This window comes from Lygodium microphyllum, chromosome 30 (assembly GCF_053477565.2).
Source record: "Lygodium microphyllum isolate KBCC chromosome 30, Lygodium_microphyllum_v1.1.10, whole genome shotgun sequence".
Lineage (NCBI taxonomy): Eukaryota > Viridiplantae > Streptophyta > Polypodiopsida > Schizaeales > Lygodiaceae > Lygodium > Lygodium microphyllum.
Window position 1 is genome coordinate 60,490,899 of NC_141164.1, and position 288,358 is coordinate 60,779,256.

The window sequence follows — 288,358 nt, forward strand, 5'->3', positions numbered from 1 at the left end:
GACTAGTCCAATTCTGGGACTTGGACGGCCTGGTCCCACTGCACGGCCGACGGCCCGCGAGTTGCACGCGATGCCTCTAGGCTGACATCTACCTCACCAAATCGTCCAACGCCTTCCAGATAGGTGCAAAACACTACAAGGAAATGCCAGACACGCCTGGAATCAATGTGGTGCTTGAATCAAATGGCACTCCAAGAATCTGTGCCCCTATTTCCCTGTTTTAGCCTGTTATACAGCAACAGAAACCCTATTGTTTGCTTCTTTTTCTTTGTTTTTTTCTATCCTAAATGCATCCAAATCACAAAGTAAATACCTACACTACTCCATTTCACAACATAAATCTCAAAAAATCAAAAAACCTACTTGCAAAGGAGATCGAATACCATCTTCAACCCCCCTCACTTCCTAAATATCTCAAGCACCGGTTCGGGGGAAAACTTTTACTTTGATGCTCGAAGCGAAGCGCGCAAGCGCTCAAGGCTTGAATCCGTTGGTCCCGACAATGGAACCAAAATGTGGGAGCTTTTGCTCAACCGCCAAGACCCACGGACCGCTTATTGTTTCAAACGTTCCAAGCCGAGCACTAATGGCTACCTCTCACATAACTGACGCGCCATCCATATCTATGAGTGTAGTGAGCTTACCTCCGTGCCGTTCGAGTTGCCTCCTCTCCTGCTCACTCCGGTAGCTCCACGATCCAAGTGCAAGCTTCAAGCAAGCTCCATCCTCAAGCTCCAAGCTCCAAGCTCCATTGCCGCGAGAAAGACAAGAGAAGAGAAGAGAAGAGAAGAAGAGAGGAGAAGATGGAGAGCTTCTCCTTCTCGGTCCCTCACCCTCACAAACTCACTCCCTCACACTCTCACACTCCCTCTCTCAAGCACAAGCTCAAGCAAGCAAGAACAAGAAGAAGAAGAAGAAGAAGAAGAGAGCTACTTTTGGCCACACACAAGAATGAGCTTCTCATTCACTTTTCAACTTTATATACAAAACCCTAAATCCCTTTTGGGTGGTCATCCCCTTTTCCCCTTTTTTACATGGCCGGCCGTAGCCTAGGCCCTTTTTTCCATTGTCCTTCTATCTTCCTAGCTTCCTTTCCACTGCCCGTCTACATTTACAAATTGCACGGGTGAGAGCCCGACGCTTCTTGAATTGAACCATGGGTGAGAGCCCGGCGCTTCTTGAATTAAACCATGATGCGCTTGCACTCTTTTACAAAAGTTTTGACTTGCACTTTTCCTTGTGCGCCTTTCTCCCTTATTTAGGACTCATCTCCTTGTGCGTCTTTGTCTTCCGTTTCTTTTTGCCTTGGACTTTGTCTTTGTCTTCTACTTTAGCTTTTCTGGATTTTCCACCTTTGTTCGTTTGAGGGTTAACAGCATTCTCCTTGTAGCACACTCATTTCTATAGTTGGTTTGATAAATAAGCACTCTTTATCATCTTTTATTGTGATTCATTGTTTAATACTCTATCCCAAAGAAAGTTGTGATCTCACTATTCCACTGTACTAAAAAGAATGATGTAATACAAGCCTTCTAATTACTCATACTTTCAACATAGTATTGGGCTCATCAACTTTAACTACTGCATCATTTCCAAGCTTGTAAACATCCCCATTGAGCAATACATACATTGTCACATGTTGGGATTGTAGAGAACCTCAAGAGACCAATAGTGCTCTATATACTTTCGTTCCTCTTGAGTGAGTGGTCTAATCATTCCTCTCTTCTTTTGTTTTGCTATGCCTTTATGTTTCATAATTCTCCAACATATAGAATCTTGATTTACTATTTCAAGCTCTCTCCATAACTCATTTTCCCTCTTGGTTGATGAAACTTCCAAGACTACTTATTCATGTGTGTTATGTGACATGATGCGTTCTTACGATTTCTTATCTCAAAACAAGAAGGAATTGATAAACATATATGAATACTTTTTAATGTTCTATCATGTGGCAAAAGACCATCCTTTTTTGGCTGTAATATTAAGAAGACCTCAGTGAATGAACAATATTATTTTGTAGTACTAAATGTACAATATCTCCATATCTTGTTTATTGGTCTTGATACCAATATATGCTTATACCTTGCATTCAGATTCATAAAACCAATAGATATCATCCATTCCATGCTTGGAGGTATCATGCAATATTTCTTGAAAACATGTAAATAAAGAAAATTAGTAGACATTATAAGATGTGGAGAAGACGTGGTATACTATTTTAATAAAGATCCATACCTACAACATACTTGAGAGGGAAAGAATTGGCTCCTATCGACTCTTCCTTTCTTATCCTCCATAAAAACAAGTAAGGAACACCATTTCTATGCATTCCTTTGACCAGCCTTTGCTGTGACTATAATTATAAAACCCATGGAAAATATCTACTAGAAAAATCCCCAAGTCATAAATCTCTCTATATAAGTTAGGAATTCTTAGTGACATATAGGATAAACACCACTATATGAACTTTCAATTCTCCTTTACTTTAAAAATGTCATGATATTTACTTGGAGAGAATGGCCAATGACCGTATTAAATGGATTGTGGAGCAAGGGTGAATACATTTTCAACACAAGCATCTATATCTCTCGTTATCTCATTAGGTGCATCTTGCATAATATTACTTATATATTTTTTGAATATATTGAATGCAAATATATGCATTGAATCATAAAATAAATATAATTAATCAATCAAAATCATATAAATCATACAATCTCAATAGCACAAACTCTCTTGACAGTCCTACTTCCTAGAGTATACATTCTTGTTCAACCTTTGCATGAATGTTTTTTTGGACTGTAAATGTGCTTCTTTCATTTCTTCTATAGTATGTTTTTCTAGAGGATACCGAGCTTGATATCTATTTTCATCATAAACAGAATGGCCTTGAAATGATGAGTTTTTGTTATCCAAGATAGTTTGAGCTTGTTCCTTCGACAAAAATTTTGTCCTCCATCTTAAAACATTTCAAGTTTGCATTAGGCTAGATGATCACATGTGACTATCACTAATGTAGCATGTATCTTGCGAAATTGTGTTTGTTAAATTGAATTTTTAAATATACATTCAATTGGATAGTTGTACAACACATCTACTCCCTTAATGAAGAGTTCCTCAAGCTCTTTTATTAATGCTCTACAAAAGATTAGAAATATAGAGCTTGAATTGCAAAAATCAACTTATTGCTACTTATTGGCAAAAATAGCACAAGAAGAATTCCAATCGTAGATCTTTTACCACTATTTAAAATCATAATTTTTACTATAGCACAATCTTTTTGAGTTGTTCAAGAAGCTTGGAACCCATTCCTATGTAAAAGAAGTCTAAAATTTTGAGGGTCTCCCTACAAAAAAAAAAAAAAGTTTAGTACAAATGCACATCAAGCATAGCTAGTACGATTTCACATATTCACAACTAAATATGGTATAAATAATTTGAAAAGTTAGTTAGTGAAATATATATATCTTGCATAACTATTGGTAGTTTTTATTCAAAAAACAACACTTATTGCATAGAAATATATATTGTTTATTCATTCCATCCATGCTAAATTGTTTTTGATTTTCTTGCAATGGTGGAGTATATAGGATTACGCCTTCAGTTTTGGCAAATCACAGGTAGCTCATACTCAACATTTGGATTCCAAGTCTTGAACCTCACAACATTTTGATCAATTCTAAAATTCAAAGGATGAGTTTGCATAGAAATTACATGTCCAAGCCATCTCTCTTTGTTGTGCCACATCTATAAAAACCCATGACAAAAACTTTGACTTTTTACTAAAAGGTGTGGCTACTTCTGAATAGATAAATAGTCAAATGAAAGCATCTCCTTTAGAGGCTTTTGAGACTTTGGACACTTTGAATAACAAGTAAAGTAGTCACACTTCAAGATACTATGTCTTCTATTTCTCGAAGAAGAATACTTTTCAACATTGTCCGCACATAGATATTCTCTACTAGGCTCAAAAAGCTCTATCTCATGAAGATTATCATGTGTACCTACACAAATCTTGTCGCATTGAAATTGAATCATTCAAAGTCTACTGTACATTATAATCAGTTGTTTCCAACATGCAATAATCCTTAGTCTATCTAAGGTTCCATCCCATGTCTCAAGCAACTAAACTAAGAGCTTGCTCAAGCATGGTTTCAAAGCCTCATTGTCACATTTTCCAACTCTCTAACGACCCATGTCACTATATAAAAATGTATAAATGTTTAATGAAGACTCTATGCCACCCACATTTGCATTACTTGGATCAATAGCATTAGATAGATCCATACATTCATCCTCTTCTTCCAAGTGATCATCTCATTGACCATGTGCATGGTCACTATCATTAGCATTATCCTCACAATGATAATTTGGCTTACTAGATGCATGATCTTCATGATCATGATGAACATCACTTATCATATCATAAGGATGATTGATCATACTTGAGGACCTATCAAAATAGGTATTAGAAGTATAGATATTGTCATCGAATTGTGGTATCAACCCTATCTCAAATATTAAGTCTTGATATTTCGATTTCAATTGTTGGTGAATAGCAAAGGTAGAAGGAACAACATATCTTCCACCATGATAGTACAAAATACAAGTGCACCAACCTTGTCTCCTCTTATGAGTCCATCTATAGTTCAAGGTAATTATTTCGCGTCTTGGACCATAGTCAATGTTGAAATTTGTAAATAGGTCCTCCTATCCATATTACAAAGTAAACCTTGATGACTATGATGGTAGAATGTACTTCGACTAACCATCTACCACCTTGACTAGTTTGTCAACACTTATATAGGCATGAGCATGTTCTCACATCACTTGAGGAACTTGTCATTTGTGCCACAAGAACACCATCTAGTTAAATATTCATATTAAGTCTTATAGGGTAAAATAAAAGTTAAGCTTAACAAAACCTAGCTTACTATAATAAAGTTAAACTTAGAAAAACCAAACACAAAAGCCAATGAGATTATTACAAAACCATACTTGGATCGGAAGGTTGTGGCCCTAGGACTGAAAGGCCCATAATAGCAATTATTATTTCTCAAGCATGGTTAAACATCTCCTCACACAAGTGATACTTGGAATCTCAGTTCTCTTTCCACAATTTCAACTCCCTAGCTTACTATAATAAAGTTAAGCTTACTAGCTTACTATAAGTGATACTTGGGATCTTGGTTCTCTCTTTCCATAATTTCAACTTCCTAGCTTATTATAATAAAGTTAAGCTTAGCAAAACTAGCATAGAAGCCAATGAGAGATTACAAAACCATACTTGGATAGGAATGTCGTGTCCCTAGGGTTAAAAGGTCCATCACAATAGTTATTCTTTCTCTAGTATGGTTAAATATCTACTCAAATAAGTGATGCTTGGAATCATACATAGTTCTCTCTTTCCACAATTTCATCTTCCTCAACTTACTATAATAAAGTTAAGATTAAAAAAACCTAGCGCAAAAGCCAATGAGAGATTATGAAACCATACTTAGAGACGAGATCATGTCCTTAGGGCCAGAAGGCCCATGACAACAGTTATCCTTTCTTAAGCATGGTTTAGCATCTCCCTTTCTACAATAGACCAAAAGATAAATAAATCATGTACTTAGTATGATTTAACATCTTTTTTAAAAAATATTATGTGGAAGACTAAAAGATAAATACATTCTATGTGAGAGACAAAAAGATAATCAAATTTAGAAACTAGATAGTGAGCGAGAGACCAGTATTTATCCACACATGAAATGTTACATGAAAAATAATTGATAACAATACTTCTTTATCACACAAGTCTTTTAGACCTATGCAATTCAAGTGAGAGTGTACCAGAAAATATGCATACACAATTTGTAGCACATAAACTTTTAGACCTATGTAATGTAGGTGTGGGTGTACTAGCAAAAATGCTTACACAATCTTATTTAAGAATTTTTGGTTGCAATTACTTCACATATATACTGCAGTAGTAATTAAACAACATTGAGATACTATGATAATATTGAAATACTAAGACAAACTTTAGAGTAATGTTAAGCTTTGATGTTACTAAAATAAGTAAAAACTATTCTTTCACATTGTGTGATGCTATCATTGCTTCTACAAAATTTGCTTATGGAGATGTTCCTACAAGTGAAGGGACATTTTTGTGCATCTAGAGGAAGTAGAATCATGGTGAGGTGTGATGTTTGCTTTAGAGGAAGTACAATCATGGTGAGGTTACATTAGTTACAGCTTGCTTATTCAATTGCCTCCTACCTCTTATAACCTTAGTGTGAACTAGAATCAAAATACACCTTATATAACCTTATAACCTTAGTATATCCTATAACCTTATGAGAACCTTATATTCGTCAAATTGCATGCATCAATTTAATATAGCCACTCAAATGTCAACAAGCCAATGTTCTAATTAGACGATGTCCTAGGGATAAAATGATGTACTCCTACACATATCAACAAACGAGGTGCAAGCTATGACTAATAGAGTAAACAATGATGCTATGAGCTCGATGTTTCTAAAGACCGTAAGCTGAGACTTGCATGCATTATAGTGGTCAAGGCACCCATTAATTAGCAAAGGTGTAGTAGAAGAAAGTGACAATTTATAAGTTGTTTAATGTAAAGAATAGAAAATTTATAAGTTGTCATGATGGGAGTACAATGGAAAGATGAGAGATTAGAAAGAGAGGCTTCTACACACAAAATACGAAATAAATGGAAAGAATGGAAAGATTCGTTGGCAATAAAGGGATGGGGATTTCCTTTAAGGGTTATTTCACATATCTTTAGTTTCATTGAGTGTACAACACATTCGTGTGTGTGTGTGTGTATCATATATATTATGTTTTGAGATTTTGGATAAGGGTTGTAAGGATTCCATCATATCCAATTGTTCAAGCTTTGAAATCTCATGCATTTTTTATATATCAAGCGTGAAATCTCTCGATCCAATATCTCATCACAAAGCATAAAGGGTTCTTTCTAATCAAAATTGTAATCAATGTTAAACTAAACAAAATATTCTTAAAAGTTACATATCTAATCCATCTCTTAACACTTGTAAACCCTAAATCCCATCTTAATTTGGATGCACAATTCTTGAACCTCACCCTTATTCACAATGCTGGTAAAATGCAACCCCTTATCCCTCCTTTGCACCTTGTTCTTACTCCTCTTCCTCCTCCATCATAAACAAAACACAACCCCTTACGTCACCACTACATTGGCCTATGGGTTGATCGGGTAAATAATAAGGTCGAATTAGGCCAACATGTTGGTGGATAGGAAGGCCAACTGTTTGAATCAACACACTTCAAGCCTAACGAGGGTAGGGGTGGTAATTGTGGCCAAGACCGAGCATGGCCAGCAATACCCTTATGGATTGAATAGTGAAGAGGAAGGCCTATTGTAGCCAAACTTTGTGGACAATGCCTCTTACGAAAAAATTGTGAAGGCTTATGGGACCAAATAGCTTTTTTTAGGTTGAATAGTGTCAGGAAGCAAAGGATCATGGCATAGGCTGTGCTAGTCGAGGGGAGAAGAGTGGAATCGAGGTTCAAAGGTCAAGATGAAGACAAATGCAATTCAAGCCTTTACTATAGGCCAAGGCCAAGGTGATGCCATCCAAGGCATTTAAGCATGGTCAATGATATTTGAAGCCTTGGTTTAGGCCTTGCTACTCTCTTCTCCTCCTCTCTCATACTCTTTGTCTCCTCCCTCCCTTCCTTATTGACATGCCAAATAATCTTCTTTTTCAGTTTTACATCTTTGAAATGCACCAAAGACAATTTCTATCCCCCCCAAAACTAAAAAGCAAGTCGAAAATGAACATACCAAGCCTTTTGTTCAAGAAAAAAAACAAGCTACAAAGAGCTATATGCAATTCAAACCCCTTGCTTCAACAAGCCCCCTACTTTGGACTCACAAGAAGGACCCTTAAATCCCACAGAATACTAAATAGAGAATCAAAAGTTATTTTGCCCTTGTGTATAATTGAGATTAAGGTCATTCCTAGGGTTCCTTCAAATTTTCAATCCTATTCTAACTGCACGTTTTCATTCGAGAATCAATGTTCTAGCCTATCTCACACATTTTTCAAAACCACTCCTAATTCATTTCAGAGTACGTGCTCCTATTCCATTTTGGAGTACTGCTTCTATTCCGATACATGATAAAGAGAATGTTTGATGTCATGGATGATTCTAATAAATCTCGACAATAGAACCAAAATATTAGAGCTTTCACAAACTCAACAACCAAACTTGATAGAACACTTATTATTTTAAGCATTTTATCCATTTCACCAATGGCTACCTTCACATAGCCAATACATCACCCGCACTTATCAATTTATCCATTCTTCACTCAAACCATACAAAAGCAAGAATAAATGAGCAATGAGGGTGTACTAAACTCACCATATTACCTTTTCCTCAACACCACAAAGCAAAAGCTCGATGGTGGCTCCACGGTTTGTGTGGTGGTACTCGATCAGCCTTCTCTATGTTGGGGTAAAGGCACCTCCACCGTGCCGCCCCGTGTATTACTACACTGACAGTACCCACCAATGCACACTGCAAGTGGCGGGTGCCCGTCACGTCACTTTATTCCTTACATTCATTTTTTAGTGACTAGTAAATAAAGGAAGGCCCGATCACACATTGTGACTGTTGGAGTTCTCATTTCTTGTCTCTCTCTTTCTTGCTCTTGCTCTTCCGCCATAGCTTGTGTGCAAGCTTCGATCCTTCTCACCTTTCAACTGGTATCAGAGCTTGGCTTCCTCTTACTCGAGCTCGACTTGGTGCTTCTCTACCTTCGCATCGACTCCCTTCACGCATTGGATCTCCATCCCGGCAGCCATATCCGATCTCCCTGAGTTCCCGTCACTCCCCGGCTTCTCGAGCACCTTTCCGGCCTATTGAGGCACCTTCAAGGCATTGATACTGAGGTATTTGATGATTCTTTCAGGGTTTTATTTCAGTCTACAGGTTGCAAACAGTAAGGGCAGCCATGGCTTCAAAGCCTTGAAGCTTATTCCCCTCATATTGTGCATTACACCTATCAAGGCTCAAAGAGGCTTGTCATAGGCCTTTGATAGGCCCTTCTTGAGCCCCCCATTACCCCCTTCTCAGCCCATGTGGAGCAGCAGCAAGTTCAGCACCAACAGGGCAGATTGCACCATTTTTTTCCAGGCTGTTAGCACTCGTCTACTTCAGCTCCACACTTGGCCATTGCTTCTTGCTCTCTACCTTGATCAAGAGGGCTATAGACTTCATGTTTGATGTCATTCAAGCTTTGGGCATTGGTCTTGATCATTCGGGGCTGATTTCTTCAGATTTGGGACTGTCATAAACTGTCATAATAGGCTGAAAACAGGGCAGCACCATTGGCATTAGCATTTGTTGCTTATACTCCATTCCGGTTGTGCTATTTGATGCCCGTATGCGATCTACATGATGCCTAGTGCCTTGGGAATGTATGCACATGATTATGCCATGATTTTGGCCTGAAATATTGGCTGATTTGGGACTGCTATTTACTGTTATACAACGCTGGAAACAAGGCAGCCACACTTGGCATTGGCATTTGATGCTTATACTCTACTCCGGTTACCTTGTTTGATGCCCGTATGTGGTCTACATGATGCCTAATGTCTTGGGAATGTATGCATTCGATTTGCCCATGATTTGGCATTGTTTTTGGGCTAGAAATTGACAGTTTTGGACTGTTTAGAGCTGCTGTACATGAGCGGGCTGAAGCTCATTTGTCACATGTATTGCTTCTCTATCGATACCGAATGTATGCTATGGGTTATGTCATGATGTATTACACTTTGGGGATCGACTTCGAACTCATGATCGTGATTCCGGAATGCTTTTGAGCATCGCATTTGCTCCGTTGTTATTGGTTTGTCATTGGCAGTTTGGTCGACTTGACTGGCATTTGGGCCGCTTATGCCTATTGTCTGTACTTGACGGATAAGCTCTATGCATTACATGCTTTGGTCCATGGTTGATGCCTCTTAGTTCGTCCATGCTTGACAGATATTTTGGAGCTCCAATTTGGATGTTTTAAGCACTTCCGACTCACAGGGATATTGACTTTGGCTTGCTACTGGATGTATTGACTTGACAGAGATCTTATCATTGGGATTATGTCTTGCTTAGTGGTTGCTACATCAGTTGCTTCATGTATGTCATGCTCTTGGGAAGCGTATGACGCATTGAATTGGTCACTTGTCACTGGTACTTTGTCTTGGGTTGCTTGAGCCCTTAACTCAATTGTACGCCTTTTGTGCCAATGGGAGCATCTTGCATGCTTACTTGACCTTGAGCAGGGATTACATGCTATTGGAGCAGTCTATGTCATTGAGCAGTTATGGATGTATTGAGACTTTGGGATTATACTCCGACAATTGGATGTTGCATTGAGTATATGTCTTGGTTCACAGGATGCTTATGAGCTGAGTCTCAATTTTGGATCCGCTTTCTTTTGAGCAGACACCTATTTGTGTCAGGTTTTGGCAGTTGGTTCTATATTTTGCCTAGATTATCTGGGGTGTGCCCCTCACTGGCAGATGCTATTTGACATCTCTCAGTGTTATGCTCATGTATTTTCACTGTCATTTGGCTTTGCTTTGTCCTCTTTATGCCGGCTTTGGACCTAGCATTGTTTAGTTGACATTAGATCCAGTTTTGGAACAGTTTGCTCTCATTATTGCAATTCTGAAATTTATTACAACAAGCATTTATTGGTGGACTGAGCAGTATTTTTTATGCTGAAATATCCTGATTTGGTGTACCGCACCTAGTACTAAGTGGGCAGCATCTTTTGGCACACTTTTCTCGCCATTTGGAGCTCATTTCAGTGGATTTTGGGCATTTTCTGCAGTAAAACAGCCAGCAGTTTTACATTGTCCGTGCATTTCCAGCCTGCATTATGGTGTCCTCTTCGACTGATAATGCCATATTTAACATCACAAAGTTGGATGGTACCAACTACTCTTATTGGAAGAGTCAAATTTGGCAGGTCTTGGTGCAGAAATCTCAGATTAAGCCACTTCGGTTGAGTGGAGAGCAGCCTGAAACTATGGACAATGACGACTGGCTTGAACTTGATGAGCTATGCAAGTCCACGATTGTATTGTTTCTCACTGAACAGGTACATTATAATGTATTTGAGGAAGCACAGAGTGCATGGGATCTATGGAATAAGATCAACAATCTTTATGATAAGAAAAGTCCGGTGAGTCAGATGTACTGGTTGAAGCAGCTTATGGATCTGCGCATGAAGGATAATGCGACTATGTCTACTCACTTGAGCCAGTTCCATGCTATACTGAAGAACCTGACTTCGCAGGATATCACCTTTGGAGAGGAAGTAACTCCTATTTTCTTACTTGGGACTCTGAATGAGTCATGGGATGTATTCCGCACTGCCCTATGTGCCTCTAGTGCTACTCTGAAACTGAATGATGTTGAGAGTGCTCTTCTGCAGGAAGAGGTTAATCGCAAAAACTTGGATGCCTCTCGTGTTTCACATGCTTTGACAGTTAGAGGCACGAATAAATAACCGTGGCTGTCACTTGCAGAAGGGTCGGTCTAAATCTCATGGAAAGTCGCGTAGTAAGTCGCGTGGGCGCAACGCTAATGTCACTTGTCATCATTGTGGGAAAAAGGGCCATATCAGACCACAGTGTCATGAGTTGCGCAATGAGAAGCGCAAGGATAAGGGGAAAGAGAAAGTGTAGGAGAAGTCCTCTGATCGCAGCATAGTACCTGCGAAGTCCAGTGTCAAGATTGAAGAAATTAATGTCATGCAGACCGAGGATTTCGATGGTAGTGATGAGTTCATACTTGCAGCTAGTTTTTCTGATGCTTCACACTTGACTGAGACACCTAGTATGTATGCACAGTGCTGGTTATTGGATTCAAGTGCGTCCTTCCATGCGACGCCTTACCGTGAGTGGTTTCACTCTTACCGTACTGTATCTGGATCAGTCAGACTTAGAGATGACAGGTCTCTTGATATTGTGGGCTGTGGAGATATTCAGTTGTAGTTTTCCACTGGCAGTTCCTTTTTGCTCAGGGATGTACGTCATGTACCTGCGCTTACGCGCAGTCTTATGTCTGCAGGACAGTTGGATGATGCAGGGTTTCATGTCTGTTTTGGGGATTCTGCCTGGAAGATTACCAAAGGCAGACTTGTGCTTGCTAGAGGCACCAAGGCTGGCAGCCTCTATCCTCTTGTTGTATCTGGGTCTTCTATAGACCATGTTTTGGTAGTGGGCTCTATCCCACATGTATCACTTTGGCATGCCCGCTTGGGGCATATGTCTTTGAAGGGAATGAAAATGTTATCTGGTTTGCAGTATCTTCCGCCTTTGGACTATGCACGTTTTGACTCGTGTGATCATTATCTTTATGGTAAGCAGAATAGGTCTACGCATAAGAAATCGGGTAGGCCATGCATGAGTGAGCCCTTGGCTTTGGTGCATTCAAATGTTTGTGGGGCCATGCCGTGCATGTCTATGGGTGGCGCGAAGTACTTTGTTACCTTCATTGATGATTTTTCTAGGAAAGTGTGGGCTTATCCCATAAATCAAAAGTCTGATGTCTTGGCAGTCTTTCAGCGTTGGCTTGCTCTTGTTGAGAACCAGACTGGGTATAGGCTGAAATGCCTTAGGACTGACAATGGGGAGAATATGTCTCACATGCTTTTGAGCAGTTTTGTGATGATAGGGGTATTAAGCGTCAGTTGACCGTCCCTTACACCCCCGCCCAGAATGGTTTGGCTGAGCGCATGAACAGGACTATTCAGGAGCGTGTCCACTCTATGCTTAGCCATGCAGGCCTACCACACAGCTTTTGGGCTGAGGCAGTTAGTACGGCAGTGCATGTCATAAACCGATCGCCTTCTAGTGGATTGGATTTTCAGGTTGCAGAGGAAGTTTGGGCTGGTAAGCCACCCTCTTATGCGCATCTCCGTGTCTTTGGATGTGAGGCATTCTGCCATGTACCCAAGGACAAGAGGAGTAAGCTGGATCCAAAGAGCATTAAATGCATCTTTCTTGGTTATGGTGATTCAGGAGAGATGGGCTATCGCCTATGAGATCCGCAGGCGCGAAAAATAGTACGCAGCCATAATGTAGTCTTCCATGAAGACAAGATGCACAGGCAGCCTGAGAAAGTGGTTGAGATCCGCAAAGTGATCTTTCAGGGGGAGCCTAGAGCTCCTGCACAGCCAGTTGGACAGCCTACAGCTGCAGCAAATGCTCATGGTTAGGGTGTTGGACAGGCAGCTGGGCAGGCAACAGCGCCTGCAGTGAGACGATCTGCTAGGGATAAACGTCCACCTGATAGATTTCAGCCCTCTATGCATTATATTTTGGTTACAGATACAGGAGAGCCTTTCACTTATGATGAGGCTATGCGCAGGGGTGACAATCACTCCTGGGAGAGGGCTATGCAGTATGAGATCGACTCCTTGCATAAGAATGAGACTTGGGATTTGGTTGCCTTGCCTAAGGGCAAGAAGGCTTTGCCATGCAAGTGGGTGTACAAGTTGAAAAGTACCCCTGGACACCCCAAGCCGGCATACAAGGCTAGATTGGTAGCAAAGGGTTTTAAGCATGAGCATGGTGTAGACTTTGATGAGGCCTTTTCTCCTGTGGTTAAGATGACCACCTTGCGCTTGGTCTTGGCTTTGGTTGCTCAGCTTGACTTAGATCTATATCAGATGGATGTCAAGACGGCTTTCTTACATGGGGACTTGCATGATGAGATCTATATGGAGCAGCCTAAGGGCTTTGCAGAACCTGGCAGGGAGCACCTAGTGTGCAAGTTGAAGATAAGACTTTATGGCTTGAAGCAGGCACCTAGGGAATGGTATCATAAGTTTGATGCCTTTATGCAGTCACAGGGCTACAGCAGGAGTGCTATGGATCCGTGTCTTTACAGAAGAAAGCCCATGATGGTTCATTGCTTATTTTGGTACTCTATGTGGATGATATGCTGATAGTAGGGAAAGCTCATGATGAGCTAGATGCTCTTAAATCTTAGCTGAAGAAGAGCTTTGAGATGAAGGATTTGGGACAGGCCTCTCACATACTTGGTATGCGCATTAGACGCGACAGGCATCAGGGACTCCTCTACTTGTCACAGAGGGAGTATACTCATAAAGTCCTTGAGCGCTTTCGCATGCAGGACGTAAAGCCTATTGGCTGTCCATTGCCTTCTTATGTGAAGGTATCACAGGCCGATTGTCCGCAGACAGATGAGCAGAGGGCCGAGATGGCCCAGATCCCTTATGCTTCAGCCGTGGGCAGTTTGATGTATGCCATGATAGCCACTCGTCCAGATATTGCCTTTGCAGTTGGTGTTGTGACACGCTATATGGCTACACCTGGTAGAAAACATTGGGATGCCGTGAAGGGTATCATGAGGTACCTGAAGGGCACAACAGATATGTGTATTTGCTATGGCAGCCAGGATATAGGGGTCGTGGGGTACACTGACTCCGATTATGCAGGACATGAAGATAGTAGGAAGTCCACTTCTGGCTATGTATTCACCTATGCTGGAGGTGCTGTCTCTTGGATGTCCAGGGCTCAGAAGTGTACGGCTTTGTCTACCACTGAGGCCGAGTATGTTGCAGCCACTGAGGCTTGCAAGGAGGCCATATGGCTAGGCCGTCTAGTTGCTGACCTTGGGATTGATGCTATACCTACACTGCATTCGGATTCTATGAGTGCCATTCAGTTGGCTAAGAATTCGGACTTCCATGCGAAGACAAAACACATTGAGGTGAGGTATCACTTCATACGTGGTGTCGTGGAGGACAAGTCTGTTAACCTTGTCAAGATCTCCACTGACGAGAATCCTGCAGATCTGCTCACGAAAAGCCTCACTACTGTGCGCTTTGCCTTCCTCAGGAGATTGATGGGCGTTGGATGAGATGTTGCCTTTCCTCATCCCTTGTACCTATGTACAGTTGTATTGTCTTTTTCTTTTCTTTCTCTCTCACTGGGGCGGATTCGCCTTTAAGTGGGAGGTTGTTGGGGTAAAGGCGCCTCCGTCGTGCCGCCCCGTGTATTACTACACTGACAGTACCCACCACTGCACACTGCAGGTGGCGGGCGCCCGTCACGTCACTTTATTCTTTACATTCATTTTTTAGTGACTAGTAAATAAAGGAAGGCCCGGTCACACATTGTGACTGTTGGAGTTCCCATTTCTTGTCTCTCTCTTTCTTGCTCTTGCTCTCCCGCCATAGCTCATGTGCAAGCTTCGACCCTTCTCACCTTTCACTCTACTCCATTGCTCCAGATTCAATCTACAAGCACTTGATCCACAAGAGAAAATGCGAAAAAGAAGAGAGAAAACTCAACCTCTCTTCCAATTTGCCTCTCACCTAAGAAGGGAAAAGAGAAGAGTGCATGTAAGAAAGAAGCTTCACCTCTCAAGTCCCTCACTCTTACTCTCATACTCTTTCTCACTCCCAGGATAAAGCACTAGTAGATAGATTAGAAGTAAGAAGAAGAAGGATGCTCTCAATTTTGCACACCATAAGAATGGGCTTACTTATTTACTTTTCGATTTTTATACATGGGGTTTGGAGTTTAGGTTTTCATTTAAGTTGGGCACCTATCTCTCTTATTTGGAACTTGTTCGATATTTTTCAGTTTATGCCTACATGTTTAGATTACATTGATTGTCACAAAAACGAAGGAAAGCTAATGCCCACACGCTTGACAAGTTGTGGGTCTTTCTTTTTTATAGAAGATACTATGACATACGCAAACACTATGCTTGACTTTCAAAATAATATTACAATTAATTGTATGACTATGAACATTGATCAAAAGTTATTGCACGCCTTGTGTCTTTTGCCCGATTTTCACTTTTCTTTGCTATTACTCTATTGTTTTGTGGCCTTTTTATTTTACAGCTAACATCTATACTCAACTAACTCATCCTCCTTAAGTAATTTGAATTTAGCTACTTTTTGTTTAGTTGCGAAAATCCTAGGAACATACCTGCTCAAACATATGTGGACCCTTATATTCCAACTTAAGAGTCAAATCTTGAAATGATGGTTTTGTCTTTCTTAAATAGGATTACCATCCTTGGAGGCATAAGTAAAGCTCTTTATCCCTTACATCTAAGCTCAACTTTGTCAGCTCACAATTGATGAAAAATTGAGTTTAGATTAGGATTTATCAAGAACTTGTAGTGTTCATTACAACGTGTCTCTAGCACAATAGTAGACGCTGGTCCAATAATGAAATTGTTCATGTAATCAATCACCAAGATTTTTAGTCTCATTAGGACCAATTTTTCAAACGATTTTGATAAATACTAACCAATGCAAGGTCATAGGAGTTTTGTTAGCCTTGCATTGTAATAGTCTTGTAATAGTTGGAAGACTCAAATTGTGCTTCATATGAAAATTACCCCAAGTTATCTATGAGATGTGGCAGGCATGCAAATTGCTTTAATCTTTGTACTTACCTTCTACCAAAATGACAAGCATGTAGATTACTTATTGCCTTTTTCCTTACTCTCTACCTCATTGTGACAAGCTGATTTTCATGTTGCATTTCGTGCACTCTCGTTTCAGTTGCTAGACCTCTTGACTCTCTTGGATAGGGTAAAAAGCATAAACTTCACTAATAAGGCTCTACTCTTAAATGCATTTAAGTTGTTAAGGTCATATGAATGGACAACATGTTTTTCAATCAATCTTGGTAAGTCCTCACATTAGTGTCATAGAACATGATCAAGTTAACTTTGGATGGAAGGGGAAAAATCTATGGGGTATAGGCCATATACTTAAATGTCTTGGTTATCCTTTGGGTGTTGGTATAAGGAAATATGAAAGAGTGGCTTAGGTAACAAAGAAACTCAGGGAAAGATTAAGCTATTGAAGCTCAATTGTGTGGCCATTGCATGTAAAATAGAATATTAAAAATCTTCATAAATCATGCTTTGTGATTTTCCTTACCATCTACATCTTGGAATAAATGGTTACAAAAGAAACTGGATTTCTCTTGCAAGCAAATTCTTTTGGGGTAAGCGAGGAAAGTAGTTTGATTTAGCTCCCATAGAAATAGAATGCCTTAAGGATGATTAGCGCTACTACAAAAATAAGATATTTCATGAGATGTGGGGCTTATCAACTTTCAAGCTAATTGAGACACAAGCCACAAGCAACCTAAAAGTTCAATGTTCACCAAAAGATATTATAACTGCATGGCAAAAGATTTTTAAATTTTGATGGCAAAATATGACATCAAACTACATGACACGATTAATGGCTAAGGAGGAGGAAAGTAGGTGGTTATTAGTAGATCATGATCACTAGCAGGAACTAGATCAATTGCATGGGTAGTAATTCTTGCAAGGTGATCAGCAACTATTAAGGTGATGGTCAATGTGGAAGCAGACATGGAAGGACTTGCACATGTGTAGCCACATGAGAGGGTTGATGGTGGCCATGAACGTATTGTGGTTTGCGTGAGCGATTAGTTCATGGTGAATGTGAAGAAGGGAAAGCGGCTTTGGATCGTGCACATGAAATTGATGCTATATACTAATACTAATATAATGCATCAATTCTACAAAGATAAGTTAGAATTTACTAATGGTACTTATAGCAATAATATATTATACTGATTGTAGTGATACTTTACTTGAACCATCTTGCCACATAGGATATCTTTTAAGATGCGAAGTACCCTAACCATCAATAACATCAAGGTGAAGCGTTCTAATTGTTTTGCTGACATTGGTGCTTTGAGCCGTGGTATGAAGCACGGGGAGAACGTCAGGGCAAAGCATTGGGAGAATCTAGTATCTAGTAGGGCAAAGCATTGGGGGAATCTAGTATCTAGTAGTTTGATTAAAGAATCTCCAAAATTATGAGAGATTTTTTAAATTTAAAGATCTAAAAAAAAAGGTAGTGACACGCGAATCGCAGCTGAGGAGACGAATGCACGGGTGGTGGCATATAGAAAAGAAGACGACGAAGGAGAGAGAGAGAGAGAGAGAGAGAGAGAGTTAGAGCGAGGGACGCTTCTTCCACTGACATACAGGAGAGAACGGGGAGAGAGAGCGGGGGACATAGAAATGTCGTCTCCTTGTCTGCAGTGGGCATTCTCAGCCACAAGCATTACCTACGACAAGCAATGCAGTGGTTCTCGGAGGAAGAAGCACGAGTTCCTCGGCTCCAAGCTCAGTAATGCATGGCTGCCGTTAGTTGCCCCCTTCTCTAACCTGCCTGGGGCCAATCTGCACAAGTGGACCCTTTCTGCTGCGTCGCCTTCAACTGTCTCTCGCACTCCCAAAGCGAACACAGCCTACCATCGGATGGCAGATTGCCTCGTCTTCCCACACAAGCCTCTCCGGCCAACGAAGCCAAAGGCCTTGATTCATTTTATCGGCGGAGCTTTCATTGGCGCTGTGCCTGAAGCTACTTACAGGTTTCAAAGTTCAAATTCATGAATTTGAGCTGCAAAATCATGTGTGCATCATTAACTAGAAAGTAAGGGTTGTGCATCAAGTGAAAATGAAAATGAAGTCATTTTTGCATCATTTAACTAGAAAGCAAGGATTGTGCATCATTCAAGAATGGAGCAGGGAGAAATTATGGTCGTGTTATAAATCAGTTTTCTTCATCGCTTCCGTTCAAGACAAAAAAAATGATTTGTACAGGGTGAGTTTACTAGCGCTTCTCGTTACCTAAGCTCAAAGGTTAAGTAAATCAACCCAGTGGGTTGTTCATGTTGCCACAAGAATTCTTTCAGTTGTTCTGATTACCAGTAGATGTTATCACTCTTCTTGATAACATATTTTCAACCTCCATATGGCTGAAGTCTCAGTGCAAAGTTGTTATTGTAAGACGTTTTGACCACATGTCAGCCAAGCTGCTAGCTGCATTGCTAAAGGCTGTTGAGAATGTGCGAGGGTAGATTAGGACCTTAGTCCAAGAGCATGGTCGAGTGCTAAAGCAATCATGTGAGCATTGATGTAAATCTAGAAGTTTTAGTATGAGTAGGATTTTGGAGTCTGAGAAGCCCAAAAAGAGGTGGAGAGAATCAAGGGGTACATCCCCCATCCTAGAGAGTCGGTGATGTGATTGCAAAAGCTGACCTTTGGGGGCATCCAGCCCAGGCCCAAACTCTTGTTCTCACACCTATTTAAAAGACATGACATTTATGAGAAACATTAAAAAGAGTGCATTGAACTAATTTCTCTCTCATGGCTCCCCTACAGTTTGATCCTAGATAGCTTTTGCACTTCTTTTCATGGTATTAGAGTAGGCATTAGACACTCTACCTCTTAGCAACTCAAATCCCTCATGGACATTGCATACATCTAGTTCCTACCTTGGTCCTCCATAGCCACTTCTACATAGTCATATCCACCTGCACTAGTCAGTCCATATCTCGTTGAGTACATGCTCAATGCATGAGCTGTTGAAATCAGCTTGAAGCTTATTTGTAAAGCTATCAATAGGCTATCAAAACTCTAGACATGTCAGAAGCATAGGGTAGCTTTAAAGTCCTTCAATCTCATTCAAAAAAACTGTCACCATTGCCTGCAAGACAGAGGTCTGAGAAAACACATGGATCTCAGTCTATACATTATCATTTGCAGAGCTTATATATTCGTCTGAAAGGTTTAAGAAAGGTGCTTTAAAGGCCACAGAGTCTGACAAGATTGTGCCAGTGGCGATGACAGGCCAAACCTGTTAGATGGATACAGCCTGGAAGTTGCAGTCATACAGCAGTGGCAGCAGCTGTGAGGAAAATCTTTCACCAAGCTCTCTTGGATAGTGGGGCAGGGACCTAAGTCACCTCCTCCTGGAGTTTCAAGGCTGAAGGTTGAGCAGTGAAGTAACCATTACTCCTCTGCTGAGGTAGGGTATTTGAGCTCCAAGGCAGACATAGCTTGAATTTTGAAAAAATTAGGGTTTTCTTATAGACCTTGTTAAGATTTGCTATTTTTTCTTTGGTTCTTGTAAAAACAAAAGATGATATTGGAAGTCTTGAGGACATAATGTTATGCAAGCTACGAATGCAAGTATCTAGTAGTGTTCTATTCCATGTAATCATCTATGGTAATCTAGCCATTAAGTCTTTTGTAAAGTCCAAAATGAAGTTGCTTTGTAAGGCCAAGAGCCATTGTCAAATTTTCAGAGAAGAGAAAGATTTCTATTAATAAATCATGACGTATCTTGTGCGGACAAAGTATCCCAAGGAAAAATACAATGTACAAAGCAGCCTTGTAGGGGACTTCCATACCAAAAAATATATGCAACAAAGGGAAGTCTAGTACAAGGCTTTAATGGATAACTAGTCGGGAGGTCTATAATGCCAAACTATATGGGGTTGACAATGGAACAAAGTGGGTGTCTTTGTGCCTCCTTTGGCTCCTAGCAGCTATCGTAAGGGACACGGTCTCTATCTTAGCCATGCTCCATTCTAGAGGGGGCAATGTCACCATTGGTAACGACTCATTGGTGCCAATTCAAGGAGTGGGGACCATTTCTCTTCTTCTAGATCATCAAGATTCTTTTGCCGAAGGTCATTATGTTCTTGCTTTAGGTTTAATCTTTTTTCTGTTCATGGTTTGACACAGCTAGAAACTTGAGTGGTCTTCACCCAAGAAGTTGTTATTGTTGAGATGCGACCATAAGAGTTGTGCTATGGACAAGTTTGGTACTTGCTTCACTAGCATCATTTGCTTCTGGTCACTACTAATATCGTGTGCATCTTGTGGCTGAAATGACTCTTGTTTCGAAACCTCATGTTGTCCCAAAGCTCTACAAGATGACTTGTTCTTCTTGCCTTTGCCGTCCTTTGAAGGAGCATTCAAGAATTGCACAAATTGAGGATTCTTTGCCAACAATGCAAAGAGATCAGCTTCTTCTTCTTGCTGGTTACTAGCATTTTGAGGCCTTGAGGGACCCGCTTCTTGGTCAAAATCTACTTTCTTAGCATGCTATATATGTTGCATGCCTTGTCCAAGATCAAGCATTGCGTTTCCCCTTGCATTGTGAAGTTTCAGATCGAGAGGCATCATCATTGCTTGATCCCATCTCATTCTATGAAGACATTCTTGCCGTAATGTACAACTGATTACAATTTTAGCACCAAAGCAATGCTTTTGACTTCCAATAAGGTGTTATGGGCCCACCAAATCAAGAGAGTTGAGGTTATCCTGGCAATGGAACATGGAAATCACCTGCCTTCTTAGATAGGGTGGTAGATGACTTGATTTAACTTAATTACAACAAGCGTAAAATTCACATAAATTGAAATAAAAATGCTACCTATCAATCTTGGACATTGGACACCTAGTTGGCTCCAAAAATTTGTGAAAAGTGTGGATCTAGAGCATGGCAGGAGCTATGGAGGATAGAAGATAAAGACAAGATTCATGTTGACATAGACAATGTAGACAAGTGTTACACAAGTGAATTAGGTTTCAAGATGGAAGCTTGGACTCATAAAGACAATCTTGTGTAATGGACTGGCAATGACAATGACACTAACTGAAAGAGGAAAGCATCATGATACTGTATTCATTCCATATGAAAGTGATAGTCAAGTACAATGCTTTATAGTAGCTGGGTAGGTAGCATTCTTCACCACTGTGCTTATGGGAGTCAGGACATCTCTTCCTAGAGCATATATCATTTGTCATTTCTCAACACCTCTCCTCAAATGATGAGTTCCTACACTTGTTGGCTTTTGCCCCCCTTACATGGTGACATGGCCTAGGAGACTAGCTCATAGGTAGCTTAGTCAAGTTAAAGCTTGAAACTTTACATCTTTGGCAAGGGTTTTTACAGAGCAATCCACTAAGGGAAACATATAGATCCACTATGGGAAAAACATACGAAAGATACAATGAAAATTCTTTAGAACAATCTGTCAGAGTTGTTGATTTTAGCGGAAGCATCTTTTTCTTCTTATTCTCATTCATTCATGAATTGATTTTGGTGGTTACGATTCGGTATCTGTTGTGCTCTTTACGGTGGAAACATTCACTGGCTATATGACCAGTCTTACCACAATAATGACATGTCATCCGATCTTTGTTGTCGGTGTTGAATCCTCGACCTCTTCCTTTGGGTCCAACAGCTCCTTTGGTGTATAAGAGATTTTTCCTAGATGACGGGACACTATCTTTTGTATCCTTGTTCTTCTGTTTATTCTCTTCATCAAGAAGAGAGTGCTCAATATCTTTAAGTGAGAGACGTGAAACATTACTTAGGGTAGACACAAGATTCTCATATGGATCCTTATTTACACTTCTAAGTAGTACAGCTATTGCTTCATCTTCATCAATATTTTTCTTAAGAGTTGCAAGCTGGGTTTTTAGGCTCTTGAACTTCTTAATGTGTATGGTCATGGAAGCACTCTCTTTTATATCCAGTTTATAAAACTGCACGAGTAATTTTACCTTTAAATTCTTTGCTTGGGTACCAAACATCGTGTCAAGTTTCTCCCAAGCAGTTCTAGCATCTCTAATGCCAGAGATATAATGTAGCACATCATCACTTAGTCCCCAGGCAATGATGCCGAGTGCCTTGCTATTCATCTTCTTCCATTCTTTGGTTTTTGGTGGAGCTATTGCAAGGATCCTGCTTTCTGAATTTTCTTTTCTGTCATCTGCATCGCCTTCATCATCTTCAAAGAGATCCCAGGGGTCTTTCCTCATGAGGTGGTACATGGTCTTTTCCTTCCAGGCATGGAAACCTTCTCCATTGAACTTTGCTATTTGCTCGAGCTCTGCCATGTTGATAAGCTTCAATTAACGAACAAAAGGATTGTATTTCAATGTGTCAAGAGACACAAGTGCAAGGTAGTGTGAAGACACACTCTGTAGTATCAAGAGATACTATGTCTGGTCTTAAGCTTGAATCTTCTTTCTGCTTGATGAGTTGAGTGTTGCTTGATGGTCTTCCAAATCTTCTTCCAAAGCTGAGTACTGGGTGGTACAATAGGTCAATGGGCAGAGACCTGGTTGAGCTCAGAGGAGTGAAAAAAGTAAAGTGAAATATGAGCTTAAAATCGAGTAGCTATGGCTGCCCTATTCTAGGGTTTTTGATAGGCAACTGAACTTTAGTATGTTGCAGCTCGTACAGTCGATGATTCGAAGTGATACTTGGTGGGGAGTAAGCTTGGATATGGAGCTCGAGTTGCCCTATAGCTGCAGGATAAATCACGCAGCAAGCTGACGACTCTCAGCTTCAGCATTTTGACTTAGCATCTGAGCGTCAGGCACACTTGATTGACCGTTGTGTGGCTCCGGATAGGACCCGTCGTATCAATTTGGATCATGAGCTCCAAAATTGTAAAATCTCAGACAAGGATGACTTGCAAGTGAAGTTGTCTGAGTATCGATGTCTCCTCATCAAGTTCTCAACCATTGGGGCTCCTAAGTCCTCTAATGATCAAGTTACCTTGTTCCTTAACAAGCTGCCAAGAAAATATTTCCATTTTGTGCAACAGGTGATTTCACAGCCTTAGATGCTCACATTTTATGAGTTTGAGTGTCAGCTGTTGCGTTGCGTATAGTTGTTCAATCAATTTCATAACACGTCCTTGATAGAGGGGGCTCTTGTTGCATCTTCTCAGAGGGGCCAACATGGCAAGGACTCACAAAACTCAAACCAAAATCAAAATCAAAACAGGGCTAATGAATCCCAAGGAAACAATCAATCAACACTTAAATTGAGATGGTAGAATGTACCTAAAAAGAATAGGTATTGTCAACATTGTCAAAAGGCTGGTCATTTTGATGATGAGTGCCGAACCAAGTGAAGAGGCATACAACCAAAATCCAAGAATCAGACCCATGCACCCTTGTCGGGTAACCCCCAACAAGGGAAGCAGGGTGGAGCCAATCCTCAATAGGAGCAATGGAGAGACCAGACCCTTATAGCCACCGGTTTGTCATCACAGTTGGCGAACTACTCAACTCCAGAGGGTTTGTCTGATTGGTTTGCAGAGGCCTACATCGTCTCCTTAGAGACATTGGATGCGAGTCTCGTTCACATCAGTGAGTTGTCTCTTGATGAGGTGTTTGCAAAGGCCCACTCATCACAACCAAGCATATCAGTACTTGTTTGGCTTGTGGATAGTGGAGCTATCCATCACATGACTTCTAGAGCGGACATTTTTATTTCCGGAGCCCTTGCAATTGGGAGTATCTGTGTAAGAAATAACTCCTCGGTCACGATTCAGGCCCAGGGTCGTGTCAGTTTTCCCATTGACCTGGGTCCAAATCTTGCTTTACTGGATGATAGACCACTATATTTCTTTTTGATAGTGGATGACTTCTCTAGATACATGTGGTTTCTTTCTCTTTTCACACGTTTGTCCTTCTTCCCCTCTCCTGTCTAACCCATTAATGGCATGGCCGTTTCATTTCCCTCTTTCTCACAAATTGCAATTTCTATTTCTTTTTAGTTTTGATTTCGATTTGATTGAAGTAGCTCCGTGTCATCTCTCTAGAAACAGTGGAAGACAAAGAAGCAGAGATAAACATGAAAAATTACCTGAATCAGTAGTTGTGTTTGTTAGTTTTCATTTCATTGCTTCTTCCCATTCTTGTTGGCTGAAGTAGATCCTCATTGTCTCTCTATGAATGGCAGAACACAAATAGTATGATAAGCTGAGATAAAACAGAGAATGAGCTCAAAATCATCAGTTGTATTACTATGGATGTGAATGAGAATAATGATTGTGTACAAGGCCATTGAGGGTATCCTATATTTTAGGCAGTTGAATATCTTCCAGTTGAAAACGACCTGTAAGTAGTTTCATCTTTCCCCAACCTGGTTCAACTAAAGGTCTGATATGCTCTGCTATCTGTTTTGTCAAACTACTGCCATGCATAGTTTTCCCCATATGCTTCCATATGACCAAATGTAAATGAGTATAAAGGTATGATTTGGACCTAGGGCCGACATATATTACCATAATTGTGACTCCTATTTAAAGGGATAAGTTTGGGGTACTCAATCTTATCTTTGTCATGAGACACCTTCAACTGTTGCTGTCCATGCCTTTGTTAAAAAAAAAGCTTTTTGGTTGGCTAGGAGCAAGTTTCACAGTTTCTGCATCCAGAGAAAAGTGCAAATTGGAAACTGTCTTTTCATAAATCCATGCTTGCATAGGTTTATGACTTCATATGTTTGCCTAGTGAATTGTAGAATCTAGAATGGATCTGTGCTGGCATGTGGCACAGGTCCGCCTTTAGTGCCACCCAACCGGCTGGTACTACCGGGGTTGGCTGATGCCATTTCAGGAAAACTTCCTAGTGGCAACAGTCTTAAACAACCCACTAGTGACCTTATGACATCTGCATTTAGAGTATACATATCTCAATTTCTTATTTCATCCCTCATGGTCTGGATGTGTCTGGTTTTCTGAAACAGTTGGGAGTGAAAACAAAAAGCTTTTAGGTCACTTTTCTGTGGTCTTTCCTTTTTATCGATTACCTACTTCTGTTGAGGATTTGGCAGGCTGTTCATTGAGCTTTTGAGAAAGGAAAGATTTCTTGTCGTAGCAACTCCTTACAACGTCACCTTTGAACATGCTGTAGCTGCTCAAGAGGTCCATCAGAAGTTCCAGAATTGCAGGGCTGCTCTTGTCAATCATGGACTGTGGTCTGCTGGTCTGAGCCCTGAAGACATTGAACAGCTACCAGTATTCAGTATTGGGCACAGGTGCAAACTTTAGAGCAGCAGCAGTTTTTAAGTGGCATTGCCCAATTGTAAGACTTTTATGAAATGAGGCTTTTTTCCTCTCTTGACTTTTCAGATGGATTGCTGAATTGAGTTTCTGTTAAATTTCAGCAATGGAGCTCTGTTGCAGCTGCTCATGGGATGCATCTTTGAGGAGAATCTTCCAAAGGTAAGTCTGCAGAGTGCATTGCTGTTCTCTTTTTTGATTTGCAAATGATGTAACATTTTATCTGATGAGATGGAAGGTAATAGTTGTTTGCATGGGTTACCTCAACTTTTGCTACCCATATTTTGTCTGTGTGGGAACATGGGACATCTGTTTCTCGAAACAGCATTGTTTGACACTTTGACTTGAAAGGCAACCCAATTTTTCTTTGGAGTCATGGAGCTCTATTGAAGGTGATCTGTAATGTTATAACTAGTAGCTACTGTAAAGATGCACTAGGGTTTGCAAAGAAAACACCGAGAGTGTCTAAACACAGAATGAACTCAGACAGTAACACAAAATGCAAGGGAGGAGTCAAATATGTTGAATGAATGCAGTAATGGAATGAATAAAGAAGGTACAACTGTGTGGGTGCTCAAGGAGTGGAGCTGTCCCAAACAATCATTTTCTCTCATGGGAGCGGGCTGAGAGAGAGCCCCAGAAATTCTCATCCTCTGTGTATGGATCTTGAATGCAGCAAAACCACCAAGAATGACGTTGATGCAGTAGATTGGAGCTAAGGGTGATGAGATGCTGCAACTGAGGGCCAGTTAGTCAAGAAGAGGATGTCCTATTGCAGCTGGAAGAAAAAAGTTAAAACACAGCTTTCAGGGAGCGACTGGCACTTTGAAAATGCAGTTGATGTGATGAAAGAGTGCCATGCGACAAGCTGAAGCCTGGAATACCAACTGTAGATTGGTGAAAAGATGCAGCTGATTTGGGAGTGGCCAGCAGATGGCAACAGCAGGAAGGGCCTCCAAACGGGCTGGTGGTGGTCCAAACAGTAGGGGTAGCAGGCTGGCAGCAGGGATGGCACTTCCAGGTGAATGGGAAGCAGCACCAATGGGATGGCAGCCTACAGCAGGGTGGAGAGCTGTTGAAGAGGGTGATGATGATGATGCAGTGATGGTAGCAAGACACTGAATGTGTGAAGCAGCACTTCTGGGTGGCAGCCTACAGCAGGGTGAGAGGGTGATGATGATGATGCAGTGACAGCAGCAAGACGTGGAATGTCTGAAGGGGTATGATGGGATGTGCACATTGAGTGTCTATTTATAGAACTTATTGGAGCCCGAAAAAGTCTCATGCGCCATACAAAATGTAGTGAAGAGGACTAGAGAGTTCAAGTTCTCAATGAATATGACCATAGGAAGGGGCACCTTGTACATGGCCTCAAAGGGGGATACTCCAATGCTAGGATGAGTGGAGTTATTATAAGCAAACTCAACCAAATGTGTTATGAATTCCACATGTTGTATATCATGACAAAAATTTTTCAAGTATTTCTCAAGCCACTTGTTTATTCTCTCAGTTTGGCCATCGATCTTGGAGTGGTATGCCGTAGATGGAGCTAATTTGATCTCCATGGAGCCGAAATCTGTCTGTAAAAAATGGCTCATAAATTTGGCATCTCTATCATAGACAAGGACATGTGGAAGCCCATGCAACTTAAAGATATACTTCATAAAGTGGCTAGCTACTTGAGATTGTGGTATATTGTGTCTTAGTGGTGATTGAGCCAAATCCACTACCACTGTCATGAGGACATGTATTTTTGAAACCTCACTTAACATGTGGATTAATTTTTAATCACATGATTAAGTAAATATTGCACATGTGAGATGCAACCGGGGTTAGAGTAAATTTACGAGCCCAGGACCTGAGAAAATCACCGGATGTCAAAGGCAAAAGTTACTATAAGTTATATTGCATAGATACTTGGTGGTATCTAGTATCAATTGTTGGCCTAGGGTCATTCATTTGGCCATGTGTCAGTTGGTGACACTAGAGATGTGGCGTTTAATGGTATCTAATGCCGATATAATGGTCAAAGATGGCACAGAGAGACTTGGAAGTGGAAGATATTGGCCAGTCATATTATTTTTTTGGGTACCGAAATAATTACTAGATTAATTTTCAATAATTAAAGGCTGAAAATTAATATTTAATAATGGATAATGTTGGAAAAACCATTTGGGAAGGCTGCCACTTGGCAAACTTGCCCATAAAGGTTTGTAAAAGACTGAAGAAGAGGAAAAACGAGAGGATTCTTGCTGTAGCAAAGGTGGGAGAGCTGTGAACAGCGATGGCCAGCCTATTTTCAGCCATTGCAACCAGCCACGAGTGAGTTTTGAGGAGGCGATTGTAGATTTGGACCTTCCACAGGTGGGTGATTGCATCCAGGTACAAGCTGATAGTTGATTTGGATGTCTCAGCTGTAGGCGATAGCATTTAATATTGTTGTGGCAAGGCAATAGTTGCATTTGAGTGATTTTCAGTCATTCTTCGCGGCAAAACTGTGAATTTTCTCTCTCATCTCCCAGCCATTTCATAGCCTTGCTCCAAGGAACTCAGCATTTGGACCCTTGGAGGTTGAGAAATTGCAAATTTCTTTGCTGTAAACCCTAATTTACAATAGAAATTAGGGTTTAGCAGCAACCTCGAAAGTATGCTAGAAATTGGAAGCTCCAAGTCTTGGATTTTTCAGGGCTGAAGGTGAATTTCAGCTAAATTCTTGTGGAGGACTAGCCAACCATTGAATTTGGGGCATTTCCATAATCTATGAAGTGGGTGAAGGCCAATTAAGTGCTCGAATCAAGGGGCAAAACAGATTGAAGACTTGTTGGTTACTTTGGAGATCGGGAGAATCCCGTTATAAATCAACTTTTTCTTCAATAAAGCTAAAGAAATACCGAAAGGGGTGCCAATTTTGGGGCCAATCGGGTGTGCATTGTTTAAGATCAGTAGGTAAATTTGTATTTTTAGATTTGCATTTATTGTTTGCTGCTGTAATTAAGTTGTAATTAGGGATTTACCACTCATCCACGGAAGGAAGGCTAATTTCATGGTTTCATTGCCGGAATACCATCAAATCCTTTGAATTGGTGGGCCCGTGGTACTTGATTGCAACTTGGGACTATTGCATTATTGCTGAAATTGTTCTCAGCAGTGAATTACAGCAAGCATGTCTTCACATGGTGATACGGAATCAAGTGGAGAGGATGCATCACTCCTTGGTTAATCACGTGGTGAAGGGGAAAATGCAATGACTAATGTTGGGCATGGTTCTCAGCATGGACAGCAGGCTGAAAATATGGGAAATGATCCAACGGCAATTGTTTCTTTTGCACCACCAGTGTGAAATCGGCCCGTCATCGATTTATTTCTTGCCCTCTCGCTAAGAAAATTTGGTCACTTTTTTCAGCAGTTTGGCGAGCAGTGGTTGGTTTCTCGCTAAGGCCTTTTGATTGGAATTTTGTGCGGCCCAAATACCCCACACCGACACAGTCGCATATGAAGATCTTGTTTCACTTTCTTAGATACTGGGGCTGTTGGCACAATTGGACCATTCGGAATGCTTTTCTTTTTGATTCAGCCTCTAATGTTCAGGGACATATTGCTAGGCTTAAAGGTCTCTTGCATTGGCAAATAGATCTCATTCGACACTCTGACTTACTCCCTCCCTCGGGAGGACTTACTTCCCTGGCATATGGCAATTTCCTCTGCGTCTTTGCCATGACTTTTGTAGAGAGAGAGAGAGAGAAGTTGATGGCCTAGAGCCACTCCGAACTTTGTGATCCTTTGATCTTGTACTTTTTTTTGTAATTAATATAAACAACCCATTCCAAAGAGAGAGAGAGAGAGAGAGAGAGAGAGAGAGAGAGAGAGAGTATCTCTTTAGGTTTTTAGATAGATATATATATATGAAAGTACAAATGTGTTAAGGGTGTGTTCACATCTGTGCACATGTAAAAGGTACGATGACCCTTTATTCCCAACAACCTTCCACCTAAAGGCAATGTGCCTTAAGAGGAGAAAATAATCAGCTAAGTTTGGATATGTACAAAGGTGAAAAACATATTTTGCCAAGCTCTCCCACCAGACGTGAAAGCCATAAAGCCTTCTTGCATGCCTCAGTGGCAGCCACATACTCTGTCTTTGTAGTAGACAATGCAACATACTTTTGTAGCCTGGAGATCCAAGAGATTGCTCCTCCTGTGAAGGTAAATACATACCCAGAAGTGGACTTTTTGCAATCCGCATGACCAACATAGTCTGCATCTGTAAAGCCAATGACAGATGCCTTTTGCTTTTCAAAGTAGATGCACAAATCCTTTGTGCCTTTAAGGTATCTCATAATATCTTTCATTGCTTTCCAATGCTTTTTACCAAGGTTTGCCATGTATCTGCTAACCACTCCCACTGCAAAGGCAATGTCAGGACGTGTAGCAACCATAGCATACATCAAATTGCCAACAACTGAAGCATATGGTATCTTGGCCATTTCAGCCTTCTCATCATCAGATGTAGGGCTGTCCTCTGCACCGAGTTTCACATATGGAGGCAACGGAACCCCAATTGTTTTCCCCCCCTCCATATTGAAACGCTACAAAACCTTGGAGATATACTCCTGTAGAGATAGATAGAGTAATCCTTTTGATCTATCTCTGAGTATTCGCATGCCAAGAATGTGATTTGCATCACCAAGATCCTTCATGTCAAAGTTGCCATGAAGACTTCGCTTTAGTGAGTCCAAGGCATGAGTATCCCTGCCAGCAATCAGCATGTCATCAATATACAGAACCAAGATAATCAGGCTGCCAACTGCTGCCTTCTTGGTGTATAAGCAGTGATCCACTTGACTTCTATGAAAACCTTAAGACTGCATAAATGTATCAAACTTATGATACCATTTTGTTGGTGCTTGTTTCGGCCAATACAAACTTCTTTTGAGTTTATATACCATCTTCTCTTTCCCTTATGTCTCAAACCCCTCAGGTTGCTGCATATATATGTCTTCATGCAGATCACCATGTAAGAACACAGTCTTTACATCCATCTGTATGAGCTCCATATCTTCAGCTGCAACCAAGCCCAAAATGGTTCTCAATGTAGTCATCTTGACTACAGGAGAGAAGATCTCATCAAAGTCAATGCTATGCTCCTGCTTGTACCCCTTCGCAACCAATCTTGCTTTGTACTTTGGTGAGGAACTAGAAGTGACCTTCATCTTGTAAACCCATTTGCATGGAAGGGTTTTCTGCCCTTTAGGCAACGGCACCAAGTCCTAAGTGCCATTTTTCTCAAGAGATTCCATTTTGACAACATGGCTTTATACCATTTCTTGCTGTCTTGTCTGTCCATTGCTTCCTTCAAGCAAGACGGTTCACCACAGTCTGTCAACATGACATAATCAGCCACATTGTTTGCACCAAGAATAAATCTATCAGGTTGTCTAGTAGCCCTAGACGATCTCCTAACCCAATGATCATTGTTTGCTGGCTAGTGAGCATTTTCAGCTTGCTGTCCTGTCATTTCAGCCTGCAAATCAGCATTAACAGCTTGCTGGCCTGGCTGTTCCTATACTTCCAATGGCTCATCATTATGGGCAATAGTTGGCTGATCATTTCCAGCATTATTTTCTGCATTTGCAGGTTCATTTATAGCAAGTATTTGCTGTTGTACAACGGGCATATTTTGCTGTCCAAAAGGTATTTCTTCCCGGAATACAACCGTATGGACCTCCTTAGTCTTTTCGGGCTGTTTATGTATGCGATCTTCTCAGAAGATAACATCATTGCTGGGTACTATTTTCCTTTTCTCGGGATCCCATAAAATGTGCAGAAATGCTTCGTAGCCAAACAGTTTCAAGTGTGCATATGAAAGTGGCTTTCCCGACCATGCTTCTTGGGGAACTCCCCCCCCTCCCCCCCCCCCCCAAAAGGCATGTTTGGTGATTGATTAATCAAGTGTACAGCTGTCATAACAGCCTCTGCCCAAAAACCATGGGGTAATGCAGCATGAGACAGCATCGTACGGACCTTATTTTGTATGGTTCGATTCATACGCTCTGCAACTCTATTTTGGGATGGATTATGAGGGGTAGTGAGCTTTCTCTTTATCCCTTTGCTTTCACAAAATGCTTGAAAGGCCTTGGATACATATTCCCCACGGTTGTCAGAGTGAAGACACTGGAGTGTCTTATCAGTTTGATTTTCAACCAATGCCAAGAATTTTTTAAACTTGTCAAGCACTTCATCCTTGCTACAAATAGGGTAAACCCATACCTTCCGTGTAGCATCATCGACAAAGGTGACAAAATATTTCTTTCCCCCTAAAGATAACCCTGGCATTTGACATATATCGGAATGTACTAACTCTAGAGGAGAAGATTTCAGCGAAAGAGACTTCTTATGAGATGTCTGTGCATGTTTACCATAAACACAATGATCACAATGCTCAAAATCAGCATAACGAAGACAAGGCAAGTAACCCAAATAAGAAAGTACTTTCATTCCAATTTGACTCATGTGTCCTAACCAGCTATGCCACAAAGAAACACTTGGCTGCTCGGTCACTGCAACAACATGGTCACACACACTAGATACATGAAGAGGATACAAGGTATCACTTTTACAACCTCTGGCAATCACTCTAGATCCCTTAGAGATCTTCCGTTTCCCATCACCAAAGGTGGTATGAAATCCATCGTCATCTAGCTGCCCTGTGCTAATCAAGCTCTTCTTGAGCTGAGGTACATGCCGTACATGCTGAAGTGTGAAGACAGAACCATGCTGAAACGACAACTGCACACTGTCAATATCTGCGATGTCACATGCATAGTTGTCCCCAAGATGGACAACCCTCTGTATAGTTAGAGAACCACTCACGATGAGGGGTGACACGAAATGAAGCACCTGAATCGAGAATCCAAGTATGCATGTCATCATCTATATCTGCAAGTAAAGCATGTGCACCATAGTGTGAAGAGACCAAGAGTACGTCATTCGTAGTGTCACTGTCATGAGTGACTACATTCACCTCTTCAATTTTGACACTAATCTTCTTAGGTTGACTCTGTTTCTTCTCTTCCTTGCTATCATCTGTCTTCTTGCCCTTTCCTTTCTCTTTCTTCCATATGTAGCAATCACGTTTAGAGTGACCCTTCTTGCCACAATGATGGCATTCAACATCTTTGCCACGTGATTTACTGCGTCCCTTGCAATCAGATTTGCCTTTCTGCTGTGATCTGACCCTAATATGCAAAGCACTGGAAGACTTATTGGATGTATTGTTCTGCCGATTCATTTCTTCCATGAGTAGAGCACTCTCTACATCAGTATGCAAAAGAATCGCATTAGAATTGCTCATAGCAGTCCTGAATGTATCCCAACTCTCTGGCAGAGTGCAAAGCAAGAACATAGCCTTAAATTCTTCATTAATCAAGAACTTCAAGGCAACCAGCTGGCTGAAAATGGAGTTAAACTCACTCAAGTGAGTAGACATTGCTGTACCCTCTTTCATACGCAAATCCATAAGCTTTCATAGCCAATACACTTTGCTTGCGGCACTCTTTTGTGCATACAGTTCTTCCAGTTGAGTCCAAATAACATATGCAGAATCCAAACCTTCAATGTTAAACAACAAGGCATCAGAAATCGATTGCTTGATGGCTGAGCATGCAAGCTCATTTAACTCATCCCAATCTTTCTGTTCCATGTCTGCTGGCTTTGTCCCTTTGGTCTTAATCGGCTTTGCTTGCTTCTTTTGCAACAGGATATTGTAGCACTGTTTGTGCTTGACTGCAAAATTATGTGCTTCTTCAAGCTTCTTAATGTGCATGAGATTACTGCTGTCATTGCTGCTGGCCATGATTTTCAGCTCAAATGTGACAAAAAAATTTAGCAAATGCAGACCCAAACTGTCACACAAGTGACCAAGGTACAAAAAGTACCAACCAGCAAAAAATAACCACGTAGAAGCAGAAATTTCAGGTCTGTAAGTAAATTTTCAGAAGCACCGAACCATGTGCTACAGCATTCCACAATTGATTGTAGCTGTTCCAAGGGCAAATACATCACATTACATGAGAAGTCCCAAATCTTAGCTGCAATTTCTGTTGTACATGTACCCATGGGTATAAAATTTGACATGCACGGTCAAAAGTCCCAAAATTTTGTGCTCAAAGCATCATCCATACATCTGCATTGTTTCTGACATGCATAGAATAGACCATTTTTGCCAAAATAGAGCAATTTCAGCAAAACCCCCAAATTTTTCCAAGTGCTAGATGTCCAAATTGCATGGATAATTAAACCCGCATGTACATAAAATGACCAAATGGCGCACAAATTTTGACCAAATAGCAAAAGGCTCAAATTTTCGGGCCAAGATTTTACAAATTTGGAAGTTGTGCCTCCACACGTGATACCCAGTTAGAGTGAAAAGGGGATAAAGGAGATTTTTAAAGAAAAAAAACTGATTTTTGAAAGATGTGACCGGGGGGGGGGGGGGGGGGGAAACCCGTTGACCCGTGCAGGTTTCCGCATGGTCGTCGCCTGCACCTGCCTGCCACCAGCCCGTCACGGCATTGCTATCCCCGTTGGTCCCTGTCCGTTAGTTGTGCGCTGTGTCAGCTCCTTGCTGGTCCTGTTTTACCAGGTCTGGTTGCTTGCAGCAACTGGTCGTTTGCAGCCCGTCAAATTTGCTGACTGCTGCCCGCCAGTGACTCTTGGTCACCTGTGAGCTGTCTTGTCACCACGCTTGTCACCCTCTACACATGTGGTCTTCTACCTTAGCCTGACATACAGGGCGCCAAGAGCTCTAGCTGTCTGCTGGTCTCGTCAGATATCGGGAAGCGTGCAGAACCTGACGGCTCTGATACCAGTTTGTTGAGCTCAGAGGGAGCACAAATTGAGACACGCAATGCTTGCTAGCGGGAGAGAGAGAGAGAGAGAGAGAGAGAGAGCTCGTCGTCGGACTTGCGCAGGGTTCGTTCGGTGCCCTGCCGTTGATTTCTTCTGCTCCGTCACGTCGTGGGTTCGTTTGCGTGCCCTGTCACGTCCGTTCGCCTGTTCGTTCGTTCGTGCACCCCGTTAGTTCGCCTGTTCGCCCGCTCGCCCTATCACGACTGTTTGCCCCGTCACGTCGCCTGTTCGTCCGTCCGCCTTTCCCTGAGAGCGCCTCCCTGCCTTGTTCGTCCCTCCGCCTGGTTCCCTGACAGCGCCTCCCTACCCTGCCTGTGACCTGACCCTGCGACCTAACCCTGAGACCTGACCCTGCGCAGGAGCGACCTGACCCTGCGAATCTGCTCCGTTTTCCTGCCTGACGACCCCGAACATCTGTATAGCAGGCGGTTGCACTGTTGACTCCACCGTCAGACCTTCACCGTCAGTCCCCCGTCTTGTCTCACCTTCGAAGCCCCTGTTCTAAGAGCGACTGGCACGCAGTCTTCTAGGTTTCTGGCACAGCAGAAAGAATTCTGTGATACAGCAGAGGGTCGGCCTCCGCCGTGTGAGAAACCAGCTTTCAGGGGTGCAGATTTCTGACTCAGTAGACAGAGACCTGTGCTGCAGCAAGACACAGAGAGAGAGAGAGAGAGAGAGAGAGAGAGAGAGAGGGGGGGGGGGGGGAGAGAGGCCTGTGCGCCTTGTGTTCCACCCTCCTGCCCTTGCACTGTTAGGGTTGTGCCCTGCCGCACGCCCTCTTGGGACAGGTCGTGATTGCGGTGGTCAAGGTCGCGTCTCCCGCTCTTCACCGCGCGTTAGTCCTCCTTCGGGTTCCAATCGTGATACAATATGGCTGGTCTGGATCTGGATTTTATAGACCAAACGGTGGCAGCGCTTGGTTTGGATTCTGATACTGAGGAGCCTGGGGATATGGTTCCGTGCACTGAAGAGATGCCCCCTGGTCCTGACATCCAAGTTGGGCACAACAAGTGGCCAGGTGTGATCATACTGGTGGTTCTATGTCATTATTGATTGTGACTCTGCATGCTGATGGTGGAATTATTTTTGTAATAGTCGTGTCTTGGCTGTGGGCCCCCCGTGTGTGTGTGTGTGTGTGTGTGTGTGTGTGTGTGTGTGTGTGTGTGTGTGTGTGTGTGTGTGTGTGTGTGTGTGTGTGTGTGTGTGTGTGTGTGTGTGTGTGTGTGTGTGTGTGTGTGTGTGTGTGTGTGTGTGTGTGTGGGGGGGGGGGGGGGGGGGGGGGGGGGGGGGGGGGGGGGGGGGGGGGGGGGGGGGGGGGGGGGGGGGGGGGGGGGGGGGGGGGGGGGCGCTAGTGGCTGCACAGTCTGCTACAAGGAGAATGTGTTGAAGAGATTTTTGTTGGGCCCCGAGGGTTTTTTGAGGTGCTGTTGAAATCTGAGACACATCATGCTGCTCTCCTGTCTAAATTACCTTTGTTTTTTGATCGCCGGTTGGTCCATGTTGTACCATGGCGCCCAATGGCAGATTTTCAGCGTCTGTTGCAACGTGAATGCCCTGTCTGGGTTGAAGTGGAAAATTGTCCGGCTGTCTATTGGCCACTGTTGAAAGACGCTATGGCCGCTGTGGGCACTGTTCTGGTTCCTCCAAGTCTAAGGGTTGTGAATCGCAACCGGTTGTGACATTGCTTTTCCTGTGGACAATTGGGGCATTTTATGGCCGAATGCCCGGAGCAACAACACACTTCAGATGCTGGCCATGTTGCGTTGCCCATGGAAGATATGGTGTGTGATGCTCCGTCGCAGGATGCTATCCATCCACCTAAAGTTCTGGAAAAAGGTAAACAATAGGTTTCGGGTCCGGATTCCCGTGCCACTGACTGGGTTGAAGTACGTGCAAAAAAAGGCAACAGGGTTGTTGCTGGCATGGGGAATACTGGCATGGGGAATACTGTGCCTACTATCTCACAAGATTCCATGCGTACCTATATGCGCAGGAAGGAAATGTTGTCTTCCGAGCGATCCTCTCCTGCTATGGTTTCCTCTTCTCCTCGTCCTCAGACCACCAGGAGAATGTATTCGGATCGTCCAAAGGGTCCACTTGCTAAGCTGGATTTTGATACCAGAGGCAACGTCATTACCCCGTGGGATCGTCGTTATCCCCGTTCCATCCCCAAGCCAGCAGATATGCCATCTACCTCCAAATCTGGTCTTCAGAACTCTTTTGCTGTGTTGGCGTATTTCTTGGATGAGGGAGTCCTGGACATTCTCGCAGAAAAAGTCAAATCGAGGCAAGCTGTGCCTCGTACCCGATTTTGTTTTGAATACACATGAAAATAGCCACGTGGAATGTGCGAGGAATTTGTTCTCGCCACAAGCAACATGCCATGTGGACTGTATTGCATGAGAATCAGTGGGATGTCCTGTGTGCTGTTGAGCATAAGAGTCACGGGGAAGCCGGAAAAGTTGTGGATTGCCATGGCTTTCGTTTGTTCTATGCAGGGACACAGGCCATGCATTATTCGGGTGTGCTCATGATTGTACATGACAAATATCAGCCTGTTCTTATTAAAAATGATGTGCATGGTCGCTTTCTGGTGATTGAAATTTTATTCGAAGGGAAGATCTTATGGTTACTTGGTCTCTATGCTCCGAATGATCCTTTATCTCGCCGGGAGCTTTGGCAGACTTTGCAGACCTCCTTGTCACTTGGCAGACGGGGCTTCTTGATGGGGGATTTCAATATGTGTGTTGATTCTTCCCAGTCCACATCGGAGCATTCGGTAATGGACGCGTCAGAAAGTCGTATGTGGCATGAGTTGGCTCTTACTGTTCTTAAGCAAGATCTCTGGTCCTGGCTACACCCATCTTCTACAGGCTTTGCTTTCCATTCTGCCCAGTATGCAACAACATGGTCGCGGTTGGACCGCATATACATCATACAGAATGATGATTTTCTTCCTGAGATGCTCGAAATGAAAGTGTTGCAGCAATATGCCTTGTCGGACCATTTCCCTCTGCAGCTTGAGCTGCTTACACAACCTGTTGCCCCTTTCAAGCAATTTCTGGAGAGACTCCCTTTGCGTTTCAACTCGTCTTACTTGAAGCATGCAATCTTTTAGGGCTATATGCAGCAATTGATTGATAGATTCTTATTGGACTTCTCCTCTCAGGACACTGCTTCATTTGAAAGATTGCTCTCTAATGTGCAGCGGGTTGCTCGGCAGTATGGGATCCATCATGCATCTCTTTGTCGGCGGTGTCGACAAGCAGCAGAGGACCTGCTGGCTTTGGTTCGTTCTCTGCTGGTGGACACTCCGGATGATGCATTTCTGCTAGCACTGGTAATGCGGCTGGCTGATCTTATTAAAGAATTTCAGTTGAAATCGTATCAGCAGGCCAAATTGCAACATCTGACGGAGACTTTGCAAGATAGTGCGTGTTAGACTCATAAGTTCTTTCGAGCCCTCCATGCCTCTCCTGCTCGGGAGAATATGACCAGACTCGAGGATGCAGAAGGCCACCTGATCCTTGATCCGCAGACTATTGTGCATATGTGTAGGAATTATTTCCGCGACCTTCTTGGTTCCACTTCTCCACCTGCAGTCCAAACTACTCAGGCCTGTTCGGTTTTTTATGACCTGGTCCGCAATTAGGTTCCGCAGGACATGCAAGCTACTATGGAGTCAGATAATTGTGAGGCGGAGGTTATGGACGTTTTGTTACACTTGCCCAAGGATAAAAGTCCCGGTTGGGATGGTCTCACCAATGAGTTCTTTGAGGCTTTTGCTATCTAACTGGCGAAACCATTGAAGGCTTTGTTTCAGCAGGTGTGGGAAACGGGGATCGTGCCTTCCTCATGGAAAGAAGGACTTATTAAACTGCTTCCAAAGGTTCCTTCGCCCTCTACGTTGAAACATTGGTGTCCAATTTCTTTGATGGGTTCTATGTATAAAATCTTTTCCAAAGTAATGGCGAATCGGCTCCATAAGCATTTCTCTGCCATTGTGCACCCTCTCCAGTATGGTTTCATTAAGGGCCGAAACATTCTACATAATGTATTAAACGCGCAATTGGCGATTGATTATGCAAGGCATTCTAATCAGGAGGTCGTACTGATTCAATTGGACCTGGAAAAGGCTTTTGACTATCTGGACTGGTCTTTCGTTGCTGAACTTATGTCTGCTATGGGCTTTGGTGCTCGGATGTCTCGTCTAATCTACACCATCAATGCTGCGGCGTCTTCGAGAGTTATGCTGAATGGAGGTGTTACTGAGCCATTTGTCCTTGCCCGCTCTGTCAGACAGGGGTGCCCTTTGAGCCCTCTCTTCTTTGCCCTTGCGACTCATCCAGTTCTTTCGATGTTATCTCATATGGCAGCTTCTACTCAGTTGGTTGGATTGTCGCTTCCTTCTGGACAACACTTCATTAGTCAATCCTTGGCTGATGACAGCTTTATGATTTTGCGTGCGGACAAGGATAACCTTAGAAAAGCATTGGATGTTTGGGCTCTCTTTGGTCAGGCGTCTGGCCTTCGCATCAATGCGTTCAAATCAGCCATTCTCAGCTGCACGGAGTCGGATTTGCAGTCCTTGGACTGGCAGGGTATGGTTGTTCCTCGTGGCTCCATTGTCAGGCATCTTGGGTACCCTTTGGGTGTTGATGTTCCCCCAAAGCAGCTTCTATAGTGGATTTCTCAGAAAATGGCGGCTAAGTTTCTGTATTGGAAGTCTCAGGCCTGGCCCTTCCATGTTCGCCTCAAAGTAGCCCAGACAATTATGTTGCCAATGCTCACATATTTCTTGCCATTGCTGCCCTGGACTACTACGACTCTGAATGCTCTTACTCAGTCTATTCGTTTCATGCTATGGAAGAAGGATTCATTGCATGCAGGTATTTCCTGGATTTCTTGGTCGCATGCGTGTACCCCCAAATGCATGGGTGGAGGGGCTATTTTAGATGCCCATATTCACATGCTGGCACTCCGTTGGTCTCTTTTCCGCGCCATGTGCTCGGATCATCATCCGTGGGTTGTTATAGCCCATTATTTCCTTGAGGATCATGGGCTTCTGCATGGCAATACCCAAATCCGGAGTTCTTGGTGGCATGTTCTTAATGCTGATTCGCGGTTCTCCAGTTCTTCTTCGTCGCTGCTTACTCATTTGGTATGTTCTTGGAAACTGGTCCTCCAGAAGGCTCAGTGGCATCCAGCGGAGGATCACGTAGCTACTAATTCTTTTCAATTGGAATTGCTGGCAGTCTCGCGATTACTTTCATGGGAGGGTAAACATGAGCTTCGACCACAATTCAACCGGATGGCACGTTTGGGCTTATCTTCAGTCGCGGATGTCACCCTTGCCAGTCGCAATGTGTTAATATCGTTTCGTACAACTAGGAGGCTTTTTAGGATTCCTCGTGGATATAGTCATTTATGGGAACAGCTTTTGATGGTGCTCCAGAGCAGACAACCCTTTCCTGCCCTTGCTTTCGGATCATCCCTGGCAGGATTGGGACTTTGAAGGCCGGCTGAATTTAAACAAAGCTTCTGCTAACTAGGTGTATCATCTTCTGATTAAAGATCATCAATGGCTGGTTACTAAAGCGAATACTCTATGGGGATTGCGTAAATCCCGGTCATGGTGGAGGGCAACTGTGATGGAGGGCTGGTTGAACAAGACACTCTTCAAATATAAGGTCTTTCTTTGGAGAGTGATGATTGGTGGTCTTCCTCTTGCTTCAGCTCTTTCCAAGCGACGAATCTCCAATGGCAACTGTTTCTTTTGCACCACTACTGTGGAATCCGCCCGGCACCGATTTATTTCTTGCCCCATCGCTAAGAAAGTCTGGTTATTCTTGTCAGCCGTTTGGCGAGCGGTGGTTGGTTTCACACTACGCCCCTTTGATTGGGTTTTTGGGCAGCCCAAATACCCCACTCCGGCACAGCCACATATGAAGCTCATGTATCACTTTCTTCGATATTGGGGTTGTTGGCATAACTGGACCATTCGGAATGCTTTCCTTTTTGATTCCGCCTATAATGTTCAGCGGCATATTGCTAGGCTTAAGGGCTTCTTGTATTGGCAGCTAGATCTTCTCCATGATTCTGACATGCTCTCTAGGGAGGACTTATGTCCGTGGCATATGGCAATTTCCTCCGCGTCTTTGCCATGACTTTGCAACTCGTAGTACTGGAACCTCTTTACATGATGGCGTAGCGTCATCATGTATCTTGTAATCAAGTAATCTTGTATTTTTTTCGTAATTAATACAATTACCTTTTACGAGAGAGAGAGAGAGAGAGAGAGAGAGAGAGAGAGAGAGAGAGAGAGAGAGAGAGAGAGAGAGAGAAAGCATCCAATTTTTCAGGATTATATGCAGCAACTGATTGAGAGGTTCTTACTGGACTTCGCCTCTGAGGGCTTGGCTTCGTTTGCACGCCTGCTCTCTAATGTGCAGCGGGTTGCTCGGCAGTATGGGATTCACACTGCCTCTCTTTGTCGCCGCCGTCGACTTGCAGCAGAGGACTTATTGGCCTTGGTCCGCTCCTTGCTCCTGGATTCCCCAGATGATGATTTTCTGCTGTCACTGGAGCGGCGTTTGGCCCATCTTATTCAAGTCTTTAGCTTGAAATCTTATCAGCAGGCCAAGCTGCATAACTTGACTGACACATTGCAAGATAATGCCTGCCAGTCTCATAAGTTCTTTCGCGCCTTGCATGCTTCTCCGGCTCGCGAAAATATGACTCGACTTCAGGACTCGGAAGGTCGCATGGTCACTGATCCGCAGACCATTATCAATATGTGCAGAAATTATTTTATGGATCTTTTTGGTTCTTCATCCTTGCCGTCTAGCCAGGTTACGCATGCCCGCTCGGTCTTCTATCAGCTGGTCCACCAGCAGGTTCCGCTTGATATGCAAGCCTCTTTGGAGGCAGATATTTGCGAAGAGGAGGTTATGGATGTGTTGTTGCACCTGCCTAAGGATAAAAGTCCTGGTTGGAATGGTCTCACTAATGAATTTTTTGAGCACTCAGCCACGCAGTTGGTAAAGCCTTTGGTGGTCATGTTCCAGCAGGTTTGGGAAACAGGGGTCATGCCTTCTTCATGGAAAGAAGGCCTCATCAAACTGATCCCCAAGGTCCCTTCGCCGTCAAAGCTGCAACACTGGAGACCAATTTCGTTGATGGGCGTGATGTATAAAATCTTTTCCAAAGTGCTGGCAAATCGGCTTCACAAGCACCTTCCAGCTCTTGTGCACCCCCTCCAATATGGTTTCATTAAGGGACGCAACATTTTGCACAATATCTTGAATGTGCAAATGGCTATTGATTATGCGAGGCACTCCAATCAGCAAGTGGTCTTGATTCAACTGGACCTGGAAAAGGCGTTTGACTGTGTGGACTGGTCTTTCCTTGGAGAGCTTATGTCTGCTATGGGCTTTGGGATCCGCATGTCCCGATTGATCTACACCATTAGTACTGAGGCTTCTTCAAGAGTTATGCTTAATGGTGGGGTCACAGAGCCATTTCTCCTTGCACGCTCGCTCAGACAAGGCTGCCCTTTGAGTCCTCTCTTCTTTGCCTTGGCGACTCACCCGGTCCTTTCAATGTTATCCTCCATGGCGGCTTCTGCCCAGCTGGCAGGGTTATCTCTTCCTTTGGGGCAGCACTTCATTAGCCAATCCTTGGCTGATGACTCCTTTATGATTTTGCAGGCGGATAGGGATAACATTCGCAAGGCATTAGATGTTTGGACGCTCTTTGGTCAAGCTTCTGGTCTTCGCATCAATGCCTTCAAGTCAGCCATTCTCAGTTGCACGGAGCTTGATTTAGAGTCATTAGGCTGGCAGGGCCAGGTGGTTTCTCGTGGCGCGATTGTCAGGCATCTTGGATACCCATTGGGGGTGGATGTACGGCCAAAGGCCCTGCTGGAGTGGATTTCACACAAACTGGCCGCCAAGTTTATGTATTGGAAGTCGCAAGCCTGGCCGTTCCATGTCCGCCTCAAAGTGGCTCAGACAATTATGCTACCAATGCTGACGTATTTCCTGCCATTACTGCCATGGACGCCCAGTACTTTGAAGGCTCTTACTCATCCCATTCGTTTCATGCTATGGAAGAAAGATTCACTGCAGGCAGGCATTTCCTGGATTTCATGGTCACATGCATGTACCCCTAAGCGCATGGGTGGTGGAGCTATTTTGGATGCAGAAACTCATATGCTGGCTCTTCGTTGGTCTCTGTTTCGTGCCATGTGTGTGGATCATCACCCGTGGACCATCATAGCCCGTTATTTTCTTGAGGACAGCGGCCTCCGCCAGGGTAACACACGGCTTCGAGCCTCATGGTGGCATGTCCTTAATGCTGACGCTCGTTTCTCCAGTCCCTCTTCCTCTTTGTTAGTGCATTTGGTCGGCTCTTGGAAAGTGGTGCTCCAAAAGGCCCGTTGGCATCCTGTAGGGGACCGCGTGCAGACAAATTCTTTTCAGCTGGAATTGTTGGCGGTATCCACATTACTTTCATGGGAAGATAAACATCAGCTCAGACCAAGATTTAACCGCATGGCCCGTTTGGGTGTGACTTCGATTGCGGATGCTACCCTTGCCACTCGCAATGTCCTTGCATCATTTCGGACTGCTAGGAGACTTTTCAGGATCCCGCGCGGATACCGTGATTTATGGGGGAAGCTTTCCTCGGAACTTCAGGGTAGGCAACCCTTTCCTGCCCTAGCTATGGATCGCCCTTGGCAGGACTGGGACCTTGCAGGCCGGTTGAGTCTGGAAAAGGCCTCTACTAATCAGGTGTATCATCTTCTCATTAAAGATCACCAATGGTTGGGCGTGAAAGTTAATGCTGTTTGGGGCCTGCGGAAATCACTGTCATGGTGGCAGGCAACGCTGATGGAGGGATGGCAGAACAAGACACCTTTCAAATGCAAGGTCTTTCTGTGGCGGGTAATGATTGGTGGTCTTCCTCTTGCTTCGGCCCTTTCCAAGCGTCGAATCTCGAATGGCACTTGCTTCTTCTGCACCACTTCGGCGGAATCGGCCCGACATCGTTTTCTTTCTTGCCCGCTCGCCAAGAATATCTGGTCACTCTTGTCACGAATCTGGCACGCGGTGGTGGGGTCTTCACTGACTCCCTTCGATTGGGTTTTTGTGCGCCCGAAGTATCCCACACCACCACCGTTACATATGAAGATCTTATTCCATTTTTTCAGATACTGGGGATGCTGGCACATTTGGACCACCCGAAATGCTTTTCTCTTTGATTCGGCTTCTAATGTACCGCGACATATTGCAAGGCTTAAAGGGCTCTTGCATTGGCAGCTAGATCTCATCAGGCACTCTGACTTGCTCCCTCGGGAGGATTTGTATTCCTGGCATTTGGCAATTGCCTCTGGGTCCTTGCCATGATTGGTGAGAGAGAGAGAGAGAGAGAGAGAGAGAGAGAGAGAGAGAGAGAGAGAGAGAGAGAGAGTGAGAGTGCCGGCGAAGCGATTGACGTGACGGGGAGCGCGATGTCGTCGCCTGGTCGCCTCGCGCGGCCTTCGGCTGCCTGACCCGCGCTCGTCCTGCGTGTCGGGGACCCTGCCGTCGCCATCTGACTTGGGAGCCGTTGCCTGTCAGCCGCCTTTCGACTTGCTACAGCGTCCGTGCCTGCGCCTCTGCCTTCTGTTACCACTTGCGTCTACGCCTGGCACTCTCCAAATCGTCCTGCGCCCCGCCTTCTTGCGATTGTGCTACGTGGCAGATTGGAGGTAACGACAGCACGGCCCTGTCCCCCGCTGACACCCTAGTCGTCCTGCAGTCGTGTGGGACCTGTGTTTCCACAGGCCTGCGGCAGTCACAGTTCAGGAGCGGCAGTGCCTGAGGAGGATCATTGTCCTCCTTCCTTCCTGTGGCATGTGACTGAACGACTGCGAGAGCCAGAAGCCAGTTCACAGCTACTGCACCCGTGCACAAAATTTTCATATAGGGCCTGAAGAACGGAGTCCAGCTCCTGTAAACCCTAAATCTGGCGGTTGTCAGAGAGGCGGCATCCTGAACAGCGTGCCCACTGATCTATATAAAGAAGGCGCGAGAGAGAGAGAGAGAGAGAGAGAGAGAGAGAGAGAGAGAGAGAGAGAGAGAGAGAGAGAGAGAGAGAGTTCGTCCTCTGTGTGAAGACAGCAGTATGGCTGGCCTGGATTTGGATTTTCTTGATCGGACGGTGGCAGCCCTTGGCCCTGATTCCGATGCAGAGGAGCCGGAAGATATGGTGCCATGCACGGAGGAGTTGCCGCCGAGTTCTGAACAGCCGCCTGCCGGCAAACGCTCCAAGCCTACGCCTGATGAGCCCATGAGTCCTCCGGAACGCTCCTATGCGCAAGTGGCCTCTGATCCGGTGGATTCGCAGGAAATCGACTGGGAGCATTTGCTGGACTTCGCCAATACTCTGCTTGGCGATTATGTCCAGCATAATACCGAATCTTTTTCTGTTGCGGGAACGGATGATGTGCTGGAAGCCACGGTGGACCCCAAATCAGTCTTGCGATCCTTCTCGGTGTTCTATGACCGTGCAGTTATTCTTTTCTTCACTGGCAGGATCCCAATGCTTTCGCATATTCGCCAGTGGCTGCACCATCTATTGCAAGGGGAGTCGGTTGAGGAGATTTTCCTTGGACCTCGCGGGTTTTATGAGGTCCTGCTGAAATCGGAAACGCATGGCGCTGAGCTCCTGTCCAAGTTGCCGCTATTCTTTGATCGCCGCCTGGTTCATGTTGTGCCATGGTGCCCCATGGCCGACTTCCAGCGTCTGCTTCAACGCGAATGCCCGGTGTGGGTAGAGGTGGAAAACTGTCCGGCGGTCTATTGGCCCATGTTGAAGGATGCGATGGCAGTTGTGGGAACAGTGCTGGTTCCCCCAAGCCTCAGGGCGATGAACCGCAACCGTTTATGCATGCTATGGGACACGGCCAGGAAAAGGCCTGCGTGGCTTCGCCTCAATTGTTCGGGCATGCATCCTTTGTATTTTCGCTTAAAATGGGGCAACTTTGCGGGCCACTGCTTTTCATGTGGTAAATTGGGGCATTTCATGGCCGAATGCCCTGAAAAGCAATCGTCTTCGGATGATGCGCAGGTTGTGCTGCCCAAGGACGACATGGTGCTTGATGCCACGCCCCAGGAAGCCCTTCAGTCTTCTCATGTCATGGACAAAGGCAAACAACAGGTCCGAAGTGTGGATTCCCGTCGTACTGACTGGATTGAGGCACGTCCTCAAAAAGGTAAAAAGTTGGATACAGGCCTGGCGGATCTTGGGCCTCCCGCTTCCCAGGATTCCGTGCGCACGTATACGCGCCGGAAAGAAATGGCCACTTCACAGCAGGCTCCGCGTCCTAGGGCCCCGTCGGGCCCCCGCAATCAGTCTCCAAGGAGAGCCTATACCGACGGCCCCAGAGGCCCACCTGCCAAGCTAGCGTTCGATGCCAAAGGAAATGTTATTACACCCTGGGATCGGCGTTATCCCCGCCCCTCTCCCAAGGCAGTGGATTGCCCTTCTACCTCCAACGCAGGTCGCCAGAATTCTTTTGCAGTATTGGCTGATTTTCTGGATGAGGGTGTCCTGGATGCTCTCACGGAAAAGGTGAAATCGAGGCAGCAGGTGCCTCGTTCCTGACTTCCTTCTTTGAGGATACATGAAGATAGCCACGTGGAATGTGCGAGGCATTTGCTCTCGCCATAAGCAACATGCCATGTGGACCGTCTTGCATGAGAACCAGTGGGATGTATTGTGTGCAGTTGAGCACAAAAGTCACGGTGAAGCAGGAAAAGTGATGGATTGTCATGGATTCCGCCTGTTTTATGCAGGGACCCATGCTACGCACTATTCGGGCGTGCTGATGATTGTCCATGAGAAATATCAGCCTGTCCTTGTTAAAAATGATGTGCAGGGCCGCTTTCTGGTGATCGAAGTCTTATTTGAAGGCGAGATTTTATGGCTGTTGGGCCTCTATGCTCCGAATGATCCCGCATCCCGGCGGAATCTTTGGTCCACTTTGCAGGGCTCCATGTCACTCGGCCGAAGGGGATTCTTGATGGGAGATTTCAATATGTGTGTCGACTCTTCTCAGTCCACTTCAGGGCATTCGGTAATGGATACGCCGGAAAGCCGGGTGTGGAGTTCTTTTGCTTTGCACGTGCTCAAGCAAGATCTTTGGTCGTGGCTTCACCCTTCTTTTTCAGGGTTTACTTTTCATTCCGCACAATATGCAACTACCTGGTCACGGCTGGACAGAATGTATATCATGCAGGGCGATGACTTCCTTCCCGACATGCTGGAAATGAAGGTCTTGCGGCAATATGCGTTGTCGGACCATTTCCCCCTCCAGCTTGAGATGCGGGCACACTCTATTGCACCTTTTGTGCGATTCCTGGATAGGCTCCCTTTACGTTTCAACTCCTCTTATCTGAAGCATTCCGTTTTCCAGGGCTATATGCAGCAGTTGATTGAGAGGTTCTTATTGGACTTCGCCTCTGAGGGCTGGCCTTCATTTGCACGGCTGCTCTCTAATGTGCAGCGGGTTGCTCGCCAGTATGGGATCCATCATGCCTCGCTTTGCCGCTGACGTCGACATGCAGCAGAAGACTTACTGGCCTTGGTCCGTTCCTTGCTCCTGGATTCCCCTCATGATGATTTTCTGCTGTCTCTGGAGAGGCGGTTGGCCCATCTTATTCAAGTGTTTCAGTTGAAATCTTATCAACAGGCCAAGCTGCACAACTTGATGGACACAATGCAAGATAGCACCTGCCAGTCTCATAAGTTCTTTCGCGCCTTGCATGCATCTCCGCCCCGCGAAAATATGACCAGACTCCAGGATTCGGAAGGTCGCATGGTCACGGATCCGCAGACCATTGTCATTATGTGCAGAAACTATTTTATGGATCTTCTTGGTTCCTCTTCCTCGCCTTCTAGCCAGGTTACGCATGCCCGTGCGGTCTTCTATCATCTGGTCCGCCAGCAGGTTCCAGTTGATATGCAAGCCGCTTTGGAGACGGATATTTGCGAGGACGAGGTTATGGATGTTTTGTTGCACCTGCCGAATGATAAAAGCCCTGGCTGGGATGGTCTCACTAATGAATTCTTTCAGACCTCGGCCACGCAGTTGGCGAAGCCATTGGTGGCCATGTTTCAGCAGGTGTGGGAAACGGGGGTCATGCCCTCCTCATGGAAAGAAGGCCTTATCAAACTAATTCCAAAGGTCCCTTCGCCGTCAAAGTTGCAACACTGGCGACCAATCTCGTTGATGGGCTCCATGTATAAAATCTACTCCAAAGTGCTGGCGAATCGGCTCCACAAGCACCTTCCAGCTATTGTGCATCCTCTCCAATATGGTTTCATTAAGGGCCGCAACATTCTGCATAATATCTTAAATGTGCAAATGGCCATTGACTATGCGCGGCACTCCGGTCAGGAAGTGGTATTGATCCAATTGGACTTGGAAAAGGCATTTGATTATGTGGACTGGTCTTTCATTGCAGACCTCATGTCGGCTATGGGCTTTGGTACCCGAATGTCCCGATTGATCTACACCATTAGTGCTGAGGCTTCCTCCAGAGTTATGCTTAATGGTGGAGTTACAGAGCCATTTGTCCTTGCACGCTCGGTCCGACAGGGTTGTCCTTTGAGCCCTCTCTTCTTTGCCCTGGCGACTCACCCGGTCCTTTCAATGTTATCCTCCATGGCAGCCTCTGCCCAGCTGGCCGGTCCGTCTCTTCCGTTGGGTCAGCACTTCGTTAGCCAATCTTTGGCGGATGACACCTTTATGATTTTGCAGGCGGACAGGGACAACATTCGAAGGGCATTAGATGTTTGGACACTCTTTGGTCAGGCCTCTGGGCTTCGCATCAATGCCCTCAAGTCTGCCCTTCTTAGTTGTACGGAGCCTGATTTGCAGTCCTTAGGCTGGCAAGGCCGGGTGGTTTCCCGTGGCTCCATTGTCAGGCATCTTGGATACCCATTGGGGGTGGATGTACGGCCAAAAGCCCTGCTGGAGTGGATTTCACAAAATTTGGCAGCAAAGTTTATGTATTGGAAGTCGCAAGCGTGGCCATTCCATGTCCGCCTCAAAGTGGCCCAGACAATCATGCTTCCAATGCTAACGTATTTCCTGCCATTGTTGCCATGGACTCCTACTACTTTGAAGGCCCTCACTCAGCCCATCCGTTTCATGCTATGGAAGAAGGACTCACTGCAGGCCGGCATTTCTTGGATTTCTTGGTCACACGCATGTACCCCTAAGCGCATGGGTGGCGGAGCGATTTTGGATGCACACACTCATATGTTAGCTCTCCGTTGGTCCCTTTTTCGTGCCATGTGTGTGGATCACCACCCTTGGTCCATCATAGCCCGTTATTTTCTTGAGGACAGCGGGCTCCGCCATGGCAACACACGGCTTCGGGCCTCCTGGTGGCATGTCCTTAATGCTGACTCTCGTGTTTCCAGTCCCTCTTCCTCTTTGTTACTGCACTTGGTCGCCTCTTGGAAAGTGGTGCTCCAAAAGGCCCGCTGGCACCCAGTGGGGGACCGCTTGCAGACTAACTCCTTTCAGCTGGAATTGTTGGCAGTATCGAGACTCCTTTCATGGGAAGATAAACATCAACTCAGACCAAGATTTAATCGCATGGCCCGTTTAGGTGTGATGTCGGTTGCGGATGCTACCCTTGCTACTTGCAATGTCCTCGTCTCATTTCGGACTGCTCGGCGGCTCTTTAAGATCCCGCGTGGATACCGTGATTTGTGGGAGCAGCTTTCGTCGAAGCTTCAGGGTCGGCAACCCTTTCCTGCCTTGACGGTGGATCGCCCTTGGCAGGACTGGGATCTTGCAGGCCGCCTGAGTCTGGAAAAGGCCTCCACTAATCAGGTGTATCATCTTCTTGTTCAAGATCACCAATGGCTGGGAGAGAAAGCTAACACTGTTTGGGGACTGCGGAAATCGCTGTCATGGTGGCACAAAACGCTGATGGAGGGCTGGCAAAATAAGACACCTTTCAAATGCAAGGTTTTTCTTTGGCGGGTAATGATTGGTGGTCTTCCTCTGGCCTCGGCCCTTGCCAAGCGTCGTATCTCGAATGGCAATTGTTTCTTCTGTACCACACCGGCGGAATTGGCCCGACATCATTTTCTCTCTTGCCCGCTCGCCAAGAATATCTGGTCACTCTTGTCACACATTTGGCGCGCGGTGGTGGGATCCTCGCTAACTCCTTTCGATTGGGTTTTTGTGCGCCCGATGTATTCCGCACCGCCACAGTTGCATGAGAAGATCTTATTTCACTTTTTCAGATATTGGGGATGCTGGCACATTTGGACCACGCGCAATGCTTTTCTCTTTGATTCGGCCTCTAATGTACCCCGACATATTGCCAGGCTTAAAGGGCTCTTGCATTGGCAGCTGGATATCATCCGACACTCCGACTTGCTCCCTCGAGAGGATTTGCATCCGTGGCATATGGCAATTGCCTCTGGGTCGTTGCCATGATTGGTGTAACTTTTTCAGTGCATTACTACGGGGCTTCCCCACACGTTGGCCTAGGGCCCTCGTGTATCTTGTAATCAGAAAAAAGAGAGAGAGAGAGAAAGAGAAAACCTCTTCACATGATGGCTTTGTGTCATCATGTATCTTGTAATCCAGTAATCTTGTATTTTTTTCGTAATTAATATAATGAGAGAGAGAGAGAGAGAGAGAGAGAGAGAGAGAGAGAGAGAGAGAGAGAGAGAGAGAGAGAGAGAGAGAGAGAGAGAGAGAGAGAGAGGGACGGACAGGATGTCGTCGCCTGCGCGTGCCGCCTTGCCGTCAGTCGTTTGACCAGTCGGCCCTGCCCGCTATCACGCCTGCCTGCCATCGGGCGTCAGACCTACGGGTCTGGGTCGCCGTCGGTGTCTATTAGTCCTATTCGCCTGCAGACCTGCACGCCGTCGGACTTGCTCGTCGGCCCTGCTTGCCATCCGACCCGCCCCTGTTCGACCTATCCGCCATCGCACCTGCACGCTGTCGGACCTGCTCGTCAGCCCTACTCGCCATCCAACCCGCCCGCTGTTCGACCTGTCAGCCAAGAGAGAGAGAGAGAGAGAGAGAGAGAGAGAGAGAGAGAGAGAGAGAGAGAGAGAGAGAGAGAGTGAGAGAGGGGAGTCGTGGCGCGCTGCTTCGCGATGGCGGATCTGCTGCCCCCCTGATCACGCGTTGCGATTCTGGTGTCCTGGGCGTCCCCAGACCTGTGCGCAATTCAGCTGGCCTCGTCGTTCACATCGTCCCCGTGATCCTCCGTCCTGCGGACCCGTTTGCAGGCGCCGCCTAGTATCCGGTTCGTTTCCGCCTCCCTTCGCGACCACAACAGCCGGGTGGTTCCCAGATTTTGCAGGTCTGCGGGACTTGCACAGAGCGAGAAAGAGAGAGAGTGAGGGAGCGAGCGAAAGCGAGAAGACAGCAGTATGGCTGGCCTGGATATGGATTTTCTCGACCGGACGGTGGCAGCCCTTGGCCCTGATTCCGATACAGAGGAGCCGGAGGATATGGTGCCATGCACGGAGGAGCCGCCTCCGGGGTTCTGAACTGCCGCCTGCAGGCAAACGCTCTAAGCACACTTCAGACGAGCCAATGGGTCCTCAGGACCGTTCCTATGCGCAGGTTGCCTCTGAACCTGTGGATTCGCAGGAAATAGACTGGGAGCATTTGCTGGACTTTGCCAATACTCTGCTTGGCGATTATGTCCAGCATAATAATGAAACCTTCTCTGCTGCGGCTGCGGATGATGTGCTGGAAGCCACGGTGGACCCAAAATCAGTCTTGCGGTCCTTCTTGGTGTTTTATGACCGTGCAGTTATACTTTTTTTCACCGGCAGGATCCCAGTGCTCTCACATATTCGCCAGTGGATGCACCATTTATTGCAAGGGGATTATGTTGAGGAGATCTTCCTTGGACCTCGCGGCTTTTATGAGGTGCTGTTGAAATCGGAATCGCATCGAGCTGAGCTCCTGTCCAAGTTGCCACTATTCTTTGATCGCCGCTTGGTCCATGTGGTACCATGGCGCCCTATGGCTGACTTCCAGCGTCTGCTTCAACGAGAATGCCCGGTGTGGGTGGAAGTGGAAAATTGTCCAGGGGTATATTGGCCATTGTTGAAGGACGCGATGGCGGCTGTGGGCACAGTGCTGGTTCCCCCAAGCCTCAGGGCTATGAACCGAAACCGTTTATGCATGTTATGGGATACGGCCAGGAAAAGGCCTGCGTGGCTTCGCCTCAATTGTTCTGGCATGCATCCTTTGCATTTTCGCCTGAAATGGGGCAATTTTGCCGGGCACTGCTTTTCTTGTGGTAAATTAGGGCATTTTGTAGCTGGATGCCCGGAACGGCAACCGTCTTCTGAGGAGGCGCAGGTTGTGCAGCCCAAGGATGACATGGTGCTTGATGCCCAGACACAGGAGACCCTTCAGCCACCTACTGTCATGGATAAAGGTAAACAACAGGTCCGGGGTTTGGTTTCTCCTAGCTCTGGCTGGATTGAGGCACGACAAAAAAAAGGTAAAAAGTTGGACGCAGGCCTGGCAGATCCTGGGCCTAATGCTTCCCCGGATTCCGTGCGCACGTACATGCGCAGGAAAGACATGGTCACCTCACAGCAGGTTGCGCGTACCATGGCCCCGTCCGCCCCCCGTAATCCGTCTTCAAGGAAAGTCTATTCCGAGGGCCCCAAGGGCCCACCTGCTAAGCTGGCGTTTGATGCAAAAGGCAATGTGATTACACCTTGGGATAGGCGTTATCCCCGCCCTACTCCCAAGGTAGTGGATTTCCCTTCTACCTCTAAAGCAGGTCGCCCGAATTCATTTGCAGTATTGGCTGATTTTCTGGATGAGGGTGTCCTGGATGCCCTCGCAGAAAAGGTGCAATCGAGGCAACAGGCGCCTCGTTCCTGACTTCCTTTTTTTGAAAATATATGAAGATTACCACGTGGAACGTGCGAGGCATTTGCTCTCGCCATAAGCAACATACCATGTGGTCTGTCTTGCATGAGAATCAGTGGGATGTATTGTGTGCAGTGGAGCACAAAAGTCACGGTGAGGCAGGAAAAGTTGTGGATTGTCGTGGATTCCGTCTGTTTTATGCAGGGACACATGCTAAGCATTATTCGGGCGTGCTGATGATTGTTCATGAGAAATACCAGCCTGTTCTTGTTAAAAATGATGTGCAGGGCCGCTTTCTGGTAATCGAAGTCCTATTTGAAGGCGAGATTTTATGGTTGCTGGGACTTTATGCTCCGAATGATCCCGCATCCCGACGGGATCTATGGTCGACTTTGCAGGGCTCCATGGCACTTGGCCGCAGAGGGTTTTCGATGGGAGATTTCAATATGTGTATTGACTCTTCTCAGTCCACCTCAGGGCATTCGGTAATGGATACGCCAGAAAGCCGGGTGTGGAACTCCTTTGCTTTGCACGTACTTAAGCAAGATCTTTGGTCGTGGCTTCATCCTTCTGTTTCAGGTTTACTTTTCATTCCGCACAATACGCAACCACTTGGTCGCGGTTGGACAGAATGTATATCATGCAGGGGGATGATTTTCTTCCCGAGATGCTGGAGATGAAGGTCTTGCAGCAATATGTGTTGTCGGATCATTTTCCCCTCCAGCTTGAGATGCGGGCACAATCTATTGCACCTTTTATGCAGTTGCTGGATAAGGATCCTTTACGCTTCAACTCCTCTTATTTAAAGCATCCAATTTTTCAGGGTTATATGCAGCAACTGATTGAGAGGTTCTTATTGGACTTCGCCTCTGAGGGCTTGGCTTCGTTTGCACGCCTGCTCTCTAATGTGCAGCGGGTTGCTCGGCAGTATGGGATTCACAATGCCTCTCTTTGTCGCCGACGTCGACTTGCAGCAGAGGACTTATTGGCCTTGGTCCGTTCCTTGCTCCTGGATTCCCCAGATGATGATTTTCTGCTGTCACTGGAACGGCGTTTGGCCCATCTTATTCAAGTATTTAGCTTGAAATCTTATCAGCAGGCCAAGCTGCATAACTTGACTAACACATTGCAAGATAGTGCCTGCCAGTCTCATAAGTTCTTTCGCGCCTTGCATGCTTCTCCGGCTCGCGAAAATATGACTCGACTTCAGGATTCGGAAGGTCGCATGGTCACTGATCCGCAGACCATTATCAATATGTGCAGAAATTATTTTATGGATCTTTTTGGTTCTTCTTCCTTGCCATCTAGCTAGGTTACGCATGCCCGTTCGGTCTTCTATCAACTGGTCCACCAGCAGGTTCCGTTTGATATGCAAGCCTCTTTGGAGGCGGATATTTGCGAAGAGGAGGTTATGGATGTTTTGTTGCACCTGCCTAAGGATAAAAGTCCTGGTTGGGATGGCCTCACTAATGAATTTTTTGAGCACTCGGCCACGCAGTTGGTAAAGCCATTGGTGGTCATGTTCCAGTAGGTTTGGGAAACAGGGGTCATGCCTTCTTCATGGAAAGAAGGCCTTATCAAACTGATCCCCAAGGTCCCTTCGCCGTCAAAGCTGCAACACTGGAGACCAATTTCGTTGATGGGCGTGATATATAAAATCTTTTCCAAAGTGCTGGCAAATCGGCTTCACAAGCACCTTCCAGCTCTTGTGCACCCTCTCCAATATGGTTTCATTAAGGGACGCAACATTTTGCATAATATCTTAAATGTGCAAATGGCTATTGATTATGCGCGGCACTCCAATCAGCAAGTGGTCTTGATTCAATTGGACCTGGAAAAGGCGTTTGACTGTGTGGACTGGTCTTTCCTGGCAGATCTTATGTCTGCTATGGGCTTTGGTATCCGCATGTCCCGATTGATCTACACCATTAGTACTGAGGCTTCTTCAAGAGTTATGCTTAATGGTGGGGTCACAGAGCCATTTCTCCTTGCACGCTCGCTCAGACAGGGCTGCCCTTTGCGTCCTCTCTTCTTTGCCTTGGCGACTCACCCGGTCCTTTCAATGTTATCCTCCATGGCGGCTTCTGCCCAGCTGGCAGGGTTATCTTTTCCTTTGGGGCAGCACTTCATTAGCCAATCTTTGGCTGATGACTCCTTTATGATTTTGCAGGCGGACAGGGATAACATTCGCAAGGCATTAGATGTTTGGACGCTCTTTGGTCAAGCTTCTGGTCTTCGCATCAATGCCTTCAAGTCAGCCATTCTCAGTTGCACGGAGCCTGATTTAGAGTCATTAGGCTGGCAGGGCCAGGTGGTTTCCCGTGGCTCAATTGTCAGGCATCTTGGATACCCATTGGGGGTGGATGTACGGCCAAAGGACCTGCTGGAGTGGATTTCACACAAACTGGCCGCGAAGTTTATGTATTGGAAGTCGCAAGCCTGGCCGTTCCATGTCCGCCTCAAAGTGGCTCAGACAATTATGCTACCAATGCTGACGTATTTCCTGCCATTACTGCCATGGACGCCCACTACTTTGAAGGCTCTCACTCATCCCATTCGTTTCATGCTATAGAAGAAAGAAACACTGCAGGCAGGCATTTCCTGGATTTCATGGTCACATGCATGTACCCCTAAGCGCATGGGTGGTGGAGCTATTTTGGATGCAGAAACTCATATGCTGGCTCTTCGTTGGTCTCTGTTTCGTGCCATGTGTGTGGATCATCACCCGTGGACCATCATAGCCCGTTATTTTCTTGAGGACAGCGGGCTCCGCCAGGGTAACACACGGCTTCGGGCCTCATGGTGGCATGTCCTTAATGCTGACTCTCGATTTTCCAGTCCCTCTTCCTCTTTGTTACTGCACTTGGTCGGCTCTTGGAAAGTGGTGCTCCAAAAGGCCCGTTGGCATCCTGTAGGGGACCGCGTGCAGACTAATTCTTTTCAGCTGGAATTGTTGGCAGTATCCAGATTACTTTCATGGGAAGATAAACATCAGCTTAGACCAAGATTTAACCGCATGGCCCGTTTGGGTATGACTTCGATTGCGGATGCTACCCTTGCTACTCGCAATGTCCTTGCATCGTTTCGGACTGCTAGGAGACTTTTCAGGATCCCGCGCGGATACCGTGATTTATGGGGGAAGCTTTCCTCGGAACTTCAGGGTAGGCAACCCTTTCCTGCCCTGGCTATGGATCGCCCTTGGCAGGACTGGGACCTTGCAGGCCGGTTGAGTCTGGAAAAGGCCTCTACTAATCAGGTGTATCATCTTCTCATTAAAGATCACCAATGGCTGAGTGTGAAAGTTAATACTGTTTGGGGCCTGCGGAAATCACTGTCATGGTGGCAAGCAACACTGATGGAGGGATGGCAGAATAAGACACCTTTCAAATGCAAGGTCTTTCTGTGGCGGGTAATGATTGGTGGTCTTCCTCTTGCCTTGGCCCTTTCCAAGCGTCGAATCTCGAATGGCAATTGCTTCTTCTGCACCACTTCGGCGGAATTGGCCCGACATCGTTTTCTTTCTTGCCCGCTCGCCAATAATATCTGGTCACTCTTGTCGCAAATCTGGCACGCGGTGGTGGGGTCCTCACTGACTCCTTTCGATTGGGTTTTTGTGCGCCCGAAGTATCCCACACCGCCACCGTTACATATGAAGATCTTATTCCATTTTTTCAGATACTGGGGATGCTGGCACATTTGGACCACCCGAAATGCTTTTCTCTTTGATTCGGCTTCTAATGTACCGCGACATATTGCAAGGCTTAAAGGGCTCTTGCATTGGCAGCTAGATCTCATCAGGCACTCTGACTTGCTCCCTCGGGAGGATTTGCATTCCCGGCATTTGGCAATTGCCTTTGGGTCCTTGCCATGATTGGTGTAACCTTTTAGTACCCTAGTCCGGGGATTTCCCACACGTTGGCCTACGGCCCTCGTGTCTCTTGTACTCGTGTAATCATGTAATCTTGTACTTTTTTCGTAATTAATACAATTACCTTTTACGAAAAGAGAGAGAGAGAGAGAGAGAGAGAGAGAGAGAGAGAGAGAGAGAGAGAGAGAGAGAGAGAGAGAGAGAGAGAGAGAGAGAGACGCCCAACTGCTGTAAACCCTAAGTGCAACAGTTGTCAGAGAGGCAGCGTCTTGACTCGCCTGCCCACGGATTTGTACAGAAAGAGAGAGAGAGAGAGGCGAGAAGCATGGCTAGTCTGGATATGGCTTGTATCGACCAAACATTGGCAGCCCTTGGTCCGGATTCTGATACAGAGGAACCAGAGGATATGGTTCCTTGCACAGAAGAGATGCCTCCTGGTCCTAACTTTCAACCTGCGGGCAACCGGTCCAAGCATACTTCAGAAGAGACAATGGGTCATCAGGAACGTTCTTATGCTCAGGTTGCCTTTGATTTTGTGGATTCTCAGGATATTGACTGGGAGCATTTGCTGGAGTTTGCCAATACTGTGCTTGGCGATTATGTCCAACATAATCATGAAGCTTTTTTTGAATCTGGAGCTAAAGATGTTTTGGAAGCAATCATGTCTTTAACTTGAGCAAAAAATAGTAGCATGCGTATTAGCAATATTATCAGTAGTTTTAACTTTGTTCAACAATGATGTAATAGGTGTAGGAAATCTATGTCCATAAATGATTTCAAAATGTGCTTTATGTGTAGCTGTGTGTGGTGTATTATTGTATGCTAATTGAAGTAGATGCAAATGTGTATCCTATGTTTGTGGTTTTGAAAAAAGATCTAGAATTGTACTGTTAGTAACTTCTGGGCAACGAAACATGTCTTGCGCTCTTTTTCGGTGTTTTATGACCGTGCGGTTATACTCTTCTTCACTGGCAGGATTCCAGTGCTTTCCCATATTCGCCAGTGGCTGCACCATTTACTACAGGGGGAGTGTGTTGAGGAGATTTTTGTTGGGCCTCGAGGCTTCTATGAGGTGCTGCTGAAATCAGAGAAGCATCGGGCTGATCTCTTGTCTAAACTGCCATTGTTCTTTGATCGCCGTTTGGTCCATGTTGTGCCATGGCGCCCTATGGCAGAATTTCAGCGCCTGCTTCAATGTGAATGCCCGGTGTGGGTTGAAGTGGAAAATTGCCCGTCTGTATATTGGCCTTTGTTAAAGGATGCCATGGCCGTTGTGGGAACAATTCTGGTCCCCCCGAGCTTAAGGGCCATGAATTGTAACCGTTTGTGCATGTTATGGGACACTGCTAGGAAAAGGCCTGCATGGCTTCGTATTAATTGCTCTGGCATGCATCCTTTGCACTTTCATTTGAAATGGGGCAACTTTGCAGGACACTGCTTTTCGTGTGGAAAATTGGGGCATTTTATGGCCGAATGCCCAGAGAAGCAACTGTCTTCAGATGATGAGCATGTGGTGCTGCCTATGGAAGACATGGTGCTTGATGCTCCGTCACAGGATGCAATCCAGCCACCTAAAGTTCTAGATAAAGGTAAACAACCTGTTTCGGGTTCGGATTCCCGTGGCAATGACTGGGTAGAGGCACGTCCCAAAAAAGGTAAAAAGGTTGATGGTGGCCTGGCGGCTCCTAGGCCTAATGTTCCATGCGCACGTATATGCGTAGGAAAGAAATGTTGTCTTCAGAGCACGCTGCGCGTACTATGGTTCCCTCTGCTCCCCGTAATCAGTCTACTAGGAAAGTATATATAGACGGTCCAAAGGGCCCACCCGCTAAGTTGGCTTTTGATACTCGAGGGAATGTGATTACACCATGGGATCGTTGTTATCCCTGTTCCGTCCCCAAGATAGTGGATATTCCGTCTACCTCTAAAGCTGGACGTCAAAACTCTTTTGCCGTGTTAGCTGATTTTTTGGATGAGAGTCTCCTTGATATTCTAGCAGAAAAGGTTAAATCGAGGCAAGTGGTGCCTCGTTCTTGATTTTCTTTTTGAAAACACATGAAGATAGCCACGTGGAATGTGCGAGGCATTTGTTCTCGCCATAAGCAACATGCCATGTGAACTGTATTGCATGAGAATCAGTGGGATGTCTTGTGTGCGGTAGAGCACAAGAGTCACGGTGAAGCAGGAAAAGTTGTGGATTGCCATGGGTTTCGCTTGTATGCAGGGACACACGCCGGACATTATTCTGGTGTGCTTATGATTGTACATGAGAAATATTAGCCGGTTCTTATTAAAAATGATATACATGGCCGCTTTGTGATAGTTGAAGTTTTATTTGAAGGCGCTGCTGGGCCTATATGCTCCGAATGACCCTTCATTCCGTCGGGATCTTTGGAACACCTTGAAGACCTCCTTGTCACTTGGCAGACGGGGATTTTTGATGGGGGATTTTAATATGTGTGTTGATTCTTCACAGTCCACTTCAGGGCATTCGGTGATGGACGCTTCGGAAAGTCGGATGTGGAATGCGTTTGCTCTTGCTGTTCTTAAGCAAGATCTATGGTCTTGGCTACACCCTTCTTCTACAGGGTTTACTTTCCATTTGGCCCAATATGCAACTATGTGGTCGCGATTGGACCGAATGTACATCATGCAAGATGATGATTTTCTTCCTAAGATGCTGGAAATGACAGTCTTGCAGCAATATGCCTTGTCGGACCATTTCCCTCTTCAGCTCGAGATACTTGCACAACCCATTGCGCCCTTTATGTAATTGCTGGAGAGACTCCCGTTACGTTTCAACTCCTCTTATTCGAAGCATTCAATCTTTCGGGGCTATATGCAGCAATTGATTGATAGATTTTTATTGGACTTCGCCTCTGAGGGCATTGTTTCCTTTGAACGATTGCTCTCTAATGTGCAGCGGGTTGCTCGGCAGTATGGGATCCACCATGCCTCTCTTTGTCGGCGGTGTCAACACGCAGCGGAGGACTTACTGGCTTTGGTTTGTTCTCTGTTGGTGGACACTCCAGATGATGAATTTCTGCTGTCACTGGCGATGCGTTTGGCTGAATTTACTAAAGAGTTTCAGTTGAAATCTTATCAGCAGGCCAAATTGCAAACTTTGATTGACAATTTGCAAGATAGCGCTTGTCAAACTCATAAGTTCTTTCACGCGCTGCATGCCTCTCTTGCTCGAGAAAATATGACTAGACTCCAGAATTCAGAAGGTCGAATGGTCACTGACCCTCAGACTATTGTCACTATGTGCAGGAATTATTTTCTAGATCTTCTTGGTTCTTCTCAGTCACATTATGACTAGGTTACGCATGCACGTTCAGTCTTCTATGATCTGGTTCGACATCAGGTTCCACTTGATATGCAAACTACCTTGGAGACAGATATTTGTGAGGAGGAGGTTATGGATGTTTTGTTGCGCCTGCCTAAGGATAAAAGTCCCGGTTGGAATGGTCTCACCAATGAATTTTTTGAGAGTTCTGCTACCCAACTGGTGAAGCCATTGACGGCTATGTTTCAGCAGGTTTGGGAAACAGGGTTCATGCCTTCCTCATGGAAAGAAGGTCTTATCAAATTGCTTCCAAAGGTTCCTTCGCCGTCAATGTTGCAACACTGGAGACCAATTTCTTTGATGGGTTCGATGTATAAAATCTTTTCCAAAGTGCTGGCGAACCGGCTCCACAAGCATCTTCCGGCCATTGTGCATCCTCTTCAATATGGTTTTATCAAGGGCCGCAACATTCTGCATAATATCTTAAATGTGCAAATGGCTATTGACTATGCAAGGTACTCTAGTCAGGAAGTGGTATTGATTCAATTGGATCTGGAAAAGGCTTTTGACTATTTAGATTGGTCTTTCATTGCAGAACTTATGTCTAATATGGGCTTTGGTACTCGCATGTCCCGCTTGATCTACACCATTAGTGCTGCGGCTTCTTCGCGAGTTATGCTAAATGGTGGTGTTACAGAGCCCTTTGTCCTTGCACGCTCTGTGAGACAGAGTTGTCCTTTGAGTTCTCTCTTCTTTGCCCTGACGACTCATTCGGTTCTTTTGATGTTATCTTCTATGGCAGCTTCTACTCAGTTGGCCGGATTGTCTCTTCCTTTTGGTCAGCACTTCATTAGTCAATCTTTGGCTGATGATAGCTTTATGATTTTGCGTGCGGACAGGGACAATATTCGCAAGGCATTAGATGTTTAGACGCTCTTTGGTCATGCTTTTGGCCTTCGTATCAATGCTTTCAAATCAGCCATTCTTAGTTGCATGGAGTCAGATTTACAGTCATTGGGCTAGCAGGGACAAGTTGTTCCCTGTGGTTCCATTGTCAGGCATCTTGAGGTTTGGCCAAAACAACTACTACAGTGGATTTCACAGAAACTGGCAGCAAAGTTTCTGTATTGGAAGTCGCAAGCTTGGCCCTTCCATGTTCGCCTCAAAGTGGCTCAAACAATTATGCTGCCAATGCTCACATATTTCTTGCCATTGCTGCCTTGGACTCCTACTACTTTGAATGCTCTCACTCAGCCCATTCGTTTCATGCTATGGAAGAAGGATTCATTGCATGCAGGTATTTCGTGGATTTCCTGGTTGCGTACATATACCCCCAAATGCCTGGGTGGTGGGGCTATTTTGGATGCTGAAACTCATATGCTGGCACTTCATTGGTCTCTTTTTCGTGCCATGTGTGTGGAGCATCACCCGTGGGCCGTTATAGCTTGTTATTTTCTTGAGGACCGTGGGCTTCTGCATGGTAATACACAGATTCGAAGCTCCTGGTCGCATGTTCTTAATGCAGACTCTCGGTTTTCGAGTCCTTCCTCATCCTTGCTTGTTCATTTGGTCGGCTCCTAGCAATTCGTTCTCTAGAAGGCGTGTTGGCATCTAGCGGAGGACCGCTTACATGCTAACTCTTTTCAACTGGAATTATTGGCAGCCAGAAGATTACTTTCATGGGAAGGAAAATATGAGCTTAGACCAAAATTTAACCGCATGGCCCATTTGGGCTTAACTTCAGTTTGCAGATGCCACCCTTGTCAGTCGTAATGTCTTCATATCGTTTCGCACTGCCAGGAGGCTTTTTAGAATCCCTTGTGGATATTGTGATTTATGAGAACAGCTTTTATTAGTGCTCCAGAGCAGGCATCCCTTTCCTGCCCTTGCTGTGGATCGTCCTTGGCAGGACTGGCTCGACGAAAGCAATACATACAATGATGGTGTGTTTCTCATTTGGAATGAGAAAAAGATGAAAAACAAAAAAAAAAAGAAATAGTGTCCTATAGAAGGGAAACATGTCAGTGATCTGAAAGTGAGAGTAGAGAAAGGAAAATTCTCCATCAATGATATGTCTGTTCTCTAAGGAGGTGTATCTCTGCATGGCTGAGGCGTCTCGGCATCTGTCTCCTGTGGCTCTCAATGATGGCTTTAATTTGTTTGTGGTGTGGATGTCTAGGCCTTCATCCGGGTGGACGTGGGCGCCTAGACCGGCTAAGTGCCACTGCTCTATCCAAAGGGACACCTACAGAAGATGAGGTCCAATGATGATGTACTCCTGTAGGCTGTGGCAGTTGTAGTGGTATCTGCCATACTTTGTCGTGTATTAGTGAAAAAGTCAGTGACTGCTCTCTGTCTATGTGAGCCGAGCTGTGGGGGCCTCCTACTCCGTAGAATTGTTGCTCTGTGCCTCTGGAGCTCCAAGAGGAAGAATCCCAAGCATCTCTGATCCTCAAATTGCATGATCCGTTTGAGGGGTCCAAAACCCTCTCGAAACAGACAGTGGTATCTACCTCGTATGTCATAATATACAGTGCATCGGCAGATATAGTGTTCCTCTGTCTCTGGCTCTCTGTCGCATAGTGGGTATATGCGTTCTTCTGTTTGTATACCCTCCATTTGCCTGTCTCAATCCTCAGGTGGTGGGATGAGGTGCGGATCTGACCAATAACTGTGTGTAGTCCATGAGGCAGCTGCGTGTCCATGTAATTGGGTCGGGTGATGAAACCATCCTTAGATACCTGAAGGAAGTGGGTCTGGTAGTGTGCTATCCTCGTGCCATGGGGGGAGGGGGATTGGATATAGGTCTTCTCTGTATCTAACTTCAGTATGTTTGCTCTGATCGGCTTAGGTCAAGTGTAGGGCAATCCAGGCTATAGTCAGAGAGAGAGAGAGAGAGAGAGAGAGAGAGAGAGAGAGAGAGAGAGAGAGAGAGAGAGAGAGAAAAAGAGAGAGCGATGGCGGACCTGTGGACGTGTTTCCCTACCTGGGGTTGTGCTTCCCTTGACCAGCAGACGTGGGAATCTGCCTCGCGCACTGCCTGAGCTACGCAGGGTCCGTTCTGCCCTGCTTGAGCCCTGTCCCAGCCTACCTACGAACAGCCGTCGACTTGCACTGTGAACAACGGTCGACTTACACTACGACCTGACGTGCATCCTCCCTTCTTGCGGCACCCTCGTGTTCCATGACTGAGAGAGAGAGAGAGAGAGAGAGAGAGAGAGAGAGAGAGAGAGAGAGAGAGAGAGAGAGAACCAACGGCTCCTGCTCGTCGTCGGTCCTGTTCGCCGTCAGATGCCTGTCGCTTGTCAGACGACTGCCTGCCCTGTCGGCTGTCAGACGCCTGTCCTGTCAGCCTCTGTCGCCTGTCCTCTCGCCCGCCCCTGACGACTGCCTGCCCTGTCCTGTCAGACGACTGCCTGCTCTGCCGCCTGTCCTCTCGCCCGCCCCTGACGACTGCCTGCCCTGTCACCTGTCAGACGCCATCGCCTGACAGCCGCCATCGCCTGCCAGGCCTGTCCGCCCTCGCCTGTCGGACGCCACCCTCGCCTGTCAGACGCTGCCCTCGCCAGTCAGCCGCCGTGGTGGTCGCCCCAGGTAACACATCGTTTGTGGCAGCGTCTCGCAGGGCGCACTGATCTTTTCTTCCTCTCAGCGAGAGGCAGTATCCTTTGTTCGTGCCTGAGCCTGCGCCTCTGGGTTCTACGACCTGCACACGGATACAGTGCAGCCTTGCCTTTCCACAGACACCGAGAGAGAGAGAGAGAGAGAGAGAGAGAGAGAGAGAGAGAGAAGACAGCAGTATGGCTGGCCTGGATATGAATTTTCTCGACCGGACGGTGGCAGCCCTTGGCCCTGATTCCGATACAGAGGAGCCGGAGGATATGGTGCCGTGCACGGAGGAGATGCCTCCGGGTTCTGAACTGCCGCCTGCGGGCAAACGCTCCAAGCATACTTCTGACGAGCCAATGGGTCCTCAGGAACGTTCCTATGCGCAGGTTGCCTCTAATCCTGTGGATTCGCAGGAGATTGACTGGGAGCATTTGCTGGACTTTGCCAATACTCTGCTTGGCGATTATGTCCAGCATAATAATGAAACTTTTTCTGACGCGGGAACTGATGATGTGCTGGAAGCCAAGGTCGACCTGAAATCAGTCTTGCGGTCATTCTCGGTGTTTTATGACCGTGCAGTTATACTTTTCTGCACTGGCAGGATCCCAGTGCTTTCACATATTCGCCAGTGGATGCACCATTTATTGCAAGGGGAGTGTGTTGAGGAGATCTTCCTTGGACCTCGCGGCTTTTATGAGGTGCTGTTGAAATCGGAAACACATCGAGCTGAGCTCCTGTCCAAGTTGCCATTATTCTTTGATCGCCGCTTGGTCCATGTTGTACCATGGCGCCCTATGGGCGACTTCCAGCGTCTGCTTCAACGAGAAAGCCCGGTATGGGTGGAAGTGGAAAATTGTCCGGCGGTCTATTGGCCATTGTTGAAGGATGCGATGGCAGTTGTGGGAACAATGCTGGTTCCCCCAAGCCTCAGGGCTATGAGTCGAAACCGTTTATGCATGTTATGGGACACGGCCAGGAAAAGGCCTGCGTGGCTTCGCCTCAACTGTTCTGGCATGCATCCTTTGCATTTTCGCTTGAAATGGGGCAACTTTGCAGGCCACTGCTTTTCATGTGGTAAATTGGGGCATTTTATGGCTGAATGCCCTGAAAGGCAACCGTCTTCCGAGGATGCGCAGGTTGTGCTGCCTAAGGATGACATGGTGCTTGATGCCCCGACACAGGAGGCCCTTCAGCCACCTAGTGTCGTGGATAAAGGCAAACAACAGGTCCTGGGTTTGGATTCTCGTAACACTGATTGGATTGAGGCACGTAAAAAAAAAGGTAAAAAGTTGGATGCAGGCTTGGTGGATCCTGGGACTAATGCTTCACAAGATTCCGTGCGCACGTATATGCGCAGGAAAGAAATGTTCACTTCACAGCCGGCTGCGCGTACTATGGCCCCGTCTGCCCTCCGTAATCAGTCTACAAGGAAAGTCTATACAGACGGCCCCAAGGGCCCACCTGCTAAGCTGGCGTTTGATACAAAAGGTAATGTGATTACACCCTGGGATCGGCGTTATCCCCGCCCCACCCCCAAGGCAGTGGATTTTCCTTCTACCTCCAAAGCAGGTCGCCAGAATTCGTTTGCAGTATTGGCTGATTTTCTGGATGAGGGTGTCCTAGATGCTCTCGCGGAAAAGGTGAAATCGAGGCAACAGGCGCCTCATTCCTGACTTCCTTTTTTTGAAGATATATGAAGATAGCCACGTGGAATGTGCGAGGCGTTTGCTCTCGCCATAAGCAACATGCCATGTGGACTGTCTTGCATGAGAACTAGTGGGATGTATTGTGTGCAGTTGAGCACAAAAGTCACGGTGAAGCAGGAAAAGTTGTGGATTGTCATGGATTCCGTCTGTTTTATGCAGGGACACATGCTACGCACTATTTGGGCGTGCTGATGATTGTCCATGAGAAATACCAGCCTGTTCTTGTTAAAAATGATGTGCAGGGCCGCTTTCTGGTAATCGAAGTCTTATTTGAAGGAGAGATTTTATGGTTGCTGGACCTCTATGCTCTGAATGATCCCGCATCCCGACGGGATCTTTGGTCGACTTTGCAGGGCTTCATGTCACTTGGCCGAAGGGGGTTTTTGATGGGAGATTTCAATATGTGTGTTGACTCTTCTCAGTTCACTTTAGGGCATTCGGTAATGGATACACCGGAAAGCCGGGTGTGGAATTCCTTTGCTTTGCGCGTACTTAAGCAAGATCTTTGGTCGTGGCTTCACCCTTCTTTTTCAGGGTTTACTTTTCATTCCGCACAATATGCAACTACTTGGTCGCGGTTGGACCGAATGTATATCATGCAGGGGGATGATTTTCTTCCGGAGATGCTGGAAATGAAGGTCTTGCAGCAATATGCGTTGTCGGACCATTTCCCCCTCCAGCTTGAGATGCGGGCACAATCTATTGCACCTTTTATGCAGTTGCTGGATAGGCTCCCTTTACGTTTCAACTCCTCTTATTTGAAGCATCCAATTTTTTAGGGCTATATGCAGCAATTGATTGAGAGGTTCTTATTGGACTTCGCCTCTGACGGCTTGGCTACATTTGCACGGCTGCTCTCTAATGTGCAGCGGGTTGCTCGGCAGTATGGGATTCATCATGCCTCCCTTTGTCGCCGACGTCGACATGCAGTAGAGGACTTACTAGCTTTGGTCCGTTCCTTGCTCGTGGATTCCCCAGATGATGATTTTCTGCTGTCATTGGAGAGGCGTTTGGCCCATCTTATTCAAGTATTTCAGTTGAAATCTTATCAGCAGGCCAAGTTGCATAACTTGACTGACACATTGCAAGATAGTGCCTGCCAGTCTCATAAGTTCTTTCGCGCCTTGCATGCTTCTCCGGCTCGCGAAAATATGACTAGACTCCAGGATTCGGAAGGTCGCATGGTCACTGATCCGCAGACCATTGTCAATATGTGGAGAAATTATTTTATGGAACTTCTTGGTTCTTCTCCCTCGCCTTCTAGCCAGGTTACGCATGTCCGCTCGGTCTTCTATCATCTGGTCCGCCAGCAGGTTCCACTTGATATGCAAGCCACTTTGGAGGCGGATATTTGCGAGGAGGAGGTTATGGATGTTTTGTTGCACCTGCCTAAGGATAAAAGTCCTGGTTGGGATGGTCTCACTAATGAATTCTTTGAGAACTCGGCCACGCAGTTGGTGAAGCCATTGGCGGTCATGTTTCAGCAGGTTTGGGAAACAGGGGTCATGCCTTCCTCATGGAAAGAAGGCCTTATCAAACTGATTCCCAAGGTCTCTTCGCTGTCAAAGCTGCAACACTGGAGACCAATTTCTTTGATGGGCTCGATGTATAAAATCTTCTCCAAAGTGCTGGCGAATCGGCTTCACAAGCACCTTCCAGCTATTGTGCATCCTCTCCAATATGGTTTCATTCAGGGCCGCAACATTTTGCATAATATCTTAAATGTGCAAATGGCTATTGACTATGCGTGGCACTCCAGTCAGGAAGTGGTATTGATTCAATTGGACTTGGAAAAGGCGTTTGACTATGTGGACTGGTATTTCATTGCAGATCTTATGTTTGCTATGGGCTTTGGTACCCGGATGTCCCGATTGATCTACACCATTAGTGCTGCGGCTTCTTCAAGAGTTATGCTCAATGGTGGGGTTACAGAGCCATTTGTCCTTGCACGCTCGGTCAGACAGGGTTGCCCTTTGAGTCCTCTCCTCTTTGCCCTGGCGACTCACCCGGTCCTTTCAATGTTATCCTCAATGGCGGCTTCTGCTCAGCTGGCAGATTGTCTCTTCCTTTGGGGTAGCACTTCATTAGCCAATCTTTGGCTGATGACACCTTTATGATTTTGCGGGCGGACAGGGACAACATTCGAAAGGCATTAGATGTTTGGACGCTCTTTGGTCAGGCCTCTGGTCTTCGCATCAATGCCTTTAAGTCAGCCATTCTCAGTTGCATGGAGCCTGATTTACAGTCATTAGGCTGGCAGGGCCAGGTGGTTTCTCGTGGCTCCATTGTCAGGCAACTTGGATACTCGTTGGGGTGGATGTACGGCCAAAGGACCGACTGGAGTGGATTTCACAAAAACTGGCGGCGAAGTTTATGTATTGGAAGTCACAAGCGTGGCCATTCCATGTCCGCCTCAAAGCGGCTCAGACAATTATGCTACCAATGCTAACGTATTTCCTGCCATTGCTGCCGTGGACGCCTACTACTTTGAAGGCTCTCACTCATCCCATTCGTTTCATGCTATGGAAGAAGGATTCACTGCAGGCAGGCATTTCGTGGATTTCATGGTCACATACATGTACCCCTAAACGCATGGGTGGTGGCACTACTTTGGATGTAGAAACTCATATGCTGGCTCTTCGTTGGTCTCTTTTTCGTGCCATGTGTGTGGATCATCACCCGTGGACCATCATAGCCCGTTATTTTCTTGAGGACAGTGGGCTACGCCATGGTAACACACGGCTTCGGGCCTCCTGGTGGCATGTCCTTAATGCTGACTCTCGATTTTCCAGTCCCTCTTCCTCTTTGTTACTGCACTTGGTCGGCTCTTGGAAAGTGGTGCTCCAAAAGGCCCGTTGGCATCTAGTAGGGGACCGCTTGCAGACTAACTCCTTTCAGCTGGAATTGTTGGCAGTATCGAGATTACTTTCATGGGAAGACAAACATCAGCTCAGACCGAGATTTAACCGCATGGCCCGTTTAGGTGTAACTTTGATTGCGGATGCTACCCTTGCCACTAGCAATGTCCTCGCATCGTTTCGGACTGCTAGGAGACTTTTCAGGATCTCGCGCGGATACCGTGGTTTATGGGAAAAGCTTTTGTTGAAGCTTCAGGGTAGGCAACCCTTTCCTGCCCTGGCTGTGGATCGTCCTTGGTAGGACTGGGACCTTGCGGGCCGGTTGAGTCTGGAAAAGGCCTCTACTAATCAGGTGTATCATCTTCTCATTCAAGATCACCAATGGCTGGGTGTGAAAGCTAATACTGTTTGGGGACTGCGGAAATCGCTGTCGTGGTGGCATGCAACGTTGATGGAGGGCTGGCTGAATAAGGCACCTTTTAAATGCAAGGTCTTTCTTTGGCGGGTAATGATTGGTGGTCTTCCTCTTGCCTCGGCCCTTTCCAAGCGTCGAATCTCGAATGGCAATTGTTTCTTCTTTACCACTACTGCGGAATCGGCCCGACATCGTTTTCTTTCTTGCCCGCTCGCCAAGAATATCTGGTCACTCTTGTCGCAAATTTGGCGCGCAGTGGTGGGGTCCTCACTAACTCCTTTCGATTGGGTTTTTGTGCGCCCAAAGTACCCCACACCGCCACAGTTACATATGAAGATCTTATTTCACTTTTTCAGATACTGGGGATGCTGGCACATTTGGACCACGCGCAATGCTTTTCTCTTTGATTCGGCCTCTAATGTACCGAGACATATTGCCAGGCTTAAAGGGCTCTTGCATTGGCAGCTAGATCTCATTCGGCACTCCGACTTGCTCCCTCGGGAGGATTTGTATCCCTGGCATATGGCAATTGCCTCTGGGTCGTTGCCATGATTGGTGTAACCTTTTTAGTGTATTAGTACGGGGATTTCCCACACGTTGGCCTAGGGCCCTCGTGTCTCTTGTAATCATGTAATCATGTAATCTTGTACCTTTTTTTCGTAATTAATACAATTACCTTTTACGAGAGAGAGAGAGAGAGAGAGAGAGAGAGAGAGAGAGAGAGAGAGAGAGAGAGAGAGAGAGAGAGAGAGAGAGAGAGAGATTTTGGATGTCGAAACTCATATGCTGGCACTTCGTTGGTTTCTTTTTCGCGCCATGTGTGTGGATCATTACCCGTGGGCCATTATAGCCCGTTATTTTCTTGAGGACAGCGGGCTTCGGCATGGCAATACCCAACTTTGGAGCTCCTGGTGGCATGTCCTTAATGCAGACTCTCGGTTTTCTAGTCCGTTCTTCTCTTTGTTACTGCATTTGGTTGGCTCCTGGAAAGTGGTGCTCCAAAAAGCGCGTTGGCATCCAGTGGAGGACCGCTTGCATACTAACTCTTTTCAACTGGAATTGTTGGCAATCTCGAGATTACTTTCATGGGAAGACAAACATGAGCTGAGACCAAAATTCAATCGCATGACCCGTTTGGGTGTGACTTCAGTTGCGGATGCCACCCTTGCAAGTCGTAATGTCCTCACATCGTTTCGTACTGCCAGGAGACTTTTCAGAGTCCCGCGTGGATACCGTGATTTATGGGAACAACTTCTGTTAGTGCTTCAGAGCAGGCAACCCTTTCCTGCCCTTGCTGTGGATCGTCCTTGGCAGGACTGGGCCCTTGCAGGTTGGTTGAGTCTGGAAAAGGCCTTTGCTAATTAGGTGTATCATCTTCTGATTAAAGATCGTCAATGGCTGGGTGTCAAAGCTAATACTCTATGGGGATTGAGGAAATCTCAGTCATGGTGAAAGGCAACTGTGATGGAGGGCTGGTTGAATAAGACACCTTTCAAAAGCAAGGTCTTTCTTTGGCGGGTGATGATTGGTGGTCTTCCTCTTGCCTCGGCCCTTTCCAAGCGGCGAATCTCGAACGGCAATTGTTTCTTCTGCACCACTACTGTGGAATCGGCCCGACATCGATTTATTTCTTGCCCGCTCGCTAAGAATATCTGGTCGCTCTTGTCACAGGTTTGGCGCGTGGTGGTGGGGTTTCCACTAACCCCTTTCAATTGGGTTTTTGTGCGCCCAAAATACCCCACACCACCACAGTTGCATATGAAGATCTTATTCCACTTTTTTTGATATTGGGGATGTTGGCACAATTGGACCACTCAGAATGCCTTTCTTTTTGATTCGGCCGTTGATGTACCGAGACACATTGCGAGGCTTAAAGGTCTCTTGCATTGGCAGATAGATCTCATTCGGCACTCGGACTTGCTCCCTCGGGAGGACTTACTTCCCTGGCATATGGCAATTTCCTCTACGTCTTTGCCATGACTTGTGTAACTTTTTCTTGGCTTCGTACTGGGATTTTCCACACGTTAGCTTAGAGCCCTCGTGTATCTTGTAATCATGTAAACTTGTACCTTTTTTTCGTAATTAATACAATTACCTTTTACGAAAAAGAGAGAGAGAGAGAGAGAGAAGCGGTGGTCGGTTTCTCGCTACGCCCGTTTGATTGGGTTTTTGTGCAGTCCAAATACCCCACACCGACACAGCCACATATGAAGATCTTGTTTCACTTTCTTAGATATTGGGGCTGTTGGCATAACTGGACCATTCGGAATGCTTTTCTTTTTGATTCCGCCTCTAATGTTCAGGGGCATATTGCTAGGCTTAAAGGTCTCTTGCATTGGCAGATAGATCTTATTCGGCACTCTGACTTGCTCCCTCCGGAGGACTTACTTCCTTGGCATATGGCAATTTCCTCTACGTCTTTGCCATGACTTTTTGTAACTCTTGTCGTTTAGTTCTTTTAGAGAGAGAGAGAGAGTTTTTACACATGATGGCGTAGAGCCATCGTGTATCTTGTAATCATGTAAACTTGTACCTTTTTTCGTAATTAATACAATTACCTTTTACGGAGATATATATATATATATATATATGAAAGTACAAATGTGCTAAGGGTGTGTTCACACCTGTGCACATGTTAAAGGTATGATGGCCCTTTATTCCCAACAAATAATGTGGTGTACTTAATGGAAGTGAAAAGGAAGATGCAGTGGAAGATAAGGGAGGGATGGGTGGGAGCCCAAATAGATTTGTGATGGATGTTGTTGTAGGAAACATTGTAGGTTTCTCTTGGCCATAAAATGCATTAGATGAAGATACACCTACTCCAAATTGACCATGATAAATAAAATTATTTGAAGAAAAAGGAATAGACGGAATACTTCCAAGTTCTTCTTTCAACTTCTTTTCTAGTTTTGAGTTCATAAAGAAAGACCTGTCTTCCTCATTACTTAGAAGCCAAAGGTTGTTTGGAAGAGTTCCTTCTTGACGAGCATCCCCCGATCCAAGAGAAAATACATAAACAATTGACATAGAATTTGGAATAATAGGATACATACCTAACATTGGAGAAAAGATGTATTGTGGAAGTGATATGTAATCCAAGGCAGGTTCCATTTGCGGATGGCCAGTCTGTGGTGGAGATTCCAAAAGTCCTGCAAGATCATTAGTTTAGTGCACTGAAATCTAAAGGAGAAAAGCCCTATGCATAAGGATGAGATCATACTCAGTGGTAGAAATCTGATATGGTCTATGGACTCCATGGTAGTCGAATAGTTCTCCGCCCATCTCAGATCATGAAGAAGTAAGCTATGAAGCCCACTCCTAATCATTTTCGTCCATGTTTGGTTGTGGAGATTGGAGCGGTATTGTGAATGTTTTCAAAGTCAGACCCTTCTATTGTTCTTGCTTTCATGGATGAGCTTTCAATCAAAGGCCAAGGTTTTGTAGAGAGTACCTAGCTTTGATACCATATAAAGAAGTGCTCTAAATGAAAAAAACACAAAACCAATCATATGATGAAGCACATACTGATAAACACAGAACACAGTTAGGGTTAGGGTAACTTAAAGACAATGAACACCATAAATAATAAAGTGAATGAATACTAAATATACAATGCTCATGCAGCAAATACACTATGCAATGAATACTGAATCTCAAACTCTCATATCTCTTGGATCAAGGCAGAGGTTATGAGTCGGAGAGTGTGTTGTACTTGGAACGAATTCCAAAATGCAGCAAAGGCAATCTTCGTGTGTCGAACACCAGCAAATGCAGCTAGGGAAGGTTGGATCTGATGCAGATGGCAGTGTATGAGAGAGAGAGAGACTAAAAATGCAAGTATCAGATGGCAAACACAACAGTTTGGAGTTGGGCGACAGTGTAGATGAGCCGATGGAGGAGAGAGAAGATCAAACACAGGCAATTAGTTCAAGGCAACATCATTTGGATGATGGCAACAACTCAAGAGACCCCTGATGACTGCAAACACAGCTTGGATGATGATGTCAGTAGGTGGGGATGGATGCATGGCAGCAAATGCAAAGCTGATAGTGATGGTGCAACAACATGCGACAGCTTGGATGTGGGTGATGGAGGCTAGAATTAGGCGCCAGATGGTGGTAGACGTTGAGCTAAAACATGCATTACTTGCTGATTAGCCTCTTAAACAGCCCCAAAACCCACTAAAAAATGCTCTTTTAGAGTAAAACCCTAAAATGGGGAGCGGTTCGAGAGAGTTTAGTGGAAACCCTAATTTTTGGGGCGCCTTTCCACATCTATAAATAGACAGGATGCCCCCATTCAGCCTTATCCCTTCTGTGCAGGTTCTAACACATCAAGTGCAGAGTTCAACCATCAGTCTACCTCCACGTGGTTGTCCAGCCTTCGCGACTACTGCCACTTCATCTCTTGCTGCTCCAGTGCTTGGCACCTTCTTTCACAGCTGTTGCCCACTGCCAATCAGCCATCGCCATCCATCAGACACCCTCTTGCTTGCATTAGATCATCATTCAGCCAGGCATTAGATTGCAGTGTACCTCCTCCACATCTGGCGGCTTTCTGTCCTTGCGTTTGGCACCTTCAGCTCCAGGCGATAGGTGACAACCACTCCTCATCATCCAGTCGACCTTCTGCTGCTGTGTTTGGTCCTTCTCCACCCTTGGCGGCAGCTGGCACTCCTCCCTCTACATCTGGCAACTCATTTATTGCTGTGTTTGCAGCTCTTCTGACATTGCTTGCATCTCCCACACTTCCTACTCCTGACGTCATGCTGCCTAGGCCCTTCTGACAGTTGCGTTTTGCAGTTTCCTCTCTCTTCACTCTCTGACTGGTGGTCACAAACTTGGGATCCGTCTCCGGTGGACGTCACACTCTGACATTGCTCTGCCCTTGAGCACACTGTACACTCTTACATTCATTTACAGCATTCATTCACTTAAGAGTTGTGTTCTCTCTCTCCCTTCTTCTGTTTGTGTTTGAGTTTCTATGTTTGAGTTTTGAGTTTTGTGTTTAGGGTTTGAGTTTTGAGTTTTGCGTTTAGGGTTTGAGTTTTGCCCTTTGTGTTTGTGTCTGTCTCTCTGTGTTTCTTTTGTGGTTGTACACTCTTTGTGTCCTCAGTGCAAACCCTAGCAGTTTTCTTCATAGCAGATGGCTGGGGGAAGCTTTGACCACGATGTCCTTCGCGAACGTGGTGTGGGCAGTAGAGATACGACTCTTGAAACTTGCAAAAACGAGATTGAGGAAGAGACGTGGGCTACATGCATGTTTATAGAAAGTTTGGGACACCCAAATTAGGGTTTTGCATGTGGGATATAGTAAGTCTCTAGGATCGCATTTCTTTTTAAAATAAGATGGTTTCTTCATTAATTAAGCGTGTTTTGGGGCTGTTTAAGTCAGGCTAATGCATTTTTACCTCAACATATAGAACTCCAGTAAACACATTTGTGTTGTCTTGACCTACCAATTATCCCAGCATATAGATTTAGTTTTTTTCTTAATAGTCACTGTCAAATATTATATATATAATGCAGTTTGAGTGAAATTGTGTACTTAAAATGCACAGGAACTGACAATCATGATTGGAGTGGTCTCCAAACTGTGAAGCTTCTTTCTCATGGTCACATCTATTTTAAACAAGTGATGGATTGATGCTCTTATGGATATTATTTCAGGCTAATGCTGTCATCGCTTTCAACAACAAACCAGCAGCAGATGCAGTTCCTTACTTTGAACAGGTAGTCTGGACTACCTGTTCATTATGGTCTAGCAGTTCCTTACTTTGACCATTTCTGGTAGTAGTTGTTGGTATGCCCTTAAAAAGAGACTAGGGATTTAACATGTCTAGAGCTTATTATTACTGCTCTTAAACATTTAATGGATATGAGCATCTAGCTACAAGCACATTTTGAGTCCTTGGAAACTATTATATCAATGTAGTAAATTCAGTAAATGAGGCATCTAAACATAAGTGCAAACATTTTCCTTATTCTAACGTGGAAGAATTCTTGTAAACTGTAGCTTCTAGGAATTCTCTTGGTATGCAGTTTTAAATGATGGTTGAGTGGCAGGATATATTGCTGTTACATTATGTGTAACTTGTATGGTCTCTATACACTTTTTGTGTTGTTTGAGGAAGGAATCTACGTATTACTTTTGCCGAGAATATAGAGGTGGATCTCTTCAGCACATTGTTTTTCTCTAGCAAAGGTTTTGTTGCTGTAAGGTCATGATGCTGTAAGATAGCACTATTTCCCAATGGATGATGCTGTAAGTTCATGTAAAAATGAGGTTTGTAGACTTTACTAGCAATGGTAATGTGATGAAGGACAATAGGTTCAGGTAAGTAGAGGATCAATTTACCAACAAATAGGCAGAGGAAATGAGGACTTACAGCTAACAAAACACTCTACTAGGGGGAGGCCTCACTAGTAGAGGGAGACTTTTCTCGGTAAATTGAGAAGGGGTGTTTAGCTAAAACATGCTTTACAGCTGATTAGTATTTTTAAACAGCCCCAAAACATGCTTAATTAATGAAGAACACAAATTTGGTATGCGGTTCAACGCCTATAAAAAGATGGGTTGCCCACCATTCAGCCTCATCCTTTTGTGTTGGTTTCTCACTTTACTGTGCCGATTTCAGTTATCAGCTACCTACCATCTGCTGTCCAGCCATCATGGACTGTGCCCCATCACTATCCATCCCTAGCCGGCTTGTTTTCAGCCATCGTCTTGTTGTTTGGAGGTCTCGATTTGTTGCGTCATCATAGCACATGATCAACCTACATTTTCAGCATTTGGTGCCAGGCCACAGGTTGTTGCCATCTCTCCCACCAGGCGACTACTACAATATCTACGTTTTTGCTATCTAGCAGGCTGTCTACATTAGCAAACACCTCTCTTTTTTATTATCTCAGTTTCTTGACATTGAGGTAATCAGTGTTTGGTGTTCCCTAAAAGGGAAGTGGAACCTAGGAGGAAGAAGCTTGGCGGTGAGAGCTATGGCGGATAGAGAGCAAGAGCCAAGAGAGTGAGAGACTCAAAAGTGGGAACTCCAACAACGACAATGTGTGGCTGGGCCTTCCTTTATTCAAACTGTCACTAAAAGAATAAATAATAAGTGACTGTGACGAGGGCCTGCCACTTGTAGTGTGCAGTGATGGGTACTGTGAGTGTAGTAATACATGGGCGGCTAGGCGGAGGCGCCTTTACCCCCAACAAACTCCTACTTAAAGGCGAATCTGCCCCAATGAGAGAGAAAAAAGAAAAGACAATACAACATGTACACATGTACAATAGGATGAGAAAAAAGATGTCATCTCATCCAATGCCCATTAATCTCCTGAGGAAGGCAAAGCGCTTGGTAGTGAGGCTCTTTGTGAGCAAGTCTGCAGGATTCTGCTCAGTTGGAATCTTGACAAGGTCAACAGACCTGTTCTCAACGACCTCACGAATGAAGTGATATTTCACCTCAATATGTTTCGTCTTCGCATGGAAGACTGGATTCTTGGCCAACTGAATGGCACTCATAGAATCCGAATGCAGTGTAGGTATAGCATCTATCATACCAAGGTTTGCAATCAAACGGCTAACCGGATAGCCTCCTTGTAAGCCTTTGTGGCTGCAATATATTCGGCCTCTGTAGTAGAAAGGGCCGTACACTTCTGCGCCCTAGACATCCAAGAGATAGTCCCTCCAGCATAAGTGAACACAAAGCCAGAAGTGGACTTCCTACTATTTGCATGTCCTGCATAATCAGAGTCAGTGTACCCCACGACTTCTGTATCCTGATTGCCATAACAAAGACATATATCTGCTGTGCCCTTCAGGTACCTCATGATACCCTTCACGGCATCCCAATGTTTCTTGCTAGGTATAGCCATATAATGTGCCACAATCCCAACTGCAAAAGCAATATCTGGACGGGTGGCTATCATGGCATACATAAGACTGCCCACGGCTGATGCATAGGGAGTCTTGGCCATCTTGGCCCTCTGCTCATCTGTCTGCGGACAATCAGCCTATGAAACCTTCACATGAGAAGGTAATGGACATCCAATAGGCTTAACATTTTGCATATGGAAGCGCTTAAGGATTTTATGAATGTATTCCCTCTATGACAGATAGAGTAGTCCCTGAGATCTATTGCGCGTAATGCTCATACCAAGTATATGAGAGACCTGTCCCAGATCTTTCATCTCAAAGCTCTTTTTGAGCTAAGCCTTAAGAGCATCTAGCTCTTTATGAGCTGTCCCTGCTAAAAGCATGTCATTCACATAGAGTACCAAAATCTGTAAAGAACCGTCATGGGCCTTGTTCCTGCACACGGATCCATAGCACTGCGGCTGTAGCCCTGTGACTGTATGTATGCATCAAACTTATGGTACCATTCCCTAGGTTCCTGCTTTAAGCCATATAGACTTTTCTTTAGCTTGCACACTAGGTGCTTCCTGCCAGGATCTGCAAAGCCCTTAGGCTGCTTCATGTAAATCTCATCATGCAAGTCCCCATGTAAAAAAGCCGTTTTGATATCCATCTGGTACAAGTCCAGGTCAAGCTGTGCAACCAAGGCCAAGACTAAGCGTAGGGTGGTCATCTTGGCCACATGAGAAAAAACTTTATCAAAGTCAATACCATGCTCTTGCTTAAAATCCTTAGCAACCAATCAAGCCTTGTATGCCAGCTTGGGGTATCTAGGGGTACTTTTCAGCTTGTACACCCACTTGCATGGCAAAGCCTCTTTACCTTGAGGTAAGGAAACCAAATCCCAAGTCTGATTCTTATGCAATGAGTCAAGTTCAGATTGCATAGCCCTCTCCCAAGAGTGACAATCACCCCTGCGCATAGCCTCATCATAAGTGAGAGGCTCTCCTGCATCTGTAACCAGTACATAATCCATAGAGGGCATAAAACGGTCAGGAGGTCGTCTATCTCTAGTAGAACGCCTCAACCCAAGCTCTGCTGCCTGACTGACATCCTGTCTAACATTAGTATGTCTAGCATGTGGGCCACGAGCATTAGGTGATGCCGCATGTTGTCTAGCTGGCCGTGGAGCGGGCTGAATGGGAGTAGGTGGCTCCTCTTGAAAGATAACTTTGCGTATCTCAACCACTTTTTCATGCTGCATATGCATTTTGTTCTCATGAAAGATGACATCATGGCTGCGGATCACTTTCCGTGCCTGCGGATCCCATAGACGGTAACCCATTTCTCTTGCATCTCCATAGCCAATGAAAATGCATTTGACACTTTTAGGATCCAGCTTATTGCATTTGTCCTTGGGCACATGGCAGAATGTCTCACATCCAAAGACACACAAATGATCATAAGAGAGGGGCTTGCTTACTCATACCTCCTTTGCAATCCGAAAGTCAATGCCACTGCTAGGCGACCTGTTAATGAGATGCACTGCAGTAGTAACTGCCTCAGCCCAAAAGTACTGCAGTAAGCCAGCCTGGCTAAGCATACTACGGACCCTTTCCTGAATGGTCCTATTCATGTGTTCAGCCATACCATTCTAGGGTGGGGTGTAAGGGGCGGTCAACTGATGCTTAATACCCTGCTCATCATAAAACTGCTCAAAAGCACGTGATACATACTCACCCCCATTATCTGACCTTAGGCATTTTAGCCTTTTCCCAGACTGGTTCTCTGCTAGTGCAAGCCAATGTTGAAATGTGTTTAAGACATCGGATTTTCTCTTTATGGGATAAGCCCAAACCTTACGTGAGTAATCATTGATGAAAGTAACAAAGTACTTTGCCCCACCAAGTGATTGATAGGGTATGGATCCACATACATCTGAGTGTACAAGAGCCAAGGGCTCACCCATGCGTTTCTTACCAAACTTTTTATGCGTATTTCTAGTTTGCTTGCCATACAAACAATGATCACAAGAATCAAAATGTGAAGAGTCAAAAGGCGGAAGATATTGCAAAGTATGGAGCATTTTCATTCCTTTAAGAGACATATGCCCTAAACGCGCATGCCAAAGGTATACGTGGGGAATAGAACCTACAGACAAAACATGATCCAATGTAGCTACAGATACAAGTAAGGGATAGAGGCTGCCAGACTTGGCACCTCTTGCAAGTACAAGCCTGCCACGAGTAATCTTCCATGTAGAGTCTCCAAAAGATACAAAATACCCTGCATCATCAAGTTGTCCAGCTGACATAAGGCTGCGAGTCAACGCAGGTGCATGGCGTACACCATGCAAAACAAAAGAATTGCTAGAAGGAAACTGCAGCCTAACATCTTCAATGCCCACAATGTCAAGAGACTTGTTATCACCAAGACGTACAAAACCAGACATGGTACGATAGGTATAAAACCAATCTCTACAGGGTGTCACATGAAAAGACGCAACCAAATCCAAGAGCCAACACTGCGCATACATAGAATGTATCTTAGAAGTCTGTAAGGCATCGCATGAAGAAGCTGCAAGTATGTAATCATCATCGGAATCAGTGGCTTGCATGACATTAACCTCTTCTATCTTCACACTGGACTTTGCAGGTACAATACTGCGCTCATAAGACTTTTTTTGCACTTTTTCTTTTCCCTTTTCCTTGTGCTTATCATCACACATTTTATGGCATTGCGGCCTAATATGTCCTGCTTTCCCACAATAATGACATGTAAGATTAGACTTCCGTCCACGGGACTTACTGCGACCACGTGATTTGGACCTGGACTTCTAAGAGTCCCTGCCCTTATGATCATTATCATGCCTGATACGTTTGCCACCTCTAATGGTTAATGCATGTGAAGAGCGGGAAGCATCATTGTTTCTCTTGTTGATTTCCTCAGTTAATAAAGCACTCTCAATATCTTTGATTTTCAGCCCATCAAGCTTGTTCGTGCATATGGCAGTACGGAAGACATCCTATGATTCAGGCAAGGTGCCAAGCAGAAACAACGGGTGCAAGTTGTCTTTGAACTCAATACTCTGTGACAACAGACTCTTCATGATAGCATGAAACTAATTGAAATGAGATGAAAGGGAGGTCCCCTCCATGCAAAGGTCCATTAATTGTTTCAGTAAATACATCTGTGACGCAGGACTCTGCTGTGAATAGAGCTTCTGAATCTTTTCCCATAAATCCCATGCACTCTGATTCTCATCTTCAATAACATTATGATGGACCTCTTCTGAGAGTGAAAAAATAATGGTAGACTTTCATAGCTTATCAACTTCCATCCAAACATCATCATCCATATCCTCAGGTTTAACACCTTTGAAATGTAAGGGTTTAATCTGCAACTTCTGCACCAAACATGTCATATTTGGGACTTCCAATACCCATAGTTGGTACCATCCAACTTGGCAATGTTAAAGAGAGCTGTATCTTTCAGATGACCAACCATACTGTCCCAAATCAAAGTAGAAAAGCAAAATTGCAAGTTGCTGTAATTAGCAGAAAATGCACTAAAACCACTGCTAAAATTGGCTGAAAGGGTGGATTTCACTAAGAGAAGCACCTGTCCACCAAATATGACTAAGATAACATTAAATAGTAAGCATTACCCTCATAGAAGTGCTCAAAATCTGCAGATTTCAGCTTGCTGTATTAAATGACAGCAGTATGTAAAATTGTCCCAAAATGAAGCAATCACCGATACATATGCCACTGCAACTGCCAGGTAGCAAGATATATCCAACAGTGAGTTTCCAGGGGCAAGAAGGTACCAAGAACTGTCAAACCAATCACCTGTCAGGCAAGAGACATCTCATAGGTCTAGAAGTCATGCATGTAATGGGTCTCGGGGTAAGAGAAGAGACCAAGTACAAGCACAACTGATAGAGCAAGAAGCTCAATACATAACCATCCAAAATACATACAAAACTGACAAACCTGTAACAGAGATAGGTGTCTGCTCCAATAGGCGTATCAAATCAGCCCACTATAGACAAACTGCAGACATAAAGCTCTCAAGAGAGCAAATGCGTGTAATTGTCCCACAAGCTCAAGCTCATTTGTAAATAAGACTCTATGTACATCCGAATATACCAAGAGGCTCCAACTAGAAGTGAAGTCAGATGCAAAGAGAGCAAGCAACGCTCTAATACATCAAATACATAGCATCAGACATGTCAAATCCTAGTAGGGTACATTCGGAGCATAAATCCCAAGCTATCTCAGACCCGTAAAGCATAAGCTTGAAATCATTCAAAGAGCATGTAACTGACAACCAAATGTAATGCCCAGTAGATCCAAAATGCTCAAATATATCTAAAGATGAAGCTTCAAGTAACTGTCAAGCATGGGCAAACCAAGTGGCATCCATATTTGCCCAAAGCATAAATGCAAGAAGCCTAAATGTCAAATAGTGACAATAGGCATAGATCGGTCCAAAGCATGTCAAGTGAAGTCAAATGCCAGTGAAGAACGACCAAGTCGAAGCTTAGTCCAAGCTCAAAAGCATTCCGGAACCAAGAAGAAGCATTTGACAATCTCCAAATACATCGGTATGATCATTCAAACCTCCAGTGAGCACCTCGGATCCAAGAACCAATGCATACACCAAGTAAATGAGCTTTAGCCCACTGTATTACAACAGCATATTTACTGTTAAATGAAGCTCAAACAGTGCTCAAATCTGCTCAAGATCAATCCCAAAGCATAGATACAGAATCCCATAACATCCGGGCATCACCGGGCATCAATAGGCATCAAACGGGCAATGCCAAGAAGCATCAAACAGTAAATGTCAAGTGCTGCCCTGTTTTGATAGTCTTGGAGTTGTTTATACAGCAAAGGGCTGAAGGGGGAAGCACTCGAATCGATCACCGGGAGTCAAGCACTAATGCCGGGGAGTCAAGCAATGCTCCGGAAGGTTGCCAAGAGTGTCGGGAAACCGAGGAGAAGCAGGGAAATGCCAGGAGCAGGTCAGCCTAGCCCCCTAAAAATGCACCCAAAAATGCACTGGCTATTCTTGGGGGCTGGGGGATCTTCAATAGGCCTTGGGGGCACTTGGCAATGTCAAGGGGGCTCCAATGCAGCCTAGGAAGAAGCTGATGAAGGTGCGGAAGCTCGGGGAGGAGGCGGGAGATTAAAACATACTTGCAAATGAAGGTGCCATGGGTGCCATTGAAGCTCGGGTTGAAACTCTTCAAATCCAGGCTGAAGAGAATGCCGGGCAAGCTCCAATGTCTTTGCTCTGATACCAATTGAAAGGGAAGTGGAGAGGAAGAAGCTTGGCGGTGAGAGCTATGGCGGATAGAGAGCAAGAGCCAAGAGAGTGAGAGACTCAAAAGTGGGAACTCCAACAACCACAATGTGTGGTCGGGCCTTCCTTTATTCAAACTGTCACTAAAAGAATAAAGAATAAGTGACTGTGACGGGCGCCCGCCACCTGCAGTGTACAGTGGCGGGTACTGTCAGTGTAGTAATACATGGGCGGTTAGGCGGAGGGGCCTTTACTCCCAACATTCCCCAAACTTTGAAACTCCGATTGGTGGTCACAGCACTTGGGATCCGTCTCCGGTGGATGTCACTCTTCAACACTACATTGCTTTGTCCTTGGTCATTTTGTAGTCTTAGATTCATTTACAGCATTCATTCACTTCAGAGTTTTTTCTCTCTGTGTTTGTCTTTGGTTTTAAGTTTTTGCATTTAGGATTTGAGTTTTGCTTGTCTCTGTTTGAGTCTTTGTGTTTCAATCTTGGTCATATATGTTGTGTTTCCTTAGTGCAAACCCTAGCATGTCTTTACATATACTAAGCGGGCAAGAGACAAGGATGTTGATAACCCCTTTCTTTTTAATGGTTCTTCCATTCATTGGGTAGGATAGAGCCTTCAATACTTTGCCCAACTGGCATGCACGGGCTCAAGTGACTTATCAATCCTCTCTCTCTCCTTATTAAACTTCCTTGTACGCATGTTGTTGTATATGACACCATACCATCTCTTGCATGGACCTATGGCAATAATGGCTTTCACCATGTGCTTTCATCGATCACTTTAAGGATGTGGAAAGAGAGATTGCACTTAATGATGGTGCGTGCAATCTCTATTTCGGCTTGTCTTTGCCTCTCTTTGAGAAAAGAGAGAGGACTAGATACTTGGCTTGTTGCTTGGGAAAGTGTGGCCTGTCTCTTTGGCATAGGTGCTCCACTTGAATGGCTCCTTGCTGATGGGATAGAGGAGGCCTCTTCAATGGAGGAAACAAAGGTGGTTGGAGAGGGATGTTGTTGATGATCGGAGGCCCCATGATCGGGAGACACCACCTCCTTGCTTGCCCTTGAAATGCCTTTTTGCTGCTACAATGGCAAGTATTTTCGACAACATTCTTGGTGGACAGTTGGGAATGGCAGGCATGGTGTGGCATTCCCTCCCAATTTGCATATGTGAATGAGAAGGCCGGTGACGGATGAGGTTTGGATCTTGGGGCAATACTTGCATTGCCACTTGCAAGTGTTGGATTTCTCCTTTACTCACTTGAAGTAGACACAAAGAAAGCGAAAGGCCTCATGAAGAGAAGGTACCATTGATGATTGGATGTATGGAGAGAGAGAGAGAGAGAGAGAGAGAGAGAGAGAGAGAGAGAGAGAGAGAGAGAGAGAGAGAGAGAGAGAGAGAGAGAGAGAGAGAGAGAGAGAGAGAGAGAGAGAGAGAGAGAGAGAGAGAGGAAGAGAGAGGAAGAGAGAAATTTTTTCATTAAGTTTCACACATGTTAGCTGTCTTTTCTGTTTGAGAGAGAGAGAGAGAGAGAGAGAGAGAGAGAGAGAGGATATGCCACGACTGCTCATGCGAAGTCCCTCACGCCACGACTGTTCACCACGACTGAGCATGCTAGAGAGAGAGAGAGAGAGAGAGAGAGAGAGAGAGAGAGAGAGAGAGGGCGTAGCTCGTCGTGAAAAAGGTCGCGATGCTGCCGTCGGTGCGCCCCGTCCTGTCGTCTGACGCCTGACTGCCGCCTGACGCCTGACTGCCCGCGCGACGACTTGACGACCTGCCTGACGACCTGCTTGACGACCTGCCTGCGCGCCGCCTGACGACCTGCGCGCCGCCTGACGACCTGACGACCTGCGCGCCGCCTGACGACCTGCCTGATGCCTGACGACCTGCGCGCCGCCTGACGACCTGCCTGAAGTCCCACCCGCCGACGACACCCGCACTTCACAGCTGCTCGCCTGCCTTCACACGCCCTATTCGTCAGGGGTTCACCGGCGCGCGTCTGTCCTGTTCTGCACAGGTGCCCCGTTGCAATCCTGTTGCTGCAGCCAGGCGGTTCCCTGATTGTGCCGGTCTGCGGGACTTGCGGAGCGAGCAAGAGAGAGAGACAGAGAGCGAGAGAGAGAGAGAGAGAGGAAGGGACAGGCAGATAGACATTTTACAAGGACAGATCTGTGCTGAGGAGGCAGCAGATTATTGAAGAGCAGAGACTGTAGGCAGTGCATCCTGCTGCTGCAGTGAGGGAGCGAGCGAAAGAGAGAAGACAGCGGTATGGCTGGCCTGGATATGGATTTTCTCGACCGGACGGTGGCAGCCCTTGGCCCTGATTCCGATACCGAGGAGCCGGAGGATATGGTGCCATGCACGGAGGAGCCGCCTCCGGGTTCTGAACTGCCGCCGGCAGGCAAACGCTCTAAGCACACTTCAGACGAGCCAATGGGTCCTCAGGACCGTTCCTATGCGCAGGTTGCCTCCGAACCTATTGGATTCGCAGGAAATAGATTGGGAGCATTTGCTGGACTTTGCCAATACTCTGCTTGGCGATTATGTCCAGCATAATAATGAAACTTTCTCTGCTGCGGCTGCGGATGATGTGCTGGAAGCGACAGTGGACCCAAAATCAGTCTTGCGGTCCTTCTCGGTGTTCTATGACCGTGCAGTTATACTTTTTTTCACCGGCAGGATCCCAGTGCTCTCACATATTCGCCAGTGGATGCACCACTTATTGCAAGGGGAGTATGTTGAGGAGATCTTCCTTGGCCCTCGCGGCTTTTATGAGGTGCTGTTGAAATCGGAATCGCATCGAGCTGAGCTACTGTCCAAGTTGCCACTATTCTTTGACCGCCGCTTGGTCCATGTGGTACCATGGCGCCCTATGGCTGACTTCCAGCGTCTGCTTCAACGCGAATGCTCGGTGTGGGTGGAAGTGGAAAATTGTCCAGCAGTATATTGGCCATTGTTGAAAGACGCGATGGCGGTTGTGGGCACAGTGCTGGTTCCCCCCAGCCTCAGGGCTATGAACCGAAACCGTCTACGCATGTTATGGGATACGGCCAGGAAACGGCCTGCGTGGCTTCGCCTCAATTGCGCTGGCATGCATCCTTTGCATTTTCGCCTGAAATGGGGCAATTTTGCCGGACACTGCTTTTCATGTGGTAAATTAGGGCATTGTGTAGCTGAATGCCCGGAACGGCAACTGTCTTCTGAGGAGGCGCAGGTTGTGCAGCCCAAGGATGACATGGTGCTTGATGCCCAGACACAGGAGACCCTTCAGCCCCCTACTGTCATGGAAAAAGGTAAACAACAGGTCCGAGCTTTGGATTCTCCTAGCTCTGATTGGATTGAGGCACGACAAAAAAAAGGTAAAAAGTTGGACGCAGGCCTGGCAGATCCTGGGCCTTATGTTTCCCCGGATTCCGTGCGCACGTACACGCGCAGGAAAGACATGATCACCCCACAGCAGGTTGTGCGTACCATGGCCCCGTCAGCCCCCCGCAATCCGTCTTCAAGGAAAGTCTATTCCGAGGGCCCCAAGGGCCCACCTACTAAGCTGGCGTTTGATGCGAAAGGCAACGTGATTACTCCTTGGGATAGGCGTTATCCCCGCCCTGCTCCCAAGGTAGTGGATTTCCCTTCTACCTCTAAAGCAGGTCGCCCGAATTCATTTGCAGTATTGGCTGATTTTCTGGATGAGGGTGTCCTGGATGCCCTTGCGGAAAAGATGCAATCGAGGCAACAGGCGCCTCGTTCCTGACTTCCTTTGTTTGAAAATATATGAAGATTGCCACGTGGAACGTGCGAGGCATTTGCTCTCGCCATAAGCAGCATACCATGTGGTCTGTCTTGCATGAAAATCAGTGGGATGTATTGTGTGCAGTGGAGCACAAAAGTCATGGTGAGGCAGGAAAGGTTGTGGATTGTCGTGGATTTCGTCTGTTTTATGCAGGGACACATGCTAAGCATTATTCGGGCGTGCTGATGATTGTTCATGAGAAATACCAGCCTGTTCTTGTTAAAAATGATGTGCACGGCCGCTTTCTGGTAATCGAGGTCCTATTTGAAGGTGAGATTTTATGGCTGCTGGGACTTTATGCTCCCAATGATCCCACATCCCGACGGGATCTATGGTTGACTTTGCAGGGCTCCATGGCACTTGGCCGCAGAGGGTTTTTGATGGGAGATTTCAATATGTGTGTTGACTCTTCGCAGTCCACCTCAGGGCATTCGGTAATGGACACGCCAGAAAGCCGGGTGTGGAACTCCTTTGCTTTGCACATACTTAAGCAAGATCTTTGGTCGTGGCTTCACCCTTCTGTTTCAGGTTTTACTTTTCATTCTGCGCAATATGCAACCACTTGGTCGCGATTGGACAGAATGTATATCATGCAGGGGGATGATTTTCTTCCCGAGATGCTGGAGATGAAGGTCTTGCAGCAATATGCGTTGTCGGATCATTTTCCCCTCCAGCTTGAGATGCGGGCACAATCTGTTGCACCTTTTATGCAGTTCCTGGATAAGCTCCCTTTACGCTTCAACTCCTCTTATTTGAAGCATCCAATTTTTCAGGATTATATGCAGCAACTGATTGAGAGGTTCTTATTGGACTTCGCCTCTGAGGGCTTGGCTTCGTTTGCACGCCTGCTCTCTAATGTGCAGCGGGTTGCTCGACAGTATGGGATTCACACTGCCTCTCTTTGTCGCCGCCGTCGACTTGCAGCAGAGGACTTATTGGCCTTGGTCCGTTCCTTGCTCCTGGATTCCCCAGATGATGATTTTCTGCTGTCACTGGAGCGGCGTTTGGCCCATCTTATTCAAGTCTTTAGCTTGAAATCTTATCAGCAGGCCAAGCTGCATAACTTGACTGACACATTGCAAGATAATGCCTGCCAGTCTCATAAGTTCTTTCGCGCCTTGCATGCTTCTCCGGCTCGCGAAAATATGACTCGACTTCAGGACTCGGAAGGTCGCATGGTCACTGATCCGCAGACCATTATCAATATGTGCAGAAATTATTTTATGGATCTTTTTGGTTCTTCATCCTTGCTGTCTAGCCAGGTTACGCATGCCCGCTCGGTCTTCTATCAGCTGGTCCACCAGCAGGTTCCGCTTGATATGCAAGCCTCTTTGGAGGCGGATATTTGCGAAGATGAGGTTATGGATGTGTTGTTGCACCTGCCTAAGGATAAAAGTCCTGGTTGGGATGGTCTCACTAATGAATTTTTTGAGCACTCAGCCACGCAGTTGGTAAAGCCTTTGGTGGTCATGTTCCAGCAGGTTTGGGAAACAGGGGTCATGCCTTCTTCATGGAAAGAAGGCCTCATCAAACTGATCCCCAAGGTCCCTTCGCCGTCGAAGCTGCAACACTGGAGACCAATTTCGTTGATGGGCGTGATGTATAAAATCTTTTCCAAAGTGCTGGCAAATCGGCTTCACAAGCACCTTCCAGCTCTTGTGCACCGCCTCCAATATGGTTTCATTAAGGGACGCAACATTTTGCACAATATCTTGAATGTGCAAATGGCTATTGATTATGCGAGGCACTCCAATCAGCAAGTGGTCTTGATTCAACTGGACCTGGAAAAGGCGTTTGACTGTGTGGACTGGTCTTTCCTTGCAGAGCTTATGTCTGCTATGGGCTTTGGGATCCGCATGTCCCGATTGATCTACACCATTAGTACTGAGGCTTCTTCAAGAGTTATGCTTAATGGTGGGGTCACCGAGCCATTTCTCCTTGCACGCTCGCTCAGACAAGGCTGCCCTTTGAGTCCTCTCTTCTTTGCCTTGGCAACTCACCCGGTCCTTTCAATGTTATCCTCCATGGCGGCTTCTGCCCAGCTGGCAGGGTTATCTCTTCCTTTGGGGCAGCACTTCATTAGCCAATCCTTGGCTGATGACTCCTTTATGATTTTGCAGGCGGACAGGGATAACATTCGCAAGGCATTAGATGTTTGGACGCTCTTTGGTCAAGCTTCTGGTCTTCGCATCAATGCCTTCAAGTCAGCCATTCTCAGTTGCACGGAGCCTGATTTAGAGTCATTAGGCTGGCAGGGCCAGGTGGTTTCTCGTGGCGCGATTGTCAGGCATCTTGGATACCCATTGGGGGTGGATGTACGGCCAAAGGCCCTGCTGGAGTGGATTTCACACAAACTGGCCGCCAAGTTTATGTATTGGAAGTCGCAAGCCTGGCCGTTCCATGTCCGCCTCAAAGTGGCTCAGACAATTATGCTACCAATGCTGACGTATTTCCTGCCATTACTGCCATGGACGCCCAGTACTTTGAAGGCTCTTACTCATCCCATTCGTTTCATGCTATGGAAGAAAGATTCACTGCAGGCAGGCATTTCCTGGATTTCATGGTCACATGCATGTACCCCTAAGCGCATGGGTGGTGGAGCTATTTTGGATGCAGAAACTCATATGCTGGCTCTTCGTTGGTCTCTGTTTCGTGCCATGTGTGTGGATCATCACCCGTGGACCATCATAGCCCGTTATTTTCTTGAGGACAGCGGCCTCCGCCAGGGTAACACACAGCTTCGAGCCTCATGGTGGCATGTCCTTAATGCTGACGCTCGTTTCTCCAGTCCCTCTTCCTCTTTGTTAGTGCATTTGGTCGGCTCTTGGAAAGTGGTGCTCCAAAAGGCCCGTTGGCATCCTGTAGGGGACCGCGTGCAGACAAATTCTTTTCAGCTGGAATTGTTGGCGGTATCCACATTACTTTCATGGGAAGATAAACATCAGCTCAGACCAAGATTTAACCGCATGGCCCGTTTGGGTGTGACTTCGATTGCGGATGCTACCCTTGCCACTCGCAATGTCCTTGCATCATTTCGGACTGCTAGGAGACTTTTCAGGATCCCGCGCGGATACCTTGATTTGTGGGGGAAGCTTTCCTCGGAACTTCAGGGTAGGCAACCCTTTCCTGCCCTGGCTATGGATCGCCCTTGGCAGGACTGGGACCTTGCAGGCCGGTTGAGTCTGGAAAATGCCTCTACTAATCAGGTGTATCATCTTCTCATTAAAGATCACCAATGGTTGGGCGTGAAAGTTAATGCTGTTTGGGGCCTGTGGAAATCACTGTCATGGTGGCAGGCAGCGCTGATGGAGGGATGGAAGAACAAGACACCTTTCAAATGCAAGGTCTTTCTGTGGCGGGTAATGATTGGTGGTCTTCCTCTTGCCTCGGCCCTTTCCAAGCGTCGAATCTCGAATGGCACTTGCTTCTTCTGCACCACTTCGGCGGAATCGGCCCGACATCGTTTTCTTTCTTGCCCGCTCGCCAAGAATATCTGGTCACTCTTGTCACGAATCTGGCACGCGGTGGTGGGGTCTTCACTGACTCCCTTCGATTGGGTTTTTGTGCGCCCGAAGTATCCCACACCACCACCGTTACATATGAAGATCTTATTCCATTTTTTCAGATACTGGGGATGCTGGCACATTTGGACCACCCGAAATGCTTTTCTCTTTGATTCGGCTTCTAATGTACCGCGACATATTGCATGGCTTAAAGGGCTCTTGCATTGGCAGCTAGATCTCATCAGGCACTCTGACTTGCTCCCTCGGGAGGATTTGTATTCCTGGCATTTGGCAATTGCCTCTGGGTCCTTGCCATGATTGGTGTAACTTTTTAGTACCCTAGTCCGGGGATTTCCCGCACGTTGGCCTATGGCCCTCGTGCCTCTTGTACTCGTGTAATCATGTAATCTTGTACTTTCTTCGTAATTAATACAATTACCTTTTACGAAAAAAAAAGAGAGGAAGAGAGAGAGAGAGAGAGAGAGAGAGAGAGAGAGAGAGAGAGAGAACATGCAAACTACTATGGAGTCCGATATTTGTGAGGCAGAGGTTATGGACGTCTTGTTACACTTGCCTAAGGACAAAAGCCCGGGGTGGGATGGCCTCACTAACGAGTTCTTTGAAGCTTTTGCTACCCAACTGGTGAAACCATTGCAGGCCTTGTTCCAGCAGGTGTGGGAAACAGGGATCATGCCCTCCTCATGGAAGGAAGGCCTTATTAAACTGCTTCCAAAAGCTCCTTCCCCATCTAAGTTGACACAGTGGCGCCCAATTTCTTTGATGGGTTCAATGTACAAAATCTTCTCCAAAGTAATGGCGAATCGGCTCCATAAGCATCTCCCGGCCATTGTGCACCCTCTACAGTATGGTTTTATTAAGGGCCGAAATATCCTACACAATGTATTGAATGCTCAACTGGCAATTGATTATGCCAGACATTCCAATCAGGAGGTCGTACTGATTCAACTGGACCTGGAAAAGGCTTTTGACTATCTAGACTGGTCTTTCGTTGCTGAACTTATGTCTGCTATGGGCTTTGGTCCGCGGATGTCTCGTCTTATATACACTATTAGCGCTGCAGCGTCTTCGCGGGTCATGCTGAACGGAGGTGTTACTGAGCCATTTGTCCTTGCCCGCTCTGTCAGACAAGGGTGCCCCTTGAGCCCTCTATTTTTTGCCCTTGCAACACATCCAGTTCTTTCGATGTTATCTCATATGGCAGCCTCTTCTCAGTTGGCTGGACTGTCGCTTCCTACAGGACAGCACTTCATTACCCAATCCCTCGCGGATGATACTTTTATGATTTTACGTGCGGATAGGGATAACCTTCGAAGAGCATTGGATGTCTGGAGCCTCTTTGGTCAGGCGTCCGGCCTTCGCATCAATGCCCTCAAATCAGCCATTCTCAACTGCACGGAGTCGGATTTGCAGTCCTTGGATTGGCAGGGTCTGGTTGTTCCTCGTGGCTCCATTGTCAGGCACCTTGGGTATCCTTTGGGCGTTGATGTTCCCCCTAAGCAGCTGCTCCAGTGGATTTCACAGAAAATGGTGGCTAAGTTTATGTATTGGAAATCTCAAGCCTGGCCTTTCCATGTCCGCCTCAAAGTGGCTCAAACTATCATGTTGCCAATGCTCACATATTTCTTGCCATTGTTGCCCTGGACTACTACGGCTCTCAATGCTCTTACGCAGTCTATTCGTTTCATGCTATGGAAGAAAGACTCATTGCATGCAGGTATTTCCTGGATCTCGTGGTCGCATGCGTGCACCCCCAAACGCATGGGGTGGCGGAGCTATTTTAGATGCCCACACTCACATGCAGGCACTCCGTTGGTCGCTTTTCCGCGCCATGTGCTCGGATCATCATCCATGGGTTGATATAGCCCGTTATTTCCTTGAGGGCCAGGGGCTTCAACATGGCAATACCCAGATCCGGAGTTCTTGGTGGCATGTTCTTAATGCTGATTCGCGGTTCTCTAGTTCTTCTTCGTCATTGCTTACTCATTTGGTGTGTTCCTGGAAACACGTCCTCCAGAAGGCTCAGTGGCACCCAGCGGAGGATCGCTTAGCTACTAACTCTTTTCAATTGGAGTTGCTGGCAGTCTCGCGTTTACTTGCTTGGGAAGGTAAACAGGACCTCAGACCACAATTCAACCGGATGGCCCGTTTGGGTTTGTCTTCAGTGGCGGATGCCACCCTTGCCAGTGGCAATGTGCTTATATCTTTTCGTACAGCCAGGAGGCTTTTTAGGATCCCTCGTGGATACAGGCCTTTATGGGAACAGCTTTTGAGGGTGCTCCAGAGCAGACAACCCTTTCCTACCCTTGCTTCGGATCATCCCTGGCAGGATTGGGACCTACAAGGCCGGCTGACTTTAAGCAAATCTTCTGCTAACCAAGTGTATCATATTCTGATTAAAGATCATCAATGGCTCGTCACCAAAGTGAATGCTTTATGGGGATTACGTAAATCCCGGTCATGGTGGAGGGAAACTGTGATGGCGGGCTGGTTGAACAAGACACCCTTCAAATGTAAAGTTTTTCTTTGGAGAATGATGATTGGTGGTCTTCCGCTTGCTTCGGCTCTCTCCAAGCGACGAATCTCCAATGGCCACTGTTTCTTTTGCACCACGGCTGTGGAATCCGCCCGCCACCGATTTCTTTCTTGCCCCATCGCAAAGAAAGTCTGGTTCTTTTTGTCGGCTGTTTGGCAAGGAGTGGTTGGCTTCACCCTGCGCCCCTTTGATTGGGTTTTCGGGCAGCCCAAATACCCTGCGCCTGCACAACCACATATGAAGCTCGTGTATCATTTTCTTCGATATTGGGGCTGCTGGCATAACTGGACCATTAGGAATGCTTTTCTTTTTGACTCCGCCTATGATATTCAGCGGCATATTGTGAGGCTTAAGGGCCTCTTGTATTGGCAGTTGGATCTTCTCCGGCATTCTGATTTGCTCTCTAGGGAGGACTTACGTCCCTGGCATAGGGCAATTTCCGCTGCATCTTTGCCATGACGTTGTAACTTGTAGTTCTTAGAATCTCTTCACATGACGACTTAGATTGTCGTCATGTATCTTGTAATCCACTAATCTTGTACTTTTCGTAATTAATACAATTACCTTTTACGAAAAAGAGAGAGAGAGAGAGAGAGAGAGAGAGAGAGAGAGAGAGAGAGAGAGAGAGAGAGAGAGAGAGAGAGAGAGAGAGATGATCGCGGGGAGGTCACGTCGCCTGTCGCGCCGCCATAGCCTACCGGTTTCACGTTGTCGCCTGTAGTCGCCGCCTCGCCTTCGTCCGCGTCGTCGTCCGTTGCCCGCCGCCCGCAGGCCTGTCCCTGACGATCCGTCGCCCGCCCCTGACGATCCGTCGCCCGCCCCTGACAATCCGTCGGCCGCAGCTCCCTGGCGCCCAGTCGCGTGTCTCTCACGCCCCGTCGGACGTGACTAAGTCCCCCGCCCCGCTGCTGGCCGGCCCTTCGTCAGCGGTCCCCGCCCTGCTGTCGCCCGCCTGAGTGGCGGGCTTTGCACCAGCGCCTTGCTCGTCTGCCCTCTGCGTTTAGGGCTTCTGCTGGCGAGGCCTCTGCCCTGCGCCCTCGATCATCCCGCCATTCTCAGTTCTGCCGCCCTATCCACAGTAGCCTACCCTTGACGCCAGGCGCCCATCGCCTGTGAAAACCCTAAACCTGACCTTCGTCAGTTAGGCAGCGTCCGGGATCGCGTGCCATCTGCTCTGTACTCAGAAAGAGACAGCGAGAGAGAGAGTGCCGGTCAGGCCTTCTGTGAGATCAGTTCGTCATACACGATGGCTGGTTTGGATCTGGATTTCCTAGATCAAACGGTGGCAGCACTTGGCCCGGACTCGGATGCTGAGGAACCCGAGGATATGGTTCCGTGTACTGAAGAATTGCCCCCGGGTCCTGACATCCAGCCTGCGGGCAAACGTACGAAGCACACCCCGGAAGAGATAGGCGTTTCTCCGGATCATTCCTATGCGCAGGTCGCTTCGGATCCGGTGGACTCTCAGGAGGTGGACTGGGAGCATCTGTTGGAATTTGCCAACACTCTGCTTGGTGAATATGTTCAACATAACCAGGAAGCCTTCTCTGCCTCTGCTCCAGACGATGTTCTGGAAGCTACCGTCGAGCCAAAAACTGTCCTACGCTCCTTTTCGGTATTTTATGATCGCGCGGTGATACTCTTCTTCACTGGTCGCATCCCGCTGCTTTCCCGTATTCGCCAATGGCTGCAGAGTCTGCTACAAGGGGAATGTGTTGAAGAGATTTTTGTTGGATCCCGGGGTTTCTTTGAGGTCCTTTTGAAAACAGAGATGCACCGTGCTGCGCTTCTGTCTAAACTGCCTTTGTTTTTTGATCGTCGGCTGGTACATGTGGTTCCATGGCGCCCGATGGCAGACTTCCAGCGCCTCCTGCAACGTGAATGCCCTGTGTGGGTAGAAGTGGAAAATTGTCCGGCTGTTTATTGGCCGCTATTAAAGGACGCTATGGCCGCTGTGGGCACGGTTCTGGTCCCTCCCAGTCTCAGGGCGGTGAATCGCAACCGCTTGTGCATGTTATGGGATACCGCACGGAAACGGCCTGCATGGTTACGCCTCAATTGCTCTGGAATGCATCCGTTACACTTTCGTTTGAAATGGGGCAATTTTGCTGGCCATTGTTTTTCCTGTGGACAGTTGGGGCACTTTATGGCTGAATGCCCCGAGCAACAACACGTTTCGGATGCAGCTCATGTTGCTCCGCCCATGGAAGAGATGGTGTGCGATGCCCAGTCGCTGGATCCTACCCACCCGCCCCAAGTTCTGGCCAAAGGTAAACAACAGGTTTCGGGACAGGATTCCCGTGCTACTGATTGGGTTGAAGTCCGTGCCAAAAAAGGCAACAGGATTGGTGCAGGCATGGACAGTACTGGGCCTACTACTTCACACGATTCCATGCGAACATATATGCGCAGGAAGGAAATGATGTCGTCCGAGCGTTCTGCTCCTGCTATGGTTTCTTCAGTTCCCCGTCATCAGCCCGCCAGAAAAATGTATTCGGATCGTCTCAAGGGTCCACCTGCACAGCTGGCTTTTGATACCAGAGGCAACGTCATTACTCCGTGGGACCGTCGTTACCCACGTTCCAACCCCAAGCAAGTAGATATGCCGTCAACTTCCAAATCTGGCCCTCAGAACTCTTTTGCGGTGTTGGCAGATTTCTTGGACGAGGGAGTCCTCGACATTCTCGCCGACAAAGTCAAATCGAGGCAAGCTGTGCCTCGTACCTAAGTGTGTTTTGTATACACATGAAAATAGCCACGTGGAACGTGCGAGGAATTTTTTCTCGTCACAAGCAACATGCCATGTGGACTGCATTGTATGAGAATCAGTGGGATGTCCTGTGTGCTGTTGAGCACAAGAGTCACAGGGACGCCGGTAAAGTGGTGGATTGCCATGGCTTTCGTTTGTTCTATGCACGAACACAGGCCAGGCATTATTCGGGTGTGCTCATGATTGTACATGCCAAATATCAGCCTGTTCTTATTAAAAATGATGTTCATGGCCGCTTTTTGGTGATTGAAATTTTATTCGAAGGGGAAATCCTATGGTTACTTGGCCTCTATGCTCCGAATGATTCGCTATCTCGTCGGGAGCTTTGGCAGACTTTGCAGACCTCCTTGTCACTTGGCAGACGCGGCTTCTTCATGGGGGATTTCAATATGTGTGTGGATTCTTCCCAGTCTACATCGGAGCACTCGGTCATGGATGCACCGGAAAGTCGTATGTGGCACGACTTTGCTCTTGCTGTTCTTAAGCAAGATCTTTGGTCCTGGCTACACCCGTCTTCTCCAGGCTTTACTTTCCATTCGGCCCAGTATGCCACAACATGGTCGCGGTTGGACCGCATATATATCATGCATAATGATGATTTTCTGCCTGAGATGCTCGAAATAAAAGTGTTGCCGCAATATGTCTTGTCGGATCATTTCCCTCTGCAGTTCGAGTTGCTTGCACAACCCATTGCCCCCTTCAAGCAATTTCTGGAGAGACTCCCTTTGCGTTTCAACTCCTCTTACTTAAAGCATACAATTTTTCAGGGCTATATGCAGCAATTGCTTGACAGATTCTCTTTGGACTTTTCCTCTCAGGGCACTGCGTCATTTGACCGATTGCTCTCTAATGTGCAGCGGGTTGCTCGGCAATATGGGATCTATCATGCCTCTCTTTGTCGGCGCCGTAGACAGGCAGCAGAGGACCTGCTGCTTTTGGTTCGCTCCTTGCTGATGGACACTCCGGATGATGCATTTTTGCTTACACTGGCCCTGCGGGTGGCCGATCTTCTTAAAGAATTCCAATTAAAATCATATTAGTAGGCCAAATTGCAACATCTAACAGAGACTTTGCAAGATGGTGCATGTCAGACCCATAAGTTCTTTCGAGCTCTCCATGCCTCTCCTGCGCGAGAGAATTTGACCAGACTCGAGGATGCACAAGGCCACCTTATCCTGGATCCACAGACTATTGTGCATATGTGCAGCAATTATTTTCGTGACCTTCTCGGTTCCGCTTCTCTTCCCTCAGCCCAAATCACTCAGGCCCGTTCGGTCTTCTATGACCTGGTCCGCAATCAGCTACCGCAGGACATGCAAGCTACTCTGGAGTCAGATATTGGTGAAGCAGAGGTTATGGATGTCTTGTTACACTTGCCCAAAGATAAAAGTCCCGGTTGGGATGGTCTCACCAATGAGTTCTTTGAAGCTTTTGCTACCCAACTGGCAAAACCTTTGCAGGCCCTGTTTCAGCAGGTGTGGGAAACAGGGATCATGCCTCCCTCATGGAAACAAGGACTTATTAAACTGCTTCCAAAAGTTCCTTCGCCATCTAAGTTGACACACTGGCGCCCCATTTCTTTGATGGGTTCCATGTACAAAATCTTTTCCAAAGTAATGGCGAATCGGCTCCATAAGCATCTCCCTGCCCTTGTACACCCTCTCCAGTACGGTTTCATCAAGGGCCGAAATATCTTACACAATGTTTTGAATGCCCAATTGGCCATTGATTATGCCCGGCACTCTAATCAGGAGGTGGTGTTGATTCAACTGGACCTAGAAAAGGCTTTTGACTATCTGGACTGGTCGTTTGTTGCTGACCTTATGTCCGCTATGGGCTTTGGTGCTCGGATGTCTCGTTTGATCTACACCATTAGTGCTGCGGCGTCTTCGCGAGTCATGCTGAATGGAGGTGTTACTGAGCAATTTGTCCTTGCCCGTTCTGTCAGACAGGGGTGTCCTTTGAGCCCTTTATTCTTTGCCCTTGCGACACATCCAGTTCTTTCCATGTTATCACATATGGCCGCCTCTTCCCAGTTGGCCGGATTGTCGCTTCCTACAGGACACCATTTCATTAGCCAATCCCTGGCGGATGATACTTTTATGATTTTGCGTGCGGACAAGGATAACCTTCGAAAAGCATTGGATGTTTGGGGTCTCTTTGGCCAGGCGTCAGGCCTTCGTATCAATCCGCTCAAATCAGCCATTCTAAGCTGCACGGAGTCGGATTTGCAGTCCTTGGACTGGCAGGGTCTGGTTGTTCCTCGAGGTTCCATTGTCAGGCATCTTGGATACCCATTGGGTGTTGATATTCCCCCAAAGCAGCTTCTGCAGTGGATTTCTCAGAAGATGGTGGCCAAGTTTATGTACTGGAAGTCTCAGGCCTGGCCTTTTCATGTTCGCCTCAAAGTAGCACAGATAATTATGTTGCCAATGATCACATATTTCTTGCCATTGTTGCCCTGGACTCCTACGACTCTGAATGCTCTCACTCAGTCTATTCGCTTCATGCTCTGGAAGAAGGACTCATTGCATGCAGGCATTTCCTGGATCTCGTGGTCACATGCGTGCACCCCCAAAAGCATGGGTGGCGGAGCTATTTTAGATGCCCAAACTCACATGCAGGCACTCCGTTGGTCCCTTTTCCGCGCCATGTGCTCGGATGATCATCATCCATGGGTCGCTATTGCCCGTTCTTTCCTCGAGGGTCATGGGCTTCGGCATGGCAATACCCGACTCCGATGTTCTTGGTGGCACGTTCTTAACGCGGACTCACGGTTTTCCAGTTCTTCTTCATCGCTGCTTACTCATTTGGTGTGTTCCTGGAAACATGTCCTTCGAAAGGCTCAGTGGCACCCAACGGAGGATCGTCTGGCTACTAAATCTTTTCAATTGGAATTACTGGCGGTCTCACGTCTACTTTCGTGGGAAGGTAAACACGAGCTTAGACCGCAATTCAACCGGATGGCACGTTTGGGCTTGTCTTCAGTTGCGGATGCCACCCTTGCCAGGCGCAATGTGCTTATCTCGTTTCGTACTGCTAGGAGGATTTTCCGGATCCCTCGTGGATATAGGCCTTTATGGGAACAGCTCGTGACGGTGCTCCAGAGCAGACAACCCTTTCCTGCTCTTGCTTTGGATCATCCCTGGCAAGATTGGGATCTACAAGGCCGGCTGCCTTTGAGCAAAGCTTCTGCTAATCAAGTATATCATCTCCTGATTAAAGATAATCAATGGCTAGTTACTAAAGCGAATGCTTTATGGGGATTGCGTAAATCCCGCTCGTGGTGGAGGGTCACTGTGATGGAGGGCTGGGTCAACAAGACACCCTTTAAATACAAAGTCTTTCTTTGGCGAGTGATAATTGGGGGTCTTCCGCTTGCTTTGGCTCTTTCCAAGCACCGAATCTCCAATGGCACTTGTTTCTTTTGCACCACTGCTATGGAATCCGCCCGCCACCGATTTATTTCCTGCCCCGTCGCTAAGAAAGTCTGGTTACTTTTGTCGGCCGTTTGGCGAGGGGTGGTTGGCATCACACTGCGCCCCTTTGATTGGGTTTTGGGCTGTCCAAATACCCTACTCCCGCACAGCCACATATGAAGCTCATGTATCACTTTCTTCGATATTGGGGCTGTTGGCATAACTGGACGATTCGGAATGCTTTTCTGTTTGACTCCGCCCATAATGTTCAGCGGCATATTATGAGGCTTAAGGGCCTCTTGTACTGGCAGTTAGATCTTCTCCATCGTTCTGATTTGCTCTCTACAGAGGATTTTCGTCCTTGGCATATGGCAATTTCCGCCGCATCCTTGCCATGAAATTGTAACTTGTAGTACTTAGCACCTCTTCACATGATGACTTGTATTGTCGTCATGTATCTTGTAATCCAGTAATCTTGTATTTTTTTCGTAATTAATACAATTACCCTTTACGAAAAAAAGAGAGAGAGAGAGGATGGAAACTCAAGAAGATGGATTTGGAGACTCAAGTGTGGAGGGTGAAGTGATTGAGGGAGTAGAAAGGGTAGAGAGGTTGAGGAAGTAGCGATAGCTTGAGGGAGTAGAGAGCTTGAGATGACAAGAGTGCTTGAGGGAGTAGAGAATGCTTGAAGGATGAAGGAGATGGGGGAAAGGAGAGATTTTTATATAGAGAGGGAGAGTGTTTTAGGGTTTTAGGGAGATGGCCCTTTATGATTAATCCATGCCACATGGTGATATTCCATTGAATCTTGATGATTGTAGAGAGAGAGAGAGAGAGAGAGAGAGAGAGAGAGAGAGAGGAAAGAAAGAAAGATATATTAACGTCTACATAAGGCCAATGTGGCCTATGAGACAAAATCCTGAGTACATCCATGTCTAATGTCATCTCATCAGTAAGGTAAAGATAACATTACAAATAAGTGGGTGGCCTATGAAACAATACTGAAAATAACTATACGATGGGACTATACTAGGGTTGAACCATGTGTAGTGTTGTTCCATCGATAGATAAGAAAAGGAAAGGAAATGAGAACCAGATTTGATAGAACCATGTATAGAAGTGTGGTGGAGACTATGGGCTGTAGTTGATCTTAAGAACTGCACATGATCTCAACTATAATGTGGTCCCTAGCTGCTTCATTGATATGCCTGGTGGTGAGTTTCGGTGTCTCGTGATAATAGCTCTAATCCGACTGTGGTGTGGCCTCCTTGGACATGGTCTTGGTCGACAGGGTCATCGTGCTCGATGAAGGGAAATGTCTCTATCCAATGCGACTCCACGGCGTGGCGTGTAAGGTGTCTCGCGGGGTGGCTTTGTCTTTTCTAGGCTGGTAGTGTTAGTAGGGTTGGCTCTGTAGAAGAAGTCTGTCACTGCTCTCTGTGTGTGTTCCTCTAGATGAGTTGGCCTCTTGTCTCGCAGTAGAAAAGACCCAGGCATCTCTGGTCCTTGTACTCCATGACGCAACGAAGGGATCCAAATCCATCATGGAAGAGGCAGTGATACGGTTGGTAGGTGAATTGGGTAGTCAGCCTCTAACAATCCCCAAGACAATACCACAGGATAAAGACCGAGGATCTCACCTCAACAAAATCCAGGAGACGGCATAACTGAACATATGATCCAAAATTCCTGATCACTCACTACTCACTGAGACTTCAACTCAACACTTAAACCGTTCAAACCTTCAAGCTCAGAATTACCACTTTTAGAGACGATTTGATGCTAAAACAACCATGGCATAGACTCTGACAACACGAGCTTTCAGATTCACACAACTCCTATTTTTTAGGGACGGCAACCCCACGCAGCAAACTGCCCCACAAAGCATGATTGCTTCAAGTAGTACAAAATCAGTTGCAGAACTCTGTTCTTCTTTCCTCAAAGCACATATAAATACAAACCAAATACACAGGTAATCAAAGCTTTATACAGCAAATTTTCGTGCCCATTCAATGGCTACAAGCATTTCACTGTTGTAGACATTCCATTACTGCATTAAAACAGAGTTTGCATTGACATAGCAATGGAAAATCATGATGACTTTCATGGGAAACTGAGTTGGTGATGTAGATGTTGCTAAATTCACATGTTTTCTCATGGAGCACAGAAATTGCCTCATTTCTAACCAGACCTCGGATCACCGAGCTTTTAAAAGTGAAGTTGTAGCTCTCTTTCCAATCTATAACTCTTCAGAACAACTTAGAGTCAAATTCCTTGATCTGCTGCCTTGAAACAGCTCTGCAGAGTCTATAGTCATAAATTCTTGCATGTTCTATACAGTAAACACAACTACTTTGTTTCAAAAGCACAATCTTGCATTGATGAAGAGTTGAGGGAGCTTCGAACTTTTCAAACTCTGATTCATTTCTTGGCTGTAAATCCTTTCAGATTTCCACTAACTCGAACCCTGCATTCAACACTTGCTCATAATACATATTCTTGGATGTAGAGATCCTCCACTTCCATTCTTCTCTGCTGACAGGAAGCTTTACTCAACAACTAACAAACATCATTCTCAACATGATGAAGAACAGCCCTCTGCTGTCTTTCGCTCATATCCATACACCAGAACTGATCTGCAAGCTCTCTGCCCCACAAAGCAATAGAAGAAAACAAGACAAAAGGCAGACTCTTATTACTATCATTTGAAAACTGAGAACTCGCATTAGCCCATTGACTTCAATAGCCTTGCCATCATGCTCCACAGCTCCAATTACTTTAGCTTCACTTTCTCTTTCTTCTGTCAATTTGTTCTTCTTCTTCTGAGCTTCAGATTTCTCCCTTCTTCAGCTTGCAAGATTCTTCTTCTCCCCCCCCCCCCCTCTCTCTCTCTCTCTCTCTCATGTTTTTTCTCGTGTCGAACCCTCTTCTTTCAAAAAACTACTCACGTTTTTACTTTTTCCCTTAATTTTTCAAGTTCTCCCTTGCTTCCCCTTAATTGCTAGATGGCAAATATATCCCTTGCCACGTAAAATTCCACTCGGGGACTCAAAATCGGAAATGAGAACACATTTTCTTATCTTCTTGCATGAGGCGCGTGTCTCAAAACTGAAATATCTCAACCACGTGTCGAACATGCATGGTACCACTTGGAGATTTCCATTTATCAACCCGACTCCCGCTATGAGTAAGTGTTAGAAAGACAAAAAAATGATATTTGCATGTGTTATTCCACTTGACTTCATGAAGCATCATGTCCCTGGTCGCTCATTTTCACTCACCATGATTAGCCACCCCGTGGTTTGGAACACAAAGTGTGAACAAACCTTTATTAAAAGCTTCAAAACTATCTAACAAAGACAGACACCTTTTTTTGAAAATCTGCTTTATAGAGCACTGCACAAAACAGCTCATAACTTTCTAACCAGGTCTCGGATCACCAAGATTCAAAAAGGAAAGTTATAGCACTCTTTCCAATCTAGAACTTTCTAGAACAAGTCATAGTCAAATTCCTTGATCTGCTAGCCTGAAACAGCTCTGAACAGTCTGCAGTCTTAAATTCTTGCATGCAGTCCACTTCAGACATCGACTTTGCAGAGACCATAACTCTCACATTCTTGCTCCAACCAACACCAAACTTGACAAAGACCTTTAGTAGGTGTCAAAGCACACTTTGAATATGCTGTCCATCATTTACAACCATCTGATCAACACCAGATTTCAGAAAACTGAATTTGTCCCAAATAGTAAACTGGAAGCAACTTGCGTTATGTACAATATGTACATTACCTACATCCTCTTTATTTACAGGATTCTGTAGATATATTTCTTTAGATGGAACCCATTGATTCTATTGTTGTGAACAGTCCTGTCTAAATCTTGTAGAAAGTAAGTGCCATTTTCAAACTTTTGCTTGATGAGGAAAGGCCCTTCCCATCTAACTCGAAACTTGGTTTGAAAAGGAGAGTCCAAGCTACTATCATATCTCATAACCAGTACTCTCTGCAAGATTCTTCTTCTTCAAATGTGCATTAAACAATTCCCTTCTCTTCACAATTTGTTTTTCATAACAGTTTTTGTTGCCTATCCAAGTGCAGGGTATGCAAGTTCAATCCTTTGGCAATTTCCAATTCTGTTTGATTTAATTGATGCTTTTTTACAAACTCCATTGTAGGGAACATGACATTCATAGGTAATAAAGCATCTTGACTATATACTAACTAAAAAGGGGTGAATCCTATACTTGTCTTTTGCATTGTTTTACAAGCCCACAAAGCTTGATGTAGATAATTGTCCCAATCTTTAGGATGATCTTTCACCAGCTTAAAGAGAATTTTCTGTAACGTTCCATTGAATGCTTCCACTAGTCCATTGCACTGAGGGTAATAAGGAGTAGCAAATCTGTGTTGAATATTCCTTTTGGTAAGCTCAAAATCAAAATGACCACTACATGCTTTCTCATGACAGGAAGATAAACAAGCAGGAATCTCAAAACTATCTAGCACCCTTCTTAGTACATTATCAATCCTCTTTATGTACAACTGATCATTTATGAGCACATATGCCCTGGCCTTTCAGACAATGACATACCTTTTGTATTTATCGACAAATGACATTAACTCCCCAGTTTTTAGAAACTCTTCAATCAGGTGAAGGCTTTCCCTACCCTCATATCTAGGATTATCCACCCTCATTGCTGCAACGTACTGGGAAATAGCATTTTCAGCCAATTCATGAGCTCTATGGTTGTTCTTCCTACCAACATGCCAAATTTTAAATTTTTGCAACTGCCTCATGAGGCCTTTTATCTTAAATAGCCAGTCCTTTAAAATATCTTTATTGGCTTTCCAAACATTTTGAACTTGTCTGACCATCAACATAGCATCTCCTTTTGCAACTATCTTTCTGTATCCCAGTTGAATACACTATTTTAGGACAACATGTAAACTCACATATTCAGCTTCATTGTTACTTTGTATCTCTTTACTTTCTTGACTTCCAGAAAAGACATCTCGATTTTCAGCATCCATAATGACAAAGCCCAGTCCTCTCTTTTTCAGCACTCTTCTATAACTGCCATGAAAAAACAAGGTAGCATCTTTATCCTTCATCTCCTCATGAATTTGTGGATGCAGAATCAACTTCTGTCTTACAACGGTTGCACTTTCAACAGATTCTTTATAAATCAAGATATTAGCTAAGCGAGCTCTTACAATATCCTTCTTCAAACATGTAAATTCAAATTCTTGCAAAGTCAATAGCCACTTAGTTACTCTTGGAGCATTTTTAGCAAATCGTAAAACCTGTGGGAGCAACTCGGAACCACTAAGTACTACAAATGGTTTTTAAATCAAGTATGATTTTCATATTTTAACTGCATATACTAGCCCCCATGTCAAAAGATGACGTACCAGCGAGACAGTAGGGTTTGCGGGGAGGAACACGGAGTGAACTCGACAAACATGGAGAAGAGAAGAGAAGAGAGAAGAAACTCTGATGAATGGAATAATGAAGTTTCAAATCATGGAGTGAATGTGATACAAGGGAACAAGGGTGCCGTAGCACAAGGAAGATGATGAAGATAGCCACGAACCACAAACCGCAATGTCCTCCTGAAGGGGTGTGAGGGTAGTGGAGAGGCTGGAGAGAAGAGGTGACGAACTGAATGAATTAGCTGTAAGGAATGAATGAGAGAGTGGCCTATAAATAGGCATAGTCAGTCTAGGATGGCGCCTCTTTTTGGGGCTACAAACCCTAAATGCAAAACACAGATATGCAAAAACGCAAACTGCTGGTGAAGGGTTTCTCAATACCCCCTCTTAGGCCCAAAAAGGGGAACAAGAGAAGAGTGAGATGGAGATGCAATGCTATATGTTGAAGAATGCTCATGCAGCAGGTGCCACTTGGACAATGTCCCTCGTGGGAAAATTGTGTACTTGCCCAAGCACCCTAGTACAAAGATGATGAAAACATGCATGCATAGGAGGAATGTCGAACTCTGTGTGGTGCCGAGAACCATAAGGATATGCGTGTACTCGATCTCGGGAGGTGGCTCCATGCTGATCAAGTGACCAAGGCAAAAAGAGAAGAGGAGGAAGAAGATGTAGAGGATCCCTAAGATCCAAGATTTCCACTAGAAAGGGAACCTGCAGTAAAGATCAGTAGACAGAGTGAGAAGCCACTAGCTCCGTGCATCCATGCTGGAAGGACTACGAAGGTCTCGTCACCAAGTCGCGGTTGAACCTCTGAGGTCCCGATCTAGGTGGTACTTGAAGATCCTAGGTATCAGTAGAAGAGATGACTGGTCGAAGACAGCCACCCCTAAGAAAGTAGAGGATGGGTGAAGAATGTCTTGTGGAGTAGGTCCCTCCTCTGAGGTGGGAGGTGGAGGAGCCCCCGCTGAAGTCGAAGAAGAAGTAGATGCCCCCTTTGAGGGCAAAGAAATAACATCCATGTTACATTAATAAATGTAACTTATGGGGAGACAAGCGCAAGGGATGATGGTCCGCGGGCCTTGGGCACCCGAACGGGGTCAAGGGGAGCCTAGAAAGTAAGTGAGTTTAAAGATAGTATGACTCACCTGAAGCTGATGGTGGTTGGCAGCCGGATCAGGATTAGGAAGCCAGCAACCTTCTAGGCGAGGTTGGGTGGTGAATTGAACGGAATCTCTCGTGCTATTGGGACTGTCGACAGAGGGGGGGCACTTAGCTGAATCTTCGACATCAAACATGGACGGCCACCTAATACTAGTATCAGAGCCGTTGGGCTACGTTTCCTTGGAAAGAGTCGAAAGGGATTTCGTCCTCGTCGGTAGCCGATGTGTGAGCGGGTTACGTGAGTCGTCGCCCTTCCGAAATGGAGCCTAAATCCAGCGTCTTAAACGTTTCTTTGTTGGCGGGCTTTTTTGGAAAAGAGTCGTCGGGTTCCGTCCCTACCGGGCACGCCAATCTGGAGCTGTTGCGTTACCATTCGGCAGCTGTGCATGCCAATCTTGCAGCTGTCCACATCAACACAGAAGTATCCACACCAGGCTAACTCGGGCGTCGCCAGTAGGGATGGTGGACGGCAAGATTCGAACTTGTGCGGGCGTAGCGTCTTAAACGTTTCTTTGTTGGCGGGCTTTTTTGGAAAAGAGTCGTTGGGTTCCGTCCCTACCGGGCACACCAATCTGGAGCTGTTGCGTTACCATTCGGCAGCTGTGCATGCCAATCTTGCAGCTGTCCACATCAACACAGAAGTATCCACACCAGGCTAACTCGGGCGTCGCCAGTAGGGATGGTGGACGGCAAGATTCGAACTTGTGCGGGCGTCGCCAACAGGGATGGTGTAAGACGGGTCGCGGGCAAAATCCCGCCTTAAAGTGACAATAGTGGTCATAGCTAGTTTATACGTGACTTGGCCGGGGGGGGGGGGGGGGGGGTGTTTAATCCTATCCTCATCTTGCGTTTCTGCTCGACAAGCCTTATTTCCACGAGACCGGTACAGTTGGAGGAAAGTCGAACTATTCCTCACGTCTTTTGCTATCACTAAACTGTAAAAGCCATCAACATCTATCCTATCACTGTAATCAGGCGCAAATTTCTTATATTTGCTTTCTAATTTCAGTGTATTAATGGAGGGCAAAGAGAAAAAGGGGGTAATCGAAGGCTCTAGTTCCAGGGACCATCCTATGGTGGATTCCCATGAAATGGAAATTCAAGAAGAACAATGGGAAGAATTTTTTGCTACACAAGAACAATTTGATGATTTAACTGCTCGTGTGCAAGCATAGGGGGTTCAAATGGAGTTTCTAACTCAAGCACTCACAGAAATAAAATCTCAATTAGCCTTATTACTAGAAAGGATAAAAATAAGGTAGAAACCTCAGACATTCCATCTTCATCGAAAGATCTAGATGTGACTATGCGAGATTCTTGCCAAAAGCTGAGGGATAACCTAGTGTTAAAAGATATGAAACCCCCTCAGTTTTACGGGGAGGAAAAAGACAGAAATAAAGACACTATCTTTAATTTTCTCCTAAAATGGGAGGATTTGCACAAACTTAAGAATACTCCACCACATCTCCAAGTGCTGGAGGTCAATCTAACCTTGGGGCCAAAGGCATATAAATGGTGGAGAACTTTAAAGGAGGCAAATAAAATACTTGAAACTTGGGCTCAATTTGAATTGGTCTTTTTGAAAGAATTCCTTCCTGAAAATGAAATGGAAAGAAATTGGGAAGATTGGGATTATTTCAGACAAAAGGGAAGACCTTTGTTGACATATCTCGAGGAGTATCGTGAGATAATCCTCAAATTGGAAGGAATAGATGAATTTCAAAAGACGAGGATTCATAAGGGGACTAGATAAGGCCTGTAAAAAGGAAGTGAAAAGGAGTTCACCCAAGATGCTTGAAGAGGCAATTAAATTTGCATTAATCAATGAAGATAATACGCACCCAGGTGCACTCACTAGTCTCACTGATACGGAGCCCAAGACTAAGAAATTTGAAGCCTCAAAATTGGTAGGTAAATTTAAAAGGAAAATGCCATTCCTTAAAGGTAAGAAACAACCCTTTGAAAAGAAACAATATGTAAGGCCAAAGTTAAGTCAAGAGGACTTTAATAAGGCCAAAAAAGAAAGGCTATGTTTCAATTGCCTATCCCCTAACCATGCTGCTTGGAATTGCCCTGAAAGGAAAAAGGGGGAAGATAAAGGAAAGGATAAGGACAAGGGCAAGGGACAAGAGAAACAAATCCATGTAGTGCAGACCCTAGAATTAAAGGGGCATGAAAAGTATAAATCTTTAGAGGTCTTGCACAAGGATGTACAACACAGGTGTTGCATGTCAACTTCTATGTGGCAGCCTACTTTCGGGCCACATGATTTAGTTAGAGTGCATGGATTGATAGCGGGAAAGAGGGTTAGAGTCATGATTGATGACTCTGCCACCCACAATTTCATAAATTATGCACTTGTCAAAAAATCGAAACTTCCCCAACAAAAGAGTGAGCATCAATATGTTGTTCGTATGATGTAAGGCTAGGATAATAAAATATGGGATACAATGGTATCCAATTTGAAAATTGAGATCCAAGGATATAAATATAAACTTGATTTCCAAATGATGAATATGGAAAGAGCCGATATTGCTTTAGGGAGGGAGTGGCTATGGGGATTGGAACCATCCTTAAAACGTAGTTATCATCATAATACACTGGAATTTGAAAGGGATGGTAAGACTTTTGTGATTCAAGGTGAACATGAAGTATCTGATAACCCTTTGTCATGTTCCATTGAAGTTCAGAAGCTGATAAAGAAGGAAGCTTGTGAGGTATATATGTTATGGTCCCTTCCTGTATAGAACACTTTTGCTTTTTGTAATATAAAGCAACAATTTTCTTATGTTTGTGAGTTGAATGTAAATAATGAATTAAGTAGTTTGTTAGATGAATTTAAAGATGTGTTTCCTTCTGACTTACCCTAGTATGCCATAGTTAAGGCCACATTCAGCAAGTACAGGAGGGGCTGTGTGCAGATTGAGGAGGGCTGCAAGGAGGTGATGAGATGTTTCACAACTGCTCTTTCTCCACCTTGTCATGTAGTACAGGGAGTTTGAACACTTTGCAAGATTATATGAACCTCAACTATGTACTTGTACTTCTCCATTTAATTGAGGAATCTAGATAACTGTACCAGTGTTAGTTGGTATCTACAAATTGTTGATAGATGGAAAACCTTATCAAATTACCAGCTGTTCTGACAAAGAGGTTGTTACAAATCATGGTATGCACACTGGGTGGTGTCAATTTCTGAAACTTTAAGGAATTAACATCAAATAATTATTTACCTATTAAATGTGAAAAGACTATCTCAATGGCTAAATCGGTAAGATCAAGCTGCTTAATGCAAAGTATTTGGTAACCTCCGGAGAATCTTTACAATAAAAGATTATTTACATACTAGGTGGGGAAAACTATGTCAATGACTAAATTGGTAAGACTAAGCTGTTCAATACAAAGTAGTGGAGAGAGATAAGTTTTGCTATAAGAGAAACAAGCGATAAAGGGAAATTTGGGCATATGTGATACTTTGATTTGACTTTGGAGATGAGAAGCATTGTGTTTTTCAGTCCTGTACATGTGCTTACACCCCAAACTGTCTCTTTGCTTTTATGCAGCTAGGTCCAATCACGATGCAGTTAAATTCCACATTCACAGTGCAATCTATTTTGGATGTTTCGAAGGGTTTTCCAGGTATGAAGGATTTCAGTTTGATTAAATTAACATACAAGAAGCATCTTTGTGAATCAATCTTCTAGGTATCGAAGTGCAAGATAAATGATTATCATGAACGCATCATTAAAGGCTATAACTTGATTCATCATGATTCGGTATGGGCTAGTATCAATCTAGATTCATGTTTCTTGCTATTTATTATAGTATTTTTATGTAACACCTCTGATGTCTCAAAGTGGTCCCTATGTCCAAGACATCATCATATGCACAAGACATTCACTACTTTAATTGTCAAAGCATTGATGAATTTGCTCAAGATGGTAACTATAAGTACCAAAGATTCTTTCAGCTGTTTTCTAACAGTTTACAACTGTCCACTTGTACAATTGGGGATTTGGGTAGAGGTTATTCTACTTGTTGTGCATGGGGTTGAGTTCAGAGCTTACAATTGGGCATATCTAGGATTTGTATTGGATCCGACATGACTTGGGCGCCTCTGGAATAGCTCATGGTATTTCAAGCATGGAAGAATCACCAAAAAGTGGTGAATAGGTGTCTGGCCCATGTGGATCTTTCGCACAGAGTATGCACTGTTCCCATGGGCAGTGCACCAGGTACAACACCTTTGGATCTCGTGGAGTGTGATTGCGCATTGGCAATTCACCTCCTTGCATTGGATACACCCCTAGAGGAGGAGAGCGATGTAGATACAACTTCACAAGTTGTTTCTATCACATATATGAGAGAAGAGGTGATTGAAGAGCTCATAAATGTTGAAGAGGAATTTTCTATTGCCATTAAACCTCTGATAGTCATATTAATCTATGACATTCGGGGCCATAACCTCCTATGTGTGAGTGTTAGCAGTTGTGTGTCATGTATGGTGACCTCTTGCTTGTGGGCCTTTGTCTGAGTCGAAGGAGGGCATTTGGAGCTCTAATATTGTGTTTGTCTATAATTTTATTTGTCCTAGACACTTTAGGTGAAAGTCTCACACTTGCATTTTATTTCTAGCAAGGTGGACACATTAAGAGTGGGCAGGCTGAATCGGGTGGCCATACTTAATCCCTCTAACTACAAATGTTAGAACACATGCTTAAAGCCAAATTAGCAAGGCCGTGAGAGTATATAAGATGAATACATAAGTGTAACAAGCCAAAACTTCTATGGCGTGACACATGCGCAACATTTACTACAACTTACAAGTAGATAGAAAGGAGTGGATGCTCATATACTAATAATCATAGAAAAAAGAAAAATGTAGGCTGGATGTGTTAAGAAATCAAGTTCCACCCGTATCTCTTTATGTATGTGACTGACCGACATCAGCTGGATACAGCTGTACATGTGTGTGTGACATTGAATAAGTTGGTGGACTTGATCTAACCATAGTTACATGATGGTTAGAGTAAAAACTTACTGTACTCTCACTTTCAGTTAGTAGTCGGATAATGGAATAGTGAAGAAGAAGAAGATGAGCTGATAGCTCTTGGTCCTGCTCCACTCTCTCTCTCTCCCTTCTTCCAATATGGTATCAGAGCCATCATGGATGGGCTCTTTGGAGCATGGCAATAGTTGAGCTAACCCTAGATCTTGGAGATAATGTGTGTCATTTGAAAGAGCAGGCTGCTATTGAGCTTGTGTGAAGGTATGTACCAAACTTGTGTGGCTTCCATTCATGCAATAGTTGATCAAAGCTTGTTGGGGGGACTTTCCAAGGCCTATTTGAGCACTATAGTGCTGCTCATGACCATCATCATCATCGAGAACAAGAAGAAGGAGCTGCTGGCCTGAACTGCGTGATTGCGCCTGCTGAGGCAGCCTCCTGTCCTGCCTGCAAATCATACATTGGGAGCTTATTGGAGTGCTCTATTGCTTGTTCACACACCTTTGGAAGGTGTTGAAGGCATCGAATCATCAAATGCTTGATGTTGAGCTCATCATTGGGCTGTGTGAACAGTTTTACAGATCTAGAATGAGGGCTGAACTGTTGTACATTGATTGGACAGCATGTACTTAGTCATGTTTGACGCACTGAAGCTCTCTGACATGTACTCTGGCATCATTGAAGCATAGGTATATGCAAGAAGGACATATGCACTTGTTTTTGTGCCTTGGAGTTGAAATTTGGAGGTCAAAACATTCAGATCTGGGAGCTTTTACAAGCTGAAAACTGTCATAGATCTGTGAACAACAAGCATTGTCTGTACTTGAAGCATTACTTGGCTTTGGTTGGTTCCTATGAACTATATGACTTGGGATATGTCTACTGAATGTCTAGAGGACTAAGATAAGCATTGAATGCTACTGAAAACTGAAGTCTGGAGCTGAAAACAAATGCATTTAAAGTGTCTTGACTGGTTACAAGCAGGGAATGCAGTCCATGACTTTGCTCTTTGAAGACAGAGTGTCTATGGTTGTATGTATGGTCATATATTGATCCTGACACACTGAAGCAAATGTATGAATTGATTTGAAGACGTTTTGGAGCTGGATAAACCTTGTTTTGTAGAGTATTTGCCGATTGCAACTTGCAGGCAAGATATTTGTCACTTGTACTTGATGGTTATGCACTGATTTGTGCCTATATAGTCATATTTGGAATGCTACATGTACTAGCAGATGTCTATGAAGTTTTGGAGAACGTATGACTCAGTTTTGGCTTTGAATCAGCTGCTGGTCATTGACAGTTTACAGATTTTAGCCTGCATGTATGTACTCTAACAGTAAGGTTACATGATAAAGACTTAAAACAACTACATGGTCTATGTACTGACTGATGTACCTACAGGTTATGCCACATGTTTGTGGATGGTTTTGAGATGTTGATGGGTTGAAATACCCTAGTTTTAATAGTGAATTTATTGCAGAAAACTGTCATAAACAATCAAGACTGCAGTTGGTCAGTGAGACTTATTGGTTTGCAGGGAGTTAGGCATTGGTCAGACATTGTCTATTGCAACATGGCAAATGCACAAGGCACTGACAACATTACCTAGATTGTTGGTGAGAAGTTGGATAACAAGAATTTGCCTTGTGGAAATTCAGAATGAAGAACTTTTTGGTTGGTAGAGGATATTGGGATCTATGCATTGGTGATGAAGCTGAACTTGAATTGCCTGAACAGCCGACACATGATCAGAGAAGAGCTCATAAACAGTGGACAGAGAGAGCATGCAAAGTGTTACATTGGTTTTCTTTCTGTATATTTGATGCTATGGCAATACAAATCACTGGACGTGATTCCCCAAAGGATGCTTGGGACATGCTCATGAAGAACTATGGAAATGTAACACATGCACGAAAGATTCAACTGAAACAACAATTTAACAACATGTCTAGGAATGGCAGAAGCATCCAGGCTTATACGACAGAGATAAAAACCATAGCCGATCAACTTGCCACTATTGGATCACTGGTATTGAAGGATGATATGATTGTAGTCACTCTGAATGGACTTAGCAAGGAATATAAAGCATTTTATACATCTATTTCTGTTAGACATGAACCCCCTAATTGGGATGAATTGCTTGCTCTGTTGTTGCATGAAGAAGTCCTTTATTCTAGCCAGCGTGGCCGAGGCGGCAGAGGCCGTGGCTCTTTTCGAGATCGTGGAGACACTGGAAACACCTATGGACAGCAGCAGCAGAGTAATTAGCATGGCACAAATACACAGGGGCAGCGTGGATCTGGCGGCTTTAGAGGCACGGGGAGATCACCCCGTGGCAAAGGTGGTGGATCCTGGCAGTCGAATGATCAGTCCAGACAAGGACTGTCATTATTGTGGCAGATATGGGCACATTGCAAAGGATTGTCATAAGAAGCAGACAGATATGAAGGCTAAGGGCAGACAACGTGGGAACTATGCATCTTCTAGCGGTGCTCATGATGAGCAGGGTGATAGGTTGTTTGCCATGCAGCATGTGTGTCCAAGAATGCACCTAGGTAGAATAGAGATGAGAGATGGTACATTGATTTTGGGGCTTCTAACCATATGACACCCCATGGAGAGTGGTTTGATGAGTTTGTTGCAAGTTCACATGGTTATGTTTGTACTGCGGGTGACACCCAACATGACCATCAGCACATAGGAGTTGTTCCGTTGATGACACCTGATGGCAAGAAAAAGAGCTTGCATGATGTATTGCATGTACCGTCAATAACTAAGAATCTCTTGTCAGTGGGACAGATGGCAGAATAAAATCTGTAGATTAGATTCAATAAAGATGGTTGCTTTATTGAAGAATACGGTAATGGTTACAAATTAATTGCTAGAGGCAGACGGGATGGAAGGATGTTTACATTGGATGCGACCATTCCAGAACTTAAGGTAGGTATGTTTGCACATGATGAGGATGCTATACGGGATGTTGAGATTTGGTATAAGAGGATTAGCCATGTTAATGTTCAAAAGTTGAAATCTCTATGAAGCAGAAAGAGGTGGTACTTGGATTGCCCAAATTCAAGTATAATGATCTTGGCCATGTATGTTCTGCATGTCAGTTTGGAAAGCAGGCACGATTTCCCTTTATGAGACATGTGAAGAATAGCTCGAGACCCTTGTAGTTGATACACTCTGATGTTTGGGGTTCGTCTCATAATGCTTCATTTGGAGGTGCTCGTTACTATGTATCTTTCATTGATGATTTCAGCAGGTACACTTGGCTGTACATATTGAAACATAAAGATGAAGTGTTTGATGCATTCAAAGATTTCAAGAAGCATGTTGAAAATGAGTTGGGCTGCTATATCTCTTGTCTTAGGTTGGATGGAGGTGGAGAATATGTCTCTAAAGAGTTTGACAGATATCTTGCAAAGTATGGGATCAGAAGACAGCTTACTTGCAGCTATACACCGTAGCAAAATGGTGTAGTAGAGAGGAAAAATAGGATATTGATGGAGTCAGCTAGAGCCATGCTGAAAGAAAAGTGTTTGCCTAAATGCTTATTAGGCTGAAGCAATGGTGACTGCTATATATGTGCTGAATAGAACTCCTACAGCAGGGATTCATGATGTAACACCTTATGAGAGGTTGTATGGTCATAAGCGTGACATTAGGCACTTAAAGGTATTTGGCTGTATTGCATACGTACATATTCCTGATAAAAAGAGGAAGAAATTGGATCCTAAGACTGTCAAGAGCGTGTTTTTGGGTTATGCACAGGATAGGAAGGCCTATAAATGCTATGTGCCTCTACTCATGAGACGTTGATAAGCAGAGATGTTGTCTTTGATGAGCTAGCTTCTTGGTATGGGAATCCAGTTGCAGTGGCTACTGATGGATCAGCTAGCACAAGTAATGCTGAAAATACCCCTGCAGTTAGTACATCTATGAGTGGTTCGACAGGTGATGTGCCATCTACCGTGAGTCCTTGGTCAAGACGGTTGCAGAATCGCACTCCTACATCCACTGACACGGACATGTCAGTGAGGGGGAGATTGGATAAAGGAAAAGAAAAGATGTTTGAGGATGTAACAGGTCCACTTACTGCAGGTTTTGAGTCGTCCAATAGTGATAGCTTGGATAGTGAGCTGGGGATTCCTTCCGTTATGATGCCTGGTGCAAGGCAGAATTGGTATGTATCGCCTCATGAGAGGCAAGCTCAGAGTGAGCCACAGTTGAGGAGATCTGAAAGGGTTAGAAGACTAGTTGACAGACCTACATACACTAGATATTCAGCGCGTCATTATGCCTTTATGACTAAGGTGACAGGATTCAAAGAACCCACCAAGTTTAATGAGGTAGTTGTAGATGAGAACTGGTGTGCTGCCATGGACGAAGAGTATTCAGCTTTGGCTGAAAATGGAACATGGGATTTAGTTCAGTTGCCTGAAGGCAAAGTCCCCATTGGCTGCAAGTGGGGTGTACAAGGTTGAATGCAAGTCGGATGGGTCATTGGAACGCTATAAGGCTAGGTTGATCGCAAAAGGGTGTGTACAGCAGTATGGCCTTGACTATGAGGGGACTTTCAGCCCTGTAGCTAAAATGGCAACAGTCAGAACAGTCATTGCATTGGTAGTAGCTAAAGGCTGGAAGTTATGGCAAATGGATGTAAAAAATGCCTTTCTTAATAGTGACTTACAGGAAGAAGTTTATATGGAGCAGCCTGAAGGCTATGTGCATCCAGATTTTCCGACACATGTATGCAAGCTGAAAAAGGCATTATATGGGCTGAAACAGGCACCCATAGCTTGGAATGCTCGAATTAGCAGTTATTTACAATAGCATGGATTTAGATTGGGTGATGTAGATCACAGTTTATTTGTGAAGAAGATAGATCATGGCTATGTGTTTCTAGTTGTCTATGTTGATGATTTAATCATTACTGGAGATGATGAGAGCGGGATTGTTGAATTCATTGTTGCAGACTGAATTCAAAGTCAAAGATCTTGATGAGCTGAAATATTTTATGGGAATTGAGGTAGTTTCTACGCCTCAAGGCATATGGTTATTGTAGAAGCAGTATGCTTATGACATGTTATAGAAGTATGGTATGGCTGAATGTAAGGCTATGGATACACCTCTATTCCAAAATGTTAAGCTGTAGATTGATGTTGGGACTGAGATAGAGAAGGTTACCATGTATAGACAGATGGTGGGCAGCTTGATCTACTTGACTATTACTTTTGACTATAACTTGACCTGACTTGAGCTATGTTGTGGGGCTGATCAGTCAATTCATGTAGAAGCCTCGCAAACCGCATTTGGATGCAGTCAGGAGGATCATGAGATATGTAAAGGGTACTATATATTATGGGTTATTTTATGCATATGGAAAACCCCTTGACTTGACAGGGTACATTGACGTTGATTGGGCTGGTTGTGCCTATGACATGAGGTCAACGAGTGGCTATGCATTTGGATTGGGCAGTAGCATGATCAGTTGGCAAAGTAAAAAATAGTCTACCGTTGCATTGTCTAGTACAGAAGCTAAGTACAAGGGTGTGGCCTTAGCGGCCTGTGAAGTTGTTTGGTTGTTGAAGTTATTGACTGACTTGGGGATACACTTGGATATCAAAGTGAAGCTGCATTGTGATAATATGAGCAGTGTGATGCTTGCAAGAAATCGTGTCTACCATGCAAGATCTAAACATATTGAAGTACTTTACCATTTCATAAGAGAAATGGTACTAGGAGAACAAATTGACTTGATACATGTGAAGATTGAAGACTAAATAGCGGATATCTTTTGCCAAGTCACTTGGTAAAGAAAAGTTCATCTACTTGAGGCAGCTACTTGGAGTATTGCAGATGGTTTGAGCTTGAGGGGGAGTGTTAGAAATCAAGCTCCACCTGTATCTCTTTGTGTGTGTGACTGACCGATACAGTTGTACATGTGTGTGTGACATTGAATAAGTCGGTGTAGACTTGATCTAACCATAGTTACATGATGGTTAGTGTAAAAACCTATTGTACTCTCACTTTCAATTAGTAGTCAGATAATGGAATAGTAAAGAAGAAGAAGATGAGCTAATAGCTCTTGGTCTTGCTCCACTCTCTATCTCTCCCTTCTTCCAATAGGATGGAGAGAGAGACCTAGGATGACCTATTACAATCATCATCGTTATCATGTCATCCATGGACTGCATGAGAGTGCTCATCAAGAGAGTTTGAAGATGACTCCTCGGAGATGGATGGTGAGAGACTCTCGGGCTCATCCCCACTGATGAGATCATCATCATCATTAATGTCATCTGCATTGGAGTACTCCAAAAGGGTCTAAAGATGACTCCTCGGAGATGGATGATGAGATACTCATGAGCTTATCCTTACTAATGAGGTGACTCATCATCAAATAGATAGCCAACATGAAAAAGTTAAAACTATGAAGAAACCAGCCACAAAAAACTGTCAAAAAAGGGTTAGAAAATGGTTAAATGTGCTGCAATTGTCACCACATGGAAGGCAGAAAAAGCTTGTTTTTTTAGCATGAATTTGTTAGGTATGGTATGGTATGAACCATATGGTACAATGACATATAAGTACAACCTTGTTCCAATGTAGCCACCATCAATGCAACATCGTTCCCAATTGCACATGCCATATAACTATTGACCAAAAATGCATTTTAAACTGATTAGCTCTTTAAAGCAGCCCCAAACATTTAAATTACCAAAAGTTTCATTAAACCGTGCATCGGTCTTAGAGAGCTTCTGTGTCCCATAAGCAAAACCCTAATTTGAGAGGATCCTTCTGCATCTATAAATATAGAGGTTGCCCACCATTCAATCCATCCTTGTCTTGCAGGTTTCCTCCATCAGCCCTTTTCCACTAGCTGTCAAGCCCCCAATGATGGCTGTTATGCGGTGTACAATTGTTGTGCAACCTCCCACTATTGCCAGTGATTAGCTGCCATTATCTTCAGGTGTTAACATTGCTGCGTTTACCAGTTCTAGCTCCAGGGACTGCCACGTTCTGGTTTCCAGCTTGCTGCCCTTCCATTTCCAACATCAGTCTGATTTGAATTTACATCTACAGCAGGCCATTTTTGTGTTTTCAACACTTTCTTCATTAGTCTCCACTCCGATTGGTGGTTATCGCACTTGGGATCCATCTCTGATGGACAACACACATTGGCACCTCCCTCAGCCCGCTCCCATGAGAGCCACCAGTGGTTGTACAGCTCTACCCTTGAGCATTATATACTCTCTTCCATTCATTTACAATATTGATTCATTCACTACAGGGTTCTCTTCTTTCTCTATTTGTGTGTGTTTGAGTTTTTTTGTGTTTCAGCCATGTTCACACATTCTGTGTTTTGTCTTTGCAAACTCAAGCATATCTTTATAGTAATGACTTGTCCTATTGACATCATAGGTGCCCTTATATATTGCTTGCAGACCTAACTAGTCACGCTTCCGCTATGACCACATTTGCTTGCTTCTACCCGATGCTTGGCACCAACTTGATGCCCTTGGATTTAGACAAGTTGCTTTGTAGTGTTGTTGCTCAACTTGCAACTTGTTGACACATCAGATCTGTTGCCTATCAGCCGGCATATCAACATCCCATCACCTCTTTGCCATTGTGTGAGACCTAATCGGCATGTCATTTGCTTGACATGTGTTGCTGCCATGTATTGCCTGACACGTGCAGCTCCTATGGATCATCATCCACATGCTGTGTTTGTTCTTCCAATCGCTTTGTTGCATCAACCTGCATGTCACATCTTGGCCCTCCTGTTAGAGGTAAGGTTTTTTAAAAACCTTAGTTAACTAGAGTTAACTTTTCTTCCAAAGAGGGGTATATACAATTTGAGGCACTTCAATTTTTATTGTTTTTTTTTTTTCAAAATTTCGTATGAATTTAGGGCTCTTTGTCTTTCTTCGAAGTTAGTGTTGCATTCCATGAGTGTATGGAATGTTCAGTATGGTACTGTTCCATATGGTAACATTTAGGATCATGTGCGCTCTGCTTGTGGACCGTTGGATGTGACCGTTGTGCCTTGTTTGAAAAAAGTGGCCATTGTAAAGAGTTATGCGACTGTTATGCAGCTATTGTTTCTTGCTCTCCTACCCGCTCTTTCTCTTCCAAATATCACCTTCCACTTCTCATTCAAACTTCTCTCTCAACTAAGCCCAAATCCCTAATAAAAGGGTAGCCCTTCCTTGCAGCTCATTATCTTCTTCTGCCTTCATCTTCTTCCATCTCCCTCTCTTGAGCTCAAGCCTTATCCACCTTCCATTAAAGCCTCATCTACACTTCAACCTACACTCCCTCTTCCTCTTCCTCTTCCTCTCCCTCTCCCTCTGCCTCTTTGTGTCCCTCTTCTCCCTCTCCTTCCTCTCCCACTTTAACCTACTCTCCCTCTCCCTCTTTCCCTCCCTCTCCAACTTTTCAGCCACATCTCTTCCTCTTCTATCTATCTATCTATCTCCATCTCCATCTCCCTCTCCCTTTCCCCCTCCCTCTCCTCCTTTCTCCTCCCTCTTCTCCTTGATGCCTAATCCTCTTCATGAACCTTTTGGTCTATATGCCACAAATCTTGAGAAGGCCATGGGCAAGGCCATGGCCAAGTTAAATTGCTTCCTATGGACTTGCAAGTTTTGTGGGAGACCACGACAAGTGGCATCATGAGGTTTATCATTAACTTAACCAAGGTGGATAGTCAATGCGGCCCATGTCCCCAGATCCCCCAATCCCTAGCTTATGAGATCACGAAGAAATACTCTCCCCTCTTCAATTAAAGCGGCAATGTCTCATTGGGCATTGTTAAGGTTTAAGAGAAGGTTGCCACCCCTAACATGAGGTAGATGCTTTTTCTGCCACCACCATTGGAAGACAAAGACCCAATAGGAAAACTCTTCTACAATAAGCTATAGAAGGTAGTTCCAATCCTTTATTTGTCCTCAAAGAGAGGCAAAGGGATGCGAGGTAGAGATTGCATGCACTATCATTGAGTGGAATCTTCCTTTCAATTTACTTCGAGTAGATTGATGAAAAGAGATGGTCAAAGCCATTGCCATGGTTGGTCCATGTAGGGTGATATAGGGTCATCTACAACCACATGCGAACCAAAAAGCTTGAGGAGGAGAGGGAGAGAATCAATAAGTCTCTTGAGCTTATGCATGCAAGATGGGTAAATTACAGTTGCACCATACTTTCGGATGGATAGAGCCATAGAAAGAAATGAGGCATCATCAACATTCTTGTTGTGTAAAGAGAAAGAAGAACAATGGGGCTTTCATATGGAAATATAAACGGCAAGATATTATTGAGATAAGTCTTTGAAATCAAATTCTATCTTTTAGTTCATTTTATGTTTTAGTTTTTATATTACTTGTTATTCTTCTAGCTCTTTTAAGTTCTATCTATAATCTGCTGATTCATGATTCACGTATCTCAATGCCTCTTTTTTAGATTCTATCTCAATCATAAATCTCTATGTGAAAACATCTACAGCAAGATATTATTGAGAGAAGTCTTCGAAATCAAATTCTATCTTTTAGTTCATTTTATGTTTCATTTTTTATATTACTTCTTGTTCTTCTAGCTCTTTTAAGTTCTATCTATAATCTCCTCATTCATGATTCACATACTCAAAGCCTCTTTTAGATTCTATCTCAATCATGCCATGTAGATTGGTGTGGCCAATGTGGTGCAACTAGTCGCTGACAATGCATCTAATTGTCAGAGGATGGGATGCTTGCTAGGGGCAGAATTCCCGTCCATTGTTTGGATTCCATGTGCCTCGCATTGCATCAAATTTCTCATGGAAGATGTTGGGACACTTGATTGGATAAAGAAAATTGTTGCAGATACTTGCCTTATTATGAATTTAATCACAAAGAAGGTGAAAGTCTTGGGCCATCTTCCATGTGTACAGTGACGTAGAGTTAAAGTAGCTCTCCAAGACCGGTTTTGTTGGCATGACGCACCCAAAAAAACACAGCAAGCCATAGTCTTGGATGACTTCCAAGGCATGGATGGAGGAGGAGCTACTTTGAAGTGTGAAAGAGAGAAAAGCCATTCAAAGGCTTGCTTGAGAGAAACAGTTTCAATTTCGCATGATATGCAGCCCTTGGTCATAGCAATTACCCCCTTGTATAGGGTACTGCACATAACTGAAATGGAGGGTGCTACCTTGAGGCTTTTGATTCACTTCATGAGAGAAGCCATTGAGAAGATCAAGGCGTTGAAAGTCCTTGATACTGAGGATCCAAGGTAAGTATACTTCATTTTAATACAAGCTACTTTTAAGTTTTAAATACTAGAGCCTAAATCTTTTTTTTTTTTTTGCAAATAAAATGTGGCTGATTATATTACTCAAAGAAAATGATTACAACGGAGTGCTCGTGCTCGACAGACTAGCTGGAGCTGAAACACAAATACATCATGATTACAAGCCTCTCGGGGCGGTGTGGGGGGGATGGGGGCAAGAAGCCATGGAGGGGGTATATCGTCATCTGGGGCTGCTTGCCTGCATTACGAAAAATAGGTCTTGGCCGCCCCAGGTATGCATAAAGTGGCCACGGAGCTCCTGACGAGCCCTGGATTCGCCCTGCACTTGATCCCAACGACCGCGGAGGGAGTGGATGATGGAGGTCCAGAGCTCAGCTAGGGTCTCCTGTGCTGAAAGCCTCTCTCCGTCGAAAGTCTCTTGACACCGTGCCTTCCAGATATGCCATCCAGTAAGACTCCCTATGATCTCCCATATCTCAGAGCGGTCTGCTGTGGACTACAGTACCTAGCGGATGGGTAGAGCCTCCAACCCGACCACTGTGCACGATCCTGCCTCAATGATGAATATCGTGTCCTGCATCCCGGCCTCATACAAAAGGTGACGGCCTTGGCTGACTGCCTGCCAACAGAAGGCTCCCCATGAGATATCCAAGGCTGGGTGCTGTACGGCGGAGGATGCGGCATGCTCCTCTCCACACGAGCTGCGCCTCCTAACATGACCAAAGGCAGTGCTTTGGGGTTTCTAGAGGTTGTTGTGCGCAACACTTACAACCTTTCTCCTTTTGCATCTAGGCAAGCCAACTTCCCACCGCCAAGCCTCCATGTACCACCAGCCATAAGAAGTACGATACCCTCCTTAGCCTCCAGCTATCCCATAGGCGGCGCCAGAAGGTTCGTCGGAACGGCTCCGTGATGCTATGCTCCGCCCAGTGCCTGCTACGTGACGGCGCCCAATCCATATCCTCCTGCATCAGTACGTGTCTGCCAATCCTGGCAGTGTACTCTAGGAACCTGGGTGGCTTCGTGGCGACTGCAGTGGTCAGCCATAGCCACTCTCCTGGATCCCACTCCAGCTCATCAAGTGGTCTGCCCTCCCAGATCCAAAGGCGCCACTCCCTGAGCTTCTTCCAGAAAACATAGGGGTCCAATCACCATGTCTTCCCTTGAAGGCCCACCACCCGAATCCTCCTCCATGAAAGGGCAGCTATCCCCTCATCCTGTTGCCCTCTATCAAGGGCTAGACACCCCCCCTCCTGAACGGTGAAGAAAGTCCCTTGCAGGGTGCCACCCACTCTACTTGCTACCTGTAGGGGGATACCTGTTGGTGAAAATCTGGCGGCCCATACCTCCCCAGGCTCTATTGGCACTCGTATCGGGGGAGCAAGCCACTCTGGAGGTATTGCTGTGTCTATCTCCCTTCGCCTCATCTCCACTCCTCTCTGGTAGCCTGAAACTCGCTGCAGCACCTCCTCGTCTGCCATCCTGTATACCTCCCGCCATGTCCTGATGTTACAAGCCGGGCCGGCCTCCCAACCAGCCCACTGGATGTGGGGGCACTCGCCAATATGAGCCCCTTCCCAATCTTTGACCTGGGGTTTCCAGATCATCGGCTGATGGTCTATCTCCTTCTGGCAGTTTGAAATAGCACTGGTAAACAGTAGAGGAACTCCTAGCCTTGGTTTGTTCACTACTTTTTGGGTCACTAGATGATAGGTTTTGCCCCTCTTGGCCACAAGATTGGTTAATCTTATTTTGTACTTCTAGTTAAGACTTACCAGCAAGCAAAATTGAAATCTCTAATTGAAAACTTGTAAGATGCCTCTTGCAAGACCCATAAATTCTCTTGAGGTTTACACCCTTCCCTTGCACCTAAGAATATGGTTAGACTCTAGAACCTAGAGGGCAACATGGTCATGGATCCAAAGTCTATTGTTCAAATGTGCCAAAACTATTTTCTAGACCTTCTTGACTCGACTCACACCCCTTTTGCACAGATGCTTGTGTGGCTTTGCCCGACATCCATGATGCCTTGGAAAAGTGAAATCTATGAGGATGGGGTGATTGATGTATTAGTGCATTTACCCATGGATAAAAGTCTTGCCTAGGATGGCCTCACTAATGAGTTTGTTAATACTTATACGACTAGTCTAGTGCAACCCTTGACCGTCATGTGCTGGCGGGCTTGGGAAACATGATTTATGCCAACATCATGGAAGTAGGGAGTCATTAAATTGATTCTAAAAGTGCCTTCTCTCTTCATGCTGCAGCATTGGAGGCCCATCACCCTAATGTGGTCAATGTATAAAATCTTCTCCAGAGTCTTGGCATGTCACCTCCACAAAGTGCCTCCCTAAGATTGTGCACCCCACTCAGTATGGGTTCATCAAGAGCAAGAATATATTGCATAGTGTACTAAATGTATAAATAGGGATTGACTATGCCAAGCATTCTAATTAGAAGGTGGTCTTACTCTAGCTAGACTTGGAAAAGACATTTGATTATTTGGATTGCAAAACTTATGCATATTCTAGGCTAAGCCATGATAGCTCTCGTGGGATGGGAAACAAGAGGACCACCTCAAATTTAACCGGTACTGTAAGTGTAGTAAATACATGAGCAACATAGGCACATGCACCTTTATCCCTAACAACCTTTCACTTAAAATTGAATGTGCATCTAGTGAGGAGAGAACAAGAAAAAAGTGACAAAGTATACATAAAGTACAATAAGATGAGGAAAGACATCATCTTGTCCTATGCCCATCATCTTCCTAAGGAAGGCAAAACGTTCCGTTGAGGGACTTTTAGTAAGAAACCCCCAACAAATTCCCACTTAAAGGTGAATGTGCCTCTTGAGGAGAGAATAAGAAAAAAGTGACAATGTACAAATGTACATAAAGTACAACAGGATGAGGAAAGACATCATCTTATCCTATGTCCACCATCTTTCTAAGGAAGGCATAATGTTCTGTTAAGGGACTTTTAATAAGCAAATCAATAGGATTCTCATCAGATAAGCCGGACCAAAGGAAGTTTTGCACTAGGCGGCGAAGCTGCACTACGCAGGATGAGGAAAAGAACCAACAAGAGGTGATGTATCAGGCCGTCGCTAGGAGGACCCGGTTTACCACCAGGGCTTGGCCGGCTAGTGAGAGGCGAGCCGTGCTCTAGTAAGTTAGCTTCCTCTCCGAATAGAATCGAGGACTGGAAGAAACTGCTGGGCGGGAGTGATGTCGAGTGCCACCTGGAACCCTAGGTACCGGATGGTCTGCCCTCTGCTCACCCATCTAAATCCTAGGTGGACGCCCCACTCCGTGCTAGAGTCTGGGTTTGTGAGGAAACCAACCGACTTTCGCCAGTTGATTTTTGCTCCTGTTGCGGTAGAACACATCAAGAGCTAGCCTCACTCTCTCCAACATCAACTCATCGTCCTCTATGTAGAGTGCTGTATCATCTGCATACTCTGAGTCTAGCAACTCAGTCTCCTCTCTCACGGGAAGTCAGAGGCTGCATAATCCGCTCACACGGGACCTGAGGAAGTGAGACATCGCCTTTGCAAAGAGTAGGAACACGTACGAGGCTAGGGGGCAGCCCTGCCGGACTGATCTCTCCAGCCGAAACTCCTCCCTTCGCCTACCACCTATGAGAACCCTATTGGTGGCCGATTTGTAAAGTGCGGCGACTCCGCGAATCCAAGCCTGGGGGAAACCCAACCTTACCATGGTGCCATCTAGGAAATCCCAGTCCACCTTATCATAAGCTTTCTCGAAATCCAAGAGTAGTACGGCCAATCTTTGCCCACTGTGCTGAGCCCACTTTGTCGCCTCAAAGAAGGTGAATACATTGTCTAGGATACTCCTATCCTGGACAAAGCCTGTCTGTGTATCATGGATGATGTCTGGCAGCACGGGGCGTAGTCGCCTACGAATCATCTTTGCCAGTGCCTTATAGGCCACTGACAATAAGGTGATCGGTCTCCATTGGGAAAGCTCCAATTGGTCTCCTCCTTTTGGGAGAAGACTGATGAGGCCTGCCGAAAGGCTCCCTGGCATCTGTCCTGAAGTGAAGATCTCTTGTAAGGCCATCAGTAGGGGGTCCTTCACCACTTCCCAGGAGGTAGTAAAGAAGGCCTTAGAGAGGCCATCCTCTCTTGGGCATTTCTGCCCGTCCTGTATATGGAAAGCCTCCTCTAGTTCCTTCTCTGTGAAGGGGGCTAGGAGGGGGCGTCCCATCTCCTCTGTGACAAGGGACGAGATGTGATCCCAGACTTGCTGCCTACATCGCTGTCCTCTAGCTGAGGCTATCTCCTGCTGGAAAAGGCTCCTGAAGTAATCAGTGGCAATCTCCATCACCTCGTCTGGGCTTGAATGAGTCCTCCCATACTAATCTCGAAGGCTGCGTATCTACACTCCTGAGGTGCGAGGCTGGTGCACTTGGAAAAACTCCCTGCACATCATGTCCCCCTTTCGTGCCCAAAAAGCTGTTGAGGTGCGGAAAGAGAACTCAGAACGCTTGTCCTCTAGGGCAGCAATGGCTGCTTGCACTCTCACCTTTTGTGCGTGGAGGGTGGGGTCCCCTGGTGCCTCCTGTAGTAATCTCTATGTGGCTGGAAGGTCCCGCTGGAGCGCTCTCTCCTCCTCCCAGCTCTGCTGCCTAGCTTGTATGGCTGCCTCTTGGTAGATTCTGCTCGACTCAGCTAGGATCTTTGCAACCTCCTCTGCGATCCAGTCCCTCCTGCCCCACTCCCTAGTCCAAAGCTGCTCTATCTGCCTTGTTACCTTCTCCCTCCTATAGATCGAGTCAGGGATTCGACAGGATCGAGTGTCTAGGGTAGATGCCGGGGGATCTAGTGTCAGGAGAACCGGGCAATGATCAGACAAAGTGGTGCCCGTCAACTGCCCACTCTGGCCCTCACGAGAGCCTCCCCACTCTCCCACATAAAACCTGTCCAACCGCTCCAGTAGGACTCCACCTAGCTGCCTGTATCTACAAGAGAAGTCCAGCGACCTCTCCCTCTTGTGGAAGGCAGGGTCTCTCCAGGCGTCATGTGCACCTACTGCCAATAGAAATACCTCCCATGCCTCTTGCTTCTCCCTGGTCATGCCTTGATAGTTTTTGCCTATGCTTTGTTGGTTCTCCAAAGCCTCCAGGTTGTTGAAGTCTCCTCCAACGATCCAGGAGTCCACCATTGGGAGTCCATCCGCGATCTCCACCCAGAACCTGTTGCGTGCCCTAACCTCCGTAGGGGCATAGACGTTGATGACTTCCAGGCACGAGTCCCCAATATCCAATCTGATCCATAGAACCCTCCTTGCTACTATTGTCCCGTGGTCTTGTACGCAGGCGGTGAGACTCAGGCCAATAGAGGTGCATACGCCTCCACTCCTGCCGTGGGCGCCTATGGCGCGCTCCCAGTAAGTGTGCGAGCTGCTTGGGAGTACCTTCCCTACCCGTTGGGCTTGGAAGGGGGTGAGCTTATGCTCCTGTAAGATTAAAATGTCGATCCATCTGGCAAGGGCAGGTTGCAGCTCCTACCGAAAAATCAACTTCCTGGATCCACGAGCCCCACTGTAGTGGAGGCTATTCACATTCCAGGATGCAAGGTGTAAGCTCATGGGGAAACCTGTGACTGACCGAACAGACATCTGTTCGGTGTGGAAGCTGCTGATGAGGATGAGAAACTATGGAGCATGCAGGTACGCTTTGCCGCAGGTTTGGATAGCGAATTCCAATCCCCTATGGTGGCCCTCAACCGGGGACCATAGGGGTGATAGATGCTCCAGGTGGTACAATCAGTGCATCTATCAGCCACGCTGAGAGTCGTGACTCCCTGCATTGGTAGAAACGGGCCACCTGTGCTAGGGGCCACTCGATCACATTCCTCGGAGCCCTCCACTGTGGAGGGGCTCGAAAGATAATGCTCAAGTGTGGGACCTCGGCACCAGCCCACCAGTTAATGTCCATCATGCTACTAGGCCATTACTGTGCAAACAGTGCTTGTCCTTCTTCCCCCATCCATTGGGAGATGTAGTCTGCCACCTGACTCTTCAACTCCTCTACTCCACTGTGAAGCCGCTATACCAAGGAACCATGTAGATGACCCCCTTCGTGGAGGCATAGGGCGAGCTCTCCACCAACTCACGAGGTGAGTCGAACCATGAAGATCCCTCGAGCCATTAGCACTGCCTCCAAGATCTGCGCTGTGCCAATGCGCAGTGTGGAGTGGAGCCAGTCCTGCAGCTGGGCTCTCGATGGGGAGTGTCCAACGACCTGACCAAAGATCGCTGTCTCTTTCGCGTTGCTGCCCAAGAGCTGTTCCTCAGAGAGGATGATGCGCAAGGTGTTTGACTGGGGGGCACTCGTAGAATGTGCCGGCGTCTGACCAGAGGTTTCCATTGCGCGTCCCAACTAAGGACCTACCACTCACGCTGCTGCGTTGTCGGAGAAGGGGGGGGGTATGTTCCTGTAGAGGAAGGGAGCAACTGGAGGGGAGGTGAAACGATGGCAAGGAGGAAGAGGGGGGTGGGTGGGAGAAGTTTGTTTACACGGTGGGGGAAGAGTTGGACCCTGCTGTAATCCAGCTCGTATCGAGGCGGGGGGGGGGGGGGGGGGGAGTGCGGAGGGACGGTGAAATAGATCCTCAGGCAGAAGGGCCAAACGGGGCTGCAAGGCGAGGGAGGCGGGGGCAGTGTGGGGGGGGGGCAGTTATAGGCGTGGGGCAGCGTAGGGGTTTTCTAGCGGCCACTATGGCAGGGGAAGCATGAGAAGGAGGTTGCCTGGCAGCCACTAGGGCAGGGGGGGTGGGGGGGGGGGAGAGCATAAGGAGAAGGAGCTGATGGGAAGGGGGGGCGCAGCACATCAAGAGGGTGAGGGAGCGCTGCGCGAGAGGAGGGAGGGGGGAAGGCGCGATGGCGGGCAAGAGGAAGGAGGGAGGCGCGATGGCGGGCAGGAGGGGGGGAAGGCGTGATGGCGCGACAAGAGGGAGGGGGAGGCACGATGGTGGGCAGCAATGCGACGGCAGGGAGCTTACTTTCCAAAAAAAAACTAGAGCCTAAATCTAATGCTTAAACATAGTCCATAAGCCTTCAGCATCATCCAACATCAACAATAGGTTCAATATGACAAGGTTCACGGCCCCAACTGCCCAACGGACATTATAGAAGCAATCATAGCTCAACTCTTGGCCCCATCAGCATTGATCACACAACATTTGGTGGATAATCAATCCAACAAAAAATGCAATGTGACATCTAAATTTGTTGATGCTGTGATAAGCTTTAAGAGGGCTTATAAGTCTTCTAAGCTGTTTAAACCTTCATGCTTATAAGCCCTTTATTCACACCAAGAAGTACTTATCCCTTGTTCACATTATCTAAAGATTTGAATTAGCTAATAGAAGGTTGAAGCCTATGCTCATGTGCTCTACTAAGCACAACACCCTCTTTTGCATTCTCATCACCAACAACATGTGCATGTGAGGACCAAGAAGCACATCTAAAAGAGCACAACTTGGGGTCATTATGACTAAGAGAAGGATATGTTTACATGCTATATGCAAGGGAGGGACTTCAACAAAGGTGCATGGCAACGAGCTTCATGTGTCTCCTATGAGGACACTATTATCCGCCCTAAAGAAGATCAATGTGCAAAAGCTTCCACATCATCTGGACCTCAATTATCTTTGTCCAACAAAGTGCTACAACGACAAACCACTCTCATTACATCAGGATTAAAATACATTGAATCTTTTGTGCCCGAGTTCTCTTTTCTATTGAGAGTCACACTGTGTGCTTGCCATTGAGCATAAACAACTATGCTTAGCCTCTCACTTGGAGAATTTGAAGAGGATATCTTAAGAACTATATGTAATGGCAATGTTTATGGGGGTGTTGGAATTTTTGGTATCCACTCATGTTCATGGGGTAGCCCGCCATCTTTACATGCCAAGTATGGAGGGCTATTCCATCAAACTTGTTGGTCTTTGAATCCATGATAAGACTGGGAGAGAAGCATTGAGTAATGAGGAGCTTAGTTTAGGCAAGAATATTGCTGGCACTGATACCATGTTAGAAATTTGGGTATCCATACACTTTCATGAGCTTAACACTCAAGCATTCATCTGCATCATGATCCATGAGAAGCATGAGGTGTATACCTTGTGCGCCATCCATGTGAAGGAGGACACAAAGAAATCCAACTCCCACCATTGGATGTGCAAGTATTGGGGGAAGTGCTATATAAGTGGCACGACTTGACTTCAACAATTTTGAAAGATTGGGGGCAAGTCAATCCATGTAGGGATATCCCCCAAAACATCCTGGATGAGATTCTCACCAAGATGAGAGGGGGATCTACTAGAGGAGGCGGCTCGTCGATACCTGTGCCTACTCATGATGGAGCCCCCAACATAGACCGATCTTCGATTAATGCCTCCATTGTTGGTGGGGCCAACTTGATATTTGTTTCTGGTTGCGGAAAAAGACAAAGAATGGAGGCTGATGCAGTACTTCTTATTTTACCCCTCTTGAAAGAAACCTATGAAACATGTTTCTAATGTTTCGTTTCTAAACATTTCTGACGTTTTTGGTTGCTATGGCCTGAGCATTAGTGGTTAGCAGTTTGCATTTTGAGCTAGGTTTTTAGCTCTCTGGTTTGGAGTAATTATGGAGCTCTTACGTTGCCTCTAAATAGAGAAACAAACTTGGTGTGTAGAAGGCTAGTGATCTTGTCTTCATTAGTGCAAGCTTGTGTATGCTTTGTAAGTGTGTGATTGCCAAAGCCGATTCTTTGACTCAATTAGAGATGGAGGAGGAGGAGATCAATTGGAAAGAGTACTTATCTATAGTAGAGTTTGCATATACTAGTGTCAAGAACTCTTTCATTGGATATAGTCCATTTATGTTGATGAATGGGTTTCAGCCTAGCGCACCTTATATAGTAGGGTGGCAAAAGGAAAATACTCAAGCAACATTGGATTTCCCAGAAGACATGAATGAAAGTTGAAACTTGCTCAAAGTAGCATTAGGAAGGCATAGGATAGAGTGATCCACATAGAAGATGTCTCGCATTTGAAAAAGGAGAGCAATTTTATTTAGAAGTGCCTGAAAAGTTTGAAACCATGAAGTTGGGACAATGTCCAAAACTCTCACCTAGATATTGCAGTCCTAATCAGAAAATTTAAGAAGATAGGAGAGATATCTTACAAGCTCCAACTTCTTGCCACAAGTAAGATCCATCTAGTGTTTTATGTATGTAGGCTTAAAAAGAAACCGGGGACACATATATTCTAGTATGAGGAGATGAGATAGTGGAATTTTGTGAGGATTTATTGCTTCCAAATGAATCTAAGGGCACTTAAGGTATCCTTGGAAGGCCCAAGAAGCCACGAAACATTACTTTAGGGTTTAGTAGACTAGCCAAGGTCTCTCCTTTTAGGATTTTAGACATAGTCACCAAGGATGGGGAATAGGGGACCCAGGGGGGGGTGGAGAAAAATAGGGGACGGGGATGGGACCTAGAAATTATGTGAATTGCAATACTCTATAAAGAAACTAAACAAATATGATAGCTTAACTCGAAAACCTTCTAAAACTGTCATATAAAAGTTTAAAACAAAACATGAGCCATGAAAGTTGAAACAGAACAGTGAATACTCAAATTGAAGAGTAGAAGTGACAATTGTCAATGCCAAATCATGACCGAGAAATGCTGTATGACATAAAGAGTGAAGTCCAACAGTAAATGTTGAATAACGAGTACTCGAATTGAAGACTACAAGAATAGTACAAATTGAGAAATGTAGTAAAAGTTAAAACTGAGGAATCATAAATGCCATATGACATAGAGACTGAAGTCCAACAGTAAACAAAAAATAATGAGTACTCAGACTGAAGGCTACAAGAAATGTACAAACAGTTCAAACCCTATGACACATGGCATCCCTTGCGTCCTGTCCCACAGGTCCCCCCTGCTGCCCCCCAGTGCTGGGATGCATCCTCTTGTGATAGACTACTGCATGGAAACAAAACCTTTCTGGGACACTTTCCCTGTCTTCTGAGCCTACGTCCCCTGCATCCTCTGTGACTGGTTTTAGATGTTCGTAGCAAATGATCAAGGAATGTTGTTTACTAGGAGTGTTTGGTCAAGTGGAAGGACTGTTTTGAAGTAAGCTCAACATGGAAGCATGTAAGCACTATTCAAAGATGGTTTTCCAATTTATGGTTAGACCTTTGCAATATGGTCTTCAAGGATGAAAACTTTTCTCAAGGGGGAGGAAATGTCACACAGATTAAATTGACATGATCGGAAAACAGTAGAAAGCTGTGGCCATCTGTATATTTTATTATGCACGCATGTTGTTCAGGGGGTACAAACTATTACACACCTGTGAGATATACATGCAAACATGGTCCAAGGCTAAATATTTCAAGGGTTTCAACCAATTAATGAGTGTGAACAGGGGTTAAGGCCAAGGAAGCTGATCTTGGCATGCAATGATTGGGAAAGTTAACCCGTAAAGAGCCTAGTTTCCAAGCAGTCCATAGTAAATGTGGCACTACTTCATCAGCATGCAGACATCTCAAACAATGGGCAGATGTGATGTGGTGTTTTTCCTATTTCGATCTCTTGCACGAACACATGTGCGCGTGCATGTATGTGAAAGTGCCCCCACCCACCCACTTATGCATCTATTCTTCTGGTAATATCTATACTACCATGTGAGAAACCCCAAAAGGCTAAAGACCCACTATGACGTACGAAACATAATGTACAAAACCTTGCACCACATCTAAGGGAAAAGGTTAGAAACAGAAGGTATTATAAAACCTGCTTTACTCAAGAGAGTATGCAGGTAAGGACTTTTTTGTTTGGGAATTTATGATTACCAGGAGTTGTTTGGTAGTAAGTACACAGCAGCCATTGACTATAAAGTAACATTTCCTAGAATGAGAAGGGTGATATGAGAGCTCAGGAAAGAGCACTTTTCTCTCTTTCAATGTTAACCCATTCTTAAAAAAATATCGTGTGTACTCTTTGTCACTGTACTGCCATTTTGTGATAATGTGACCACATCTGACACTCCAAGAAGGTCCATATGGTCCCTTTTGTTTGTGAGAATGAGAAGGTTGCACAGTTTTAGACCCATCCATTCAACTTCACTATCATCACATGCATATCACTAGGCTCTTGCTGTTGGTGATACAGAACAATGAACATCAGAGATGTATATAAAACTGCCTAAATAGCTTTCTCCTGAATGCAGTTACTCTCGTGATACATCATATTGCACTGCATTGTTGTTTTCTGAGCAGGAGACTACCTAGAAAGGCTAATACAAGCAGCTGCTCCAATCATTCCTGTATATGATGAAGAGAGTTTGCAATCATTCAAAAGGTTCACAGAACAGCTTCCATCAGTTATCGATCAGGTTATTTTATGGAAATTGCATGCTTTGTAAAGCTAAGTTAGGGATACTGTTTTGATGCTGAAGATTCTGAATTTTATTGAAGTTACAATCAGCTTTCAAATTAATTTAGAATTTAGTGTTTTTTGATATATCAGATTGTAAACCTGAGGATTTTTTGCTAAGATTAAGAAAGTGGAATGTGACGTTGAAATAACTGGTGAATTTCAAAGAGCATTCATTCAAACCGTCTGTTTAGAAGCTTTGTTCATTTGAAGATTGACTATGGAACAGAAGTCTCATGACAGGCTATTACCTGTTGGGTTTTGATTACTTTGCCTTCACGTTTTGTTGAGGCTTAATAACATGTTGCACTTGCCTTTGATCTAGTAAAGAACATTCATCTTGTGTTAGTCTTCTTGTCGTCTATCATTGAATCATAATAAATTTTTGACCTTCTTACCAAGATAGCCCACGTTTTGATGGCCGCTTCTGTATGCTATCGATAACACAAGTATCTTGAGTGGTTACTGTTCCAAGTTAATGAGTGGTGAGATGTTGTGGTTTGATGTAGACAAGTTTTGGCTTGAGTTTGAATTGTTTTAGATGGATTGATGTATCTTTAGAAATGGATAGTGTTGAGATTGTATTCAGCTACATTTTGGTTATGCCCCTTTTTATTCCAGTCCACTATTTCTGCACACCGACCTACTTATAATGGCATACTCTAATTTTTGTAGCAGTACTATTCAGTGACATTTTCCCCTCAGTGAGTTGAGTGTTTCTTGCCTCTGTTGAGTCAGCGAGAGTGTTTTGCTGCTTTTTCCCCAGATTAGTACTTTGGCTTGCATAACTGGCTCTGCTCAGCCTCTGTACTTTCAGGTGGTGTGAAAGAGAAGGGGTGCAGGAGGTTTCAAAGCTGGGAGGGGAAAGGGAGAGGGACAGCTTTGACTTCGGTGTACCATGAAGCCTTTTTCATGTGGACAGTGACAGGGGAGGGTAGTAGAGGCTGATGAAAGAGTGCCAAGGCTTCTTAAAGATTTTTGATGGTGGTGAGAAGTCCCCCAAAAAAGCAGCTGATGGAATTTGTTGGCACACATGTTATATTTGTTGTGCTTTGTATCAATGAATGCAATAGCCATAGTAGAGTTTCCTTAAAGACTTTAATGACTTTAGATGGGGGACGAACACCGCCCCCCCCCCCCCCCCCCCCCCAAAAGGCTTGTTAAAGATTTTCAATGGTGGTGAGAAGTACCCCCAAAAAGCAGCCGATGGAATTTGTTGGCACACGTGTCAATTTTTGTTGTGCTTTGTGTCAATGAATGCAATAGCCATAGTAGAGGCTCCTTAACATAAAAAAATATAATTTGTTAACACATGTTAATGCTTGATGTGCTTATATGAATCAATACAATAGTGCTCTGCCCAAGAATGTCTTCTGTGGTAAATATGCCCGTGGTAGCTAATCGACCTGCTTAGCTAACAGTCAAGTGCTGTGTACGCTGAAATTTACTGGTGGGTTCGCTTAACGTTAGCTTTATGCCAATAATTGGAAAATGTTGTGGCCATAGCAAGCCACCTGGTCAATGGCAGCCAAATGCTGTGCACAGTTTGTGAATAAATTGATGCTTTGGGGTTTAATATACTTTTAATTGTTGGCCTCCAAGATTATGGTTTTCCATGATCAAGATGGCAGCTTTAGAGGTGCTTTTCTATAGAAACTCAGGGGACTTTCACATCAAAGAAGGATAATCTAGACAACTAATTGGTATCTCTTCTTTGCATTTGGCTCAGTCTATTCTGTGGACACTACTTGGCAAGTCTCTGTAAAGTCTTGAGATATTTTAACCCTCAACATTTACGTACTCTTTGCTCACCCTTTATTAATGTCAATCTGTTCTTCCTTTAGAGTGACAATTTGAATTCTTTCGGGATTTTATGCAACTGCTGTTGCTGTGGTACGCAGATAAACAGAGGAATATCTGAGTTTACACCACCCCCTTTGGAGAATCGTAAAATGATTGGAGCTAAGTATAAGGTTCAAGATACTTTACTGGTAATATATGCAAATCAAAAGTACTAAAAACTTTTAAAGTTTGGTTTTTTGAGACACTTTACTGGTAATATATGCAAATCTAAGTACTAAAATTTTTTATAGTTTGGTTTTTTGATACAGTTGATATAAGTGGATGAAAAATACATTGGTATAACCTTTGGAATCATTGTTTCTTTGAGATTTAGTGGAGAGGCTGTGCAATGTGTAAATTGAGCCAGTTCAGATTGTGAATTCAGTTTTGTGTTAAAGGTTTTGTGAAGACTCAGGTTGACGGATTTATAGGTGCAAGGAGTAGCATTTGTAACGCTATCATCTTGGCCAGTGAAGTCTCATCCTCGTAAGTATTTGACATCATCGTTTCCCTCTCGCCCAACGCATCTTTCATACTGTTACTTGGTCAGTGGAAGTCTATTTAATGCCAACATGAAACCAAGTTGTTCAAGTGGCATTGGATGACTCAGGTGATGTTGCATTAACAAGCTATTCAGAAAAAAAATAAGATTTGAGAGTCATGCTCAATTTATTTTTCAGCCATTACCTAACTATGACTGTTAGGGATCAGAACTACTCATTTGGCAAGTCATTTGTATGCCAAATTCCTCTTCTTGCATGCACTACTACAAATGTCCCATATGGCATTTATGCATGCTTGCAAATGTTCTGTTGCACATTTGATGGTTGAGCTCTGGTAGTCCTTTATCTTGATAAATATTGTATGATCAGCCTTGCTGTGTAATTCTCTTGATCATTCCAAAGATAAATGGTCTTTGAGCGATTTCGAAAGTTAATACCATTGCTCAAGTTTCATTAAAGGTCGATCCTTCCATGATCCCTGATCATAATTTGCTTGCCATGCTTCATCCACTTGCCTGGCCTCCACCAGCAGTGTGGAATTCACTCCTTAAAGATATTTATCCTTTTCACTGTGTTCGCCTCACACTGCATTGTTATCCTTTAGGGCCACCTCATGGCATGGGATAGATGCTTCTGATGGTGATGTTGTGGGCTTGGATCTTCCTAATGGGGCAAAGATGATTTGTCAGTCTTGCTTTCCCCCCCTTAGTGGGACTGCAAATGACTTGGGACCCTTCTGCGGAAGGGTCTCGTCATGAGGAGTCAGAAGCCTAAGGGGGGATGAGTAACGACAAGTGAAGGAGTTGTGCAGCAAACTTGATATGCCAAGTAGTTGCAGGGCCCTCACCATCTCAACGAGACCAGCTCGCGACTGGGAACCAAGTGCGGCTTGTATTGATACGGAAGGAATGCATCATGTGGACGATTCGTGAAGGTCCTGGGAGGGACCACGCAGCGGATTAGGAAGGCCCGCGGGAATGTAGCAGACAAGACCACTTTAGTCCTCACCCTGCACCCTTATGGGACCCTAAGGGGAAAGATTGTCTCCTTGAGGTGGCTAACCTCTCCGATGCCGTTGGGTCTCCAATAGAGAGGAGTGGTAATACCCACGACTCCCACAGGAGACTATATTACTCAAGTGAGTGGAACACCACGGAAGTTGGAAGGCCCAAGGCAGGATGGTAGGACCCGCGTAGCACCGTCTGTCTCCGAAGAGTAGGGGCAAAACTGGGAGGATGAAGCGTAGGCGCTCCCACCAGGCCCTGACCTCCCAAGGGATGGGTGTTGAGCATGCACCTCAACTTGATCCTTCAGTATGTCAAGGTCACCGGCCGTAAGAGACTCCCCGTCCGGATAAACGACCAAGATCTGGGTAGTCTCCTTTTTTTTACTACCATGGATTGTTCACATAATGATATATGCTCTTCATGGAGCCTTCCTCTTGGTGGCCCTGGGAGCTCCGCGACGCTAGGGGCCACCCTCAGTGCTGTTATTCCGGTACCGTGGCAGAGGCTGGGTAATGTAAGTGGGCCGGTCGTCAGACCCTTTGGTGATACACGGGGACTTGGAGGACCAATGAGTGTATCACCGGGCTTGAGCCGGGGCCCGAGGGGAGTTACCAGTGCTCTTGTCTCCCCACGGGCTCATGGGGAGATAGTATCTCTTTTAGTGGGGCAATGCTCGACCAGTGTCGGGAACGGAGGCACACATGACTCATCAAGGGTGGTATCGCCAAGGCAAGATAATGGGATCCACCCCACTGATGTCGCACACCCTCCGAGTGCAGGGCAAAGCGATGAGACTTCTCAAGGGAGCCAGCTCGGTCCCGACTATATTCCTGTCAGTGATGCTGTCGGACCCCACCATGCAGCCCATTCGAATAGTTTCTATTGTGGGAGAAGACAGGCGTTAGCATCATATGCCGAAGTGGTCACTCGCTCCAACACGAGGAACGGAAGTGGGGCAGGTAATCTTCCTGCCCCGACGACGGACCATGGTACCGCCAATGTAGAGGGGGTGGAGCCAAGCCATCCCACAACACCAGGGTTAGCTTTGGTAGGATCGAACACAGAAAGGGCAGCGGTAACCAACACTTCGCTTAGACAAGCGACGGCAAGCGGGGAAATTGAGAAGTTGTGCGTTTGGTGCGCTGAGAACTTGTCGGAGCGCCCCTTTGGGCAGCTCCTAAGACGAGCTTTAGGGGACTTATGGCGCCACATCTTGAAGTGGGACAGAGTCCAGAGCCTCAGGTCTGGGAGCAGCCATTTCGATATCCTAGTTCATCGAAACGAGGCTGCTGCACTCTTGGAAAGATTGAAGTCGGAAAGCAGGTTTAGCCGTTGGCACATTAGAATGTCTGTGCCTTATCACTCCCGCCACGTGTTACGCAACGATACTCGTGAGCGAAAGCGTAATGTGAGACCCAAGATTGTATCTCTCAACATGAATGGCTTGCGTAGCAAGCAGGGCGAGGTCGACTACCTCGCTCATAGACTGGCATGGGGAGTAATTGGCCTGCAGGAGACCCGAATCTTCCAAGGTAGTTGGCCTATGCGGCTCCCAGGCTACACCACTTTCTAGGCCTTGGGCTCTTCGGAACCCGGAGAGAGAGGCCTGGTTACACTTTCAGCAATGAAAAATCGGGCTTTCGAACTTGGCCGAACCTCCCCCAACATGTTATTCATACAAATCCTACCCGCAGGGAAGGAGCCATGGATCCACGGGAACGTATACATCCCACAGAAGCAACTCAAGGAGGCGAGGAAAAGGGCACTCAATAAGCTGGCAGTGGCCCTCAACATGCTCATGCGCAAGGGCTTCCCGATCATCGTTGGAGGTGATTGGAACTGCAAGCGGAAAGCCTGCATGAGGTGGTTACGGAAGGAGTGTCCCGAGTTCTCAATCCTCACGATACGGGGCTCGGCGCTAACATACCACTCCCCAAGAGGAAAAGGGAAATCGGACATCGACTACTTTATAGTCAATCAACAAGCGGCATCCTTGCTAGCACATGCGAAGGTTGAACGCAATGTGGATATGTCAGACCACTGGCCTATCTCATGCTCAGTTAGAGCCATGGTAGATACGAGTGTGCGAGAGGAACGCCCACAACCTCCCCACATTGACGCTTCTAGAGTGGAGTTGGCGGCTCACTCATTCCTATCAAACAATAGGTGGAGTGTCTTGAGAGACCTCCCAGGGGAGGGATGTGACAACGTGCGTGTTCTGTGCGAGGAGTATGAACGCACAGTGAAGTCGATCGCCCAAGAATCCGGCGTGATGACGGTTAAGCCCCCACCTCGACCGAGGTGCGGCGTCTGCCTTTCCCTGAAGGCAAGGAGGGCGATCAACCAACGCCGGAAGGCTTGGCGGATAGCCAGAAAGTTGGCACCCAACTCGTAGGAAGGACGGAAGGCTTGGTCCCGGTATCGGAACCTAAAGATGATAGCCATCAGAGAATGTCGGAAAAGCTCCAAAGACTCATTTGACAAATTTATAGAGAAGGGTGCGGAGCTTTTGCGTGAAAGAAACCTCAAGAAGTTCTGGACTCACCATAAGAAGTTGACGGGTGAGTGTAGGAGTAGCGGCATTGAGTCGCAACCCATCCAGGATCCTTCTAGGAACTTGCAAACTGACCCGGAGGTTCTAAGGAATCTCTGGTTTAGGCATTACCAGAAGATTTTTGAGGCAGGAGAAGGGCACAATAAGGATGCAGACTTCTGGAAAGATTGGGGTGATGACCTAAGACTATGGCCTCGAATCCATGAGGTGGAAAGTCCCATCGAATGGCCGGAAGTCCTCTTCGTCTGTCGAAAACTCAAGCGACACAAGGCCCCCGGAATTGACGGGATTCCTCCCAAAGTCTTCAAGTTATTGGCGAGAGACAAGGGACGGAAAGATAATCCTGGGATACAACGCACTAAGATGGGGGAAGCAACTCTCCACTTGCTGAAGGCTATCTTTGAATCGACAGAGATTCCTGAACACATTGATACCTCAGCGGTTGTCCCCATACCCAAAAAGGGTGACCCGACGTCAATGGACAACTACCGGGGCATCTCCCTCATCGCAGTGGTACTCAAGGTCCTCTCCTCCATTGTGGCGTAGCGCTTGTCAGACAATCTCGAGAAGAGGAAGTTCTTCCTTCGAGGACAAGCAGGATTTAGGCCAATGGAGGAATGCATCGCCCAAGTCGTGACACTGGATGAAGGGATCCGACGCCGTCATAATGTGGGTAAGCCAACCTACGCGGCGTACATTGATTTTCAGAAAGCATACGACACAGTACCTCATGAAGCACTCTTCATGAAACTGCAAGCGGCAGGTGTAGAGGGCAAAACTTTGAGATTTATCAAAGCACTATACCACCGGCCTACAGTTCTGGTCAAGGTGGGAGACTCACTATCCGACCGCATCCCCTTAGAAAGGGGCGTGAGACAAGGTTGCCCCATGTCACCCACCCTATTCAACATCTTCATAAACGACATTATACGGGAGGGTGAAAACCTAGGATGTAGTATCCCTGGGTTGAAGGAGAAATTACAAGCTCTGTTATTTGCAGATGACGTGATTCTCCTAGCAAACAACCCAGAAGACTTACAGAAGAGCCTTGATAGGATTGTCGAATGGGCGAAGAAGTGGGAGATGAAATTCGGAATCAGCAAGTGCAAAGTTACCATGTTCTTTGGTAGCGATGCGGAGAGGACAGCCTTCAAGGCGACGCAATTCCATATTGGCGGAGAGAGTATCGAGCATTGCACTGAGTACAAATATCTCGGCGTGACTTTGGATGAACATCTCTCCATTGGAAAGATCACTAAAGAGAGGTTGGGGTCGGGAAGGAAGGCACCGATACGTGCCTGACGCCCCGCTGAACGCGGTGCGCTTGCATGTGTGGGCCAAGTGGGATAAACAACCTGACTGCATGTCCCTCAAGTTGTATCTACAAAACAAGTTCGTAGACACCACAGGGTACTTGTTCCGAAGTAATCTCAGGAGAGGGGTGAAACATGGAGCAGAACGCTATCTACTCTTGGCACACGTTGGAGGATTGGTCCTTCGGGACAAAATTCACCCAAGAAGACCACAACAATGCCCCTGTTGTAATAAGACAGAGGCTGGGTCTTCACTTTGTCACATAATGCTCCAATGTGACGCATTTACGGACCTTCGGGACCGTACTCTTGGCAACCTCATTCGAGACAGTCCAGAGATTCTAGGCCTCGATGGCACCGATGAGGAAGCTGTCGTGATCCTCCTTGGAGGGGAGGCTTGTGGGAAGAGGTTACCCAATTGGGTGGCCCCGAAACCGCACTCGAGGGATGTGGTAGCTGGACATGTTTCAGTCGTTACATTCCTTGGTGAAGCTATACCGCGATACCTACGAGAACTACATAGCTCATAACTTCCGATCCCTTGGGAAATGACGAGGATACCCCGAAGACATCAAATACATGTGTCACTGAGCTGTGTTCTTGCGATATCACCAAATGGTTGGTTTCACCAAAACTGGTTACCAATGGGGTCTAAAGGTAATCTGCGGGAACGGACACCTCCTACGAGCCGACGTCCAAGCTGGGCATGGCACTCCCTCTGCGGGAACCCGTCGGGATGGGGCGTTTTACCGGGTGAGAGTTAGGGCAACCCTTTCTCAAGTCCCGGACTACCTGGGCCCCCATATGGGGGTCTTGGTGCCTATCCTCACTAGCCAAGCGGCTGGTCTCCCCGGAGCTATCAACCGAAGGGAGCGGAGGAAAGCGGATGCGTCCGCCGAAGCCGGAGGCGAAAGGGTTTGGCCCTGTGATAGCGCGTGTACCAACATACCATACTCACTTAGTGAATATGACATGAAGGTGCACACCCGACTCACAAAACAAAACAAACAAAAAATTGGTCAGTCTTGCCACACCATTCACCTTCTTCATTGATCATCAGGCATTGCTTTGGCTTGTTAATAAACCTTGTGAGACAGGGCTGGCAGATGATTTTTTCATGTCTCTTAAAGCTTAAAAAAGCAATGCGGAAGAGGCGGGGCAGCATGGGCATTGCTTGTTTAGGAAGGAAGAACAGTCATTAAGGTGCTCTTAAAGTCATGTGCATCTCAATGATTTTACTAGCTGCAGCATGTGATATGTAACAGTCATTAATAATCAGGGATATTTCTTTCTTTTCTATTGTGGCTAGTGCTAGTTGTAGGCACACTAAAAGTGGATTGGAATTCTGATGATATATTGTGCTTTTGTCCCGTATGCTTTTGAGGTGTCTTTAGATGTCAATGTAACCTATTCTTTTCCTCGCTTCCACCTAGCAGAGATCCACCTGGAATGACCATCAGCAGAGCTACAAAATTATGTGGATCCAGGTAAACACATCCCATGGTGCCACCTAGAGGATCCCAATTGGACTGAGGGGATTCATCTGACTTGATATTGTCAAAGATGTGTTATGCTGGATCTTCTATGATACTGAGAGAGGTTAGAGCCTTGAGACTTCTACGTGTAGATGAAAATGCATTTTTGTTTATGTTATTTGTTTACCCTTGCAAGATATACCATGTATCTACACATGATGAATATATCCCTGGATAGATGGGACAAAAAGTGGCTAAAGTCAGTACAAAATAACCTCCAACTATGGAGTATCCACATCATGGATAACAATGCCCACTGAAGCCACTAGTATGCCTTTAATGTGACCAATATGACCATGAATTCAAAAGGATTTTTGTGCCAAAGCCCAGACCAATGCAAGGAATGAAACAAATGAGAATGATGCAGCTCCAATGTATCAATTTAAGGCAATCTTGCCAAGGGCCATGCTTGATTAATAGTCCTTGGCAATGTGCTGAAGACTATATCCTAGAAATGAAATTTGAGCAACCAGGCAGGAAACAAAAGGATGAGATGCAAGCTTCAGATGTATGTTACATGAGACTTGCAGTACCGCACCATGTCATTAGTAGGGAGGCCTCTTCAATATGGACTCCCCAGAGAAATATCTTAGCCTAACATGAGATCTTGGACTTGCATAATTGTGAGAATCTAGCTCCCCATTTTGTACGACCATTCCTACACTACCCCTTTTTAGCCTTTTCTGTAACCCATGTTTTGTCCTCAAATGTGGTAATATATTTTTCCTGTAATAAGAATGTTCAAACATCTCTGATTTAGGCAGCTCCCCCTCAAATACTAGCGGAGAGAGTAGGCAAGAGCCACACTGGCATTGCTTCTATGTTTAGATAGAATATGGCTTGCAAGCTGAATGAACAACAAGCTTGATCACATTGGGACACTCCTCGTCAGTGATCACACCATGGAGGAGGATCAACGGAGTGTTCTAGTGGGTAATATCCTGGACTTCTGCGAGCATAGGTGTCCGACCATGTGATGCACCTAGCAAGTCCTGAATCCATAACCTCATCTTTATGAGCCTAAGTTTTAACCACTAGGCCATCACATTTGGTACTCCTAAATCCTATGATACATCACATGTGCTGAGAGCTGTAAAAAATTCATTAGGATTGCTGAAACTTCAGTCTTGCCAATGCACAAAGTCTTCAAACTTAGGAAGTGGTATATCTCAATTTCCTCCACCATTGTAAATCTTACTAGCTTATTGTTTGTGGGTATACAGAATCACTGTGAAAGGACTAACAAGGAATGGTAGAACCTCCCACTGTTTTTAGATGTAAATTTTCCATTCTTTTCAATTCCTTCGGGACTTGGCCAATGCAGCAATCTAGATACAACCAACACTTCAGCTCAAAAAGAAATAGCGTTTTGTCTAGACCTCCAACGGATTCCATGGCAAGTAAAATACAACATGTCTCACAAGAAGAAATCAAGTGTGATACTAAAGTTTAATTAGGACATTTAATTCTTTGAGTCTATTTTTTTGTGTAGTAGTTTGAATTAGTGAATTATTTCAATTCACAAAGGGCCTTATGGCTAACCAAGAACACTCAAAGACAGGTACAACAAAACACATGAAGCCAAAAGGCCACAAGAAACAGCTCTATGTGTGTGAGTGTGAAGAAGCTTAAATTAAATGAGAATATGTATATCAGGCCTGTGGCCAGCCAACAAACACAAGTGAAGCCAAAAGGCTACCAAAACGCCACACACTGATATCATGTGGGGGCACAACACAAGTGGAGTGAACACTATGCAGCCATGAAGCAGCCACTCTAGCAAGTAGGTAGTCAGCCAGAACCATGGAAGAAATCTGCCATAACAATAATCCTCGAACATGGATATGCGAGGCCAAATAAAAAATCAAGGCATGACGGGTGCGCCAAATGTGCTAGAGAGCAGTCCATCTTAGAAAATGGAAAAGGCAAGGATGATTTGACTACAAAGTGGTCAAAGAAGCCATCTTGCCCATGACCCAAGAATGGATAGCCATTCACTGCTGTGTCACCGAGGTCCCCACATGGGAAATAAATCTCCAAATGAGGTTTGCAACACTGTGGAAGATAAAAAAGATTAATTGGGGTCTCATCACATGTAGTGCAGAAGATACACTGGCCATAGGAGATCTTGCGAGCATGTAGTACATCCCAAGTGGGAAGATCCCCAATAAGTAGCTTCCATATGAAATCCCTGATAAGAAATCTTGGATTTCCAAGTTTGAAGAAATCTCCCACGCCACTTTCCTCAAGTATCTTGGACATGCCAAATTTTGTTGGGTTTCCCAATGACCCATCTCTTATCCTCAACCATCTTATGGCAAATCTATTTAGCCGACCTTTTTAGAAAATCATTCGGTTTCACAAATACCCAATCCTACCAAAGGGAAGAACACTGAAAATCATGCAATGGAGTATGCCATTGAAGCTACTCCTGCAAGGTCTACCAATTCTAGTTGTACCCTCTACGCATTTGGAAGTATTGGGGAATGCGATAGAAAGAATAAAGACGGGCTTGAGCAAGAATGACAACATCACCATACAATCTACAATTCCAATTAAGCTGTCAAAGTAAATTTATCTCATTGCAAGTCTTTATTAGGTGAATCTAGCAGCATAAAAGCGGCCATCACTTCCACTTGTAATGAATTAACCTCCTTTTGGAGATCACACGTTAAAATTTAAAGGGAAGAATCTCCTACTAGGAGCCAATCAAATGAGCAAGGAGAAAGAATTGTGATATTTTAAGAGGCTACATCGAATTTAGAACATGCCATGAAGAAGCCTTGATAACAATACAACCATAGGAGATACTATTTTCCTCAATAAAAGGTTTTGCAATATCACTCTAAGGTGACTTTGCACACACAAAGCTTGCAAAAGAGCTTGTCTCAAAGCTGTCATATTGTTGGGTTTCACTCATGCCTATGCTCACAGAGGAGTGTTGGTGATCAGTAGGACATTGGGGCACTTTTTACTCTCCGTACGAGATTTTGTTGTATGTGCCTATGTTACACATTTACGGGCACTTATCATGTTGCACACACTTTTGGGTGTGAACACCCCTTACAACCCTAAGGTTTAAGGGTTGTACTTTGTACTTTCATTACACACTTTTTCGGTCTATTGCATTGGGTGTCGTGCTTCACTCTCCACACTGTCTACTACACTCTCAGCTGAGCTTTGATCCTCTAAACCTCTTACATTTGGCATCAGAGCTGAGTTCAGCTCTCCTCCAGGAGCTCTTGCTTGGGCTACAACTATTGCCCACCTCTAGCTCACGTGCTGTCAGCTCCCGCCCGGAATAGGTGCTTCCTGCAGTCAGCCCCTGTCTTGCACCTGCCTGCTCCGCCCCGAGCATCTGCAAAGTACGGCCCTGTGGTGCTCCTCCTGGTGCCTGCCTCCCAGCACCCGCAGCGCTGCCTACTGCGCTGCCTTCAGCCCCTCCTGCGCTCGCCTGAACTCCTGCCCGCCTCTCGTTTGGACCTTGCTGCCTGATGCCTCCCGTCCTGCCGCCGCCTGGATCCTACCATCTCCTGCGCCTGGAACATGACACCTGATGCCTAGACTAAGATGCCCCCTGCCTTGCAGTGCGCCGCCCTGTGGCGCTCTTCTTGGCAGTGCCGCCAGTACCACTACATACGACTGCAGCCTCGCCAGCACCTCTGGTCTGTCACGCCTCAGCTGCACTTGGTCCAGTGCACCTCCAGCACGAGCTAGTATGACAGTCAAATTCAGGGTAAAAGGACATTTTTAAATCAAAATTTTACTTCAAATCTTGCTCACAGGAAAAGGATTGTGCCTGGGCAACATATCTCTGTATTTGCAAGTGTCTGGGACACATTTCACATAGAGATTTTGTGAAAATTTGGGGCCTTTGTTGTCAATTTAGAGATTGGCAAATGTACTGCAGTCTCAGTCTGAAATAGACTGTTTTTGACCATTTTGGGGCAAGAAATTTTGGGGCTTTTGCTTCTACAGAGTTGCTGAGCATTAAATGCACCTTGGATTGCATCCATTACATACAATTTTGACAGAGTGAACTTTAGTTTGCGAATTGTAGCAACCTATTTGCTGAAATGTCTGGAAATTTTGAGATTTCCAGGTTGGTCTAGCTTGGACATTGCTCCTTTCTTGCTTTTGTTTTTGGCATTGATTATCATGGAAAATCAGGGAGGTGATGTATTTATCTATGTATCCAAAGAGGATAGATTGGATGGTAACAACTATTCCCTTTGGTCCTTCATGATGAAGAATGTGCTGATTGCGAAGAATCTTTGGGACTATATAAGTGGAGAAGAAGTTAGGCCTGGAGTTGTGGCTCGTGCTACTCCTCTAGGAGGACGTGGACAACGGGCACCTAAGCCTGTTCAGCTTGCTCCACTTCAGCCACTCCCCCAAAGATCAGCAGCTCAAAAGGCATGGGATAGATGGGATGCACAGGCTTTGCCGTTGATTGCATTGGCAGTTCAGTGGTCTATCATCCCTCACATTCGGTTTGCAGCTTCTTCACGAGAAGCCTATTGGGAGGTGGTGAAGGACCCCCTATTGATGGCCTTCCAGGAGATTTTCACTTCAGGATAGATGCCAGGGAGTCTGTCGACGGGCCTTATCAGTCTTCTCCCCAAAGGGGGAGACCGGTTGGAGCTCTCCCAGTGGAGACCAATCACCTTATTGTCAATGGCCTATAAGGCACTAGCAAAGATGATTGGTAGGCGATTATGCCCCGTGCTTCTAGATATCATCCATGATACACAGACAGGCTTTGTCCAGGATAGGAGCATCTTGGACAATGTATTCACCTTCTTTGAGGCGACAGAGTGGGCGCAACACAGTGGGCAGAGACTGACAACACTACTCTTGGATTTCGAGAAAGCCTATGACAGGGTGGATTGGGATTTCTTGGAGGGCACCATGGTGAGGTTGGGTTTCTCCCAGGCTTGGATTCGTAGGGTCTCCGCACTTTACAGATCGGCCACCAGTAGGGTTCTCATAGGTGGAAGGCGAGGGATGGAGTTTTGACTAGAGAGATCGGTCTGGCAGGGCTGCCCCCTGGCCCCATACCTGTTCCTACTCTTTGTAGAGGCGATGTCTCATGTTCTTAGGTCACGCGTGAGTGGATTACGTGGCCTCCGACTTCTCGTGAGAGAGGAGACTGAGTTGTTAGACTCGGAGTATGCAAATGATACAGCACTCTACATAGAGGACGATGAGTTGATGCTGGAGAGAGTAAGGTTGGCTCTTGAGGTGTTCTGTTCTGTAGCGGAAGCGAAAATCAATTGGTGAAAGTCGGTTGGTTTCCTCACAGACCCAGACTCTAGCACGGAGTGGGGCGTCCACCTGGGATTTAGATGGGTGAGCAGAGGGTAGACCGTCCGTTACCTAGGGTTTTAGGTGGGACTTGACATCACTCCTGCCCAGTAGTTTCTTTCAATCCTCGATTCTATTCGAAGGAAGCTGACTACTGGAGCACGGCTCGTCTCTCACTAGCCGGCCGAGCCCTGGTGGTTTACCAGGTCCTTCTGGCGACAACGTGGTACATCACCTCGTGTTGGTGCTTCTCCTCATCATGTGTAGTGCAGCTTCGCCGCCTAGTGCGGAATTTCCTTTGGTCGGGTCAGATGGTTCTAGGGATTCTAGGGCCAAGGTGGCGTGGGCGACCATCATATGGCATCGGTTAGAGGGAGGGCTTGGGATCATAGACCCAGAGTATCAGAGTATGGCCCTCTTAGGCAAGCTAGTTATCCGCGGCCTCACACCAGGTGGGTAGACTTGGAAGGTCTTATTGCAGGAGAGCCTTCAGGACTGTAGACCGAGGCTTGGCAGTGAGTGGAGGCTGTCCTTGAGATGGATCTTCACGTCAGCCCAGACCCCCCCCCGGATCACCTTTCCTATGTGACTTACTCTGTATGTAGCAGGGTCTCCGTAAGGCCCTAATCCAGAGCCCGCTAGGCTGCTAGGAGGAGATAGACCGATCTGGAACCCCAGGTCAAAGATCGGGAAGGGGCATAGATCGACGAGCGCCCCCACATCCAGTGGGCTGGTTGGGAGGCCGGCCCGGCTCATACCATCAGGACATGGCGAGAGGTATATAGGATGGTGGACGAGGTGGTGCTGTAGCGAGTACCAGGTCGCCAAAGAGGAGTGGAGTTGAGGAGAAGGGAGATAGACGCAGCAATACCTCTGGAGTGGCTTGCTCCCCCGATACGAGAGCTGACAGAGCCCAGGGAGGTATGGGCAGCTAGGTTTTCACCAGCAGGCTTCCCCCTACAGGTGGCAAGTGGGCGAGGTGGCAAGTGGGCGGCACCCCGCAGGGGACTTTTTGCGCCGTTTAGGCAAGGGGCGTCTGGCCCTTGACAGAGGGCAACAATATGAGGGGATAGCCGCCCTCTCGTGGAGGAGGATTCGGGTGGTGGGCCTTTAGGGGAAGACCTGGTGACTGGACTTCTATGTTTTTTGGAAAGAGGTCAGGGAGTGGCGCCTTTGGATCTGGGAGGGCAGACCACTTGATGAGTTGGAGTGGGATCGAGGAGAGTGGCTATGGCCGGCAACTGTAGTTGCCAAGAAGCCACCCAGGTTCCTAGAGTACGCTGCCAGAATTGGTAGACACATATTGATGGAGAAGGATATGGAGTGGGCGCCGTCACGTAGCAGGCATTGGGTAGAGCACAACATCACGGAGCCTTTCCGACGAACCTTGTGGCGCCGCCTATGGGATAGCTAGAGGCCGAGGAGGGTGCCATATTTCTTATGGCTGGTAGCACATGGAGACTTAGCGGTGGGAAGCTGGCTTGCCTAGATGCAGAAGGAGGGAGGTTGTAAGCATTGCACACAGCAGTCTTTGGAAACCCCAAAGCATTGCCTTTGGTCATGTGAGGAGGCGCAGCTTGTGTGGAGAGGAGCATGTTGCATCCTTCGCTGTATAGCACGGAGCTTGGGATGTATCTCATGGGGGGCTTTTGTTGGCAGGCAGTCAGCCAGGGCCGTCACCTTTTGTATGAGGTTGGGATGCAAGACAGGATATTCATTATTGAGGTAGGGTCATTCGTAGTGGTCGGTTTGGAGGTTCTACCCATCCGCCAGGTACTGGAGCCCACAGCAGACCGTTCGGAGATATGGGAGATCATAGGGAGTCTTACTGGATGGCATATCTGGAAGGCGCGGTGTCAGGAGGCTTTCGGCGGAGAGAGACTTTCAGTGTAGGTGACCTTAGCAAAGCTCTAGATCTCCATCATCCACTCCCTCCGCGGCCGTTGGGATCAGGTGCAGGGCGAGTCGAGGACTCGTCAGGAGCTCTGTTGTCATTTCATGTGCACTTGGGGCGGCTAGGACCTGTTTTTTGTGATGCAAGCAGGCTGCCCTAGTTGGCGATACACCCCCCCCCCCCCCCCCGCCCCCCCCAATGGCTTCTTGCCCCCATGCCCCCCAGACCGCCTTGAGAGGCTTGTATACATGATGTATTTGTGACTTTGCATAAGCTCTAGCTAGTCTGTTAAGCATGAGCACGCCGTTGTAATCAGTTTTTTTGAGTAATATAATTAGCCACATTTTACTTGCAAAAAAAAAAAAAGTTATGCAGAAGTAACATTGGCATCTAATGCTATGCTTGTTTGGACACTTCTACTTAACCGGTTTGGTATCTATTGATGCCCAATTGTTTGGGGGATGCAAGGCACATGTTATGCCATCATTTTGGACTGATTTTCTTGCTGAAAGTACTCAGTTTTGAACAGTAAATCAGTGTTGTACCACAGTGGGCTGAAGCCTATTATCTCATGTTTGGTTATGCCTATTGGTTTGGGCTATGTCTTTGGGATATGCAATGAAGTATTGACCTTCGGGGTACGACATCGAGCTTGTCTTTGGTTTCGGATCTTTATTTGCACTTGAGCTCTGCTTTGGAATGCATTTGATGCTCCGTCTTGGATGTACATATGGCATGTATGTTACCTATGTCTGACCGATCTTGACATGCTTGGCCTATGTCACTACTACATGCTAGTTACATTGTTTGGAGCTGATTGCTACTAGTGCCTTGTCTTGGCTCGCATCTAGCTTTTCGAAAATTACTTGGGATATTTCTTAGCTTGCCAGAGTTGTATTTGGGATACAGTTGATATCTATGGATGCTCTATTTGGAGGCTCAAAGCCTATATGCTCATGATGTCTTATTGATGTCTGGTCTTGGATCTTTCATCATCACTGGTGCTCTCATATGCCTTTCTTGAGCTTCTTGGCTTGATCCATACGGCTTTTGTGCCAATGGGAGCATCGTTGGATGTTTGACAGACATTGAGCAGGTGGTTTATGCTATTGAGCTTTGCGTCTTCTGAGACTGGGATCTTTTTCACTTGGATGTTGCATGGTTGATATGCTGTGGTCCGTATATATGTACTTGGGCTTATTTGGGCTTTGCACTCCCTGAGCATACACCTCTTTGTGTCAGGTCTTGCCAGTGTTGTGTACACTTTACCCTATTACACAGGGGGTGTGCCGGCTTACTGACGGATTCATTTGACATGCTTGGGTGTTTGCTCAATGTCTGTATGACTGTCATATGCTGATTTATGCCCGCTTGATGCTGGTTATGCTTTGACAGTCCGTGGTTGACTTGGTGCATTGATTTTGCCTACAGTTTGCTCTCATTGTACCTAGCTGTAATTTATTACAGCAAGCAGTTATGTAGGGACTGATATGGAATTTTCATGCTGAATCATCCTGATTTTATGTATGGACTGATATGTAATTTACTACAGCAAGCAGTTATATAGGGACTGATATGTAATTTATTACAGCAAGCAATTATGTATGGACTGATATGGAATTTTCATGCTCAATCATCCTGATTTTATGTACTTTTGATAGTACTTGGTGGGTAGCATCATTAGCTATCAGTTCGTGGTTATTTTGCCTTGGTTTTGGTAGTATTTTGGCTGTTTACAGTAGAAAACAGCAAGCAGTTTTGAACTGTCTGCATTGTTTTGGACTGCATTATGGGTTCTTCTTCCATTGACAGTGCTATCTTCAACATCACTAAGCTTGATGGTACGAATTATGCCTATTGGAAGAGCCAAGTTTGGTAGGTATTGGTGCAGAAATCACAGACAAAGCCACTAAGGATGCATGGCGAGCAGCCTGAAACTATGACTGATCACTAATGGGATGACCTTGATGAGTTATGCAAGTCCACCCTCATCTTGTCTCTCACTGAACAGGTGCATTACAATGTGGTTGAGGAAGCACAGAGTGCTTGGCAACTTTGGGATAAAATTAAAAACCTCAATGACAAGAAAAGTCCAGCAAGTCAGATGTATTGGCTGAAGCAGCTTATGGACCTGCGCATGAAGGAGAATATGACAATGTCTGCTCATTTGAGCCAGTTCCATGCTATTCTCAAGAACTTGACTTCGCAGTGTATTACCTTTAATGATGAGGTTACTCCATTGTTTTTGCTTGGGAGTCAAAGTGAGTCATGGGATGTATTCCGCACTGCCTTATGTGCTCCTACTGCTATTTTGAACTTGCCTGATGTAGAGTTCTCTTCTGCAGGAAGAGTTTAACCATAAGAACTTGGATGCCTCTCGTGTGTCGCATGCTTTGACTATTAGAGACAAAGATGGTAATGACAAGAATGATGGTGGGAATGGCCGTGGTAGAGACTCGCAGAAGTTTAGGTCTAAGTCGTGTGGTAAGTCGTGCAACAAGTCTCGTGGGAGAAATGCTAATGTGACATATCATCATTGCGGCAAGAAGGGTCATATACGCCCACAATGTTATGAGTTGCGTAATGAGAAGCGCAAAGAGAAGGGAAAAAACAAAGTACAAGCTCTCTGATCGCAGTATCATGCCTGTGAAATCCAGTGTGAAAATCAAGGAGATAAATGTTATGTAGACTGATGACTCCGATGGTGAGTATATACTTGTAGCTAGTTCTTGTGATGCTACATCGTTGACCGATGTTCACTCTATGTATGCGCAGTGCTAGCTTTTGGATTCTGGTGCTTCATTTCATGTTACACCATGCCGTGAGTGGTTTCACTCCTACTACACTGTCTCTGGTTTAGTTCGCTTAGGTGATGACAGGTCACTTGCTATTGTTGGCATTGGGGATGTACGATTACAGTTCTCTACTGGCAGTACTTTTTTGTTATAGGATGTACATCATATACTTGTGCTTACACGTAGTCTTATGTCTGCAGGGCAGCTTGATGATGCTGGGTTTCATGTTTCATTTGGGGATTCTGTCTGGAAGATCACCCGTGGCACACTTGTGCTTGCTAGAGGTGCCAAAGCTGGCAGCCTCTATCCTCTTGTAGTTGATGGGTTCTCTGTTGATCATGTTTTGTCAGTGGGTTCCATCCCACATGTATCTCTTTGGTATACGTGTTTGGGCCATATGTCCTTGAAGGGAATGAAAATGCTTTTTAGTTTGCAGTACTTACTGTCCCTTGACTACGCATGTTTTGATTTATGTGAGCATTGTCTTTATGGCAGACGGACTGGGAATACGCATAAGAAGTATGGTAGGACACGCATGAGTGAGCCCTTGGCATTAGTACATTCGGATATCTGTGGACCTATGCCTTGTCAGTCTATGGGTGGTGCAAAGTATTTTGTGACGTTCATTGACGATTTTTTGTGTAAAGTCTGGGCTTACCCCATTAACCTTAAGTCCGAAGTCTTGGCTGTGTTTCAGAGATGGCTTGCATTGGTTGAGAACCAGATTGGGCATAGGCTAAAATGCCTTGTGACTAACAATGGGGAAGAATATGTATGACGTGCTTTTGAGCAACTATGTGACGAGAAGGGTATTAAACATCAGTTGACCGCCGTCTATACCCCATCCCAGAATGGTTTGGCTGAGCGGATGAATAGAACCATCCAGGAGTTTGTATGCAGTATGCTTAGCCATGCAGGCTTACCATAGAGCTTTTGAGCTGAGGCAATCAGTACAGCTGTGCATGTCATAAATAGATCACCTTCTAGTGGTTTGGATTTCTAGGTTACAGAGGAGGTATAAATTGGAAAACCTCCGTCTTATGCGCATCTAAGTGCCTTTGGATGTGAGGCATTCTGCCATGTGCCCAAAACAAGCGTACTAAGTTGGATCCTAAGAGTATCAAATGCATTTTCCTTGGCTATGGAGATGCAGGCGAGATGGGTTACCGCCTCTGGGATCTGCAAGCGTGGAAAGTCATCAGTAGCTATAATATAGTCTTCCATGAAGACAAGATGCATAGGCAGCTTGAGAGGGTGATAGAAATACGTAGGGTTATCTTCCAAGAGGAGCCACGTGCTCCTCCACCGCCAGTTGGACAGCCTGCAGCAGTAGTTGGTACACATGGCTAGGATGTTGGACGGGCCGCAGAGCTCGGTCTACTAGAGATAGACGTTCACCTGATAGATTTGAGCTCTCGATGCATTATGTCTTGGTTACAGATGTAAGAGAGCCTCTCATCTATGATGAGGCTATGCATAGGGGTGACAGTCACTCTTGGAAGAGGGCTATGCAGTTTGAGATAGACTCCTTGCATAAGAATATGACTTGAGATTTGGTTGCATTGCCTTAGAGCAAGAAGACTTTGCCATGCAAATGGGTGTACAAGCTGAAAAGTACCCCTGGAAACCCCAAGCTGGCTTATAAGGCAAGACTTGTCGCTAAGGGTTTTAAACAGGAGCATGGAGTTAACTTTGATGAAGTTTTTTCTCCTGTGGTCAAGATGACCACCCTACACTTGGTTTTGGCCTTAGTTGCACAGCTTAACTTGGACATGTATCAGATGGAAGTCAAGACTGCATTATTACATGGGGATTTGCATGATGAGATATACATGGAGTAGCCTAAGGGCTTTGCAGAACCTGGCCGGGAGCACCTAATGTGCAAGTTGAAGAAAAGTCTTTATGGCTTGAAGTAGGCACCTAGGGAGTGGTATCATAAGTTTGATGCCTTTATGCAGTCACAGGGCTACAGTAGGAGCGCTATGGATCCGTGTCTTTACACAAAGAAAGCCCGTGATGGTTCCTTGCTTATTTTGGTACTTTATGTGGATGATATGCTGATAGCAGCGAAAGCTCATGATGAGCTAGATGCTCTTAAATCTCAGCTGAAGAAGTTTTGAGATGAAGGATTTGGGACAGGCCTCTCACATTTTTTGTATGTGCATTAAGCGCAACAAGCATCAGGGACTACTCTATCTCTCACAGAGGGAGTACATTTATCAAGTCCTTGAGCGTTTCCGCATGCAGGATGTAAAGTTATGTCCATTGTTTTTGCTTCTCAGTTTGTTTCTACTACGGCCATATAACAGGGAGAATAGTAAATCCATGCTTCTATCTCACTGTTAGAGGTGACTTCAGAAGTCAATCAGGAGGAGATATTCACCCATTGACAAAGACTTTTATTCTTTCGGCAATTGACTTACAGTGCCCAGTGTCAAGGACTATGCCTCTGTTTTCTTGGGAAAGATTTGTTTGATAGTTTCTTCATCTCCTGATGTACCATCTATTACTTACATTGAAAGAGTCTGTTACGACGTCGATGGAAGTGGATCCATTGCCTTTTTGTGATCCATGTAACTTCAACACCACTTTGTTGGGTCCTTTGTTTAGGGTTAGGATTTCTTTGAATCAATCCATTCTTACTTTTGCTTTAAAGAGCCAAGGTTTTCCCAACAGTAGAAGGTATAAGGTCCCGTAGAAATTTGGTTTGACCACCAGATATGTCAGTCAATAATCTCTTCCTGCGAGGGTTGTCTTCACATACGGGAGAATGCCCAAAGGCTTGATTCTGCTTTGGTATGCGAGTCGGATAAGGCACTGCATAGGTTGCATACCTTGCAAGCCTAGATTTTTCATTGTCACATCCGTCATTATGTTCACTGATGAGTCTCCATTAACCAATGCGTCTGCTATAAAACATCCTTCAATTCATATGCCAATCTCTGGGGTTCCAGGATCCAGGAAGGTGTTAGCTACATCCACTTCTTTTACAGGTTGTGGAGCTTTATTAGGCTTGGTTGCCATTGAGGGAGCAATCCTTAGATCTCTTATTCTTGTCAATATACTTTTGAATTTATTTCGACAACTAGGAGATAGCATCAACGATTGTCAGAATGTTAGGTTAGATTTAAAGATGTCTAGGTCTTTGACCAAGTCATATTCTTTGATAGGATCCACAGGCTTCTCCAATCGGCTAGAGAATGGAGCCACGTCCACTTTTATCTTTCCTTTCTCATCCAGGAGCGGCAACATCTATGCTTTTTCTCCTTGAGGAGGTACTTTGGCATCCTTTATCTTCTCTTGAACCTCTGGTCCTGTCTTTGCAACTATCTCTATGGCTTTCTGTAGCTTTGTAGTGCTCTGTACTACATTGTTGTGTGTTGCACTGTTTTGTTTCTCTTTGGGAAGATTGAACTTCACGGTCTTAGAAGAGGGAATGTTTTTCTTTAGAACTGTGGGTTCTCCTTTCTTAGCATGCATTATTGCGGCAACTTCCAATTCCACCAAATTGGAAGTAGGTTCTTGGGTCTTCTGTTGAGTCTCGGAAGTAGCTTTTACATGAGCTAGACTTGGACAATCTTTTGCAGTATGGCCTTCTCCTTTGCATTGACTGCATAAAGGCTTGTAATCTATGGACCTTCTAGGATTTGGACAGTTTGGTGAGATGTTCCTTTTCTCCGCATCTGTAACACTCCACTTTTGATCGCTGACCATCACTATACTGTCATTCTCTGTAACTTTGAGACGAAAACTTCCTTGGGTGGAAATTAGGACCGAACTTCCTAGGCTTTGGTCCAATGTCCTGCGTTGTCATTTTGAATTCCAGCAAGTTAAATCTTGCTTCTTCATCTTTCTTCTTTCGTTCGTGCATCTCCTTCAGAGAGTAGATATCTTCTGTATGGTTCTTCCTTAAATAGTACAAACAGAAGGCTCCAGAAATGGTTGGTTTTTCGGGTACGTTCAGTGGCTAAATGTCTCGCTTAATGGCACATTCCACACTATGTATTAGACCACATCACATCTCTCCTACCTCCTACAGGAGTGGATATATTGGCGGTATTTACCTTCAATGTCTGTAGTTGTTTTGTAATTATATTCATAAGCTCCTTCTTGATACTTGCGACTGAATTGGATAGGAAGTCCTCCAGATTTTCACTTCTTGGAGTATTTGCAGTAGGGTTTTAGGAAGCTTCTTTGATCACTATATAAACTGGTTGAGTTGATCCAGAGGGTCCTGTGTTCTGGTTCTGATTCAAAGTTTCTGTTGAGACTTGGGGTTGTTGATTTCAATTGGTAGGATTCCACTGTTGTTGAGTCGTCATTGGAAGAACTGTCTGAGGTTACTACTATTGTGGTTGAACCATCATTGGAGGCACTGTTGTCTGTGGCCATTGTGGATTCGGTGCATTGTACTGCGGCACTGTTTGCATCTGAGGATAGGGGTAAGGAACTGTCTCGGGGATTGCATTTGGTGGATATACCATTCCTAATATAGGAGGAGGTAAGCCTTTTCTTCTTGAGGTCATTGACAACCTTGCTTCAACTTCATCAACAGTCTTGCACCTTCCACTGTAGCTTGCAAATTGACCGGTCTTCTCAATTCCACAAACTTGCGAACTTGTGGTTGTAGGTCTCTAAGGAAACTTCCTTTTGGATGCCTTAATCTAAATAATGGTTGATTCATCTCTTCAGTATGGATTCCATTCGTAAGACATAGGCTTCCACCCGTTCACCAGAGGAGTGACTTAGGTTCATGAACACCTCTCGCATTCGCTCTTCAAAACCTTCACGCTTGAGTTTGATGAGGAATGCCAACTTTAGGTCGTCCCATGTGCCAAAAGTTCATGATGCTTGCCTCTCATACCATTGAAACGCCGCGCCTTTGAGAGTGGCGGGTGGGGAATATCGCCAACTAATCCTTAGGAGTTTTGGCATTGTTAGCCACACATGCTACTATAAACTATGCTACATGAAGATCATGGTTTTCATTATACTCTCCCTTAAAGATGGGCAATGGGACTATATTCGGTGGCTTGTCATCTATCTTTCCAGGGCGGATTTAACTAGGAAGGGGACCTTGAGTCGCCAAGGGGACTTCTGTAAAGAGTAGTGCTAGGGTATCAAAGGAGGCTTCTGTTGCTAGCTCATTCTTGGCTTTGATTTTTGCATTTTCTCTTCTCACGTAGCTTTGGACTCGTTCTAGTGCTTGCCTCTTGATTGCGTCATTCTTCAGGGAGTTAGTTTCACGTAGTTGGTCTGTATTAAATAGAACAGAATCAGAGGGAGCTTCAGTCTCTAGAGGATTATCTGGCCAACATTTTTTCTACTTCTTGCTTTTCAATGTCTCTGAATTCAGCTTTCAGACCACTACAGAGGGGAAGGTATTCGGTTTTGAAGGTATCAAAACCCACTCTTCTAAGGATCGTTGTGGTACAATCATTATAGTAATACCAACTTTTGATGGTTTTAATAGTGTATATTGTGAATAACTCTTTGTCTACTAGCTTTCATTGGGTTGCTAATTGGACAAACAAGAGATTGTCAGTGCACCATGCGTCCCACGTATCCTGCTGTTGAGCATCCACGAACAAATTCCAATTCTTTTCTTTCTTGTTTTCGTGAACTTCCACTGACCACGACTCTTGAAGCTTCTTCATGATTTTCTACTTGATAATGTTTGAAAACTTTTTAATGAATGCCAAATCTCCCATGGATGATCATTCTCTCCGTTTTTGTACTATAGTTTTTTTCCAAATAACTTGCCACTAAGATACACGTCTCTGTTGCTTCAATAGGGAGAGGAAATAATCCACCACATAGAGCCTGCATCATGATGGTAAAATGTTTTTCTGCCATTGTGGAATGGACCTCTTGTAAAAAGTGGCTTTGGTAATGAGAATCTCCAATTCTTCAATGGTAGAAGGAAATTTACAAGTATCCATTGAATTCTTCTCCTCTTAACAATGTCGTTTCTTTCATTGTTAGCCTCTTTTGATGCTTTTTGATGGCAGTTTTCCTCGGCTACATACAAAAAATATGGAACCCCAAGATGAACACCAAGAAAACAGAAAATCTACTGCAAGAAAATATATCTTGTATCATCAACAATCATATTTTTCATATTTGATATGTTTACAACAAAGAAAAGAATACCAAGAACAAGAAATCTTCACACAACTTTGTAGTAACAATTGTTCCACGGCTTTAACTTAAACAAAATCAATCATGCTCTTCATATTCTTCATAGAATTCTTCAAGAAAACCACAAGGACACAAGATAATACACCACTTTGAATGGAAAGATACCACATAATAATCTTCTTCAAAGGTTCCATAGCTTTCTCTCACAATCTCTTACTCATAGATACATTGTTTGGCATAAAGTTGGCTCTCTCTCACTCACTCCCTCTCTCATACATACTCTCTCTCAATTGTACAATTAGATCCTCAAGAATAATCATTCATAACCCCTATTAGGTCGTGGATACCCCTTCCAAGAGATATGTCTAGTATGAAAGGTCACCAGGACCACTACAGTGTCTCTTGAGAGCTCACTAGTGTCACTTTCACTTCAGTCTTTACTTCAAGTCTTTAATAGCTACTTCAAATTCTTCAAGCTTATTTGAACTTATATTCATCCCTTCCCAAGATTGGAAAACTTTCCCAAGCTTCACATTCATCCATCATCACATTTATAGAGGTATATAGAACAAAATTGAACAGGAATAGATGCTCAACAGAAAACATCAAAAAGCGTTTAGCTTAATTGAAATCGCTCAAAACCATCAAGAATCAATCATTAAGCTTCCAAACACTCTCAAACTTCATCTATCCTTACTAGGTATGATGGCGAGGGCAATGTACGTAGTGAGGGAGATTTTGTTGAGGGTGATGACTCCTCAAGTGTCACGGAGGACTCTTATAGCTCCGATGCCAAGAGTGATATGAGTACTTAGAGCCTTTATCTCTATCCATTTTTGTATATTTTTTTGTATGACATCACCAATTTGGCTCATAATGTAGTTGTTGATTTCTTACTACACTCTCATTTCAACCCTGTTTTACACTTACTTTTGAGCAATGTCTTGCTTTAAGTCTAAACATTAAGTAAAGATTTTAAAAAATGTAGATTTCAAAATATATGTAAAATTTTTAAAAAATTGGACGTAGGTCCAAGATTTACTAGTCCAATTAGTACCATACTAGTATCGGACAGTACTAATCAGATGCCATTGGATGTGACCAGCTACAACCCTGGTAGTACTCCAGGCACATCTGACTGATAGATCCAGGCTCTGTAACCGTGTCACCCTGCTCATTCATGAGACACATATTTTTGGTGTGGACAAGCAAAGAAATGATGAGTTTGACAGCTCTCTCTCTCTCTCTCAATAAAAACTGCCACGTTTTATGGCAGACAGTATATTTGCTGCTTTGGATCAATGTGCATTGTCAGTATGGATGATTGAACAGTAATTTTCTTATAAGATATTAGATAAAGTTATAACCCATAAATATAACGGTTTCAAGGGCAACCTATTTATGATGAGAATTTTCGAGAGTTTTAAGTACACGGATGATGTTCGTCGTTTAAGAGTCTCACATCCAATTAAATGCACCTGGTGCCTGATTGTGGAGTCTGGAATTGTGACAGTGGACAGCAGAGCATCCTGAAGGGAATACTGATTGGTTTTGCCCAAAGGAAAATGATCTCTTGGATCATGTGCATTAGTTAGCTTCCCTTGGTATACCTGTGTCAAAAAGCATTAGGCAATCCTGTAAGCTCTTAGGCAAATGGTTTAGAAGGTTATTTTCCTTGGGTCTCTCAGCATTCTGTGCAGTCTTTTGGTCCATGATGGGCTCTTATATCAATTTTAAAATTGCTATATCACTCATAGGAGATCCGACCAGCAACTAAACACCTCTGTCTTAGAGTTGAAGCCATGACATAACACTAAAGCACTGCAAATGTTTGTAGCAGAATTGTGCTGTTCCAGAATATATCAGAAATAGGTGGTGCTCATCTTACCATCCACCTCAAATCTTTGGAGGTTGATGGCACGGTAATGTTAATTCACATGAGAATACTAAGTCAGATGATCAACATTCTGTGTTGTAATCAGGTGAAATACAAGACTGATATGATTGATGAAACGGATATTGTGGAGGAGGTTTTGAGGTCAAGGATTGAGGAAACATCATGCAGTTTTACAAAGTTAACTCTGAATGGAAATCATATCACCCCTTGTGTTCAAGTAAGTTTGCAAGCCTTACGCTTTAACGAATGTGTTCAGCATGCCATGTACTGTATATTTGTTCTTTGGGGATGGCTACTAGCTACAACTGATATCCCACATATTGAATACTGCATGCTTTGTTCATCCTTTCTTGTCAGTGGTGTCCCACTTGGATATTTCCAAGAATGAGGAGAACTGATGATTCTTGTGAACTGGTTCCTTACAAGTATTGGTATAGTTCATATTCAAACAGATTGCGTTGTATGCAGGATCTCAGTTGGAAGGCTGGTAAGGTTTACACGCCAGCTGATGCAGTTGGGCAGGTCTTCCGAGCTTTTGCTTTGTCGGAGATTCGTGAAACGGTGACACAGATATCAAATTGGTTCGAGATGCGTTTGGGAAGTTGAACATACTACAGTACATTCAGGTTGTTCATCATCATTCTTTGGGTAGCTAAAACTGTTGGGGTATCTTCTGTATTCGCGTCAGTTTCTGCTTAGAAAAATAGGAGACATTAGGCAAACTTTCTCTTTAAATATTTAGATGTACCATACAGAGCAGCAGAGACCAAATATTTGATTTTTTTCCTGCCTTTGAAACTTCACATCTCCCTCGAGAGTATCTAGAGACACAGTCAATAAGTTTCCACTCATCTCAGTTCTTAAAAGATTATTTGGCACTTGCGGCAGGGCATGATTTTTGGCAATCATGCCTGCCCCTACAAACGACTAGCATGGTTACAAAGCAAGCTTATTCACTTCTAATGGTAGCCACACCTAGCTTATGAGTTACCTCCCTCTTGTATTGTCTTTCTAATCTTATATCTGTATAATAAAGAGGTAAAAAACAAAAAGTAGCTGGTCTCCATCTGTATGCCCTCTGTGAAGTGAAAAGGAAGAAGAAAGTAAAATTGTTCGGGGTTCATCTCTTCTCCTTCTTGTGTTAAGAGAGAGTTTGTTTTATTTTTGGAGTCCATATGGGTTGTTACAACATCAGAGCAACAAGCAACAAGCAATGAAAATGTGAAAATGCGTCTGTCAGCTTGGGGGTTGTATGTGCCTTTTGGTCTTTAGGTGGCAGAGATCTTTCTGATTAACAAGTCTTGTAGAAATTTGTGTGAGTACACCTTGTCATTGTAGTGTTTGTCAAAGATGTGTTGGTAGATTGCTCTTGTAAAAGGGCAAGTTCTCCCTGAGAGCTTTCTTATACTTGGGTTATAAATTAAGACCTTTTAGGAACACCTTTTGAAGCTTATTCCAATCAAATCCTTTGTATACATATATTATTGGAGTAGAAGACTATGTTGATGGTTAATCCTCCATTTCCCATCTTATGTTCAATGTGCTAAAACTGAGACAAAAATATTACCTCATTCATTTAGGAAGCAGAATGACCCCTAAAAAGACTGATAGGAAAAGTACCAATAATGCAAGATGCAATTTGAATGAAGTAAGTGAGACATGATTATCTTTATTATGCTATCCAAAAAAAGTAAGTCTTCACTAAAAAACACTTTGAAGTTTATAACCACAATATTGAAAGAGTCAACAATAACAGTTAATTTAAAAATGTATAAATCTATTAGAAATTCTATTCATAATCACTAGCATTGTTAGATGGTGGTCTATGCTCCATGTTCAGAATTGGTACACCTTTGTATACTTTTTAACAATCCTTTATAACTTTTGAAAACATTCAAGTTATAACTAAAATCCATGGTGAAGACATTTGAAGACCAAACCTTGATTATGATTCGTTGGATATACTAAGTCATGGTACATAAAACAAGGATGGATCTTAAAAACATCCTCGTAGCATCCACTTAAAGAATGGGGGTGCTTCTTTTTTTGCCCTACAATCTCTCGTTTCTTTTGATGAGGGCATTATCTATCATGGTTCACTCGAACCCTTGATAGGAATGGTCAAGCTACAACGATGAGGTGGAGTTTGCTTTGTAATCAAAGTGTTTTAGTGTAACATGATGCTTATCAGGTGTCCAAGCACGTTTTTAGCGGTCTATGAAGAGACGAATCTAAATGACGTCGCTCGGTATTCTTATAGAATGATATAGGGTTTGTTGCTTAGGGTTTCTCAAGTTCGCCTTACAACGGAATATTCACGATTGAATCCATTGGAATCGACTTGAAATTTGGGTTCTTAGTGGTCAAGATCTCCTAACAACATTCTAGAGTTGGGTCTTGGAAATTCTACTTTATGTAGAGAAATTCAAGCTGAAGCAAATCCAGGCCGCACTTGGTTTAAAAAGAATGGGAAACGAAAGGGATATGTTACTCAATCTCTTTACCTGTAGGATATAGTTTCATTTCGATCCTCTAAAACGGCATGAATCGGGATTCTAATCTAACAATTGCTAAGGGTAACCTTGTGAGAAGCCTCCCAATTCGTTGGGACCACCCTATTGTGGACTCGTTGGGAGTCCCGTCCATTTGCTTCCCTCAATAGGCATTCTTTAGTTATCTAATTAGGTCCTATCATATTTATGTGTGACATTTAAAATCGGCTTTTTTAATTAAGCTTTTTAGAAAATAGGGTTCGTTTCCATAATTTACAGCGCAGACACGAAAATAGAGCAAGCAGTCATTTTGACAAACAAGTTTTTTAACTTATCTTCAAGTTATTCTGTCTTCTGCTTATACGAGAGAAATTATATATCCCTTTTATCTTGTAGAAGTAACTAGTCTAAATCACATAGCACCACAAATTTCATCCTTTATCTACATTAGGATATTCTAATACCACAAACATTGGGGCCATAACAATCCTCAACTTCGTTCCGGACTTAGCAAGGGGTGTCCAGAGCTTCACTTAACCCACAAGCTGCCTAGGAGTAAAACACAATTTCTGTGGTTAGTCTTTCTACCACTCGAACTTTGGTCCGTGAATCGAGCAGTGTTCTTTTCAGATTTATTCACGGTGCGATCATGGAGGTGATCCATCCGTGCAGAGAACCTTTTTTTAATTAATTCATTTAAGAATTAAGCACAGTTAAGGCAGTTAGCCCTAATATTATATTCCAAGAAAACATTACTTTATTCTCATAGCAAATTGTCATTATAGTCATCCGCCATGAATTTACAATCAATCACAAGTATTTGGAATAATCATCCAAATGATAATTCAACAATTATATGAATGTGAAAGCATTTAGGATGTTAGATCAACTAACAAAACCAATTGCATTTTTTAAAACAATGCAAGAATATGCGCGATAACAGTTTCATCCATTATTTAGGTGTAGATGCATTTATCATACCTGGATGAGTGTAAATTTTTTTTTTTCATAGTTTTAACTATTGCACTTGAATATGCATCTTACAATTATAAAGATAAAATTTATCCCTTTCAATGACCTATTGTCATGCGGCATAGTAGGGACCTAATGTATCTCATGCAGGAATCAATGCAAGCAACTAACAATTTGGAAATGTATTATTTATATCTGGTATTGTAGTTCTATTGACAGTGATACTCTCACTTGGAGCTTCATTGCTGGTTGTGAAATTGCCATCCGCACGTGACATTCTTCGCTTGGGGGCCATCGTTTGCAAGTGGATTTGAGAGAGAGAGGAATGAATTTGAGATGGGAGAGCATAAGAGAAGATGGCTTAGTCGAAGACTGAGATAAGGAAAATTGAGCTAACTCTCTCTCACACAGCCTCTCAAGGTCTCCTTATGCTTCCTTATTGGTGCACAGATCGGTCGCAGATAGCTCACGTAGTGAATCCCTGAAGGTCCCCAAGAACAATGAACTCTATCTTTTTGCACAAAAAACCATGTAAAAGCATGCACGACAAGAGGCAAGAGACAAATTGGGTTCAATCTTCCCCATGCCTTCTGTGAGCGCTTCACAAAGCATGTATTTAATGTATATTTTCAATCTTCATGCTCAATAATAGCCCAATTTACAAAAATATGACAAGCTTTTAGCTTTTGAGTTTGCTTTCTACAAAAATAGGAAAATAAAGCTAATGGACGGTGCCCATAGAGTCTGGCATGCCCAATCTCAATGTCCAAATAGAAATAACATATCCGGGCGCATAAGCGCATACAAAATAATAATCAATAATCAATGTCTCTATAGACATAACAAAATATAGGCGTGGCGCCTATCAAAATATAGTCCAAATGTCGAATACCCGCTAGACTCCAATGCTTTTCTCCGCCACTGCTGTTATCTCTACACATCAACTGAAGCATTCACAATCGTTAGTAAAATAATACAATTAAATCGACAAAAGTGAATACCTAGCAGTCTTTAGCTACATAAATAAATCAACTGGTTAGAAATAAATCCTAACCTTAATTTATTACGAGTGCGCACTCTAAACTCACAAACGTTTATTAATTTAATATGCATTTTGCGGAATCACCCGCTATGGAATCACCCATGTACACACTAAATTAATGAAACGCCCAAAAAGGACAGGCGTCCCCATCAACTTCTCGCACAAAGAATCCTCTTTGTGTATGAGCCCCGGTCATCTAAGTTTACGGAATCCACCGTAAAACCTCACGGAATCCACCGTGGCACGGAATCCACTGTGGAATATGCCTCCTGGCATCCACCGTAAAACCTCACGGAATCCACCGTGGCACGGAATCCACCGTGGAATATGCCTCCTGGCATCACTTATGCCTCCTAAATTTCTCCCTATGCCTCTTATTTATAGTAAATTAGAGAAGAGGAGTTGTGGCTGAGAAGAATAGCTCTTTGTGAAGGGGATCTTGAAACACTTCCTTTATCTTTGCCTTGAATTTCTTTTCCATATTGCCATCTTCATTAGTATTTTACTTGACTTTTCCTACTTTATTTCACTTGAAGTAATCTTTCTTGATGTGATCCTTTTTTATTTCAATAGAAATACTTTATAATCTTCAATATGCGAGACTTTCTTCTAGAGTTTCCTCTTTCACATGATTACCCTCTCACATTGCATTTGCTCTTACTTTAGAAATATCCTATTGTGACCAACACCTTACATATTTCTCAATGTGGCCCTTCTTATTTCAATAGAGACACTCTACATCCTTACGTACTTAGTTTGTCGGTGGTGGTCATTATGACCCTCACATGCTTGTCAACTCATCACTCATTGTGTTTCGCTTGTTACATCTACCTATAGCTAGCATAGTTTTAGCGCCCATTGATTATTATAATTAGTTATTTATTATTTTAATTAGTTATGTATTATTTTAATTAGTAGGCAACTTTCCTTTATGTTGTATCTCATCTACACTTTGCACACATTATATAGTGTATGGAAGAAAAAAGAAAAGCGAGTAAGAAAACATTTTGCCCTCCATTTGTGTCCTTATGTTCTTGAGTGAGCTTCTCCTTGTATGTTGTGTATGTTCAGTGCAACAACTCGAGCAAGTCCCTCTACCACATGATTCGATGGACAGAGTTGCACCATTGATACATGTTGGTTGTGGAGACTGAAGTGAAGGAGGAGGAGCGAACATTCAAGCAAGCAAGCAACATGCACTTATGACTCGATCCTTTTCCTATCATATAATTGAATGATCACACAAAACAAAACATCTATAACTTTCATAAAAGTGTAGGACCCTCACCTTGCAAGGTGAGTTTTTTGGCATCCTGTAGGATGCTTAGGACTCATCAGTGTGGGGATCCCATCGGTCGTTATACCAACATATCCTCTTTTTTGTTTGATTGTTATTACAAGCAATATCTTAGGATAATATAACCATAACATACACAGACCCAAAAATAGAAAGCATAAGTTTAATTATTAATGACCATGTCATGAATGAATATGCCCTTGATTTTATCTAGTGTTTCCCTTCTAATATTAGTTTTGGGGTTTCTAGGATTTTAATCAAGTTAATGTTCAACCAATATGATTTTTAGAGACAAGATATAATTTCTACCATGCTTTTCTAGCACATTCAAGATTCCTTTTATATTATTGTTATTGTGAGTATGACCAACCACATGATTTAAAGAGAAAGATACAATGAACTTAAAGTGCAATTTAAAAAGCATTTAAAAATAATTTATCCAAACTCTTTTATTCTTATTTAGCCAAACATGATTGTGTGGGATTATCGCAACTTTTGATTGATGCATGACCAATTCTGCCAAGATTCCACAGCTTTCTTGGGATGCAATTTAGTCTCAAGATGCACCTTAGCTTTAGTGATGGGTTCTTGATGAGGGAATCACACATGATCTCTCTATATCACTTCGAGGACATGGAAACTAGTCTTCAAGATGCTTTTTTCTCATATGAAAAACGCCAATTAGCTATTGCACAAGAAAAATAATGGTTATGGCAGTATGCACTTGTTTGGTAACTTGAATTTCCTTTCGAAGGTTATGTACAGAAACAAGGATAGAGTATTTTAGTTTGGTAACTTGAATTTCCTTCTCTCTCCTTCCCATGCCTTCCAATCTCAAGAGTGCAACTATTTAGCAAGCCTTCAATTTGGAGTTCTTTGAGAGCATTGTGGGCTCATTAGAGTTTTTGCATGATAGTTTAGAGTTCAATTAGATTACATTTTCCTTGATTTAGTCAAGTTAGATACATAGACTAGTTAAACTCTCAGGGCCCTTCTCATGCTAGTACCATGATGGTGGTTTTACAAATGAAAAGAAATTTATATTACCAATAACACATTGATTCATAGCACTACTCATCAGCACTATGATTCGAAGGTGGTTGGCATGCCACATGTACACAATATTGACTGTAGACACTAGAGTCTCCCCTAGGCATATGCAACAAAAGTGCATGCTTTTCCTAGTCCCCCATAGCATGCAAAAAAGTCCAAGACATTGTTAGTCTCTGTGGTGAAGGTTGCTAGCAACCATCTATAAGATGATGTACTAGTACCCTTTGAGTACTAATGCTTTCACACAATAAAATAGAGGCAATATCCTTAAAGAAATCAGGTGCCCATCCTACTTCACCCCTACAAAGGGCTGTACTCAAATGTATCAAACTCTATGGGGAAGCTTCATGTTGCAGGGTACTTGTATGGTCCCACTTTATCGCCTTTTCTCCTCACGATCATACATGGGAACAAGGACCCCTCTTTGTGATAGACCAATCCAATAATCAAAGCGATGACCTCTGGACAAATGTTTATTGCCAATTTACTCAATAGTACTTTAAATTGACAATAAAAAAGCTAGTGAGCTTATCTCACCCCTAGTGGTTAGATGCTTGTAGCCTCCATTGCACATGAGAGTCCATGTGCAAAGGAGCTTCGAGCACCCTTTAACACTTTCCCAGTGTTGTGCTAACCACTATAACTAAGAAACCTTCATTTGCAAGGAACTTATGTGCTAGATCCATTTTTCCCTTCACCAGCTTCATGGAAAACTTATTCTACTCAAGGACACCTTCACCAATTTTAAATGCAATGAATGTTAGCTTTAGTAAATTCACATACTCACTTTTATTTACATAAAATGAAGCATTAATTGAAAGTTTAAAAAATATGTCAACCTTGTTTCTCCATCCTAGCAACAAGCAAGGAAGTCAAAAAATCAGTGATGAAAAGGAGATGTGCCACCCTAAAGGAGGGCACCTTCTCACGAGAGTACATGTCATATGTATTTGTCTCATGCTACATGGCCAAGACATGTATAGTAAGTATCATGTATGCTAATTTTGTATACTAGCATGACACAATATAAATAGAAAGACACAATGTATGGATACTAGCATATATAAATAGAAAGATACAATGTATGTATACTAGCATATATGACAACATTCAATAGTTTCTATTTCTAAAGTAATGTTGTGCAATGGCATTGCTATTTCCCTTTCAACATCAAGTGAATCCCCTTCTACTTCAGAAAAAAGCATTGTTATTGTTGTTAAAACCATACACCCTATATAAAATTTCCTTAAGACATTGATTTGGTAAATGAGCACATTTTTCATAGACTTTATTTGCTCTATAAACCTTTGGTCTTGGCATATCACTCTCCCAAAGATCAATCTCATGTCTTGGCATATCACTCAATGGGTACTCTAACCAAGCACAAACACAATTATCAATGAACGCCGTCACTAAGTGTAAAGGGAGACCTTGACATGCTATCCGGCTTACTCTCCCAAAGATCAATCTCATGTCTTGTCTCTTCTTATTGGAATGCCACAATCAAACACAAACACAATTATCAATGAATGGTCACATCACCATCACCAAGTGAAGGGAAACCTTGACATGATATCCCACTTACTCTCCCAAAGATCAATCTCATGTCTTGGTATATCACCTAATGGGTACTCTAACCACCATGAGCACTTGTGGCATTCCCATGCCAACACTATTTTGGAGTACATGCAACTATCACTATGAAGGTCTAGCCACTCCTCTAGTAGAGGAGACAAGATCTCAATGCCTCTGTAAGATAAAAGACCTCTCAACCATCTACACCACACAAACATCTACTCAATTTAAATGCACATGTGACAACAAAAAAAAGCAATAAATATACTATGAAAAATAATGCTAATCTATACACCATGCATTTGCTAGATTGCATTAACTCTAGCATATTGTTGGAGTTTGCAACATTCTTTATGTTCACAAGCAAATGGGAGATCACTTTTAGGACATGGTGCCACCTTTGTACCTTGAAAAATGCATCAAACATGTTTGGCATGATAGTGCCATCTATCTGCAATGATCCGATGAGTAACAATGATTCACCAAGAAGGTGATACCAAAACATCTCTTAGCGCATGCAAACCTAGGATTACTTTGGGTATACCAAAAACCCTTTGCACATGCTAAAGTCAATAAAATTTAAAATTTTCTATTAAAAAAATCATTTAGTAATCAAGCTTCACATCACTTTATACATCACAACATATCCAAGCTTTCTAAATAGTCACAAATTTCTACCTCTGAAACATTTGCACTCAAATGGCATAGAACTTGACTTTCATGATTGCCATCACGTTTTTTCCTCCCATGTAATCTCATAAAGCACAGAGAAGAAATCCTCCCTATGAGCAGGGTTGACTATGGCAAGATATTTGTAGTTATTGTCTCTAAGCTTATCCTCCTCCTTTTTATTGAATTGTCTTCTTTTAGTGTTCAATACTGCATTCGACCATTGTAATTCTTTTACTCACAACTCCTTGTTTGAAATGGTACCATGGGCCATGTACATTTTTGGAGAAAGACATTTCTCAACAACAAGTATGCATTTCAAATGTGTGAAAAATTTTATGACCACATTTTCTTAAATTTATACCTTCCACACATTTTCTTAAATTTATACCTTCCAAACAAGCAATGCTATCAATAGAAATGGTGATCTATACCATGGGGTATTCCCATGGTGGTTTTGTCTTCTTTCTATGTCATATTCTATCTTTTCCCATCTTCTTTGTTTGTGAGCCAACTTATCAAGAATATTTTCCTTATTAACCACCCCAACCTTTTGAAATAAGAATATATAATGGCCTAGATTGGGTTTCATATGAGTCCATGTAGCTCTATGAAAAGAAAACCAAGTAAATAACCAATCAATGAAGCATGAAATTTTATTATCCAACATATGAAAGTGACTTGAGAGAATTGTATAGTCGTAGTTATGGGGGAAGAGACCTAACAGTTTAGATTAGAAAGTACAAGTTACTTGTTTTTTTCCTTAAAATGTATTTTAATGATAGAAATCCTCACAAATTATAAGTTTAGGATTGCTAGAAATAATAGCTTAACAATTAATTGCATAGACATGCAAGCAATAGTAGAATGTGATGCTATATACAATTAGGGGATGGAAATGGAATGTACATTTATTTCAAGATAAGAGAGTCTAGAAGAGACAGGAGTGTAGAAAGATTGAGCATGTGTACTATTGATGCAAATGAAGAGGAGTTTATGAGAGTGAATGACATGGTGAGTGGGTGAATGATAGAGAATGGGAGAGAATGAGTGAATAAGAAAATGAGAATGTATGTGAAAAATTCAGTGAGTGCATGGTTGAACAAGGTAGAATGTATATGCAAGAAATTAATGAAGTGGGCGAGTGAAAGATTTTCTAATTAAAAATCATTCATTCATAGAGGTGATGCTAAATTAAACAAGGAGTTAGAAATGGTGCATAATATTACTACAAAGAAAGGGAATGATTGAGTGAGCGAGAGTCTATGTGAGTGAATGTTTGAGAGAGTAGATAGATGATATAGAACGGGTGCATAAGTTATGAGTAAGAGAATGAGAGTTATGAGAGAGAACAAGGGAGTGAAAACTTAAGATAGTGAATGGGTGTATAATAGAGAATGAGTGAGTGAGTTTATTAGAGAGACTTAGGGTGAAGGTAGAATGACATTGAAAATATATATGAATTATACACTATATGAAAGTGAATATAAATTTTGTAAACAGTGCAAAGAAATTGGTGCACAGATCGGTCGCCGTATGCGCGCGTAGTGAGCGTCAGAAGGTTCCCAAGTACAAAAAAACTCTACTTTTTGCACACAAATCAATGAAGAAAGCTTGCACGACATGAACAAGAGACCAATTGGGTGCAATCTCCCCCCATGCCCTGTGTGAGCACTCCATAAAGCATGTATTTCATATATTATTCATCTTCAAGCTCAAATAATAGCCCAAATTACAAAATAGCACGCTTTAGCTTTTGAGTTTGCTTTTGTGCCAATAAAGAATAAAAGATAATGGGCGCCCAAGAAGTCAGGCAGTACCCAAATACAATGTCCAATACAAATATTTAAATCGTGTGTCCATGCGTATACAAAAATAATAAATAAATATCAAGTGCTTTAATAAATAAGTGTGACAAAATATAGGCGCCATGTCTAAGATACATGCTCATCAAAATATTGACGATAACTTGAATACACGCTATCCTCCAATGCTTTCCACTGCCACCACTGTTTGCTCTACACATCACCTGAAGCATTCACAATTGTTAGAAAAATAATACAATTAAATCGACAAAAGTGAATACCTAGCAGTCTTCAGCTACATAAATAAATTGGTTAGAAATCAATCCTAACCTTAATTTATCACGAGTGCGCACTCTAAACTCATAAACGTTTATTAATTTAAATATGTATTTTGCAGAATCACCCACTATGGAATCACCCATGTACACATAAAATTAACAAAACGCCCGAAAAGGATAGGCATCCCCATCGACTTCTTGCACAAAGAATCCACTTTATGTATGAACGCCAGTAATAAAATTTTACAAAATCCATCGCAAAACCTCACGGAATCCACCGTGGCACGAAATCCACCGTGGAATATGCATCCTGACATCAAGATTGCACCCAATTGGTCTCTTGTTCATGTCGTGCAAGCTTTCTTCATTGATTTGCGTGCAAAAAGTAGAGTTCTTTTGTTCTTGGGGACCTTCTGACACTCACTACGCGCGCATACAGCAACCGATTTGTGCACTAGAAATAAAACATACGCATTAATAGAATTGAGATCTAAGAAGAGCTCCCCTCCCTTTCTCTTGTTTGCACTTATAAATTGACAACAGACCCTCATAATATCATCTGTATACATTGCATCATCATTTTAAAAAAGTATTAGATAAATACTTTAGTACTATGAAACTAATAACAAATAATTAAGTGAACAAGCACACAAGAGACTTACCATCCTTTATTCTCTTCATCCATGTCTTCAATTGATGGTTGTCATTCCACACTAAAAACCTTTTTTGCTTTAGGTCAACCAAGTCACTTTAGGTCAACCAAGTCACTTTGATGGAGACCATGGGAAAGTTTCTTGTCTCACTTAACATTCCATTTGGTGAGAGCATGTCTATCACACCTTATAATATTTATGAATGGGGACCATTGTGGAGGGAAGCCAATAGACAATTATTTGTTACACGCCTTTAATTCACGACACAAAAACAGAGTAAAGCAATTCCTTCTTAATGGTTCCTTTCAAAAAAATGACTTTTTAAAATGATTTCTATTTGAAGTTAATTATTCTCTCCAAGTTCTATTCCCCAACTAGTATAGGAACTTCCAAACACAATTTGGAAATCGAAGGGTAGTTATAGTTCGTAAGAGCCTAAGGAGTTTACGACCAGAGCCCCCTGGTATCCTCACCTCCTCCTGCTATCGACTAGAGTTTCCTACAATAAGACCTTTCGGGTCATGATTGGTTTATACTCACTAACACAAAACAAAATGAAAAACCCCTTGGAGTAGGTCTCATTCACGCTGGCCTTGGGGAGGTCTAGCACCATTAAGAACACTGCCTCGGTTGGCATTATGTGCTCGCCAAAATACTGCCTCGGTCGGTATCTATACTTAGTCATCCATCTTTTAGCTTGGTGATTTTAGGAAATATGGGTTTCTTACTTACAATCGCAAACATTTTATTTTGAATGCATTACTTTTAACAAATTTATTTTGAAGAAAAATAATAATATTAAGGAAAAATTAGTACAAGTGGCAAAATTAAGGTAAGTGGCAATACCTTCCAATAGTCTTTCCAGATTTTTCCTTTCCTTGGGATCTAGTTGGACTGAATCTAAACAAAAATTTTATTCTTGAAAATAACCCCTTTGGAGTTTTGTGGGTCCTTGCTTGCAATTAAAGAAAATCTTGGCTAGTTTAATTACGAATAGTATTCTTTTGCAATTTCATCTCAAGGCCTCTTATAACGAGGATTCGAGATTATCCATCAGAGGTTTTGTTCGATCAACACAAATTAAAAATATTAAATCTTTTAGGGACACAGTACCTTCTTGTACTTGCTTAGGTTCATCTCGTACAGACCCAAGTTACCCCTTGGAATTTGCGGTTAAGAATTCCTTTAAAAAGATTATATGCATGAATTGAATAAAATCTTATTTTACGAATGCATATTTTGTTGCCTGTTCATGGGATGGTAGCTTGCTAACTACCTTAATTATAAAATATAGTACATGGGGATCCATGATGGATGCTTGGTTGATGATATTCACATCTTCGTTTGTAACCCTAGTACTCATCATTCCGTTTGTAGTGATTGTGTCCGCATCATTTTTGGCAGATCCTGCCTTTGCGACCTTCGTAACTTTCTTCTTTGGGGCCATGTTCTTTAATTGCAAGATTGAAAATGGGATTTTTTGTGAAGGAGCTTGGGGGTAATTAGATTGACAGAATTTTAATTGATGGTTGAAGGTGATCGCCAATAATTTAGAAAAAACGAGAAGAGTCTTGATTCCACAGAGAAGTGGGATAGAAGGGATGGAGATTTTGATTCCAAGAGCCCACAAAATATCCTTCTTAAGGTGAATTCAGGCTTTTTGATCCAGAATCAGAAAATCCAAAATTGGGGGGTTTGTGGCACAATTTTTTCCAAAAAAGAAAGGGGGGGAAGCGGCCTCTTCATGACATCTTCTTCTCCTTTTTCTTTATTCATAAGCTTTTTAAGCATTTAAAGCTTAAAGCTTTGTGATTTATCTTACGTGCCAAGTTTTAAATGGGTTTGGTGAAATTCAACTTATGGCCCATGACTCTCATTCATGGGGTAACTTCTGTGATGGATGGCTACAATCCTTATCAATCCAAGAATATGTTGGGTTACGAACCTTAGACCATTTGCTCAAGACCTTCTCTATTTATAGAGTTTTTGAAGTCCATTTTGTGAGAAGTTGGGAAGATTTGAAATTAAAGTCGGGATATTACATTCTCTTTCCCCTTAGAGGAGTCGAGATGTCCTCATCTCGAATGAAACTGGAGATATTGGTTACATAGTGATTTCTAGTCAATCCAAGTGGCATCCTCTTCAAGGTAGTCTTTCCATTGGATGAGATACTCTATGAGGGTTTTGCTTCTTAGAGTCTTCTCCCACATGTCAAGTATCTTTTTTGGTTGAAGTTCGAGGGTTCCTTGATTGGGCATTACAATTTGTTGGTTGCTAAGTACATGGTCTATGTTAGGAACATATGCTTTCAATAGATTGACATGAAATACATAATGTACTTTCAAGTTATTAGTGTTTACTGCAAAGCAAAGGAAGCGGAAAACTAGGCATTAAGAGGAAAAGCACAAGATTGAAAAAAGGAAAAGGCGCTCTATAAGAGAGTGGGCCTGGAAGAAATCTAAAAGCATGGGAAGAACCATCAAGAGTACAAGATGCAACCATGGAAGCCGCAAGAAGCCAAAAGTAAGAATGCACACCTTTAAATATAAATGCACAGTCAAAACCTCTATAAAAGAGTGCCAGGCTCCCTCTTGTGCAATTTGTAACCATGAATGGGCGGTAGGACTAAGCTAGGAAGAGAGGAGGGCAATGGGAAAAAGGGCCTTAGGCCATGGCCGGCCATGTAAGAAAAGGGGGATAGCCTGAAAGGGATTTAGGGTTTTATATATAAAGTTCAAAAAGTGAATGAGAGCTCATTCTTTGGGTGTGGCAAAGTGAACTCTTCTTCTTCTCTTATTCTCTTCTCTTGCTTGCTTGTAGCTACTTGAGGGAGGGAGTGCGAGTGGGTGAGGGAGTGAGTGTGTGAGGGTGAGGGATCTTGGAGGTGAAGTCCTCCACCATGTGCTCTCTTATTCTTATTCTTCTCTTCTCTTCTCTCGTCTTGCGCATGACTATGAAGGATGGAGCTTGGAGAAAGAGGTTTGAGGATGCTTGAGCATGCATCACAAATCGTGGAGCTATCGGAGTGCTTGAGAGAGGAAGCAACTCAATCGGGCATTAAGGTAAGCTCACTACACTTGTAGAGAGGGATAGCACATCGACTATGTGAGAGGTAGTCATTAGTGCTTACTGGGACAAATGGATTCAAGCTTGAGCGCTTGCGCGCTTCAAATCAAGCATCGAAGTAAGGGTTTCATCCCCGAACTGAAGCTTGAGATAGATAGGAGGTTTTAGGTTTTTAATCCATGCTACAAGTAAGTATTTTTGGTTTTTGATGATTAGTTGAGTAAGAGAAATCAATCTAGTGCTTTGCTTTTCATTTTTGTTGCAATTAGAGTAGGATAGGAGGAAGAAATTAAAGTGGGAAGCTTAAGGTTCATTGCTAAAAAATAGTCCTGAACAATAGGGCAATAACATGGAAAAACTGGGAAAAAAAGAGTGCTCAAATGCCTCAGAGTCACAAGTGGAGTGATCAGGAAGGCTAAGGTGCTACCAGCAAGGATTTAAGGTCCAGGGAAAGCCTCATTTACAGTCTTAGCTTTGTGTGTGAGTGAGAGAGAGAGAGAGAGAGAGAGAGAGAGAGAGAGAGAGAGAGAGAGAGAGAGAGAGAGAGAGAGAGAGAGAGAGAGAGAGAGAGAGAGAGAGAGAGAGAGAGAGCTTGTAGGTCACGAGTCTACGTTAGATCGATCGGAGCGTATTGGAGCTTTTGTCGAGATTCAAGTATGGGATGCCCTTTAGCATGCACCAATGCTTGATTTCTCAAGGTTCTTGGAGGTAATGGCAACATTAGAGTGAATATTTGTGGCAAAACACGATCGGCACACGCTTTTCACCAGCAAAATCAGACGTTTTCTGTAGTGTCCGATTCCCAGAATCACGGACTCCGACAAGCCCATCCAGTCCGATCAGACATACCTTATGATTTCGAAAATCAGACCACCTCCGTCCAATTCTGAGAATCGGACGAGAAGAAATTAGGCACATCACCCCATCCGATTAGATGCTCAACCGTTCGATTGCAGCAATCAGACCACACAATCGGACATACATTCGAATTGGACGAAGCATCCCTGTCAGATTCTGAGAATCGAACATGTCCCACGGACCAACTCAAGCAATCTGATTAGACACACCTTGTCTGATTGTGACAATTGGACTCGACCTTGTTCGATTCCTAGAATGGGACACTGGTAAATCAAACGTCTAATTTTCAAAATTGGACATTGTTAAATTGGACATAGTCTGAGAAAGAAAATCTAGAAATTTGACAAACCCCACCCAACGAGAAGCGTGACCCGCATCGGAAGAACCCACAGAACGCCTCATAGGTAGTTACAGAACTAGAAATTGTGCCCGAACAGTCTGGAATTGTCTCTAGTGCGGTGGGCTATTTGTAGGACCCAAACTTGACCATGAACAAGCTGAATAGAATATCATGGCAAAAAAACCTAGAGGTCGGTAAGGACAGCTAGAAATCGAACACACAACCCTATGACCCATGGACAAGAGCGCTAGAGCTGGGCACACTTTGTTTTCTCACTCTGATTTCCATCACCCGAAACACATTTAAGGAAAACGAAGAGCCTCGTTGCACATAGTGCATAGAAAGGAATACACCCACATACACACACACGAAGTGAGGGTAAGTTGAGGACTAGTTGCAATTAACAAGGAATTCACTCAGACATAAAACCTTGAAGAAACCCACCAGTAGGAGGAGACCCAAGAACATAGAAGGGTGATCGAATCCCCAAAAGTAGGACCAAGAGAGGAACACAGTTGAAAAGTCGGACGCAACAAGGACAAACACTATTATGGAAGTGGATCTACCCAGCCTTATCAACTTGATTGAAAACTTGGTAGAACAAGAAGCATTGGATATGGAAGAGGGTATCTCAAGCCATAGAAGCAACGAAGAACTTGACCTAGAACATCATATTGGGGAAGTTGGGAATTTCCCATAAATTTGGGACACGTGGTCAAATATTTGGATTTGTCATAACTTGAACACTATAACTCCAAATTGAGCGCTCTATAGCTCAATAGATTCCATTTTTCAAGTGCTTTCCAATGATAGGTCACATCATATGGTTTTGAGAAACTTATGGGCATGTTATCTGGGTGCCACCTTTTTAGTATTCAAAAAATGGGAATTGGGAGATTCCCAAACTTACTAATATTGTGTTCTAGGGAATTTTCCTTAGGTTGTCTAGTAGTTAGTGAACAAATACAATGCTAAAATCTGGCTAGAACATTGTGGTAAACTGGTAGAGGACATCATAGCGGACCTTGAGAAGGAGAGGAAGAGCACATAGGGCTCTGCAAGGTCTTCTAGCTACATACAACCAGGATCAGCAAACTAGGAGCTTATGCCGGAGCATGGAAATATGAGAGATCTAGAGAGTGCTAGCACTAGCAGGCAAAAATTGGTCAGAGAGTGAGAGAGTTCTAGAAGGAGACCTCACAATCAACGAGCTTCTAACAAAGCGGCTGCTAGATAACACGGCAACAAAGTGAAGCGCTGCAGTATTAGCAACATCGCTACTAGCAGAGTTAGGCTTTAACTAAGGCTCTAAGAGCCAATAAAAAATTCCTGTGGTGGCGAAGAAGCTGAAGCAAATGACAACCCGTATAGCTTTGTGGAACAATTTGAGTAGGTTTGTGAGGCCACTGGCCTCACCGATCCTATTCAACGCTTCTAAGCTTTCGGACTATGCTTAGGCGACAAGGGCCGACTGTGGTACACGAGTTTGGATGCTGCAGAGCGTGCCAATTTCAATGGCTTGAAAAATCTCTTCATTAAGAGATTTTTCAAACTTGGGTACTCTAATAACCTACTAGTGCGACTCATGAATGTCAAGAAGAGAGAGAAAGAGGATATTTGAGATTATGTAACCCATGTGAGGAGCCTCTTCAAGAGAATCCCCATGGGCAAGAAACAAACCGAAAGAGCGGTATCCACGGTATTCATTAACGGAATAGGAAGTGAAGAATCAACTGGCAACTCGAGCTTACAGTGAGATGCGCTGGCAAGGGTCTTCGAAGAAGCTATTAGAGTGGACGACCAACTCAAGAAAAGAGGATCCAGAGGCTTGAATTGAGAAGAGTCCAGTGCCAGGAGTTCTGACAGGGTCTCAACACCGAGTGAGAGAGAAAACCCAAGAGTGCAGGGAAAAGGGAAGGGCATTGATTTGGGGCAAGAGCTAGTAGAGATTAGGATAAAACTACAGGAGATGATGAGATGGCCAACGCGCCCACACGTCCAATGTGTGCACGATGACAAAAACCACTTGCTAGTTGAGTGTCAGGACCCTAGGTCACAACCTTGCGCTAATTGTGATAGGTTCGGCCATGACACCATGCATTGTCAATTATCTCGGAGGGCTCCCTCACCCGCAACATTATAGTCAACCCTACCTTGTGAATAGACCACTGAACTTCTTTGGAAAGGGGAGCCCTGTGGGAGCTTTCGCTCAACCGCCAAGACCCACGGACCGCTTATTGTTTCAAGTGTTCCAATCGATCTCTAATGGCTATCTCTCACCTAGCTGACGCGTTGTCGACGATCCTATGAGTGTAGTGAACTTACCTTGATGCCGATACGAGTTGCATCCTCTCTCAAGCACACCGGTAGCTCCACGATCCTAGATGCAAGCTCAAGCATCCTTAAGCCTCCTCCACCTCCAAGCTCCATCCTCCATAGCCGCGCGTGCAAGAAGAGAGAAGAGAAGAGAAGAAGGGAAGAGGAGATGGTGAAGAGCTTCACCCTCTTGATCCCTCACTCTCACACACTCACTCCCTCACACTCTCACACTCCCTCTCTCAAGAGCACACACAATCAAGAAGATGAGAAGGAGAGAAGAAGAAGAAGACTCTTGTTGCCACACACCAAAGAATGAGCTTTCATTCACTTTTTGAACTTTATATACAAACCCTAAAGTCCCATGGGCACCCATCCCCTTTTTTACATGATGGGCCATTGTGGCAAGGTCCTTTTTCCATTTCCCTCTTCTAGCCTTGTGCCTCTAGCCTACACCCATCTAATATTTTACAATTGGCACAGGAGGGAGCCTGGCACTCTTTTACAAGAGTTTTTCGAGTCTTTTGAGGCACCTTTTCATTTGAAGTTGCGCTTTTTGCCCCGTTTCATCTTTAGAGGCCACCTACATGTCTTTGCTCTTTTTCCATCTTCCTTTTGCTTTTTCCTTCATTTTTCCACCATCTTGACTTGGGGTTAACATTACCCCCCTCCTAGACAGGTGCCAGTCCCATGGCACTTCGGTGTTGGGGTGGTGTAAGGGTGAGGGCCACATGTAAACTCAGGTGCTTGTGGAAGCTTAAGAATGATGTTTGTCGAAGCAGCTAACTGGATGTCATGGGTTGACGAGGGCCTTCGAAGTTGGTGGTTTGGCGTTTTTGGGGTGCCTGAAGGAGAAGGTGCGGTGCGCTACCTAAGGGGAGTGTCTTCCTTATTGTGTTAGTGCAGTATGCTCGTGCTAGTGGAATGGGGAGGTGGGTCTAATCGCAGGCAAGCCTGGGTTATGTCCCACTCTTGAGGGCCCCATTGGTGCAAAGGGAGGTACGGTGCAAGTAGCTTAGGGTGATAGGTCTAACCATAGGCGAGTGTTACCTCCCTAGGTATGTCCTGCTCTTGAGGGGCCCTAAGTGTGAAGTAGGGGAGCAAAAAGGGGCTAGGGGGTTAGGAGCGGAGCCAGCCGAACGAAGCCACCGGGCACGCTTAACTTGAGAACCCCTAGGTGCAGTGATCGTGCTTTAGTGGTGCTAAGTGGTTTTAAAAGCGAGTTTCTCCGTCCATTCAGTGTGGAATGGCATTTGTGCTTTTCTTTTCATGCTGTTCTTTTCCTTGTCCTTACCTCGCTCTTCTCTTACTCTTTTTTTTTTGTGTGGAATGAATGACAGCCAGGCCTAATCCTCTTCATCTAAATGAGGGGGGAAGGAGGGCGGATAGATTTGGGCAAAAATTGGTGGCTTTGCATGTACCCTTTCACGTTCATGCGGACATGGAGAGAGGTGGTGGAAAGGAAGGGGTGATTACACCTAGTGAATTGGCTATCACTCATGTGCTCTAGGAGAGCTAGGCAAAAGGAAGGGAGTAGGCTAGCTCTCATCATTAAGCGTGCCATAGCGCAACTATCAATATCATTGGGATCAAAAAAGAGGGGGGGCAAGCGATTCTCCTGTGGTGCCGGATCTTGCTTGAGTAATAGCTTAAGAAGCCTAATGTAATTATACGTAGTTATAAAAGTGGGATCGGGACAGGAGGAGAATTCTGCAAGGAAGCGAGTCATGGAGTCGGTTAGGCTTCCTAAATAAAAAAGTAGGGCATTCTCAAAGGAGGTGGCGTTGGAATTGTAGATTACGGGGAAGTTATGCCGCCCATGGAGGGTGGCGACAAAATCCATGGCTACCCTATGAGGATACGCCATGAATGTGGGGTCGTTCCTCTCATAGGGCAGGGTGTTGCAAAATGCCATCCAAGAGAGCATGTTGATATTGCATATTCGCCTTCTCGAGAGGGGTTGGCAGTTGTAGCCCCTTACAGTGTGCAGCACCTCGAACACTTTGTCTTGCCAAAACTTTGCTTTCTCCATGCCCCACAGAGTGGGGGTCTTTGCCCTGTCGTCCAGCCATTTTTGGCCCAGTCGGCTGCCAGCCGCAATCACCTCCTCCAATACTTTGATCGACAGGACCCTTCTTAGGCTGTTAGGCATAAGGAAGCTGAAAGCAAAAGGGTCATTTTCAATTTCCTGCCATTCCCAGATCACCATCTCCACGTGAAATTGCGTTGGGGGGTCATCGGGGCATGGTGGGAGGGATGCGGATGGCCGCACAATTGGCTTGGCCTGCAGCTGCCTTCTAGCTTCTTCCACCAATTTTTTCCATCGCTCCTTGAGCATGGCTTGTCTGTCCAGGGGCGGGTCGAGTTTGCTGTTCCTGATCATGCGGCAAGGGGGGTTGTGGGATCACATCTTCTTTGAAGCTGCCCATGTCGAATTCGAGTTCAGCTTCCTCCCCCTGTCGGTTTTTCTTGTGGTGCTCTCTCTTCAAATCCTAGGGCGTCCACTTCTTGGGGGGTTAGGCCGGCCAGAATAGGTATTTCCATTGCTTGTCCAGGCTTAGCCTAACCTCCGCAGGTTGGGGTGGCATTTGCAGCCCTGCATGTAGGGCTCTGCGTGCAATGCTAAGCTTCCTTTGTGCCACCTCCAACGACTCTCCCTCCTCTGGGCGGGTAGTGTCCATGATGGTGTCGAGGAAGGCTTTTTTTTGGGCACCGAAGGCCACTTGGGCGGCTTGTGCCTTGCTCTCTGCAATGATCTTTTCCTTTTCTACGAGAGCAAGGCACCGTGCCAGTGTCTTCACGCTCTTTTCATTATGCACCACCCACTCCTCTGCTCTCTTGTTCATTTCCTTCATGCTCTCCCCTAGCTTCATGGTCAGTATCATGAGCCTTTGCTCTTAGTCCTCCAATTCCCTGATCAGCCTCTCCTGTTTTTCTTTTTCAGAGTTCAACTGATCGGTTAGGCACTCAATCTCTTCTTGTTGCTCCTCCATGTCCTGCTTTTTTTTCTCATCCCTGGCGTTGAGCTCAGCCATGAGCTCTTCAACGTTAGCAGTTTTTGCAATGAGCTCCTGATATTGCATTATCAGAAGCTTATGTTCTCTTTGCATCTTCACCAGCTCTTGTGTTTCATTCTTGAGCTGCTGCCTCCAGTGCTCTTTCATGCCATCCTTAGTCTTTATTTCTTGCTTGAGATCCGTGATCTCCCTTTGTTGCATGGCTATCATCCTTGTTTTGTCAAGCTAGAAGGTGGCTATTGATTCCTTCTCAGCTGCCAACTCAGCCACAGCGATCTTTCACTCCTCCTTAGCTTTCTCCAACTGAGAGAGTAGCTCGGCGACGTATTCGTGGTAATTAGTTGGTGGCGTCATCGTTGTTTGGATGGGTGTTGTTGAGGCCTCCACTGAAAGGTGAGAAGGATCGAAGCTTGCATGCGAGCTATGGCGGGAGAGCAAGAGCAAGAAAGAGAGAGACAAGAAATGGGAACTCCAACAGTCACAATGTGTGACCGGGCCTTCCTTTATTCAAACTGTCACTAAAAGAATAAAGAATAAAGTGACGTGACGGGTGCCCGCCACCTGCAGTGTGCAGTGGCGGGTACTGTTAGTGTAGTAATACACGGGGCGGCACGATGGAGGCACCTTTACCCCCAACAACCTCCCACTTAAAGGCAAATCTGCCCTAGTGAGAGAGAAAAGAAAAAAGAAAAGACAGTACAAATGTACATAGGTACAAGGGATGAGGAAAGGCGACATCTCATCCAACGCCCATCAACCTCCTGAGGAAGGCAAAGCGCTCAGTAGTGAGGCTCTTCGTGAGTAGATCTGCAGGATTCTTGTTAGTGGAGATCTTGACAAGGTCAATAGACTTGTCCTCCATGACACCACATATGAAGTGATACCTCACCTCAATGTGTTTCGTCTTCGCATGGAAGACCGGATTCTTAGCCAACTGAATGGCACTCATAGAATCCGAATGCAGTGTAGGTGTAGCATCAATCCCAAGGTCATCAACTAGACGGCCTAACCATATGGCCTCCTTGCAAGCCTCAGTGGCTGCAACATACTCGGCCTCAGTGGTAGACAAAGCCGTACACTTCTGAACCCTGGACATCCAAGAGACAGCCCCTCCAGCATAGGTGAATACATAGCCAGAAGTGGACTTCCTACTATCTGCATGTCCTGCATAATCGGAGTCAGTGTACCCCACGACCCCTGTATCCTGGCTGCCATTGCAAATACACATATCTGCTGTGCCCTTCAGGTACCTCATGATACCCTTCACGGCATCCCAATGTCTGCTGCCAGGTGTAGCCATATAGCGTGCCACAACACCAACTGCATGCACAATATCTGGACAAGTGGCTATCATGGCATACATCAAACTGCCCACGGCTGAAGCATAAGGGATCTTGGCCATCTCGGCCCTTTGCTCATCTGTCTGCGGACAATCGGCCTGTGATACCTTCACATAAGAAGGTAATGGACAGCCAATAGGCTTTACGTCCTGCATGTGGAAGCGCTCAAGGACTTTATGAATGTACTCCCGCTGTGAGAGATACAAAAGCCCCTGATGCCTATCGCGCTTAATGCGCATCCCAAGTATATGTGAGGCCTGTCCCAAATCCTTCATCTCAAAGCTCTTCTTCAGCTGAGATTTAAGAGCATCTAGCTCATCATGAGCTTTCCCTACTATCAGCATATCATCAACATAGAGTACCAAGATAAGCAAACTGCCATCACGGGCTTTCTTCGTGTAAAGACACGGATCCATAGCACTCCTGTTATAGCCCTGTGACTGCATAAAGGCATCAAACTTATGATACCATTTCCTAGGTGCCTGCTTCAAGCCATACAAGCTCTTCTTCAACTTGCACACTAAGTGCTCCCTGCCCGGTTCTGCAAAGCCCTTAGGCTGATCCATATAGATCTCATCATGCAAGTCCCCATGTAGAAAAGCCGTTTTGACATCCATCTGATATAGATCTAAGTCAAGCTGTGCAACCAAAGCCAAGACTAAGCGCAGGGTGGTCATCTTAACCACAGGAGAGAAGACCTCATCAAAGTCCACACCATGTTCCTGCTTAAAACCCTTTGCTACCAATCTAGCCTTGTATGCCGGCTTGGGTGTCCAGGGGTACTTTTCAGCTTGTACACCCACTTGCATGGCAAAGCCTTCTTGCCCTTAGGCAAGGCAACCAAATCCCAAGTCTCATTCTTATGCAAGGAGTCTATCTCAGGTTGCATAGCCCTCTCCCAGGAGTGACTGTCACCCCTACGCATAGCCTCATCATAAGTGAAAGGCTCTCCTGCATCTGTAACCAAAACATAATGCATAGAGGGCTGAAATTTGTCAGGTGGACGTCTGTCTCTAGCAGACCGTCTCACCGCAGGCTCTGCTGCCTGTCTAACTGCCTATCCAACACCCTGGCCCTGTGGAGGAACTGCTGCAGGCTGTACTACTGGCTGTGCTGGAGCTCTAGGCTCCTCTTGAAAGATCACTCTGAGGATCTCAACCACCTTCTCAGGCTGCGTGTGCATCTTGTCTTCATGGAAGACGACATCATGGCTACGTACTATTTTCCGCGCCTGCGGATCCCATAGGCAATAGCCCATCTCTCCTGACTCACCATAGCCAAGGAATATGCACTTAATGCTCTTTGGATCCAATTTACTCCTCTTGTCCTTGGGCACATGGAAGAATGCCTCACATCCAAAGACACGGAGATGCGCATAAGAGGGTGGCTTACCAGCCCAAACTTCCTCTTCAACCTAGAAATCCAATCCACTGGAAGGCGATTGGTTTATGACATGCACTGCCGTACTAACTGCCTCAGCCCAAAAACTCTGGGGTAGGCCTGCATGGCTAAGCATAGAGCGCACACGCTCCTGAATAATCCTGTTCATGCGCTTAGCTAAACCATTCTAGGGTGGGGTGTAAGGGGCGGTCAACTGACGCTTAATACCCCTGTCATCACAAAACTACTCAAAAGCATGTGAGACATATTCTCCCCCATTGTTAGTCCTAAGGCATTTCAGCCTATACCCAGTCTGGTTCTCAACAAGAGCAAGCCAACGCTGAAAGACTGCCAAGACATCAGACTTTTGCTTTATGGGATAAGCCCACACTTTCCTAGAAAAATCATCAATGAAGGTAACAAAGTATTCGCGCCACCCATAGGCATGCAAGGCATAGGCCCACAAACATCAGAATGCACCAATGCCAAGGTCTCACTCATGCGTGGCCTACCCGATTTCTTATGCGTAGACCTATTCTGCTTACCATAAAGACAATGATCACACGAGTCAAAATGTGCATAGTCCAAAGGCGGAAGATACTGCAAACCAGATAACATTTTCATTCCCTTCAAAGACATATGCCCCAAATGGGCATGCCAAAGTGATACATGTGGGATAGAGCCCACTGGCCAAACATAGTCTATAGAAGACCCAGATACAACAAGAGGATAGAGGCTGCTAGCCTTGGCGCCTCTAGCAAGCACAAGTCTGCCTTTGGTAATTTTCCAGGCAGAATCCCCAAAACAGACATGAAACCCTGCATCATCTAACTGTCCTGCAGACATAAGACTGCGCGTAAGCGCAGGTACATGACGTACATCCCTGAGCAAAAAGGAACTGCCAGTGGAAAACTGCAACTGAATATCTCCACAGCCCACAATATCAAGAGACCTATCATCTCCAAGTCTGACTGATCCAGATACAATACGGTAAGAGTGAAACTACTCACGGTAAGGCGTCACATGGAAGGACGCACCTGAATCCAATAACCAGCACTGTGCATACATACTAGATGTCTCAGTCAAGTGTGAAGCATCAGAAGAACTAGCTACAAGTATAAACTCATCACCACCATCGGACTCCTCAGTCTGTATGACATTAATTTCCTCAATCTTGACGCTGGACTTCACAGGTACTATGCTGTGATCAGAGGACTTCTCCTGCACTTTATCTTTCCCCTTATCCTTGCGCTTCTCATTGCGCAACTCATGACACTGTGGTCTAATATGGCCCTTTTTCCCACAATAATGACAAGTGACATTTGCATTGCACCCATGCGACTTACTACGCGACTTGCCACGAGATTTAGACTGACCCTTCTACGAGTCATGGCCTCGGCCATTACCACGGTCATACCTATCATTCCTGCCTCTAACTGTCAAAGCATGACTACCACGAGAGGCATCCAAGTTTTTGCGATTCACCTCTTCCTGAAGAAGAGCACTCTCAACATCTGCCAATTTTAGAGTAGCACTAGAGGCACAAAGAGCAGTGCGGAATACATCCCATGACTCATTCAGAGTCCCAAGCAAGAAAAGAGGAGTTACTTCCTCTCCAAAGGTGATATCCTGCAAAGTCAGGTTCTTCAGTATAGCATGGAACTGGCTCAAGTGAGCAGACATAGTCGCATTATCCTTCATGCGCAGATCCATAAGCTGCTTCAACCAGTACATCTGACTCGCCGGACTTTTCTTATCATAAAGATTCTTGATCTTATTCCATAGATCCCATGCACTCTGTGCTTCCTCAAATACATTATAATGTACCTGTTCAGTGAGAGACAATACAATCGTGGACTTGCATAGCTCATCAAGTTCAAGCCAGTCGTCATTGTCCATAGTTTATGGCTGCTCCCCACTCAACCGAAGTGGCTTAATCTGAGATTTCTGCACCAAAACCTGCCATATTTGACTCTTCCAATAAGAGTAGTTGGTACTATCCAACTTTGTAATGTTAAAGATGGCACTATCATGCGAAGATGACGCCATTATGCAGGCTGGAAATGCCCAAACAGTCCAAAACTGCTTGCTGTTTTACTGCAGAAACTGCCCAAAAATGACCAAAACGGGGTCCAAAGGGCAAGCAAAGTGTGCCAAAAGTTGCTTCCCACTTAGTACTAGGTGCGGTACACCAAACCAGGATATTTCAACATGAAAAGTACACCTCAGTCCACCAATAACTGCTTGCTGTAATAAATTGCAGGTATGCAGTCTAGAGAGCAAACTGTCCCAAAATAGGATCCAATGTCAAGCAAACAATGCTAGGTCCAAAGCCGGCATGAAACGGACATAAGCAAGGCCAATGACAGTGAAAAGAACATGAGCTCAACACCGAAGCATGTCAAAATAACATCTGCCAGTGAAAGGCACACCCCCAGACACTCTAGGCAAAGTGTTCCTGTAACTGCCAAAACCTGACACAAATAGGTGTCTGCTCAAAGAGAAAGATCCAAATATGAGACTCAGCTCATAAGCATCCTGTGAACCAAGAGTACATCAATGCATATCCATAAAGATCGGAGTATGATCCCAAAGTCTCAATGCGTATGTAGCTGCTCAAGACATAAACTGCTCCAAATATATGTAAGTGCTCCAATAGCATGCAGCTGTCAAAGGTCAAGCAAGCATGTAAAATGCTCCCACTAGCACAAAAGGCGTACAAAGTGAGCTCAGAAGCTCAAACAACCTAAGAGAAAGCACCAGTGATAAGTGACCCTGTCAATGCATCAAGCGCATCCAAGAGAGCATGACATACATGAAGCACCGGTCGTATTAACCATGAAGCAATACATAAGCCCAAATAAGCTCTCGGTCAACTCAATGACATCCAAATAGCAACCAAGATCAATGATCAAGTAAGCCAGGAATGCTCAAATACATCCAAATCCAAGCTCCAAATGTCGGTATGGCATACACGAACCAAATAGCATATGTCACGAACCAAAGCATGTAATGCAAAAGCCTAACTGTCAAGTAGAGACATGAGGCATAGGCGGTCCACGAGCATGCCAAGTCGGTCCAAATGCCAGTGAAGACGGAGCTAATGTGAAGCTCAAAAGCATCCCATAATCTCATACATATGCTCCAAGTCGTCCCCAAATGTCAGAGACATCATGCCAAAGCTCAAAGCATACATTCGGTATCGGTAGGTAAGTGCCAAAGCATGTAAAGTACCTTCAGCCCACTGTTATTCTAGCATGTATTTACTGTTCTAAACAGTATATTTCAGCCGCGTATTCAAGCCAAAATCGCTCCAAGTCGTCCCCAAATGTCAGAGACATCATGCCAAAGCTCAAAGCATACATCCGGTATCGGTAGGTAAGTGCCAAAGCATGTAAAGTACCTTCAGCCCACTGTTATTCCAGCATGTATTTACTATTCTAAATAGTAGATTTCAGCCCCGAATTCAAGCCAAAATCACGGTCAAACCAAATGCATACATCCCCAATACATCCGGGTAGGAAGTAGACCGCATATGGGCATCAAATAGCTCCAATGGAATGAGGCATAAGCAACAAATGTCAGTGTTAGGGGTGCTGCCCTATTTCCAGCACTGTTATGCAGTGAATGATAGTTTCAAAACTGAGAATGATCAGCTCCCAACCTCAATGTCAAGCCAAAGCATCAAAATGACATCCAAAAAATGGCTCAAATGCCCTCCAAATAGGCCAATGATGAGTGCTCCATGAGCAACAAAGCATTCAACTGTAAAATGTGGAGGTCAAAGTCTGAAAAATGGGCGCCATATTCAGCGTGTTGAGGCCTGGAGTGCTGCTGCCAATCACGTGGAGTTATGATGGTTGGGGGGGCTCAATGATGGCCCAAAGTAGGCACATACCAAGCCATGAAGGCCCAATGCAAAGGGGAGGGAAGATATGAGCTATGGAGCTCAAGAAGAGTGGCTGCCCTTTGTTCCTGCCCTGTTTCAAACTGAGAATACACTCAAATGCCTGCAAATGCTGAAGCAATACCTCAAGGGCAAGGCCCTGATGAAGCTCAAGAAGGCCGGGATGGAGCTCGGGAAGCCGAGGAGAGTCGGGAGCTCGAGAGGTCGGCTATGGCTGCCGGGATGGAGACCCAATGTGTGAAGCGAGTCGATGCGAAGGTCGGGAAGCACCAAGTCGAGCTCGAGCAAGAGAATGCCAAGCTCTGATACCAGTTGAAAGGTGAGAAGGATCGAAGCTGGCATGCGAGCTATGGCGGGAGAGCAAGAGCAAGAAAGAGAGAGACAAGAAATGGGAACTCCAACAGTCACAATGTGTGACCGGGCCTTCCTTTATTCAAACTGTCACTAAAAGAATAAAGAATAAAGTGACGTGACGGGCGCCCGCCACCTGCAGTGTGTAGTGGCGGGTACTGTCAGTGTAGTAATACACGGGGCGGCACGGCGGAGGCGCCTTTACCCCCAACATCCACCTTCTATCGTTTAGGATCTTGCCTAGACTCTGCGTCTGTGTGGCCGGCCGCTTTTGCCCTGTAGCCGTAGTTTCAGTGCTCTTCCCCTAGGCTATCTCCTTGTTAATGAAGTACTGCATCCATGCCACAAAATTTGATACGTCTACACTAGTGGGGATGCTGGGGGTGATGGTGGTTGGCTCGGTGGGAGGCACCAATAGAGCAGGAATTGGGTGAATTGGGGCTTTGCCCTTGCCCTCAGTGACAACGGGTGGCACAATATTCGACACCTATGTGCTTGACCCAGGCCCTTCTTCTCTATGTGGGCTCAAACTCCCCAATTCATCTGCTTTGCTTTGCTGTTCGATGGACCGACGTGTAGCTTCAGCCAGGTCCTCTTCCTCCCTTCTTAGTTCTTCCTCTTCTTCATCAGCCTTTCTTCGCCTTTCCTCTTCTGCTTTTCTCTGCTCTTCCTTATTTTTCTCTTTTTCTTCCTTTTCCTTTCTTTTTCTCTCCTCTACCTCCTGTTTTGATTTCTTCTTAGCCTTTTGTACTTCCTCCTTTTCCTTTTCTTCTTCTTGTTTTTTCTTCTTCTCCCTCTCCTTGGCCTCCCTAAGGGACTCTCTTGGCCTTCTCTAAGTCCTCTTTCTCTTTCCTGCGGCCCTCGTCATCCTTTTTCTTCCGTTGAGTTGTCTTCTTTTTGGGTTTCTTGGTCGCCTTCCTGCTTTCTTGTTCTTCCCCTTCTTCATCTGTTTCAGTTCTATCGGTAGATTCTTCTCTGTCCTGGTGAGGGGGCGTCCTATCGGGAGTTTCTGCTTCTCCCTCCTCTGCATTTTGCGTCTCTCTTACTACCTCTTGGATGAGCGCAGTCAAGACACCTCCATACCCGATGACAGAGGCCTTGGATGAAGCTTTCTTCCTTTCTGTAGCCTTGGAGGCTGGAGACTCTCCACCTGCCAGTACACTTCCTAAAGCCAATGCTTTAGCTGCCTGGTCGATAGTTTTTCGTATATACCCATTCTAGTCAACTTCATCTAGAGTGTGGGCCGCTATGTTCTGCAGCATAGGCATGATTCGATGCATCAGGGAGTTGTAGCGTTGGCTGGAGAAGAGCACATGTACTAGCTTTGCTTGTAGCCTAGCTTCTGCATCGAGAATGTCTTGGATGTTGATACTCCACACATTTCAGATGGTCCAGCTCCTATGAGAATTTTTCAAGGTACTTGGTGAGGTTACATTGCTTTACCACCCTCTTAGCTGCTTCCTCCCTAGCCACCACCGCTTCTATGTTACGGATGGTTCGAAACTTAAGCTGGCTGAAGGCGCGGTTTTCTAGGTAGATGTGATATTGCTCTCTTTTCTCGTTTGTGAATGGGAGTCGGTGGGCGCGGTCTTGTTGCGACATCTTTTGTTCCTGTCATAAACCGTAATTTTCATTAGTGCTTGCGACATAATAATTTGCTGAAAAAGAAAAACTCTATGCTTTTGAATGAATTCATTAAGATCCAATGTAGATTCTCCTTTTCAGACTTTGAATTTTTTCCCTTTACTTCAAAATTTTCATGCCCTTTTTCTACCCCATCTGTTTTTTATAATATATGTCTGTGCTTCACTGACTTTGATTTGATTTACTGGTTCTGATTTGATTCACCTTACCCCCTCCCCTTCCAGCCTGAGAAGAATCCTTCTTAGGATTTAGGGTCAGAAGGTTAAGGGCTTTCAGCATGGAGGTGTAGGGGTTACTTATGAAGGAGCCAAGTATACAAATTAGGATTGTATTCCAAATGAGCTGCGCGGTCCAGATCAAAGGGCCGAATCCCCACGTACGTGATGTATGTGAGAATATTTGTTAGGAAGTCACCAGAGTTGACACAGCTAGCAATGTGTAACTCTTCCTTAGTCAACAAGCGATCGAGGTAAGGGTGTCCTTTGATGTGCTCTTCCATGGGTCGACTACGAAGAGTGGTTAACACTCTATACGAGGTTGGCGCAATGTAAGTGGGGTTGTACTCTACTATTTTGATAGCGCGGCGTTGCTCAGTGTTGGTCATTATTCGAGATCCTTCAACTTCCCATTGCAACCTAAGAGTGTACCAATGCTTTAAGAACTGGGATTCCGTCTCAACAAGTCTTGACAGCTCTGTAACTTCTTGGTCAGTGATGGTAGAAGTGGTTCGCTGATCATATGACATGATGAGGCGTTGTTTGATTGCTTGCTCTTTGGAGATCTCACTGCTGAGCAATTCAGTAGCGAAGGTAGCGACTTTTGTGAACACGAATTGAAACATTTTCCAAGAACAAGGCATCATTTGAGCTTCGGTTGCGAAGGATTCATTCAATAGGCCTAAGTCCAGTCGATCATAGCTTAGAGCTAGCGACACAAAAGTGACGTCTAGTACCTTAATGCAATCTGCCATGTCATCCCCTGTTTCTTCAGCTAAATCAGCTACTAGTGTGAAAAAGGATTTCCTCTCGTAAGAGGGTCTAAGGCCTGTGGGTGGTTGGGGTTTGGTAGGATTGGAGCCTTTGGCAATGAAAAGTTGTGGTTGTGAGTGTTCTTGAGCTTGTGATTGGGTCGGTGGGACTATGGCTGGGTTAGCAATAGCCTCGAGTGACGGCCTGCTGCTTTTAGGATGGATTTGGGAAGTCAGATCGACTTTGGCAGGTGATGACTCTTGTGATAGTGGCTGTTGCTTGGGTCGATAGGCTTGGGCAACTCTCTTGGGTTCACGTGTGGATGAACTTGATGGTTGCGGGTCAAGGAAGCTCTACGGCTTGTGGTTTTGAGGTTTTACGGTTTTTGGGATGATGTAGCTTGAGGCTGGCATACAAATGGTGCCGTTGGCCGTGTGGGCTTTAGGTATCCATATCCAAGCATTGCCCTCATAGTAGCCTTGTGCGTGCAAGAGGGCTTTGGGGACCCATCTTTGACTGATTACGCATCTATTCCTGTAACTGCATCTGGGCCTCCTAGGTTTAGAGTTTCTGGTCTTATGAGGGTAGGAGCATCGACTCCTAGGCGGCTGTTGTGGCTGTTTAGGCATCCATTGAAGGCGAGGCTGTTGGGTCTTAGCTTTGGCTGCTATGGGTTGCGGTTTATGAAATTCAGGGAGTGGCGGCTGCGCATTATCCCCCTCCTTAGACTTGACTACATATGTTTCTATCGGTGGCTTTGTGGCCCGGGATGAGGTCGGGGGCAACCCTTGCTGAAAGCTGTAACAATGCGAACGTTGCCTATTGCGAGGTGGATGCGCTGTGACTCGTAATCAACATTGCAGTGAGCCTGCTTTTTGAAAGTTCACCCCAACAGCGACTCCATGCCTGCGTCTTTAGTATCTGGCAACACGTAAAAAATCAGTGATACAGTCGTAGACTCGATAGAGACGGCGGCTCTACACTTGCCTTGAAGTGAGTATGAGTGGGCCCCATATGGGCTTAATTTGGCAGTGGTGGGTTGAAGTCGTGGTTTGCCAAGTTGGGTCCAATGATTGTGAGTTAAGACATTGCAGTTTGCTCCCTCGTCGATCAGGGCATTAAAAGCGCATGTTTGGTTGGCAGTGACCATGATATGGAGGTATGCGGGCTCTATGGCTTCCTCATCCTCATAGTCGATTTCAGTGATTGTGGCTACGCATACATCGATAGGCGGTTCTAACATCGGTGGCTCATGCAAAGGATGCATTGTAGGAGGGTAGTACTTCTTGACACGACTGCCATTGAAGAAGCCTATTCCTTCACTGTCTAGGGTCTCAAGTTTGACATTGCATGTTCAGCTGATTGCACGAACTTTGAAGGGTCCAAGACCTCTAAATTTCATTTTTTGCTTATGCCCCTTAGCTGAGTAGAGGAGCACTAAGTCACCCTGTTCGAACTCGCACTGCTTGACGTGCTGGTCAAACCAGCTCTTGCGTCAGGCTTTCTCATAGATCAGCGCATGGGTGGCTAGAAGACGAGTCTCCGAGAGGCGTTCAAGTTCAACCAGGCATTGTGTCCATGCCTCCTTCCCTTCCCATCGTTCTTGAGGTGCTATTCTCAGGCTAGGAACGAAGAATTCTAATGGTAGAATTGCTTCTGTTCCATATGTCAGCCTAAAGGGGGTTTTACCGACAGCCGTTTTATAAGCTGTGTGGTAAGTCCATAAAGCTGCCATCAGCTTGTTGTCCTAGTCGCTGTGTGAAGCAGAGACAACCTTGGTCAGGACATTGACAAGAATCTTATTCGTTGATTCGGCCTGGCCGTTTACTTGAGGGTAGTATGGCGAGGATTTGCGATGGATGATGAGGAAGGTGGACAGGAGATGTGCGATCACTTTATTAATGAAGTGCGTGCCTTGGCCACTGACCAGTTCGATGGGGCAGCCGAATCGTGAAATCACTTGCTCCCATAAGAACTTAGCAGTCGTTCTAGCATCGTTTCTTCATGGTGCTCTCGCTCTTGCCTATTTCGTGAGGTAGTCCATGGCTACAATGATGTACTTGACCTGCGAATACTATGCCGCAAGACTGATGGGTCAAATGAAGTCGATTCTCCATTTTTCGAAGGGTTGTCGAGCAATAATTGGGGTTAATTCCATTTGATCCTTGCGAATCAAAACCTTCATCCGCTGGCACTTGTCACAGTGCTTGACAAATCGTGTTGCGTCGCGAAAAAGCGTGGGCCACCATAGTTGAGACTGCAGCACCTTTCGTGCTGTCATATCCCTACTAAAGTGCCCTCCAGCAATGCCATTGTGTGCCTCTGAGAGCACATCGTGCATCTCATGCTCGCAAACACATCTACGTAGCAATCCATCTTTCCCCAGCCTATAGAGTTGACTTGCAATTAGTTGATAGGATTGGATCTTAAGGATTAATCGCCTAATTCGGGCTTTTTCCATCAGTCGGTCAGGCAGTCCATGCTCAATCACTTGGACTATGTCATCTGTCCAATATGGCGTTAGATCAGCCTTAAATAGATCTCTCTTGTGCTGGAAAGGTTAAACAGATGGGCATCGGGTAATTCATCAACAATACCTTGTCCAGCGGCTTCTCCGATGGGAATGCGTGCGTGATCAGCCATGTAATGCTGTTTTCCCTTCCGTACCACCACGGAGAAGTTGACCTCTAAAAGCAAGAGCCATCGAGCTATGCGTCCTGTAGCGCAAGGTTTGTTTACTAGATAGAGGAAGGCTTGATGGTCTACGAAGAAGGTAAAGGGCGTGACCAAAAGATAATGCCAGAATTTCTTCATAGCGAATGCCATGGCTAATCCCTCTCTTTTCGTCGTCGAGTAGTTCATTTTTGTCTCACTGAGTTTTCTGCTAGCAAAGCTCACTGGATAGTCTAAATTGTGTTCGCCAGGTTGGCACAACACTGCCCCCACGACAAACTTAGAAGCATCAATATGCACGTGGAAAGTAATGGTCCAATCTGGGGCTCGTAGGATTGGTGCTGTGGTTAGAGCCTTCTTCAACTCTTCGTATGCCCGTTGGCATGCTTCGGTCCATTTGAAGACAATAAGCAGCTTGTACAAGGGTTTGGCGATCAACGCATAATTTACTGCAAACCGCCGATAGTATCTAGTATGGCCTAGGAAGCATTGAACTCCCTTATAGTTGTTTGGGGGGGTGGAAGGTCAAAAATAACCCTGACCTTCGAGAATTCAACGGCAATGCCATTCTTCGACACCACATGCCCTAGGATGCATCCATGCTTCATCCAAAAGTGGCACTTTAAGGGGTTGAAGGAGAGACGATATAAGCGACACCGCTCAAAGACTGCTCGGAGTTTGTCTAGGTGTTCGATCCAGGTCGAGTGGACATAGAGGTCGTCGACAAAGACTTCTAACTCCTTGTGGAGCATGCCCTTAAAGATGGTGCACATGAGGCGTTTGAAAGTGGCAGGGGCATTAGTCAACCCAAAGGGCATGACTATGTAAGCAAAGACGCCCCACTCATCAGTGGCGAAGGCATGTCCGTGGGATGCACTTGCACCTGGTTGTACCCTGAGAAGCCATCCAAAAAACTGTAGGCTTCCTTGCCTGCCACTCTCTGAAGCATGTGCTCAGTATACGGCAACAGATAGTTCTCCCTCTTGATAGTAGCGTTCACCTTCTTATCATTGACACACACTCGGATTTTTCCATTCTTCTTCATCACAATGACTATGGGCGATACACAGTCCGTGTGCTCAATTTCGTAAATGAATCCCGCTCTCATCAGCTTATTAATCTCTTCTTTGACAACATGAGCGTGTTTTGGATTCATAGGGTACGGTCGCTACTTGACCGGTGTTGCGTCTGGCATCATGGGTATGTTGTGAGTCACGATACTCGGATCTACCCCCTTAAGCTCTTCTAAGGACCAGGCGAACACGTCTATGTACTCTTGCAATAGAGCGACAAGACTCATTTCTTCTTCATCAGTCAAGTCATCGGCAATGAAGACTAGTCGGGGTGTTTTCTCTTCCTGGGCTAGGTCCACCTCCTTGACCTTGGCTAGTCCCTCGATTGGTTCGCTCGTTTGCCCTTGACGTTTGGCACCTAATAGAACTACTATCCTATCCCCTTTTTTGAATTTCGTAAATCGCTTAGGGAGGTCCTGCGGTTTTTGCTATTCTTCCGCTCGTGTATCCCTGGGTTGTTTTGCCTTTTCTTGCCTTAATTGTCTGCGTCTTAGGTGGACGGGTAGGTCCCCCTTGGTGCGTCTGGTTGTGGCCGGCCTAGGGATTTCTGGATCACTATTCGAACTAACCTCCGATTCAGAGTCGAACCCTCTGTCTTCGCTAGAAGAGGTGGTCTCCCCTGTGGGCGCAGTTCAGATGGTGATTCAGTCCTAAGTACTGATGCCGTTCCTGGCTGGGCTACGCCTGCTTGCTCAAGGTCTATGGCTCCTACTTGTTCCAACTAGGCGCGATCACATTCCATGCGCATGACTCCTCGCTCCATCCTGAAGATACTCTTTTTCTGTGGCTTGGAGTCTGCTCGTATTTTCTCTATTTCTTGTCCTTCAGTGTTGTATTCCACGGTATCTATTTCACCCTCACTTTCATCACTGAAGGATTGGCAGTCTTCGTATTCGTCGTTAGAATCCTCTTCATTAGACTGCTCATCGTCTCCTAGGGCTTGGTATATCTCTTGTCGTTGGTCAGGAACTAGGACCTAGTTATACATGAGGTTGAAGTCATGCACTCTGGTCCATTGCCACTTGGATTCATCTAAGAGATCCTGGAGTGGTTTGAAATTTGCAGCTGGATTGCTAGCTAGCTTGTCTGTTAGGTATTCCAGTATCTCCTGGAGTTTCCTTTTGTTGGTTGGGACTTGGAAGTTGACGGACTTCAGTTTCCCACGAAGGCTTCCTGCCATCATGCAGACTGGTACAGAGGGTGTGTCGTTAGCCTTGCCGATTGTTTTGATGGCTTGCTCATATGCCTCATGATCTGAGAACGGCAGGTCAATTGTAGCGAGGACATGCATCCAATCCTGCTCATCCTCTGGGCATGGGATATACTTGGTCAAGGGCCCATAGGACTTCTTGACCTGAGCATTACCCTTGAGCATAGCGGAGATGGCATCTAAGTCAACTGGTGAGGTCTTCCAGGTGTCCATCTCTACTCTCACGATGTCCATCCTATTTCCAAGGAAGATCAAGCCGTTACCCCAATCTTCGATGACTCTAGCGTTGCGCATCCAGGGTCGGCCTAATAGGATGCCATAGTCCACTCCCTTCATGACTATAAAGTCAACGGAAAACTAGACACCTGCGATCTTCACTGGCCAATTCTTAAGCACCCCGAATGGCTTTACTCTCATACCGTTTGCTAGTGTGACATTAAACCTAGCAGTCTGGACAGGTGGGTTTCCCCAAGTCTGAAGCATTGTGTGGCTAAGCACACTAACCCCAGCTCTCGTGTCTATGATTCCCTTTCTCGTTGTGTCACCTAGGGCTACAACTGGTAAGACCACATGCATCTCGGAACCTTCCCAGAAGGCATTGACATGTAAGGATTTAGGCATAGAGTGCAGGGTCAAACTCGGTATTTGCGTCTCTGCGTCATGGTCATGAGAGTCTGCCATGACCTGCTCTCGTGACCCTTCAACCCAATGCTTAAGATCTTGCCATAGGGTGGGATGCTGCCTAAGCAGATCTCCGAGGCTAAGTGTTACAGGGGTAGTTACCAATGTGGTCAGGAGGGTGCTCGTCTCTCTCCTAACCTAGATTGTCCTGGCCAATGGCTGACTGATCTGCGGCCCTATAGCATCAAGGCTTGGCCTTAGCGGCACTGCTTGCTGTGCAGTTGCTTCTCTCGACTTTGGTTGAGCAGGTGAGACCGGCATGCTTATGCTTGAGAGATCATTGATCTCGTCCTCTATGATGGGCTCTGCGTCTTTTAGATGCTCTTGAGCTTCCTTCACCTTTTCTATGGCCTCTAACTATCACTTCGGATGCGGGTATTCCCCTACCTTAGCACTTCCCTTTGCAGCTGTCTTAGGGGCTGAAGTCTCTACCTTTGCGTCAGAGACCTTGTTTCTAGCAGGCAGAGTTGTAGCACTCTCCGTTTTTAGTGCGATTTTAGCTTCCGATCTCTTCCTCCTCCGTGTACGGCTCTTCTTTCCTATCGAGGCTGCATCGAGATTGCTAGGTCCTAGCAGAGAGATGCCGGCCTACTTCGTTTGGGCATGGGTCATGACCCGCAATGGGATAGGTGTGGCCTCCCCATCGAGATTCTCGATACCAAACAACCCCAATGGGATAGATGGCACGTTGGCTGAACTAGAAGATGGGTTCCGCTTTGGGCAATCAACGAAGAGATGAGTGATTCCACACTCTGCACATCTTTGGTTAGCCTTGTCTCTATTTTGCTGCTCCCTTTCAGGGCAGCATGACGAGACATGTCCTGGGTGACCACAAGTCCAACAAATGATTGGATCCTGCATCTGCCCTCTTAGGCCTCTACCTCACCCTCTTCCCAATGCCATCATCGACACTGGTTGATAATCCATAAGGACTGTGTTTCCCTCGTCATCATGCGAGACGTAAGGGTATACGTAGGTCTCTTCTTCAGTTGGTTCTTCCACGTAGTGGATAGGAGCGTCACTTAGTGGATGGGTTACGTAAGGACTAGGCGGTCTAGGAATGCCTGTAGGATTTACTTCCATCCTAGGAAGAGCCGGCTTAATGTCATTAGGTGCAGGAAGGGCCAATGGGGCTCCCCTTCCAAAAAACGGCTGTGGCCTGTTTGCTAGGTAAGGATGGCCGTATGGTTGTGAGTATGGAAGTCTTCTTGGCAATCTACAATGCGCGACGTCATGACCGAACCTACTGCAGTTAGCGCAAGGTCTTGACCTAGGGTCTTGACACTTGGCTGGCAAGTGGTTCTTGCCACAGTACACGCATTGGACGTGTGAGCGCATTGGTCGTCTCAACATGTCTTGCAACTTGCCTAATTCCATCTTAACGTCAGCCAATTCTTGGTCTGTCTCGATGGTTTTCCCCTTATCCTGGGATGATGGGACTAATTGCTCACTCGAGGTTGACGCTCTCTCTGAATTTCGCGAGTTGGTTTGCTCAGAGTTTGAGCTCCTAGAGCTTCGTTCCTTTAGCTGATCGTAAACTCGGATGGCCTCCTCAAAGACCCTAGCTAGCGCGTCTCGCTGCAAGCTCGAGTTGCCTGCCAAAGCCTTATATAGTTCCTCGTCCTGAATCTCGTTGATGAATACAATTGATACTGCTCTTTCAGTCGGTCGCTCTCCAGTAGGGATTCTCTTGAAGAGACTCCTTACGTGGGTCATGTAATCGCGAATGTCCTCCTTCTCTTTCTGTTTGACGTTCACCAAGCGTACTAGTAGATTATCGGAGTATCCGGGCTCGGCAAATCTCTTAATAAAGAGATCCTTGAGGCCATTGAAGTTGGATCACTCTACGGTATCTAAGCTCATATACCACGTCCTACCCTTGTTGCCCAAGCAAAGCCCGAACGCTTGAGAGCGTTGAGTTAGGTCGTTGAGGCTGTTGGATTCACAGATTTGCTCGAACTGCTCAATAAAGCTGTGTGGATTGTCATGGGGTTGGTACTTATCAAGTTGCTTGGCAACAATATGGATTTTAGACTAGCTCTTTGAGCCCTGGTTTGCTCCTAATCCTGCGAGCAGCAATGTCGCTAGCGTTGTGGCACTTTGCTTTACAGCCGTGTTATCGAGCAACCGCTTCATGAGAAGCTCACTCATCGTTAAGTCTCCTTTTAGTACTCTCTCATGGTCCGTTCGATTTCTGCCAGCCAGGTTCAGCACCCACTGCACCTCTCGCAACTCCATGCTTTGCCTTTGGCTCCTAGCCTACTGATCCCTATTGTATTCAGCTATGCTTTGCAATGCTTTGGGGGCTAGCTTTCTCTCCTCTTCTAGATTTGCGATGATAGTGTCTGCTGTGCTCATACCGGGCATGAGCGTCGTAACTGCTGACCAGCTGCTGAATAGCATCTAGAAAGACTCCTAAGTCAAATTCATTGTTATATCTGCGGTCTGAACTTTCTTTTGCCATTGTCGAGTTCTCGTGCTCCACCAAGCTATCGATCAGGTTCAGTAGACTTGTCAAATCCACTTTGTCGGCGCCCCTTGCTTGGTCCTACTTTGCGCGTTGGTGGTTTGTCTATGTCTTGGGTCCTCTCCTACTAGTGGGTTCCTTGAGTGGTTTATCTGGGTGAGTTCCTTTAGTTATTGAATACAATCCTCAATTTATGGCCACTCAATGTGTGTGTCTTTTCCTGTGCACCTGTGCTCAATCAGGCTTTCAGTTTCCTTAAGTGTACAAGTGTGGAAATTCAGGGTGAGTGCAGCAACCATTTTCCAGGTGTCTTACGCACTCTCGCATTGTTTCGGGCTTGATAGGCTTGTTGGTCCGTCTTGATAGGGTTTAGGGTTTCTCTAATATGTTGCCTCGTTCATTTTTGGTCCAATTAGGCTTTACAACTCAGCAGTTTGCGTCTAAGTCTCTGGATCTCACAATTGCCTATTTCTAGCTACTAAGTGGCTGTGCCCTACGATTTTGCCTATTCCGTGTGCCAGAATCAAGTTCTGAGCATCCTAAGGGCTTTCGACAGTTTGCGCTGTTGAGTCATAGACGGATTAGGTCAAATTTCTGAAAATTTGATAAAAATCTACACTCGGCCCAATTGGTTTGAATTGCAGGGTACGAGTGGGTCACTTGGACGGGCCGAGGCACAGGGCCGAGGGCCGAATTCCTAACTTGGACGGGCCGAGGCACTTGGACCGAGGGCCAAATGTGATGCGTGGCCGAGGGCCGAATGTTGAACTCAGACGGATCAAGGGCCGAATTATTGGCTCGGACGGGCCGAATCAATAGGCTCGGACGGTTTGATTGGGATCGGGCCGAGGGCTGATTAGGGTTTCGGGCCGAGTGGACCGAATGGTAAGGGGCCGAGGGCTGATTCTGGGACTCGGCCCAGAAAAGGCCACTCGGACGGGCCGAGTGTGGCGGCGCGATGACAACGAAAGGATGATTTTGGTCGATTCGTGCGATTTAGGCAATCATAGTAAGCAATAACCTCCAGATCCTATGTAGGGGGATAGGGGAAGGGATTCATATACCTGAATAGAGCGGTAGCTCGTCGATGGTGCGATCGAATCAAATCGTGGGATGGCTCTCTCTCTCTCTCTCTCTCTCTCTCCGTGAAATGGTCACAAATGAGCTCTCCCTTGGCCTCTTGGCTCTTATACCCCTTCCCGGGTATGGTGTTGGTGCCCCCAATCACTCACTTGCCAATCTTAGGCATCAAAAGCAAGATTTTAGCCATTTTTTGCACGATTTTTGCCCTGCTTTGCAACAAGAAACCCTACCCTTCTCCGGTGTGATTTCCTAATCCTAACCTACTCTAAATGCAACAAGAATCGAAAGCAAAGAACTGAACTAATTTCTCCATGTTTCCCAATCATCAAACAAACAAAATATACCAAAATACTTACTTGTTCGAAGATCAAAAACACCCAAACTTCCTACCTATCTCAAGCTCCATTTTGGGGATGAATCCCTTACTTTGATGCTCAATATGAGGTGCGTAAGTGCTCAAGCTTGAATCCGTTGGTCCCGGCAACCGAACCGAAATGTGGGATCTTTTGCTCAACTGCCAAGACCCACAAACCGCTTATTGTTTCAAGCATTCCAAGCGAGCTCCAATGGCTATCTCTCACCTAGGCGACGCGTCGTTGATCCTATGAGTGTAGTGAGCTTACCTTGATGCCGATACGAGTTGCCTCCTCTCTCAAGCACACCGGTAGCTCCACGATCCTAGATGCAAGCTCAAGCATCCTCAAGCCTCCTCCACTTCCAAGATCCATTCTCCATAGCCGCACGTGCAAGAAGAGAGAAGAGAAGAGAAGAAGGAAAGAGGAGATGGTGAAGAGCTTCACCCTCTTGATCCCTCACTCTCACACACTCACTCCCTCACACTCTCACACTCCCTCTCTGAAGAGTACACACAAGCAAGAATATGAGAAGGAGAGAAGAAAAAGAAAACTCTTGTTGCCACACACCAAAGAATGAGCTTTTATTCACTTTTTGAACTTTATATATAAACCCTAAAATCCCATGGACACCCATCTCCTTTTTTACATGACCAGCCATTGTGGCAAGGTCCTTTTTCCATTTCCCTCTTCTAGCCTTGTGCCTCTAGCCTACACCCATCTAATATTTTACAATTGGCACAGGAGGGATCCTGGCGCTCTTTTACAATAGTTTTTTGAGTCTTTTGAGGCGCCTTTTCATTTGAAGTTGCGCTTTTTGCCCCGGTTCATCTTTAGAGGCCACCTATGTGTCTTTGCTCTTTTTCCATCTTCCTTTTGCTTTTTCCTTCATTTTTCTGCCATCTCGACTTGGGGTTAAGAAGCCCCATTGGCTCTCCTGGAACCTAACGAAGCCAAGCTATCCATCCCAAGGATGGAAATAAACCCTACAAGTCTCCCTAGACCACCTGGACCCTACATGACCCACCCACCGAGTGACGCTCCAGTCCACTATATGGATGAGCCTAGCGGCGATGAGCCTTATGTAAACCCATACGTGTCGTACGATGAGGAAGGCAACACAATCCTTATTGATGATTGATGGACGGAGCCTAGCGGTAATGAGCCTTATGTAAACCCATACGTGTCGTACGATGAGGAAGGAAACACAATCCTTATGGACGATTGACCAGTACCAATGATGGAGTTAGAAAGAGGGAGAGGTAGAGGCCTAGGAGCACAGACCCAAGATCCAATCATGTGTTGTGGACTTGAGGTCACCTAGTACACATTTCTTCGTACTGTCCCAAGAGGGAGCAAGCAAATAGAGGTAAGGCTGCTGACTTGAGATGCACTGAGTGTGGAATCACTCATTTCTTTTTTGATTGCCCTAGGCGGAGGCCATCCTTCAGTTCGAAAAATGAGCCATCAATTCCATTGGGGTTGTTTGGCATTGAGACACTCGATGGTGGAGAGATCACACCTATCCCATTGCATATCATGACCCACACATAGACGAAGCAGGCCGACATATCATTGCTAGGGCCTAGCAACCTTGACGCAACCTTAGTTGGAAAGAAGAGTCGATGACGAAGGAAGAAAAGACCAGACGCTAAGGTCACCCTCAAAACTGAAAGTGCCACAACACTACCTGCTAGAAGGAAAGTCATTGATGCAGAGGAAGAAATGTCGGCTCCACGGATGACTGAAAAGGAAAGTGCTAAGGTTGGAGATTACCCCAACTTGAAGTGCCAACTCAAAGCCATCAAGAAGGTGAAAGAATGGGTGAAGGAGGTATAGTAGCACCTACAGGACATTGAGCCCATACTAGAAGATGAGATCGATGATCTCTCAAGTATAAGCATACCAATCTCTCTTCCACGACCGAAATCAAGGGAGGCGATGGCACCACAAGCAGGGCCACCTAGACAAAGTCTAAATGCTCCATGCCAGCAAACCAGTCAGGGCCGTTGGCCAAGAACTGTAGAATTAGGAGAGAGGCAAGTAGCTAGCAACTTCCTCAATACACTAGTGACCACCCCTGTAACTCTAAGCTTAGGCGACCTAATTAGGCAGCATCCAATGCTATGGCTAGAGCTGAAATAGTGGGTTGAAGAACCAAATGAGCAAATTACCATAGACTTGCTTGAGCACAATGCAGAAACTCAAATACCGAGTCTAACGATGCATTCCATGCCTAAATCCTTACACATCAATGCCTTTTGGGAAGGCACAAAAATGCATGTAGCCTTGCCAGTCTTAGCCCTGGGGGGCATCACCAAAAAGGGGATTGTGGACATGAGGGAAGGAGTGAGTGTGCTAAGCCATACGGTGCTCCAAACTTCGGGTAAACTGCCGATCTAGGTTGCTAGATTATGTGAGAAATGTGGAATCACATCCACCACAGCCTCTTTGTATGGGACAAACAAGGCAAAGAAATAGACTATAAATAAAGCCTTAGACTAGGTCATGTATGCATGGTTTATTAAAACCACGGTTGTTGAATACCATGGTCCCTTTCCACCTATCTCCACCTACCAATACCACCTACTGTAAGCCTATAAAAGGCACTCATCCCCACACTCATTCCATCAAACATTATCAGTTAGTTGTACTTGCATTATGCTTGGATAATATTAGTTGTTCTTCTTTACCAATGCTTCTGCCTCATTATTATTGTCTATTTTCTCATCAATGATCCTCCATAGCATGCATTCTTAGTATTTTAACATGGTATCAGAGCGGGTTTTAAGTTAATGAGAAATCAAGCCACTAATTGAGTCATTCCAGTTTGAATTTCTGTCTCCCTCCACTTTTCCTTGGAACTCTCACCTACCTCCATAGCTACACACCTTCAGTGGAGGACTTGGAGCTCCCAATCTAGGCCATTTCAGCTCGTGTTTTCTTCTAAGGAAACCTTCTCTCACTCAGGGCGCTCCTCTGTGTCATCTCAAACCTTGGCATTGTCAACTATCAACCCAAGCATTGCGTTTTCTTCAACCCGCTGCATGTCTGCGCATGTATTCTGGTCGTACGTTGCATATAGTCTGTGCACCCTGCAATCTTGATGGGAATCATGGGGCTTTAAAAGCCTACTAAGTAAGTTATCTCTTCATGAAGTATTGTGACAAGTAATCGCCTGTACACGCTACAGCAGTGAAAAAACCAGTCGGGTCTGGTAACCTTAATCACAGACTCCATAGCTAAGCTTCACCTCCTACTTTATTTTCTCACCCATTAGAGTCCTCAAGTCTTGGCTACTAGAAATTACCCATTGTTCCGCAACCACAACCTTATTTTAGCAAGCATTCAAGCAATTTACCAGCAAGGAGGGGAGATCTTGACAGGATTTGCAAAGCACTTCAAGAAGATACAAAGCACAGTGTCCATTGGCACTCATCTAGTATTGTAGTACCTATGGTATCTAACACAATCAGCCTTGCCATTGATCAAATCTGAGTTTTTTTTGCTATTCCAGCATCAAATCAAGGAGGGGAAGACTTGGAAGACTCAGACTTGCAAGACTTGAAGATCCCAAGTTCAAAGGGTATAATCACCTAGTATCTCTTGATACTAATTACCTAGTGCTTCTTGGCACTTTTGCTCAGTTGAAATTTGACTTTTGTGGAGCTAATTTGCTGCTAATCTTGCAATCTCAAAATGGGCAAAGACTCATCGACATCGCTATTCAATGGTGTTGGATTCCATACATTGCAAACTAGGATAAATCTAATCCTAATGAAGAAAGGCTTGTGGTTAATCACAAGTGGTCAAGAGAAGAAACCAAGAGAAGTTGCACTTTCAGTTGTATGGGATAAAAATGATGATAAGGCTCAAGCTATTAAAAAGCTTGAACTTGATGACAACTACATTCAACATGTTGATGATTGTGAAACCTCTTACGCAACATGGGATCAATTAGAAACCTTATTTGGAGCTCACTCCAAATCCTCAAAATATAGTTTACTAATTGAATTTTTAAGGCTTCACATGCAAAGTAATACCTCACTTGCAACTCATTTGAATTATATGGAAGACTTGTTGACACAACTTGCAGGAATCAACTTGAAGATGGATGAAGACGTTTGCATCGGAGTGCTTCTCAAAAGTCTTCCACCTGAGTTTGACAATGTGTCTACCACATTAATCAAAATGCCAAAGCCAAAACTTGTGGACATCAAAGCCTCTCTTTTGGAAGAGGAAAAGAAGATCAAGAACAAAGGAGAAACAAGCGTCCCAAGAGGAGACCAACAACTCCTCTATGTGAAAGGGAAGAAGAGCGTAGTCTGTGACTTTTGTAAGAAACCTGGGCATATTGAGAAATTATGATATGCTAAGAAAAAGTCTCAAAGAGCATAACTTGCTATAGTCAAAGAAGATGAAGACAACATTGAAGAAGAAGGAGAAGAAGAAACCCAAGATCAAAAGGATAAGACTCACCAGTCCCTCTTTTGTAGCTCATTTTCTGATAATAGACTGTTTTAAAGTTCAACATGTGGACTTGCCTTATGTTCCCACCATAAGCTCCTAAAACTCCTCATGTAGCCTCCGCACACTACAGCCTCTACACATTTAGTGAGGCCTTGTATCAGCCTCTAGCTTTGTATGGTTGTTTTTTTTTTCTTCCATGTGTACACTTAGCAAGGTTCTACTCACAACAGCCTCTATATACTTAGTTTCTTTTATGGTTGTGATTCAGGAGGGGTGTGAGAAATGTGCAATCACATCCACCGCAGTCTCTTTGTATGGGACAAACAAGGCAAAGAAATAGAGTGCAAATAAAGCATTAGACTAGGTCATGTATGCCGCACACTACAGCCTCTACACATTTAGTGAGGCCTTGTATCAGCCTCTAGCTTTGTATGGTTGTTTTTTTTTTCTTCCATGTGTACACTTAGCAAGGTTCTACTCACAACAGCCTCTATATACTTAGTTTCTTTTATGGTTGTGATTCAGGAGGGGTGTGAGAAATGTGCAATCACATCCACCACAGTCTCTTTGTATGGGACAAACAAGGCAAAGAAATAGAGTGCAAATAAAGCATTAGACTAGGTCATGTATGCATGGTTTATTAAAACCACAGTTGTTGAATACCATGGTCCCTTTCCACCTATCTCCACCTACCAATACCACCTATTATAAGCCTATAAAAGGCACTCAACCCCACACTCATTCCATCAGACATTATCAGTCAGTTGTACTTGCATTATACTTGGATAATATTAGTTCTTTTTTATCAATGCTTTTGCCTCATTATGATTGTCTATTTGCTCTCATCAATGATCCTCCATAGCATGCATTCTTAGTATTTTAACACAACGTCACACTAGCTAACGGGATGAAGGTGAGGATATTCGACGTGTTGAAAAATTGGCCACTAAGGATCACACGAATCCAATTCTCTGTCAACTTTATAGTCATGAAGGGAGTGGACTATGACATCCTCCTAGACTATCCCTGGCTGCACAACACGAGAGTCATAGAGGAATGGGGCAACGGTCTTATCTTCATGGGCAATCGAACGGAGGCCATAAGAGTGGAGATGGACACATGGAAGACTACGCCTGTCGACCTGAATGCCATCTCCACCATGCTGAAAGACAATGGATAACAGACTAGGGGATCCTATGGGGCCCTTAACAAGTATATCATGTGCCCTGAGGGCGAGCGAGTCTGGATGCATGTTCTTGCTACCATTGACCTACCGTTCTTAGACATTGAGGAGTATGAGCAAGCTATCAGGGCAACTGACAAACTCGAGGACATAACCTCAGTGCCAGTCTGCATGATGATGAGAAACTTACATGCAAGACCAAACCCCGTCATGTTCTGAGCTGTGAACAATAGATGAGAGCTCCTGGATATCTAAGGATATCTGATAGAAAAATCGGATGGTAATCTAGCCACGAATCTCAAGCCACTCTAGGATGCGAGCCAAATTGACGATGGTCCAAAGTGCATGATTTAAACTCGAGGTACAATGCCTTAACTTTCGACTAGCAAGAAGAGATATGTCAAAACCTAGAGAATGATGAGAAACTAGACAAAGACAGCTTTGAAAATGAATATGAGGACTGTTGTTCCTTCAGTGATGAGAGCGAAAGGGAAATCTATACCCTGGAATATGACACTAGGAGATGTATAATCGAACAAATACAAGTAGACCACCCCAGACCACGTAAGCAGAGTTCCCTTAGAGTAGCAAAAGGAGCCAGACACAAGGACTGCGATCGAACTTGGTTGGAGAACACCCGTACAATAGACTATGAACAGGCAGGCCTAGCCCCATTGAGTGACGCACCACTTCTGCGAATGGACTCACCTTCTAGAGCTACGACCACCAGGAGAGAGCCTCTATTCTAGCGAAGATGGAGAGTTCGATTCTGAATCAGAAATCAGCTCAAATAGTAACCGTGAAATACCTTGACCCCCCAAGACTAGACACACCAAGGGGGACCTGCCCATCCATCTAAGATGTTGACTGTTAAGGGAGGAATGACGGAAGCTACCTAAAGAAATGCAAACAGAAGAGCAACGAAAACCACAAGACCTACCAAAACGATTCACAAAGTTAAAAAAGGGAGATAGGGTGGTGATCTTACTAGGAGCCAAACGATAGGCATAAGCAAGCAAACCAATCGAGGGACCTGCCAAGGTCAAGGAGGTCAATTTAGCCAGGGAGAGGGAGACCCCACGACCTTTCTTTATAGCTAATGAATTGGCTGAGCAAGATGAAGCAAGTCTCATTACTCTTTTGCGAGAGTATATAGATGCCTTTGCTTGGTCCCTAGAAGAGCTAAAAGGGGTAGACTCGAGTATGGTGACTCACAACATACCCATGACACCTGACACAACACCAGTCAAGCAGTGACCATATCCCATGAATCCAAAGCATGCCCATGCCATCAAGGAAGAAATTGATAAGCTAATGAGAGCAAGATTCATCTACAAAATTGAACACATGGACTGGGTTTCCCCTATAGTCATTGTGTTAAAGAAGAGTGGAAAGATTAGAGTGTGTGTTAATTACAAGAAGGTAAAGGTAGCTACGAAGAGAGATAATTATCCACTGCCATACACCGAGCACATGATCGAGAGAGTGGCTCGTAAAGAGGCCTACGATTTTCCAGATGGTTTCTTTGGATACAATCAGGTGCAAGTGCATCCTAATGATAGGCATAAGACCGCATTCGCTAGTGAATGGGGAGTCTTTGCCTACATAGATAGTTATGCCTTTTGGGTTGACTAACACTCACCGTCCAACAACTGATGTGTATAGAAGAAAAACAAGCATTAGGGTTTTTGTTGTCATAACAGGGAAAAAGGGTTTGATTCGTTTGCTGATTTGCATTTTGGAGTTTATTTGCTTTTCCAAGTATATACAACTCTTCCCCTCCACCCATAGCGTTGATCTGGAGGTGCGTGCGATAAGACGCGACCTAAATCGTGTGATTTGAGTGATTTATTGTTGCATCGGCCAAAACTACACCGTGTTCAGCCCGTCCGAGTGACGACGATTTTGGGCCGAGTCCCAAAATTGGCCCTTCGCCCACTACCATTAGGAAGCCCACACTCGGCTCATCTGAATCGACCATTCGGACCAACTTAATATACAGCCCTCGGCCATGCCGACTTGGCCCAACCCCATTAGGACATTGGACCTTGGTCGAACTCACCATTCAGACCAACTTTGCATTCAGCCCACTTGACTCAGCCCTCAGCTGCTCGGCCCTCGATCCGACCATTCGGCCCTCAGACAACCCCATTCGAACTAGCCGAATCAGACATTCGGCCCAATTGCATTTGGCCATTTTCTCATTCAGCCGTCGGCCATTCGGATGGGCCGAATTGGACATTCCGCCCTTGCAATTCGGGCCTGTTTGACCGAATTTTGATATTTTTAAATTTTTAGCATGTAGACCTTGAAACGGATCGAGAGACCATATAAGGCCGAAAGCACAGATCATAGATCTATCATTGGGCTAAAATCTAGATAAAGTAGTTCAAAACTTGGCTATGAAAGGTCCTTCAAATCGTGCATGATGTTTAGCATAATAGCCCTGCGGGCTGAGGGGACTCCCTCCCCCTCCCCCTCCCCCCAGACCCTTGTAGAGGGGGCTTTGCCCCCCTCCGCAACTCCCCCAAGCAGGCTGAAGAGGAAAAGCATGCCATGACAGGTCCTTCGGATTAGATCCTAGTGTAGTAATTTCTTTGCATGAGCATAGACTCTCACTTGCAAAACAAGAACAAGGAAAAATAGAGACCCTAGAACCTCAATGGGCCAATCTAGCCAACAAGGGAAAAAGGGCAACACCACAAAAACATGTAGAAGTTGCATCCGGACTGCAACTAGTCATCAAAGCGGAATGCAATAATATCAAGCTACAACTGTGAGGATGACTAGACATGATAGTCTTGAAGATAGATGCACCTTGAATGGCACTGCACAAACAACCCAAGATATTAGTAGAGAATTCAAATCTAGTTGTGTAGTTGGGGACTCAAGAGCATGCATTGACATATGATTTTTAATGCTGAGAAGTGCCTAAAAATAGCCAAAAATTCCAAATTTCAGGAGAAAAATAGATTTCTTTGAAGGTAACGGTGGCAATCAGTACGATTTTAAGCGGCAATGCTCGAAAGTGCTTAAAAGACCCACTCGACGACAGTTGGTGAATTTTTATAATTTTTTGAAGTGTCAAATAAGACCCTGGGAGATGCCTGACGGTGGAGGACTTCAAGATGGATGCCCAGGATTTTTCAAACCACGATTCGGACACTGGACGCGGAAGAGGGAGTGCCTAGGAGGCGAAGCCCAAAATGGCAAGTAGAAAAGGACTTTAGGGGGGGCCAAAAGACATGACCTTTGGGGGCTCCCTTTGGGGAGCCCCAAAAATAAAAAAACATGGGGTGGGGAGGAAGGGGCACCGTTTTATTTCGGGCGTATTCTGAGAGAGGGTGCCATTATCCATGGTGAAGAGGAGGGGCTACGGGGGCTGTAAATTACCCCCCAACTGACCGGATATACGATCTACACTCTATCTACGCTTCCAACAATCGCCGGTCTCCACTCCTCCATTGGCTACCTTGTTGTGGAGATAAAAAACCAGTCTTTCTCTCTCCTCCCTCTCTCTTCTACATAGAGGCACTTCATGTGGCAAGAATCAAGAAGAGAATCGGGTGATGAATGCTTGTCCGGGAGGCACCGAATTGTTCCAAGAGATTGAGGAGGCTGAAGATCTATGCTGAAAAACATGGTTGGTTGGTCGATACACAGTCCCAATTAATTATTCAACAAACCCGAAACATGCAAAAAGACGATGTGCTCTATTTTATGAAAGAATTTTCCTTGTTTTTAATCGTTTATGGTCTAAATGGTGTGCACATGGGCTTAAATTTTATTTGAATGTTCCTTGCATTATGTTTGAGGGCTGCAATCACTATTATGCAAAACTGGTATTGATTTACAACAATTATAAATTATCAAAATCTGAAAAAAACACCAATTTTGATGGAAATTGATAGTTTTTTTAAATTTTGAGTGGAAAAAAATGAGTGGATATGGAGTAAAATAAGGAAAAATATTGAGTTTTAGTTCAAATGATGAGTCATTAAAAAAAAACCAAAAATACCTATTTTCTATTAAAAATAAATAGTAAAAATAGAAGAAAATGAGAAAAAAAGGGTTTATTACGTTGGAAAAAAATGAAAAAAATAAGATTTATGTATATGAATGTTTGAGGGATCGAAGCATGAGGTTAAGTCTTAGTTTGGTCCTTATCCTTTGTGTTAAAGTGCGTATTTATTACTTTTACATACAAAAAATGACATAAAAAACCCTCTACACCTATACATCGCAGCAAAATTTAAACGGTGAGGGGAAGGATGATGTTATATATTAGTTTAAGCGCTAAAATAATAAAAATTATGATTGTTCTATTTATGCATAACATTTAGGATGCGGTTTATTTGAAAATAATGGATCTAACAGCACGAGGTTAGCCTTGGTGCTAGGTTCCTACAACGCAACATTACGTATTAGTGAAAATTCATTAAAAGGGTTGTTTCTGCATGACACATAGGTTGATTTTAAACCATAATTGTTTGTGCACAATCATACACTATTGCATGAATTATACACATGGTATCTTATCCTGGTATGCATAGCACTTGGTTGAAGTATAAATGACCCACGCTGGAGAGAGTAAGGCACCCAAGTTGTAGGTCTAGACGGTGGGTCCAAGGGGACAAGTAAGTGAGGACTGGTACATTTTTGGAATGATATAATATTGTACCAAGAGTGGAGTCTATTTTGTATGTGTTATATGTGTTAGTGAAGGATTGAGGGGCCAATCCCGAAGGTGTAGGAGAGTCGCAGTAGGGGCTGTGGCAATTGTCGAGGGATGCTTCCTATGTTGTTCTACGTGGTGAATTACACCAAACTGTGTAGGGTCTCCCTCTGAGGAGTTTGAGAAGGTTAAGGTTTGGACTATAAACATGATACAAATGCAAAATGTACGTACAATGGTAGGGAAATGTGTCATGTAGACGCTCTTGACCGCGAGGCCGTGGGGTTGTCTTGTGCATGTTAGAGGTCTGGCTAGTGCTATAGCCAGTGCCGGCCCATTTTAGGTCCCATCAGTGGTACATCTGCTAGGAGCCACCACTAAGTGGTGGTTCTTGAATTTAGGGTTTCTAAGGACTAAATAATTGGTTTATGTCCTTTGACAAGGACCGTCAAGCCGAAATACAAAAACTAGAACATGTTGAGAGGGCTAGATGGTGGTTGGAGATTGTAAGACGCTATTCTCCTCAAAGGAGCAACCCATTACGCATAAGCGATAGTGGTTCTAGTAACCTAAGTGTTACAAGCAGCCTTGTGAGTGCAAGTGGACGTCTTGGTACTTTCCTTCTTCCAGTTAATCAACCCACTTCAAGTGGGGGTGTAGTTGTACCTAGACAAACTCTTGTTGTCAATCCGGTCGCAGCCATGGCACAACCCATCGCAATTCCAGTAGGTACACCGGATTTACCAGCATTAGGAGCATCTTTGCCTATTTCCATGGGTTAGCAGAAGAAGATGGAGAACTCCATATTAAGGAGTTTCAAACGCTCATATTTAACTATCAGATCCAAGATGAAGGATACATGATGTTGTTCTTCAACATGACATTAAAAGGAAGAGTGACAATGTGGTATCATGGTCTAGAAGTCAGAACCATAACTAGCAGTGCCCAATTCTTTACGGCTTTTCGTAGAGAGTTTGGTCTTGAGAAGGGTGGACAGTATTGGTTGCGTGTCTTTAATGTAACACGCCAAGAGCCAAATGAGAATGTCCAGGCTTATGCCAAGAAATTAAAGCAAGTTCTTCACAAACTTAATACTTATATTCCCATTCCAGCGGCTGCAGAGTTGCAATATTTCCTTAATGGATTGGATTTTAATAGTGTCGCTTTGGCCGACATTGACATTGCTATTACCCAAGTAGAAGGAGTAGAGTCACGCTTGCAAGCGGCTTATGTAACAAGGATAAATTGGAATGGTAATAATTTGGCCTTGACCAATGGAAGTCAAGGGGACACCATGATAAACGCGAATGGGAGAGGGAGTATCATGTCGAATTTGCTTATGTTACTCGCTCCTCCTAGTATGACTATGCCCATGGCTAGTCAAGCGGCCTCACTAAATAGTGATGGAAGCCAAACAATGAATCCTAATGTTGTCCTAGTGGGTTAGCGCGGCCAATTCCTAATCAAGTAGTTAGGCCAATGGAATGACATATAGATGATCACGACTATAAGTCGAGTGCCTCTAATGTCCTTGGCAAAGTTAAGGACATGATGAAGCACTATACCGATACGATTTTTGAACAATACAGACAAATAGATGTGGACGTAAATTTTCTTAAGAAGTAGTAGAATTTGATAGGGAGTTGACGCCCTGAAGAGGGTGCCCCTGCAAGATTCAGCTATAAGTGGTGTGGTGGCCAACATTTCCCTAGGAATTGCCTGAATGTCAAATGCGATATTTGCGGAAAGTCTGGCCACTTAGCTACTACCTGTTGGAGTAAGATCAGTTCTCTCCAACAAGGGAGTAAACAACCAGGTCCAGTTAACCATCGCGCATAAGGGAATGATCTCCAACAAGATGAGGGACCAAGACAAATAATGCAACAAGGAAAGGCTACTGTAGAGGAGTTGCCTCATGGCAGTGGAGTCAGCCTTATTGAGGTTGTACGTCAAAAGATCAAAGAGGGTGACAAAGGAATTGTAAAACCTGTCGAGGGAAGCCCTAAGCAAGATGCTAGAGAAAAGCGAGTCCTGAATCTTGATATGGAAGGTGGACATTCAAGACCTGTTGGTAGTAAAGTTGATCCCGAGAAGGATAAAGGATTGCTAAGAAAGAAGGTAAAGGATAAAAAAGAGGCACCAAAGCTGATTGAAAGACCAAAGGAGAGAATGGTTTGGCGCAAAAGAGAACTTTGGCTAACTATCATGACTTTGACCTAGCAAGTTCTCCTTGCAAAGTTAAACCAGACGTAAATCTCCTACAATTAATTAAAATTTCTCTAGGAGTAGGCAAGGAATTCAAGAAAATACTGCATATAGGGTATATTATAGAACCTTTGGCATAGCTAGAGTGGAAGAAGATTGGTTCGATCATACTGAAAAGCATTGCCCTAGGGTTCCAACGTATGTGGATGGAATATTAGTGGAGCACGCTATCGTGGACACTTGATCCTTCATCAATATCATAAGTTCAGATTTGATGGAGAGGTTAGGTCTAGAGATCCAAAAAGACGGCTCCGCACTTCTTAGGATGGCTGATGATAGTCTAAGACAACGGGAAGGTTGCATTATTAAGGTCCACATTACAGTTGCGAGCGTGGAATGCTATCTGGACTTAAGGGTGATACGTCCTAGCTATCAAGTTTTGCTAGGCAGACCATGGATTCTACGGACAGACTGTCAAGTCGATATACCCTCTAGTCGAGTGATTCTAGGTCGAGGTGCCCATCGTGTAATAGTGGATGCTTACCCTGAGTCTCCTCAGAGTGAGAGAGCTCCATTATCCTCCACTGAACTAGAAATAGTAGATGATCCATCTAGTAGTGAGACATCATCGAGCGATGGATCTAAAGAAGGGTCCACTACAAAGGATATTTATTAGATAACCTTGAATGAGCCTCAAGATCGAGTAAGAGATGTGGATGCTATTGAGTTGGACCTTGGCATGCCTAATGATTTGTGGCCAATCAAATTAGGTTCCATGCTCAATTCGAAAGAGAGAGAGGACTATGTGTCCCTGATTCAAGAGTTCCGTGACATCTTTGCTTAGAGTTACGACAAACTTAGGGGTATTCCTCCCAGTCTAGCTATGCATACTATTCCTGTAAAGGAAGGAACCCGCCCTATACGTCAGAAACTAAGGCATATGCCTTTTGAACTAAGGGACAGGCTGTTTGAAGAGCTTCAGAAGTTACGGAAGGTAGGTTTGATCTTCTCAGTTCAGCATATTGAATGGTGTTCGTCAGTTGTGATTAGAAAGAAGAAGAATAATCAAATCCATCTTTGTGTAGACTTTAGAGGACTAAATAAACAGACTGTTAAAGATTACTACCCATTGCCGTTAATTGACTAAATTTTGTACCATGTAAATTTTGGATCAAAAGGTACTTTGCAAGCATCACTCCATGAAAACGGCATTTATCATTGTCTTTGGTACCTTTGTGTACCATGTGATGGCATTTGGGTTATGTAATGCACCTAGTTCATGGCAAAGAACAACCGACAAGACCTTTGGTGACATATCCCCAGAGGAGTTGAAAGTATTCATTGATGACCTGGGGGCAGTCAATGTAAGAGAAAGGCAGTTGATTATTTTGTGGAAGTTTTTTGAGCGTTGCAGACAATTTTGCATAACTCTCAACCCGCGAAAGTGCGTTTTTGGAGTGCCTTATGGGCTATTGTTAGGCCATGTGGTCAGTTCTATAGGGATTGCGACTGACCCTGAAAAGATCAAGGTCATAGTCGCCATGAGTCCACCACGTACTCCAAAGAAAGTGCATATCTTTCTGTCATCGATATGGTATTATTGGAGGTCTAGAAAAGCCTTGGCAGAAAGAACATTGCCACTGACGAACCTATTGTCCTTTAACTGTCAGTTTGCATGGAGTGATGCTTGCAAAGCACCTTTTGACGATGTGAAGAAGGAGCTTGCCAAAGCACCTGTTTTAAAAGGACCCAAAAGGGGCAAAATGTTCTATATATTTTTAGCAGCAACCATATATAGTATTAGTTGCTGCTTATCCCAAATTTGGGAGGAGAAGTGATATCATCCGATAGCTTTTGCTAGTCGAAAGTTGGGCATATTGGAGATTAACTACACCTATATGGAGAAGTTGTGCCTTGCGATGGTATTAGCGACCCAAAAGTTTAGGCACTATATTCTTTATGAGAAGGTAGTTTTTTACACGAAGGCGGAAGGGTTTCGATTGTTGTTGAATAAGTTACAACCTCCTGATCATTTAGCAAAGTGGTTAATCACTTTGCAAGAATTTGATTATGAGATTAAGAGTAAGCCACCGAAGCTTCAAGGCATTGTAGAGTGTCTTGTGGATTTTAGAGAGCCAAAAGAGGTCTCCATTGAAGGAAGTGATATGGAAACTTTGTTCAAGATTGATACGGCGTCTATTCCCTCCTGATATGCTACTATAACGCACTATCTTTCTATGGGAGAGACTAGAACTACTTTATCAAAATCGGAGAAGAGGAAAATTAAACAACATGCATTGAAATTTTCCTTGATCACAGGAACACTATATCGATAGGGTGTTGATGATTTTTGTCGCCGATGTGTAATGCTTGATGAGGTTCCATTTATATCGGAAGAGTGCCATGACTCCGGTTGTGGAGGGCACTTTGTTGGGCGGTTAACGGCATAGAAGGCTTTAAGAACTGGATATTGGTGGCCATCCATCTTCCAGGATTCATTTGACTATGTCAAGAGATATGATACATGTCAAAGATATGACAGTAGAGAGAATAGGAAGCGTCCACTTACGCCGATTATGGCTACCCTTCCATTTGAAAAGTGGTGCATCGATTTTATGGGACCTATTACCCCGTTGTCTACTACTTAGAAAAGATACATTATAGTAGCAGCTGATTACTTTACAAAGTGGTCAAAAGCACGAGTAATGAGGCAGGACAATGCAAAAGAGATTGCCAGTTTTCTACTTGAGCAGATCATCTGCCGTTTTGGTCCACCAACGGAAATAGTATCGGATTGTGGAACCCATTTTTTGAACAAGGTGACTAAAAGCCTAACTGAAGCATGGAAAATTAAGCATAATAAGATGACCCCCTATAATCCGCAAGCAAATGGACAAGTCAAAAGTACCAATAAGTAGCTTGTGGATATTCTATTCAAAATAGTCTCCGAAAAGAAACGAGACTGGGATACAAAATTATATGTAGTGGTATGGTTTTATAACATGATGTTTAAACGAGCCACTAGCCACACCCCATTTAAATTAGTTTATGGAGAGGAGTTTGTCTTGCCCTTAGAAATTGAGTTTCCAACCATTACATTCGCAATCAATCATTCTTTGGGTGATGAAGATGCCCTATTTGAGCATTTTACGACTATAGCCCACTTGGATGAACTTAAATTGCAGAGTCTGTTGCATCAGGAGGTGGCTAAATGTCGGATGAATCGGTTGCATGATCTAAAAGCGAAGAAATATACCTTTAAGAAAGGACAATTAGTTTTATACTACGATGCACATAGGGAGCTATTTCTAGGAAAGCTGGAACCTAGATAGGATGGCCCTTACAAGATAGTTCGATTAGGTAAAAATAAGTCCACTGCTTTGTTAGATGATTTAAAGGGAGTGAAACTTAAGAATAAGGTTAGTATTAATAAGATTAAACCTTATTATTTGTGAATATGCTAACACATTAAATGCATTACAGGTCTATGATGGGGTTAATTTGAGACCTGCAAGAGAGCTTAAACTAGTTGATGGGGCAGTTAATCCCTTATTTGGAGCACCTTTATCTCAAGCAAAGATATCATCAGGGGAAGCTTATCTGGTGGAGCAAGGGATACAAAGTGACTGAGCAAGAAGACGGTACCTTTGTGAGGAAGATCAAAGTTTTCTACCATCACTGTTTGCAGATTTTGACAAGCATCCCTGTTGACTTTAATGAAGAAGGTGGGATGGAGCCATCAGTTCATCCTCGAAATATGTTGAATTTTGACTATCATAATTACGAATAGGGGAGTTCTTGATGGTTGGCTGTGTAAACCCATTATAGATGTACACGTTATACTTTGATGGAGCGTCTTGGTGGCCTCATAAAAAAGGGAGTGTTGGAGTAGTTATCTGAGATCCCCGACGTAGAGTTGCAATGAAATTAGTTGTTTATCTTGGGGTAGGATTCACTAACAACATGGCAAAGTATAAAGCCTTGATTATGGGGCTGAATATTGCCAAGAAAGGTGGTATTCGAGAGTTGTTGGTAAAGGAGGATTTCCAGCTGATCTTAAATCAACTCAATGGGACATATACAATCTAGAATCCCATCCTTCGTATGTATCATTGTACTGCTATAACCCTACTTGATGAATTTGAGAGCGTATCTCTTCAGTTGATTCCACGGTATTGGAATCAGTTTGCAGATTCCTTAGCTAATTTTGAATCAGTTTGCAGATTCCTTAGCTAATTTTGCTTATGAAGAGGACCTATTTTTCAACTGTGGTCCTAGTCCGGATGTCGCTCTTGATAATGAGACAGGACCTGGTCGCTTGTGGGGAATGTTATTAGACCAAGCGTTATATGGCAGGCGATGGTTGATATGGGTAATGCGAAGAGTGGCTGAGACCCATCTACCATTATTATCTTGGATCCATAGGTTGATCAGACGACATGTTATGCGTACATCTCTTACTATATATGTAGGAGGTATGGGTCACAACTTGATGCATTTAGTTTAGGGTTGAGAGCCCTATTTTTCCCCTTGGAATGGAGTGTATTTTTGTATATCTTCCTTTCTCCAAGGAGGGATCTATATGAGCTAGTTTGTTTGATTTCTTTAGGCCAAGAGGGCTAGTTGTTTTAAGGTTTTAATGATCTATTTCCTTAGGCCAGGAGGGCTAGTTAGTTTTGTCGTGTCATGTTTGATTTCTTTAGGCCAAGAGGGCTAGCTAGTTTGTAGTGAAATGTGTTATTTCTTTAGGCCAAGAGGGCCCATGTCTGTTTGGTGCGGGTACAGTTAATGGGTTTTTGTTGTAGTGATTGCATCATACAGGTTGACGAAGTCACTAGAGGGAGCCTTTGCTACGAAGGAGCTACTTGTGGCCATTCCAGGTGGTTTTGTCTCTTTTTCAAGTCTTTTCCCTTAAGCAATTAATGATGTATATGCGTGTAAGGGTTACTTTCTTTTGTTTGTTGGGGACCAGCACTCGAGGCATGAAGTCCCAAGTTTAGGCTCTGTATGTCTGGGGGGAGGTCTGAGTAGTCATTGCCTCTTGTAAATGCATTGTCAGACATTGAAATACTTGTTTTAAAAGGCAATTCTAGTGTCCTTGTTTTGTTGACTTGCTAGGCGGCCGTTCTAGGAGTTCCTGTTAGTTGTGAGATAGTTAGAGAAGCCTATTACAATAATGATGAAAAGAGGAAAAACCCTAAATATTTGAAAAGACAATATATGAATATACGGAGGTGTGTAAAAAGGGGTTCTAACCCCTATAAAAATAGAAAAGGAACGAAAGACGAATCCTTGAGCTATTGTTTATCGCCTTGCGAAGGCTTGGTAGGTTCCTGGGGATGAGACAAGACTTGGGGCCGATGCCTTGTCTTTCAAGGGGTGGCATCTAGTTGGAAAACAAAGAATACAAGAAGGTTGGAGAAAAAATAAAAGTGAGCATTAGAAAAGGATTTAGTGTCACCTTGGTAGATTATTGGGTACCAAGACAGGACTTGAGGCTGATGCCCTATTCTCCTTGGGTCACTACGCTCTCAGCTCCCTCCTTTTTATACGCTCGAGCATGGAAAATAAGAGGCTAACAGACCCAATATGCTAAAGGATAATATTTTTTGATCAGGCTATAGGAGTTCTCACCTAGTAGAAGCTCCTAGTTGAGTTGTCCTTAGTTAGGTAGGTAGTTCAAACCACCACTTAGGATGACCTCTTTGACAGTTCTTTTTAGCTTGGCTATGTTGGAGCAGTTGGTTAGTGATTGACTAGTGTTGGGCTTTCTGTTAGATTATGCTAGGTTTACTCCTCGTGTATTTCATGCCTTGGTTTTGACAAGGGGTAGGGTGAGAGCTGTGATATGTTTTGTTGTGTATCTTTTTTGTATCAGCTTGATGCTCTTTGTGGTTGTGTTTATGTGTAGATCTATTCATGGGATTCGACAGGCTGAGTTGCCCTACCCCGTGCTCGCCAATGACAGATGATTTTTTATGTCGAGAAAAGCTTAAAAATAGCCAAAAATTCCAAATTTTAGGAAAAAAATAGACTTTCTCGAAGGCCGTGGTGGCAATATGTACGATTTTAAGCGACAATGCCCGAAAGTGCTCAAAAGACCCATTAGATGATAGTTGGTGAATTTTCATAAATTTTTGATGTGTTAGAAAAGACCCTCGCATATGCCACAGTGGAGGACTTCAAGGCGAACGTCCAGGATTTTTTAGACTACGATTCGAATACCGAATGCGGAAGAGGGAGTGCTCGAGAGGCCAAGCCCAAAATGGCAAGTGGAAAAGGACTTTAGGGGGGTCAAAAGACATGATGCTCCCCAAAAATAAAAAAAATGTGGGGGGGGGGGCACCATTTTTTTCGGGCACATTCTGAGAGAGGGCGCCATAATCCATGGTGAAGAGGAGGGGCTATGGGGGCTATAAACAACCCCCCCAACTGATCGGATACATAATCTACACTCTATCTACGCTTCCAATTGCCGATCTTCGCTCCTCCATTCGCTGCTTGGTTGTGGAGATAAAAAACCAGTCTTTCTCTATCCTGCATAGAGGCACTTCATGTGGCAAGAATTAAGAAGAGAATCGGGTGATGGATGCTTGTCGCACCGTATTGTTCCAAGAGGCTGAGGAGACTGAAGGCTGAAGATCTATGCTAAAATCCATGGCTGGTTGGTCGATACAGAGTCCCAAATAATTATTCAACAAACCCGAAACACGCAAAAAGGCGGTATGCTCTATTTTATGAAAGAATTTTGCTTGTTTTTTATCGTTTATGGTCTAAATGGTGTGCACGTGGGCTGAAATTTTATTTGAAAGTTCCTTGCATTATATTTGAGGGCTGCAATCACTATTATGTAGAACACGTATTGATTTACATCAATTATAAATTTTTAAAACCCAAAAAAACACTAATTTTGATAAAAATTGATAATTTTTATAATTTTGAGTGGAAAAAATGAGTGGACATGGGATAAAATAAGAAAAAATGCTAAGTTTTAGGTTAAATGATCAATCATCAGAAAAAACCAGAAAATACCTATTTTCTATTAAAAATAAATAGAAAAAATAGAAGAAAATGAGAAAAAAAGAGTTTCTTACATTGGAAAAAAATGAAAAAATAAGATTTATGTATGTGAATGTTTGACAGGGTTGAAGCATGAGGTTAAGCCTTATTTTGACCCTTATCCTTTGTGTTAAAGTGCGTATTTATTACTTTTACATACAAAAAATGACATAAAAACTCCACTACACCTACACATCGCAGCAAAAATTAAACTGAGGGGGAGGATGATGTTATACATTAGTTTAAGCACTGAAATAATAAAAAGTATGATTTTTCTCTTTATGCATAACATTTAGGATGCGGTTTATTTGAAAATAATGGATCTAGCAGCACGAGGTTAGCCTTGGTGCTAGGTTCCTACAACGTAGCATTGCGTATTGGCAAAAATTCATTGAAAGGGTTGTTTTTGCACGACACATAGGCTAATTTTAAACCATAATTGTTTGTGCACAATCATACACTATTGTATGAATTATACACATGGTATCTATTCCTAGTATGCATAGTACTTGGTTGAAGTATAAATGACCCATGTTGGAGAGAGTAAGGCACCCAAGCTATAGGTCTAGATGGTGGATCCAAGGGGACAAGTAAGTGAGGACTGGTACATTTTTGGAACAATATAATATTGGTACCAAGAGTGGAGTCTGTTTCGTATGTGTTATATGTGTTAACGACGCATTAAGGGGCCAATTTCCAAGGTGTAGGAGAGTCGCAGCAGGGGACGCAACAATCGCCGAGGGGTGCCTCCTATGTTGTTCTACGTGGTGAATTACACCAAAATGTGTAGGGTCTCCCTCTAAGGAGTCTGAGAAGGTGAAGGGTTGGACCATAAACATGATACAAATGCAAAATGTACATATGATGGTAGGGCAATGTGTCTTGTAGATGCTCCTGACCGTGAGGCCATGGGGTTGTCTTGTGCATGTTAGAGGTCTTACTAGTGCTATAGCTAGTGCCGGCCCATTTTAGCTCCCATCATGTATCAAAATGCTTAAATTTACAAGCAAAGACCCGGAAGATGAAGACATAGTACCGCCTACTTATCTTAGGGTCAAACTCACCGCAAAAAGAGAGCATAGTATCGATGCTCTCATCGATGAAGAGGAAGATTTTAATATCTTGACCTATGAATCATGGACTCTGCTAGGCCAACTAGAGCTCACACTGACTAATACAACTCTTAGTCCATATGGGGGACACCACAAGCACTCATAGGAAAGTGCAAAATCCTTGTAACCATTGAAACTGAAACCTTGCCTATCCTATTTCATGTTCCACCAAATAGTACTAGTTGTGGAAAGGAAACCCTCCTAGGACGACCCTTCAAAAGGGCGACAAAGTGTGAGACTGATTACGTAGCACAAAGGATACAATTGACACTACCGGGTATGAGGATAATCACAACCTTTAGTAAAGGTTATCTCATCAAACCTCGAGGGAAAGACAAGGAACATTTTGACATACCAAGCAAGCCTAGTGATGAGAGCAAGGACTTGTTGAAAGAGTTGATACAAGTGCATGTTGAATAGAGAAAACTGGTGAGCAAGGCCATGCTTGAAACAAGAAGGTCAAGAGACAATGCCAAGGACAGGATTTGGACTTACAAATACCGTAGAAGACCCCAAGCCTTATAGAAAAAGGTATTAATGGAGAGCTAGCACAACACCGAAATGGATATCCAAAGGGTTGCTACGTGCTCAAGGGTATTATGCAGGTAACCTATGGATTTGGGTACCAAAACCCCATACTAAACCACCTCTGTCAGCCAAAGGCCAAGAAGTATCAAGAGCAAAAAAGCGTAGGAGGAAATCTAAATAAAAAACCAAGTCTCGAGTCAAAAACATTGGAGTGACCGAGCCCCTCACGATTGAAATCAAGAAACCAAATGAGACTATTCGAAGGGTAGATCCTTAGCGTAGTGTGCTTAACAAGCGCATATCATATGTACTCATCAAATGTACACAAAGGCCACTAGTGCCCAAGAAGCCTTTGATTTTCCAAAAGAATAACGAGCATCTTAGGTGCAACATTGCCCATGGCAAGATTGATTGCTCAACAAAGCAACTGGCAGAATTATCTAACAGCCACCACGAGCAAATTTCCTAGCTAGTGCCAAGTCCACCTAGGAGTTCCAAGTCTCCTACATCCTCTTTCCCTAAACGGACATAGGAAGCACAACAACAATCATCAAGTGCAGCTACTCAATCCCAATCTCTATCACCATCCAAGCTTCCAAATGTCCAAGAGGTGGGACATGACACCACCCTTAGCTCTCAACCTAAGGATATACTTGTGCAACCCATTGTTACTAGCTCAACTATTTGCATAAGTGAATGCGCAAAGGGAAACAAAAGACACAGCCATTTCTAATCTGCTTAAGGACTTGACACTAGCAGGCGGTCCATTGAACTAGCTGCTACTACTTCCAATCAGGAATCACAACAGTCACAGTCTTTGGTTGTGACAATGCCTCTTGTGGAACGCGCCCTTAGCAATTAAACCGTGGAAGAGACACATCTGACCAATCAACCTAGCAAGGCTATCCAGCAGGTTGTAGCTATGTCCCATGAGGACACACCAGAGAAAGAGAAAGTTGAAGTCCCCAACCAAGCATATTAATGGCTAACCTAGTTCAGGGTCTTGAGTCTTTAAGGGATACACCTTCATTGACCAAGAAAAATAGGGAAAAACAACGAAAACAATGGTAGTTACAAGTGGTTGGGGACACCAAGAAGATGGAGACCAAGAGCACAGAAGGGCTTGGGAATAAAGCATCGAGTCCACTCACTAAGGAACCCATGGCCATCTCTCCTAATAGTGGTGAAACCTCAGACACATCCGTGTGTTTTGATCATTCAAAGCAACCATTACCATCAACGGTTGCTTGCAACACTCAATCCATCGACAACAAAACTTACATTGACTAGTCAAGAGTGGATACAACACTATCACAACAGGTTGACATAACTACACCAATCACATCTAAGGGAAACCATGACACAATAGCAGCAAAGCCTCAGGAGAAACATGAAAACCCCAAGGACATAAGCAATCCTAGAATTAACCAAACTTGCTCATCTAGACTCAAACCCTCAGCTATGCTAAAGCCTAGAGAAACTCCCAGAGCCTTGCAGGAGATGGCTATCGAGCAAGCCTTCATAGAACATAGAAGTATCACAGAATGCTTAACTAAGTTGGATAGTAAACTCAAATTATTCGCACATGTCTATGTCCTTGCAGACATGGGTACATTCCCTAAGGATCAGCTTGAGGAATACTTTCCATTTCCTCTATCCTGGAAAGAGGAGGAATATCTTAATGAGCACTATGACAAGCTCCTACATGAACACATGCAACTCATCTCTGACGAGGAGGCCGACGAACTACACTTAACTGTGACATTCAACGAAGTGCTTTTCCAACAAAATCTCTTAAAGATAGAGAAACTTAAGAAACAATCAAAGGGTCGAAGTCAATTTGAAGAACGTTGATTTGAAACCACGTTACAATGGACGAACTAGGAGCCTAGATTATGATGGGGTCTTAGAGGAGCGATTGACCAATGTGGCGTCAACTTCCTTTTGAGTATTGACTACTATTCGAGGTATGGACTTAGGCACAAGCAACCAAGAGAGCTCTCTGGTTGATAAGGTTCTCATTGAGGAGGAGCTACATGTTGCGAGTAGACTTGGACAATGTACCATGCTACTCAATGTTGCAAAATACCTGTTGTTATTAAGTAGGCTACCACGAGTACTAGATGTGTGTCCCACACTCCAATACAATTCTGAGTTCTACAATTGGTTTTTATCATCACAACAAGTGACATGGATTCATAAACATGTACATAAATAAACAATGAGTTTTGAGACTGTGTGTAGATAGTACCAACACACACAAGCAATGATAGTCAAGCACAAGGATAAAAGTTTGGGTTTGATAGGCTGAGCCCCTAGGGCCCTCCTCTCACTACATGTCTAGAAGTTGTGGGACTACTCCTGCCTCCAAGTGGAGGGCATATAGTCCTCATGGCCGTCATGGTAAGCCCTGACCAACATCTTTGAGGCTGTACATAGGGCACCGTCCCATTCTATAGGCTTTTTCGGTTCCTGATCCATCCTTTCGGGGACGAGCCTTGCCCCATTCCATCATAACCAGTCCATGCAACTGAGAGTGAGCAAAGATCTTCTACTCGCTAGAATATGCCTTGCAATAGAGGTAGGACTAATATCATCACGAGGGCCATCCCTCTACAATGACTACTGCATACCTTACCTCACCCCTCCTCATCATATGCGCTTAATAATCCACTGTGTAATCCCTTCCATGTGAATAATTTGATCTTGCCTCAGGGCTTGACCCTCGGTTCACTTTTTGTAGGTTCCCCCATAGTAGCCGCCATGGAGCACACAGTGCAACTTGCCTGCAAGGAAGCTCTCCACCATTGGAGGGAGCAAACGGCACAGGCTCCTCCACCACAACGCTATGTGCCTATCCTCAAGAGGTATGCACCAAAATGAGGCCCCAAGCAACACCGCCAAGGACATAGGTGAAAAATCCCCAAAGGCTAGGAGGACAAAGGCTCAAGGCAATGCCTCGGGGGTGGCAACCCTGACCACATAAGCCCTCACCAAACGTTTGGGCACCAGATGCTCAAAGGAAGAGTAGGAAGCTAAAAACAAGAGGGAATTTAATGAATTATTTAAAAGCATTCCTAAAACTGCAGTAGCCAAGGACTATACCATTTGGGTCCCAGTCGATATCTCCCCTACCCAGTCTAATAGGATCCCCTCACCAGCAATGCCCCTGTCGCCTCATCACCCAGACTCACCCCACTTCATACAAATAGAGTAGCCCCTATTTTGTAAAGAATGCTTACCAATGGCTCTTTGGCCACAACTTTTTGTCATTAAATGGTTAAAGGGGCAAGCTCCCCAACTATACAAACTTCCCTTGCCTACTACTAATACTATCATGTCTTTAACAAGTACCGATGATATGTATCGCAATCAACACCATATGATTTAGATAAAGTAATCTCTTTTTGCGTTGTATCTATTCATCATAAATGACACATGTTACTTGCATATACTCTCACGAAGTGTCAAGTGGATGCAGGATGACATAGGTCTTCATATGAAAGTGTTGAATGCCCAAGTCACTGTAGGACCACCAACCTCACAAAGAGCCATGACAGAAGCCTCATTGCCGAAAGTGAAAATCACCCTTGCCAATTTCCCACGCTGCATGGCCCAAAGCATGATCATTGACCACTCTTTTCTTATGGGTCAAACTTTACACCTGGCTCATGGCAGTTAAAACCTCAATTGTATTGACGTCGCATGATAAAGAGGTCTTAGAAAATCTCATGTGTATCTCCTCATCTCAACAACTATCCCCCTCGCAACAAGGCTAGTAACACAAGCATGGGTATAGTGTCCATCTTCATAGCCTCGAATATCGACATTTCTTAATCCAAAGGAAAGGTTGATATCCTCAGCATATTGCAATGGTTGTATTCATGTTATATTTCCACACAAAAAAGAATAGAAAAAAAAAGAAAAGAAAAGAAAAATAAGACGAAAAAGAAAAAAGAAGAAGAGAAAAAAAGCACTCATAATCACAGCACAACACCTAGGGGTCCTCAAATTAGGTGCGTCTAGTGACCTTGGTCGGCTGGCTCCGTCCCTACTCCCCTAGCCTCTTACACGTCCCCCACAATCATTCAAGGAACATCAAGGGCAAGACATACCTAGGGAGCTTGTCTCGCCTATGGTTAGACCTGTCACCCTAATCCATTTGCACGATTCCGTTTTTGCACTCCATCTCAACACCATTGCAATCTCTCATGGTAAGCAATGCACGAACGGCCATGGAAAGTACCTCGCACTCATCAAGTAGTACAAGTAGCTACCATCTACCAAAAGCAAGGTGTGGATGGGCTCAATCACACTCCATTGTATTGTCGTCGCACAATTACAGTCTCAAATGCCTTTATGTCTACTGTTCCTCAACAGTCATAACTTTGTCCACCTGATTAAACCCTGTCTTCATCCACACATTGCTTTTAGGCACCAGACCAACAGTCTTCTAATGACATAATATCTAAGTATGCATAGGCATACCCATAATATCTAAACCACAACCTATCCATAGTTTGGGTCCTCAAGCGCAAGACATTACTCTCAGCTTGCTTAGAGTTCCACTTGTCTCCTAAACTAATCAAAATACGTCTTGGGCATAATAAAAGACAAGCACTACCCCTAGTGAGAGACGACATATGCAAAGTTTTCAATTGCAGGTACTGAATACTTCATCAAAAGCGTCGTCAACTTTTCATCATCACTCAATTCTGACCTCTTAACCATTCCCATCATGCAAGCCCACCAAAGAATTGTCCTATGTAAAAACCCCACAAACCACCACCTGTGCTAGCCCCCAACACAATTCCCAACAACAGCTCTAACAACTCCAACCACCCTACCACCAGCCACCCATGCCAACCATGTGTTGGCCTCAGTGACCTTCATCCGCCCCACGACCAGAACTCCTCCAAGGCAACCATAGACATCCCTGCCACCCACGTCTTCGGTGCATGCTAAAGCCTGATACCTACAACGGTGAATGCCATGGGAGTGGCACTCATCTAGGAGGGGGTAATGTAAACCCTCAAATGAACAAGGTGGAAAAGCTGAAAAATCTAAAGCAGAAGATAAGGCCAAGGAAAAATTAAAACAAAAGACAAAGGTGCACCAATAAGAATTTGGAAACACAAGAAGTGCAGAAAAGTCCTAAATTAAGGAAAAAGGCACATGAGAAAAAGCGCGAGTCTATACTTTTGTAAAAAAGTGCAAGGAGCACCATGATTTATTTTAAAGAGTGTCGGGTTCTCACCCGTGCAATTTGTAAAGGTAGATGGGCAGTAGGAAGGAAGCTAGGAAGATAGGAGGACAATGGGAAAAAGGGCCTAGGCCATGGATGGCCATGTAAAAAAGGGGATGACCACCCAAAAAGGAATTTAAGGTTTTGTATATAAAATTGAAAAGTGAATGGGAAGCTCATTCTTGTGTGTGGCCAAAAGTGGCTCTCCTTCTCCGCTTCTTCTTCTTCTTCTTCTTCTTCTTCTTCTTCTTCTTCTTCTTCTTGCTTGACCTTGTGCTTGAGACACGGGGGGTTCACTCATAGTAAAGAAGACATGTCACCTGTATGCAAGGATTTCTTAAAAAACCCCTATTTATGAAGCTTGTAAGACTAATATATCCTCCTATTTAAGCTTATAAGATATATACATGTATGACTTTTTATGTATCCCCTTTCTTAAATGTAAGTCTTCATAGAATATATACTAAATTTCTTTTTAAAAGTTGAAATTATCCTAAGCAATTAAAAGTATTAAAATGGTCATATCACAAAGTGATTTATGTAGTGGCACTTGGATTCTACTTATTACTGAAAACAATTGTTGATCTGTGACACAAGAAGTGAGGCATTCTCTTTCTGCAAGTCTAAAGTGCTCACACTCAAGCTGACAGATGAAGGAAAAGAACTTGGTGCTACGAAGGACGATGATCCAAAGTTGGGTGGGAGGAGAAACAACAGTCGATGCTTATTCACAGTTTGCTAATGTTTTTTTTTTTGTTAGAAACCTTAGGTTCAATAACCCTATTATGTGAGGGTTTAGGGTTTTAACCTTACTTGTCAAGGTCTCTTGTATGCCATGGAGAAACCAATCTATGGAGAGAGGTGATCAAATGCATCCCCCCTTCTTTTTTCCCTCTATCCCCTCCTTAAATTTAAGTTAAATATAGGAAATTAAGAGGGGTCTACCTCTAATGTATACGCTTAAGTGTCCCCTTCCAAAAACCCCCCTCCCTTACACTCATGTGATACTATACAACATTTATAGTGAACCCCTTGGGGCTTGAGAGAGGGAGTGTGAGAGTGTGAGGGAGTGAGTGTGTGCGGGTGAGGGACTGGGGTGGAGAAGCTCTCTGTCTTCTCTTCTCTTGTTCTCTTAGCTTGCTCACGGCAATGGAGCTTGGAGCGTGAAGCTTGAGGATGGAGCTTTCTTGAAGCTTGCACTTGGATTGTGGAGCTACTAGAGTGCGTGGGAGAGGAGGTAACTCAATCAGGCATGGAGGTAAGCTCAATACACCCGTAGAAATGGATAGCACATTGGCTATGTGAGAGATAGCCATTAGTGCTCGGCTTAGAATGCTTGAAGCAATAAGCGGTCCGTGGGTCTTGGTGGTTGATCGTCTCCACAAAATGTACTAGCCAAGGTCATCTTTGCTTCGCACAGTGATTGGGATAACAAGTTGATGGTGGCCTTGTGCACCTACTGCATGGCTTATAAGATGGCTGTAGGATAGTTTGGTTGACCTATGGTACATAGGCAATTCTACCCTTGGAGTTCTTTGTACCTAGCCTCATGATAGTCCTTCAAGAGAGAGAGAGGCATGGACAAAGTACTTAATTGAGCTAGAATGCTTGTCAAAAACCTAGCTTCTAGCCACCCATGTGCTAATATGCAAAAAGGCAAGACACAAAAGCTGGTTTGACAAGCATGTCAAGCAGCACAACTTCAAACTGACTTAGTACTGATGTACTTAGTGAAAGGACATAATCAAAAGTTGAAGTTGCAGGGGCTAGGACCTTTTAAGGTTTGAACCATTAGCCAAACTAGCAACGTAGAACTCGAAACCCTAGAGGGTGAGGGCATAGGCTTCTTCAAATTTTGGAACCTGTATAAAGAGGTACTTTCCTCCCACTCACCCATTGCATAAGCACCCAATGCTAACATCTTCTATCCACATATGAGTAGCCACTATCACTGAGATGGATGATGAGGATGAGAAAGTAGTAGAACTAGCTTACCTAAGCATGATGGTCATTGCTAAGCACACATGCACCATCAATGCATTGATCAATGATGGAGCTGATTTTAATGTCTTAACCCATGACCATTGGACTTGAGCGAGATGGTTTGCCAAGGCTTGAGTGAGATGGTGTGCCAAGGATTTCACCCTTTTTTCATTCTAATTGGCCCATTTTTCTGCCCTCTTGTTCATATCTTTAAGGCTTTCCCCCTACCTTTGGGCTAGCAGTGTCAGTCTTCATTCTTGATCTTCCATTTTTGCCCTTAGCTTTCACTTCTCTTCCTGTGTTGAGGCAACCTCTTGGGTTAGTTTCTCCACTTCTCTTTCATATCTGTGAGCTCTCCCCTCCCTTAGCTCCTCCAACTCTTCCATGGCTTTAGTGATTTTCTCCATTTAAGCTTGTAGATATTCATAGAGTGCCACAATCTCTCCATTGTGCCGTTTTAGGCATCGTATGGCTTTGGTTTCTTCATTCACTCATGCTTGCCATTCCACTTCTATCTCTTCCTTAGCTTATAGCTACTCCTTCAACTCGTGAACTTCCCTTTGGGTCATGGTGGCTATTTGGTGTGTTTTCTCCAATTGGGATGCAGCCATGGCCTCTTTTTTGGCTTCTAGCTCTACCGCCATGATTCTCTTCTCCTCCTTGGCTTTCCTTAATTGAGAGAGGAGCTCCTCAACATACTCATCATAGTCTTTAGGCGGCCTCTCTGTTGCGGGGACAGAGGTCATGGAGCCTACCATCTTCTGCCTCTTTGGGTCTTGCCTCAACTTGGTGTTTGCTCCAGTCGGCCTTTTGGTTCCTACCATAGGGGTTCCTTCTCCTACTCCTTGACCCATTTCTTTATTCACAAAGTGTTAGACCCAAGCCATTAGGTTGCTGGCGTCCACCTAGGTTGTAGAACTAGGAGTGGAGATGGCATTAGTGGTGGTGGGCATCAAGAGAGTGGGAATAGGGGTGATTGGGGCCCTGCCCTTGCCTTCTTGCACTATAGGTGGGATGATGGTGCGCAGATCGGTCGCTGTATGCTCACGCACTGAATCTCGGAAGGTCCCCAAGAACAATGAACTCTACCTTTTTGCACAAATTACAATTAAACTGACAAAAGTGAATACCTAGCAGTCTTTAGCTACATAAATAAATCAACTGGTTAGAAATAAATACTAACCTTAATTTATTACGAGTGCGCACTCTAAACTCATAAACGTTTATTAATTTAATATGCATTTTGCGGAATCACCCGCTATGGAATCACCCATGTACACACTAAATTAATGAAATGCCCGAAAAGGACAGGCGTCCCCATCAACTTCTCGCACAAAGAATCCACTTTGTGTATGAGCCCCGGTCATCAAAGTTTACGAAATCCACCATAAAACCTCACGGAATCCACCGTGGCACGGAATCCACCGTGAAATATGCCTCTTGGCATCATACCCCCGGGGTGGGATAGCAATTGATCTCAATTGCTATTAGCTCAATGTGGAGCTAACAAAGTGGGGAAAGCATTTAAGTCTATAGCGTGCATCCATTGTGCTTCCTCTATAGGATGGTTCTTAAATTTAACTAGATATCTAGAATACCTTCGGCCAGTTCTAGTGGTCATAAAGTCAGTGTCTATGATAGCTTCTGGTTCAAGTATTTCAGTCTCTTCCTCTAATAAAGGTGGGTTTTCATAAATAGGGTGGATAGGTAATTGGCCTCTAAATGGTCTCAATAAACTAATGTGAAATGTATTGTGAATTTTCCAATGAGATGGTAATTCTAACTTGAATGCATTATCATTAATTTTATGAATGATTCTAAATGGTCCATAGAATCTAGGAGCTAGTTTGACAATTGGATGTCTATCTACACTTTGTAGTCTACGTTTTTCTATTCTCAGCCAAACATAATCATCAACTTTGAAATTCATGGCTTGTCTTTTCTTGTTGGCTTGTTTGGTATATGATTGCTGGGCTTTAGCAATTATATCCTTAACTTCATCAAACATACTGTTATGCATACTAGCTATATCATCAGCACTCTGAATTCTATTAGACAAAGATGCAACAGGTGTAGATAATCTATATCCATAAATAACTTCAAACGGTGCTTTCTTTGTAGATGTGTGCAGTGTATTGTTATATGCAAACTGTAATAAATGCAAATGAGTATCCCATGTCTGAGGTTTAGAGATAGTATATGCACGTAAAAGATCTAGAATGGTGCTGTTTGTGGCTTCTGTTTGTCCATTTGTTTCTGGATGAAATGCAGATGAGAAATCAATCTTTGTGCCTAGATTAGCAAACATGGTAATCCAAAAATTGTTACAAAATCTAGAATCACGATCTGAAATAATAACTTTTGGCAATCCATGGTTAGTAAAAACACTTTTCAAAAACAACTGTGCTGCCTGTGATGCTGTTAAAGTTTTCTTACATGGAATAAAATATGCTTGTTTACTAAATCTATCTACAATTGTCCAAATCATATCATAGTTAGATTTAGTATTTGGTAAACCAATAATGAAATCCATAGAAATTTGTTCCCAAGGTTTAGATGGAATAGACAAAGGCATAAGTAATCCATACTGTTTACCATGATGTCTCTTAACTCTTTGACAAATCAAACATTCAGAAACAAAGCTAGATACATCTGCATCCATATGCGGCCAATAAAAATCTTCAGTTAACATACGTAATGTAGATATGATACCTCTATGACCTTGATATGGGGGACAATGAATTTCATTTAAAACAAAAGATCAAAATGGAATAGTAACACACAGTCTCTTTTCATAAAACATAAATCCATCATTATATGACAATGAATCAACAGGAATGAAATTATTTTGAACTAATTTATTCCAATCAGAATGAAAAGTAATATCCTGGTGATATGTATCTTTCATAGCAATCAAATAATCAAAAGATATAACAGAAATATTATGAATTGCAGGTCTTCTACTCAATGCATCAGCCACTACATTTTCTTTTCCAGGTTGGTATTGAATGATAGGATGGAAACTTTGAATGAAGGAAGACCATTTGATATGACGGTCAGAGATTTGAGGTTGGCTAAGTAAATGTCTAATACTTTGCTGGTCGGTCTTTATCATAAATTCTGAACCCATTAAGTAGTGTTTCCATTGTCTTAATGCTTGTACAACTGCTAATAGTTCTTTGTCATATGTGGAATATTTCAGCTCAGAGGGTTTCAGCTTACAACTAGAATATGCTATAGGATGATTGTCTTGCATAAGTACGGCTCCTATTCCTGATCCGCTAGCATCGGTCACTACTAGAAAGAATGGTCTATTAAAGTTAGGCAACTGTAGAACAGGGGCATTGGTTAATGCATGTTTCAGTAAGTCAAAGGATTTCTGTTGATTTTCAGTCCATTGATAAACAATTCATTTCTTGAGAAGTTTGGTTAATGGTAAAGCAAGTAATGAAAAATTACGTACAAACTTCCTATAGAAACTAGCAAGACCAAGGAATGAGGGTAACTCATGCACATTTTTAGGAACAAGCCAATTCAATATTGCATCAATTTTCTTAGGATCAACTTTAATTCCATCAGATGATACAATATGACCTAAATACTCAATTTCTGTCTTAAAGAATTCACTCTTTTTAGGATTTGCATACAGTTGATTTTCTTTCAATAATTGAAAAACTAATGACAAATGCTCATAATGTTCTTTCTCATTTTGACTAAACACCAAAATATCATCAAAGAAAACAATTACACAATATAGATATTTCAAAAAGATACGGTTCATCATTCTACTAAAGGTAGCAAGTGCATTAGTCAATCCGAATGGCATGACTAAAAATTCGTAATGACCAAACTGTGTTCTGAATGCAGTCTTAAATATGTCAGATTTATCTAGCCTTACCTGATGATAACCAGACTTAAGGTCAATTTTACTAAATATAGAAGATCCTTGTAGTTTGTCCATAAGGTCATCAACTCTAGGAATAGGATACCTATTCTTTACAGTGATCTTATTTAAAGCTCGGTAGTCAATACACATACGATAGGTATTATTCTTTTTCTTGACTAACAATACAGGTGCACCAAATGGAGAACTACTAGGTCGAATCAAACCTCTATTTAGTAATTCCTCAACTTGACTCTGGATTTCTTTTTGTTCTATCTGGTTGTGTCTATATGGTGCTTTGCAAGGTGGTTGTGTGCCAGGGATCAAATCTATCTTATGGTCTTCTGGACATGAAGGAGGTAAACCTGGTGGTAGGTCTTCTGCAAAACAATCCTTAAAATATGCAAGAGATTCCTTATGCCTAGGGTGCATATGATTTTCCTTTACTTGCAATTCATTCACCCAAATGAGATATGATTTACTACTCTTGCGTAATGCACATTTAGCTTGAGTATGCGAAAGTAGTGGAAAAACATTAGATGCATGCATACCATATAATGTAATAGATTTTCCTTGAAAATTAATATTCATTGTGTGTGTGAAATAATCTATATCTGGGTTATGCTGGTGTCGCCAAGGCATACCTAGAATAATGTCACTCGACTGTAATGGAACAACTAAGAAATTTCTTCTTTCAGTGTATGAACCAATTTGAATCTCTAAGTCTTGCACTTCCTGTGTACCATTATACCTAGTGCCTAAAAATGCAGCTTTTATGCGATAATGCATAGGTACAGTCTGTAATTTCAATTCCTTTACCAATTTTGCTGAAATAAAATCATGAGAACTACCGTCATCATGCAAAATAGTCTTTTCCTTTCCATGCACCAAACATTTCATAGTCAATAATGAATGTGGAGTAGGCATACCTGGTAAAGTATCGGAAGTAGTAGTAGTGTCGTCCTCATCCTCAGTGAAATTAGGCATATCCTCATGTTCGTCTTCGTCCATGGCTCCAAGATAGTTGATATGAACTGGTGGCTTCTTTGAATGACAATTTGCTGCGAGATGTCCAGGCTGGTGGCATTTATAGCATACTATTGGCTTGGCTTTGGTTACATTATTTGCAATGGCGGGAAGTCTAGGTACATTTGGATTTGCTTGTGGAATAGGCTTAGGATTTGGATTGACATTGGATGGTAATGCAGGTGGTTTAGCCCAATTCTTGCGGAAAGATGATGAAGAGAAACGACCTGGATTAAATCTTCTAAAATTGGAATTGAATTGTTTAGATCCATAATTACCATTGGCTTGGAATTGCTGTGGTCGTTTGTCTCTACCTCGTAGCTTATCTTTAGTGTCGTGAGCTAGTGAAATGGCGTCTTCAAGGGTAGCAGGCTTGAACATGTTCACTTCAGCGTAGTAATGTCCAAGAAGTCCAGACATATACTTTCGCTTATGTGTCGTCTCTGGTACATCTTCAAGCATGCGTAGCTGTAAGAGTGCATTCCAAAAACGCTCTGTATACTGAGGAATAGGCTCACGATCCCGTTGTTGAAGTAAATCCCATTGCTTGATAGCCTTCTCATGAAATTGCGGTGGAAGGAAATTCTGCATGAATTTCTTCTTGAAATCTTCCCAAGTAGCAGGACATTCTATGCTCTTGCGTACTACAGTCCACCAAAGTGATGCTCTGTCTACTAAATGATTAGTAACACACTTGATTTTATCTTTTTCTGGATAAGTTTCCTCATGGAAATAGTCATCAAACTGACTAATGAATGATAAAACAGTCTTTCCTTCTCGTATGCCATTGAAAGTATGAAATTTAAAACTTTGTTTACTTATCTTTGATTCCTTGCGAATGGTTTGAGCTTCAAGGGTGGCGTCGATGGTACGTCGAATCAAATCTTCAGCTTGAGGTTCTTCTTTGTCGGTAGACGCTCTTTGTAATTTTTCCAATTGCGCTTGCAATGCTTGCCTAGCCTTTCGTTCTTCTTCCAATTGCATCATGATTAAGTCCAGCTTTTGCTCCATCGTAGGTTTAGGTAGGTCGTCTTCAGCCATAAGATCATCCATATGTGGTTCCGTCATCCTGTAAAACTCAAAAGACCTTTCTCACTCAAAATCAGGTTAGTGGGATGAGCGTAGCTCAAATTCGGGATTACAAGGCTTATGTGTTTTTGGGTATTTCTTTCTCAATCTTCAAAAAATCTACGATATTTCCTTCTTCGTATGCTGAAAATGCTTCAGCGAACCTGCGTATGGGTAGAATACCTTGCCACGAACAACTTTGCAGTTCAGAGTTTCTGCACAGTAACAACCCTTCTAGGAGTTTTGAGCACAAGTCAGTTCTGACTCCAGTTGACTAGTCTGACTTGCAGAGTTGCAGACTTAGGTGACTTGCAGAGTTGCAGACTTGCAAAACTTAGCTGACTTAGTGAACTTGCAGGACTTGATCACAGTTGACTTGCAGAACTTGATTTCTGGAGTGCAGGACCTGGAGTTGTTGACTTGCTTGTCTTGTCTGACTTGATTAAACTTAAGGAATTAAGCTTAATAGCTTAAGCTTGAAAGGGGGGCTTTATGGATCAAAAATGGCGCAGTCGTGGGGAGGGGGGCCGTTTTTTCCACCACATGGAAAAATCGGACCTCCTCTTACACCTCGATGACAGTTTTTGAAGCTTATGAAGCTTCCTTAAGCTTTTAAGCTTTAATACTAAGCTTTTGAAGAAATTAGATATGGAGGTTATAAGCTTATCTCTCTCTGTTTGACGACTTGATGATGGAGATGAATGCGTGGTCCTCCGCCTGTACAGCCTGGTCCTTCGCGATCTGATGACAGAAACAGGGGTTCTTGATCGCCAGAAGTCTGCCTGTATCGACGGTTCGCGACGAGATTGACCGTAGAGCCCGATCGTTCCAGGAGCTCCGCCTTCGCACGAGATGGGTAGTGATTGGAAGCTCTTGATCTCAGCTCCGCTCTGATACCACTGGTGTGTAGATCGGTCGTTGTATGCTCACGTAATGAATCCCGAAAGGTCCCCAAGAACAATGAACTCTACCTTTTTGCACAAATTACAATTAAACCGACAAAAGTGAATACCTAGCAGTCTTCATCTACATAAATAAATCAACTGGTTAGAAATAAATCCTAACCTTAATTTATTACGAGTGCGCACTCTAAACTCATAAACGTTTATTAATTTAATATGCATTTTGCGGAATCACCCGCTATGGAATCACCCATGTATACACTAAATTAATGAAACGCCCGAAAAGGACAGGCATCCCCATCAACTTCTCGCACAAAGAATCCACTTTGTGTATGAGCCCCGGTCATCAAAGTTTACAGAATCCACCGTAAAACCTCACGGAATCCACCGTGGCACGGAATCCACCGTGAAATATGCCTCCTGGCATCACATGAATTCTAGCAACTGGGCACTTGAGCTCGGCCCTTCGTTTCTGATTGGGCTTGCGGGTTTGGACTCGTCGTACCTGGACTGCTACTCAATGGACTTGCATGCGGTGAGGGCCATGTCTTCCTCCTCTTTTTTCTCAACAACTCCTCCTCTTCCCGCTTTCTCCTTCTTTCCTCCTTAGCCTTTTTGGACTCTCTACGGGCCTTTTTCAAGTCTGCCTTGTTGTTTTTGTGTGATTTTCTTCTTTGTCTTCTTAGCCTTTCCTCGGCTAGTTTGCTCTTGTTGTTTCCTATCTTCTTCTTCCTCACTTAGTGTCCTTTCATTGGACTGCCCCTCCTGTTCCTGGTGAGGTGGCGACCTGCTTGGCATTTCATCTACTCCTTCTCTTGCTTCTTCCTAACCTTTTCCCAAGGCTTCCCTGATGATCACAGTGAGGACCCCACCAAATCCAATGGTTGCAACCTTTGAAGACGAAGCTTTCCTTTTAGCCTTGGTGGAAGGAGATTCTCCTCCGACAGGCTGTCCTGCCATTGCCAAAGCCTTTGCTCAGGTCTCAATAGTCTTTCTTGCAAAACCGTTGAGGTTCACCTCGTCCAACAACTTTGCTATGATGCTCTCTAGCAAGGGGATGTTGATGGGCTCATGATGGTGTTGTACCTCTGACAAGAGAACAATGCATGCACCATCTTTGCTTGGAGTTAGACTTCGGGATTCGGGATATCCACCAAAATGATGCCGTCATTGGTGTGAACCTTTACCTCGTCCATTCCTAGCAAGGCATATACATCTCTTTTCAGCTTCCTCTCTACTTTTTTTTGCCAAGCCCAATGCCTTTTCCACCAGCTCCAAGGTTCATCATTCAATTTCTATTGTACTTTAGCTTCTACAAATTGTGTTCCTTTAGTATAGTAGTTTATACTTGTCTTTGCAAGGGGATGCATGATTAATGTATGATTAATGTGATGGTCATTGATATTTACCTTTTGCTACAAGTGTGTCGTCTTTTCTTTGGTCCATCTTCATCTCCTTATAGATCTCCCTCTCCCTCTCAAGAGTGTGTTGAGACTCTAGATCAATCCACCAAGGGCCAAAATGTTAATGATCTATAAGGAAAAAGGATCTCAATGAAATAACCCACCAATACCCATGCTACACATTAGAGAAACATATGGATCATGTACCTTTCTAACTCTATCCACCATATCATGTGGCAAGATCCCCCAACTGCTTTTCCTCCAATGTGGCCAATTACTCAATTTAGACATGCTTGCTCTCTCGATTGTTCAAGATTGCAATTAATAGCCTAAGTGATATATACCTAAAATTGCACCATAGCCAACCATGAGTCATGGCACAACATTATATGGCCAAACCTTGCATTCTGAATTCAACCATCAAAATACCATTTATATGCCCTTAGAGAAGTGGGAAATGCACCATTTACATTGTATACAAGTTTCCTAAGTACCATCATGTAAGTGGGTGACATAGTTCAACTCCACCTAAAAGCTTCTTTCTAAGGTGAGTAATAAGCTTCTAGTCCTTGTTTGGGAGATTATTGATATACTCTCCATGGTTTGCAAAATAGATATTTGCCACATTAACTAGCTCATGTCACAAAGTGTGAGAGCTATGAGTGCATGTGTGTTTAGATTGTAGAAAAAAAGTCACAATTATATTAACTAGTATATTTTATGCTCAATGTGCTTTCTTCTACCTCTAGCAAGTGGTTGGTGGATTTGGCTCATGCTTCAATGGAGTAAATGAGTGTCAACTTGCCTAAGATGTAGCAGACAAATGTGGGATTGTGTAGTGTTTGCAAAATTTTTTAGAATAGGTGCATGTTTTGATTATTTTAAAAGAATATAGTCACATGCCAAGGTTTGTTATAGTTAGAGAGAGCAAGCATAATACTCATAAATTTACCTTATGCCAAACAAGAGCTTGCTATTAAGGGGATAGAGGTTCTTAAAACCCTATGGGAAATTCCTAGAACCAAACCAAATAAGAAAATGACATGTTTCTACTATTAGGTTAGATTGGGAAATATGGATAGTATATATGGAATAATGATGTGAAAGATGGTTGTGATATACTTGCAACTTACTTTTGGGATGACAGTATCCTAGTGGTTTCATTGAGGGGTTCATTTGGTTTTGCAACATCTCGAATACACACTTATGGGGATTAATGAGCATCGTGTTGTGGAACCACCAACCCCAGTGCCTAGGAGTGTGGCCAGCTGAGAGCACAAATTTACTGCCATCATAGGTGACACTGCTTCAAAATCATGGGTTTTTCTCAAAATATGCTAGCCTTGTTTCCAAGTAGGCTCCATCTACATCTATTCCTACAAGTGTTCTTAGTGGATATCGGCCAAAGTATCGAGATGGTAAACTAGTGAAATTGAGATCAAGGTTGACAAAGGAATCTCTAGAAAATATTTAGAATGATAGGTCGCTGGATGCAAATATTATTCATGATATCATTGTGTTGGATCAACGAATCATATGTGTTTTAAGCTAGTAAAGAAGGAAGCAAATATCTGGGCATCAATTACTATGTAGTATCAATTACAGAGTTTCATTGCTACATGTGCATTATTTTTTAGAAGAGAGAAACCGAGCATCAAGTTTACATTTCATGCAAGCATTTGTAATATGTGTTCTTGAATGTTCTAGGCTTGGACCCTTGTCACATGTTCATTCATCAAGTTGCTTTGATTCAGGCTGGTTTGGGAGCACAAAGGATCAATGTTCCCATTTAGAGAGACATGTATTGCAATGGCGTAGCTACACCTAACACTACCTTTTTTATGTAGATGTTTTTGATGCTTATAAGCAATTGTATGGACATGATGCCATGCAATGCCAAATCTTCCTAGATAGATGTGTAGTGCCATGAGATTCTATGAATACGATGAAAAATTCCTCCTATGTATCAACTTCATTTGGGCATAGTCATTTTGAATGTTTGATCTGCATGCATGGTTCTCATACAAGATATCATATTCTTTTGTTGGTTTTGACAATACACTTTGTTCATGTAGTCATAATTTTTATGCTCTTTCTTTTAATTTATGTTTTTGGGGGACAATATCTTAGCATTCTCCATAAATGGAGAGGCTAGGAAGTTCTTTTAGATGTGACACTTTGCCATGTGTTTCTCGAACCACAATTGTGCAAGCAAAGAAAGTAAGAAAAAGGTAGTAAGTAGCACATAATAGACTAAAGATTGTTTCCTATACCATTTGATAGGATGAGGGAGATGTAAATTAAAATTGGTTGGACAATAGATATTACATGATGTTAGAGTCTATTCTACAATAGACTAGTGATGATATAGGCATTGATTGACATGTACAATATTCTTGATCAAGATCATTACTTATTTTGCATGTGGGTGAGCTAGTAATACTTGTCACAAAGTATTGCTTATCAAGAAGATTAGCTCTCTCTCTCTCTCTCTCTCTCTCTCTCTCTCTCTCTCTCTCTCTCTCTCTCTCTCTCTCTCTCTCTACAAGGATTTAAGCTTATAGCCACGGCGGGTAGCGACGCAGGTAGCGCCATCGCTATTTGTGTCGCAAAAGCGACGCAAATAGCGACTCTCCACAGGGAAAAAAAACAAGCCAAAACCGAGCGCAACTTTATTTTGCGTTTTTACGTTTTGTGTTTTGAGAGCGAGAGTGAGGGAGAGAGCGATCGTCATGAGAGAAGGAGAGGAAGAAGACTTGCCGCCACGCTGTCGCCGCCGTTGTTCGTAAAAGAGAGGAGGAGCCTTCATCGCGAAGAGGAGCCGCCCCACAGTCGCCATATCTCATCGGTGAGTCTCCTTCTCTCCTTTTTTTGCTTGTTTAAGGTTTAAATCACTTTCTCTTTTGCTTGTTTAAGAGAGGAAATGAGAGAGAAAGAGAGGGAGAGAGAGAAAGAGAAAGAGAAAGAGAAAGAGAAAGAGAAAGAGAAAGAGAGGGAGAGGGAGAGGGAGGGGGAGGAAATGAGAGATGGAGAGAAAGAGAAAGAGAGGGAGAGGGAGGGAGAGTGCATTCTCTCTCTCCCTCTCCCTTTTGCTTTTGGAGAGTGTTAGGATATATTGTGAGAGGGAGAGGAAATGAGAGAGAAAGAGAGGGAGAGGGAGGGAGAGAAAGAGAGAGAGAGAGGGAGAAATAGAGAGAGAAAGAGAGGGAGGGAGAGAAAGAGAGAGAGAGAGAGAGAGATAAAGAGAAAGAGAAAGAGAAAGAGAGGGAGAGGGAGAGGGAGGGGGAGGGGGAGGAAATGAGAGAGGGAGAGAAAGAGAGGGAGAGGGAGAGGGAGAGGGAGGGAGAGTGCATTCTCTCTCTCCCTCTCCCTTTTGCTTTTGGAGAGTGTTAGGATATATTGTGAGAGGGAGAGGAAATGAGAGAGAAAGAGAGGGAGAGGGAGAGAGAGGGGGAGGAAATGAGAGAGGGAGAGAAAGAGAAAGAGATGTATACTCAAATGGATAGCTCTATGGAGATGTATGTCTACTCAAATGGATAGCTTTTGTCTACTCAAGATGTAGTCCACCTGTGTGTGTATATATTGGAACGATAACATATCCATGATTATGGTAATGGTATGCACTTTGCTTTTTTTATGGGTACCATTACATCGACTCCTTAAGAGGGCTAAAAATTGGTCATACACTTTATAAAGTCTAATTAGGAGATTTAAGATGCACGATAATAGACTTATCGATAATGGTATGCAATGTGCTTTACCATAGGCCACGTACATTGGTGACTCTTTAAGGTGCCTTAAAATTGGTCATATTTGAGCATAGGATATTTTCTTCAAATGTTATGACTATGAGTATAATTGATTGGAACAAATTTTATAACTATGGTACACACACACACCCCCACACAGGCACAAACATTTTTACTATTTGATATTGTCTTTGATATGGTAACCTTGTATTACATTATTGCATTTGATGTCTTCCAATCATTACAATAAAAGTTGATAAATTTCATAGATGGCATTAATTTTTATACATGGACGTAGGACAAAAAAACCACATTACTAAGATGCTTTTTGTTGAGACTAATTTATTATTAGACTAAGAGATCCTCAATGATACTCATAAATTTTGTTGACTAGGATTACTTATACTCAAAGCCCTCTAGTGCAGTTGTATAAGTAATCCTAGTAGAGCCCATCTAAGATACTCAAAGTACATAACCTAGAGACCGTAGCTAGGTATATAAGGTATAATGGCCATACAAGAAGACACCTCAATAATTGACTGATCACCACTAAATCCCAAAGAAGAATCGTGTTCTATCCCCTTCAACTCTATATTCACCTCGTGAAGAACTTCATTAATCATAGCATCCTTGTCACCAATCTTTTTGTTGCAATGATGAAGTAACATATTCATCACTTTTCCTTTTAGCATCTAAGGCATTATCCAATCTTTTAGTCAAGTCCAAACATTTAGTCTTCAACTCATGAACCTTATGAACCAATGCTTTGTTTTTCTACAATAATGAATAATTATCTACCGGGACAAACAAATCCTTGAGCATGGTATATGGCCGAGATATAACATCAATAAATCTCTCAACTACTATGTCCCATGCATTTTTTATATCAATCAGTAAAGCATTTCTTATATCTTGAAGTTTAGATTTCAACACCATGGATGCATCAATATCAACCTCAATGTTTTTCAAAATTTGCTTCTCAACCTCTTGGAGAGGCTAAAACCTCTCAAGCAAGAGCTTATGGTCAACTTGCAACTTGACATACATCTCCATAAAGCTATCTATTTGAGCCTTGTTTTTCTAAATTGTATTACAAGTCATTAAATTGTTTGTTGTAACGTAGACAAGATGGAAAACGAAGAAGGTCTTGTTGTTCAAGATCGCGAGGCATATCTTAACCAGCGTATCCCATGTCCTTGCTCTCAATGCAAGTTGGCAAATAGATCAAAACGCCGATTGTCTATAGAACACATACGGCGGTTTGGCGAGTTTCAATCTGAGATAATTGATCAGGCGATTGCGGATTTTCAGCAAACGGTAATTTAAAGTTAATATCAATCATGCATTGTACTCGCAAGCTAATTGAATACCATATATAATAAGGTTGGGTCTTGCTGGAAAATTTTCTATCCAGGGAAGTGATGTCTCGTCCCAAGGGGGAGTGCACCCTTTGCGGCCAATTAGAAGAGTTCGTGGGTGTGCGATGGATGGAGTGCAGGAGCCAATCCACCACTCGCAAGGCCAATCTATACCGTCAATGCCAGAGGAGACAAACAACCTTCTAGACCTACCTACAATCTTGGAGCCTGAGATGGAGGCAATGATCAATGCATCGATTCCCATGGATGTCGAGACTTCTGATCCGCTTAGAGAGGAAGCATCCATACCATTATATGATGGGTGCCGAGTATCTCGGTTGAAGACACTGCTTGCACTCTTAAGTGTGCAAGCAAAATACGGGTGGAGCGATACGAGTGTGACCGATTTGTTCAGGTACCTTGCACATAGGCTTCATTGATTTTTTTTTTTGACACTATTATTACAAACATTTGTGCTTTTTCAAGGTGTTTTATGATTTTTTTCAGGTTATTGAAATATCATATATTACCACACTTGCAAATACCATGCCTGAGTCTCGTGATGATGCATGACATGTTTTACGGAAGCTTGGCATGGACTACAATAACATCCATGCATGTATCAACGATTGCATACTGTTTCGAGGAGAATACGAGACTATGGAGACATGTCCAAAGTGTGGTGCTCATAGGTATCGACAGGACTTGCAAGGGCAAACCATCCCTCAAAAAGTTCTCAGATACTTTCCGCTCATCCCCCGCATAAACCACATGTTTCGTACATCCGGCATATCAGCGGATTCGCGCGCATGGAGCCACATTGACTCTACCTTCCTAGGCTTTGCGCGAGAGCCAAGGAATCTTCGGCTCCGTCTTGCAATGGATGGCGTGAACCCATTCGGTCTGCGCGCAACTTCTTACAGTGTGTGGCCTATAGTCCTTGTCAACTACACCATCCCTCCATGGCTTTCTACGAAGAAAGGACATCTCATCCTTAGCTTGCTCATCCCAGACCGCTACAAAGTAAAAAATATGGACGTGTATCTTCATCCATTAGTCGATGAGCTTAAGATTTTGTGGGAGGAGGCAGTCACTGTGCAAGATATGAGCATGCGCAATGGTCGGCAGTCAGCCAATATTCGAGCCATTCTCATGTGGACGATGCATGACTTTTTGCGATTGGGAGAGTGCTTAGGTGAGCAGGCCTCTGGTCTCGCTCGTAATATCTATATTTTATCTCATTCAATCAAGTATTCACTAGGTCGTGGTGTTGGACAGGTCTGGTTACCTCAGGTTATCATGCATGTCCATTGTGCAGGGTATAGTTAGACTCCCGAAGGTCACGAACCATGAAGAAGATGGTATATCAAGGACACGCTGCTTTCTTGCTGGAGGATCATGAACTCAGGGAAGGTTTCCTTGGACGACCTCCAACACGTATGAACACCGCAAGCTGGTACAAGCTGAAAATGGTCCACGCGGAATCACATCCAAATGGAATGCGGTGGTTCTTAGTTTTCTACGAGTTGCCATATTGGACCCACTTAGAGGTCAACCACTTGTTGGATCCCATGCATATTTTCAAGAATGTGGGCAACTTGCTATGGGACCAGTACATCACAGGAAAGAGAGACACTATAGGGGCACGAATGGATTTGAAGGAGGTAGGTAAGATGGAGGCGCTTTGGCTACAGTCGAGTGCTGATGGTTGCGTGTAGCTTCCTCGCACTCCTTGGGTTTTGTCCACTAAAGAAGAGTGCATTGTGAAGCAAGTAATCAAGTCTATCCGCACTCCGATAGGTATGATGCGTTCTCTCAGGTCCGCATTTTCTAAAGACGACCAATTGTCGGGGCAAAAATCCCATGATTGGCATAAGATATGTCAGGTTTGTGCTACAAATGGATTGTAATTAGTGTGGGCATTTTGCTATTTGGAATGTGGCCATTATTCATAATGCTTTCTCATTTGTGGCAGTTTGTACTACCGATCGCGATCGCAGGATGCCTTACTCCAGAAATTCGTGGGGCCATTTACAAATTGTCGACTTTGGTGCAATGGATCTCACAGAAAGAGATTAAGACATCCTCTATTGAATCCGCGAGGCAGGGAGCAGTGGAGACAGTCTGTCTCTTTGAGAAATACTTGCCCACCAGCATGCTTACGATACAAATCCACCTTCTTGTGCATCTTGTGGACGAAGTGGAGATTGCTGGAACTGTCCATACGTGATGGATGTTCTTCCTAGAGCACTTCATGAAAACCTTGAAAGGCTTTGTGCGACAACGAGCTCGGCCAGAAGGTAGCATGGCCGAAGGTTGGTTGGTGTCTGAGATGCTAGTGCATATGTCACAATGGCTACCAATGGTGGAACCAGACGATGAAATGCTATGGTCGCTGAAGGACGATGATAGACTGACTAGAGATGTGGTGGTTGGAAATGGGGTAGAAAAAAGAATGGATGCCTCAATGGAAGAGAATGTGAATCGCTTTTGTATGTTGCACCATGCCTCCATGGAGACGTGGCTCGCCAGTACTAGATTGCAAGGCAAGATCGAGAGGAAGCACGAGTTGAATTCTGACGTAGTACGCGTCATCGACTGATTCGATATCCCGAAGGCATGGAGGAGATGCCACTATTTATATCAACGCGATGGTTGCACGGAGCCTTGACCGCAGCATCTCGCGAAGGGACAGAGGTCTCAATGGAGGAGTGGGAATTCTCAAGGGGATATAGTCCAAAGGTGATGAGGGGTTTAGAATCTGTCGTACTATTTGCGCGACACCTTTGTGTTGCCGGCCCATTGTGAACAGGTGCATGGAGTCATTTGCTTGCTAATGTCACAATGGTTTGAACTCTCTTGTACGTGTTTGTAAATAGGTAATCTTCTATCCAAACCCTCGACAACCTCGATGGTGGTATGTTATACCTTCAACTCCCCGAAGTGTGAGAGTATATGATCAAAGCGATGTTTCGAGCATAGATGAAGATAATATGCAAATAGAGGGGCCGATATTGCAAGGGGTGGAGGCCATTGAAAGCTTGGAGCCAGCATTGGCTAACAATGATGGAAATACAGGAGTCCAAGAATTTTTCGAGAACGAGGCGGACTCATTCTTTTGTGGTGACATGTCTATCGACCTTCCAGTGTATGCGGAGTTGTGTCAGGAGATTAACATGGGACCATGGGATACTTCATACTTGGAGCATCCGCTTACTCAATTTGTTGACCAATCTCTTATAAAGGTACATAAGATATGCATTTTAAGTGAGATTTTTTTAAAATGATTTATATTACTATGCTTTGTATGATTTAAATTGATGATTCTAACATCATTTTTTGTCTGTGCAGGTGACATTTTCAAGATGAGTCGAGGGATGAGTGATGAGGTGTTACAAGACATCTTCGCACGCATGTCTCCAGACCAGATTGCCAGATTCAGAGAGATGGTAGACTCGGAGCTGTCTCGTTCTTCGTCACGGCGCTCTGCTAAATCTACTTCAGCGCGATCGGATGCTTTGGCTTCGAGCAGATGATCTCGACGCTCACGACTAGGGCCAGAGGGAGGGAGTGCATCGCGATCAGGGGGATGCTGTTGTGGAGACACGGATGTGGTGTCTCCATCTCATCATTCAGCTGGAGCTGCATCACCTCTAGGATTTTTCACACCTTTGGGGACGTCTACTCCAGTTACTCCGACTTTTGCGCAGCCTGCCAGCAGGTGGCACCCCTTTGGATGGCACCCCTTTGGGTGGCATCCCTTTGGGTGCCACTCCGAGAGAGATTACCCCCATCGGTACACCGGAGGCAGAGGGGTCTCCTGGATATGCCCATGAGCGTGGACACAGATGAGAGAGGACCCATCTTAGGCAAACTCCTAGGGGTTATGGATATCTGGTCGATAGTAGGCCAGGAGCCATCATCATGAATGATGAGGGGAGGAGGGTGATGGCGCGCATGAGAGAGTTATTCCAACAAGTTTTTTGGCACAACATCTTGGATCATTGGAAGAACATACCAGAGGGGAGCAAGGACTATATAGTAGCATCCTTGCATGAGGAGTTTCCGGTGCCAGCCGCAGTAAATAGATTCTCTACGGGCTGGATGATGGATTGCATGCATGCATACATGTCACATAGACGATCAGAAGTACGCAAGGCAATCAAGGTGTTAGATATGATCAATGCCCCACCCTCATTAGGTGCTACCAATGATCCATGGTGCTCAAAGTTGTAAGGCCCCCATTATGAGGAGAAGCCAAATGTGAGCCCGGACATTGGTTGAGTCCTGACTTGTATATCAGATGAGGTCTATGTGACCGGATGGCAAAAAGGTGACTGTTGTGGGTCTAATCTTTGGGTTAGACGGAGTGGTTAAGCTGGTAGCAACTCGAGGCACATTGCATTGAGTTACGTGGTAAGGGAGTTAAAAGGGGCCCCTATTGTGGGGTCCGGGGGCCGCGGAAGCGGCCCCTGGCTGGGGGGTCCCAGGGGGGCCAGCGGCCCCCCTGGCGGGGGTCCGGGGGCAGCGCCCCCGGCCCGATGGTAAAGGGAATATTCCCTGGCCGACTAGTGGAGGCTCATATGGTAGGTCGGTCAGCAGGCCGACCTAACGACCTTCGCGGGCTATAAAAGCTAAACCCCTTCGCAGCCATCTTATACTCATCTTTCACCCAGTCAGAGTTGTTGTTCCAGCTAGCCTTAAGCTCTTCACCTATCTTCTGTCTAGATCGCCATCTAAGCTTCATTCATTGGAAGCGCACGGGTGGACAGAGCCATCTTTGTATCAGTTGTTTGGAGTTAAAGAATTTTACTGATTCTCCTCTTATCTGTTGTGTACTCTCTATCTCTTTCTCAGATTCTGTTCGCTGCGCCGTGTAATATTTTACATGGTATCAGAGCCCAGGGGGCTCTAGAGATCGGAGAGCGTGCAAGAGGCAAAGGCTTCAACAGCAAAGAGAAACGATGTCGACTCCGGGAAGCAGTTCTGGCGCATCAGGAAGCGGTGCAGGAGGTGGTGCTGCTGTACCGGCTATTCAAACACTGAGGATTCGTCCACCAACCTTCAGCGAAGGCAAGTTAGATGGTACAAACTACACCTTGTGGAAGTTCAAAATTACAACTATCCTTGATTCTTATGAGCTTCTGGAGACTGTGCTGGGGACTGACGCAGAACCACAGCCTACCCCCGACCCATCAAATCCTAGTGTGATGATTCCTCCGAATGCAGATCTTCTACGAGCTTGGAAATGAAGGAATGCAGATGCATTGTGTGCCTTAGTTACAAGCTGTTCTGACAGTGTTTTGACTCTGATTCAGCATACAACCAAAGCGTCAGAGGCTTGGAATGTACTAAGGAGTCAGTATGAAACACGAAACCAAACAAGGATTCAAAACTTGGAGAATCAACTAGCAGCGGAGAAGTTTGCTGAAGGAGAGACGGTTGAAGCATTCATCACTCGGATTAAGAATCTGCGCGACCAGATGGCTGGCGCTGGGATACAAAAGACTAGCGAAGAGCTAGCTCGGAGGTGTCTTCGGATTTGTCCACAAAAGTTTGATGGACTAGTAACTGCCCTTAATACTCAGGTGAGACCTCAAGCTTTGACTTTTGAGGAGTTTTGTGCATTATTAATGGAGGAGGAGTTGAGGCTGAAAGCCCGAGAAGGAAGCAACAATGGAGATGCTGCATTCTCTGCCAATGCAAAAGGCAAAGGTGTTTCCTCCACCAAAAATGATGGTGACAAAAAGAAAAAGGGCGGCAAGAAGAAGTTTCAAGGAGAGTGCTTCTACTGTAAGAAGAAAGGACATGCGATTGCAGATTGTCGTGTCAAGAAGGCAGATGAAAAGAATGGTACCCTTAAAACTAAAGGGAAAGAGACAGCCAATACGGCTGAAGCAGAGTTGGAATTATTCATGGCGACCATTGAGGAAGTGTGCTCCTCGGCGCAAGAAGAATCTACCACTGACTCTTGGGTGTTGGATAGTGGGGCCTCCCGTCACATGACCAACAAGAAAGGTCTATACAGTTCTATGCAGCCTCTACAAGAATCCATCACTGTGACGGTTGGAAATGATGCTAAATGCCCTGCTGGGGGCACAGGTACTATTTCTTTTGTTGCTGCAAATGGTGAAGTCAAAAAGCTTTCAAATGTGTTGTATGTTCCCGAAATCAGGAGAAATCTCTTATCAGTTGCTGCCATAACTGATCTTGGTCATGAAGTGAGGTTCAAGAAGACAGGTGCAGAAATTATTGATAGTGCTGGCACAATTGTTGGCAAAGGAGAAAGAAGGAACAACCTGTATGAGCTAAGTGCTCTTACAGCCACCGCTGGAGTGGGCACAAGTAAGCTTTGGCATGAAAGGTTTGGACACATCGGATTTGCAGTATTGAAGGAGATGCAAAAGCAAGGTATGGTTGCTCACCTACCTACAATAACTGAATTGAAGGAACCATGTGAAGCTTGTATGATGGGCAAGCAACAGAGAAAGGCATTTCCACAAGAAAGCAAGAATAGAGCACATGCTCCTCTAGAGTTGGTGCATGCTGACTTGTGTGGTAAGATGCCTACACAGGCCTTGGGGGGATCTTCTTATTTTATGCTGATTGTCGACGACTACAGTAGGAAGATGTGGGTGTACTTCCTTCGTGATAAGGCTCAAGCTTTTGGTAAGTTTAAAGAATGGCTAATACTTGTTGAGAATGAAACAAGGAAAAGTGTGAAGAAATTTAGAACAGATGGTGGTGGTGAGTTCAACTCAAAGGAGTTTGAAGGCTTTTGCAAGAGCAAAGGTATCAAGCGTCAATTGACAACGCCTCACACACCTCAGCAGAACGGTGTTGTGGAACGCAGGAATCGCACCATTGTGGAGATGGCAAGATGCATGCTAAAGGGCAAGGGATTACCTAACCATTTTTGGGCTGAAGCTGTTAATACTGCAGTCTACATTCTAAATCGGAGCTATACAAAGGCTCTCAAGGGAAAAACACCTCATGAGGCTTACACTGGTAAGAAACCATCTGTCTCACATTTCAGAATTTTTGGATGTGAATGTTATGCACATGTTCCAGATGAGAAGAGAAACAAGTTACAACCAAAAAGCAGAAAATGTATCTTCTTGGGTTATAGTGATGAGCAGAAGGCTTACAAGTTATATGACCAAGAGGCAAAGAAGATCATCGCGAGCCGTGATGTGGTGTTCAAGGAGGAGCCGCATACAGTGGAGGAGGAGAAGGCAAGGTCTTCCACTTTATCATCAAGCGAAGAAGTAGTCCACTATGAACCTGTCCCGAGAGCTATCCCTATCCTTAAGGAGGAGGAAGCATCATCTTCAGATGATGAGGAAAAAGTTCACCAACCTGACATCACCCCACCGGAAAAGCCATTGCCGCGCTGGGTGAAGCAGCTCTATGACCACAATAATCCTATGCCTGCATCTGTTGAGGAGAAGGCAGACGGACCAAGGAGGTCTCAGAGAATAGAGGAGCAAAGGAGGGCTTCTGCTCACATAGTCAACATGGCCTTGATGGTTGAGATTATGAGAGAAGTAAAGGAGCCAACTGACTTAGAAGAAGCACTTGCAGATCCATCATGGAAGGCTGCTATGCAGGCGGAGTATGACAGCATAATGAAGAATGACACTTGGGAGCTAGTGGATCGGCCAGCAAAGCGGAAGATTATTGGCACCAAGTGGATCTGGAAGGTAAAGTACAAGGCTGATGGTACCTTAGAAAAGTACAAAGCTAGACTGGTTGCCCAAGGATTTTCACAAGTTGAAGGGTTTGATTTTCAAGAGTCATTTGCCCCAACTGCCAGAATGACCACTATTCGCACGGTACTTGCAGTGGCTGCCCACAAGAAGTGGCCAGTGTACCAAATGGATGTTAAGTCAGCGTTCTTAAATGGTGACCTCAAGGAGGAGGTGTACGTGGCTCAGCCACCAGGGTTTGAGGCCCCCCATTCTGAGAACAAAGTGTGTAAACTGAAGAAGGCATTGTATGGGCTGAAACAAGCCCCCAGAGCATGGTACCAGCGGATAGATAGGTTCCTTTTAAACCTAAACTTCAAAAGATGTGCCTCAGATGCTAACTTGTATGTTTACAGGGATGGTAAAAAGTCTGTAGTGATTGTCCTATATGTGGACGACCTTCTTATTACAGGTGACTATGAAGATATGATCAACCAAACTCGAAAGGCTTTGAGTTTTGAGTTTGAAATGACAGACTTGGGCTTGCTGCACTATTGTTTGGGGATTGAAGTCTGGCAAGAGCCAGGAAAGATCTTCATCTCTCAGAAGAAGTATGCATGGGAGATCTTGAAGGCATTTGGCATGACCGAGTGCAAGGAGATAGCTACACCTATGGAGGTGAATGTAAAGTTATCCGTTGAGGATACATCAGCACTAGCAGACATTGGGAGGTATAGGAGGTTGGTCGGCAGTCTAATCTACTTGTGTAACACCAGACCAGATATCAGTTTTGCTGTTGGTGTTTTGAGCAGGTTCTCAAACAAACCTCATGAGAGTCATTGGAAGGCTGGGATGCGGGTGCTTAGATACTTGAAGAAAACTCTTGACTATGGTATCACATACAGTTTCGGAACTTATCTTGTGGGGAACTGTGACTCAGATTGGGCAGGAGACATTGATTCCAGGAAGTCAGTTTCTGGTTATAGTTTCTCTTTGGGTTCAGGAATTTTCTCTTGGATTAGTAAGAAGCAACCAACAGTGGCATTGTCTTCTACCGAAGCAGAGTACAAGGCAGCTTGTTTTGCTGCATGTGAGGCCGTATGGTTGAGAAGGATTCTATGGCATATGGGAGTGCAGGATGAAGAACCAACTGTGCTGAGATGTGACAATCAGAGTTGCATCGCCATTGCCAAAAATCCAGTGTTTCATGCACGCACCAAACATATAGAGATCCAGTATCACTATGTGCGTGATTTGATGGAGGATGGGATAGTGGAATTGGTCTACTGTCCAACAGAGGAGAATGGAGCAGATATCTTCACCAAAGCACTTACGAAGGATCTGCTTCAAGTTCATCTTCAGAGACTCGGCATTGGGCCGAGGAGATAGTTCACCTATGGGTGGACATTGAGGGGGGGTGTTAGATATGATCAATGCCCCACCCTCATTAGGTGCTACCAATGATCCATGGTGCTCAAAGTTGTAAGGCCCCCATTATGAGGAGAAGCCAAATGTGAGCCCGGACATTGGTTGAGTCCTGACTTGTATATCAGATGAGGTCTATGTGACCGGATGGCAAAAAGGTGACTGTTGTGGGTCTAATCTTTGGGTTAGACGGAGTGGTTAAGCTGGTAGCAACTCGAGGCACATTGCATTGAGTTGCGTGGTAAGGGAGTTAAAAGGGGCCCCTATTGTGGGGTCCGGGGGCCGCGGAAGCGGCCCCTGGCTGGGGGGTCCCAGGGGGGCCAGCGGCCCCCCTGGCGGGGGTCCGGGGGCAGCGCCCCCGGCCCGATGGTAAAGGGAATATTCCCTGGCCGACTAGTGGAGGCTCATATGGTAGGTCGGTCAGCAGGCCGACCTAACGACCTTCGCGGGCTATAAAAGCTAAACCCCTTCGCAGCCATCTTATACTCATCTTTCACCCAGTCAGAGTTGTTGTTCCAGCTAGCCTTAAGCTCTTCACCTATCTTCTGTCTAGATCGCCATCTAAGCTTCATTCATTGGAAGCGCACGGGTGGACAGAGCCATCTTTGTATCAGTTGTTTGGAGTTAAAGAATTTTACTGATTCTCCTCTTATCTGTTGTGTACTCTCTATCTCTTTCTCAGATTCTGTTCGCTGCGCCGTGTAATATTTTACACAAGGGTGGGACTGCAAAGCCCGAGTGGTTAGATGCAGACGACTGGCACCCACTGAGGGAGGAGGCTACAGATTCTCCAGGACATTGGAGTCAGCAGCACGAGGCGGCGTGGGCACGACTCGAGGTGGGAGTGGTCCATCATCTTGGGAGTGGCGGCCATAGGACATATTTGGAGGACTTTGTAAGTTTTTCTTTTGTTTTACTTGTTTGTTTTTTTGAAATATTCTTTGTACTGACAATTATGTTTCTAACAGTTAGCATTTTGTTTTCTTTGCAGCACTCCATTACAAATCGCAATCCGACTGGCCGTGAGACTCGATATGCTGAGAGGCACGGTCTCACTACATTGAGCAACCGATTGTATAGACGCGGCGGCCCTGTAAGTCGCTCATCTTTCTTGTCCGTAGTTACCATGAGATATTTGAATGCATTATTGTATGGTGGATTGATGTGTTGTTTCTTTTTTTGCAAAGTCCGTTCGATGCTCCTTTGCAATGGGACGAGCTTTCGGGGGACGAGGATTTGTAGCTTGCCCTTAGATCTCTGGAGCTCACACACCTTTATTTTTGAGTCACTTGATCTATGTATACATTTTCTATGTATTAGTGATATCTTGTCATGATTGTATCGATCACTTTTTATGCGATCATGTATTTATTTCATGTATCAGTTTTATGATTTTAGTATACATTCTTTTTGTTTGCAAGCGCTTTTTACACAGTAGTGCAGAAACTATTTTGTATGGCTCTCACTGCCCTACCACAAATTTTTTTAAATCCCTGTTACTGTCACTATTAGCATCGCAAATTTTATTGCTCGCGTTGCTATTGGCGAAGCAAAACATCGCTATTAGCGTCGCTATTGGCGTCCCTATTAGAGATGCTAATAGCGACGCCAATACCGACGTTTCTATGGCGTCGTTAATAACGATACTTTTTGCGATGATGGGGGCAAATTTTTTTGTTTGTATTTTCGTCGCTTTAAACATCGGTATAAGGCCTATATCTTGTAGTCTCTCTCTCTTTCTCTCTCTCTCTCTCTCTCTGTGTGTATCTATCTATCTATCTATCTATTAATCAGAGAGAGAGAGCAACACACACACACACACACACACACACACACACACACATGTATACACAAACACACACACATACACATATTCCTTGAGACTATGATTTTTTCCCCTCTCTCACCATAAGAAGTATTCCAAATTAGGACTTTTTGTTAGGAAAGCTATTAGTTGAGGGATTTTTTTTGGGATTTCATTACTATTTTTGAAATATTAATAATTTAATGGAATGAAATATAGTCAATTCTTAATCAATCAAATGTATGAAAATTTTATGTGCAATACAACGAAATATAGTCAAATCTTAATCAATCAAATGTATGAAAATTTTATGTGCAATACAACGAAATATAGTCAAATCTTAATCAATCAAATATATGAAACTTTTATGTGCAATACAATGATTTGACATTTTTCAACAACATATGGCGAATTTGTTTGTTAACATATTATGTTAGTGATGTGTTTGAATATAATTAGGACCATCATGGAACGTTTTATCTCTTTAGGACGTCTTTTTCACACATATATGTATACACCTAGCCAATGCTAGATTATCTTTGTAATTGGCATAGTTACTTTTGTATTGAGAGAAATGCCTATAGCCTTTGGGAGTAAGTTCATAGTTTTCATCTAAGTAGCTATAGCATGTAGTCTAGAGTCTAAATAAAATAGCCTAAAAATTTCAAGCCAAATTTCACCATAGGTTCATTTTAAAGTTGTTATCATACTATATAAAGGTCTCATATCTTCTTTGAGTGTAGTTGATTAAATCAAATTTTGTAGTAGCCACTAGTTTTTATAAGTATTTGCTATTTTGGATAGAACTTTCTTGAATAGATTATATTACAAAATTATATAAGGCACTATGATACTAATAAGGATATAGTTTTCATGAATAACCTATTTAGGATATGTTGGATTGGACCAACTACTCATCAAGGAATACATGATGCATCATATACCCATAGTGGACAAGTTGGATGGGCTCTACTACTATTATGGCATGGGACTAACTACCCAGAGGGCATTCATCATGTGTCAAGTATTAGGTGGAACGGGATTTTGGAATGTTGTTATACATTTTTTGTTCTGGCCCACATATAGAGCAATAGTTATTACTACAAGTGGACGATGAGGCATATCATACTAGTAGGGTCGCACCTCCATCAAAGTCCAATGTACCACTTGCACATGAGAAAAGGATGGGATGGTAGAGATGTGTATACACATGCTTTGGTTGCTTTGGAATGCACCACTAATCCACATATTCCCACTTATAACATTGCTAAGAATGAGTGTGATACATTTGTTACTTTGTATCAAGTTCGCAATGATATAAACCGTACTTATTTGCATAATTGCTTGGAATAAAAGCATATGAATGAATTTATTTATGGGTATTTAATTTATCTATCAATTCACTTTGATAAACTCTCATTATTATATATGTAGATTCTTTTTCATCCACAAAACAAATAACTCACTTTTGCAAAATTTTCTTAATGTATTACTAGATTCTATTAGAGGTTATTCTCTAGTTTGAGGATTTTAAGGAAGGGCAAGCTAAATCTCCATTAGAAATAATGGCAAAAGAACAAAGCAAGAGCACAAGAAATGGTGGAGGGGCAAGCCAAATTTCCATTACAAATAATGGCAAAAGAACAAAGCAAAAGCACAAGAATTGATGGAGCGGCAAGCCAAACCTCATAGATATACTAACAAAGTACTAAATTAGAGAGCGATACAAGATATAACTACATAACCATCAAATGGACTAAAGCGACTCCCCAAGAGAAAACCCCTTTCAAGGAGGGGAAAGACACAAATCTCACTAGGGCCCCACTAATCACTACCATGATATAACATTAAAATTGCATTGGGAGTGATGACATGACCAAGAACATAAATATGACAAATCAATCTAGGAAGGGAAAAATGTTGAAAATTTTATAAAAGCTTCAAACTTCTCACATGTGAGACACTTAGTTGTAGAAAAAGGAAAGTCCATTGGTCCTCATATATTGGTGAGTATGAATAGAACTACTAAGTATCCTATATAGACACATATACTAAGCTCATCTTGCTTGTTGAGAGTATCTCCCATATGTAATGATAATTTACTTCAATATTCCTTTTTTGAGCATGAAAGAGTGAATTCTTTGCATCTAAGAACTCTAATAAATGGTGTGGCATGTGGTAGGACATGATTGATGGACAACCAAGTCCTAGACATATTGCATCCACCTGCCTTAGATATATTAATCCATAAGAAACCCCAGACTACTAGATATGAGAATTCGAATCTTGCACTATAGTGTCATTAAAATTTGGAAAAGGGAACCTTATTAGTTGTTGGAGGGGAAGAAAGAGGTAGTGTCTTAAAAGGTGGAATAGGAAAAAGCACTGCTAGAATGAAGGATGGAAACAAGTGGCTAGGGAGAATTAACTATGTAGAGGGGGTGGTTACTTACTCTAGGACCAGCCATATAATGCTTCATATCCATCATCTTTGGCTCTATTTTACTAAATTTTGAGAATTAATCTTAAATCTTAACTTTATGAGATGAGTTTCTTTGTTATAAAAGCTTGAATGCTTCTTGAACATGTCATTTCCTAGGAGCAACATTGTGATAGATCCATAGAAACTGGCTACCATGCAATGGATATTCCCTCATCTCCAACATATATCCTTTGTTTTCTAGGGAAATTTAGGTGGCATGGCTAACACTTATGAATTTTGGCACATGGTGAATTTTCTCTCAATAAATTGAATCATATTCCCAAAATAGAGTCTTAGTGGGAGATGCGGAGTCTAATTTGGCTTTTTGATGCCTCCACCTCATACTATCTAAAGCTTCTACCTTGATTCCAACATATTGGAATTAGAAATTTCATGTGCTCATGAATGCCTCGGACAATGCCATTAGAAGTACATTGATGTAGGAGGATTCCAATGGATGGTTCTAGCCAATCTAGTTTTGCAAGTTAGCATGTAACTTTAGTAGAGTAAACTTACTCTCTATTACCAAGTGGGAATGTTTGGGCATGTATACTCAATTAAGAAGTTTTGACATTACTTTCTTGATCACCCCTTTGTGTTTCATTTGAATCACTTTGCCTTGGTGTATATGGGCAAACAATTGAATGTAATTGGACAATTTTAGCTTACTAGAATTTTCCTCTATATGAATTTAGATTTTGAATGTTCCATTGGCTAGGAGACTAGCATGTGGTTACTAACTTTGTTTCCCATGTGGTCAATGGAGAATTTCTCATTGGATTTCATGATGATTTTTCATATGCACAACTCTTTGCAGTGTCAATATTGTTGAGTGATAATTCTTTGCTTTCTAATCTTCCATGGATGTGGTATGAGGAGATGATTACTTTTCTCTCAATAGGTGAGATGACTATATCCTTTGATGATGGATCATCAAAAGAGGTCAACTCTCTACTATTAAAGATTTGAAGTTGTTCTAGGATATCTTATTGGACTATTTCAGGAGTCCTACAATAAGTGTTTTTTCCTTTGGAGCAAGAGGCAATCATTGAAAAATCACGCTAGGGGCTTTCAAATGGCCATGTTCCTAATGAAGTGAGGATTGTGTAAAGGATTCTGTAGGCTAGCCTTTGGTGGCACAGAATGCATGGAGATTTTCCAAAGTGGATCCTAGACTATGATAATTGTCAGATGCTTGATCACCCTAATGCCTCAAATCAGCTATCTATGCCTCAAATCAACTATCTCTTAATCCTATGTTGCCTCTAGAGCCATTCCATAACTAGGGCCTAGATTTTATTAGATGTTTTAAGCCTATTGCAACTCTCATTCAAAACCAATACATTCCAACGACTATGGACTATTGGGTTGAGACTTGGCCTTTAAAAGATAATATGTATGTTGGCTTGCTTGTTCAAAAACATTGTCTCCCAATATGGTCATTTAATGGATCTAGCTAGGAACTCATTTTCTAAGGTGATCCACCACCTTATTGCATTATCTCTAAATAATTCATAAGAACTCGTTTGGTAGCAAATTTGTGCCCTTCTCAAGTAGGTAGATCATGGCTCCATCTTTGGCACCTCATGCTCATTATTTGAATCTAGCCCTATTGACTCCTTCTTTGGTCCACCCATTCAGTGCTATAGCAAGATGCCCTTTCTATGGTGTCGACTTCAAGGTTAATGAAAAGTTATTATGAAAGCACATTTTAAAGTTAGTGTAGGACCAACTACACTTGCCTCTATGAGACCTACTTCATTGGTTCTTCCTTCACCTACTTCATCTAGTCTTAGCTAAGAATGGCTTCTGCTGAGGGTTGAAATGATCGATTTTTTAGTTAATTTTTCTTGTTTTTGAGGACTAAATGGTTGATTTTTGATGGATTTTGAATTATGTTTAGTTGTTTTGGAAGTGTTTGAGAGCATTTTGGATGAGGTTGATTATGTTTTGAAAGCTCATGATGTTTTATAGTGGAGATATGATATCTTGATATATTCGGTTGATGTCCTATATTTATTGTTTGATTGAGTCTGTTGACCTGCTATTTTACCTTGTTTTTCTTCTGTATGAAAGGTTGGAGCAATGATTGATGAAGTTTGAGAGTTTTTGGAAACTTATTGATTGATCATTGATGTTTTGGAATGATTTAAGTGACCTAAAGGCTTTGTGATAACCCCATGTTAACCCTTTGTTGACTGTCTATGAATCCTCTATCTTTGTTCTGTTTTGTTCTATATGCCTCTGTAAGTGTGATATGGGATGAATGTGTAGCTTGGGAAAGTTTTCCAATCTTGGGAAATTATGAATATAAGTTCAAATTATCTCAAATAAGTTGAAGATCTAGTTTTTGAAGACTTGAAGTAAAGGATAAAGTGAAGTGACAATAGTGAGCTCTTAAGAGACACTATAGTGGTCCTGGTGACCTTTCATACCAAACATACCTCTTGGAAGGGGTATCCATGACCTAATAGGGGTTATGAATGATTATTCTTGATTATCTCATTGTACTATTAAGAAAGAGCATGTAAGAGAGAGAAAGTGAGTGAGAGATAGCCAATTTTATGCCAAACAATGTATCTATGAGTGAGAGATTGTGAGAGAAAGCTATGGAACTTTTGAAGAATAATAATATGTGATGATTTCCATTCAAAGTGGTATACTCTCTAACACCATATTAGAGAATTTGGAAAATTTTCAAGTCCCAATTTCAAATAAGTGATGAATATTTGACCATGTGGCTAAAGCTTGATCCATATTTGAAAGTGGATTTGGGAAGGTAGCTTATATATTATTTAGGGTAGACTCCACATTTAAGCAAGGCAACAAGATTTGACCATGTGGTTAAATAATAAAGGTATTGGAGATTCCCAAAGTGCACAAAAATTCCCAAATTTCCCAATATAGTGTTCTCTTGTATCTTTGTGGGTTTTTGATGAATTCTATGAATAATATGAAGAGCATAATAAAAAATTTTCAAGTTAAATCCATGGGAGAATTGTTTCTGTAAAGCTGCATGAAGATTTCTTATTCTTGGTGTTCTTTTCCTTGTTGTGGATATATCAAATATGAAAAAGATGGTTGTTGATTATACAAGATAGATTTTCTTGCAGTAGATTCTCTATTTTCTTGGTGTTCCTTTTGGGCCTCCATGTTTTTGGTGTGCAACTGGGGAAAACTACCATCAACAAGCATCAGAAAGGGCTGAAAATAAAGGAAATGGCATTGACAAGAAGAGAAGAATTTAATGGATGCTTGAAAAGTTCCTTCTACCATTGAAGAATTCAAGATTCTCACTACCAAAGCCACTTTTAATAAGAAGTTCATCCCACAATGGCGAAAACATATTACCATCATGATGCAAGCTCTATGTGGTTAACTATTTCATCTCTCTGTTGAAGCAACAAAGATATGAATCTTGGTGGTAAATTGTTTGGGAGCAAAACAAGTGGGAGATTATGAAGAAGGTTCAGGAGTTGTGGTCAGTGGAAGTGCATTAGAACAAGCAAGAAGTTGGAATTTTTTCATGGATACTCAATAGCAAGACACGTGGGACACATGGTGCGCTGACAATCTGCTCTTTGTCCAATTAAATACCCACACTACAAGATATAGGCCTTATACCGACGTTAAAAGCGACGAAAATGTAAATAAAGAAATTTGCCCCCATCATTGCAAAAAGCATCGTTATTGGCGATGCCATAGAACAGTCAGTATTAGTGTCGTTATTAGCATTGCTATTTGCATCATTATTAGTATCACATAACGATGCTAATAATGATGCCAATAATGATGTGTGCAGTAAATTTGTGACACTAATAGTAATGGTAACAGGGATTTATTTTTTTTGCTTTATTTGGGCCGTACAAAATAGTTTATGCACTGTGTACAATGCTCGTGTAAATAAAGACAAAGTGTACTTAAATCATAACACTGATACATGAAATAAATACATGATCGCATAATGAAAGAAACTGGTACAATCATGGCAAGATATCACTACTACATAGAAAATGTCTACACAGATCACGTGACCAAAAAAGAAGGGTGTGTGAGCTCTAGGGATCAAAGGGCGAGCTATAGATCATCGCCATCCAAAAGCTCATCTCGTTGCAAAGGAGCATTGAATAGACTCTGCAAAAAAAGAAACAAGTACACATTAGTCCACCATACAATAATGCATTCTAATTAAACATGGTAACTATGGACAAGAAAGCTGAGTGACTTACAGGGCCGCCGTGTCCATACAATTGGTTGATCAATGTAATGAGACCATGCCTCTTTGCATATTGAGTCTCAAGGCCGGTCGAATCACGATTTGTAATGGAGTGTTGCAAAGGAAACAAAATACTAATTATTAGAAACACGATTGATATTACAAAGGATATTGCAAAAAAAAAAGCAAGCAAAACAAAAGAAAAGCTTACAAAGTCCTCCAAATATGTCCTGTGGCCGCCACTCCCAAGATGATGGACCACTTCGGTCTCTAGTCGTGCCCTCGCTGCCTTGTGTTGCTGTCTCTAATGTCCTGGAGAATCTGTAGCCTCCTCTCTCAGTCGGCACCAGTCGTTTGCGTTTAGCCACTTGAGCTTTGTAGCCCCACTCTTGAGTGCCTTGCATGCGTCCGATCATCTATGTGACATATATGCATGCATGCACTCCATCATCCAGCCCGTAGAAAACTATCTGTTGTGGCTGGTACCAAAAACTCCTCATACAAGGATGCTACTATGTAGTCCTTTCTCCCCTCTGGTATGTTTTTCCAATGATCCAAGACGTTGTGCCGAAAAACTTGTTGGTACAACTCTCTCATGTGAGCCATCACCCTCCTCCCCTCATCATTCATGATGATGGCTCCTGATCTATCATCTACAAGGTAGGCATACCCCTCTGGGGTATCCCTAAGATGGGTCTTCTCCCATCTGCGACCACGTTCCTGGGCATATCTAGAAGACCCTTGTACATCTGGTGTACCGACCGGGGTAGTATCTATCGGACTAGCACCCATAGGGGTGCCACCTCTGCGGACGGCTGAGCAAAAGTGGGAGTGACTGGAGTAGACATCCGCACAGGTATGAAAAATCCCAGAGATGACTCAACTCTAGCAGAACGACGAGAGGAGACACCGCGTCCGTGCCTCCACAGAAACCACTTGAGCCACGGTCTTTGGAACCGCCACAAGAGTGAGGAGTAGCACCTGTATCCCGAGCGACCACGGGCTCACTGCATCGTATCTCTACAGCATCTCCCTGACCCTGAAGCACTCCCTCCATCTGGCCCAAGTCTGGAGCATTGACCTCGTCTGCTCTCGAAGCTAAAGCATCTGATCGCACCGAAGTATATCTAATAGAGCGGCCTGACGATGTCCAAGATAGCTCCTGGTCTGCCATGTCTCTGAATCTCACCATCTGATCTAGATCCATGCACATGAAGATATCCTGCAACTCCTCATTGCTCATCCCTCGACTTATCTTAATGATCTAAGTATCCATAAAGGTCACCCCCATAGACAAAAATGATGTTAGCATAATTAATTTAAATCATACAAATTACGGTAATATAAATCTTTAAAAACTGATCTTACTTAAAATGCATATCTTTTGTACCCTTATAAATGATTAGTCAACAAATTAAGTAAGTGGATGCTCCAAGTATGAAGTATCCTATGGTCCCATGTCAATCTCCTGACACAACTTGGCTTAAACTGGAAGGTCGATAGACATGTCACCACAAAAGGATGAGTCCACCTCGTTCTCAATGGACACATGTATTTCCATCATTGTTACCCGATGCTGGCTCCTCTACATGCTCCAAGCTTTCAGTGGCCTCCACCCCTTGCAATATCGACCCCTCTATTTGCATATTGTCCTCATCTATACTCGAAACATCACTTTGATTATATACTCTCGCACTTCGGAGAGCTGAAGGTATAACATACCACCATCGAGGTTGTCGAGGGTTTGGATAGAAGATTACATGTTCACAAACACGTACAAGAGGGATTTAACTATTGTGACATGTACCATTTCATAATACAATTAACAAACAAATGAGTTCATGCACCCGTTCACAATGGGCTGGCAACACAAAGGTGTTGCACAAATCTGCTCATTTTTTTTCGGAATCTATTTCGAGAAATCTAGATGGACCTTGTTGAAATGTTGCTCCAGCTCCTTCAAGTACCACTTTGAACCATTGCACATCGAATAGTATCATGGAGAAGCTATGGTAATCCACCATAACAATACTTTGCAAGTTTCCAAAATAATCCATCTCATCTATAACCATGTTTGGATCAGTTGCTCGTCGTCGGCTCTCTTGCTCAAACCTTGCCATGATACCACAGTTTGTTGTGGAGCGCATTTTGTTAATATGCTCCACGCGTAAATGTCGTCTACGCGACCGCGTTGCACTATATATTTTGTACTGTATATTGAAACACTCAATTAGTTGTCGCATATAAAATACAGATACGAAAAACCCTAAACACATCATCACCTTTGGACTACATCCCCTTGAGAATTCCCACTCCTCAGTTGAGACCTCCGTCCCTTCGCGAGATGCTATGGTCAAAGCTCCATGCAACCATCACATTGACATAAACCGTGGCATCTCCTCCATGCCCTCGGGATATTGAATTGGTCGATGGCGTGTACTATGTCAAAATTTAGATCGCGCTTCCTCTCGATCTTGCCTAGCTTGCTGGTATCTGGTGAGCCACGTCTCCATAGAGGCACGGTGCAAGATACAAAAGCAATTCATTTTCTCCTCCATTGCAGCATCCATTCTTTTTTCTACCCCATTTCCAACCACCACATCTCTTGTTAGTCTATCATCGTCCTTCAGCGACCATAGCATACCGTTGTCTAGATCCACTATTGGTAGCCATTGTGAAATATGCATTAGCACTTTAGACACCAACCAACCTTCAGCCATTCTATCTTTTGGTCGAGCTCGTTGTCGCACAAAGCCTTTCAGGGTTTTCATAAAGCACTCCAAGAAGAACATGCATCGCATATGGACAGGTCCAACAATCTCCACTTCATTTACAAGATACACAAGAAGGTGGATTTGTATCGTGAGCATGTTGGTAGGCAGGTATTTCTCAGAGAGACTGACCATCTCCACTGCTCCTCGCCTCGCGGATTCAATAGAGGACGTCTTAATCTCCTTCTGTGAGATCCATTGCACTAAAGTCGACAACTTGTAAATAGCCACGTGTATTTTTGGAGTAAGGTATCCTACGATCGCGATTGGCAGTACAAACTGCCACAAATGAGAAAGCATTATGAACAATGACTACACTCCAAATAGCAAAATGTGCAAGCCACTTACAATCCATTCGTAGTACAAACTTGACATATCTTATGCCAATCATGGGATTTTAGCCCTGATAATTGGTTGTCTCTAGAAAACACAAACCTGAGAGAACGCATCATACCTATCAGAGTGTGGATAGACTTGACTATTTGCTTCACAATAAGCTCTTCTTTAGTGCACAAAACCTAAGGAGCATGAGGTAGCTGCACGCGCCATCAGCACTCGACTGAAGCACCTCCATCTTGCCTACCTCCTTTAAATCCATTCATGCCCCTATAGTGCCTTTATTTCCTGTGATGTGGTCCCATAGCAAGCTGTCCACGTTCTTGAAAATATGCATGGGATCCAACAAGTGGTTGGTGGGTCCAATATGGCAACTCATAGAAAACTGAGAACCGTCGCATTCCGTTTGGATGTGACTCGGCGTGGACCATTTTTAGCTCATACCAGCTTTGGGCATTCATATGTGTTGGAGGTCGTCCAAGAAAACCTTCCCTGAGTTCATGACCCTCTGGCAAGAAAGTGGCATGTCCTTGATATATCATCTTCTTCATGGTTTGTGACCTTCGAGAGTCTAACTGTGGCCCACACAATGGACATGCATGATAACCTGAGGTAACCAGACCTGTCCCAATACCTCTATCCAGTGAATACAAACTTCAACGAGCTATGATAGATATTACCAATGAGAACGGAAGCCTATTTACTTGAGCACTCTCCGAATCCCAAAAATTCATGCATTGTCCACATGAGAATGGCTTGAATATTGGCAGACCGTCAACCTTCGTGCTTGCTCATATCTTGCACGGTGACCCTCTCCTCCCACAAAATCTTAAGCTCATTGACTAATGGACGAAGATACACGTCCATATTTTTGACTTAGTGGCCGGGGATGAGTAAGCTAAGGATGAGATGTCATTTCTTCGTAGAAAGCCATGGCGGGATATTGTAGTTGACAAGGACTATAGGCCACACATTGTAAGAAGTTGAGCGCAGACCGAATAGGTTCACACCATCCATTGCAAAATCAAGCCAAAGATTCCTTGGCTCTCGGGCAAAGCCTGGGAAGGTAGAGTCAATTTGGCTCCATGCCTGTGAATCCGCTGATATTCGTTGAACTCCATCTGTGGACCTATTCTGCGCATGCCACATTGTCAAGCTTGCCATGCCGGACGTACGAAACATGTGGTTTATGCGGGGGATAAGCGAAAAGTGTCTAAGAACTTTTTGAGGGATGGTTTGCCCTTGCAAGTCCTGTCGATATCTGTGAGAACCACACTTTGGACATGTCTCCATAGTCTCGTATTCTCCTCAAAACAGTATGCAATCGTTGAAACATGCATGGATGCTGTTGTAGTCCATGCCAAGCTTTCGTAAAACATGTCATGCATCATCACGAGACTCGGGCATGGTATTTGCAAGTGGTAATATATGATACTTTAGTAATTTGAAAAAAAATCATAAAACACATTGAAAAAGCATAATTTTTTTTAATGATAGTGTTGAAAAGAAATCAACGAAGCGTACATGCAAGGTACCTGATCAACTCGATCACACTCACATCGCTCCACCCTTATTTTGCTTGCACACTTAGGAGTGCAAACAGTGTCTTCAGGCGGGATACTCGGCACCCATCATATAATGGTATGGATGCTTCCTCTCTAAGCGGATCAGAAGTCTCAACATCCATGGGAATCAATGCATCGATCATTGCCTCCATCTTAGGCTTCAAGATTGTAGGTAAGTCTTGAAGGTTATCTGTCTCCTCTGGTATTGACGTATAGATTGGGTAGTACCTTCCAAGTGGTGGATTGGCTTAGGCACTCCATCCATTGCACGCCCACAAACTCTTCTAATTATTCACAAAGGGTTCACTCCTCCTTGGGACGAGACGTCACCTCCCTAGATAGAAAATTTGCCAGCCACACAAAATCTTTTTGTATATGGTATTTAATTAGCTTATGAGTACAATGCATGATTGATATTAACTTTTCTTACAGTTTGCTGAAAATCCATGCTGAAAATCCAACATCGCCTGATCAATGATCTCAAATTGAAGCTTGCCAAAGCATCATACATATTTTATAGACAATCAACGTTTTCGTCTAATTGCTAGCTTACATTGAGAGCAAGGACATGGGACACGCTGATTAAGATACGCCTCGCGATCTTGAACATCAAGACCTTCATCGTTTTTCATTTTGTCTACGTTATGACAAACAATTTGTTTTTGTTATCATTCTTTTTTTCTTTCTTAAATTGTTTGAGAAGGGATTTCTTCTCTTGTAACTCAACAAAAATTAATGTATGTAAAGTCTCCACCCATCCACCCACAAATTAACGTATGTCGGAGTGTTTCCCATCTCATAGAATATAAAATAATTAATCTATAAAAGAATAAATGTAATTAAGATAGGTTAACAATAGAAGAATATATACACCATGAAAATATAATACAAGAAAATATTTGCATAACAATGCTACCTTAGTGATATAAATAAGATTTATTAATAGTATTAATACAAGACAATACATATGAAAATATAATTGTATATTAATAATTTATTTATATAATTTATATAATTAATGTTAGAAAGAGGATTGAGAGGATAGAGAAGATTGTAGGAGAGAGAGAGAGAGAGAGAGAGAGAGCAGGAGGAGAAGAGAGAGAGTTCAGATGAGGAGAAAGAAATACTAGAATTAGAGAGAGAAAGAGGCGAAACCATGAAAGTTGCAAGAGAATATGAGATAAAAGAGTCTGTTTGTGTTATTTCTGAATGATGAAAAAATGAAAGTCTCTTACTTCTTATACCTAGCTAGTGTAGGTGGTATTTTATTTTCCCCACATTATTAATATCTTCCTAGTCCCTTAAATTCCATCCCCACCGAAAGACTTTTGCCCTAAAAAATAAAGTAGGAACTTATTGCAATAGTTGGAATGTAGAGATACCCAGACTATAGGGATCAAAGTTAAAAGTCCAGAAGATAAAGGACAAAACACCCTAAACAACATTCATATTGTCTTTGGTCTCTTCCATAATCCAATCATGCATCAGTGCCATTTCAAACTCCTTTTCTATTACTTTTTGTAAATTAGCCTAAGAAATACATCCACCAACAACCTCATTTCCAACAAACTCTTTCATCTTGCTTTTCTAATTATTCTTTGCTATATCTTTATTTCAGGTTTCCACTTGCATATTCATAGGCTTTGCTTTTGCAATTGCTCCATCATTTTTTGTTCTACACTTTAGTAAGCTATTATCCAAAGTTCCATCTTCCCTGCACCTTCATTACCAGGGCTTCAGTATGTATTGAAAAGTACGATAGTGCACTAGAAGGCAAGAATGAGTCATTGTAGAATGCCTTGCGCTATCTTTTGAGATCCAAATTAGCCATTTCAACTTGAGATGGAAAATAAGTTATTTTGATGTCAAGTTATTCTAGACTGGCACTACTTTAACATGGGTGCATATCTAGATAAACATGGATACTATAGGAGCACTGCCATGTTGGATGTAAACTTAAACAATATTGACCATTTTTTAAAAATACTTTAGGCTGACCATGAAAGTAGGTGTACTCAAATATAAGCACCATGAGAACCACGAGTATTATCAACATCATGATTATGAGTAGCAACATTAGCATTATCATAGGTATGCGCATGCACATGACCATTGGTATGACCATGATGAGCAATGGTATGAGTAACCATTTCAACACAATCATTATTACGGGTACATTAAAGTATCTCAACCACTTCGGACATTCCATGGTAGTGTGGATGTACATGGGAGAGTAGAGGTAACTCAATCTAAGAATTGAATGTGAAATGGAAATTACTCATGTGCGCAGAAATTATATGCCTATGGATATTTTGTCGATCAAGGACATGGAAAAGTTAAGGGCTGATGTAGTAAATGATGCAGTGAATGTGTCAATTGACATAGTAAATGAGATAGTCAATCATGCAGTGAATGTTCTAGCTTATGCTTATGCAACCTCTTTTGAAAAAACTCTAGCTAATGCTACTCGAGGAAAATACCTCACTAGTGATTATATAAGGGAAATGCCCTAGAAATGCATGCTGAAGGGTTATGCTATAAATGTGCTTAGCCAATGTCCTCCAATCACAAAGACAAATGCATGGCAAAGAACACAAAAATATTATTGGAAAATGGAATATTCTAATGAAGAGGATGAAGAAGATCATGTTAAAGAAAATCTTGATGTGGGTCAAAAGGAAGCTAAAGGGTCCAAAGTAGTAGCTTATGAAGATTTAGAAGGTCATGTTGGGTAGTTTCTTAAAAGTTAGCATGAGGAAGATCATAAATATCATGACTAACATGATAAAGACCTTGAGTCTCCATTTGATTTCGATTGCTTATGATTTTTCAGATCCAAGTGTATATGCATATGATCCCATGGATGATGATACCTATGGCTTGGTGGATAATGATTCAATGCGTGCATGGCATGATAGCTTTTCTCTTGATCTAGGAGGATGAGGACTGCTTGTAACATTTGCTTAGGCTAGCATTAATCATGGAATGATGTCCCTAACTTCAAGTATCCTTTGTGACAAAGACTATGACAAGTAGTGGGCTCTATTTCACTATAGGATAGGTCTCTATTTTGGGAGAGATTTAATTCAAATTTCATGAGAGAGATGTAAGACCCATATGACCTGAGAGTCCTCAAAGAAATTGTTTTTTGGAGCTATAGCATGTGTAATGTAGATTAGCCAATCAAAAGTTATTACATATTTAGTACATTAGGGTTTGCAGTGGATAGCATTGTGTCTTCATTTAGAAGGAGCTCTAAACTAATGAATTTTGACCCACTGTTACATTTTTATACTTTTCAATGGATGTATATACCTTTAATTTGATTTTCAACTCTATAGTTACAATTCTTTTAGCAAATTCTTGAAGATTATGTCAAGTTTTATAGGGTCTATGTAGGTATTTTGTCTATTTCTACTGCTTGGGGGCAATAGCATATACCAAAAGGGATTTGCGGAATACCAACACAATTTTTGATATCGTGGTGAAAAACAAGTGCCAAAATAAGCACCAACATGCATGCCACAATTTATGCACCTAACATATTTTTTGGTGCATGTTTTGATGCGACAGTGCTGGTTTAAAATGACATTGGTCAAAACTTCACTATTCTTCTTTATTTCAACACTGTCGTATAATGGCTATGTTAAGGATGTGTAGGTTTTAGATAGATGAAATTTGTTTGGGGTAAAGGTGCATGTGCCTAGCCACCCATCTATTAGTTACACTAACAATACCCGCATACCCGCACACCTGTACACTGCAGGTGGCAGGTGCCCATCATTATCACGTCATTCTTTTTTCTTTCAGTGACATTTGAATAAAGGGAAGGCCGATCACACATTGTTACTATTGGAGTTCTCACATCTTGTGTCTCTCTCTTGCTTTTGCTTTTTGCACAATAGCTCTTGCTTTCGCTTTGTGCTTCCACTTCAGGACGACGTGTATCAAAGCTATCTTCCTCGAGAGCTTAAGACCGACCCGCAACTTGTGGAGAAAAGAATTTAGCTCACATTTTCAATGCCATCCATAGATTCTTCTTCGCGAGGTATGAATCTTACTCCGACTTCTTTCAATACAATATTAGTAAGTTTGGGAATCTCCCAATTCCCATTTTTTGAATACTAAAAAGGTGACACTCGAATAACATGCCCATAAGTTTCTCAAAACCATATGATGTGACCTATCATTGGAAAGCGCTTGAATAATGGAATCTATTGAGCTATAGAGCGCTCGATCTGGAGTTGTAATGTACAAGTTACGACAAATCCAAAGATTTGACCACATGTCCCAAACTTATGGGAAATTCCCATATTCCCCAATATGGTATTTTTCTTGGTTGCTCCCTCCACTTGAGGCTTGTTCCGGAGCTTCAAGACCATTACTGGAGCTTCAATAAAGTGCTCAGTGTAGCACTCAGTACTAGTAGTAGGATCAACAACAAGGGTAGCAAAATCAACATGATTTGCGCTTGTTTCCTACGCCCTTCCTCTTGATCAGTTTGCCCCACCCTCTAGCTCTTGGCACCCCTCCCAACTCTTCGCAATCATTGGCAATCATCCTTGACACTCCCAACATTAGTCACTTGAGACTTGGAGCTCCCAACTTCTATTTCTTATTTTCATAAACAACAAACATGTTATTATACATGTCTAAATAGAGTTTTCTCAGACATTGGATCTTGTATATGCTTCCCGTGATGTCAGTATGCTCATGTATAAAAGCTAGATACTTGGGGGATGCTATGGCATTGATGTGAGATGGCTTTGGACTGATTTCAGCACTCTCTTGCCTAGTTTTACAGAGGCTTTTCATTGCTATTTATAACAGATGTGAATGTTATTTTATTAGTGAAAGCATATGCCTATTGCTTCTAGGTGCTTACCAATTATTTTTAGTGATGTACTAATACTTATGGTTCATGTTACATGCTTGGTTATGCTTGTGGATTGCATTTGAGATGAGATTGGAGATTTAAATGTTGACATTGGTTGTTATTCATTGTTGTTAGGTCTCGTTATTTGATGCTCCAATAAGAGCTTTGCACGATACTTGGGTCAGATGCTCCCGGATGTATGCTACTTGGATCTTGGATGTATGGATGTCTTCCACATGATGTTTTGAGCATTGTTTGCTTGTCTAGCATTCAACTTTCATTCTAGTCGAAACCACTTCTTGACATTTCCAGATTACATTGAGCTTTTGGTTATGCACTTGAGCTTGGGGGTATTATAGTGAGACCATGGAACTTAGTGATATGTATGATACTCTTGCCATGCTTTATGTACACATTTGATGCTTACTGGGCTAATCTGACATTACTTCTAGGTAGGCACCTATCTCTATCATGATGTTGCCAGTGATATATGTATATTGGTTGGCTATGTACTCAGCTTCCATTTCATCGCTCCTCAGTCGATTGTGCCTCTAGTTGGTCTCTTCTATTACCCATGAGATCCACTCTATGCATGATGGTTATGCCTATGGGATGTATCTCAGTCTGACATACTAATTATTTGACAATTCTTGGTGCCAATCACATATTCACTCACTTCAAGGTGGGGCTATTCCCTATCAGTTGCAATTTGTCTTATATCACTAATTACCCCACTTTCAGACTGATTTCTTGCTGATGTACTTCATTTTCAACATGTTGTAATTGCAGTTTACTACACTATTTATGTGAGCAATCACCTTCATTTGACAATTCTTTACATTGAGTTTGTGGAAAATTTAATACTTAGTCAGTATCCCTTGCTTTGAGCTTGATCTAGCAGTGGTTTTAGGGCTATTTATAGTAATTATAACAACATGTTTTGATGGTTTGTGCACTTGTTTGCCTTCATTATAGATGGTGGATTGACTGATAGTGATATTTTTAATATTAGAAAGTTGGATGGCACCAACTACAACTACTGGAAGACCCAAATCTGACTAGTTTTAGAATAGAAAATTTAGGTTAGGCCCTTGAAACATAAGGGTATCAAGCTCGAACTTATTGATGTAGATGATTGTGCTAAAGTAGATGAGCTATGTAAGTCCACCATCATATTATCCCTCTCGAAGCATGTGTTTTACAATGTTGTCTTTGATCGGCAATTCACATGGAAATTATGGGAAAAGATTTGCAATGTATATGACAAACAAAGCCTTGCTTCTGAGATATATTGGCTAAAGCAAATCATGGACCTTCACATAAGGAGGGCACTTCTATGGCAGCTCACTTAAATGAGTTTCATTCCATTATCAGTCATTTGTCTTCACAGGGGATTGAATTTAAGGGTGCTCTTCTTCCCTTGTTTCTCTTAGTTACACTGCCCAAATCATGGGATATATGTTATACTGCTATTTATGCCAACATACCTACTAATGGGTTATAATTTGTAGGATGTAGAGGGTGCACTCTTGACTTAAGTTCTTATCAAGAAGAATATTGATGCTTCCTGCACCTCTCGTGCTTTGGTAGTTAGAGGCAATATGTCAAGAATTGCATGGTGGAGGGGGTTGCTCAAGATGCTGCGCCGAACACACACAGAATGCACAAGGAGAAGCTCACTCAAGAGACAAGAAGAGAGATGGAGGCCAAAACGTTTTCTTGCTTATTTCTTCTTCTTCTTCCACACACTTTACAATGTACACAAAGTATAGATAGGATACAACATAAAAGGAAAGTGGCCTACTAAGTCAAACAATGCATAACCGACTACACTAGTCGACTGGCGCTATAACTATGCCAGCTGTAAATAGGTGTAACAACCTGAATATAATAAGTAATGATTCAGTGGCCATGTGAGAGTCATAATGACCACCGACGTGCTAAGTGTAGACGTGTGGACCCATCTAACTAGGCGGTCCATCATCAATGTCCGCATGTGTTGAGCTTGCCATCTCAACACTCCCCCTCAAGCTCAACTGCATCTCTGCAACTCCAAGTAAGCTTCGAAACTTTTGAAGCTTCTCTGTACCCAATGCCTTCGTGAAGATATCAGCTATCTGATCCTGTGTGCTGACATACACCAAGTCAATCTCACCTGTTAGTACCTTCTCTCTCACAAAGTGGTAGTGTACCTCAATATGTTTTGTCCTGGCATGGAACACAGGGTTCCTAGCCAACTGTATACTGCTCATGTTGTCACAATAAATGACAACTGGACCTTCCACCTGGACATCCAAATCAGCCAATAGCTTTTGCAACCATACTACCTCACATGCTGCAACAATAGCACCTCTATACTCAGCCTCTGTACTCGACAAAGCAACTGTAGATTGCTTTTTGCTGCTCCATGCAACTGCTGCACTACCAAGAGAGAACATGTATCCGCTGGTGGATCTTCTATCAGACATACTACCAGCCCAATCTGCATCTGTGTATCCAAATACATGTACATCTGTACCTGCCTCATAGAAAAGTCCATAATGTAATGTGGACTTCACATATCTCAATATGCGTCTGACTGCATCCAAATGTGGCTTTCTAGGTACTTGCATAAACTGACTCACAAGACCAACAGCGTAGCTCAAGTCTGGCCTTGTAATGGTCATGTAGATCAAACTCCCCACTATCCTCCTGAACATAGTAGGGTCTTCTATCTCATCCCCAACATCAGCACTCAGCTTTACATTCTGCTCCAACGGGACTGAAAGTGGTTTGCATGCAGTCATACCATACTTGGACAACATATCCAAGCCATACTGTCTTTGGGACAGCCATATACCATCATCACATCTGATCACCTCAATGCCAAGGAAGTACCTTAGCTCACCTAAATCCTTCATCTCAAACTTCATCTTCAAACAGCCCTTGACTTTAGCAATCCCACTATCACTATCACCTATAATAATCAAGTCATCCACATAGATGACTATGATGACCAAACCTCCATCTCCCTTTCTCACATAAAGTGAGTGATCAGCATCAGAAACATAAAAGCCAATATTGACAAGATACTCTCTAATCTTCTTAGACCATGCTCTAGGTGCTTGCTTGAGCCCATAGAGCGCCTTCTTCAACTTGCACACATACGTGGGATGCTCTAAATCTTCATAACCTGTTGGCTGATCCATATACACTTCTTCTTGCAAATCACCATGCAAGAAGGCATTCTTTACATCCATTTCCTGCAACCTCCAACCTTTGGCTGCTGCCAAAGCAATCACACATCTGACAGTTGCCATCCTAGCAACTGGACTGAAGGTTTCATCATAATCTATGCCATATGTCTGGGCATAGCCTTTTGCAACCAGCCTAGCTTTGTACCTGCTAATAGAACCATCTGCATTGTGCTTAATATTATAAACCCACTTACATCCAATAGCTTTCTTTTCCTTCGGCAATGATACTAGATCCCAAGTCTTATTGGCCTCTAATGCAGCCATCTCCTCATCCATTGCTGCATCCCAATGAGCATGACCAACAGCCTCCTCAAAACATGTGGGCTCAACATCCTCAACTAGTTTCACCATATAAGCATAATGGTGAGCTGCATAACCTTCAAAACCAAATCTTTTAATAGGGTATCTCACCCTGCTAGACCTGCGTACCACTGGATCACTCAATGGAGTCTTTGCATTAACGCGTGCTCTTTGCACACCTGGAGTCCTCACTGAAGGAATGCCAAGCTCATCATCCAAGCTCTCTGAGCCACTGGAGTCTCTATCAAGAACTGCATCAATGCCTTCTGACACTTTATTCTTTCCTTTGTCTTTGCCTGTAGTGCTACTAGATGCACCCGAAGATGTAGAGGTACTCCTTAGTCTCCCAGACCAAGGACTACTAGATGATGTCTCTGGTCCGCTAAGAGTTTGTGATTCTTACTTTTCAGCCTGCACATGAGTGTCATGATCATCATCATCATCCAATGCATCACCACTAGATGCATACCAACTGCTCATGTCATCAAAGATGACATCCTTGCTCACTCTGAACTTACATGTGACAGGGTTGTAACAGTGATACCCTTTCTGCTCTAAAGAGTATCCAATAAAGACACACTTTTCAGCCTTTGGATCCAGTTTCTTCCGCAACTCATCTGGCACATGAACATACGCAATGTATCCAAATACTTTCAAGTGTGAAACATCAGGCTTCTTACCTGTAAAACATTCTTCGGGGGTCATACCATGAACTGCAGCTGTGGGAGTTCTGTTCATAATATAAACAGCAGTATGAACAGCCTCAGACCAAAAATGCTTAGGCATATTCTTTTCAGCCATCAAGGCGCGTGCAACTTCTGCAATATGCCTGTTTTTACTTTCTGCAACCCCATTTTGCTGTGGGGTATACCTGCATGTGAACTGTCTCTTTATCTGATGAGACCTCAGAAAATCACTGAACTCATTGGAGAGGTACTCTCCCCCTCCATCTGACCTCAAGCACTTTACTTTCAAGCCTGTTTCTCTTTCAACTGCAGCCTTGAAAGTTCTAAAGTGCTCAAAAGCTTCACTCTTTTCCTTCATAAAATATACCCACAGCTTTCTAGAACAATCATTAATGAATGTGACAAAGTATGAACTACCTCCAAGAGATACATTTTGTGTAGGCCCCCAGATGTCTGTATGCACAACATCAAGAATATTTCTGCTTACATCTCTGTCATGTGAAAAGGGTTGTCTTGCCTGCTTACCAACCTGACATGCTTCACATACCTTCTGAAATTCTGCAACTTTAAATGTAGGCAAACCTGTAACCAACCCTTTGGACTGCATTAATTTCAGCCTTTGTACATTTGCATGTCCAATGCATTTGTGCCAAATTTCAATGTCTGCAACAACACCTTTTCCTTTGGCATACATAGCAGCATTCATAGTAGGAATTCCAGCATCTAGAGTGAACATACGTCCAACTCTACTTCCCTTTGCTACCAACCTGCACTTGTCATTGAAGTCTTCTACAAAGCAACCCTTTGCATTAAATCTGACTTGCGGCCCTTGCTCTACCATTTGACCGACTGACACCAAGTTCTTTGTAATAGATGGCACATGTAATACATCAGAGAGACTCTTTATCTTACCATAATGCAAGGACAAGGGAACTTTTCCAATGTGTGAAATTGGGTGGCATGAGTCATTACCCGTCTGCACATAACCTGCATTCTGCAAATCCTGCATCTCTCCAAACCATTCTGCATGGCTGGTCATATGATTGGATGCACCTGAATCAACATACCAAACATCTTCATGTGTTCCCTTTCCTGTAACAGCATTCACTATATGCTGCATAATGAACAAACGTTCATTTTTGTCTTCATTCTGTCGTGAAGACGATGCATAGTTTCCTTGCTGCAACTTACCACTATGGATATCATCTTTCTTAGCATAACATTGGGTTGCAATATGACTTGTTTTGCCACAGTAGTGGCACACAATACCAGAGTTGTTAGAACCTCTGTTCTGCCATCCACCTCTTCCTCTAAAGCTCCCCTTGCCTCTAAAGTTATCACAACCTCCTGAAACCTGCATATCGCCAAATTGCTGATTCAATCTGTTTTGCTGATTGTCACTACTACGTCTGTACCACGGCCTCTTGAAGAGAACCTGCCACGTCCCCTTCCAGAACTGGAGTAGAAAGCCTGGACCTGTTCACCACTTCTTTCAGATGTCTCACTCTACATGTTGATTTCTTCAGTGATCATTAGAGAGACCAACTCATCGAAATCTGGAAATGGCTTTCTGACATATACGGAAGTTACAAAAGACTTCCAAGCCTTTTCATTGTTAAGTCCACCCAAGGTAGACGACACCAAATCATCATCATCGGGCATTGCATCAATCGCTGCCAATGCATCTGCAATGCTCCTTACCTTCAATGCATACTTATTGATAGACATCTTCCCTTTCTTCAATGTATTCAACTCTTCCTTGAGTTGAATCTTTCGTGCCTTTGTATTTACAGAAAACATACTTTCAAGTATGGTCCAAGCTGCATATGCATTCTCTGTATTTCTAATGTGTCCATTACTGCAGACAACCAATACATGACCTTATTGTCTTTTGCATTCCATTCCTTTCGTGCCTTTGTCTCTTCTGCAGTTGGAGGATCACTCACCTCCGGCTCCTTTTAACGAACTCGTAGAGGCCTTTTCCAATAAGAAAGTTCGTGACACGGAACTTCCATGAAGGGTAGTTGTTCTTGTTGAGCTTCTCAATGATGGGGCTTCCACTGTTCTCTGCCATTATCACAAAATTAATACCAAACAGCAAGCAAATCTTCTGCAACCCTTGACCTGTAATGCACAACAATACTGCTGAGTAGACAGCCTTTTTCACTGTCTGCTCAACAGTATATGCAATCTGCAACCTGTTTGCAGATAAACCTTGTGTTTACTCATTGGTAAACACCTTTGAACTTACAGATCTAAAATCTGTAACCTACGCATCCACTTTCGGTCAATACAGTCGAAGTCACAATGTACCCTGAAACTATTGTCCGCAACCTTGCGGCTCTAAAACGGGCCCTGAAATGACCTCAGATGCCCAAAATAATTGCGGTAAAGCCTTGAAGGGTTTTTCTGCACAATACACAACGCTCTTCGCGTACACCAAATCTCACTGCAATCTGAGATTTTTGCTCTGCCCTGCTTCCGGTGCCTCCACAGGCACTATCCAAGAGAAGAAGTGGAAGAATGGGAGAGATTCTTACCCGTAGCTTGCTTGCTCGAACCTTGCTTCTTCTCCTTTGCTTCAACCTTCGAAATCATCCTCTCTCAATGGCGCGGCTCTGATACCATGCCAAGAATCGCGTGGTGGAGGGGGTTTGCTCAAGATGCTGCGCCGAACACACACAGAATGCACAAGGAGAACCTCACTCAAGAGACAAGAAGAGAGATGGAGGCCAAAACGTTTTCTTGCTGATTTCTTCTTCTTCTTCCACACACTTTACAATGTACACAAAGTATAGATAAGATACAACATAAAAGGAAAGTGTCCGACTAAGTCAAACAATGCATAACCGACTACACTAGTCGACTGGCGCTATAACTATGCCAGCTGTAAATAGGTGTAACAACCTGAATATAATAAGTAATGATTCAGTGGCCATGTGAGAGTCATAATGACCACCGACGTGCTAAGTGTAGATGTGTGGACCCATCTAACCAGGCGGTCCATCATCAATGTCCGCATGTGTTGAGCTTGCCAACTCAACACAATAATGGTAGGGATGGTAATGGTCGCTATGGGGGATAGAGATTCTCAGCAGTCTGGCTCTTAGTCATATGAACATAATAAGTCCCATGGCCGTAAGTCCTCTTTGAATTGTCATTACTATGGGAAAGTAGGGCATATTCAATTGTAGTGCCATAAAATGTGCAAAGACAAGCACAAAGAAAAGTGCAAGGGTAAAGCACATGACAAAATCTGATGAGCATAACATTATTCCTAGCAAGTCCAATGTTAAGATTGAAGAGATTAATATTGTGCGGACTAATTTTGATGATGGTTTCATACTTGTAGCTTCTTCTCGTGATACTTCACAACTGACTGAGGCTTTTTCAAGGTATACTCAGTGTTGATTGATAGATTCAAGGGCTTCTTTTCATGTGACCCCTCATAGAGACTGGTTTTACTCCTATTGCAGTTTGACTAGCTCTGTCCATTTGGATAATAACCTGGCATTGGAGATAGTTGGTATTGGTGATGTCCAATTGTAGCTTGGTCTAGGTTGCATGTTTACTCTTCATGATGTTTGTCATGTACCGGTTCTCATGGGGGGAAGAGCCTTATCTCTGCTGGCACTTTGGATAATGCATGTTATCTAGTTTCTTTTGGTGATTCCTCATGGAAGATTATCATGGGAATCTTGTCATTGTGCATGGTGCTAAGTCCAATAATCTCTGTCCCTTGTATGTATCTTGGTTAGTTAACCATACTTTGGCAGTGGATGCAGTTACACATGCATCTTTGTGGCATTTTTGACTTGGACACATGTCCTTAAAAGGAATGAAAATGCTTACTTGTTTGCAGTATTGTCCATCCCTTGACTATAAGTGCTTTGAGTCGTGATCATTGTTTATGTGGTAGGTAAGTCATATAATACACATAAAATGACTAGTATGATATGCATGGTTGAGCCTTTGGCTCTCATTTACTTGGATGTATGTGGTCCCATGGTGTGCAAGTCATTAGGTGGCACAGAGTACTTCATTACTTTCATTGATGACTATACGCATAAGGTCTAGGCATATCCTATTAAGCAAAAATTGAAAGTATTGGCTATATTTCAAGATTGGATTTCTTTGGTTGAGAACCAGTTTGGGTATAGGCTAAAATTCCTAAGATTAGATAATGGGGGTGAGTATGCCTCTAAAGCCATTGAGCAGTTTTGTGATGAGAGGAGTATTAAGTGTCAGCAAACCGCCCCATACTTCCCAACCTAGAATGGCATTGCGGCTAACCGCATGAATATGATAATTCAGGATTGAGTTTGGGGTATGCTTAGCCACATAGGCTTACCACAAATTTTTTGGGTTGAGGTAGTTACTACTATCATACACTTGATAAATTGGTCCCCTCATATTGCTCTTGACTATCAGGTTACAAAGGAGGTATGGTCTAGAAAACCTCCCTCATATGCTCGTTTGCATGCCTTTGGTTGTGAGACTTTATGCCATGTATCCAAGGACAACCGCAAATAGTACAATCCGAAGTCTAGAAAATGCATCTTTCTTGGTTATGGGGATGCTAGTGATATGGGCTATCGCCTATGGGATCCGCAAGGTAGGAAGATTATCTATAGCCATGATGTTGTTTTCCATGAGGAGAAAATGCATAAGTATCTTGAGAATGTCATTGAGGTACGCAAGGTGATATTTCAGGCAAAACCTCATGCTATTGTACAACCTACTAGATAGCCTACAATATTAGATGTTGTAGTGGCCCAGGTTCCTCATGCTCCACGAGATATACCAGCCCCATAGCTAGGCTGTCTACTAGAGATATACGATAGCCTATGTGCTTTGGACCCTCTATGGATTATGTTATGGTGATAGATGTTGGTGAGTCTCTTACTTATGATAAGGTCATGCATAGAGTCTTGGAAGAGGGCCATGCAGTCAAAGTATGACTCATTGTAGGAAAATCATAAGTAGGATTTGGCTCCTTTTCCTAGTGGAGAGTGTGCTTTGCCATGCAAGTGGATGTACAAGTTGAAAAGCACCCCTGTACATCCCAAGTTGGGATACAAGGCTAGATTGGTTGCTAAGGGCTTCATTTTGATGAAGTCTTTTCTCTTGTTGTGAAGATCATTACCCTACACTTGGTATTGGCTTTGGTTTCTCAATTTGACTTGGATCTTTATCAGATGGATGTCAAGATGGCTTTTCTTCATGGGGACTTGTATGATGAGATTTGATGAGATTTACATGGAGTAGCCTAAGGGCTTTGTAGAACATTGAAGCGAACACGTAGTGTGCAGATTGAGAAGAGCCTTTATGGCCTTAAGCAAGCACCTAGGGAATAATACCACAAGTTTCATGCTTTTATGCATTCACAGGGATATTTCTACAGTGATATGGATCCATGTTTATATAGAAGAAGGATCGTGATGGCAACCTTATGATTTTGACCCTCTATGTGGATGATATGTTGATTGTTGGGAGTACTCATGATGACCCAGATGCCTTGAAAGGTCAGCTCAAGAAGAGGTTTGAGATGAAGGACATGGGATAGGCCTCACATTTTATTAGGATGTGCATTACACATGATCACCCTAAGGGGCTCCTCTACTTATCATAGAAGGAGTACATCTAGAAGGTCCTTGAACGGTTTCATCTACGGGATATTAAGCCTATTGACTATCCTTTACCTTCTCACGTAAAGGTTAGTTAGGCCAATTGTTTGTAGTTTGATGAGAAGAAGGCCGAGATGGCCAATATCCTTATGCATCCATAGTGGGCAATTTGATGTATGCCATGATAGCCACTCGTCTTGACATAACATTTGTAGTGGGAGTTGTGGCATGCTATGTTAGATATTAGATTGGAGAGAACCTATATGGTGATATATTGTGCCATGTACTCTAAAAGTATAGGCATTACTCACACTACATAAAAGCTCATCAATATTTGCACCAAGTGACACAAATGTAAGAGCACTATTATAACCCCATATACTATTTTTGAGCTCTTTACTCTTAGTATACACATCATGCAATAGATCATCTAATGGCTCGTGTGGACATTGCAATGGTGCTAGCATTACTTTCCCATTTTGACAGCAATGTTTAGCAAATTTAGTTGAATTCTGCATTTGCATTTTGAATCTCCATAGTTTTACGAAACATCACTTACATATATTTGAAAGACTCCCAATTGAATGCACACATGAGTCTTGAATAGCAATATCGTAGTTGCAAGATGAATGCCCATAATGGGTAGAGTATGTAGGATGGAGAAAAATCCTCCAGGTTGGGGATAAAAAATGGGAACATTATTGATATCTTCTTTCCCAATCATTGGAATTTCTAGAATTTGATCATTTGAAGCATTGCCACCATTTGTTGTCACCATTAAAGGTTCATGTATAAGAAAAAATTGTTCAATATTCCTAGCTAAAACTTCGACATGAGAAGTTATATGTTGAATAGAAAAAGGCATCATATCAACCAATATATCATGTCTCATTACAAAGGCTTCTCTTCTTTGTGGGATGCTATGACAACCAACTTCAAGGAGAGAGGACATATTTTGAATAGACAAAGGCATCATATTTAGCAATCTATCATGTCACATCAACTAGACTAATTTTCTTTATGATAGATTAAGAAATGCATGCTCTATTTTTAATCTAGCCATTTGAGCCCTAAGTCTAGGAATTTGTCTATGTTTATACATGCTAGATTTGAGTACATTCCTACGAACATGTAACACATTGTCTCAAGTAGTTGTTCAATATGGCAATCCCATAATGATTGTAATATAAGAGAATCTCGTGTCAATAGATAATTACATAATTTAGTACATTTTAATTAATGATATCAAGAAATAATAAATTTACAATTTGATTTGAAGAGATAAACCTAGTATCTGTACATGTGTGTGTGTCTGTGTGCGTATGTGTGTAGATAAAGGCCTAGTAATTTAAAAACCCAAAAGTGATGTGATATAAAGGTCTAGCACTACAATCTTAGGAGTGAGTAAGGTGGGGTTAATCCAAAGATTATATGAGGTGAGAGGAGTTTTATATATATATATATATATATATATATATATATATATATATATATCTCTCTCTCTCTCTCTCTCTCTTTAAAATATCAAAACTCATACCAAACCTTAACCATAAAATACATATGGTTTTTTAGAGATAAGCAACATGAGAAATTGACAGCACAGAGAGTCTAATGCAATCTTCAATAAGTTGCTAGGGAACCTTAGAGTTATGTGCTTAATAAGGCCTAAGATTAAAAGTTACATTCAAAGTCATGGAGATTTTCCCAAGGTTATCAAAGGGATAGGACTCTCTCTCTCTCTCTCTCTCTCTCTCTCTCTCTCTCTCTCTCTCTCTCTCTCTCTCTCTCTCTCTCTCTCTCTCTCTCTCTCTCTCTCAATGAATGGTGCAAGGAAGATGATAAGTTTTTCTTACATGTGTACTAAAAATTAAAATCTTTTATTTGTGTTTCACATCATCATTTTTGTTGGCGTTTTGTATTTGTGGATAGAAAAAGACAACATAACCTAAATTTTCAAAAATACAATGCAAAGTCAGTGTTCTGGACATAAAAAAGATTATAGATATTAAAGATAGAGGGAGAAACATCACATTAGCCTAAGAGTTTATAGTTGTGCTTGAAAAAAGTTTCAATTATAATGCTTCTTGTCATATCAAAAGTTTTTTTCTATCAAAGTCATGGAATTTCTTATTACATCAAAGAAGACAAGGATAGCACATCAAAATAGATTTGTCGAAATACTCTATACTATAAATTTGGAAATAAACTTAAGGTTTTGTTTGAAATATCTTTTTTTCTCAATTGCAATCATTAAGATAATGATTCATTTGTTATAGTAATGCATGAAACTTGCCAACACTCATTTTTAATGAGTGCACTTTTTGTTGCAACAGAGAACCTTGCTCTTGCATATGCAAGAAAGGTAATAGACAACCTTTATTTCAAATCACAAGTTGCAAGTCATATCCATGCCTCCAAAACATAGTCTACATATCATTTACAAGCATATTGGTTAGCCTATTTTTCCCAGCCACTGTTGGCTGCTTCTTGCTAATCTAGGAGAAAATTCCTGAACCCAAAGAGAAACAATAACCATGAAGTGATTTCCTAGAATCGCTGTCTCTTTCCCAATCTGAGTCACAATTCCCCACAAGAGAAGTTCCGAAGCTGTATGTGATACCATAGTCAAGAGTTTCCTTCAAGCATTTGAGCACCCGCATCCTAGCCTTCCAATGACTCTCATGAGGCTTGTTTGAGAACCTTCTCAAAACACCAACATCAAAACTGATATCTGGTCTGGTGTTACACAAGTAGATCAGATTGCCAACCATCCTCTTGTACCTCCCAATGTGTGCTAGTACTTATGTATCCTCAACGGACAACTTTGCATTCACCTCCATAGGTGTAGCTATCTCCTTGCACTCGATCATGCCAAATGCCTTCAAGATCTCCAATGCATACTTCTTCTGAGAGATGAAGATCTTTTGTGGCTCTTGCCAGACTTCAATTCCCAAACAATAGTGCAGCAAGCCCAAGTCTGTCATTTCAAACTCAAAACTCAAAGCCTTTCGAGTTTGGTTGATAATATCTTCATAGTCACCTGTAATAAGAAGGTCATTCACATATAGGACAATCACTATAAACTTTTCACCATCCCCGTAAACATACAAGTTAGCATTTGAGGCATATCTTTTGAAGTTTAAGCTTAAAAAGAACTTATCTATCCGCTGGTACCATGCTCTGGGGGCTTGTTTCAGCCCATACAATGCCTTCTTCAGCTTACACACTTTGTTCTTAGAATGGGGGCCCTCAAACCCTGGTAACTGAGCCACATACACCTCCTCCTTGAGGTCACCATTTAAGAACACTGACTTAACATCCATTTGGTAAACTGGCCACTGCTTGTGGGCGGCCACTGCAAGTACTATGCGAATAGTGGTCATTCTGGTAGTTGGGAAAAATGACTCTTGAAAATCAAACCCTTCAACCTGTGAAAATCCCTGTGCAACCAGTCTAGCTTTGTACTTTTCTAAGGTATCACCAGCCTTGTACTTTACCTTCCAAATCCACTTGGTGCCAATAAACTTCCACTTTGCTGGCCGATCCACTAGCTCCCAAGTGTCATTCTTCATTATGGTATCATACTCGACTTGCATAGCTGCCTCCCATGCTTGATCTGCAAGTGATTCTTCCAAGTTAGTTGGCTCCTTTACTTCTCTCATAATCTCAGTCATCAAGGCCATATTGACTATGTGAGTAGAAGCCCTCCTTTGCTCCTCTATTCTATGAGACCTCCTTGGTTCGTCTGCCTTCTCCACAACAGATGTGGGCATAGGATTATTGTGGTCATAGAGTTGCTTCACCCAACACGGCAATGGCTTTTCTAGTGGGGTGATGTCAAGTTGGTGAACTTTTTCCTCATCATCTGAAGATGATGCTTTCTCCTCCTTAAGGATAGGGACAGCTCTCGAGACACATTCATAATGGACTACTTCTTCGCTTGATGATAAAGTGGAAGAACTTGCATTCTCCTCCTCCACTGTATGTAGCTACTCCTTGAACACCACATCATGGCTCGCAATGATCTTCTTTGCCTCTTGGTCATATAATTTGTAAGCCTTCTGCTCATCACTATAACCCAAGAATATACATTTTCTACTTTTTGGTTATAACTTCTTTCTCTTGTCATCTGGAATATGTGTATAACATTCACATCCAAAAATTCTGAAGTGTGAGACAGATGGTTTCTTACTAGTATAAGCCTCATGAGGTGTTTTTTCCTTGAGAGCCTTTGTGTAGCTCTAATTTAAAATGTAGACTGCAGTATTAATAGCTTCAGCCCAAAAATGGTTAGGCAATCCCTTGCCCTTTAGCATGCATCTTGCCATCTCCACAATGGTGCAATTCTTGCATTCCACAACACCGTTTTGCTGAGGTGTGTGAGGCGTTGTCAATTAATGCTTGACCCCTTTGCTCTTGTAAAAGTCTTCAAACTCCTTTGAGTTGAACTCACCACCACCATCTATTCTAAATTTCTTCACACTTTTCCTTGTTTCATTCTCAACAAGTTTTAGCCATTCTTTAGACTTACAAAAGCTTGCGCCTTATCACGAAGGAAGTACACCCACATCTTCCTATTGTAGTTGTCAAAAATCAACATAAAATAAGAAGATCTCCCTAAGGCCCGCATAGGCATCTTTCCGCTCAAGTCAACATGCACCAACTCTAGAGAAGCCTGTGCTCTATTCTTGCTTTCCTGTGGAAATGCTTTCTCTGTTTCTTGCCCATCATTCAAGCTTCACATGGTTCCTTCAATTCAGTCATTGCAAGTAGGTGAGCAACCATACCTTGCTTGTGCATCTCCTTCAACAGTGCAAATCCAAACCTTTCATGCCAAAGCTTTCATGCCAAAGCTTACTTGTGCCCACTCCAACGGTGGCTGTAAGAGCACTTAGATCATATAGGTTGTTCCTTCTTTCTCCTTTGCCAACAACTTTGCCATCATTGTCAAGAATTTCTGCACCTGTCTTCTTGAACCTTACTTCATGACCAAGATCAGTTATGGTAGCAAAACTGATAACAGATTTCTCCTAATTTTGGAAACATACAACACATTTGAAAGCTTTTTGGCATCACCATTTGTAGCAACAAATGAAATAGTACATGTGCCTACAGCAGGGCATTTTGCATCATTTCCAACCGTCACAGTGATGGATTCTTGTAGAGGCTGCATAGAACTATATAGACATTTCTTGTTGGTCATGTGACGGGAGGCCCCACTATCCAACACCCATGAGTCAGTGGTAGATTCTTCTTGCGTCGAGAAGCACACCTCCTCAATGGTCACCATTAATAACTCCAACTCTGCTTCTACTGTATTGGATGTCTCTTTCCCTTTACTTTTAAGGGTGCCATTCTTTTTATCTACCTTCTTGACATGACAATCTGTGATTGCATGTCCTTTCTTCTTGTAGTAGAAGCACTCTCCTTGAAACTTCTTCTTACCACCCTTCTTCTTTTTGTGACCATAATTTTTGGTGGAGGAACCACCTTTACCTTTTGCATTGGCAAAGAATGCAGCATCTCCATTGTCACTTCCTTCTCGGGCTTTCAGCCTCGACTCCTCCTCTAGCAATAATGGGCAAAAATCCTCAAAACTCAAAGCTTGAGGTCTCACCTGAGTATTAAGGGCAGCTACAAGTCCATAACTCTTGTGGAAAAATTCAAAGACACCTCCTCACTAGCTCCTTGCTAGTCTTTTGTATCCCAACACCACCAGCCATCTAGTCATGCAGGTTCTTAATCCGAGTGATGTATGCTTCAGCTGTCTCTCCTTCAGCAAACTTCTCTACTGCTGGTTGATTCTCCAAGTTTTGAATCCTTTTTTGGTTTCACGTTTCATAGTGACTCCTTAGTACATTCCAAGCCTCTGATGCTTTGGTTGTATGCTAAATCAAAGTCAGAACACTGTCAGAACGGCTTGTAACTAAGGCACACAATGCATCTGCATTCCTTCGTTTCCAAGCTCGTAGAAGATCTACATTCTGAGAAATCATCACACTAGGAGTTGATGGGTCAGGGGTAGGCTATGGTTCTACGTCAGTCCCCAGCAAAGTCTCCAAAAGCTCATAAGAATCAAGGATAGTTGTAATTTTGAACTACCACAAGTTATAATTTGTACTGTCTAACTTGCCTTCGCTGAAGGTTGGTGGACGAATCCTCAGTGTTTGAATAGCTTGTACAGTAGCACCACCTCTTGCAAAACTTCTTGATGTACCAGAACCACTTCCGAAAGATAACATTATTCCTCTTTGCTGTTGAATCCTTTGCCTCTTGCACACTCTTCAATCCCTAGAGCCCTTTGGGCTCTTATACCATGTAAAAATTACACGATGCAATGAAAAGAATCTGAGAAAGAGATAGAGATAGAGAGTACACAACATATAAGAGGAGAATTAGAAAATTTCTTTAGCTCCAAACAACTGATACAAAGATGGATCTGTCCACCCATGCGCTTCCACTGTGAAGCTTAGATGGCGATCTAGACAGAAGATAGGTGAAGAGCTTAAGGCTAGCTAGAACAACTATGACTGGGTGAAAGATAGATGATCAATGACTGTGAAGGGGTTTAGCTTTTATAGTCTGCAAAGGAGGTTAGGTCGGCTTGACTGACCTACCATATGACTCTCCACTAGTTAGTTAGGGAATATTCCCTTACCATCAAGCCGAGGGAAGCGCCCTCGGACTCCGGCCAGGGAGGCCGCTAGCCCCCCCTGGGACCCCCTAGCCAAGGGCCGCTTCCGCGGCCCTGAACCCCAAAATAGCGGCCCCTTTTAGCTCCTTTACCCCGCAACTTGATGCAATGTGCCTCGAGTTGCTACCAGCTTAACTACTCAGTCCAACCCAAAGATTAGACCCACAATGGTCACCTTTTTGCCATCTGATCACATAGACCTCATCTGATATACAAGTCACGACTCAACCAATATCCGGGCTCACATTTGACTTCTCCTCATAATGGGGGCCTTACAACTTTGAGCACCATGGATCATTGGTGGCACCTTATGAGGGTGGGGCATTGAGCATATCTAACAATTAGGGCAGAAGATAAGATGATGTTATTGTTCTCCACTAGCCAAGCTTTTGTACAAATGTGTTTAAATATCTTTGATCAATTCTCGTTTTGAGAGAGAGAGAGAGAGAGAGAGAGAGAGAGAGAGAGAGAGAGAGAGAGAGAGAGAGAGAATATTTTGGATAGAACAGAAGATAAGATTTGATGCTAATTAGAGGTACATTAAAAGCTACTATTAGAAGCTGGTTAGGGGTTGATTAGGGTCTATCACGACTAAAATAAAGAGAAAGAGGCAAGATCCAACTGGGTAAAAATAACACATATATAGTGAATCAAAGGGGTGTAATTATGTGATTTGAATTTTAATCCAAGTTAAAATTGGCATATATTTTTCTTTGTAGAATGTCAGTGCAGGATGTACTAAGAGAAAGAGAGATATTCACTTTCAATTGGAGGATGAATATGCACCAATGTTCAAAAGAATTGTGGAAATGGATGATGCAATAAGATACAAGATGCAACAAGAAAGAAATGTAGAGAAAAAAATGTGGACATTTGGATTGATGGGTGCATTTATCCACCTGATTTGATCACTCAAAGGCCACCACAATTTGAAGGGCTTACATCACTTGTAAAGTTTTTTTGTGAAGGCAATGAAGGATTGTATGGATACACATGCAAACTTATCACACAAGGATTAGCAGGGGTTCATCAGGCCGTGACAAATATGCAGACAAGATTACAAGGGACTATGTAGTCTTTGATAGAAAATGATAGATTATTGGCTGAGAAGGATAGGGAGAACCAGAGCCTACAACTAACAATGTCTATCATTGAAGATGATATGCATGCTACACATGTGCAGAATATGAAGTTATAGTCTAAAGTTATGGACTTGGAGAAGAAGAATCGAAACATAAAGAGGAAGATCACAAAAACTTTGGAGATTGGGCCCACTTTAAAAACCAAGGAAGTGCGTCAACATATCCGATTAGTTAAACCAATTCACTAATTAACTAAAGGAAGTGGATAATATCATAGATGGATATATAGTCAATCTACTACAATGAGAAATATGTTTCCTCATGTAGAGAATGATATGGTCAACTCAAGGCATTGAATGATCTCATTGGAAAGCTCTTGAAAGTTACTTAATTAATCTAATGAGTGATTGTCAACTTTTAGCCATTCATGCTTGATGTATTACTATTAAGCCCATAGATATGGTTCTTGTTCATAGGATCCGCAACAATAAGGATGCATTTAATCTTAATGTCAACGATATGCTTTGAGAAGCTACCTTGTAATTGGATCTATGTTTTTATCTTAGGTTTGGTTGTAGATTGTAAGAAGCTTATTTTTGGCTTATCTTTCCAGTAGACCTTCAAGTATTTGATAGCAGTGGCTTGCAAAATGGAGCTAAATTTTGCCTAGCTCTAGTTGTACTTGGTGCAATGCACTATCTATGTCAAGGAGAGGATTGGGGAGAGAGAAAGAGGAGAGAGAAGACTGCATATAAGAGAGAGAAGAAGAGAAGTAGAAGAGAGAGAAAGAGAGTGACAAGGAGAGAGAAATACTAGAAGAAGAGAGAGAAAGGCAAAAAACAAAGGAAGCCATGAAAGCTAGAGAGAGGGAGAGAAGATGAGAGAGACATGTTATTATAATCTGATGGTCCAAATGTCAAGTCCCTTACATCTTATATACAATAACTTTTATTCCCGTATTCCCCATCTCTTACATTCTATCCCCACCCAAAGATTTTTGCTCTCAAAAACAAAATGGGCACTTATTACAAAATAGGGCAAGGTAGGGCAATCCAGAGTACTACTCTGCTACTACATGATTGTAAGGGGTTATTCAATAAATCATGTTGGGGTTATGTATGTGTGTTGGGTCATCGATACAATATGATGTATGTGCATGATCGGGGAATAAGAAAAATCCAATTTTGACCCATATTCAGTGAGGAATTGAGTGATGTAGATAGTGGACAACATGGTGCTTACTACAAGACCTTGTTGTAGTAAACCTGCAATAACTTTTGATAGATAACTCTAATCAAGGTACTTGTGACATAGAAACAAAGCTTACTTTGAGTAATTTCAGCCCATGTATGGCCTTAAATGCTGCCCATAATTCAAAATCAAATCTGGTTGAAAATAGAGAGTTGTCGACAATCTTCCCTGCACTAAAATATAGCCATAGATAACCAATCTTCAGCCAAAAGAGCCTACCAAAAGAAATTGCCCGCAAGATGGATGCTAGTCTAGATGAGATCCCAAGCAATCCATTAAACTCATGGATCAAAAGGTATTCTATCATAATGATTGTCCAAGATAAGAGAATGGCCAACCATCAACCACATACTCCAATCCACTCGGATCAAATGGATACAAGAAAGTATCCCCATAATCAAGTCCATAATCATACCCATAATCTCCCAGATCATAGGGAAGCATAATGCCATCTTCATCTTCATGTATGCCCAAATAATGTATTACATAATCATCAAAGATATACTAGTTATCCTAACCATGATCAAGGTACTCATTATCAAATGCATTCAATGGCTGTTGTAAACCTTGATTAAGTGCAATTGATTAAGTGCAAACTGATGCTCAATAAGATCGTCATGAGGTTTCTCCAAGAGTATAAAACCTTCAGCATAACCATCTACATTTGTGAGTGCCTCATGTGATTCTTTAGCTAATATGTCATGAGCTTGTATATCTTGCTCTTCACTGTTCTCTTCTTCAACAAAACAATCTTTAAACTATGAAAGAAATTTTGCATGCCTAGGATGCATCTTATTTTCCTTAGCTTCAATTTCATTCACCCAAACTAAATATGATTTACTACCTTTTCTCAATGCACATTTAGCATGTGTGTGACTAAGTAGTGGAGAACTATCAAAGGTATGCAATCCATATGATGTGATTTGGTTTCAGTTAAAATGAATTTTCATAGAATGTGTGGAATAATCCATTCCATGGTTATATTTGTGACGGCATGAGAATACTCATCATGGCCATAATACTCATCATGCTATTGATAATACTCAGGGTGATGAGAATTCATACTTGATTCAAGTCTTGCTCTATTTTCTTTGTTTGCCTTCATAAGAGCAATATATTGATCAATTAAAACTCCAAGTTTGTCAATATTAGCCTACGTTTGAAGCCAACCTTGTTCACTAGAGATGTAGTTATTGATCTCAGTTGCCATTGTAATCAAGTTGCTTTTAGAATATATTTTTTGTATGAGCATCAACAAAGCTGCATAACTTCTCTATTTCTGTTCTTGTCTTCCACAAGGTGAATTGCATTAATAAGCTATGTCAACTTCTAAGATCAGCATTGATGCCTCTAGTAGCAGCTGGTTTATCTTTGTCAAGTACCAAGATCATCCCTACTATCAACAAGTTGAATGTCACAAAATATGGCAACAGAAGAAGCTCAAACTCATTCAAGAGAAGGGCATTTTGTATAGCCTCCACCTCTAAGAATTCTACATATATATGTGTGCTGGAATAATCAACATTCGCAACATAAACTAAACGTGAATCAATTTCTTCTTTGCTTTGTTGTTGAGCAGTAATGCTTGTTGCTAGATCTTACACTATATAAAATTTGAATTCTTATTAAAGAATTTCTCAAGTCCATCTTTAGCAAGACATTCACACATGATCTCATGAGAATTTCAGTATTAGGAATCTAGCCTCAGACCCATTTGAAATAAGAAACAACAATCTAACTCAAACCATAGACTTACCTGTAGACCACTGAAGGACATGTCCCATCATACCAGATACCACTGTAAGGCATTGCTCACAACATCTTTATGACCAAGGGTAGAATCATATCCATTCACAATGGTAGACGAATCAAAAGTGTGTTTGCAAAATTTCTCTTACTGGACATGTTCTAATTTGCAGCAATGTTAAGGAAGATGTTCTGATCAGAATATGTTCCTTTTAGATCACCCTGGTTGATTTTGTTGCCATCACAACTATCGGTTCAAATGAAGTGGAGTCTGTGATTGCAACGGGTGCATTGCCATTGCTATCAGTCATGATCATGGTGGTGTGATGGAAGATTAGTCTTTAGCAATCAAAGATCTGGCTCAAAAACTGTTGCAACATGGTCAATGCTCTCCTGTTGCACAATTAGTCAACAATTCACCTTCC

The 288,358-nt window shown here is 43.8% G+C and overlaps 1 protein-coding gene across 1 annotated transcript; it reads left to right on the forward strand.

The window, feature by feature from the left end:
* Positions 1 to 17,999: 17,999 nt before the first annotated feature.
* On the forward strand, positions 18,000 to 158,851 carry LOC148009904 (initiation factor 4F subunit (DUF1350)). The gene is made up of 9 exons (XM_087672499.1): positions 18,000 to 18,490; positions 25,552 to 25,755; positions 25,885 to 25,942; positions 74,036 to 74,098; positions 107,740 to 107,815; positions 130,792 to 130,907; positions 132,850 to 132,939; positions 157,822 to 157,953; positions 158,205 to 158,851. Exons 1-9 carry the CDS (start codon positions 18,138 to 18,140, stop codon positions 158,340 to 158,342), a joined length of 1,230 nt encoding a protein of 409 aa, XP_087528625.1. The 5' UTR covers positions 18,000 to 18,137; the 3' UTR covers positions 158,343 to 158,851.
* The last annotated feature ends 129,507 nt before the right edge of the window (positions 158,852 to 288,358 follow it).

Bases quoted from the DNA above. Each gene is read 5' to 3' on its own strand.
- LOC148009904 (XM_087672499.1), top strand. From the start codon at position 18,138: ATGTCGTCTCCTTGTCTGCAGTGGGCATTCTCAGCCACAAGCATTACC. The intron at 130,908-132,849 runs GTTATTTTATGG...TGTGGTACGCAG, and splicing joins TTCCATCAGTTATCGATCAG to ATAAACAGAGGAATATCTGA. The intron at 132,940-157,821 runs GTAATATATGCA...TGTTGTAATCAG, and splicing joins AGGTTCAAGATACTTTACTG to GTGAAATACAAGACTGATAT.